We start from the raw sequence: 288,358 nt of genomic DNA on the forward strand, positions 1-288,358 counted from the left end.
TGCATGACTAGGGATTATCGACCTAAATTGATTATGGTGAGACACCCAAATAAGACCAGCATTCATCCTTAATTCTTCACTTTTTTCTGTGCTCGGAATCAGAACTTGCTTTAGATCTGCATTTCCATGTAATGAAATGTGATTTGGTTATAATCAGAAGCTAGCCATTTGTCAAAACAACCCTCTCACACCTCCGCTACTTCTACCACACCACATCATCTTTACTATCACTTGAAAACCCAGAAAATGAGATTCCTTCCATAAACCCAATGTTATAAACTTCTCAAGTATCACGGCAAAGGTCTTGAAAAAGTTTACCGACAAAAAGTTTCTCGAGATGAAATCTTCAAAAAAAAATCAAAGTTCTGGAAAAAGGAGCAGAACTTATAAAGAGAAATGCCGAAGAAGAACTTGACCACAAATGCCTATCAAGGAAGAATAGTTCCAAAGTGCTTCTCAAAAATACCAGCACTCCTATCTATCTTAAATTTTTTGAAATAAAAGTCTTTTGAGACTATGTTACCCTTTTCACCCCTTAAAACAACTTCACCACCACTTTAAAATTCCGTTCCATCATTGACAAATGACTTAGAAGCTATGGTTACTACCGTTTTCACATTACTAGCAAGGAATTGAGTCTTTATCAAGCCTATGACGATGAGTACAACATGACTGGCTATAAGTGAAATTCATTTCTTAGATCTATAGGGAACCTTAAACACTTGAGTGATTTGAGTGACCCGTGAAAGCTAGCCTTAGTCATGTAACCTCCTCTCATGCTTGCAGAGATAGTTTCAACCCTAACATAGACGACACACCTTATCTTTCGCTCTTATAATAAAAAGCAAACCGCTTAGGCTATTAGAAAAGAAACTCTTAAAAGATTTCATGAAGTAAAAACGAGAAGTTTGCTTGAGGACAAGCAAAGTCTAAGTGTGGGATATTTGATATCGGCAAAAAAGTCACGTTTTTACCTCGGTATTAAGGCCAAAAACAATAAAGTTCCAAACTTTATCGGCAAAATACCCACTTCATTAGTTAGAATTGAAGAACACGTAATTACGAAGACGGTGCAAAATGAATCAAGAGAATCGGAGCTAAAACGAATATTCTAGAGCAAAAACGGTGAAAGACAAGATCCTTAAGTTACGATCCAGGGAACCAGGCAAGCTAAACAGCCTGCTAAACAGCCTACCAAACGGCCTGCCTGGCTCAAAAATGGCCTGCCTGGCTCAAAAACGGCCTGCCAAACAGCTCAAGTAAACGGCCCTTGTAAACAACTTGCCTTGGCAAACGGCCCCTGCCAAACAGCCTGCCAGCCATTTGCAGGCAATATTCTAGCTTATTTAAAGGGTCTTTGTCATTCATTTCAAACACACACTTCAATTCACTTTTTTCTCTCTCTTGTATAATATTAGTCATACTTTCAAGGTCTTCAACTCCGTGCAGGAAACCTAGTAGTTATTGGCTCTGTTATTGGGAAGTCGCGTACCCCAATTCAGAGTACACTATCTGTGTCACCCCTTGGTAAGAGAAGTCTATCGGATACAACGTGAGTTTGACTGAGGAACACCGGTTGTAGTAAGTCCACCGAGCCTTGGATTCCGACTGAGGACTCTTTCTTAGTGAAACATCTAACTAGACCCCTAGTACATTGTCGGTCCTAGACCATGCTAGTGTAGTCACCAAGCATATAAACTTTGTACGTGCATGCTAAAGCACAACGGTTGTTGTAAGCTGTACTTCTGCTAAGTAAGGCCATGGAACATGATTAGTGTTGACTAGTACACTTCACCATAACGCGGTCTCAAGCATTGCACCCCGTTTGAGGGATTCTTGGTTAATTAAGGAACTGTTTGTTCGAACACATAAAGGATTGGACTGTTATGAAATGTCCCGTTCTTATTGATTAAAAACGTTCCATATTAATTGATTTCGTTGCGAGGTTTTGACCTCTATATGAGACGTTTTTCAAAGACTGCATTCATTTTTAAAACAAACCATAACCTTTATTTCATAGATAAAGGTTTTAAAAAGCTTTACGTAGATTATCAAATAATGATAATCTAAAATATCCTGTTTACACACGACCATTACATAATGGTTTACAATACAAATATGTTACAACAAAATAAGTTTCTTGAATGCAGTTTTTACACAATATCATACAAGTATGGACTCCAAATCTCGTCCTTATTTAAGTATGCGACAGCGGAAGCTCTTAATAATCACCTGAGAATAAACATGCTTAAAACGTCAACAAAAATGTTGGTGAGTTATAGGTTTAACCTATATATATCAAATCATAATAATAGACCACAAGATTTCATATTTCAATACACATCCCATACATAGAGATAAAAATCATTCATATGGTGAACACCTGGTAATCGACATTAACAAGATGCATATATAAGAATATCCCCATCATTCCGGGACACCCTTAGGATATGATATAAATTTCGAAGTACTAAAGCATCTGGTACTTTGGATGGGGTTTGTTAGGCCCAATAGATCTATCTTTAGGATTCGCGTCAATTAGGGTGTCTGTTCCCTAATTCTTAGATTACCAGACTTAATAAAAAGGGGCATATTCGATTTCGATAATTCAACCATAGAATGTAGTTTCACGTACTTGTGTCTATTTTGTAAATCATTTATAAAACCTGCATGTATTCTCATCCCAAAAATATTAGATTTTAAAAGTGGGACTATAACTCACTTTCACAGATTTTTACTTCGTCGGGAAGTAAGACTTGGCCACTGGTTGATTCACGAACCTATAACAATATATACATATATATCAAAGTATGTTCAAAATATATTTACAACACTTTTAATATATTTTGATGTTTTAAGTTTATTAAGTCAGCTGTCCTCGTTAGTAACCTACAACTAGTTGTCCACAGTTAGATGTACAGAAATAAATCGATAAATATTATCTTGAATCAATCCACGACCCAGTGTATACGTATCTCAGTATTGATCACAACTCAAACTATATATATTTTGGAATCAACCTCAACCCTGTATAGCTAACTCCAACATTCACATATAGAGTGTCTATGGTTGTTCCGAAATATATATAGATGTGTCGACATGATAGGTCGAAACATTGTATACGTGTCTATGGTATCTCAAGATTACATAATATACAATACAAGTTGATTAAGTTTTGGTTGGAATAGATTTGTTACCAATTTTCACGTAGCTAAAATGAGAAAAATTATCCAATCTTGTTTTACCCATAACTTCTTCATTTTAAATCCGTTTTGAGTGAATCAAATTGCTATGGTTTCATATTGAACTCTATTTTATGAATCTAAACAGAAAAAGTATAGGTTTATAGTCGGAAAAATAAGTTACAAGTCGTTTTTGTAAAGGTAGTCATTTCAGTCGAAAGAACGACGTCTAGATGACCATTTTAGAAAACATACTTCCACTTTGAGTTTAACCATAATTTTTGGATATAGTTTCATGTTCATAATAAAAATCATTTTCTCAGAATAACAACTTTTAAATCAAAGTTTATCATAGTTTTTAATTAACTAACCCAAAACAGCCCGCGGTGTTACTACGACGGCGTAAATCTGGTTTTACGGTGTTTTTCGTGTTTCCAGGTTTTAAATCATTAAGTTAGCATATCATATAGATATAGAACATGTGTTTAGTTGATTTTAAAAGTCAAGTTAGAAGGATTAACTTTTGTTTGCGAACAAGTTTAGAGTTAACTAAACTATGTTCTAGTGATTACAAGTTTAAACCTTCGAATAAGATAGCTTTATATGTATGAATCGAATGATGTTATGAACATCATTACTACCTTAAGTTCCTTGGATAAACCTACTGGAAAAGAGAAAAATGGATCTAGCTTCAACGGATCCTTGGATGGCTCGAAGTTCTTGAAGCAGAATCATGACACGAAAACAAGTTCAAGTAAGATCATCACTTGAAATAAGATTGTTATAGTTATAGAAATTGAACCAAAGTTTGAATATGATTATTACCTTGTATTAGAATGATAACCTACTGTAAGAAACAAAGATTTCTTGAGGTTGGATGATCACCTTACAAGATTGGAAGTGAGCTATCAAACTTGAAAGTATTCTTGATTTTATGAAACTAGAACTTTTGAAATTTATGAAGAACACTTAGAACTTGAAGATAGAACTTGAGAGAGATCAATTAGATGAAGAAAATTGAAGAATTAAAGTGTTTGTAGGTGTTTTTGGTCGTTGGTGTATGGATTAGATATAAAGGATATGTAATTTTGTTTTCATGTAAATAAGTCATGAATGATTACTCATATTTTTGTAATTTTATGAGATATTTCATGCTAGTTGCCAAATGATGGTTCCCACATGTGTTAGGTGACTCACATGGGCTGCTAAGAGCTGATCATTGGAGTGTATATACCAATAGTACATACATCTAAAAGCTGTGTATTGTACGAGTACGAATACGGGTGCATACGAGTAGAATTGTTGATGAAACTGAATGAGGATGTAATTGTAAGCATTTTTGTTAAGTAGAAGTATTTTGATAAGTGTCTTGAAGTCTTTCAAAAGTGTATGAATACATATTAAAACACTACATGTATATACATTTTAACTGAGTCGTTAAGTCATCGTTAGTCGTTACATGTAAATGTTGTTTTGAAACCTTTAGGTTAACAATCTTGTTGAATGTTGTTAACCCATTGTTTATTATAACAAATGAGATGTTAAATTATTATATTATCATGATATTATGATATATAATATATCTTAGTATGATGTATATACAGTTAAATGTCGTTACAACGATAATCGTTACATATATGTCTCGTTTCGAAATCATTAAGTTAGTAGCCTTATTTTTACATATGTATTTCATTGTTAATACACTTAATAATATATTTACTTATCATTTAACATAATTAACCAAGTGTATCAATATCTTAATATGATTCATATGTACCTAGTAAGACGTTGTTATAACGATAATCGTTATATATATCGTTTTCGAGTTTCTTAAATTAATAGTCTCATTTTTATGTATATAACTCATTGTTAAAATACCTAATGAGATACATACTTATAATAAAAACATGTTAACTATATATATAACCATATATATGTCATCGTATAGTTTTTACAAGTTTTAACGTTCGTGAATCACCGGTCAACTTGGGTGGTCAATTGTCTATATGAAACATATTTCAATTAATCAAGTCTTAACAAGTTTGATTGCTTAACATGTTGGAAACATTTAATCATGTAAATATCAATCTCAATTAATATATATAAACATGGAAAAGTTCGGGTCACTACATGTTAGGATAACCGAATGTATTCATGGAAGTCAGCTTGACTTGGCCATTGTGTTCTTTATGGTTGAACTCTTTTAAGGGCCTAATTATCTTTTAAACCAATCATTAATGAAAGCATTGAGGCACATCACATCTCTCAGATATGGAAAACCATGTATTCTATTATACTTAAGAAAGTTTAGGCCATTTTGGAATGTTAATACGTCACCCAACCAAGTCGCTCAAGTGGATGAGCCGTCTGAACGTGTATGCTTGTAGTCAGACTGCACGGGCGTCGGGGGTAAGGACATGAAAGAAGATCCGATAACTCCTTTAATCCTAGGATCTCCGTTTTTATCTACTGCTCGTGCCACCATTAATTATGCTAATAATACTTTGATCATTTGTTATGGTGCCATCTTTAAATCTATTCCGTTGGTCCCAAGATCTAGAGTTCCTCGAACAAATGTGAAAATGGTTAAAACTGATAAAGAGGATGATGATGATTTCACCGTTGATAAAATAGTGACCGAGTTTATAAAAGAGCAATATAAGCTTAGTTCTGAAGTGAGAAAGCAAATTCATGAGTTAAATGTTAAATTTGAAATGTCGTTTCGTAGAGGTCTTGACACCACATTGAATTTCTTGTAACAAATTAAGATGTTAAATGAAATAGAGAAGAATAAGTGTGGAGAAAATAGGCCTAAGGAGTAATCCCGTCAGAAGAATGAGTCTCGCAACCGACTCTATAATCAAAACTACATATCCTTACATATATTTATTAGGATTATGTTCTCTAAGTGTTTTCTTATTTGGTTAATTATTTAATTATGGATGTAAGAGCAATATAGTTCCTAAGTGTTTAATGATGAAAGTTATTAATAAGATGTTATGTTTGTGTTATATTTTACATTGTTTAAATATTGTCAAGTTGTTTATATTGAATTCAAAAGAAATCTGCAAGCAATCATTCAATGATCCTACAATCAAGTAACATCACTCTTTCCTTTATTTTCAATTATGTCTCTCATTTATTTCTATTTTATTATTATAAATGCAATGAGGACATTGCATAATCTAAGTGTGGGGAGGGAAGTGATTACTCACTTAAAAAGATTAAAAGACAATATAATTTTTAATTTTCCCGAAAAAGTTGAAAAATGGGTACAAATTAATTTTTTTTAAGAAGTATAAATTCTTAGTCAAACTTATGTCTTTTTACTAACTTAATCTTAAAATAATAATAGGACTACTCTCAATTTCAAGATCGGATTACTTATTTAAGATAGGAAGTAAAAGCCAAAAATTGTGAAACGATTGCAAACGTATATCCACTACCATATGGCATAATAAGCATGGACCACTAAGGCAGCAAAAGAGTCCCAAATAAGGGCCAATTTAGAAATTACCAAGTGTGAAGCTAAAAGCTAAATATGAAAACAGAAGCAAAAGAGCCCAATGAAGGCCAATAAGAGTGATGAAAGCAAAAGAAAAGAGTTCCAATGAGAACCACACATTTTAAAGCTCTAGTTAGAAAACAAAAGAGTCCAATGATGACCAAATTGTATAAATTTGACTAAATAAATATTAGGACTACTTATAATCCTTGGTCTGGTTCAGACTAGTCCTTACGAATAATAAAAGCTAACTTCTTATTAAGACATATTTTTGACTTTTCATTTTACTTTAACTTTATACCCATTTAAAAGTAATATGATTTATAAGGTTTACTTGAAGACAAGTAAAGGTTTAAGTGTGGTGAATTTGATAACTCCTAAATTATACAGTTTTTTGATAACATTTTAAGGAGTTATCTTAATATTTTTAAGACATTTTAATCCTAAAACTCACTAAAATGGGTAAAATGGGAAAAAGATAATTTTAATGATTTTATCAAAGTTACGTATCAAACAGGATCAAAAACAAAAAAAATTGCAGAAAAGACAATGAAGCCGCCGGTCAGGATGAAAGGAAGCCGCCGGCTTGGTGTTGAAAATGCCAGAATGTTCCAGAATTGATCGCAGAATGTGATGAACTTGTTGACCAAGCAAAATTCAGTTGAAGCCGCTGGTTTTCCCCTGAAGCCGCCGGCCTAGTTGACACAGTTTCTCGGCTTGTTGACCAAGTTCAAGTAAAAATGGAAACAAAATCAAAAAGATTACAGGGTCTTTGAAGCAGCCGGCTTGCCATCAAAGCCGCCGGCTTAATTATGATGATTACGCGTTTTGTGCTTGTGGATCAAGGTTAACTTGCAAAAGGAGTCACCGACCCAAGAAAGCCGCCGGCTTCCCCCTGAAGCCGCTAGCTTGGCCACCGATTTTAAACAATATAAATAGAGGGCTCCTGTTACAGTTTTCAATGTACAATTTAATTCAATATAGTTTAGTTCCATTTTTCTTTTAGGGTTTTCTCTAAAACCCTTAGATTAGATTTATTTTCTATTTGTAATCAAGAATCATTCAAGTTAATTATTCAAGTTCCTTACATCTACCTTTTCAAGGTAGGATTCTATCTTTACTTTATCGTTTATCAAGTTTAATTTATTTATTTGTTTCTGTTCATCTTCTGCTATGAACTGAACGTTCATAGTGGTTACGTGGACGAAAACTAAACTTCATCTGGGAATCAGATGAAGCCGCCGGCTTGGTAGGAACAAATCCACCGGCTTCGTGTGCTTCATCCGTACAATTTCTGGTTCTTTTTCATATCTGTATGGTCGAGTTTCGGTAATGATGTTTAAACTATTTTGAATCTGCTATGCTTTAATATACTTGTTTGCCATGCTTAATGATTATACAACATGATTTTAGGGTTGATTAATACTTGATCCGATAATCTATTATTCGATTCATGCTACTTGTTTAGATCTAGTCCATCAAACTTGTTAAATTGAATTGCATGCAACTAGGTTAAACAGCATAATAGTGATAAACTTGTTGAATTTAAATTACGCTTATATAATAGAGTTTGATATTGTTAGGCTTAATCGAAGATCCTTTGATTGGATTTGTTTAATTAATAATTGCATGAAAACTTAGTAGTAATTGACTTTAAGCTAGTAACTTGAGTTGATCTACTTGGTGTTTAATAGCTTATATAATTTGTCAGTCTATTTGCATGTTGATCCTTATCACAAGATTAATATGTATCATGTAATTGAATTAAATAAGAAGAATTGAGATGTTAGTCATACACATCACGTGGCTAGCATATGCTTTAAGTCCTACCTATTGAATGTTATGCAACACTTAGCTTAGCCTACTAAGGTATAATAGTTGGTCTATGATTATTATTTTGCTTTGTGTTAATATAATAATGAAACTTGCCTAATATGTTTTCCGTATGAGTTATTCGTTCATGTAATTGCTTTTATCTTTTTATTTTGAATCTTTATTTCTTTATTTCTTGCTTTATTATTTTGTTTATCTTTAAAATCATCTCTTTCCATAAGAATCTATACTATAAAACACATAAAAATCTATCTTTAGTTATTTAATAAGAGCTAAACTATATAATAAACAACGTTTATCCGCGTCTACGCTCTCTTAGGACGATAACCTAAAATACTACATCTGATCGGGTCTTGTTGCTCGTTAGGGTGTTAAAGTGTATTAAATAAAGGTTTTATAAATTTAAAAGTTGAAATAAAAGATTAAGCACTACTGCACACACTTTTGACACATCAACCGCATAAAATAAACCGTCCGTTTTGACCACATCAGGTGACCGGTGTAACATCCCGCCTTTTTCCATTAAATTTATTTTAACACCATCTGTTTTTTTTAGATAATATATTTCGTTATCTAAATTCGTATCCCCCATTGATAAGTGTTTCCAATATTTTCGTTATTTAATTATAACATCTCTCGTTTACTCTAGCGTTTTTAAAATAATTCGTTTGGTCAATTCACGCACCCGCTTTCGAACTCGAGGGACTAATTTTGTCAAGTGGGCAAACTAGTTAACTAGGTCAACTAGTCAACCAACCTCCCCCCCATTCATTTCATCTTCCACCTCCCACTCTTTTTCTCTCTAGTTCAAGAACACACACTTCCACCCAAATCATTCATTCATCATCTAAATCGGATCTAGCAAGAAAACATCAAAACAAATTACATATTTGGAATCCTCTCTTCATCCTCTACAACTTGATACTAATTTCATCTCATTTGGGTAACTTCCTAAAAACTCTAGATTTCTTGTTCTTAGTGTTTTTGACTTGAAATGGTGTTAATTAGTGTCTATGGCTCATTGTGATGTCGTGTATGTAATTTGTATGCTCGATCTTGTTATTTGACATAACTAGCATGAACACTTGAAATGGGTTAGTTTAATCTTTGGTTTTTGGTGATTTAATGTTGTTAGATGTTAAAGTTCATGTGTTAATTGTGTTACTAGCAACGTTAGCTTCATTTTGGTATGTTGGATGACATGAGAACCTTGCATTAACATGATTATTGATTTTGTGATTCTTAGTTAGGGTTTGATAGATTTTAAAACGAACTTTTGATGCATCAAATGCTTTGCAATGTTGTTGGTAAGTGTTTAGTTGTATCGTATGCATAATTACCTACGAAACGGCATATTATATGTGTGTAGTTGGTTCCCGAATCATGAAATGCGTTTTACGAATTTGAAACTTGAATGATGAACTTTTAACGATCATTCGACGAGGTTTTTGTTGTTGTAAATGATTAACTTGATTGATGATATGTGTTTAGTTGTATACCTCGTCAAATTTTCCTTTCCAACAATATAAGATATGTGTTTTAAATGTTTACGGTTCGTAATTTGTGTTTGAATGAAACTTGGTTTGAGACTTAGACATTTGAAACGACCCAGGCACCAGCTCACGTTATATGTAGCGGCGCGGCCCTCCTATGTCGCGGCGCGACATTGGTCGCGTTTGGGGACTAATCAACTTTACATTTACACCAAAAATTCTAACTATGCTACGCACCTCCGATTACCATGTAACTTGTTCTAACATGCTTATATATTAATAATTAGCTCAGAAAAATAGTTCGGAACCCGACCCGAATGTGTTGACTTTTTAGTTGACTTTGACTTGACTAAAGTTGACTTTTATTCAAACTTAACCAATACTTGTTTAAACCGTTTCAATCTTCTTGTATACTTGATTCTTGCATGAAACTTGACAACTTGATTCGCATGCTATATAATCGAGTCGTATTGAGCCATAGGACTAATTGAACAACTTTGACCAACCGTATTTACCGTTATTGATACGACCTACTTGTTTAGGTTAAGACTAGCATTCGTTCTTGCACACGTTTACTTTGTGAAGTACCTTATTTACTCGTGCACTCAAGGTGAGATCATAGTCCCACCTTTTCAACAACTTTTACTCTTTAAATTATGGGATGAGAAACATATACGTATCATACTTTTATGCTTTGAACACAAGTACGAAAATGAACATTCCACAGCGAGTTAGAACAAAAAGCCTCAATTTAATTATCATTAGTTACACTTGCAGGGTGTAAACGTGAACTTATGTTATGTGATCACATGGGCTTGACGAGCCCTCATTCGGACGGTTCGCTACCGTTAGCGGATGAAATATATTTTCGAGTATAGTGTATATACTAACACTACATAACAGGGTACAAAACAGTTAAGTTTGATAATTGGGTGCTCGCGAACGTACTTTTGGAATGCAAACAATTTAGATAATCAACGTTATGGAAATACAAAATCTTGTGGTTCAAAAACAACGTTTACTAATACACCTATGATTTCACCAACATTTTTCGTTGACAGTTTTCTATATGTTTCTCAGGTTCATACTTAGCTACTTGATACATGCTTCCGCACACTTTGATTACTTGCTTGGGGTCAAGCATACATGCATACGCTAGTGATAGCACTTTTGGATTCAAACTTAAAGTTTACATGCATACGCTATTGATAGCACTCTTGATTTTCAACTTATATTATGTCGCAAGTTATTTCATTTATACTTTATACTTTTGTAAACTTAAACTCTTTGTCGAACTATTTGGTAACTTAAAACTTTGCAAGTCATACACGTTTCAAATGAATGCGACATAATTTTGGTCAAACGCGTCTCATTTAAGGACTATGACTACGCAACGGGACCTAAGTTAATGGCGCTGTCAATGACGATTTGGTCAGGTCGTTACAGATGGTAAATCAGAGTGTTGGTTGTAGCGATCTAGGATGCGCATTAGTGTGTCTGACAGAGTCGTTAGGACGCATTAGTGAATCTAGACTACAACCGGATAGTTAATCATTGCACTCTGACTTGCATTCGCTATAGATGTCACTTACTTGACTACTTGTGCATTATACTTGAATCATTCTTAGGCAATCTTCTTAATGGTACCAGATTTTCATCATACGAACCCGTACTCTGCCGCTTGCTGGCAACACACGTAAATTCAAGATTCATACGCGTAAGGATGACGACGATTTCATTAAGGTTACACTAGATCGGGAACTTTGTCTCCCAGGTTGTTATTCACCACCGTCCCAGCTTACTGTCCATGAGTACTATAAAGTTCCCACCACTATGGCAATCACTAACCACTATCGATGTTACACCGGTAACCTTCACTATCTCCCACTTCTTGTTACTACCACCACTACTCTAGATGAGTATCGTCATCACCGCTTATCACTAAGATTGCGTACTACTCGTTATCATAATTTGTTACTCTTTCCGTACCTAAAGACATTATTGGTTAACTTGAACTGCATTGACGTGAACAATCGTTTATACACTTCCCTCGAGAAACGCTTCTTCAAGAGTTGTACAAATTCTTTCGATTCAATACGAGTCATGTTATAGACGTCGTTACACTTTGTTCATTTTAAAACTTTACGATTACACGAATTTGATTTTATGGAGTGATGTGGGAATGGAGGTATGAGTTAGCATAATATAACGACACTCGATCAACGTAGTTATATTATGGTAAGTCATACCAAAGTTCTAATGAAGTGATGGTGATTGGACTCGATCAACCTAATCACCACCATGTGCCATGTACATGACTTTATTTTTCCTTGTTGCCATCCGAAAACTTCGAGAATATTGATAACAACCATACCAGGGACACATCTTGATATTGCCAAATCATATTTATACTTTTGAACAAATGAGCAATTCTTTCAACTTCAAAACATATGTTACACGTGTACACTATCTCGTCTTCGCACACTTTTATCGACGAACTGCGAAACGCTTGATATGCTCACATCGAGGCGGAAACTTCTCTCGCATTACACTCGTACTTTCATGTAAGGAAAACCTTTATCTAAATTCTCAATGGAGAGAGAGACTCTTCACGTTATACTAGTATTCACCTCGAGGGTGAATAGTCCTAACAAACGTTTTCAGAAACCGATAAGAAAGTTGCTCTAACAAATGTTTTTCAGAAACCGGAAAGATGGGAAAAACTTGCACAACTATTCATTGAAGGAATTTCATTCCAACACGGTGTGCCATCGTCAATTATCTCGAATCGGGCTGCTCGTTTCACTTCTAGATTTACAAGAAGCCTTGGGAACACGTTTATACACGAGTATCGCGTATCATCCACAAACCGACGGACCAAGCAAACGTACGATTCAAACCTTGGAAAACATATCACGAACTTGTATTGTTGCCTTTAAATTGATTCCTCTTACAATGAAAGCTATCATTCGACTCTTAATGCCACACCTTTCGAAACTTTATATGGCCTCAATATCGTTCTCCTATTCGTTGAGCCGAAATAGGTGACAAGCAAACCACCGGACCCGAACTCATTCACGAAATAACCGTTAAGATTGTTCCAATCCAAGAAAGACCCAAGATGGCCAGTAATCGCCGCTATGCCGATGTTAGACTTAAGCCTCTCGAATTCCTAGTGGGTAACCGTGTAATATTAAAAATCGCACCTCGAAAAGGTGTAATCTGGTTCGGAAAACGTAGAAAGCGAAATCCGCAATATTTTGATCCTTTTGAAATCTTGGAGCGTGTTGTAACCGTTGCTTACCATTTTGATCTCCCGACTCAATTGAGCTCCGTTCATTCTACATTCCATGTATCAAACTTAAAGAAGTGTCTTGTGAAACAAGAACTTGTTATCCTTTTCGATGAGCTTACTATCGATGACAACCACCACTTCCTCGGAGAACCGGTTGAAATTATGAATCGTGAAACCAAACTTTAAAACAACGTAAAATCCCGACTGTCAAAGTTCGTTGAAACGCCCAAGGAAGTACCTTCGCTTATTCGTAGAATTGTCAACGCAAGATCTCGAGGAAGAATCAACGACTAATACTTCCAACTAAATTTTGGGACGAAATTTCTTTTAAGGTGTAGGTAATGTAACATCCCGCCTTTTTTCGTTAAATTTATTTTAACACCGTCTTTTTTTTAGATAATATCTTTCGTAATCTAAATTTGTATCCCCCGTTGATAAGTGTTTCCAATATTTTCATTATTTAATTATAACATCTCTCGTTTACTCTAGCATTTTTAAAATAATTCGTTTGGTCAATTCACGCACTCGCTTTCAAACTCGAGGGACTAATTTTGTCAAGTGGGCAAAATAGTTGACTAGGTCAACTAGTCAACCAACCTCCCCACCATTCATTTCATCTTCCACCCCCCACTCTTTTTCTCTCTAGTTCAAGAACACACACTTCCACCCAAATCATTCATTCATCATCTAAATCGGATCTAGGAAGCAAACATCAAAACAAATCACATATTTGGAATCCTCTCTTCATCCTCTACAACTTGATACTAATTTCATCACATTTGGGTAACTTTCTAAAAACTCTAGATTTTATATTCTTAGTGTTTTTGACTTGAAATGGTGTTAATTAGTGTCTATGGCTCATTGTGATGTCGTGTATGTAATTTGTATGCTCGATCTTGTTATTTGACATAACTAGCATGAACACTTGAAATGGGTTAGTTTAACCTTTGGTTTTGAGTGATTTAATGTTGTTAGATGTTAAAGTTCATGTGTTAATTGTGTTACTAGCATCGTTAGCTTCGTTTTGGTATGTTGGATGACATGAAAACCTTGCATTAACATGATTATTGATTTTGTGATTCTTGGTTAGGGTTTGATAGATTTTAAAACAAACTTTTGATGCATCAAATGCTTTGCAATGTTGTTGGTAAGTGTTTAGTTGTATTGTATGCGTAATTACCTACGAAACGGCATATTATATGTGTGTAGTAGGTTCCCGAATCATGAAATGCGTTTTACGAACTTGAAACTTGAATGATGAACTTTTAACGATCATTTGACGAGGTTTTTGTTGTTGTAAATGATTAACTTGATTGATGATATGTGTTTAGTTGTATTCCTCGTCAAATTTCCTTTCCAACGATATAAAATACGTGTTTTGAATGTTTACGGTTCGTAATTTGTGTTTGAATGAAACTTGATTTAAGACTTAGACATTTGAAATGACCCAGGCACCAGCTGACGTTATATGCCGCGGCGCGGCCCTCCTATGTCGCAGCGTGACATTGGTCGCGTTTGGGGACTAATCAACTTTACATTTACACCAAAAATTCTAACTATGCAACGCACCTCCGATTACCATATAACTTTTTCTAACATGCTTTTATATGAATAATTAGCTCAGAAAAATAGTTCGGGACCCGATCCGAACGTGTTGACTTTTTCATTGACTTTGACTTGACTAAAGTTGACTTTTGTTCAAACTTAACCAATACTTGTTTAAACCGTTCTAATCTTCTTGTATACTTGATTCTTGCATGAAACTTGACAACTTGATTCGCATGCTATATAATCGAGTCGTATTGAGCCATAGGACTAATTGAACAACTTTGACCAACCGTGTTTACCGTTATTGATACGACCTACTTGTTTAGGTCAAGACTAGCATTCATTCTTGAACACGTTTACTTTGTGAAGTACCTTATTTACTCGTGCACTCAAGGTGAGATCATAGTCCCACCTTTTCAACAACTTTTACTCTTTAAATTATGGGATGAGAAACATATACGTATCATACTTTTATGCTTTGAACACAAGTACGAAAACGAACATTCCACAGCGAGTTAGAACAAAAAGCCTCAATTCAATTATCATTAGTTACACTTGCAGGGTGTAAATGTGAACTTATGTTATGTGATCACATGGGCTTGACGAGCCCTCATGCGGACGGTTCGCTACCGTTAGCGGATGAAATATATTTTCGAGTATAGTGTATGTTCTAACACTACGTAACAGGGTACAAAACAGTTAAGTTTGATAATTGGGTGCTCGCAAACGTACTTTTGGAATGCAAACGATTTAGATAATCAACGTTATGGAAATACAAAATCTTGTGGTTCAAAAACAACGTTTACTTATACACCTATGATTTCACCAACGTTTTTTGTTGACAGTTTTCTATATGTTTCTCAGGTTCATACTTGGCTACTTGATACATGCTTCCGCACACTTTGATTACTTGCTTAGGGTCAAGCATACATGCATACGCTAGTGATAGCACTTTTGGATTCAAACTTAAAGTTTACATGCATACGCTATTGATAGCACTCTTGATTTTCAACTTATATTATGTCGCAAGTTATTTCATTTATACTTTATACTTTTGTAAACTTAAACTCTTTTCCGAATCATTTGGTAACTTAAAACTTTGCAAGTCATACACGTTTCAAATGAATGCGACATAATTTTGGTCAAACGCGTCTCATTTAAGGACTATGACCAAGCAACGGGACCTAAGTTAATGGCGCCGTCAATGACGATTTGGTCGGGTCATTACAACCGGAGTTTTTGGCGCCGCTGCCGGAGACTGGTATTAGACAATACTGTTTTAATCGAATCTGTTTATGAACTTTAAGCGGTATTTACGAAAGACAATTATACACGGGCTTGGTTGTTGGATTTTCCGAACAGTCATCAATTATATTGGAACTAAAAGGTCATGCCGCTCCGTATCGATCTGCCCATTTGGGTTTGCAAAACAATTCGTGACAAACTCTGTTATCGGCATATCAGGGAATCAGCAGTAAGAACCCAATTATTCACTTAGGTTTAACTCTTAGTATACCTTAGAAATCCCTAGGTTTCCCCTATCTGAAAAACTAAAAAATAGGCATACTCAGTGTATGACCCAAACCCGATCCAGTACAGGACCTCCACTATTCGTTCCAGATTCGAAGTCGATACAATCAAAAGCGTGAAATCAAGCAAAGCTCAAAGCTCTCGTTAACTCGACGACACTACGAGTTACCCTTGCCGAAAATATCAAACCCTCGATTAAAAGTCGAAGAGGAACAATCCGATTTCCCGAGATACAAGGACAATCATTCGAGCTAAAACATCATATTGTTTAGCTAATCAAAACTGGCTATCAATTTCATGGATTACCGAGTGACGAACCCAACTCTCACCTCGATAAGTTCATCTCTTTGTCGAATTCCTACAAGCAGAACGTTGTGGGACAAGATATAGTCCGGCTATATTTGTTCCCCTACTCTCTCACTCATCATGGGCAGACGCGGTTTGAAGGATTAGAGAATGACTCAATAACCACATGGCAGGAGATGGCCACAAAGTTCGTGACCAAGTACTTTCCTCCATCCAAGTAAATCAAGCTCAAGAACGATATCATTAACTTTAGGTAAAGTTATGCCGAATCTCTATACACTGCATGAGAGCGATTCAAGACCCTGCTGAAGAAATGCCCTAACCACCAGTTAGAACGGTCAGCCCAGATCTGTACTTTCTATAAAGGTCTAACTGTTAATCGACGACGATTGATGCAGCAGCTTAGGGAAATCGGATGAACTAAATCGCAGATGATGCATGAGATTTGCTTGAGAACATGACGATGCATCGTTATGACTGGAACAGAGGTGAACAACTTTCATCATTTGCCCCTCTCTTCGCACTTAATACTCAAACAAATGCTATGGAATCTCTTGCCAAACAACTCGGGGACTTGAAGAAACAACCGCAGCAAGCTAATGAGGTTCATGCATGCACTAACTGTACTAATCAACCACCAATGGAAGAATATCAGGTTGAGTACGAAAATCCTGACGGTTCAGTCAATTACGTTCAGTATCCTGCTCGTCATCAAAACACTGGATTTAATCAGCAATCCAGAGGAAACCGGTTTCAAAGGAATAACCCGCCTCATTTTTGATTTCCACCTTGTCCTTAACAACCTCAATTAACCTACGATTAACCTCTCCCACTCACTGGACCAACAACAGAAGAAAATCCTCATGCAAAACAAATTACAAAAGCAACCAACTAAGCCCTTGGAACCGAAAAACAACTAAACCAATTCATTAAAGCTCAACATCAGCTAAATCAGAGAACTGCATCTAGACAAGACCAGACGGAAGTAATCATGAGAAATCAATTGGCTCTGCTCAAAAGTTTAGAAATGCAGCTCAGACAGTTATCTCAATGCCTTGAGATCCGACCGCAGGGAAGATTGCCTAATAATACTATCCAAAATCCCCACATAGAAGAGGCAAAGCAAATGGATTCAATTACCCCAGAGGAAGAACCTACACCCAGAAGAAGGTCAGTCTGACTCAAGAAGATGTCGGTTGCCGAACTAAAGACACCTCTAGCAAATCCAGTTCGTATATCCTATCATGTAAGACTCAAGAATAATCTGGAGAAGCTTGATACTTTCAAGCTCGCCGAAAAATTCTTCGACACCATGTCCAAAATGCCTAACCGGAGTAAATATATACGAAGGCTTCTCTCTACAAAGGAATGGATGCCGGATGCAGATAAAATCCCGCTAAGTGCAGAAAGCTCTGCACTGCTCAGAAATACTCTCCCTAAGAAACTAAGAAATTCAGGTGATTTACTTTCTCGCGTTCAATCTACCAATCTGGAACCATTCACGCTCTATCTGATTTGAGAGCAACCATTAAGCTTATTCCCTATTCTCTCTACAAGAGATTAGAGCTGGGATACTTAACACCAACCAAAATGACTATCCAGCTTGCCAACCACACTATCAGATATCAGATATTCAAAGGGCATAGTTGAGAACGTCTTGGTAAAAGTCAGTAGATACTTGTATCCTACGAAATTCTAGTAATGGATATTAAGGAAGACCTCAATGCCCCTGTCATCTTAGGATGACCGTTCATGAACAAGGCTAGGACTATCATTGAACACGGCTAGGACTGTCTTATGATCACATGGGGAAAGCGTTACTTATAGAATTGACCGCCCTACATGTTTCTCTGAACAGGAGGAGATATATGCTATTTCCACTAGAAGGATTACTTTCGATGATGAGTCTCCGCCAGTCACCGATATGTTAATGGATCATGAGCAACAATGGGTGAAGATTTCAAAATAGAAGAAGAGGATCCCAACAAAGAAATAGAAGAATCGTAGGAGGAAATGGAAATAGGGCAAGAGGAAGAAATATAGGAGGAAGAAGAAATAGAGGAAGAAACTGAAATAATCCCGCTTAGCTCATAAGAAACACAGAAACGTATGAAATCATGCACCTTGAGATGAAAGATCGAAGTAATAGAATGGTGATTCGTATTCTAAAGACAGTCGAAGAACCATCCAATTTAAAAGATATAAAGATTGATCCTGCCAGCAAAGAAGCAAGACCTCCGAACACAGAAGAATCCCGTTCATCTGATGAGTTTCTCGATAGTTCAGCTATTGATGATGACGTGGATGAGCAACAATGTACAGGCGTTCTGGTTTATACTTGCTCTCTTCCGACAACATCAGGACAAGAAGAGCCGGACTTTCCTCCGTCCAATCTCACCGAAGTCCCCATCATATCAAGCTACACCGATATGATCTCGTTCATCAATGATAACAATGAATTCGGGGATATCTTGGAAGAACGATCGTATTAACACAATGATTGAAGGATCAGATAGAAGATATCGAGGAAAAATATAGTCTTTACCTACAAAGAGAAAGAGATGATAATGAACTATTAGAAGAACGCATTTAAGACTTTATCACATCATTTCACGATCACAACTTCAGAGAAGAAAAGCAAAGAGAGCACGACTCAGTAGTACATACGATTCACAAAAAAAGATTCTACCGGGATCAGAAAGTCATTTACTAATAGGTTTACAATACATTAGCCGGATCTGCATTTCCCTTCTCAGCCGACCAACGAGCACTACTTACTCTCATCCGAATATATCTTGAGGAATCTACTGGATGCCCGACTTTCCATTCTGATGCCCTGATGATCGATAAACTTCATGGTCTCTTCGTTCTCTTAGCAATAGATGACTTCAAAAGCACACTAGATAGGCTAGTGATCTATGTGGCCATCGATCATCATGATGACCTAATTATCAAAGAATTACAAGCGATAGTAATGGAAGAGGAGAACCGAAATAATCCTTTCTCTCATTTGGATCCTACCCAAGTCAATCTAACCACATTTGTGACAGGGGAACTTTGGCGTACCTTCAATGAATCAACGGATCCAAGCTTCACCTTCTAAGCAGGATTTCAGGAGATCTACAGGAAAGCAGTCACACTACTGCTCGAAGATGGACTACTCTTCACCTCTTGCCATCTACGACTGTTAACAAATCTTTGCCGAAGTACCAACACCTTTTGCGGAGATCCTCGTTCTGAAGATATTGAAATAGTAAAGATACAGTTCCTGACATTCTTTGAAGAACTCGGAAATGAGCACCCAAGGGGAGAAGTAATTCACACCAGTACTGCCTCTATGATTGACGTACACGGAACCGTCAGCAGGGCCGCACGTTACATTCTCACCGGGCTTCAGGACTTATCCAGAGCTACCACTGCTCATTTCTTATCCTTTGGAAGATCAACCAGAGAAAAACCAGATCTACTCCACCTTCTAATCCGACACTTTCTCAGGATCTACCTGTCGAGTTACGTACACCCTCTACACAATGAAGACATCACTCAGAGGGAATTGTCTAGTCTTCCATGATAGACAAAACTACGGTCGAGCGAGCGACCTTAAACAAAGGCGATTTTCGGGAGGCAACCTGTGCAATAAAGTTGCAGTAGAAGACAATAAATAAGTGATGACAAAAGATCCTACGAATAAAGAAGTTGTGAGAATGCTGAAGCTTTATGCCCTCCAGTCAGCCAGTTTCTTGAATCTCCTCCTCAGCAACCCTTCGGGAAGTACTCGTTTTTACTCGTTACTAGCTCTAGATTCTAAATACATTAAATAAAAGCCGCATCCTTGCTTATCACTAAGTGTGAGATTTCAAACCCCAAAAAACCACTAGACAAATATTTCCAAAATCTTTACTAAAAACCCTAAGTGTGGGATTCCACCATACACAATAGGAACATTAGGGACAATGTTCGTCTAAGTGTGGGATAGCGGTGTACACCTTTTTAATGTCATATCGTATTAAGTATGTTACATAGATTTCCTGTCTTTAACCCAAATTTCAAAAATTTTAATAAATGAAAGCCTTTGCGAATAAGTACTTTCGAACACCTAAAATGTTTGTAATAAAAAGTAAGGCTTATTTAAGGCAGAAAACCTTGTGGGGACGAACCGATTCTCTACTAGAGCATTGCATGACTTGGCGTATTCGACCTAGATTGATTATTGTGAGCACCTAAATAAGGCCATGAAAAGCATTCATTTTTAATGCTTCACTATTTTCCGTTGACTGTGCCAATGTCTGTGCTCCGAATCAGAACTTGCTCCTGATCTACATCTTCGAGAGACAAAATGTGATATAGGTGTAACCAGAAGAGCTAGTCATTTTTCAGAAACCTTTCACCTCCCTACATCATCACCATCATCACTACCTTCCATTTTCACCACCATAAAAACATCATCCATCCATCCACCTACTATCACCCTTGGAAAATCTAGAAAACAAAATCACTTCACAAGGAAAATCCTATCATTAGTCACTTACAGGTATTGTGGAAAAAATCTTGCAAGCTTCCAGGGGAAGCTCCCTAAGATTGTTTGAAAAAAAAAATCATCTCTGTCAAAGTTTTGAGTAAAGAAGCAAAACTTTTAAAAAACAAAAATGAAGAACCATTGGAGGACTGAGAATAAAAACTCAAAGGAAGTTTGTTCGCAAAAATCCCGAAAGAAAAAGTTCAAAGAACTTCAAAGTGCTTCACAAAATTAGTTGCACGAATGCTTCACAAAATTAGTCGCACTCCTATCTATTCTTTTCAGAAATATTCAAATAAAAGTCTTTAAAAATACTATTCTACCCTTTTTCACCCTTTTCACCTTTTTCACTGAAAGTATCCAATACTTTACCATCATCCATCATTTCCATACACCCTTTTTCACCTCTCTTTTTCACCTAAATGACAAATGACCTAGAAGCTATGGTTATTTCCGCCATCACACTAGTAACAAGAATTTGAATCTCGATCAAGCCTATGACGAAGAGTGCATCATGCCTGGCTATGAGCGACATCATATCATAGAATTCTTGGGAACCCCAAACACTTGAGTGATTTGAGTGACCCGTGAGAGATAGCCAAAAAGTCATGTAACCTCCTCTCATGCTTGCAGAGATAGTTTCACACCCTAACAAAGAAAGACTCGCCTTATTTTTGCTCTTATAATAAAAATCTAACCGCCTAATCATATAGAACGTGGTTATAGACTCTGTTTTGGGGAGTCGCGATCCCCGATTCAGAGTACACTATCTGTTGTCAAACCTTCGATAACAAAACTCTGCCGGATACATAGTGCGCTTGATGGAGGCACACCGATTGTAGTACATCAACCGATACTATGTATTCGGGTAGGTGGTCTTTTGTGAATGGAAACTCTAACCGAAACTTGGAGTACAAGGCTTTCCTCAGGCTATGTTACTATAGTCAGTAGCATCTAAACATTGCATGTATATGAGGAGGCACACCGGTTGTAGTACTATATGCCTCTGCCATGTATGGCCATGGAAACGGTGTCAGTATGGATAATGTACATTTACACCATAACGTGGTCTCAAGCATTACACTTAACTTGAGGGATTTTTTAGTTAATTCAAGAACTGTTTGTTTAAATCATAAAGGATTGTACCGTTAGGATAACCAAAGGTATTTATGGAGTTTACATTTGTAAATCTGGCCATGGTGTTCTCCATGGTTGAATTTCTTTTAATTAAGAACCTAACTGATCTTTTACCAATCATTAACGAAATGGGTTAAAGCCAAAAATAGGCTACAAACTTACACAAATGTACCGATGTCGCCCACAAACCCATTTCCTTCCTACTGTCGCCTACAAACTTATAAAAAATGTGATGATGTCGCCCATTATACTTTTTTTACCTGTAACGAAAACAATTGATGACGTGACTTCTAGGTAGTTATGACACATCGATGATACATCGGAACATAAACTAAAAGTATATGGGCGACATCGGAACACAACTGAAAGTATATGGGCGACATCGGGACATATAAAATGAAAAAAATAAGTTAAATAATTAAGTTTACCGGTTCAGCAGGTAACCCGTAGCAAAATGTTAACAATGGTACGTTTTTTATAAGTTTGTAGGCGACAGTAGGACGGAAATGGATTTGTGGGCGACATCGGTACATTTGTGTAAGCTTGTGACCTATTTTTGGCTTTAACCCTAACGAAACCATCGACACACATTACGTCTCTCAGTTACAATATACCTTAAGAAAGTTTAGACCTTAAGGATTGTGTATACGCCAACTTATCGGGTCGCTCCTATTGATGATCCGTCCCGTGTATTCATGTAGTCATGTTGCCCTGGCGTCGAGGGCATAGGGTGTTGCTGTCTATTCAGAATCTTCAAGCCTTTCGATATTACCCAGTGACATGTCTTTGACAGTGCCGTTAGGATAGTGTAGCAGGAAACTGGTTATAGCGTACCCATGAGCCGACATTACAAATATCAAGCATCGTATGAACAAAAGCTACAACATATGCTAGCCTTAACCTTATATGAAATACGAATTTTATCTTTACTGTTTTATTTATTTATATATCTATAATTCAGGAATTAGAAAAGTAAAATATATCTCAACTACTCCTTAGAATAATACTAAGATTAAACTAAGAATGGAAAGTTCTATTTTGTTGACTTCTTCAACAATCGACCCTAGGTCATACTTCTCTTGCTCACCCATAGGAAAGAGTAGTAGATTTAGGCCCCGCAATTATGAATAAAAAACAACTAGCCCCTTGTTGTTCTCTTAATAGACGTTTAGCGACCTGACGACATCACATAAAATAAACCGCCCGTTTCGACCAAATCACACGTCTCCTGGTAGGCCCAATCTGTCTAACACATTTCAACAAACACATAAGTTTAAGAAATTTCACATACACAGCGGTGAAGAAGGCTTGAAAAATTCAGAGCCCTTCTTAGCAGTGGTGTGTAAGATAAGTGAATAAATAAATAATCAATTTATACATATTACACCTTAAATGCTCAGAAACACTAAGAGTATATACAAGATTTTACAGACTCAAGCTAATTTTAATCTCACACCACTATCTAAAACATTAGTGGAGTTATCTATTTGTAAAGAGACTATTAACCATGTAAAGGTTCTAGTGTCTGCTAGTTAATTGGATGTTTGTACTTTAGCTGCCAACTTTATCAGAAAGCACGTTCCCTTCTTTGTACTTAAGCTATTTCAGGAATAACCCGAATTGAATGGACACACTATTTTAATAAACAAATATAATTTTAGGTTTCCAAGGTGTTGACAAAGTGTATACACGAACTGTGTGTGTTATACACCTCTTCATTCCATTGCTTGTCTTGTAAGGTCACTTCTCAACTGCCGACTGGTGTCTTTTTCTCTTCAACTCCGTCTTCGATGTCAGATGAATATGCATGCCCGATGTAGACAACTTAAAAAACAATTATGTATTTAAATAACATAGTTTGTCTAAGTGTTTTGTGTTGGTTCTTCTACTGTTGGTTCTTCTGAATGTTTTTGTTGGGTCAGCATACGTCCTTCAGCTGATTCTTTGGGATCTTGTGCTGATATTCAAGGCAACACACTAAAACACTAAGACACATCATAAAATGTTGTTCTAGACTTAGAAAAATATAAGTGAACCTATGTTGTCCGCACATTAGAATTTATTATTAATAATTATGTTTTTTCATAATTAAATCCATAATTACTTATGGGACTCAACAATCTCCACCTATTTGATAATCACAGAACATGTAGCATGAAAAACAAACTTTAAGGCTCATCAGTAAAGGACTTAGAAAAATAAATAATAAGTTGTCCATTTAGTTAACTTTTCTGGGATCTTTTAATTAGTTATCTATATCTTATAACATGATATGTTTTTAAGATAAAATCATTTATAATATACTTTTTAATTAGAGTACATTACAATCAGTATATTACAACAGTTACAATCACCAAACATAATGTTTTGATCAAACCCTCCTCCTCCTCCTCCTCCTCCTCCTCCTCCTTTACGGGCAACATATTCATGAGATCATCTTTACTCAAAATAGGGATTGTTGGTGGTAGAATGATTGGTTCTCTCCTTGAGTCCGAACCAGTTCACTTCTTCTTCTCTAGCTCAGCATTGACATCAATAACTAGGGCATCAACATACTTTGTTGCTTTAGAAAATAATCCCCTTAACGTGTTGATTACATTTTCTCTCAATGTGCCCCTTCTTGATCTGAAGATCTCCAGCAGCTCCATCGACTTTGAGTAGCCATAGTTGCTTAATTCATCAATATGGATATGTTCAAACTCAAAATTTTCTCTACCGATGTTGAATATGTGATCAGTGCATCTTTAAAACTTGAAGATGTTTGATTTGCTAAATCTTTTGGCCATCACATCCTTGTATTTTCTCCTCAGAACATTATCACATGCTACTTGGGCAACAACATCCATGGGTGGTGGATTAGAAGCATAAACATTTTTCTTTGGTTTCTGCTTTTTTGCTGCTTTCTCTTCAGCAGCTAATTCTTTATCCAAGGCAACACTAAGCAGTAGAGCATCTTTTCTTGGCAGCTGATCATCAAGTTCTCTTTGTTTCTGAACTGCTAGTGCTTGGGCAACTATATCCTCTTCCATGCTTAAGCCCAGTGAATGTGTCATGTTGTAGATCTATCTCTCCTCCTCTGTACTTAACCTTAAGTCACAGGTTTCGAGATACAGGCCAATGGACATACCTGCCTTGGAAACATTGATGTAATGTTCTTGGTCTAGAGGATGATAAGTTACTTGAATCCTCTGGATATTAGCTTGTGGAGTCGAATCTTTTATATGCTGCCATTCCTTCAGAGAGATGTTTAACCTTTGAGCTTCCTTTTCTTCATATGACAGAGGTGGTTAAGATGGAGATTTCTTAGGTTCATCATCTTCACATACAAAATGTTTATCATTTATCTTTGGGGAAGATGGTGGTGGAGGTACAAGAATTACCTCTGGTTCAGCTGTGCTGGAAAGACCTGTTGGTTCCCTTTGTTGAAGGGTTTCCATCATATTTTCAAGTTGTGCAACAGTCTTTGGATCAATGGTCATAGAAGGTTTAACTGGTTGATCACCAGAAATTGGAGATGGTGCTGGAGCAGCACTTGGAACATCTCGTTGAATTCCCAGCTCAATCGACTGTGATGGGTCTTCAACATTCGTTCACCCACCACCACACTTCGTTATGGGTTTTCTATCTCAACTTTTCTTGTTGAGTCTTGAAATCTCTCTTCCCAGTTTGATGGAGGTACATGAGCTTTCAATATGTCACTGGGAGGATAATCATCTGCTTGGCTCATCACCCGCCTCAAATAAGGGATTTGACCTGAGAGCTTTATTGTCTCTGGGATTTGACTTTACCCTTTGTTTATCTAATGGGGGTTCAAGTGATGGTTCTTGTGTTGCCAAAAAAAAGGTAGACATTTGAGGCTCCCCTTTAGCAGATGATTGATTAGTCTATACTGGAATAGTTTGACTAGCAGAGGATTGAATAGCCTCGGTTGGTACTATTATTGATAAGATGTTAATGCTTGTTCTGCTGAAGTAGATTGAGATGCAATAGAAGTGTTTGATGACTTGGAAGAAAGAAAATCTTTAAGAGCAGCTAAGTTTTCTTTAGGAGACATCTTCTTAAGTTTAAGATAAGTCTGCACTTACTCTTCATTCTTGTTTTTGATCTTCTCATCTCATTCATCATAGAGCTTGACTTTCTTCTTCTTCAGTCTGATCACAAAGTTAGCATCCCTTTTCTTGAAATTTTAACATGCTCCTTTATGATATTCATCAGTTCTCTATTCTGCATATGCTGCTTATTTAAGTTTACTAACTCCAATATATTTGCTTGTCGTTTCTCAACATATTCATTGAAGTGGAGCATTGAAGTCAATATCTGTTTGTTATTGTTTCCTCTAATGTCTCTCTGTATTTTTTTTAACGGATTTTTCAATTGTTAGAGACAACATGAATCTTAGCTTTAGCTGCTGCCTCAGCATGAGCTTTGTTGGCTAGCTTGCCACTCGTCATGATCATCATCATCATCTCATCATCATCATTATCATCATCAGGACCTCGTGATTCCAAGCACATGAAAGATTTGTTGTTGGGTCACTACCAAAAGTATGCCGACACAGATTTACATTTCGAGCTTCATTCTTAGAGGATATCATGGTGACACGCTCCATTTCTAATCTATAGACATTAGTCCATTTAAAAAGCTATCTGAAAGTGTCCAGATGTTGAACAAACTTATAAGCTGAGACTCGGGCAGCAACCTCTCTTTACAGGGTGTAATTTTCTTCTTTAAGAAGCACATTCCCCTTACTGAGATACTGGTTGACTCGCCTCTCCCTTTCTATTTCAACTTTAAGTGTTAAGATATCATCCATGTATTGTTCATGGGTCAACAGCTTGTTACCCAGTTCATCGAAATTTTCCTCGTTCAGATTTTGCAGGTTGGGCAGGTATTAAAGAGCTTCTTGCTGACCAGCCTGACCAAGTTGGACAACTAGAGCCCGTAGATCTACCTCGGAAAGATTTTGTGCAGAAACCATAGCAGTAGAGGGATCAATCGGCAATTGCTCAACAACTTGAGTTGCTTTGGGAGCTAGCTCGAATTCTTGCATAATTACCTTGGGAACAATAAAATTAGGATTTGATACCTTGCATACATAAGGATCACCAACATCGGGCTTCTTATCTGAAACAGCAACAGGTGAAATAACATGACAGTTTAAGTTAGAAACATTAGAACCAAATAAATTTGACTCAACAATTGCATCTGATGTTGGTCTTTTAGATATGACTTGTGTTTTGGTCATTCCTTCGATAAAGACGGAGTGTGGTGTCTGTAAGTGCAGTTGTGACTCTGCTGACTCATTGTCTACAAGTGTTGACTCAGATTGTGTAAGATATTTGTTAGGTTTATATGTTGTGTGACTCTTATCTACATTTTCTAGAGTAATGGCTGTTTGTGCAGCAGCTTGAGCTATCTCAACACGATGAAGGGCTGTCGCAAGTCTACTTTGAGGTCAGGTATGTTCTCTGTTGCTTGTACTGTTAGCAGAGGATATCTTTGAAAGTATGTTTTTGAAAAGTGTGATAGTGCTTGGTCAGAGGAGTATGGGTTACTACCTCTCCTGATACTTGTTTTGAAACCAGTAGGATAAGAAGAATCACACTTGTTTTGAAACCAGTAGGATATGGAGAATCATTTGTACCTTTTACTCCAGTTTGATCAGATGATGCTGCAGAAACAATAAAGGAAATTATATTAGAAACATATGTTGTCTGGTCAAGAGGAGCACTAGATTCCATAGCCTTGTTTTCAATAGAGTTAACACTTGAGACTGGAGTTGCCTCTCATGTAACATGTTGGGTCTTAGTATCAAAGACTCCGGCTACACCTGTATTGAGAAATGGTTGAACAAACAAAATTCCATAACTAGAATAACATAACCAATAATACTTTACCAGAGACTATGGCTGTCCCTTCCTTGAGTTCTGGAGCAGCAAGAGGTTCTTCAACTGGCACTTGTTGTTGAGGACCTTGCTCCTCAGCAGCAGCAACATTTGAGGTAACGTTAAAGATAGCTCGCTGGACAGCAGGGATACACAGCAACATTTGTTGTGTTAAACCAGGATATGGTTTCACACATTTCATATTGAACATCACACCCTTAATAGGTTTCAGTACCTTCACCGAATTAGTGAGTTCATTATAAGCATTCATTAAGTTCTAGGCAAAGCAGTGGCTCAGGAATCTGGGGAATGGAAATGATCTCCTTGCGTTTATACTTTTCAACCAGCTCTCTAAGCTTGATAAAGATCTCCATAGAAAATTCGATGTTATGGCCAAAGATCGGGGCATGTACTATCTTCAGCTCAAAGTCAGAACACTGGCTAAAGCTACCATATTAGGAACTCATACATTGAGTGAGAACACCAAAGAAATAACTCTAGAATGGAGGCATCTTATTCCATGTTGGTCAGGGGTCCATCATACTGAAACGGCACTACTAGGTGACTTGACAAAAGGTTTGCCAGGAAGATGACGAGCTTGTCCAATAATGCCGGTAGTGATGAAGCAATCAACTTCATTGGTAACCATCCCAGTAATACACTTGTTTCCTTTTGGTGAGATTTCCGCCATGCAAGTGTACCAGGAAACGCCCTAGAGCCGTAGCGTATACACGATAGAGAGTGCATGTAATGACGAAGCATATGAGAGACCATATGTAGTAGATAACAGTGTTATTGTAGCCATAAGTGCTTATATTCTCCGAAATTTTCAAGATATGAGAAGTATTGTGTGACGACCCGGAAATTTCTGACAAAATTTAAACCTGAACTTTAAATGATTTCGACACGATAAGCAAAGTCTGTAATGTTGAGTCTCGAAAATTTTGAACTGTTTCATATATTCATTTGACCTTCGACTATTCCTGACGATTCACGAACCACTATCTGTAAATAAATATATATATATATATATATATATATATATATATATATATATATATATATATATATATATATATATATATATATATATATATATATATATATATATATATATATATATATATATATATATATATATATATATATATAAGAGAAACTTATGTGATTTAATTCATTTGTGTAAAAAATTATAATAATAATAATAATAATAATAATAATAATAATAATAATATATGATATTACTATAAATCCATATATATATGAAAAGTATATTGAATATATATACATGATTTAGAATTTATTTAATAAACGCTTGTAGCACTCGTTTGTCATCTTGATAGTTATTAATCAAGTTAAAAACGAACTTATGTGATTTTAAAATAAACGGTGATCCGAAAATGAGTTCTATAAATTTTAGGCTTACTAAAAATGTATTTAGGATTTAGTTATTAAATTTTAATACTTTTTATATTTTACCCAGAATTGAGAGGGACAGTTGATGTAATTTTTATTTAATAATTAATACCGAATTTGATACCATAATGACCAAAATAAATAAAGATGATTACTCTAAAAATTTAGGATTTTTCCAAAGACTTTTATCCGCCACTGATTTCAAATAGTGGACGATACACAGTCTCTGAAAACTGTCGGTAACTAAATTCCAATTCAATGGCGGCTGTTTCTAAAATGTGATGTCAATGTAATATTATAATATATATATTTCGTTGAAAAACTTAAACATCCACTTGTATCCATTTGATTATTTCACCCATGAATGTGAAATATCAATTATGATTACTATTTGTGTTACTTTATTATAATCGATGTTATATATTATATATATACATACTTATACTAGGAGAAAGGAAATCAAACACCAACCATATATCTATCTATTTTATTTTCTTTTTCCATCAAACACCCAAGAACACCCTCAACCATGATCCGTCACCACCAAAGACCACCCCATCGTTATTTTTCTTTTTGTTTGATGATCCTGTACAGTCGCAAGTCACAATAACCCATGATGAACCCATTTGTTACTGTTAAATCGAGACCACCACCATCCTCTCTCTCCCTCTACACGTGATCAAACAACCACTCTCCATCACTTCTAATCACTACCATCTGTGTCAATTGTTACAACCTGTCTGTTTTGATTTTGCTGTGAACCATCACTTATATTTTTCTGTTCGATTGACAACCAAACACAGTCATCACCTACCACAAAACTCGATCACCACAAACGACCTTCCAACACCATCTTCTTTCTCTTTTTCTTCGTGATCACCTCCTTCCTTTCTCCTCTCGTAACCGAAGCATAAATCGCCATTGAAACACCACCATTCAAACCACCATGAAACCTACAACCATTACTCGTTTATAACTGCAAACAAGAGCTGCTATTGCTGTTACTACACGTTTTATATCTCCACTCCTACTTTTGTTTATCATCATCAAACTGCTTCTGTAATTCGAAGACCAAATACACGAACCCTAATCAAACTTCTATTTTCTGTTTCTTAACCGTAAACAACAATCAATGGAATACCTCTAATTACTCGATATTTTTGTTCCTGATGTAACCTGATGAGCAAACCCACGAAAACTATTGCACATCGGATATTATTTTTTTCTTATCTTTTCTATCGTTAACACCCAACACTATCAAACTTGCAGATACTTCTGCTTCTGGGTCTGTCTTTGTCGAACACCAAACAACAACAACCGTAAACAAACACCATAAAAACAATACTGCTATTATTCCTGTTCCTGTCAAACCCTATTCGCGTTTATAATATATATATATATATATATATATATATATATATATATATATATATATATATATATATATATATATATATATATATATATATATATATATATATATATATATATATATATGACGATAATGATTGTTGATGAGTGAGTTGATGAAGATACAACTTACACGTCTCCAATTGCTTTTATTGGCCGACAATTTTGAGTAGGAGTTGGTAATTATAAATTTCAAATGAATTTAAACCGTAATCCTTTGTTAGCGGGCTGTTATATTTTTTTGACTTGGGCTTAGTTTAATTATTATTTCAAAAACGGGCTGGAGGATTATTTGTTAATTGGGCTTCTATGTTATGTTGGGCCGAGAGTGTGCAGTTGGGCCGAGCTGAAAATAGACGTGTTAAGTAGAATTATGGTTATAATAATTTTAGCAAAACGTGATAGATCAAATGGTTATGGGTGTTTGTGTTACACGAGAGGTCGCGGGTTCGAGCCCCGTCGTGGGCAATTCTTTTTAGAAAAGCTTTCAAAAGGGTATACACTTTTATATTTTCCTTTCCATTATTATTATTATTATTATTATTATTATTATTATTATTATTATTATTATTATTATTATTATTATTATTATTATTATTACTATTATTATTATTATTATTATTATTATTATTATTATTATTATCATATCATTATTATTTTGAATATAAATGTTAATATTATTAATATTATTATTATTATCATTAACATGAATATAAGCATTATTGTAGTGACCCGTCCTAATCCATCTGGACGAAGTCTTCAACAGTTGGTCCCATTGCGAGGTTCTGACCTCTATATGCCATGAACGACTCCATGTAATATGAGCAAATGCACAGCGAAAGATTTCTTTCATACCTGAGAATAAACATGCTTTCAAGTGTCAACCAAAAGGCTTGGTGAGTTCATAGGTTTATCATAAAACAATAAAATTCATCATTTTGATAGACCACAAGATTTAAACGATGCATGGTATAAATGGACCCGAATCCTATACCCACCTGTAATGTACATGTGATATCTTTTAAATACAGTACACCTTTCTCGTGTACGAAATCATCTTTCATAAATCTTAGTAACCGTACACATATCTCATGCACAAAAATAACATACACATAACCTGTGTATAAAATCATTCTCTCGATACATAACATTTATATCAATTGGTGGCAATTATCTTGTCCACATAATTCAATAGTGGCAATTATGATGTTCACATAATTCAATTGTGGCAATTATCATGTCCACATAATTCAATGGTGGCAATTATCATGTCCACATAATTCAATAATAATCCACAGAACTTCTGTCTGCATAATAATTCATTCGAGGAATGTTTTGCTTGTGTCTATCTCGTCAAACATTTATAAAAGCATTTCATGTATTCGCAGTTCAAAATATATTTCAAAAGCATTTAATAAAGTAGTTATAAAAGCAGCGCATGTATTCTCAGTCCCAAAAATGTAAAGAGTAAAAGGGAATCAAATGAACTCACCATACTGTATTTCGTAGTAAAAATACATATAACATCATTGAACAAGTGTAAGGTTGGCCTCGAATTCACGAACCTATATCATTTATATATATATTAACACATATAATGGTAATCGAACAAATTTATATATTATTAGTGATTTAATTATTATTTTAATTATGTGTTTCATTAATAATTTAATTAACTATATTTATTTTATATACTTTAGAAAAATATTAAAAAAATATTAATATAGTTATGTTATGTTATATGTAATAATTATATTTTACATAAATAATATTTGTTGTAGTAGTAATAATAATATTAATGGTAGTATTAGTAATACAAATAATGATAATAGTAATAATAATGTTAAAAATAATAATTTAAATGTTAAATGTAATATTGATGATAATGATAATAGTAATGATAATAATAGTAATAACAATAATATTTATAATATCTAGTAATAATAATACTAATAATAAAAATGATAAAAAATAATAATGATACTTATTTTATTAATTCATAAAATGATAATATTAATAATAGTAATACTTATGTTAATACTAAAAATGATACGATAATAATAATAGTAATGGTAATAGAATTACTACCTCAAAGAAGTAGTTCTAAAAACAAATGCCCAAGTTCGGGTTTGAACCCACGACGTCCTGCTAACCCGTTAACACCTTTAAATCAATGAACCAAAGATTTGTTTTGGTCTTAACCCGCATGATTAACTAGTTCATCATCATCAAACACTTATCATTTCATTATCATCATGATCTAATATCATCGTCCTTCTTGTATCATAATCATCTTCTCATTATCATATCTATAATCACAATCATAACCATAATCATAATCATGATCACAATCATAATCATCTTTAACATCGTCGTTTCATTTGAGTGTTTCGTCATCAATTCGATACCATAATCATTTCATCATCTTTGTTTTCTTAATCTATAACGAGTCATCCATATCATCATCATTATCATAATCCAACCATCATCAACATGCACACCCTCATTATCATCCTATATAGTACTCGTTCCTTTAATCCTTCTCGCCATTATCATTACTTTTATTCATGAGTTCAAGTATCAACACCACAATCTTAAAATATCATTAACATAATCATCATTCTTAATTCATTATCCTAATCATCCATTCATTGAATCCATATAATATCTAACGTGGCCCAACAAAAATATTATAGCCCAACTATAAGCTTGTTTCACGGCCCAATCAAGCAAAATAAACTCTCAGCCCCAAAATAAAGGAATAAAACCGGTGGCCAGCAATGAAAGAGAAAAGAAAAAAATAAATAACATAAAACATAATAGGAAGGTCACGATCATCATATTTGTCTCACCTCTGTCACTGTTCATCATCTTTCTTCTCCGTGATTGTAACAGAAAATAGAAACGGTGAGTTGCTGGTTCGTTGAGGCTGTTTTGGTGGCGGACAAACAGCAAAAAAATAAAAATAAAAACTACTGTTGCAGGTGGCGGTTGAGGTATTTCATGGTGATGGAGATGGGTTGTTAACGATGGTGGAAGTGGGTTTGTTTGAGGTCTACAATTGAACAGGAACAGGGACTAGTAGCGAGCAGTGGATTGTGTGGCGGTTTATGGTGATTCGAGGTAGTGAATGATGGTGATCTTGGTTGAGTAGTCTAGGGATATGAACGAACAGAAACAAAGAACAGCAAAATGATTCATGGGTTTGTTGTGGTTTTGAACCGATGGTGTTAAGTGGTGTGTTTTTAAAAGATGATAGAAAGTGGTTCGTGGTGAGGGTTGTCTTTGACCGAAATAGAAACAGGAAATGGGTTCTTGTTTGTTGATAGCAACACGCAACACAAGTGGGTTTCAATCATGTTGCAGCTTACGGTGATGGATGATGAAAGTAACTGAGCAGAAAGTAGTAACAAGAGAAACGATCAAAAACAGTGATGGTCGTAGGTCATTGAGGGTGGTGTTCGATCACAGATAAACAGAAGTAGGAGAGTTATATATATAGAGAGAGAGTAGAGGAGAGAGAGAAAGATGGTTTAACGGTGGTGAGCTCAACGATGGTGGTTAAGGTGAATGGTGGTTGACGAGTGTCAAAGAAGGAAAAGAAAAACAAGTAATGTGGTGGTTTGGTTGTAGAAGGTGATGAGGGTGGTGATGGTCATCAACGTTTATTCGAACAAAACATGAATAAGATGAAGTGATCGGGTTTTAAAAGAAAGAAGGAAATTGAAACTACAAATGTTGTAGTATGTGTGTGTGATGCAAAAATAGGAAGAAGTAATATATTCTGTATGTATATCGATATGCTTATGAGTATATAAGATTTCATTAATCAATCAACAATAGTAGTAGGTGTGCTCCACAATTAAAAGAGACAAGTTGTAACCGGTAACATGTTCTCACTAATTAAAGTTTAGAATCAAACGTGCATGTAAAAGAAAATAATAATAAACTCAGCAGTCATAATTCTTGTCTATTCCTACCGACAGTTTATCCCGGATGGCTATATCGTGTTCATTGCTAAACAGTTAACGTATAAAAGTGTTCCTAAAAATCCCAAACTTTTAGATTAAATATATTTAATTATTTCACTCATTAACTGTTTGAAACCTGATCAAAAAGGTTCGATAATTATTTATTTTCTGTTCCAATTTATATGTACGGAGTACAAATATTTAAACTTAAAAAGGTAAAAATATTTTTGTCTAATCTATAATCTTCGTAATCGATTTACAGTTCAACTTTTATTTTAAATCTTCATAAACTCGTATTAGATCTATATGAACATTAACGAAACGTCAACCGAGTGTTACTGACGTTTACTAATTAGGCTTGAAATCATTTATATTCCATTTAATCTCTCTATATAAATAAACAGTTTTAAATAACAAGTTTTACTACATAAATGAAAATACTATTTTTAATATTATAATATATTTACAAGTAATATTTATATACATATTTATATATATGTACATCTATATATTTATAATAGTAGTTTTCATTACATCGCAAATTATTTTACATATTTATTTCCAACAATTTACTCATATATTAATTCAGATAATATTTCAAGTTATTATATATAATTAAATATATATGTATCTATTTACAAATAGTGGTTCGTGAATCATCGAGAACAGTCAAAGGTCAATTGAATATATGAAAACAGTTCAAAATTTTTGAGACGCAACATAACGGACTTTGCTTATCGTGTCAAAGATATTAAATCGTATCGAGAGTTCGGTTTAAAATTAGTCAAAATTTTCCGGGTCACTACAGTACCTACCCGTTAAAGAAATTTCGTCCCGAAATTTGAGTGAGGTTGTCATGGCTAACAATAAAAATGTTTTCATGATGAATAGGAGTTGATAAAATAGAATTTTATCACCGTTGCATAATATAGATATGATAATTCGATCATGCAAAGAGTACGAATGAAGCTATCATAAAAAAAGTGAAGTGAAAAATAAAGATTTGTCTTTACTTTTGCCGTAGTCATGGTTGCTTTCCGGAATTCAAGGGATTTAGAGAAAATCTTCGTATTAAGATTTGGTTCTCCGATATTTAAGGAAATTAGAATCTTCTTTGATTAAATGCAATAGTCTGTTTCGATTGCTCTGTCGGATTTTTTTTTTCCACTATAAATCCACCTTCTTCGTTTCCTTATTTCCACAGCTTACACCTTCTATTCTTTCTCCCTCAACTCATACTTTAAAGCATTCGTTAATATGCTCCATCTCATCCTGATCCTTGATATCCTCCTAACTTTCATATCTGTCATTCTTCTCTTTCATCTACCACCAGAGGATTTTATTTACTTCTACTATTATCTTGGGGTTATAGTGTTATTAACTTTCCCGTGTCTTTACGTTGCAATACGTATTGATATTCACGGTTTGTAAATTATGCGTTGTTGTCGAGATTTATATCTTTCCTTATTCTTCGAAGTCCATGCTTCTGTTTCCTGTAATCATTGTCATCTACAGTTAATGCTTTCTCTTATTTGCTGCGATTTATACCCCCAATTTACACTTCGAAACTTCGTTCTTTCGTTTCCTCTTCTTGTCATTAAACATCGTATGTAATGGTCCAGAATTCGTAGATATGAAGTTTTGAATGAACATAGTTAATGTTTTAAGAAAGGAATTGTAATATCACGGACTTGATTTGTCAAGTTACCAGAATATCCGGAAAGATAGAACTATCAAGAAGATATGTTCTTAATATGTTTAGAGATTTGTTAGAATGTAAGAGTCGTGTAACATGGCACATGATGATGGTACTGAGAATCATCACGTTTCATTAGAAACTCAGCATGACTTACTGTAATATAATCACGTTGATCAAGTGTCATTATATTATACTAACTCATGCATCAATTTCTAAAACTACTTCAAAAACATTCATAATTTAAACTCGAAAGTTTACAGAATATAGAAACTAACAGTTTCTATATGATGTAACACTGATATCACAAAGAGATTAATGATTTCAGATAAGAATAGTTATGAAAATATCTTCAGAAATATGAAGGATATTTATAATGAAAGATACGATAATATCTTGGAATTTCTAATATCGAAGGATAGTGAAGAAAATTTGTCCGTAAAGGTTTAGAGTCAGGAGTAAGGTATTCGCTAAAGATTTCATCAGAAACAGAATCATCAGGATTCTTTAATGTACAAGTTTAGTCCTTGTGATTTGTTCAGAGACTCCTTCGTAGTTTGCTCAATCAGTTTTTCAGTTTCAAACTTTTTCTGAGCTTTGCCAACATACAATTTTTTTTTTATCATCAACTTTTGGCTGTAGAGGTCGTTTACAGTTTTTGTTGCTTCATTCAACTCTTCAAAATTCAGATTATTAATTCGCAGGCTGGATGCTTTTCAGAATTTCAGAATGGAAGATCATAGTTCTAAGAGCTAAATGTTATATAGATACATATAACTGTTGTTGTGGAAACGTTGCGAGACTCACAATACAGATTTGCTGCTTTCCGGTAATTGGTATGACAGTTCTTGTTACATGATGCGGATTAGTATATGATAGAGTTTCAATGAATATAATAATTTTTCAAAAAATTAAAGATCAATGAAGTTGCTGGTAAGTTTACTGCTAATGTGGTGGAATATAAATGATTCCCCGGTAACGATGACGAAAGGCAAACTTATATATCAAGGTTATAATAAGACCAATCCGGATGAAAAGTCGAAGTTGACTTGCTGAAGCTGTGACAAAACTGGCTATTTTGGAAAGAGATTGCAAAGTTATTTTCGGTAATAATAACGCTAAAGGAATTAGCACAGCTACGCGTTAAACGTTTACACAGGTTCCGAGTGTTTTCAGGTGCATAACTATATGCATCAATCTCTTCTTCCGTAGATGGAGTGCGGTTGGTTCATCCTATCGATTGAAGTGTTTTCAAGAATTATGAAAGGTTTGAATCGCAGATTGTAATCATCGAGATACAAATGAGGTTTAAGATGAAATCAAGTGGCAAACTTGAAGAATTGTTTAGTTTCATATGTTATAATCAATATTTTAATTTATTTTAATTGTCCAATGTTGGTAGTCCACAGTTGATAGTCCATATTGACAGTCCAATAATTCATATACAGTTTAATATATAATATTCGAATTAATTAATACGTATCGTGACCCGTGTACATGTCTCAGACTCGATCACAACTCAAAGTATATATATTATTATAGAATCAACCTCAACCCTGTATAGAGAACTCGATCATTACTGCGTCCCGATATTCCAAATAATATATATATATATATATATATATATATATATATATATATATATATATATATATATATATATATATATATATATATATATATATGCGTCGATATGATATGTCAAAACCTTGTATACGTGTCCCGATATTTAAAGTGCGTAAAAATAAATAATAGAAATTAAATGATGATAAATAAAGGGCGTAAAGTAAATATCAGAAATTAAATGACGATAAATAAAATTGCGAGAATGTAAATTGCGATAATTAAATTGCGATAATTAAATGTAATAAGAAATTAACAGTTAGCTAGGAACAGTTAGCTAGGAATAGTTAGCGTGGATTCTTAACAAAATTTCTCATAGTTAATTTTGTTTGTTTCTATCAAATTTTATTCCGTCAAATGTTTTCTTCAGTATGCCACTTGTTGGATTCTGATAGGTCAAAATCCAAATATGAAATTTGAATGGAAATGGTTATTCTGTGGTGAACGGATTCATATATCTGTGGATGTAAGTAGGATAGGAAATGACTGTTGAATCAGAAGTGAAGAATGTACAATGTAACTCATTAATGTAAAATCTTAAATATTCCTCGGGTATTACCTACCCGTTAAAATATTTTCATCATTAACAGTTTGTACGAAAGAATTTTTAATCACAATCTAAATGAAAATATATATACATATATATTTTCTTCAGATGTAATCATGGATTTAATGAGTTAATATGATATTAAACTCATTTGATTTACCGTTAGAATAAGAATACATAATTTCTAAAAATTAGAGATTACATAATCGCCATGTCGAACGAAGATAAATGATGTAGAATGTCATGTAGGATGAAGATAATCGAGGCAGGATATCATGTAGTATGATGATTATGCTGGAGGTACAGACTGTGAATTTAAGGCGTGTGATGTTGAGACTTGGGTTGTTGATGTTGGTGGTACTGGTGTCGGTGATGTTGCTGAAGCTGGTAAGTTTTGCACCATATTCTCCAAATTGATTACTCGGGCACAAAGCGTGTTGCCTTCTTCTATTTACTCCAAGATGATTATTGGATGGAACGAGCAGATAACTAAGGTTTAGAATTTTAGATAGCACATATTCGTGACGAGCTATCCTGGAAATGAGGCTAAAAATGGTGTTTCAGATAGGTTCGCCGGTAAGTGCTTCAGGTTCTTCACCAAGAGGTGAATTCGGTTGATGGAAAGGATCGCCTTCTTCTATTCTTCATTGATTAAGTCGATTACGAACCCATCAGATGAATTGGGGATGGCTGATTGATTGATTCATTCTGGTGACACCGCTTTCGGAGTTTAGGTGAATATCCATATCGGAATAGCTGTCGGAATAACTATCGGAATAGCTATCGAAATCTGAGGGACTCGAACTGGTTGAGGGATTCATCTCGTACGATCAGATGAAGTATTTTCGATAGGAAATAGAGTATAGGATGTAGATTAGTACCCTGCAATACATAATTTACATATGCATATATAATACTAAAATCCCATAAATTACGGAGGAATCTACAGAAAATGTCAGGCAAAGTTTACAATAACAGATACGCTAAGATATGAATTAGCAGATATGCTAAGATATGAATTTTGTCTATACACTAATCATGCAATCAATGCAATAAGATGTGTTTAGACTAAGGATGATAAGCAAATGATTCTCTAAGAATGATAAGCAGGTAATTTTCGACACGAAGTGATAAGCAAAACTTTTGACATGTAGACACGGTCGAAGTCCAGACTCACTAATACATCTAAACAGCTATCAGTTAGACACGCTAATGCAAGACCTGGTTCGCAAAGACCACTGCTCTGATACCACCTGTAGTGACCCGTCCTAATCCATCTGGACGAAGTCTTCAACAGTTGGTCCCATTGCGAGGTTCTGACCTCAATATGCCATGAACGACTCCATGTAATATGAGCAAATGCACAGCGAAAGATTTCTTTCATACCTGAGAATAAACATACTTTCAAGTGTCAACCAAAAGGGTTGGTGAGTTCATAGGTTTATCATAAAACAATAAAATTCATCATTTTGATAGACCACAAGATTTAAACGATGCATGGTACAAATGGGCCCGAATCCTATACCCACCTGTAATGTACATGCGATATCTTTTAAATACAGTACACATTTCTCGTGTACGAAATCATCTTTCATAAATCTTAGTAACCGTACACATATCTCATGCACAAAAATAACATATACATAACCTGTGTATAAAATCATTCTCTCGATACATAACATTTATATCAATTGGTGGCAATTATCTTGTCCACATAATTCAATAGTGGCAATTATGATGTTCACATAATTCAATTATGGCAATTATCATGTCCACATAATTCAATGGTGGCAATTATCATGTCCACATAATTCAATAATAATCCACAGAACTTCTGTCTGCATAATAATTCATTCGAGGAATGTTTTGCTTGTGTCTATCTCGTCAAACATTTATAAAAACATTTCATGTATTCGCAGTTCAAAATATATTTCAAAAGCATTTAATAAAGTAGTTATAAAAGCAGCGCATGTATTCTCAGTCCCAAAAATGTAAAGAGTAAAAGGGAATCAAATGAACTCACCATACTGTATTTCGTAGTAAAAATACATATAACATCATTGAACAAGTGTAAGGTTGGCCTCGGATTCATGAACCTATATCATTTATATATATATTAACACATATAATGGTAATCGAACAAATTTATATATTATTAGTGATTTAATTGTTATTTTAATTATGTGTTTCATTAATAATTTAATTAACTATATTTATTTTATACACTTTAGAAAAATAATAAAAAAAATATTAATATAGTTATGTTATATGTAATAATTATATTTTACATAAATAATATTTGTTGTAGTAGTAATAATAATATTAATGGTAGTATTAGTAATACAAATAATGATAATAGTAATAATAATGTTAAAAATAATAATTTAAATGTTAAATGTAATATTGATGATAATGATAATAGTAATGATAATAATAGTAATAACAATAATATTTATAATATCTAGTAATAATAATACTAATAATAAAAATGATAAAAAATAATAATGATACTTATTTTATTAATTCATAAAATGATAATCTTAATAATAGTAATACTTATGTTAATACTAAAAATGATACGATTAAAATAATAGTAATGGTAATAGAATTACTACCTCAAAGAAGTAGTTCTAAAAACAAATGCCCAAGTCCGGGTTTGAACCCGCGACGTCTCGTTAACACCTTTAAATCAAAGAACCAAAGATTTGTTTTGGTCTTAACCCGCATGATTAACTAGTTCATCATCATCAAACACTTATCATTTCATCATCATCATCATGATCTAATATCATCGTCCTTCTTGTATCATAATCATCTTCTCATTATCATATCTATAATCACAATCATAACCATAATCATAATCATGATCACAATCATAATCATCTTTAACATCATCGTTTCATTTAAGTGTTTCGTCATCAATTCGATACCATAATCATTTCATCATCTTTGTTTTCCTAATCTATAACGAGTCATCCATATCATCATCATTATCATAATCCAACCATCATCAACATGCACACCCTCATTATCATCATATATAGTACTCGTTCCTTTAATCCTTCTTGCCATTATCATTACTTTTATTCATGAGTTCAAGTATCAACACCACAATCTTAAAATATCATTAACATAATCATCATTCTTAATTCATTATCCTAATCATCCATTCATTGAATCCATATAATATCTAACGTGGCCCAACAAAAAAGATGATAGCCCAACCGTAAGCTTGTTTCACGGCCCAATCAAGCAAAATAAACTCTCAGCCCCAAAATAAAGGAATAAAAACCGGTGGCCAGCAATGAAAGAGAAAAGAAAAAAATAAATAACATAAAACGTAATAGGAAGGTCACGATCATCATATTTTTCTCACCTCTGTCACTGTTCATCATCTTTCTTCTCTGTGATTGTAACAGAAAACAGAAACGGTGAGTTGCTGGTTCGTTGAGGCTGTTTTGGTGGCGGACAAACAGCAAAAAAAATAAAAATAAAAACTACTATTGCAGGTGGCGGTTGAGGTATTTCATGGTGATGGAGATGCGTTGTTAACGATGGTGGAAGTGGGTTTGTTTGAGGTCTACAATTGAACAGGAACAGGGACTAGTAGCGAGCAGTGGATTGTGTGGCGGTTTATGGTGATTTAAGGTAGTGAATGATGGTGATCTTGGTTGAGTAGTCTAGGGATTTGGTCGAACAGAAATAGAGAACAGCAAAATGATTCATGGGTTTGTTGTGGTTTTGAACCGGTGGTGTTAAGTGGTGTGTTTTTAAAAGATGATAGAAAGTGGTTCGTGGTGAGGGTTGTCTTTGACCGAAACAGAAACAGGAAATGGGTTCTTGTTTGTTGATAGCAACACGCAACACAAGTGGGTTTCAATCATGTTGCAGCTTACGGTGATGGATGATGAAAGTAACCGAGCAGAAAGTAGTAACAAGAGAAATGATCAAAAACAGTGATGGTCGTAGGTCATTGAGGGTGGTGTTCGATCACAGCTAAACAGAAGTAGGAGAGTTATATATATAGAGAGAGAGTAGATGAGAGAGAGAAAGATGGTTTAACGGTGGTGAGCTCAACGATGGTGGTTAAGGTGAATGGTGGTTGACGAGTGTCAAAGAAAGAAAAGAAAAACAAGTAATGTGGTGGTTTGGTTGTAGAAGGTGATGAGGGTGGTGATGGTCATCAACATTTATTCGAACAAAACATGAATAAGATGAAGTGATCGGGTTTTAAAAGAAAGAAGGAAATTGAAACTACAAATGTTGTAGTATGTGTGTGTGATGCAAAAATAGGAAGAAGTAATATATTCTGTATGTATGTCGATATGCTTATGAGTATATAAGATTTCATTAATCAATCAACAATAGTAGTAGGTGTGCTCCACAATTAAAAGAGACAAGTTGTAACCAGTAACATGTTCTCACTAATTAAAGTTTAGAATCAAACGTGCATGTAAAAGAAAATAATAATAAACTCAGCAGTCATAATTCTTGTCTATTCCTACCGACAGTTTATCCCGGATGGCTATATCGTGTCCATTGCTAAACAGTTAACGTATAAAAGTGTTCCTAAAAATCCCAAAATTTTAGATTAAATATATTTAATTATTTCACTCATTAACTGTTTGAAACCTGATCAAAAAGGTTCGATAATTATTTATTTTCTGTTCCAATTTATATGTACGGAGTACAAATATTTAAACTTTAAAAGGTAAAAATATTTTTGTCTAATCTATAATCTTCGTAATCGATTTACAGTTCAACTTTTATTTTAAATCTTCATAAACTCGTATTAGATCTATATGAACATTAACGAAACGTCAACTGAGTGTTACTGACGTTTACTAATTAGGCTTGAAATCATTTATATTCCATTTACTCTCTCTATATAAATAAACAGTTTTAAATAACAAGTTTTACTACATAAATGAAAATACTATTTTTAATATTATAATATATTTACAAGTAATATTTATATACATATTTATATATATGTACATCTATATAATTATAATAGTAGTTTTCATTACATCGCAAATTATTTTACATATTTATTTCCAACAATTTACTCATATATTAATTCAGATAGTATTTCAAGTTATTATATATAATTAAATATATATGTATCTATTTACAAATAGTGGTTCGTGAATCGTCGAGAACAGTCGAAGGTCAATTGAATATATGAAAACAGTTCAAAATTTTTGAGACGCAACATAACGGACTTTGCTTATCCTGTCAAAGATATTAAATCGTATCGAGAGTTCGGTTTAAAATTAGTCGAAATTTTCTGGGTCACTACAATTATGTTTATCACGACTATTAAAAGTATCAATTTTATTAAAAACTATCATTTTTAATAGAAGTGTTATTTCTATCATTATTACTATTATTTTCATTATGGTTATAAATATAAAGGTTATAGATATCAGTATTAGTATGAAAAGAATTAAGTTATAATGATTTATTAATAAAATTATTATTATCATTGAAATTGATATTATTATTATTATTATTATTATTATTACTTCATTATAATTATAGTATTATTATTACTACAAATAAAATGACTAGTATTATTATCAAAATTAATATTATCATCATTAAATCTAATTATTATTATTATTATTATTATTAACACTAGTTTAGTATTATAAAAGTCATTATTTTAATAAACTAAAAGTTATCTATATAAAAATATATCTAATGCATATATAATAACTATATAAATATTATACACTATTTTGTTTTTAAAAATAAAATGTTATTATTTATTATTATATAATTTTAATTAAGTTACATATAAGATATAAATATATTTTAGTATAATCAAATATATAAATATTATTATTAATATCATATAAAAATAAATACTTAAATATATAGTATTAACATAACATATATATAGATATACATACATAACATTTGAAATAACGAATACATTACTATTTTAAGTAAATAATATATAACTAATATATATACAAACTGTTTTGATTATTATTACATGTTTATTATATGTTTTAATATATATAACTGATATAGGTTCATGAATCCAAGGCCAACCCCGCACTTGTTCAATGCCGTCGTATGCATATTTTTACTACAAAATATCGTATTGTGTGTTTCATTACTCCCTTTTTATATATATTTTTGGGACTGAGAATACATGCGCTGATTTTATAAATGTTTTACGAAATAGACACAAGTAATCGAAACTACATTCTATGGCTGGATTATTAAGCCGAATATCACCCTTTTAGTCTGGTAATCTAAGAATTAGGGAACAGAAACCCTAATTGACGCGAATCCTAAAGATAGATCTATTGGGCCTAACAAACCCCATTCGGGTTACGGATGCTTTAATACTTCGATTTTATCATGTCCGATGAGAGTCCCGGAATGATTGGGATATTCTAGGCGCGTTCTTTTAATGTCGGTTACCAGGTGTTCACCATATGAATGATTTTAATTCGCAGGTTATGCGTACTATTTTGTACTCGGGTTACGTGTACAGTTAAATATCCGAAATCTTGTAATCTATTAAAATGATGAAAATGAATGTTTATGATAAACTAATAAACTCACCAACCTTTTGGTTGACACTTGAAAGCATGTTTATTCTCAGGTATTAAAGAAATCTTCTGCTGTGCATTTGCTCAATTAGAGATATTATTTGGAGTCATTCATGGCATATTTCGAAAGACGTTGCATTCGAGTCGTTAAGTTCAACAAGATTACTACTAAGTCATTTATAGTTTGGATATATTTTGAAATGGTATGCATGCCTGTCAACTTTTGATGAAATGAAATTTTGTCTTTTAAAAACGAATGCAATGTTTGTAAAATGTATCATTTAGAGGTCAATACCTCGCAATGAAATCAACTATTGTAATTCGTTTATAATCGATATGAACGGGTCGCTTCATATTTCCATTTAATAACCTAATGGGATGATGTGTCGGAGCACCAGGAGCACGAATAAGGTTCTCATGGAGTTCGAAGTGTGCAAAAGGTTGTTCTTGTTCTTATTGTTCTTGTTGTTATTGTGCCATTGAAATCGATTTGAAGATGAAGTTGGAAAGATTTGGGGATTTAAGGATTCTAAAATAATGTTTTGAAGATGGAAAATGAAACACTTTTCAAAAGATACAGATTGGTAGAAAAAGTTTGGGAGAGAGAAAATGACGTCTGCTGGCGCGTGGATAGATTTGAGAGTTCTGCACGTTTTTGAGGTGTTGCAGACTGTTGGTGGATGAGAAGTGGCTAAACGCCCATTATTCTCATTAAACATTAAATGTTGATATATTTAATTTAAATCATTCAATACATTAAATTTGTTCCAACATTAAATACAAGTCATTTGTTACATTTAATGTGTTTTAAATTATATAATAAATTATTGCAATAAATGACGTCCATTTAATTAAAGAAAATTATTATTGTTTATTTATCATGTATTCACAGAAATAATTTAGAAAACCTTGTGATGCTGGTTGGCCAATACCTAGGTACAAGCAACAGACAGTCAAGTATGTACTCCTAGTTTGTCCTATACTTAGTAGAGCCAACACTACAACAAAATATTTTCCATCTTATTAAAGTTCAAGTATACTCAACTCATAAATGAGATAGTTGAAACGTCTCTCATCCAGTGACACTGTAAATAAGTCGTTTAACTGCCGATATGTTGATATGAAGTGTAGCTCGACATCTCCTTTCTGAACATGATCTCTGATGAAATTATATCGTACATCAATATGTTTGGTCCTAGAGTGCATTACAAGATTGTTTGTGATGACAATGGCACTGTATTATCACAATAGATTGGAATCTTTGTGATATGAATACCATAGTCCTTCAACTGTCTTTGCATCCACATCACTTGAGTAGTACATCTACCAAGAGAGATATACTCAGTCTCAACAATAGATGTTGACACAATATTCTGATTTTGCTGGTCCAACTAAAAACCACCAATTCTACTTTCCCTGTCTATTTAACATTCTACAAAGTCTGCATCTTAATAGCCCATTAGATTAAAATCTTAGTCTTCGAAGTACCAGAGACCACGTTTGGGTTTACCCTTTAGATATCTAAATATCCTTTTGATAGCTAACATGTGTGACTCCTTATAATCAGCTTGATATCTAGCACATAAACATGTAGGAAGGCTGTAAGATAACATAGAGATTCAATGATACCTCTATATTCAGTGATAATGAATGGTTCACCATTAAGATCAGCATCAATTTGGATTGCTGCCTGTACTGGTGTCCCTATGTCTTTTAAACATGACAGACCAAAATTCTTAAAATATCATTGATATAATTATGATGATTTATAAAAATACCATCATCAAGTTGTTTGATTTGTAATCCAAGAAAGTATTAAAAAAACTCTGTGTAAAGTCATTTCATATGTCTGAGACATAAATTTTGAAAAACTTTACAATGTTTTTTCATTTGTAGAACCACAAAATATATCATCCACTTAAACTTAAATATGTACTAGCAAGAGATCACCATCAATCTCCTTTGAGAAGAGAGTGATATCAATTGTTCCAACTTTAAAGTTTAATCCAGTAAAATACCCATGAAGTGTCTCATATTATGCTCCAAGTTCTTATTTAAGGTCATAAATAGCTTTGTCTAATTTATAGACATGGTTTGGATATTTACTACTTATAAAACCTAGAGACTGCTTGACATAGACTTCTTCTTGCAGCTTCCCATTCAGAAAAGCAGATTCGACATCCATCTGGAACACTTTAAAATTCTTGTATGCAGCAAAGACTAAGAACATTATGAGAGCTTCCATCTTTGCTACTGGTTACGTATCTCCGCAATCCAATCATTCTTCTTGTCTATACCCCCAGCTAGCAATCTAGCCTTATTTTTTTATAAAAATCTCACCTTCATCCATCTTGTTCTTGAACACTCACTTGGTACCAATAACCTTCATTTCTTTGTCCTCTGTTCAAGTATATAAGAGTGCAGACATTATTACTATCAATCTGGGAGAGATCATATTACATAGCTCCTGCCCAACTTGGATGTTTCAAGGCATCTTCAACCTTTTGGGTTCAGCACTGGACACAAAATTTACATGCATATAGAAGGTACTGGTTGCATGCCTTCTAGTCTTCACTATAATGGCCAAATTTCAAATGTTTGCTCAATTGAATGCTCCTTAGTCCATTTGGTGTTATGGATTGGTGAGTTGGTTGCTGAACATGCAGCATCATGATCATTAGAAGGCACATCAGCATGCATAACATCATTTAATTATTGTGTCTCTTCAGTTGAACCGGTGTGATTCTGAGATCCTGTAGAATCGGTGGGACTTTGCTCTAATTGTAACACTTCAGTAGAGCCAGTAGGTCCAATTGGCTTTAGAAACATTGGAGATGGATAAATCTAACTCACCAATTTTTGTAACCGAGTTTCCAGTTTGCTAACTGGATGCCCACTGGGTCGCCAATTTTGCTAACTAGGTTGCCTGTTTGCATAACTGGGTTGGCAATTTGCAGGCAGGGTCGCCAAATCACAGTCCTTTGTTATTGTGTACCAGTTTATGATAGTAAGTTTGTTGTTTACGGGTACTTGCATTGACTTAAAGTTCAATATGTGCACCTTCTAGGAGTTCCTTAGAATTCTAGTAATGTCACACAAACCCTTGAATCACTTCTTGAAGTTCCTTGCGGTTATATTTGAAGTATTGTTTGAGGATTTTGTGTGTGTGTTTTCAGTGTATGTAAGTCTTGGAACATCTTGATCTTTGTATATTAATTGGATGAGATTATGGGTCCTTGATAGATCTTTATATACGTCTTATAAATAAATGCTGGAATCCCCGGTTAGTAATCTTGAGCTTCTGTAGTGGTCTTTGTAGTGACCCGAACTTTTCCATGTTTATATATATTAATTGAGATTGATATTTACATGATTAAATGTTTCCAACATGTTAAGCAATCAAACTTGTTAAGACTTGATTAATTGAAATATGTTTCATATAGACAATTGACCACCCAAGTTGACCGGTGATTCACGAACGTTAAAACTTGTAAAAACTATATGATGACATATATATGGATATATATATAGTTAACATGATACTATGATAAGTAAACATATCATTAAGTATATTAACAATGAACTACATATGTAAAAACAAGACTACTAACTTAATGATTTTTTTAAACGAGACATATATGTAACGATTATCGTTGTAAAGACATTTAATGTATATATATCATATTAAGAGATATTCATACATGATAATATCATGATAATATAATAATTTAAAATCTCATTTGATATTATAAACATTGGGTTAACAACATTTAACAAGATCGTTAACCTAAAGGTTTCAAAACAACACTTACATGTAACGACTAACGATGACTTAACGACTCAGTTAAAATGTATATACATGTAGTGTTTTAATATGTATTTATACACTTTTGAAAGACTTCAATACACTTATCAAAATACTTCTACTTAACAAAAATGCTTACAATTACATCCTCGTTCAGTTTCATCAACAATTCTACTCGTATGCACCCGTATTCGTACTCGTACAATACACAGCTTTTAGATGTATGTACTATTGGCATATACACTCCAATGATCAGCTCTTAGCAGCACATGTGAGTCACCTAACACATGTGGGAACCATAATTTGGCAACTAGCATGAAATATCTCATAAAATTACAAAAATATGAGTAATCATTCATGACTTATTTACATGAAAACAAAATTACATATCCTTTATATCTAATCCATACACCAATGACCAAAAACACCTACAAACACTTTCATTCTTCAATTTTCTTCATCTAATTGATCTCTCTCAACTTCTATCTTCAAGTTCTAAGTGTTCTTCATATATTCTACAAGTTCTAGTTACATAAATTCAAGAATACTTTCAAGTTTGCTAGCTCACTTCCAATCTTGTAAGTTGATCATCCAACCCCAAGAAATCTTTGTTTCTTACAGTAGGTTATCATTCTAAACAAGGTAATAATCATATTCAAACTTTGGTTCAATTTCTATAACTATAACAATCTTATTTCAAGTGATGATCTTACTTGAACTTGTTTTCGTGTCATGATTCTGCTTCAAGAACTTCGAGCCATCCAAGGATCCGTTGAAGCTAGTGTAACATCCCGCGTTTTTCCGTTAAATTTAATTTTGACACCGTCTTTTTTTTTAAAAACATAATCTTTCGTATTTAAAGTAATAGTTTCCGTGAGTAACGTTCATTATATTTCCGCTATTTAATTATAACATCACTCGGTTACTCGAGCGTTTTTAAAATATTTCGTTGGTTAATTCCCGCACCCGCTTTGAAACTTGAGGGACCGAAGTTGTCAAGTGGGCAAACTAGTTGACTAGGTCAACTAGTCAACCCACCATTCTCATCCATTCAATCCCTCCATCTCTCTCCCTTTTCTCTCTAGCTCAAGAACCCCATTTCTCCCAACTTCACTAAATCATCATCTAAATTCGATCTAGGAGGCTTACAACAAAACAAATTACATTCTCGTGATCCTCTCTTCATCCTCTACGATTTGATACTAACTACACCGATTTTGGGTAACATTTCTAAAAACTCTAGATTTCTTTAAATTCGTGTTTTTGACTTGAAATGTTGTTAGTTAGTGTCTATGGCTCGTGTCTAGCATGATTATATGATTTGTATGCTCGATCTTGATGTTTTGGTGTAACTAGCTTGAAAATGAAAAGTGGATGCTTAATCCTTGATTTTGGATGAGTTAATGTTGTTAGATTGTTAAAGTGCATGTTTTAATTGTGTTACTAGTATCATTAGCCACATTTGGGTGTGTAGGTTGATTAAGGAAACTTCAAAAACCCGATTAATGATTTTGTGATGTTTGACTAGGGTTTGATAGTTCTTGACATGAACTTTTGGATGCTTAAATGCCATGGAATGTTAATTGTTAGTGTCTAGTAGTAATGTATGCTTCATTACCTTCAAAACGGCATATCGTATGTGTAAATTGGATTCCCGAATCATAAAATACGTTTTACGAACTTGAAACTTGAAAATAAACCTTTCTCGATCAATTGACGAGTTTTCGTTTATTGTAAATGATGTTTTTGATTGATGATATGTGGTTAGTTGTATTCCTTGTCGAAATAGCTTTCCGAGGATATAAAATACATGTTCTAATTGTTTGCGGATCATAAAATGTGATTGTTTGTGTTTTGGTTCGTGCATACTTTGAAAACTGACCAGAAATCCCTGCACAGAGGGTGGCGCGGCGCGCCCCTTCCCCGCGCGGCGCGCCGATGTGCCTGGTCAGATTCTGACCTCCTCGTCCCGTTTCACGTGAAATGTTTGACTAGCTATCGACCTCCGATTCACATGAAACTTGTTCTAATATGCTTATATATGAATAAAAACCTCAGAAAAATAGTTCGGGACCGAACCCGAACGTGTTGACTTTTTCGTTGACTTTGACCAAGTTTGACTTTTAGTCAAACTTAACCAAACTTTTATACAAACATTCTAACATGCTTTTATACTTGTTTCTTGTATGAAACTTGACAACGTGATTCACATGCTATACTTAATCGAGTCGTAACGAGCCATAGGACTAATTGAACACATTTCACCCGACCTTGTGTCGTAACCGGTTAATTGATATAACTTACTTGTTTAGGTCAAGGCTAAGCAACTTTCATGCACACGTTTACTTGTTGAAGTACTTTTATACTCGTGCACTCGAGGTGAGATCATAGTCCCACTTTTACTCTTTTTGAACTTATATTGGGATGAGAAAACATAAACGATTCTTTTGAACTAAGTGAACACAAGAACGGGAAAACAAACATTCTACATACGAGTTTAGAACAAAATCCTCAATTCGATTATCATTAATTACACTTGCCGGGTGTAAGCGAGAACTTATGTTATATGGCCATATGGGTTGACAACCCTCATCCTTGACGGTTCGCTACCGTCTACGGATGAAATATAATTTCGAGAATCAGTGTTTGTTCTAGCACTAAGTGATGGGGTATACAATGGAAGGAATGTTAAGCTTTGATAATTGGGTGCTCGTGAAACAAACTTTTGGAATGTATTACTATTATTTCATTGATGCAAATCTTGTGGTTCACTTGTACTTACTTACTTAAACCTATGATTTCACCAACGTTTTCGTTGACAGATTTCTATGTTTTTCTCAGGTCTTGCACGATATGTGAAACATGCTTCCGCTTACTATTTGATACTTGCATCCGATGTCGAGTATACATGCATTTCATGGAGCGTCTTTTGACTTTACTTTAAACCGTGTCGCCTAGATTTCAATCGTATCTATAACGTTGTAACTTAACTTTTGGGTTGAACAATTCTTGTAAACTTTGAAACAATCTTTATTTGAAATGAAGGCGACATATTTTGGTCAAACGTTATCTTAAAGACTTATAATCAGGTAATGGGACCCACGTAGCCGACGCCGTCACTTGACGATTTGTCGGGGTCGCTACAGTTGGTATCAGAGCCTTGGTTGTAGGGATTTAGAGTTCATTTGTGTTCACCCCGAGTCATAGGGTACATAGGTGAATCTAGACTACAACCGACATATAGACTGAAGTAGGAATTATTTGACTAATTGTGCATTTATACTCGAACTCTTCTATCATATCTAACTCGTATTCAATCTTGATCTTACGTTGATAAATTTTGTTGATGCGCCACCTTGACTTTATGAAGTAATGTTAAATGCACATGAGAATCAGGGTAATATAATTTCCGGGATTATATTACGGTGATTCACATGGACGTTCCGACATTATGACGTAAAGAATTTAAGGCGAGTCAAGGAAAAATTTCCTCTCTATCCTATTTCCATACTCCGGTTAGTATTGTTGAAAATACTAACCAACGATATTCTTGTCTCATGAAGGAACAATGGCTCACCAAGGTCAACACAATACTCCTCTCGAAACTCTAGAACAAGCTCTTCAACGAATGATAACCACCGCCGTGGGTACGGCCGTGGCCAATCACTTTTCTAACAACAACAATCATGGAGCCGGTAATTCAATCGAAGGTTGCTCCTACAAGAACTTCATGAAGTACAATCCTCCCACTTTCGATGGAACCGGAGGACCGGTTACTCTCACCCGATGGTTTGAACAAATGGAGACCGTTTTTAACACAAGCGGTTGTCGAGACCAAGATAAGGTCAAGTTTTCCACCCTCACCTTCACCGGCATTGCTCTCTCGTGGTGGAACACGTATGTACAATTGGTGGGGAGCGATGAAGCCCACACACTCTCTTGGACCGAATTAAGAGAAAGAATGATCACCGAATACTTTCCGCGCAACGAGACTCGAAGGCTCGAACAGGGTCTAAGGAATTTAAAAACAGTCGGAAATGACCTCAAAGCTTATAATCAACGGTTTGCCGAACTAGTCTCGATGTGTCCACATCTCATGACTCCTGAATCCCTAAGAGTCGAACTTTACATGGATGGCCTCCCTAAGAGCATTCAACACAAGGTAATGACATCTCAACCCACTAACCTACAAGAGGCTTTAACAATGGCCAGCCAAGCCTTAGAAACGGTGAATGAAATGGAAGCACCGGCACCAATGGTCGAGAACCAATCGAGCGGCAATAAAAGAACATGGGAAGCCTCTCAATCAAGCAACCACAACCGCAACAACCCCGCCAAGAAGCCTTTTACCTCCAACGACAAGAAAGGCTATGCCGGAAAACTGCCTTTTTGTGACGAATGCCACAAGCATCACTTTGAAGGATGTGGCAGGTTTCGCCACCGGCGCCAAGGACCCGTCGCTCGAAAGATGCCCAACGCACACAGAACGGGTGTTTGCTTCGAATGTGGCCAACTGGGTCATTTTAGGAATGTGTGCCCAAATAAGAAAATCAACCCCAACGCACGCCGTTGAACCTTCGACATCGACACCAAGGATGCCCGGAACGACGATGGACTAGTAACGGGTACGTTTCTTCACAACAAACCGTATATTTCATACTTGTTCGATTCGATTACCGCTAGACGTTTTATAACCAAGGATTTGACTCATGCTCTTTATATTCCACCTCTTTCCCCCAGATACTACTTAGACGATTTAAGTGACCGACGGAAAAATATTGTGTGCCTATAAATTTCATTGGAGGAAATACGTTAAGACTTTTGACTTGACACCTATAGAACTAGGGAGCTCGGAACCTATTCGTAAAAAAAAAAAAAAAATAAAAAATAAAAAAAAAAAAAAAAAAAAAAAAATGTGTTTCCCCATCATCTTGTATAGATTATTGTGAACTGAGTAATTTTCGGTTGGAAACCGATACCCTCTCCCTCGCATCCATGACCTCATGATTATTTGCACGAATCCCGTATGTTCCAAATCGACCTCCGTTCCGGTTATCATCAATTGGGGGTTAAGTGAGACGATGTCTCCTAAGCCACTTTCCGAACTCGCAACGTTAGTTGTAAATCTCTCTTAGTACCGCTTGATTTATTTAGGGCTCGCCCGTATCCATAAACCTCTTGAACCGCGTATGCAAATTCATATAGACAAATCGGTTATCGTATTTATAGATGACATCTTGAGTTATTCAAGTAAAGCAGGAAAACGAACAACATCACCATCTTACGCTCGAACTTTTGAGAAAAGAGCAACTCTATACCAAATTCTCCGAGTGAAAATTTCTGTTGAACGAAGTACAATTTTCTAAACCATGATGTGAATGGTCTAGGCATTTCAATCAATCTCGAAATCAAGCCACATGTAATCAGGAAACTCCCCCGACTCAGACTTGTATTCGTAAAATCTTAGATCTCGCCGGTTATTACCGAAGATTCATTTCTGCCTTTTCTCGTGTTACACGACTTTTAACCTCGTTAACTCACTGAGGGAAAAATTTAAACCCCCCCATGTCCGAACCTTGAGCGTGATACTTCACACCAACATTTCTAGTTAAAAATCGTATAGCACCAGATGGAACTCAATTATGAAAATATTTCTACATGAACGCCGGAAGGCATGCTCTCTCGACTCAAAATCAGTGTAACTGAAATTCGTTATGTTGCGCGAAGAATTCTAATACTAAATTGTGGATCCGATCAATTTTCTCGTCATCCCGTACCACACTACCTACCTCTGTTATTTCACCGTCACCGTCTGATATTACTGGGATTTAAGATAACACACAATCCAACGATACTTCACTCTTCTTTGACGTAACGCCCTTGTGTTTCTGATAATCGGTCAACTATTATTCAACCCCGAACTATACAACTACGTGTACTACCTCGTTTCTCTTTCAGACTTCAACTTTTGACAACTAGAGGCACGTTATGGCAACCTCGTGATGTAAACTCATCCTATTCTAAGTCCTCATTTCACTACTATCTTTACCGTTCGCATTTCCGTTTAAAGAAACTCCTTGTAACATTTCTCCATGGATAGAGAAACTCCTCATATTACATAAGTATTCGCCACGAGGGTGAATAGTCCTAACGAACATTTTTTTTCGAACCCTAACTGACTCGTTCAAACATATCTTAAGAGATTCTATTCCAACACGGTGTATCTTTGTTAATTATTCCGTATCGAAATACTCGTTTCACTTCTAGTTTTACAAGAAGCCTCGGGACCGCGTTTAGACATGAGTACCGCGTACCATCCACAACCCGACGGACCGAACAAACATGCGATTTAAACCTTGGAAACCATAATACGAATTTGTATTACCAACTTCAAATTTACTTGAGAAAAATATTTTCCTTTAACCGAATCCTCGTACTACAATGATTTTCATTCGAGTTTTAACGTCACTCCTTTTGAAACCACGTGTGACCGGAAACGTCACTCTCCTTTGTCGAACCAAGTAAACGATGATCAATTCACCGGGGCCGAGGTTATTCATGAGCAACCGAGAAAATTTATTCATATTCAGGCAGAACCCTACGCGACTCGTAATCACCAAGAGCTGCGCCGATGTTAGACGTAAACATTTCAAATTCCACGTGGGAAACCGCGTCACGTTAAGAGTCGCACCTTGGAAGGGTGCAATCCGTTTCGGGAAAACGTAGGAAGCTAAATTCGCGATATTTTGATCCTTTAAATTCTTGGGGTGTTTTGGACCCGTAGCTAGCCGTTTAGACTTTTCCGACTCATTTTGGGTCTCCGTTTATCCTACATTCAATGTATCAACTCAAAGACGTGTTTTGCGAAACGAGAACTTGTTATCTCCTTTGATGAACTCACTATCGACGATAACCCTCACTTCCTAGGAGGACCGGTTGAAACCATGAATCATGGAAGCCAAACCTTAAAACAACATATGATCCCGACCGTCAAAATTCGTGGAAATACTCAAGGACGTACCTTCACTTATTCGTAGAATTTACAACGCAAGGTCTCGAGTAAGATTCAACAACTACTACTTCCAACTAAATTTCGGGACGAAATTTCTTTTGAGGTGTGGATAATGTAACATCCCGCGTTTTTCCGTTAAATTTAATTTTGACACCGTCTTTTTTTTTAAAAACATAATCTTTCGTATTTAAAGTAATAGTTTCCGTGAGTAACGTTCATTATATTTCCGCTATTTAATTATAACATCACTCGGTTACTCGAGCGTTTTTAAAATATTTCGTTGGTTAATTCCCGCACCCGCTTTGAAACTTGAGGGACCGAAGTTGTCAAGTGGGCAAACTAGTTGACTAGGTCAACTAGTCAACCCACCATTCTCATCCATTCAATCCCTCCATCTCTCTCCCTTTTCTCTCTAGCTCAAGAACCCCATTTCTCCCAACTTCACTAAATCATCATCTAAATTCGATCTAGGAGGCTTACAACAAAACAAATTACATTCTCGTGATCCTCTCTTCATCCTCTACGATTTGATACTAACTACACCGATTTTGGGTAACATTTCTAAAAACTCTAGATTTCTTTAAATTCGTGTTTTTGACTTGAAATGTTGTTAGTTAGTGTCTATGGCTCGTGTCTAGCATGATTATATGATTTGTATGCTCGATCTTGATGTTTTGGTGTAACTAGCTTGAAAATGAAAAGTGGATGCTTAATCCTTGATTTTGGATGAGTTAATGTTGTTAGATTGTTAAAGTGCATGTTTTAATTGTGTTACTAGTATCATTAGCCACATTTGGGTGTGTAGGTTGATTAAGGAAACTTCAAAAACCCGATTAATGATTTTGTGATGTTTGACTAGGGTTTGATAGTTCTTGACATGAACTTTTGGATGCTTAAATGCCATGGAATGTTAATTGTTAGTGTCTAGTAGTAATGTATGCTTCATTACCTTCAAAACGGCATATCGTATGTGTAAATTGGATTCCCGAATCATAAAATACGTTTTACGAACTTGAAACTTGAAAATAAACCTTTCTCGATCAATTGACGAGTTTTCGTTTATTGTAAATGATGTTTTTGATTGATGATATGTGGTTAGTTGTATTCCTTGTCGAAATAGCTTTCCGAGGATATAAAATACATGTTCTAATTGTTTGCGGATCATAAAATGTGATTGTTTGTGTTTTGGTTCGTGCATACTTTGAAAACTGACCAGAAATCCCTGCACAGAGGGTGGCGCGGCGCGCCCCTTCCCCGCGCGGCGCGCCGATGTGCCTGGTCAGATTCTGACCTCCTCGTCCCGTTTCACGTGAAATGTTTGACTAGCTATCGACCTCCGATTCACATGAAACTTGTTCTAATATGCTTATATATGAATAAAAACCTCAGAAAAATAGTTCGGGACCGAACCCGAACGTGTTGACTTTTTCGTTGACTTTGACCAAGTTTGACTTTTAGTCAAACTTAACCAAACTTTTATACAAACATTCTAACATGCTTTTATACTTGTTTCTTGTATGAAACTTGACAACGTGATTCACATGCTATACTTAATCGAGTCGTAACGAGCCATAGGACTAATTGAACACATTTCACCCGACCTTGTGTCGTAACCGGTTAATTGATATAACTTACTTGTTTAGGTCAAGGCTAAGCAACTTTCATGCACACGTTTACTTGTTGAAGTACTTTTATACTCGTGCACTCGAGGTGAGATCATAGTCCCACTTTTACTCTTTTTGAACTTATATTGGGATGAGAAAACATAAACGATTCTTTTGAACTAAGTGAACACAAGAACGGGAAAACAAACATTCTACATACGAGTTTAGAACAAAATCCTCAATTCGATTATCATTAATTACACTTGCCGGGTGTAAGCGAGAACTTATGTTATATGGCCATATGGGTTGACAACCCTCATCCTTGACGGTTCGCTACCGTCTACGGATGAAATATAATTTCGAGAATCAGTGTTTGTTCTAGCACTAAGTGATGGGGTATACAATGGAAGGAATGTTAAGCTTTGATAATTGGGTGCTCGTGAAACAAACTTTTGGAATGTATTACTATTATTTCATTGATGCAAATCTTGTGGTTCACTTGTACTTACTTACTTAAACCTATGATTTCACCAACGTTTTCGTTGACAGATTTCTATGTTTTTCTCAGGTCTTGCACGATATGTGAAACATGCTTCCGCTTACTATTTGATACTTGCATCCGATGTCGAGTATACATGCATTTCATGGAGCGTCTTTTGACTTTACTTTAAACCGTGTCGCCTAGATTTCAATCGTATCTATAACGTTGTAACTTAACTTTTGGGTTGAACAATTCTTGTAAACTTTGAAACAATCTTTATTTGAAATGAAGGCGACATATTTTGGTCAAACGTTATCTTAAAGACTTATAATCAGGTAATGGGACCCACGTAGCCGACGCCGTCACTTGACGATTTGTCGGGGTCGCTACAGCTAGATCCATTTTTCTCTTTTCCAGTAGGTTTATCCAAGGAACTTAAGGTAGTAATGATGTTCATAACATCATTCGATTCATACATATAAAGCTATCTTATTCGAAGGTTTAAACTTGTAATCACTAGAACATAGTTTAGTTAATTCTAAACTTGTTCGCAAACAAAAGTTAATCCTTCTAACTTGACTTTTAAAATCAACTAAATACATGTTCTATATATATATGATATGCTAACTTAATGATTTAAAACCTGGAAACACGAAAAACACCGTAAAACAGGATTTACGCCGTCGTAGTAACACCGCGGGCTGTTTTGGGTTAGTTAATTAAAAACTATGATAAACTTTGATTTAAAAGTTGTTATTCAGAGAAAATTATTTTTATTATGAACATGAAACTATATCCAAAAATTATGGTTAAACTCAAAGTGGAAGTATGTTTTCTAAAATGGTCACCTAGACGTCGTTCTTTCGACTGAAATGACTACCTTTACAAAAACGACTTGTAAGTTATGGGTAAAACAAGATTGGATAATTTTTCTCATTTTAGCTACGTGAAAATTGGTAACAAATCTATTCCAACCATAACTTAATCAACTTGTATTGTATATTATGTAATCTTGAGATACCATAGACACGTATACAATGTTTCGACCTATCATGTCGACACATCTATATATATTTCGGAACAACCATAGACACTCTATATGTGAATGTTGGAGTTAGCTATACAGGGTTGAGGTTGATTCCAAAATATATATAGTTTGAGTTGTGATCAATACTGAGATACGTATACACTGGGTCGTGGATTGATTCAAGATAATATTTATCGATTTATTTCTGTACATCTAACTGTGGACAACTAGTTGTAGGTTACTAACGAGGACAGCTGACTTAATAAACTTAAAACATCAAAATATATTAAAAGTGTTATAAATATATTTTGAACATACTTTGATATATATGTATATATTGTTATAGGTTCGTGAATCAACCAGTGGCCAAGTCTTACTTCCCGACGAAATAAAAATCTGTGAAAGTGAGTTATAGTCCCATTTTTAAAATCTAATATTTTTGGGATGAGAATACATGCAGGTTTTATAAATGATTTACAAAATAGACACAAGTACGTGAAACTACATTCTATGGTTGAATTATCGAAATCGAATATGCCCCTTTTTATTAAGTCTGGTAATCTAAGAATTAGGGAACAGACACCCTAATTGACGCGAATCCTAAAGATAGATCTATTGGGCCTAACAAACCCCATCCAAAGTACCGGATGCTTTAGTACTTCGAAATTTATATCATATCCGAAGGGTGTCCCGGAATGATGGGGATTTTCTTATATATGCATCTTGTTAATGTCGGTTACCAGGTGTTCACCATATGAATGATTTTTATCTCTATGTATGGGATGTGTATTGAAATATGAAATCTTGTGGTCTATTATTATGATTTGATATATATAGGTTAAACCTATAACTCACCAACATTTTTGTTGACGTTTTAAGCATGTTTATTCTCAGGTGATTATTAAGAGCTTCCGCTGTCACATACTTAAATAAGGACGAGATTTGGAGTCCATGCTTGTATGATATTGTGTAAAAACTGCATTCAAGAAACTTATTTTGTTGTAACATATTTGTATTGTAAACCATTATGTAATGGTCGTGTGTAAACAGGATATTTTAGATTATCATTATTTGATAATCTACGTAAAGCTTTTTAAAACCTTTATCTATGAAATAAAGGTTATGGTTTGTTTTAAAAATGAATGCAGTCTTTGAAAAACGTCTCATATAGAGGTCAAAACCTCACAACGAAATCAATTAATATGGAACGTTTTTAATCAATAAGAACGGGACATTTCAGTTGGTATCCGAGCGTTGGTCTTAGAGAACCATAATTTTGCATTAGTGTGTCTTATCGAGTTTGTTAGGATGCATTAGTGAGTCTGGACTTCGACCGTGTTTACTTGAAAAATGATTGCTTAACAAATTTTGTTGGAAACTATATATTTTTAACATGTGAATATTATGTGATATATTAATCTCTTAACGCGTTTGATATTATGTGATAGTTGTCTACCTCTAGAACAAGTCCCATTGACTCACCTAATAATAATGAAGAGTCAAATGTAAATTGGAATGATTCGTGGACTGATTCACAAGTTCCCGAAGAGGAACCGGAAGAAGAGTCGGAACCGGAAGAAGAATCGGAACCGGAAGAAGAATCGGAACCGGATGAAGAAATAGAACCGGTGGGGGAAATAATAAAACGGTTAAGTAAAAGAAAATCCTCAACCAACAGACCAAGGTTAATTATGGTCAATGGTGTTTCCGCCAAGGAAGCAAATTATTGGGAGGATTACCAATTCTCCGATGAATCGGATTCCGACGAGAATTCCGATGATGTTATAGAAATTACCCCAAATGAATTTAAAAAGGCAAAAGAAAATAATAAGGGAAAGGGCATAAAAATAGAGAAATCTAATTCCAACCCCGATGAACTTTATATGTATCGTTAACCCCCGAAGTTCTTAAGTTGTAACAATGACCCGGGAACCTCTAAACCACCAGGTTTTTCTAAACCAATGTGGAAAACGACGGCTCGTATTAGGGGAACATCATATATCCCTAGAAACTTGGCAAAACGAACCAAAACTGAAGAAGAAGAAACAAGCGAGTCGGAATAAGATAGTTGTATTCGTGTGGTGTAATATATGTAATATAGTGTGCTTATGCTTTATGATATATGTAAAAATTGCTTGTATTAATAAGTATTTTTTTATGAATCTAACGCATATATTGCGGGGAACCCAAATGCTATTTTACGCAATGGGTTAAGAAATTATTTTGACTCAATATATCCGAATATTGGACTTCGTGATTTAGAAAAAGCGGCTAACATGCAACATAAAGAAGCATGTTATGCTTACGTATTAGTAATGTTCGCTTCTCACCAAAGTGAGAACAAGAACATCGGGCTACAACTATTAAACAAAACGTTTCCACAAGTGACGGAGTCGGTAATTGGGGTAAGAAATGAGGTTTTTAGATTGTTACGGGACTGTTGGACATTACGTAACCCTCGCCCCTTTGACGACGTTACAACACGCTGTCTTATCAACGGCCATAACGGTTATGTTCCACAAGACCAAGGATGGGAAGTAATCCTAGTAAAACCAGAATGCATGACTTGTTTCTGGACGTATGAATTACGTGTCTTTATTGCCTTTGCTGAACGACTTGTGTACTAGCTAGAATTATCTTCACAACCATCTTGTATCAAATTTATTGTGTGCTATATTTCATGCTATATGTAAAATAAGCGGTATTGTATGTTTGTAAAATATTGTGTAAAAGTTTGAACGCGAAATATTATTATAATCAGTTTTTCATATAGAATTGTAGTAGTTGAATTGTATATTAGCTACTAAGTATGAACTTAACAGGTAGGTACTACCCGAATTTAAACTTATAAAACGCTAATATGAAGAAAAAGCTTTTATAAATGAGTTCATATTATGCTACGAAATACTATTAACTACTCTTAATATTCTGTATGATTAACTTGTTCCATTTGACTATTTTGAAGGAAATGGCACCGACTACTCGACACACCGTGAATATGAATGAAGAGGAATTCCGTACTTTTCTAGCTTCAAACATAGCCGCAGTACAGGCTGCGCTACATACCAACAATAACCTTGGATCTAGCAGTACAGGAAATCGTGTAGGATGCACCTACAAAGAATTCACTGCCTGCAAACCTTTGGAATTTGATGGAACCGAAGGACCGATCGGATTGAAACGGTGGACCGAGAAGGTCGAATCGGTGTTTGCCATAAGTAAGTGTACTGAAGAGGACAAAGTAAAGTACGCTACGCATACCTTCACAGGTTCTGCGTTAACATGGTGGAATACCTATCTAGAGCAAGTGGGACAAGACGATGCGTACGCACTACCGTGGTCAGCATTCAAGCACTTGATGAACGAGAAGTACCGTCCCAGAACCGAGGTCAATAAGCTCAAGACAGAACTTAGAGGGTTACGAACCCAAGGATTTGATATTACCACGTACGAAAGACGATTCACGGAATTGTGCCTATTGTGTCCGGGAGCATTCGAAGATGAGGAAGAGAAGATCGACGCGTTTGTGAAAGGATTACCGAAAAGAATCCAAGAAGATATAAGTTCACACGAGCCCGCCTCCATACAACAGGCATGTAGAATGGCTCACAAACTAGTGAACCAGATTGAAGAAAGAATTAAAGAACAGACTGCTGAAGAGGCCAATGTGAAGCAAGTCAAAAGAAAGTGGGAGGAAAACGGTGATAAGAATCACCAATACAACAACAACAGCAATTACAACAATAATCGCAACAATTATCCCAACAATCGCAACATCAATCGCAACTACAACAAACGGCCCAACAACAACAACAACAACAACAACAACAGCAACTACAACAATCATCCCAACAACAATAATAACCGCAACAACAACAACAATCAGAAGCAGCTATGCCAAAGGTGTGAAAAGTATCACTCGGGGTTCTGCACCAAATTTTGCAACAAGTGTAAAAGAAATGGTCATAGCGCGGCGAAGTGTGAGGTCTACGGACCAGGGGTTAATAGAACGAAAGGAATAAATGGTGTCGGAGCAAGTTATGCCAATGTAGTTTGTTATAAATGTGGAAAACCGGGCCACATTATTAGAAATTGCCCGAACCAGGAGAACACGAATGGACAAGGCCGCGGAAGAGTTTTCAATATTAATGCGGCAGAGGCACAGGAAGACCCGGAGCTTGTTACGGGTACGTTTCTTATTGACAATAAATCTGCTTACGTTTTATTTGATTCGGGTGCGGATAGAAGCTATATGAGTAGAGATTTTTGTGCTAAATTAAGTTGTCCATTGACGCCTTTGGATAGTAAATTTTTACTCGAATTAGCAAATGGTAAATTAATTTCAGCAGATAATATATGTTGGAATCGAGAAATTAAACTGGTTAGCGAAACATTTAAGATTGATTTGATACCAGTAGAGTTAGGGAGTTTTGATGTGATAATCGGTATGGACTGGTTGAAAGAAGTGAAAGCAGAGATCGTTTGTTACAAAAATGCAATTCGCATTATACGAGAAAAAGGAAAACCCTTAATGGTGTACGGAGAAAAGGGCAACACGAAGCTACATCTTATTAGTAACTTGAAGGCACAAAAACTAATAAGAAAAGGTTGCTATGCTGTTCTAGCACACGTCGAGAAAGTACAAACTGAAGAAAAGAGCATCAATGATGTTCCCATTGCAAAAGAATTTCCCGATGTATTTCTGAAAGAATTACCGGGATTACCCCCACATCGATCCGTTGAATTTCAAATAGATCTTGTACCAGGAGCTGCACCAATAGCTCGTGCTCCTTACAGACTCGCACCCAGCGAGATGAAAGAACTGCAAAGCCAATTACAAGAAATTTTAGAGCGTGGTTTCATTCGACCAAGCACATCACCGTGGGGAGCTCCTGTTTTGTTTGTCAAGAAGAAAGATGGTACATTCAGGTTGTGTATCGACTACCGAGAGTTGAACAAACTTACCATCAAGAACCGCTACCCACTACCGAGAATTGACGACTTATTTGATCAACTACAAGGCTCGTCTGTTTATTCAAAGATTGACTTACGTTCCGGGTATCATCAAATGCGGGTGAAAGAAGATGATATTCCAAAGACTGCTTTCAGAACACGTTACGGTCATTACGAGTTAATGGTCATGCCGTTTGGTTTAACTAATGCACCAGCTGTGTTCATGGACCTTATGAACCGAGTGTGTGGACCATACCTTGACAAGTTTGTCATTGTTTTCATTGATAACATACTTATTTACTTAAAGAATGACCAAGAACACGGTGAACATTTGAGAAAGGTGTTAGAAGTATTGAGGAAGGAAGAATTGTACGCTAAGTTTTCAAAGTGTGCATTTTGGTTGGAAGAAGTTCAATTCCTCGGTCACATAGTGAACAAAGAAGGTATTAAGGTAGATCCGGCAAAGATAGAAACTGTTGAAAAGTGGGAAACCCCAAAAACTCCGAAACACATACGCCAGTTTTTAGGACTAGCTGGTTACTACAGAAGGTTCATCCAAGACTTTTCCAGAATAGCAAAACCCTTGACTGCATTAACGCATAAAGGGAAGAAATTTGAATGGAATGATGAACAAGAGAAAGCGTTTCAGTTATTGAAGAAAAAGCTAACTACGGCACCTATATTGTCATTGCCTGAAGGGAATGATGATTTTGTGATTTATTGTGACGCATCAAAGCAAGGTCTCGGTTGTGTATTAATGCAACGAACGAAGGTGATTGCTTATGCGTCTAGACAATTGAAGATTCACGAACAAAATTATACGACGAATGATTTGGAATTAGGCGCAGTTGTTTTTGCATTAAAGACTTGGAGGCACTACTTATATGGGGTCAAAAGTATTATATATACCGACCACAAAAGTCTTCAACACATATTTAATCAGAAACAACTGAATATGAGGCAGCGTAGGTGGATTGAATTATTGAATGATTACGACTTTGAGATTCGTTACCACCCGGGGAAGGCAAATGTGGTAGCCGATGCCTTGAGCAGGAAGGACAGAGAACCCATTCAAGTAAAATCTATGAATATAATGATTCATAATAACCTTACTACTCAAATAAAGGAGGCGCAACAAGGAGTTTTAAAAAAGGGAAATTTAAAGGATGAAATACCCAAAGGATCGGAGAAGCATCTTAATATTCGGGAAGACGGAACCCGGTATAGGGCTGAAAGGATTTGGGTACCAAAATTTAGAGATATGAGAGAAATGGTACTTAGAGAAGCTCATAAAACCAGATACTCAATACATCCTGGAACGGGGAAGATGTACAAGGATCTCAAAAAACATTTTTGGTGGCCGGGTATGAAAGCCGATGTTGCTAAATACGTAGGAGAATGTTTGACGTGTTCTAAGGTCAAAGCTGAGCATCAGAAACCATCAGGTCTACTTCAACAACCCGAAATCCCGGAATGGAAATGGGAAAACATTACCATGGATTTCATCACTAAATTGCCAAGGACTGCAAGTGGTTTTGATACTATTTGGGTAATAGTTGATCGTCTCACCAAATCAGCACACTTCCTGCCAATAAGAGAAGATGACAAGATGGAGAAGTTAGCACGACTGTATTTGAAGGAAGTCGTCTCCAGACATGGAATACCAATCTCTATTATCTCTGATAGGGATGGCAGATTTATTTCAAGATTCTGGCAGACATTACAGCAAGCATTAGGAACTCGTCTAGACATGAGTACTGCCTATCATCCACAAACTGATGGGCAGAGCGAAAGGACGATACAAACGCTTGAAGACATGCTACGAGCATGTGTTATTGATTTCGGAAACAGTTGGGATCGACATCTACCGTTAGCAGAATTTTCCTATAACAACAGCTACCATTCAAGCATTGAGATGGCGCCGTTTGAAGCACTTTATGGTAGAAAGTGCAGGTCTCCGATTTGTTGGAGTGAAGTGGGGGATAGACAGATTACGGGTCCGGAGATTATACAAGAAACTACCGAGAAGATCATCCAAATTCAACAACGGTTGAAAACTGCCCAAAGTCGACAAAAGAGCTAGGCTGACATTAAAAGAAAAGATATAGAATTTGAAATTGGAGAGATGGTCATGCTTAAAGTTGCACCGTGGAAAGGCGTTGTTCGATTTGGTAAACGAGGGAAATTAAATCCAAGGTATATTGGACCATTCAAGGTTATTGATCGTGTCGGACCAGTAGCTTACCGACTTGAGTTACCTCAACAATTCGCGGCTGTACATAACACTTTCCACGTCTCGAATTTGAAGAAATGTTTTGCTAAAGAAGATCTCACTATTCGGTTAGATGAAATCCAAATCAACGAAAAACTTCAATTCATCGAAGAACCCGTCGAAATAATGGATCGTGAGGTTAAAAGACTTAAGCAAAACAAGATACCAATTGTTAAGGTTCGATGGAATGCTCGTAGAGGACCCGAGTTCACCTAGGAGCGTGAAGATCAGATGAAGAAGAAATACCCACATCTATTTCCAGAAGATTCGTCAACACCTTCAACAGCTTAAAATTTCGGGACAAAATTTATTTAACTGGTAGGTACTGTAGTGACCCGAACTTTTCCATGTTTATATATATTAATTGAGATTGATATTTACATGATTAAATGTTTCCAACATGTTAAGCAATCAAACTTGTTAAGACTTGATTAATTGAAATATGTTTCATATAGACAATTGACCACCCAAGTTGACCGGTGATTCACGAACGTTAAAACTTGTAAAAACTATATGATGACATATATATGGATATATATATATATATATATATATATATATAGTTAACATGATACTATGATAAGTAAACATATCATTAAGTATATTAACAATGAACTACATATGTAAAAACAAGACTACTAACTTAATGATTTTTTTAAACGAGACATATATGTAACGATTATCGTTGTAAAGACATTTAATGTATATATATCATATTAAGAGATATTCATACATGATAATATCATGATAATATAATAATTTAAAATCTCATTTGATATTATAAACATTGGGTTAACAACATTTAACAAGATCGTTAACCTAAAGGTTTCAAAACAACACTTACATGTAACGACTAACGATGACTTAACGACTCAGTTAAAATGTATATACATGTAGTGTTTTAATATGTATTTATACACTTTTGAAAGATTTCAATACACTTATCAAAATACTTCTACTTAACAAAAATGCTTACAATTACATCCTCGTTCAGTTTCATCAACAATTCTACTCGTATGCACCCGTATTCGTACTCGTACAATACACAGCTTTTAGATGTATGTACTATTGGTATATACACTCCAATGATCAGCTCTTAGCAGCCCATGTGAGTCACCTAACACTGTGGGAACCATCATTTGGCAACGAGCATGAAATATCTCATAAAATTACAAAAATATGAGTAATCATTCATGACTTATTTACATGAAAACAAAATTACATATCCTTTATATCTAATCCATACACCAACGACCAAAAACACCTACAAACACTTTCATTCTTCAATTTTATTCATCTAATTGATCTCTCTCAACTTCTATCTTCAAGTTCTAAGTGTTCTTCATATATTCTACAAGTTCTAGTTACATAAATTCAAGAATACTTTCAAGTTTGCTAGCTCACTTCCAATCTTGTAAGGTGATCATCCAACCTCAAGAAATCTTTGTTTCTTACAGTAGGTTATCATTCTAATACAAGGTAATAATCATATTCAAACTTTGGTTCAATTTCTATAACTATAACAATCTTATTTCAAGTGATGATCTTACTTGAACTTGTTTTCGTGTCATGATTCTGCTTCAAGAACTTCGAGCCATCCAAGGATCCGTTGAAGCTAGATCCATTTTTCTCTTTTCCAGTAGGTTTATCCAAGGAACTTAAGGTAGTAATGATGTTCATAACATCATTCGATTCATACATATAAAGCTATCTTATTCGAAGGTTTAAACTTGTAATCACTAGAACATAGTTTAGTTAATTCTAAACTTGTTCGCAAACAAAAGTTAATCCTTCTAACTTGACTTTTAAAACCAACTAAACACATTTTCTATATATATATATATGATATGCTAACTTAATGATTTAAAACCTGGAAACACGAAAAACACCGTAAAACCGGATTTACGCCGTCGTAGTAACACCGCGGGCTGTTTTGGGTTAGTTAATTAAAAACTATGATAAACTTTGATTTAAAAGTTGTTATTCTGAGAAAATTATTTTTATTATGAACATGAAACTATATCCAAAAATTATGGTTAAACTCAAAGTGGAAGTATGTTTTCTAAAATGGTCACCTAGACGTCGTTCTTTCGACTGAAATGACTACCTTTACAAAAACGACTTGTAACTTATTTTTCCGACTATAAACCTATACTTTTTCTGTTTAGATTCATAAAATAGAGTTCAATATGAAACCATAGCAATTTGATTCACTCAAAACGGATTTAAAATGAAGAAGTTATGGGTAAAACAAGATTGGATAATTTTTCTCATTTTAGCTACGTGAAAATTGGTAACAAATCTATTCCAACCATAACTTAATCAACTTGTATTGTATATTATGTAATCTTGAGATACCATAGACACGTATACAATGTTTCGACCTATCATGTCGACACATCTATATATATTTCGGAACAACCATAGACACTCTATATGTGAATATTGGAGTTAGCTATACAGGGTTGAGGTTGATTCCAAAATATATATAGTTTGAGTTGTGATCAATACTGAGATACGTATACACTGGGTCGTGGATTGATTCAAGATAATATTTATCGATTTATTTCTGTACATCTAACTGTGGACAACTAGTTGTAGGTTACTAACGAGGACAGCTGACTTAATAAACTTAAAACATCAAAATATATTAAAAGTGTTATAAATATATTTTGAACATACTTTGATATATATGTATATATTGTTATAGGTTCGTGAATCAACCAGTGGCCAAGTCTTACTTCCCGACGAAGTAAAAATCTGTGAAAGTGAGTTATAGTCCCATTTTTAAAATCTAATATTTTTGGGATGAGAATACATGCAGGTTTTATAAATGATTTACAAAATAGACACAAGTACGTGAAACTACATTCTATGGTTGAATTATCGAAATCGAATATGCCCCTTTTTATTAAGTCTGGTAATCTAAGAATTAGGGAACAGACACCCTAATTGACGCGAATCCTAAAGATAGATCTATTGGGCCTAACAAACCCCATCCAAAGTACCGGATGCTTTAGTACTTCGAAATTTATATCATATCCGAAGGGTGTCCCGGAATGATGGGGATTTTCTTATATATGCATCTTGTTAATGTCGGTTACCAGGTGTTCACCATATGAATGATTTTTATCTCTATGTATGGGATGTGTATTGAAATATGAAATCTTGTGGTCTATTATTATGATTTGATATATATAGGTTAAACCTATAACTCACCAACATTTTTGTTGACGTTTTAAGCATGTTTATTCTCAGGTGATTATTAAGAGCTTCCGCTGTCGCATACTTAAATAAGGACGAGATTTGGAGTCCATGCTTGTATGATATTGTGTAAAAACTGCATTCAAGAAACTTATTTTGTTGTAACATATTTGTATTGTAAACCATTATGTAATGGTCGTGTGTAAACAGGATATTTTAGATTATCATTATTTGATAATCTACGTAAAGCTTTTTAAAACCTTTATCTATGAAATAAAGGTTATGGTTTGTTTTAAAAATGAATGCAGTCTTTGAAAAACGTCTCATATAGAGGTCAAAACCTCGCAACGAAATCAATTAATATGGAACGTTTTTAATCAATAAGAACGGGACATTTCAGTCTTCCGGCTGAATCCTGAATTAGGATTTTCGGAAACCCTAATTTGTACTTGACTTGTATTTCTTCTATTAAGCTTTGTGAATCAAGATTCCAAGAGTTCATATTTGATTTTATGAGTCTTTGATTCCCTGATATAAGAATAAGTAGGTAGGATATACCTCTTGGATAATAAATGTACTTAAAACTGTGTAAAAAATTCACTTTTGGACAGTTTTTGTCATTTCATCACTTTTACCACTTAATAATTATTATTGTGTGATTTTGCAGATTTTAAGATCTTTTAATTATTATTAAGGTTCAAATTTGAGTGATATCACTAGTAAAAACATGACCAATTTGAGTGATTTTAAGTATCCCACACTTAGATTCTACTTATCCTCAAGCAAATGTTTGAAGCAAAATTTCATCTAGAGAAAAAAAAAGTAAAAATCCAAATTCCGAAAGTTTATTAAGTGATAGTTTTATTTTTAGATCAAACAATACCAAAAGTTCGTTTGTTTAGTTTTACCTATACAAATCACGAGAATAAGATCTATAGGTATTTCTCTCAATACTCAAATGTGGAATTTACCCGAAACTCGGGTTCTCATTGTTGAGCTTTGTGAAACATATTAATTTGATGTTGGGTTTGTGAGTCGTTAGGGGGTAACGAATACATGTTGCGAGTCTAAGATGATCCATCTAATGACCCGTCCTAATCCATCTGGACGAAGTCCATATCGATTAAAATGATTCACAATAGTTGATTAGATCGCGAGGTACTTGACCTCTATATGATACATTTTACAAACATTTCATTCGTTTTTAAAAGACAAACTTTCTTTACATCGACAGTTGACGACATGCATACCATTTCATAGTCTATCCAACTATAAATGACTTAATAATAATCTTGATTAACTCAACGACTCGAATGCAACGTCTTTTGAAATATGTCATGAATGACTCCAAGTAATATCTCTAATATGAACAAATGCACAGCGGAAGATTTCTTTCATACCTGAGAATAAACATGTTTTAAAGTGTCAACCAAAAAGTTGGTGGGTTCATTAGTTTATCATAAATAATCATTTTATAATTTTAATAGACCACAAGATTTCATATTTCCATTTCTCATAAACATACGTCCCATACATAGAGACAAAAATATCATTCATATGAATTGAACAACTGGTAACCGACGTTAACTTAATGCATAGAATATCCCCAAAACAGAGCCTCTCGTCTGTATAATAATCTCGAAGTACTAAAGCATTCATACCCCGAATGGGACTTGTCAAGGTCCATAGATCTATCGTTAGGATTCGCGTCAATCAAGGGCCATTTTCCTAAATTCTTAGGTTACCAGACTTGAAGGGCGATATTCGGTTAATAATCCAACCATAGAATGTAATTTTAAGTACTTGTGTCTATTTCGTAAAATATTTATAAAAGCAGCGCATGTATTCTCAGTCCCAAAAATATATATTGTAAAAGCATTTAAAAAGGGAGCAAATGAAACTCACCTAATGTATTTTGTAGTAAAAATACATATGACTATATTGAACAATGCAGGGTTGGCCTCGGATTCACGAACCTATATCATGTTATATATATATTAAAACATGTAATCGTAGTCGAATTCGTTTATATATATATATATATATATATATATATATATATATATATATATATATATATATATATATATATATATATATATATATATATATATATATTTTAGTGATATAATTGTTATATTTAATAATCTATAATTGTTATTTATTACGTAAGTATATTTATTTTATATATACTTTAAATGAATAATTAATATTTATTATAGAACTATTAATATAGTTATGTTATATTAAATGTATTTTTATGTAACTAATATTTGTATGATAAGATAATATCGATAATAATAAATGAAAAGTTGTAATATCTTTATAATGATAATAATACAATAACTAATAATCATTTTAAAAACTTATGTTGTTAATAATAATAATACTAGTAATAGTGATCCTAGTGCAAATTTTGATGACAAAAATAATAATGAGTACAACATTTATAGTAGTGGTGGTGGTGGTGGTGGTGGTGGTGGTGGTGGTGGTGGTTGTAGTGACCCGAACTTTTCCATGTTTATATATATTAATTGAGATTGATATTTACATGATTAAATGTTTCCAACATGTTAAGCAATCAAACTTGTTAAGACTTGATTAATTGAAATATGTTTCATATAGACAATTGACCACCCAAGTTGATCGGTGATTCACGAACGTTAAAACTTGTAAAAACTATATGATGACATATATATGGATATATATATATAGTTAACATGATACTATGATAAGAAAACATATCATAAAGTATATTAACAATGAACTACATATGTAAAAACAAGACTACTAACTTAATGATTTTTAAACGAGACATATATGTAACGATTATCGTTGTAAAGACATTTAATGTATATATATCATATTAAGAGATATTCATACATGATAATATCATGATAATATAATAATTTAAAATCTCATTTGATATTATAAACATTGGGTTAACAACATTTAACAAGATCGTTAACCTAAAGGTTTCAAAACAACACTTACATGTAACGACTAACGATGACTTAACGACTCAGTTAAAATGTATATACATGTAGTGTTTTAATATGTATTTATACACTTTTTAAAGACTTCAATACACTTATCAAAATACTTCTACTTAACAAAAATGCTTACAATTACATCCTCGTTCAGTTTCATCAACAATTCTACTCGTATGCACCCGTATTCGTACTCGTACAATACACAGCTTTTAGATGTATGTACTATTGGTATATTCACTCCAATGATCAGCTCTTAGCAGCCCATGTGAGTCACCTAACACATGTGGGAACCATCATTTGGCAACTAGCATGAAATATCTCATAAAATTACAAAAATATGAGTAATCATTCATGACTTATTTACATGAAAACAAAATTACATATCCTTTATATCTAATCCATACACCAACGACCAAAAACACCTACAAACACTTTCATTCTTCAATTTTCTTCATCTAATTGAACTCTCTCAAGTTCTATCTTCAAGTTCTAAGTGTTCTTCATAAATTCCAAAAGTTCTAGTTTCATAAAATCAAGAATACTTTCAAGTTTGCTAGCTCACTTCCAATCTTGTAAGGTGATCATCCAACCTCAAGAAATCTTTGTTTCTTACAGTAGGTTATCATTCTAATACAAGGTAATAATCATATTCAAACTTTGGTTCAATTTCTATAACTATAACAATCTTATTTCAAGTGATGATCTTACTTGAACTTGTTTTCGTGTCATGATTCTGCTTCAAGAACTTCGAGCCATCCAAGGATCCATTGAAGCTAGATCCATTTTTCTCTTTTCCAGTAGGTTTATCCAAGGAAATTAAGGTAGTAATGATGTTCATAACATCATTCGATTCATACATATAAAGCTATCTTATTCGAAGGTTTAAACTTGTAATCACTAGAACATAGTTTAGTTAATTCTAAACTTGTTCGCAAACAAAAGTTAATCCTTCTAACTTGACTTTTAAAATCAACTAAACACATGTTCTATATCTATATGATATGCTAACTTAATGATTTAAAACCTGGAAACACGAAAAACACCGTAAAACCGGATTTACGCCGTCGTAGTAACACCGCGGGCTGTTTTGGGTTAGTTAATTAAAAACTATGATAAACTTTGATTTAAAAGTTGTTATTTTGAGAAAATGATTTTTATTATGAACATGAAACTATATCCAAAAATTATGGTTAAACTCAAAGTGGAAGTATGTTTTCTAAAATGGTCATCTAGACGTCGTTCTTTCGACTGAAATGACTACCTTTACAAAAACGACTTGTAACTTATTTCTCCGACTATAAACCTATACTTTTCTGTTTAGATTCATAAAATAGAGTTCAATATGAAACCATAGCAATTTGATTCACTCAAAACGGATTTAAAATGAAGAAGTTATGGGTAAAACAAGATTGGATAATTTTTCTCATTTTAGCTACGTGAAAATTGGTAACAAATCTATTCCAACCATAACTTAATCAACTTGTATTGTATATTATGTAATCTTGAGATACCATAGACACGTATACAATGTTTCGACCTATCATGTCGACACATCTATATATATTTCGGAACAACCATAGACACTCTATATGTGAATGTTGGAGTTAGCTATACAGGGTTGAGGTTGATTCCAAAATATATATAGTTTGAGTTGTGATCAATACTGAGATACGTATACACTGGGTCGTGGATTGATTCAAGATAATATTTATCGATTTATTTCTGTACATCTAACTGTGGACAACTAGTTGTAGGTTACTAACGAGGACAGCTGACTTAATAAACTTAAAACATCAAAATATATTAAAAGTGTTGTAAATATATTTTAAACATACTTTGATATATATGTATATATTGTTATAGGTTCGTGAATCAACCGGTGGTCAAGTCTTACTTCCCGACGAAGTAAAAATCTGTGAAAGTGAGTTATAGTCCCACTTTTAAAATCTAATATTTTTGGGATGAGAATACATGCAGGTTTTATAAATGATTTACAAAATAGACACAAGTACGTGAAACTACATTCTATGGTTGAATTATCGAAATCGAATATGCCCCTTTTTATTAAGTCTGGTAATCTAAGAATTAGGGAACAGACACCCTAATTGACGCGAATCCTAAAGATAGATCTATTGGGCCTAACAAACCCCATCCAAAGTACCGGATGCTTTAGTACTTCGAAATTTATATCATATCCGAAGGGTGTCCCGGAATGATGGGGATATTCTTATATATGCATCTTGTTATTGTCGGTTACCAGGTGTTCACCATATGAATGATTTTTATCTCTATGTATGGGATGTGTATTGAAATATGAAATCTTGTGGTCTATTGTTACGATTTGATATATATAGGTTAAACCTATAACTCACCAACATTTTTGTTGACGTTTTAAGCATGTTTATTCTCAGGTGATTATTAAGAGCTTCCGCTGTCGCATACTTAAATAAGGACAAGATTTGGAGTCCATGCTTGTATGATATTGTGTAAAAACTGCATTCAAGAAACTTATTTTGTTTGTATTGTAAACCATTATGTAATGGTCGTGTGTAAACAGGATATTTTAGATTATCATTATTTGATAATCTACGTAAAGCTTTTTAAACCTTTATTGATGAAATAAAGGTTATGGTTTGTTTAAAAATGAATGCAGTCTTTGAAAAACGTCTCATATAGAGGTCAAAACCTCGCAACGAAATCAATTAATATGGAACGTTTTTAATCAATAAGAACGGGACATTTCAGTTGGTATCCGAGCGTTGGTCTTAGAGAACCAGAAAATTTGCATTAGTGTGTCTTATCGAGTTTGTTAGGATGCATTAGTGAGTCTGGACTTCGACCGTGTTTTCTTTAAAAATGATTGCTTAACATTTTTGTTGGAAACTATATATTTTTAACATATGAATATTATGTGATATATTAATCTCTTAACGTGTTTGATATTATGTGATAGATGTCTACCTCTAGAACAAGTCCCATTGACTCACCTAATAATAATGAAGAGTCAAATGTAAATTGGAATGATTTGTGGACTGATTCACAAGTTCCCGAAGAGGAACCGGAAGAAGAGTCGGAACCGGAAGAAGAATCGGAACCGGAAGAAGAATCGGAACCGGATGAAGAAATAGAACCGGTGGGGGAAATAATAAAACGGTTAAGTAAAAGAAAATCCTCAACCAACCGACCAAAGTTAATTATGGTCAATGGTGTTTCCGCCAAGGAAGCAAAATATTGGGAGGATTACCAATTCTCCGATGAATCGGATTCCGACGAGAATTCCGATGATGTTATAGAAATTACCCCAACTGAATTTAAAAAGGCAAAAGAAAATAATAAGGGAAAGGGCATAAAAATAGAGAAATCTAATTCCAACCCCGATGAACTTTATATGTATCGTCAACCCCCGAAGTCCTTAAGTTGTAACAATGACCCGGGAACCTCTAAACCACCAGGTTTTTCTAAACCAATGTGGACAACGACGGCTCGTATTAGGGGAACATCATATATCCCTAGAAACTTGGCAAAACGAACCAAAACCGAAGAAGAAGAAACGAGCGAGTCGGAATAAGATAGTTGTATTCGTGTGGTGTAATATATGTAATATAGTGTTCTTATGCTTTATGATATATGTAAAAATTGCTTGTATTAATAAGTATTTTTTTTATGAATCTAACTCTTGTCTATTTTACAGTTTAAAAACACAAAATGGATAGACAACCCAATATTTTAAGAGACCTACCCGGAGACATGATTGATGAAATCTTGTCTAGAGTCGCCAGAATTCTTCGGCACAACTATTTAAGGCGAGATCAGTTTGTAAGAAATTCGAAGAACGTTCCAAGAATGTCTTGGTTTATAAGAGACTTTCGTTTGAAAGATGGGGGATATCACATTGGGAAACCCATAAGTTACGATGTGTTTACTTTGACGCATATATTGCGGGGAACCCAAATGCTATTTTACGCAACGGGTTAAGAAATTATTTTGACTCAATATATCCGAATATTGGACTTCGTGATTTAGAAAAAGCGGCTAACATGCAACATAAAGAAGCATGTTATGCTTACGGATTAGTAAAGTTCGCTTCTCACCAAAGTGAGAACAAGAACATCGGGCTACAACTATTAAACAAAACGTTTCCACAAGTGACGGAGTCGGTAATTGGGGTAAGAAATGAGGTTTTTAGATTATTACGGGACTGTTGGACATTACGTAACCCTCGTCCCTTTGATGACGTTACAACACGCTGTCTTATCAACGGCCATAACGGTTATGTTGCACAAGACCAAGGATGGGAAGTAGTCCTAGTAAAACCAGAATGCATGACTTGTTTCTGGACGTATGAATTACGTGTCTTTATTGCCTTTGCTGAACGACTTGTGTACTAGCTAGAATTGTCTTCACAACTATCTTGTATCAAAGTTATTGTGTGCTATATTTCATGCTTTATGTAAAATAAGCGGTATTGTAAGTTTGTAAAATATTGTATAAAAGTTTGAACGCGAAATATTATTATAATCAGTTTTTCATATAGAATTGTAGTAGTTGAATTGTATATTAGCTACTAAGTATGAACTTAACGGGTAGGTACTACCCGAATTTAAACTTATAAAATGCTAATATGAAGAAAAAGCTTTTATAAATGAGTTCATATTATGCTACGAAATACTATTAACTACTCTTAATATTCTGTATGATTAACTTGTTCCATTTAACTATTTTTGAAGGAAATGGCACCGACTACTCGACACACCGTGAATATGAATGAAGAGGAATTCCGTACTTTTCTAGCTTCAAACATAGCCGCAGTACAGGCTGCGCTACATACCAACAATAACCTTGGATCTAGCAGTACAGGAAATCGTGTAGGATGCACCTACAAAGAATTCACTGCCTGCAAACCTTTGGAATTTGATGGAACCGAAGGACCGATCGGATTGAAACGGTGGACCGAGAAGGTTGAATCGGTGTTTGCCATAAGTAAGTGTACTGAAGAGGACAAAGTGAAGTACGCTACGCATACCTTCACAGGTTCTGCGTTAACATGGTGGAATACCTATCTAGAGCAAGTGGGACAAGATGATGCGTACGCACTACCGTGGTCAGCATTCAAGCACTTGATGAACGAGAAGTACCGTCCCAGAACCGAGGTCAATAAGCTCAAGACAGAACTTAGAGGGTTACGAACCCAAGGATTTGATATTACCACGTACGAAAGACGATTCACAGAATTGTGCCTATTGTGTCCGGGAGCATTCGAAGATGAGGAAGAGAAGATCGACGCGTTTGTGAAAGGATTACCGGAAAGAATCCAAGAAGATATAAGTTCACACGAGCCCGCCTCCATACAACAGGCATGTAGAATGGCTCACAAACTAGTGAACCAGATTGAAGAAAGAATTAAAGAACAGACTGCTGAAGAGGCCAATGTGAAGCAAGTCAAAAGAAAGTGGGAGGAAAACGGTGATAAGAATCACCAATACAACAACAACAGCAATTACAACAATAATCGCAACAATTATCCCAACAATCGCAACATCAATCGCAACTACAACAAACGGCCCAACAACAACAACAACAACAACAACAACAGCAACTACAACAATCATCCCAACAACAATAATAACCGCAACAACAACAACAATCAGAAGCAGCTATGCCAAAGGTGTGAAAAGAATCACTCGGGGTTCTGCACCAAATTTTGCAACAAGTGTAAAAGAAATGGTCATAGCGCGGCGAAGTGTGAGGTCTACGGACCAGGGGTTAATAAAATGAAAGGAACAAATGGTGTCGGAACTAGTAATGGCGGAGCAAGTAGTGTCGGAGCAAGTTATGCCAATGTAGTTTGTTATAAATGTGGAAAACCAGGCCACATTATTAGAAATTGCCCGAACCAGGAGAACACGAATGGACAAGGCCGTGGAAGAGTTTTCAATATTAATGCGGTAGAGGCACAGGAAGACCCGGAGCTTGTTACGGGTACGTTTCTTATTGACAATAAATCTGCTTACGTTTTATTTGATTCGGGTGCGGATAGAAGCTATATGAGTAGAGATTTTTGTGCTAAATTAAGTTGTCCATTGACGCCTTTGGATAGTAAATTTTTACTCGAATTAGCAAATGGTAAATTAATTTCAGCAGATAATATATGTCGGAATCGAGAAATTAAACTGGTTAGCGAAACATTTAAGATTGATTTGATACCAGTAGAGTTAGGGAGTTTTGATGTGATAATCGGTATGGACTGGTTGAAAGAAGTGAAAGCAGAGATCGTTTGTTACAAAAATGCAATTCGCATTATACGAGAAAAAGGAAAACCCTTAATGGTGTACGGAGAAAATGGCAACACGAAGCTACATCTTATTAGTAATTTGAAGGCACAAAAACTAATAAGAAAAGGTTGCTATGCTGTTCTAGCACACGTCGAGAAAGTACAAACTGAAGAAAAGAGCATCAATGATGTTCCCATTGCAAAAGAATTTCCCGATGTATTTCCGAAAGAATTACCGGGATTACCCCCACATCGATCCGTTGAATTTCAAATAGATCTTGTACCAGGAGCTGCACCAATAGCTCGTGCTCCTTACAGACTCGCACCCAGCGAGATGAAAGAACTACAAAGCCAATTACAAGAACTTTTAGAGCGTGGTTTCATTCGACCAAGCACATCACCGTGGGGAGCTCCTGTTTTGTTTGTCAAGAAGAAAGATGGTACATTCAGGTTGTGTATCGACTACCGAGAGTTGAACAAACTTACCATCAAGAACCGCTACCCACTACCGAGAATCGACGATTTATTTGATCAACTACAAGGCTCGTCTGTTTATTCAAAGATTGACTTACGTTCCGGGTATCATCAAATGCGGGTGAAAGAAGATGATATTCCAAAGACTGCTTTCAGAACACGTTACGGTCATTACGAGTTTATGGTCATGCCGTTTGGTTTAACTAATGCACCAGCTGTGTTCATGGACCTTATGAACCGAGTGTGTGGACCATACCTTGACAAGTTTGTCATTGTTTTCATTGATGACATACTTATTTACTCAAAGAATGACCAAGAACACGGTGAACATTTGAGAAAGGTGTTAGAAGTATTGAGGAAGGAAGAATTGTACGCTAAGTTTTCAAAGTGTGCATTTTGGTTGGAAGAAGTTCAATTCCTCGGTCACATAGTGAACAAAGAAGGTATTAAGGTGGATCCGGCAAAGATAGAAACTGTTGAAAAGTGGGAAACCCCGAAAACTCCAAAACACATACGCCAGTTTTTAGGACTAGCTGGTTACTACAGAAGGTTCATCCAAGACTTTTCCAGAATAGCAAAACCCTTGACTGCATTAACGCATAAAGGGAAGAAATTTGAATGGAAGGATGAACAAGAGAAAGCGTTTCAGTTATTGAAGAAAAAGCTAACTACGGCACCTATATTGTCATTGCCTGAAGGGAATGATGATTTTGTGATTTATTGTGATGCATCAAAGCAAGGTCTCGGTTGTGTATTAATGCAACGAATGAAGGTGATTGCTTATGCATCTAGACAATTGAAGATTCACGAGCAAAATTATACGACGCATGATTTGGAATTAGGCGCGGTTGTTTTTGCATTAAAGACTTGGAGGCACTACTTATATGGGGTCAAAAGTATTATATATACCGACCACAAAAGTCTTCAACACATATTTAATCAGAAACAACTGAATATGAGGCAGCGTAGGTGGATTGAATTATTGAATGATTACGACTTTGAGATTCGTTACCACCCGGGGAAGGCAAATGTGGTAGCCGATGCCTTGAGCAGGAAGGACAGAGAACCCATTCGAGTAAAATCTATGAATATAATGATTCATAATAACCTTACTACTCAAATAAAGGAGGCGCAACAAGGAGTTTTAAAAGAGGGAAATTTAAAGGATGAAATACCCAAAGGATCGGAGAAGCATCTTAATATTCGGGAAGACGGAACCCGGTATAGGGCTGAAAGGATTTGGGTACCAAATTTTGGAGATATGAGAGAAATGGTACTTAGAGAAGCTCATAAAACCAGATACTCAATACATCCTGGAACGGGGAAGACGTACAAGGATCTCAAGAAACATTTTTGGTGGCCGGGTATGAAAGCCGATGTTGCTAAATACGTAGGAGAATGTTTGACGTGTTCTAAGGTCAAAGCTGAGCATCAGAAACCATCAGGTCTACTTCAACAACCCGAAATCCCGGAATGGAAATGGGAAAACATTACCATGGATTTCATCACTAAATTGCCAAGGACTGCAAGTGGTTTTGATACTATTTGGGTAATAGTTGATCGTCTCACCAAATCAGCACACTTCCTACCAATAAGAGAAGATGACAAGATGGAGAAGTTAGCACGACTGTATTTGAAGGAAGTCGTCTCCAGACATGGAATACCAATCTCCATTATCTCTGATAGGGATGGCAGATTTATTTCAAGATTCTGGCAGACATTACAGCAAGCATTAGGAACTCGTCTAGACATGAGTACTGCCTATCATCCACAAACTGATGGGCAGAGCGAAAGGACGATACAAACGCTTGAAGACATGCTACGAGCATGTGTTATTGATTTCGGAAACAGTTGGGATCGACATCTACCGTTAGCAGAATTTTCCTACAACAACAGCTACCATTCAAGCATTGAGATGGCGCCGTTTGAAGCACTTTATGGTAGAAAGTGCAGGTCTCCGATTTGTTGGAGTGAGGTGGGGGATAGACAGATTACGGGTCCGGAGATTATACAAGAAACTACCGAGAAGATCATCCAAATTCAACAACGGTTGAAAACCGCCCAAAGTCGACAAAAGAGCTACGCTGACATTAAAAGAAAAGATATAGAATTTGAAATTGGAGAGATGGTCATGCTTAAAGTTGCACCTTGGAAAGGCGTTGTTCGATTTGGTAAACGAGGGAAATTAAATCCAAGGTATATTGGACCATTCAAGATTATTGATCGTGTCGGACCAGTAGCTTACCGACTTGAGTTACCTCAACAACTCGCGGCTGTACATAACACTTTCCACGTCTCGAATTTGAAGAAATGTTTTGCTAAAGAAGATCTCACTATTCCGTTAGATGAAATCCAAATCAACGAAAAACTTCAATTCATCGAAGAACCCGTCGAAATAATGGATCGTGAGGTTAAAAGACTTAAGCAAAACAAGATACCAATTGTTAAGGTTCGATGGAATGCTCGTAGAGGACCCGAGTTCACCTGGGAGCGTGAAGATCAGATGAAGAAGAAATACCCGCATCTATTTCCAGAAGATTCGTCAACACCTTCAACAGCTTAAAATTTCGGGACGAAATTTATTTAACGGGTAGGTACTGTAGTGACCCGAACTTTTCCATGTTTATATATATTAATTGAGATTGATATTTACATGATTAAATGTTTCCAACATGTTAAGCAATCAAACTTGTTAAGACTTGATTAATTGAAATATGTTTCATATAGACAATTGACCACCCAAGTTGATCGGTGATTCACGAACGTTAAAACTTGTAAAAACTATATGATGACATATATATGGATATATATATATAGTTAACATGATACTATGATAAGAAAACATATCATAAAGTATATTAACAATGAACTACATATGTAAAAACAAGACTACTAACTTAATGATTTTTAAACGAGACATATATGTAACGATTATCGTTGTAAAGACATTTAATGTATATATATCATATTAAGAGATATTCATACATGATAATATCATGATAATATAATAATTTAAAATCTCATTTGATATTATAAACATTGGGTTAACAACATTTAACAAGATCGTTAACCTAAAGGTTTCAAAACAACACTTACATGTAACGACTAACGATGACTTAACGACTCAGTTAAAATGTATATACATGTAGTGTTTTAATATGTATTTATACACTTTTTAAAGACTTCAATACACTTATCAAAATACTTCTACTTAACAAAAATGCTTACAATTACATCCTCGTTCAGTTTCATCAACAATTCTACTCGTATGCACCCGTATTCGTACTCGTACAATACACAGCTTTTAGATGTATGTACTATTGGTATATTCACTCCAATGATCAGCTCTTAGCAGCCCATGTGAGTCACCTAACACATGTGGGAACCATCATTTGGCAACTAGCATGAAATATCTCATAAAATTACAAAAATATGAGTAATCATTCATGACTTATTTACATGAAAACAAAATTACATATCCTTTATATCTAATCCATACACCAACGACCAAAAACACCTACAAACACTTTCATTCTTCAATTTTCTTCATCTAATTGAACTCTCTCAAGTTCTATCTTCAAGTTCTAAGTGTTCTTCATAAATTCCAAAAGTTCTAGTTTCATAAAATCAAGAATACTTTCAAGTTTGCTAGCTCACTTCCAATCTTGTAAGGTGATCATCCAACCTCAAGAAATCTTTGTTTCTTACAGTAGGTTATCATTCTAATACAAGGTAATAATCATATTCAAACTTTGGTTCAATTTCTATAACTATAACAATCTTATTTCAAGTGATGATCTTACTTGAACTTGTTTTCGTGTCATGATTCTGCTTCAAGAACTTCGAGCCATCCAAGGATCCATTGAAGCTAGATCCATTTTTCTCTTTTCCAGTAGGTTTATCCAAGGAAATTAAGGTAGTAATGATGTTCATAACATCATTCGATTCATACATATAAAGCTATCTTATTCGAAGGTTTAAACTTGTAATCACTAGAACATAGTTTAGTTAATTCTAAACTTGTTCGCAAACAAAAGTTAATCCTTCTAACTTGACTTTTAAAATCAACTAAACACATGTTCTATATCTATATGATATGCTAACTTAATGATTTAAAACCTGGAAACACGAAAAACACCGTAAAACCGGATTTACGCCGTCGTAGTAACACCGCGGGCTGTTTTGGGTTAGTTAATTAAAAACTATGATAAACTTTGATTTAAAAGTTGTTATTTTGAGAAAATGATTTTTATTATGAACATGAAACTATATCCAAAAATTATGGTTAAACTCAAAGTGGAATTATGTTTTCTAAAATGGTCATCTAGACGTCGTTCTTTCGACTGAAATGACTACCTTTACAAAAACGACTTGTAACTTATTTCTCCGACTATAAACCTATACTTTTCTGTTTAGATTCATAAAATAGAGTTCAATATGAAACCATAGCAATTTGATTCACTCAAAACGGATTTAAAATGAAGAAGTTATGGGTAAAACAAGATTGGATAATTTTTCTCATTTTAGCTACGTGAAAATTGGTAACAAATCTATTCCAACCATAACTTAATCAACTTGTATTGTATATTATGTAATCTTGAGATACCATAGACACGTATACAATGTTTCGACCTATCATGTCGACACATCTATATATATTTCGGAACAACCATAGACACTCTATATGTGAATGTTGGAGTTAGCTATACAGGGTTGAGGTTGATTCCAAAATATATATAGTTTGAGTTGTGATCAATACTGAGATACGTATACACTGGGTCGTGGATTGATTCAAGATAATATTTATCGATTTATTTCTGTACATCTAACTGTGGACAACTAGTTGTAGGTTACTAACGAGGACAGCTGACTTAATAAACTTAAAACATCAAAATATATTAAAAGTGTTGTAAATATATTTTAAACATACTTTGATATATATGTATATATTGTTATAGGTTCGTGAATCAACCGGTGGTCAAGTCTTACTTCCCGACGAAGTAAAAATCTGTGAAAGTGAGTTATAGTCCCACTTTTAAAATCTAATATTTTTGGGATGAGAATACATGCAGGTTTTATAAATGATTTACAAAATAGACACAAGTACGTGAAACTACATTCTATGGTTGAATTATCGAAATCGAATATGCCCCTTTTTATTAAGTCTGGTAATCTAAGAATTAGGGAACAGACACCCTAATTGACGCGAATCCTAAAGATAGATCTATTGGGCCTAACAAACCCCATCCAAAGTACCGGATGCTTTAGTACTTCGAAATTTATATCATATCCGAAGGGTGTCCCGGAATGATGGGGATATTCTTATATATGCATCTTGTTATTGTCGGTTACCAGGTGTTCACCATATGAATGATTTTTATCTCTATGTATGGGATGTGTATTGAAATATGAAATCTTGTGGTCTATTGTTACGATTTGATATATATAGGTTAAACCTATAACTCACCAACATTTTTGTTGACGTTTTAAGCATGTTTATTCTCAGGTGATTATTAAGAGCTTCCGCTGTCGCATACTTAAATAAGGACAAGATTTGGAGTCCATGCTTGTATGATATTGTGTAAAAACTGCATTCAAGAAACTTATTTTGTTTGTATTGTAAACCATTATGTAATGGTCGTGTGTAAACAGGATATTTTAGATTATCATTATTTGATAATCTACGTAAAGCTTTTTAAACCTTTATTGATGAAATAAAGGTTATGGTTTGTTTAAAAATGAATGCAGTCTTTGAAAAACGTCTCATATAGAGGTCAAAACCTCGCAACGAAATCAATTAATATGGAACGTTTTTAATCAATAAGAACGGGACATTTCAGTGGTGGTGGTGGTAGTAGAGCAGCAGCAGCAGCAGCAGCAGCAGCAGCAGCAATACTAAGTGTCGTAATTATAATAACAATAACAATCATCATAATAACAATTCTAATAATAATCTAATAATAATAATAATAATAATAATAATAATATAATTATAATTATAATAAAAGTAATAAGATATACTCTTGAAGCTTTTTGTAAAAAGAATTGCCCCGAACGGGACTCGAACCCGTGACCTAACGCTCATCCGACACCCTCCTAAACCATTGTGATGTGCTTGATTTTCTGTTTAAGTTACAATTCATATTTATTTAATCCGCCTTTCTGTTTTCTCTTATTCCTCCTTCTTCCTCCTAAACTCACATCGACCAGAGCTCTCTTATTAACAACAGAGATTTGTTTGATTGTTTTTAAATGTAAAATATAAACTCCTAAATGTTTTATGATACAGATAATTTATTAATAAACGCGAAAAAAAAATTAAAGATTAGAACAGCGACTGCCGAGGAAAGAAAAAAAATAAAATAAACTCAATTGAGAAAATTGATTTTAAGACGTTTTTAGATCTAGGTTTGTACATGAAATAGATCCTAAATCTTCCCAGGAAGCTTTTCAAATCGTTAATTTAACAAGAAACATCTTAGAGACTTCGAATTCACTTGATGAACATTTGTTGACTTTTTTTTATTTGAAACTTTGACTCAAAAATTCGTAATCGATATAAAGAATTGGAAGTTGAAATTTTACAGGAAGTATGAGTTGAAGATTCCTAACAAAACCACATTTATACATTTTTAAAATTGATTCGATTTTGAAATTTGGCTGAAAAGTGAAAGAACAGAGATAGTAGTTGTTGTTCTAGGTTTTCTTGGTTTCCCTCTTTTACGAATTGGAGTATGGGTGTACATAATGTGATTGAATACAGTTACATTGATCATAATATATTCGTATTGTTACTGGAAGTCAACATTTAACCACTTGGGACATGAACTGTTCGATCAAAATAAAATAAAAATAAAAATAAAAGAAGCAACAGATTGATTACAATGTGTAACTGATTTTAAAGTCTTGTGATTATCTTGGAATCAAATTGTACTGATTCAGACAAAAAGCAGAAATTACCTGTTGTTTGAGAATGATAGAAAGCTGTTTGTGTACCTAATCAATATTTATATTTATATAAACTGTATTTTATATATTCATTTATCTGCATTTGCTGTAATACGCATATGTATATGTATCTTTATATATCTGATTATATTTCAGTATTTATATACCTGCATATATATATTTATTTGTATTCCTCTTATACTTATATGTATATATTTATATATAATAGTTAATCTTTTAATACATAGGGTAATAATAATACACTTAATATTTTAACTAATGATAATACAAGTATAATAATAATATTGTTACTAATCATAAATATGATATTAATAATATTCTTAATGATAATAATAAATAATTTGTGTTATTTTCTAGTAACTATAATAATGATAATAATACTAATTTATAAATTCAATAATATTGATAATACTGATATTAATAATAATAATAATAATAATAATAATAATAATAATGAATGTAATAATAATATAATAACTATAATTCAATTTGTAATTATATTTAATTTATTGCATTTCATGTGTTTTACAATATACTAATTATAAATAGAAATCATATATATTTTCTTATATAAATTTATATCATATATGTATATATTTATGTATATATTTCTCATAGTAGAACTTAACTATTTTATTTATCATTTTTACATTTTAATTCTAATGATTCATTTATATTCTATTATTATCAATACTCTCATTTATATTTATTTAACTATATATAAATTTATATATATTTACAACACTTGCTCGTGAATCGTCGGGAATAGTCAAAGGTCAAATGTATACATGAACACAGTTCAAAATTTTTGAGATTTCAATATTACAGACTTTGTTTATCGTGTCGAAATCAGATAAGATTAAGTTTAAATTTGGTCAGAAATTCCCGAGTCATCACAGTACCTACCCATTAAAGAAATTTCGTCCCGAAATTTGAGTGAGGTGGTCATGGCTAACAATGTAAATGTTTTCATGACGAATATGAGTTGATAAATAGAGTTTTATCATCATTGAGCAATGTGGATAAAACAATTCGATTACTCGAAGAGTACGAATGAAGCTATCAATAATTAGTGTTATGAGAAAGACATGTTTCATCATAACTTTTGATTAGTCATGGTTGAATTTTTAGAAAACAAGATGCTTTTTAACTTTTGACGTAGTCTGGTTTGAATTTAGAAAATAAGGCGTGTATTAACTTTTGACGTAGAGGGTTGAATTCCGGAATTCAAGGGATTTAGGGAAAATCTTCGAAATCTATAAGATCTGATTCTTCGGGATTTATGGAAATTAAGATCTCTATAATTAAATACGGTGATCTGCCTCGATTACTCTGTCTGATATTTTCACTATAAATTAAGCTGTTCCGTTCCATTATTCTCACCATTCCTATATTTTCTTTCTTTGTTCATACATCCAAAAGATTGTGAAAATGCTTAATCCATTTCTAATCCTTGATATTTTTCCAATTATCATTTCTGTCATCCTTCTTTTCAATCTCCCTCCAGAAAATTCTGTTTATTTCTACTATTACCTTGGGGTGATACTATTCTTGATTATACCGTGTTTTTATATTGCTATTCGTATTAACATCCACGGTTTGTAACCTCCGTGTCGTTATTGGGCTTTATATTTTCTCTTATATCTTGGAGTCCTTGCTTCTGTTTTCTTTAATCATTGTCATTCACAGTTAATGCTCTCTCTTATTTGCTGCGATTTATACCCCCTTTCTATTTCGGAGCTTCATGCTTTTGTTTTCTTTTTGCAAGTAACGGTCCAGAATTCATAGGTGTGGAGTTTCGAATGAGCTTAATGTTTTCTTTTTGCAAGTAACGGTCCAGAATTCATAGGTGTGGAGTTTCGAATGAGCTTAATGTTCTAAACAAGAAAGAACGTAATAGCACGATTTGATTTGTCAAATTACCAGAATCACTGAGAATAGAACTATCAAGAATATACTTTCTTGATATGTTCAGAAGTTAAGCAGAATGAAAGAGTCATGTAACATGGCACATGATGATATTATGATATGTGAATCATCACGTTCCATTAGAAACTCAGCATGACTTACTGTAATATAATCACGTTGATCAAGTGTCATTATATTATACTAACTCATGCTTCAGCTCCCAACATTACTTCAAAAACATTCATAATTTAAACTTGAAGGTTTACAAAATATAGAAACTAACAGTTTCTATATGATGTAACACTGATAGCACGAAGAGACTATTGATTTCAGATAAGAATAGTTATGAAAATATCTTCAGAAATATGGAGGATATTTGTAATGAAATATACGATGATATCTTTGAATATCTAAGATCAGAGGATGATGAAAACTATTGTCCGCAAGGGTTTAGAGTAAGGAGCAAGATATTCGCTAAAGACTTCAACAGGCATTGAATCATTTGGATTCTTTGAAGTCAAACTTATTCTTTGTGATTTGTCCACGACTTCCTTCATAGTTTCGCATAATCCGCTTTTCGGTACTAAATTTTCTATTGAGTGTTTCCAATACTCCATTCTTTATCATCAAACTTTCTACGGTTAAGGTCATTTACGGTTGTTTACGGTTTCTGCTGCTTCATTCAGCTTCCTCAAAATTTGGATTATTGATTCGTAGACTAGGTGCTTTTCAAAATTTCAGAATGGAATATCATAATTCTAAGAGGTAAGGATTATACGTATACTTATAACTGTTGATGTAAAAATGTTGCGAGATTCGAAATACTGATTACTGATTCCCGGTAATTGGTATGGCAATTCTCATTACATAACGCGGATGAGTATATGATAGGGTATTAATAAATAAATATAGTGATTTATCGAAGTGACTTTCGCCAAAGAGTAGTGAAGTTGCTGGTACGTTTACTGTTAATGTGCTGGGATATAAACAGTTCTCCGGTAACGAAGGCGAAAAGACAACGTATATATCAAGGTTATAATAACGTTGTTTCGCACGAAAAATTGAAGTTGACTTGATGAAGCTGTGACAAAATTGGCTAATTTGGAAAGAGATTGCAAAGTTATTTTCGGTAATAATAACGCTAAAGGAATTAGCACAGCTACGCGTTAAACATTTACTCAGTTTTTGAGAGTTTTCAGGTGTATAACTAGATGCATCGATCTTTTCTCCCGTAGATAAAGTGTCGTTGGTTCATCCTCTCGATTGAGGTGTTTTTAAGAATCATGAAAGGTTTGAACGCGAATTGTAATCGTCAAGATACAAATGAGGTTTAAGATGAAATCAAGTGGCAAACTTGAAGAATTTTTTAGTTTCATATGTTATAATCAATATTTTGATTCATTTTAATTGTCCAATGTTGGCAGTCCACAGTCGATAGTCCACAGTTAACAGTCCAATAATTCATATATAGTTTAATATATAATATTCGAATTAATTAATACATATCGTGACCCGTGTATATGTCTCAGACTCGATCACAACTCAAAGTATATATATTATTTGAGAATCAACCTTAACCCTGTATAGAGAACTCGATCATTACTGCATATAGAGTGTCTATGGTGATTCCAAATAATATATATAGATGCGTCGATATGATATGTCAAAACCTTGTATACGTGTCCCGATATTTAAAGTGCGTAAAATAAATAACAGAAATTAAATGACAATAAATTAAATGCGTAAAGTAAATAACAGAAATAAAATGACGATAAATAAAATTGGGATAATGTAAATTGCGATAATTAAATTGCGATAATATAAAATGTATTCAGTTAGCTAGGAACAATTAGCTAGGAACAGTTAGCGTGGATTCTTAACAAAATTTCTCATAGTTAATTTGTTTGTTTCTAACAAATTTTATTTTGTCAAATGTTTTCTTCATTATGCCACTTGTTGAATTCTGAGAAGTCAAAACCCAAATATAAAATTGAATGAAAATGGTTATTTTGTGGTGAACAGATTCGTATATTGGTGGATGTAAGTAGGATAGTAAATGACTGTTGAATCAGATTCGAAGAATGTATAGTGTAACTTATTAAAGTGAAATCTAAATATTCCTCGGGTATTACCTACCCGTTAAAATATTTTCACCATTAACAGGTTGTACAATATAAATTTTAATTACAATCTTTTATGAAAACATATATACATGTATATTTTCTTCAGACGTAATCATGGATTTAATGAGTCAATGTGATATTAAACTCATTAGATTTACAGCTAGAACAAGAGTACATAATCTCTAAAACATTAGAGATTACATAATCGTCATGAAGGACGAAGATAGTTTATGTAGAACGATTCGTAGTGTAACACCCCGTTTTCCCGTACATGACTTATAGGTGTATTGTGTATGTACGATAGGCGTATGAAGGGTTCAGGACATGTTCGGGTGTTGATGTCTTGTATGCAAGAAAATGACTCAGATCACGCCGTGTGTCGCGGCGCGACAAATGAGGCCGCGGCGCGGCAATCAACTAGAATTCAGATCAGAAAGTGTGGTAAAGAAGGCACCAGACTCAGGCAAAGGTCGCGACGCGACCATTAATGCCGCGGCGCAGCATACTGCACGAACTGGCACCAGATTCTTGTAATTTCAAATGAAGTTCAAGGGCAATTTGGTCTTTTCGCGTTTGAGCCAAATTTGAGGATTTAACCTCATCCATTCATTTCATTTCTTATTTTCTTTTCCTTTTTCTTTCATTTTCTCCTAAGAAACTCAAATACCCCAAGTGATTCAAGTGGGATTTTGGAAAGGAAGAAGCGGGTTTTGATCTTTGGCGTAGTTGACAAGTTTGTTCTCCTCGTTCTTAGCTACACGGTGATACTAGTGGTAAGCTCTAACTCCGAATTGCATTTTCGTGTTCATCATTCAAATTTGGGGGCTTTTGGCTTGTATGTTCATAGATGGAACCCATTTAGTTGTTAGTTGAAGATTAACACCAAGATTCGAGTTTATTGTTGTTATTGGCGGGTTTTGGGTTGGTTAATGATTTAGTCATGTTTAAGACTTGTAAATGGTGTACAATCACTAGCATTAGTGATTATTGGTGTTTTGGAGACTTTTAGGGTTTTCGTGGTTGACTAATTAGGGTTTGTTGAGGATTATGACCCGAATGTCGATTCGATGAGGTTTATAAACTTAAAATGGATTAAGTTGAAGTATAAAATCGAGTTAAATATGTTTTGGTGTCAAAACTTGTAATTGATGAGATTTGGACTTTATGGGTCAAAATTAGGGTTTATGGGCGATTTTGAGAACGATAAGTGTTTAACACTTATGTTCGGGTTTAATTGGCATATTAGGACCATTATCACTTGTGTCAGTGATTATTGGTTAGTTTGGGCACGGTTTGTGTTTGGAAGTGCATTTGGGTCGAAATTGCACTAAGGGTCGAATTGGGTTGGTTTGTAAATCCATCCTAATTGTGTTGTGGTATTTATGATAATGAAATAGGTACATTCCTTCGGCGAGTTGCGGATTATTCAGAAGCGTTCATCAAGGCGACAAGGTGAGTGTTAATATCCTATGTGCATATGTGTGTGTAGGATGGGTGCGGGTCGGGTGAAGTGGTTCTCAGTTATAGAGCTCACTTCACATATAGGTGGATTGATGGACTTGTGTATAGGTCCAATTGGCACGGTTGTGCGTTTGGTTGGCCACCTTTGACGAGGTGCACACTTTGTGTACGTTATCACATGGGCGGGTGATGTGGATTATATAACCCTAATGGCGAAGGGTTAATATTGTGAGTGGAATAATTATGTGTTCATGTATATGGCGTGTTTATTTGTGAATGTTATGGTATGAACCACGTGCCGGTAGTGCCATAACATGTGTGGGATGGAGTGTGAACCACGAGCCAGTAGCACTATAAAAATAGATATGAACCACGAGCCGTTAGCACTATAAAAATAGATGTGAACCACGAGCCGGTAGCATCGAGTGTGAACCACGAGCCGGTAGCACTATAAAACGAGGCGTGAACCACGAGCCGGTAGCGTCGAAGTGTGAACCACGAGCCGGTAGCACTATAAAAGAGTATGACTCAAATACGTATGGTGTGAACCACGAGCCGGTAGCACCATAGCGTTATGGTTAACCATATTGTGTTTGTGATTGTTTAGCATGTTAAATATTGTATACGTATATTGTTGTATTGTCGTGATGTAGCTAACCCTCCGGATGTAGCTTATTGGCGTTGTTCACATCGTCGTTGGTGAACTTATACTTTGTTGATATCTTTAGCTTGTTGCTTAGAGATAGTACGGTATGCTTAGTGTAGTTGCCTTATTCATGGATGCTTCGGTATGCGGTATTTGATATTTGTGTGGCGTGTCCATTTTATACATATATATGTATGTAGTATATTATCATTCACTAAGCGTTAGCTTACCCTCTCGTTGTTGCTATTTTTATAGGATCGCATGCTTGGCGGCTCGGGTAAGCTTGGGGATTAAAGATCTTGTCTAGGTTGCTAAGAAGATCTTGCTTTTGTATTCGATTAGAATTTGGGTAGTGTAGTCCTAAATCACCATGCTCGGTTTTGGTTGGAAACTAAACTAGTCGGGTCGTGTATGTCCGTTTGGACAATTAATCAATGTATTAAATGTTTTAAGGTTTATTAAACTTTCTATTGTATTAAAGATGTTTATGGAAACACAATTGGGACCTAAAGTGTTATTTAAAGCGTATTAAAAGGAAGAAAAAAAATTATGGGCCGGTTTTAATACGGGTTGGGTCGTTACACGTAGGACGATGATTATGCTTGAGGTATAGATTGCGAGGTTGAGACGTGTGATGATGTTGTTGTTCTTGGTACTGGTTAAGCTGCTGGTGCTGCTGATGGTGGTACTGCTGCTGTCGGTGCTACAACTGTTGTTGGTGCTGAGGTTGGTAATGATGTTGGTGTAGTAAGTATAGCTTGTAAATCACGCACCATTCTTGTCAGGGTTTCTATCCTACCCTCTATCATTTCTATCCATCCACTCATCTGATTCGATAGATCTTGATTATCAATTCGAAGTTCCCTAACTTCTTCTAATATTCCCCTTCGATTGGTATTCGGAAATAGAGGTTGAATATTTTCTGAGATTGCAGTAATGCTACCTTCGAGGTGGAAAACTTTAGCAAGAAGGGTGAATACAGTGTTGCGCACAGGTTCACCGGTGAGTATATCATTTTCTCCGATGTTAGGAGGTAAGTTTGGTTCGAGGTAGGGCTCACCATATTCATTTCTCCATCGAGTGAGTAAGTCTCGGACCCACCCCCATCTCCTCCAGAAAGAAAAATAGCTAAACGGTGGAGACACTTCGGGTTTATTGACTTCAGGGTCTACTTCAATACGCATCTCGAAATCGCTTCCGGAACTAATGGAATCCAAGCTAGGTGTAGGATCCATCTCTTATGATTGGTTAGAGGATTTTCGATATGAAATGATTTTTGGTTATCGGATAATATTCTAATTATATAGAATATCTAATATAGTACAGAAAATCCCGTAGATTACGGAGAAAATTGAGGAAACGTGTCAGATAAAGTCTACAGTAACAGATACGCTAAGATATGAATTGTCAAATACGCTAAGATATGAATTTTGTCTATACACTATTCATGCAGTCAATGAAGTAAAACATGTCTAGACTAAGAATAAGGAGCAGATAATTTCCTAAGGATGATAAGCAGATGATTTTCGACAAAAACGATAAGCAAAACTTTTGACATGCAGACACGGTCGAAGTCCAGACTCACTAATGCATCCTAACGACTATCAGTTAGACTTACTAATGCAAGACCTGGTTCGCTAAGACCACCGCTCTGATACCAACTCTAATGACCCGTCCTAATCCATCTGGACGAAGTCCATATCGATTACAAACGATTCACAATAGTTGATTACATCGCGAGATACTTGATCTCTATATGATACATTTTACAAACATTTCATTCGTTTTTAAAAGACAAACTTTCTTTACATCGACAGTTGACGGCATGCATACCATTTCATAGTCTATCCAACTATAAATGACTTAATAATAATCTTGATGAACTCAACGACTCGAATGCAACGTCTTTTGAAATATGTCATGAATGACTCCAAGTAATATCTCTAATATGAGCAAATGCACAGCGGAAGATTTCTTTCATACCTGAGAATAAACATGCTTTAAAGTGTCAACCAAAAGGTTGGTGAGTTCATTAGTTTATCATAAATAATCATTTCATAATTTTAATAGACCACAAGATTTCATATTTCCATTTCTCATAAACATACGTCCCATACATAGAGACAAAAATATCATTCATATGAATTGAACACCTGGTAACCGACGTTAACTTAATGCATAGAATATCCCCAAAACAGAGCCTCTCGTCTGTATTTTGTAGTAAAAATACATATGACTATATTGAACAATGCAGGGTTGGCCTCGGATTCACGAACCTATATCATGTTATATATATATATATATATATATATATATATATATATATATATATATATATATATATATATATATATATATATATATATATATATATATATATATATATATTAAAACATGTAATCGTAGTCGAATTCGTTATATATATATATATATATATATATATATATATATATATATATATATATATTTAGTGATATAATTGTTATATTTAATAACCTATAATTGTTATTTACTACTTAAGTATATTTATTTTATATATACTTTAAATGAATAATTAATATTTATTATAGAACTATTAATATAGTTATGTTATATTAAATGTATTTTTATGTAACTAATATTTGTATGATAAGATAATATTGATAATAATAAATGAAAAGTTGTAATATCTTTATAATGATAATAATACAATAACTAATAATCATTTTAAAATCTTATGTTGTTAATAATAATAATACTAGTAATAGTGATCCTAGTGCTAATTTTGATGAAAAAAATAATAATGAGTATAACATTTATATTAGTGTAATAATAATAATAATAATAATAATAATAATAATAATAATAATAATAATAATAATAATAATAATAATAATAATAATAATAATAATAATAAGTGTCATAATTATAATAAAAATCATCATAATAACAATTCTAATAATAATCTAATAATAATTAATAATAATAATAATAATATAATAATAATTATTATAATAAAAGTAATAAGATATACCCTTGAAGCTTTTTGTAAAAAGAATTGCCCCGAACGGGACTCGAACTCGCGACCTAACGCTCATCCGACACCCTCCTAAACCATTGTGATGTGCTTGATTTTCTGTTTAAGTTACAATTCATATTTATTTAATCCGCCTTTCTGTTTTCTCTTATTCCTCCTTCTTCCTCCTAAACTCACATCGACCAGAGCTCTCTTATTAACAACAAAGATTTGTTTGATTGTTTTTAAATGTAAAATATAAACTCCTAAATGTTTTATGATATAGATAATTTATTAATAAACGCGAAAATAAAAAAATAAAGATTAGAACAGCGACTGCCGAGGAAAGAAAAAAAATAAAATAAAATAAATTCAATTGCCAAAATTGATTTTAAGACGTTTTTAGATCTAGGTTTGTACATGAAATAGATCCTAAATCTTCCCAGGAAGCTTTTCAAATCGTTAATTTAACAAGAAACATCTTAGAGACTTCGAATTCACTTGATGAACATTTGTTGACTTTTTTTTATTTGAAACTTTGACTCAAAAATTCGTAATCGATATAAAGAATTGGAAGTTAAAATTTTACAGGAAGTATGAGTAGAAGATTCATAACAAAACCACATTTATACATTTTTAAAATTGATTCGATTTTGAAATTTGGCTGAAAAGTGAAAGAACAGAGATAGTAGTTGTTGTTCTGGGTTTTCTTGGTTTCCCTCTTTTACGAATTGGAGTATGGGTGTACATAATGTGATTGAATACAGTTACATTGATCATAATATATTCGTATTGTTACTGGAAGTCAACATTTAACCACTTGGGACATGAACTGTCCGATCAAAATAAAATAAAAATAAAAATAAAAGAAGCAACAGATTGATTACAATGTGTAACTGATTTTAAAGTCTTGTGATTATCTTGGAATCAAATTGTACTGATTCAGACAAAAAGCAGAAATTACCTGTTGTTTGAGAATGATAGAAAGCTGTTTGTGTACCTAATCAATATTTATATTTATATAAACTGTATTTTATATATTCATCTATCTGCATTTGCAGTAATACGCATATGTATATGTATCTTTCTATATCTGATTATATTTCAGTATTTATATACCTGCATATATATATTTATTTTTATTCCTCTTATACTTATATGTATATATTTATATATTATAGTTAATCTTTTAATACATAGGGTAATAATAATAATACCCTTAATATTTTAACTAATGATAATACAAGTATAATAATAATATTGTTACTAATCATAAATATGATATTAATAATATTCTTAATGATAATAATAATTAATTTGTGTTATTTTCTAGTAACTATAATAAGGATAATAATACTAATTTATAAATTCAATAATATTGATAATACTGATATTAATAATAATAATAATGAATGTAATAATAATATAATAACTATAATTCAATTTGTAATTATATTTAATTTATTGCATTTCATGTGTTTTACAATATACTAATTATAAATAGAAATCATATATATTTTCTTATATAAATTTATATCATATATGTATATATTTATGTATATATTTCTCATAGTAGAACTTAACTATTTTATTTATCATTTTTACATTTTAATTCCAATGATTCATTTATATTCTATTATTATCAATACTCTCATTTATATTTATTTAACTATATATAAATTTATATATATTTACAACACTTGTTCGTGAATCGTCGGGAATAGTCAAAGGTCAAATGTATACATGAACACAGTTCAAAATTTTTGAGATTTCAATATTACAGACTTTGTTTATCGTGTCGAAATCAGATAAGATTAAGTTTAAATTTGGTCGAAAATTCCCGGGTCATCACAATCCAATTGATGATATACATTAGAGACTCTAGTAAGTTTTGAAACATATATTGAGGGTAAGAGGTAGGAAGTTGGATCTTTGATTTTAATTGTGATTTTAGTTTCTTTGTAAGGTTCATTGGTTGTTTGTGGATTTTGTCTAGCGTTTTGCTTATTGTTTGAGTACTGGGATTTGTATCTGAGTTTAGAGTAAAGGCTCGTGTATAGATAGTGCATAGTTTCGTTCGTAGCTTTCTAGGTTCGAGCCTTTACGGTCTCCTCTTGTATCTTTCAGTTGAAGTCGTTTTCTTTTCGAAAATCTCCGTTTCTATATAAGTTCTCGTTTTTATCTATAAAAAAAATAAATTGACAATTGAAATAAACGAGTGGGATTAAGCCCCACGTTGTTGCGGAAAGTATTTTACGATATGTTTGTAATAGTATAACGTATTACATTACATAAGGTAACAAAAAAACATGATCTTTAATATCATTATTATAATTCTTTTAATGCTCTATGAAGCATATGAAGCATCTGATAGACCATACTTATAGAACAAATTCGAAATTATCATTTATATTTTGTCCTAAATTGTCAAATCAACTCTTAGTTTGAAGAATTTAATTATTATATTATTTATTAATCTAAAAGATTGATAATATCATACATTAATTAAATTCATTTTAAGATTAAAATACAAAATTAAATACATAATATTTGATTTGTCACATAACTTGTAGTAAAAAAATATGTATTGTAGTGAAAATAAAGATTAACTAATATACTCTTTAGGGTTAGGTTGTGCATGGTACGAGACCATATATATAATTAAACAGATAATTTTTTATGGACATTTCGGTTCGATCCGATCCCATGTCACAAATTATTGGAGAAAGTTGTAAGACATACCAGACCATATAATATTGATTCAGTTCCATAAGTTTCGGTTCAGATCCATGGAAAGAACCATCCCAATTTATCAAGATCATTTGTTCGACGATGAATTATGGCTGGTGATATATCAGCCATCCTTTTTACTACATCCACCATGAATTAGGCATTAGCATGTTTTACTGCACAAACTGTTAATGCACAGTTATGGTGGATGCAGTAAAAAAGATGTTGGATATATCAACACCCATGAAATATAGTTGTTGCAAAACATAAAGCTTCGATTACAAAATGTAGAATTTGACGACAACGTATAGATTTTTGTGATGTTTTGAGTCTGCATAGGCACTATGTATATGCGTGACCCAGCTAGCTACTGTACAGAACGCACGATTTACATTTGAATATATTATACTGCATTTAAAAAATGAATTTAGCAAGATACATAAGTAAATTACCATTTAGCAACATTACAACCATGGTTGCAAAAATCGGAAAAAATCGTCGAGAACTCGGCGAGACCTCGAAAATTCAATCCTGGCGAGAACTCGTTTTGTGAATCGGAAAAATCGGTCAACGACCGATTTCTCGGAATAATCAGTTAACTTCTCGGTAAATATCCGATTGTATTGAATTTCTCGGTCAAATCTCAAAAGTCTAACACACACACACACAAATATATATTTATATTAAAAGTCAACCACCGAGTTCTCCGAGAACTCTTAAAAATTGTCCCGCCGAGAACTCCTCGAATTCCGAGTTCTTCAACCATGATAACAACCCTCCAATACTCATAAGTCGAATCATATAGTCAATCTTTAAATTGCAACAGATGTATCATCAATCGTCAAAATATCTAAAAATTTGACGATGACGACGCGACGCCGGATAATACGACGACAACAATAATAGCAGCAAAAGTTATATCAAAATATAAATTTATCATGGGTTTCAATGTATTATTTCAAGTCAAGTATATTACCTTTAGCCATCTTAGATAGAATTGAAAATATTGGACTATGATCTTTCCACCACAATAAGATATCAAGCACTTTTCCCATTGGTTTACTAGACTCCCCTTTATATTTGTCTAACTCTATTCCCAATCTAACAATGTTATTATCCGCATCCTTCAAACATTTTTCAACAAACTCATTTTGTTCATCAATTAGATTTACCACATTTTCTTGACTTTAATAGTTCTCATTTAAGCTTCCCACTCATACATAAGACGATTCCTCATATACTAGTTTCATTGTCTTTTCAACTAAGACGGCATGAAAATCTACCTCTTGTTGCTTTAAATCATCAACTCATTCAATAAACTCTTCTTGTGATTCTCCTTCCATATGTTAATATCACCACCAAAGTTTGGATTGAGTGATATGAGATTGAGATCCAACTTGGGATACAGCCAACTCAGGTTCGATTCTCACTTCAAGCAGGGAGTTTCCAACCTTTGATGGTACTGCCAACATAAATGCGATTTAGGAAGGTCTCTTGGGGGTTTTTCCCAACCTTCGATGATACTGGCAACATCATCGCGAATTGAGTTTCCTTCTAACGCGTGTGTGGATGACATATGAGAGCATTCGATATCGATATCGCCGTTCAAAAAAATATATATATAAATTCCATATCAAATGTGCGTTTAAAACCAAACTTTATAATTGAAAATTTCATACGAGGGTCTAACGCATCAGCAAAATACATCTATATCTTCAACTTTTTGATTTCATTTTAATACTTATCAAACTTACTTCCCATGTCAATCGACATCACTCTATACCCATATCAGAATCATTATTTAGTTTATTCATTTGATAATCAAGATCAACCACTTCATTGATAAGAGAATTCACAACATAAGATGTTCCACATAGCTTTTCAGTTTTGGGTTTAAAAATTGCAAAAAGTATGTGAGTTTCTCAAATCAAAACCAATCAACAAGTATGGGAATATCATCACCTAATCAGATTGAGGATTGAGAAGCATTGTAAATTGTTGGTAATGGTTTGAAGGTTTAGATAAAGCAATAAATAAATTAATTAAACAGTGTTAGAAAATTTACCTAAATAGTGAACATAATTACAATCATTACTCTCATACAAATCGAAAGCATCCTTCAACTTTTCAACGGGTTCCAACATGTCATATGTAGAGTTCCATCCTAGAAGTTCCAACTCATTGGGCAATTAAGGTGTAACATAGCTTTAGACTTCAAGTTCATCTCATCCACACAATATTTAAAAATGTTACATCTAGTTTAGTTGAAGATTGCCTAATATATTTAACTGCTTCACGAACACTCTCAAGTGGTCCATTATACATTTTCAATCTATCTTTAACAATCAAGTTAAGTATGTGTGTGTCATCACATCTGATACCGTTGTACGTGAGGGGATCTTGAAATTGGGGCATGCAGCTTCCATTAATTCTTTGAAGCCTTCATTTTCGACAAAAGAAAATAGAAGTTCATCTACAAGTATCATTTTAATCAACACGTAACTAATTCTATCACTATCAAACTTCCATACTTTTACACTCCAATTGTCATCTTTCTCTTGCTTGACAAACATTTTAGTATGATTCTTGTGTCTATCTGGGTGGTGACATTTTTTCATGTGTTTTAGCATCCCAAAAGTTCTACTAGTAGTTTTATCCGCCTTATAATTTTGGCGGGACAATGGTTGCACTTTCCATATTCTACCCCTATCTACATTAAGTAGGGTAAAATGCTTCCACATTTTCGACCTCAATGATCATTTTTCCTTTATTGGTTGAACATTACTATTTCCCTCTTTCTCCACCACTTAATTCTACCTCAATAGGGTTGAGTGTCACCCAATCCCATTGTCGGCGAAAAGCCATATTTATTTATATGTATAAATAATATTTATATATATCTAATTAGATGGACCAAATAAATGTTAATATTTGATCCGATGGTGAATGAAATGGTGTGGAGAAAGAGAGAATAGTAACGTTTAAAAAAATAAGAAACAAAATAGTAGTACAAGTAAGAGAAAAAACAAAAAGGATCATTGAGGTCGAAAGTGTGGGAGCATTTTACCCCACTTAATATATAGATTGGGTAGAATATGGGAAGTGTAACCATTGTCCGGTAAACCATATAAGGCAGATAAAACTACTAATGGGAGTTTTGGGATGCTAAAACACAAGCGAAAATGTCCAAACCACCCATATAGACACAAGAATCAAAGTAACATCTTTGTCAAGCAAGAGAAAGATGGCAGTGGAAGTGCAAAAGTACGGAAGTTTGATAGTGACAGAACATGAAAAGTGTTGACTAAAATGATAATTATAGATAAACTTCCATTTTATATTTTTGAAAAAGAAGGCTTTAAAGAATTCATGAAAGCTGTTAGCCCCAATTTAAGATCCCCTCAAGTACACGATACCTAGAGATGTGTCAGAACTTTTTTGGAAGAAAAATCAAAATTAAAAGCTATGATTAAGAGAGGTAAACAACGTGTTAGCCTAACCACGGACACCTGGACATCCATACAGAGGGTGAATTACATGGTTGTAAGTTGTAACAACTCACTTTAGTGACGAATCTTGGAAATTGCATAAACAAATAATTACTATCAAACCAATTTATAGCCACTAGTGATATTGGAAGAGAAATCTTAGGTTGTCTGCATGATTGGGGTATCGACCATTTGATGTCAATAACGGCGGATAATGCATCCTGTAATGATACAACTTTTGGTTTTTTTTAGATAAGAGAAATCTTAGGTTGTCTGCATGATTGGGGTATCGACCATTTGATGTCAATAACGGCGGATAATGCATCCTGTAACGATACAACTTTTGGTTTTTTTTGGATAAACAAAAAAGATACAAAAATGATGACAATCGGGGAGTACCTTAAGATGCGATGCTCATCACACATACTTAACTTTATCGTTAAAGACGGACTAAAAATGTATAATGAATCACTTGAGCATGTTTGTGGAGCAGTTAAATATATTAGGGTATCTACAACTAGATGTTACAATATTAAATCTTTTGTAGTTATGTTGAACTCGAAGTTGAAAGCTATGTTACACCTTAATTGCCCAACTAAATAGAACTCTACATGTTGAAAATTGCTAAGAAGTTGAATGATGCTCCCGATTTGTATGAGTAAAGATCGAAATTATGTTCACGATTTACGTAACTTTTTCTAACACTTGTTACTTTATTTATTGATTTTTTTTATCTAAGCCTTCTAATTACTATCAACAATTAACAATGCTTCTTGAACCTCTAAATCTATTTAGGTGATGATATTCCAACACTTGTTGATTGATTTTGCATTGAAAAGCTCACACTTTTTGCGAAGTTTTAAAACTACAATTGAAAACTATCTATGTTGTCTCGAATTATTTTTTCAAGAAAGTGGTTGATCTTGATTGTCAATTGAATGAATTAACTAATGATTCTGATAGTATACAGTGATGTCAATTGTCATGAGAAGTAAATTTGATAAGTATTGGAATGGCATCTAAAATTTGAACACGTTGACGTATTTTGTTGTTGTGTCAGACCCTCGAATAAAAGTGTCGATTATAAGGTTTGATTTTAAACGTATATTTGATATGAAATCATATGAACCTTTGGAAGGAGAATCACAAGAAGAGTTCGCTGAATGAGTTGATAATTTAAAGCAACGTAGAGTTTCATGTCGGCTTAGTTGAAAAGGCAATGAAACTATTATATGAGAAAATATCGTCTTATGTATGAACTCGGAAGATCAGATGAGGATTATAAATGTAAAAAAAATAAGTGGTAAATCTGATTGATGAATAAATGAGCTTGTTGAAGCTTCTTGACGGATGGAGATAATAGCAAATGTTGAAATCAGAGTTAGAAAAATATAAGGGTGAGCCACGTGAACCAGTAGGAAAAGTGTTTGATATCTTACCGTGGTGTAAAGATCATTGTCCGATATTTCCACCTCTATCTAAGATGGCTGAAGGTAATATAATTAATTGAAATAATATACTGAAACTCGTGATAACTTTATATTTTGATATAAACTAGTGTTCGAACCCTCGCTTCGCGCCGGGGTTCGGTTTTCAATGTATTATATTGCGTTTAGTTTGTAAAATTATTTCGTGGCTAGCGATGATATCGTTGAAGCGCAACTCGAGTCGAACTAAAAGGTATAATCCGTGAAAGATTTAAATGTTATTTTAAATTAACAATATATGCACATCTCCGCGTTTCACTATGAAATTGTCGACTTTTAAAAAGTTAACGCAAAATCGACGTGTATGAAAAGTACCTCAAATATTTAGCGTTTTTTAAAAAGCGTCTGTATTGCGTATAGTTAGTGACAGTGTGCTCCTAAAATTATTTCGAGTTTAACGATGGTGTCAGAAAAATTTAACTCGTTGCGAGCGAGAAGATATGGCCCGTTGAATATTTGGGTGGAGTTTATTTAAATTGTTTTATGAAAATGAGTATTTTACACTATACCCCCTGTTTGGGGGTCGATTTTAATATTTGAATAAACTATGGGGCCTTTTTTAAAAAAAAGGTGGAAAAGGGAAAAAAAAGTTAAAGGACGAAAGCGCCCCTGGTGACTATTAATCGTTTTTGTCTATTAGGTAGTATATAAAGTATGTGGTCGATTTATAATGAATGAGAAGTTTAATGGTTAGAGTATAAAATGTTAAAAGTTTGTGGTAAGTTTATAAAAACCATAAAGTTAACGATTATATATTTTGGGGCTAAAATGTAGGTAAGTAAAAGATTGGGGATAGTTTGTGAAAATTGTGAAGTTTACTATTCACTTTACCTATGTCTTTTAGATATATAACTAGTTGTGGAGCCCTCGCTTCGCGTCGGGGGCTCCGTTTTGAATGCGAGTTAAAAAAAATCTTGATCTATTTTGTAAAAAAGAATTTTTTTCGACATAACATTGAAGGGTTGTTCCTTTTGTGAAATTTGCTTCTTTTAGCGTTCGGGTTTATTTAAAAAAAAAAAGTTAGTAAAGTGGGGGTTCGATTTGTATTTTAATAAAAGTTAGTGGGTTAAGTTTGTAAAATTTGAAAAAAAAATTACGTGTAAAGTGGGGGTTCGATTTGTATTTTAATAAAAGTTAGGGGGTTAAGTTTGTTAAAATTGAATATTAGTAAAAAAAAAATTAGTAAAGTGGGCGTTCGATTTGTATTTTAATAAAAGTTAGGGGGTTAAGCTTGTGAAATTGAAAAAAGAATAGTACTATTCATTTGCCCTTTACCTTTTAGATATAGGTATATAAATAAAAGTTAGGGGGTTAAGTTTGTGAAAATTGAATATTAGTAAAAAAAATAAGTTAGTAAAGTGAGAGTTCGATTTTTATTTTAATAAAAGTTAGAAGGTTAAACTTGTGAAATTGAAAAAGAAATAGTACTATTCATTTGCCATTTACCTTTTAGGCGGCAGCAGCAGCAGCAGCAGCATAGTAGTAGTAGTAGTAGTAGTAGTAGTAGTTATTAGATAGTAAAAAGTATTTGGTCGACTTATAATAGATGAGAAGTATAATGGTGAATTTATGAAATATGAAAAGTTTGTGTTATGAAATATGAAAAGTTTGTGGTAAGTTTATAAGAGTTATAAAGTTAACTATTATAGAGGTGTAGTTAAATTATAAAAAAGTAAAAAGTTTGGTGGTTGAATTATTAAAAAGTAAAAAAGTTGGTGTATGTTTGTGAAGCTTGAATAGGTCACTATTCATTTTAACTATGCCTTTTAGATATATAGGTATAATTTTTTTTTTTTTTTGAAAGGCAAGCCCCCCAAAGTGTAGCAAGTGAGGATTGAACTTGGGTCCCTTTGGAACTTTCCAAGCATCCTACCACCAAGCCAACCCCTTGGGGTTTATATAGGTATAATTTTATTGTTGCTTTTGTTGTCAATTTTTAGATATTTAGGCGAATCCTATTACATTTGTTGCTTCAGAGTCGACATTTAGCATGGGTGGACGGGTGTCGAAAGTATTTAGACCTTGTCTTTTAGCAAAGTGGAAGGCGTGATATGTACTCAAGATTGGATGTGTATCTCAAGAAATGAGACTGACATGGATGAGGAATTGGATGGCACTCAAGATTTAGAACAGGTATATCCGTGAATTATTCAGACGGGTATTACGGATTTTGAATCAGATTTTACCCGCAACGAAGCTATTACATCCATTACCCATCCGCGACCCATCAACGGGTACAAGATTACATCCATCGCACACCCGCGAGTAAAGAGTTTTGATTTTATCCGCCCATCACATGCGCGAGTTCCCGCGGATCTTGAATTTTTTTAGGTCCATTGTCATCCCAAGGCAGTATAATATATTCATATGTAAATCAACTTCTGTACGATCACGCACATAGTGCCCATGTAGACCAAAAACATCACAAAAATCTATATGTTGTCGTCAAATTCTACATTTTGTAATCGAAGCTTTATATTTTGCAATAATTGTAAGTCATCGTCAAACAATAAAAGACGATACATTCCACGGACCCGAACCGAAACATGGAATCGAATTGAACCGAACCAATATTATATGGTCTGGTCCTCGATACGACTTTCTCCTATAATTTGAAACTCTGGACGGAATCGAACCGAGTTAGTATGGTCTGGCCCCGTACTATGCTCAACCCGAGCCATACCCCACCCCAATAGTTTAAGGCCGGGGATGGCGCCCACGGGCGATGGGCACAGATCTTATATACCCGTGACCCGCCCGCCGAGTTTATTTTTTTCTCGTTGGGACCTGTTACCCGTCCGCGGGTAAAAAGATTTCGCCCATGCCCGTGACCCGCGGGTAACCCACGGGTAATAAAAATATAAAACTTTTTAGTTAAAATAATTAAAAAAAACAATACCTAATTAATTATAAACCGTATATGTACAAGCTACATGTAATATTAAAAAACCAATACTTATATGTAATATTAGATATTTAATCATTATTCGATTATATGTAAATTCACTTTTAAATTTAATAATTGTAAGTATAAACTCAGGGTAAATTAAAAAAGTGCAATGGATTTGCGGATCGAGTTTTACCCGCGACGGGTACTATATACACACGACCCACCCGTAACCCGTCAACGGGTATAATTGTTTACCCATACCAGTGCCCGCGGGTAAGATTTTATGTTTTTACCCGCCCATCGCAAATCGGGTACCAGTGAGTCACGAGTTTTTTCTCGCCCATTGCCATCCATATATTATTAGGGAGTGAAGAAGTATTTGTAACCCAATAAACCATGTAAGACCACATGATGAAGGGATCTTTTTTTATATATATTTTTGTTTTTCAAGAAAAAAAAACAATTCCATGATGGATATAGGAAAAGCAAAAGAAAGTAAAATGAGAAACGAGTGTGCTGCAAAACCTATTATATGATTCTAGAGAGATATTTAGAGTTTTAAAAAGGGGTAGATAAGAAGAAAACGTTACCATCAAAGGAGCCTTAAACAAGTGTGCAGCAAAATCCGGGTTGCATTCCATGTAACCGATCTCACCAAACGGATGTAGTCATCTTCTTCCGATCAAGTACTTAGAACTATGCACGGTTGTACCATCGGACCGAACCCTCTTTCTAGGTCGTTTCAAAGAACTTTTTAACTTCACTTCTTCATCATCCGTATCTACAGCCCTACACCCTGATCTTGTTTGTATACTCATTCGTCTAGGAACATATACGTTGAAGTAATAGCTGATTATCTCCTTCTTTGACTTTGTAGGGAAACATTTTAGAGCAGTTGTAATGAAATCTTTGCCTTCCGAAAACGGATTTTTTATCATAATGTTTGTCAGCCTCTGCTGCTCTTGCTGCTTCCATGACTTGGCAACCGCTTCTCCCATTTGGTCAAACTTCCAAATCTGGAAAGCGGGTCCCAAGTATATCCGCAGATCTGCTGATTTATTATCGATGTGCCGCTTGACACATAGGATGGATCCGGGAGTGGCGCAATCGCACGTATCAGGTCTCCCTTTTCCTATGCCACCCTTCACACTTTCTAGGGTCGAGTCTTTCATTGACCATATCACAGTATCCACCCATTTTGAAGAATCTGTTTCAGTAAGTGCACGAGGTGGGCCCCGCCACTCCGGTACATCAGCTTGAAAACGTGGTCCAATTGGGATTGCTAATTTTGAATTATCATCATTAATGTAGTTAAACCAGTCCATTGTAGCTGACTTCATGGTGAATACCTTCAGAAATTTGTAACACCTTATGACAGTGTTTTACAAACGGAAGCAAGGTATCGTGAATGATTCTTCGTCAGTATTCTGAAATATATTGGATTTTTTGAGTGATCTGGTGACAAATTTGAAGGATATTGGAGACAAAAACTTAAACAAATAATGTTGGGTCAATGTGATAAGGCTTATACCCCGAAAAAAGGGAGGACGAGCAGGTGTAAATGAAGATATACGTTGCTAATTGCAAAACAACCATACTACTAAAAGGGTCTTATACTTGAATCCACCCGTAACGCAAAGGTGGACAGGTCAAATACTCAACTACACACTAAATGGACACAATGAACTATATAATTTGTGTTTGATGTGCTGCAGCTTGATACAGCGAGCTGATTATTGCGTCTTCAACTAGCAATAATCAGCATTAATAGAACATTCAACCCAGATTCTGATATCAAGATCTTTTAGAGACAAAACAATCATATTTCAAAAATGTGGTACAAAACGTAGTTGCAGCAAATCTGGTTTGTTAGGATAAATGTAAAACTAACCATCTCTAACCTTATTTTGACCCATGAAACCTTATGATGACCCAATGACCCAATAATCACTCTGAAAACATGCATCCAACAATCACAAAATCACTAAGGTCTTGGATGATTCATACTAAGTCTCTGAATAAATTTGATTTTGAATGAAAATAAGATCTTTGATAACTATTTTTGAATATCACAAACACTATCTCTATCGGTATTATCTAATATCAATTGTTTCATTAAAGTTGACTTCACAAAAACAGAGTTGAATCCCCATAAGTTTTGAATATCTTTAATTTCTTTTACAACTTTAGCTTTATTTTTTATTTTTTGTATTATACAATATTACACGAAAGTTTTAGACACAAAAAATACTATTTAAACTCAATCTATTCATCAGGGGCGGAATATAGTGTTACTAAAGGGGTATCCGCCCCTGAATTTAACGGAAAAAAAAAATTACAATAAAAAAAAATTGCCATAAAATAAAACGTTTTTAGTGTTCACTCTTGCTAACAAAAAAATTTATTAAAATTTTTACACCTATCCTTATCCAAGTTCAGCCACTACCATTCATATCAACAACAACAACAACATACCCAATCCCACATGCGCAAAAGTTGTAAGGTTTTCCCTGTTCGGGTTACCGGGAAGGGCGAGTAATCCGACCTCATACTCTAGTGTACGCAGCCCATCAGGAATACTCCCTGGCTGTTTCCAACCCTTCCCTGGCCACCTCAAGAATTGAACCTGAGATCTCTTGCAAGGATCTCAGAGCCCCAACCACTTGGGCTACCATTCATATCAATTTCATCAAATATTATATAACACAAACAAAAACATTTAAGTCAAAATTCAAAAAGAAAAGGATGAGACATATAAAAAAAATTGGTTGGAAAGGAAGCATGATATTAAAATAATACAATTGAAATCTATAATCAATTTATATTTTTCTTATGAAATTTTCATTGATTTATCATCAAAATATTCAATTAAAAAAATTTCAAAGGCATGTTACCTTATCAGAAATTAGCCCAAAAAGTACTATCAAAATATATAATTTGAGAATATAATCTTACTTGAGATGAAAGGTTTAAATCAGTGAATCCCCAATAGAACTCTCTCCAACCTATAATTGGTCTTCTTTGATCATAGGTTATTATAAAACATATAAAAAGAATATTTTGGCAAAGATATGATGAAGATCTGGATGCTGGCTTCTTGCCGGTGACGGTAAATAATTTAGCGGTGCAGGAATATTCTCAATTGATATATTGATATAAATATATATACACGTACAAGAATGCTAAAAGTAGCCCTAAAGTCAATACGGGCCGGTTAATGTAATCTCTTGCATTCATTAATTTGTTTGAAATTCAAAGGACTAATGAAAGCGCGACATGTGGCGCGAAAATCATATGTGATTGAAAATAAAAATTCAAAAAAAAAAAAGATTTTTTTGAAAAAAAAAAATTTTCAAAACTTTTTTTTTGAAAATTCTTTTTTTCAAAATTTCATTTTAAAATCAAATGTGATTCTGCATGTCAATCACATGTGATTGTAAACTCAATCACATGTGAGTATGAATGTCAAATCCAATCACATGTGATTGTACAATTCAATCACATGTGATTGTACAGGTAAATCACATGTGATTGTAATTCAGAAAAAAAAAAGGTAAGAAAAAAGTTTCAAATTTTTTTTTTTTAATTTTATTTAATCACATGTGATTTTCGCGCCACATGTCGTGCTCTCATTGATCCCTTAGATCTCAACTTAATTTATGGATTCAAATGAATATTCATTTTAAGTATATATTATAAAGTGTTAATTTTTCATATTACAATGTATTTTTCATACTTAAATTTAAGAAGTTAATTTATTTATGAAAATATGTAATTTTATATTGATAAGAATTAACCTTTCAGGAAAGTGATTCTCACACACCACTTTTTTATTCATCTACACGTTTGTTTCATAAATTTACAGTTTACTCCTAATTTAATTTGAGGAGTTGAACTTATATTATTATTATTCTAAGTATAATTAAAGGTATAATAGTAGGTATAGATGTATCAAAAGTGGTGTGTGAGGATCACCTCTCTTTAATTTAATGCTTAAATCATAACCCTTAGAGTTTTGGTTATCATTTTTCATATATATACATATACTACTTTTATGAGCACATCGTTGCATGATAGTTGTATAAATAAATTTTTCAATAACGTTAGTATTGACAGTGATCAAATGTATTATACAATTGCAATGAAAATCCTTTTATTATTGCTAACATTAGTATTAGTATTGAAAACTTTAGTAATGAAAATATTAGTATCGTAAACGTTAGTATTGAATACAATTACAATACAACAATCAGTTGTTCACATTCAATGTCGCACAATTTCTTGACACTGGGTATCTTACAAATTCCCAACAGACTTCTCAAATTTTCGATATCACTAATACTTTTCAATATCATAATATACTTGGAACAACTTGGAACAACTTGGCACAATAGTTGCAGCTTTAAATAACCCATCATGAGCATTAAATAACCTACTAGCAACATAATAAACAATACAATAACAGCAGTAATAATTGAACATATAGTGATACGTTTATGAGCTCGTCCATTAAAATATATGTGTGCAAATGTCAAAATGTTTGATATGCTTAAATTTATTTAAATATCATATTTTGTATTTAATATAGATATTTGATGGTAGATGTGTGACACTACACATTTTTAATACACTGCGGAAGTACTAAACATGATTAATTGATAAACACGACCATTTAAGTTATTAGATTATTACAAAAATCCGAGTGTCACTTAAGTACGGTTTACAAACTTTTTGATTATACAAAAAATCATATCAGAGTTGACTTCATGACAAACATAACATCAACATGCCGTCTTCTCCCAAAACATCCTACAAGATAAGCTAACAACCTGCACGGAGGAGATGGAGGGCATTGGCACGAAGCAAAGTTAATAGTACTAACTATCAACAATAGTATAAAGAACATTTATTCTACATGTTATACAACTAAAGAACACATAACCAGTAGATATGTCACAAGAGACTCCGGTGGCTTGGCCGAGCCTACAACCGCTATCGGACTAGGTTTACCGGAAGTTGTTGGTCCCTTGATAACAACAGGAGTATTTTAGAGGGGGGGTGAATACAATTTCTTTTAATTAACTTAGCAGTTAAACACGATTAGTATTCAGGCATGTAAATTAAATAGAGTCACAGGTAATTTTCAACGGTTATTCTTTATTGATTGAATCACAAAGAATCACAACTATCCTTGACGGAATGATAGTTGGTTGATACAGATTATCTAGAATATAGCTAAGAGGTAAACTAAAAGCTATTACACGTTTTTGACTCTAAATAAATAAACCACACCACTATTTGTTACAATAGTGGATACAACAATTTATAGTAGTCCTATTAACCGTGTAATGGTTCTATTGTCCACTGGTACATAGGATGTCTGTACTTGTGGGGACAACTGAATCAGAGAGCATGCTCTCCTCTTTCCTCTTTGGTAGCTATTTACAGGAACACCCCAATTCGGTTTGGCACCACTATTTGATTAAACAAATAGAATGTTGTGTTCCCTAGGTGTTGACAAAGTATAACCCATGTCTGCACATGCGTTAAACTTCTACATTCCCACGTGGTCTTGTAAGGTCACTTGTCAGCCGCCGACGCGTGTCCTTTTCTGTTCAACTTTGTCTTTGACTTCTGTTGAATAGTACAATTGATGTAGACCACTCGAGAAACTATTATGCTTATAATGGAGCATAGCTGTCTTGTGTAGTAAGCTGCATTCCAGCTGTGCTGGTTCTTCATTGTTGAGACACTTGATATTCTTGAACTGCTGAGTACACATCCTGTGCTGATTGAAGAATACTGTCTACCTTGTGCTGGTAGACTGAGCAGCAAACTACACTCGACATAACAATATCTGCTATCTATACATAAACAAACTTGTGCTGGCTGCACATAACATTTTAGTGCAAATAAATTACAGTTTTGTCATAATTAAATCCTTAATTATTTTGGGGACTCAACAATCTCCCCCTATTTGATGATGACAAAACCTATGACATATAGAGAAAGCACTAAAGCTAGCACCGAGGGACCTAATGAAAAATAGGCAGTAAATTTGTCCCTTTTTAAGTTTGTTTTTGGGATCTTTTGCTGAGTTATCTATATCTTATAATTTGATATGATTTTGAAGATAAACTCATTTCACTTTCATTACAACAGAGTATATACAGTAATTACAAGGGCATCATAATGAAAAATGAAATAAACAAAAGATACAATTTGAGCACTAGAGGGCTATCTATCTTTATCTTTATCTTTATCTAATTCTTCTTCAGATAGCTCCTCTTGTTTGATTTTCCAGGCTTCAGGAAACAGGATAGGTATATCAGTAGGATCAAATACAGGAATATAAGGAGGTAGAATGATGTGATCTCTTCTTTGTGGGCCTTCACCAGTAGATTTCTTTCCTTTAGGTTTTTGAGAAAGTACTTATTCTACGTTTACTACTGGTGCATTTCCAAATTTTGTAGCTTTGTTGAAGAGATCTTGGAGTTCTGGCTTCAATGACTTTTTAATACCACTTTCAGTTTTACCAATGAAATACTCCAATATCTCCATCCATTCACTGGATCCTAAAGATCGTAACTCATCATAACTTATCCTTTCTTGAACATTATTTTCTCTGCTGACATTGAAAGCTCTTTTTGAGCCTCTGTGTACCTTGATGATCTTGCTGGGATTTGATCTTCTGTTCATCACATCACCATACCTGCTCCTATAATAATGATCAGATAGTTCTATGGTTCGAGCAGTTTCTATGGGAGCAATAGCAGGTGCTTTCTCAGCAGCTTCTAGTTCATCAAGGGCCTTATCCTATTCTTTGACAATGGCTTTAGCTAATTTGAGGGACTCAGCCTCTAGCTTTCTATCAGCAGCCAATTTATCTTCTATTTCTTGAAGCCTTACCCTCTCAACGAGTTCAGCATCAGCAGCCTCCCTTCTTTGCATTTCAGCTTCTAAACCCAACAGATAATCATCGGCAGTAATTTTCAGGGACTTTGCTGTTTCAATCATCTTTCTACCCTCTTCAGTTCTAAGGGCAGCACGATACTCCCTTAGATCCATACCCAGCTGGCGAGCCTCTTGAAATTGAGCTTTCTCCTCATCAGTAGAGAGCCTTTGACCACTGTTATTTAAGTATACACCAATTTCAATGCCATAAGTCAAGGCAGTGATGTAGAGTGGCTGATCAAGAGGATGATGCAACAATCTAACTTGGCGTATCCTTTCATTAATAGCTGCCTGTCTTTGCTCAAGCAATTCTGGTACAGTGATATCCAGCCTGTAAGCATCTCTTTCATCTGGATTCATCTTAAATAGATCTGGCTCACCACGGGCAACTGAATCATCTTCCCAAGTTCTGTGTTTACCATGATGTTTTGAGGAAGATGGAGGATACATGATTGATTCACCTATGCCAGATGAACTCACTGAAAACTGATTAACACGATTATCCTATGTTCTGTTAAAATAAGTGAGGGTCCGGGGAGAGATAGGTGATTGAACAAATAAGTGATCTCCACTACCCCAGACTGTAAAGTCAGCAGGATTAACCGTATCATCATCTAGATTAGCACCTAGCACATCCACCTTTGCTGGGTCTTCAACACTTGTTTCACCCAGCAGCACACTACTGGCTGGGTCTTCATTCACAGCACTCCTTGTCATGTCTTCAGTACCAGCTGACTGATTAGTATCAGCTGGCACAACTGCCTCAGTATCTTCATCAGCTGCCTCAAATAGGGGTCCTTTTCTTAGGGGCTGGTTGTAGTGACCTGAACTTTTCCATGTTTATATATATTAATTGAGATTGATATTTACATGACTAAATATTTCCAACGTGTTAAGCAATCAAACTTGTTAAGACTTGATTAAATGAAATAAGTTTCATATAGACAATTGATCACTCAAGTTGACCGGCGATTCACGAACGTTACAAATTTGTAAAAACTACATGTTGTGGTATATATAGACATATATATATGGTTGACATGAGATTATGATGAGTAAGTATCTCACTAAGTATATTAACAATGTGTGATATACATAAGAAATGAGATTACTAAGTTAAGAAACTCGAAATGATATATATATAACGATTATCGTTATGATAACGTCTACTAAATACATATGTATCATATTAAGATATTGATACACTTTATTTAACATGATAAAATGATATTTAAATATATCATTAAGTGTGTTAACAATGAACTACATATGTAAAAAAAAGACTACTAACTTAATGATTTCGAAACGAGACATATATGCAACGATTATCGTTGTAACGACATTTAAATGTATATATATCATATTAAGATATATTAATATATCATAATATCATAATAATATAATAATTTAACATCTCATTAGATATAATAAACATTGGGTTAACAACATTTAACAAGATCGTTAACTTAAAGGTTTCAAATCAACACTTACATGTAACGACTAACGAAGACTTAACGACTCCATTAGAATGTATATACATGTTGTGTTTTGATATGTATTCTTACACTTTTGAAAGACTTCAAGACACATATCAAAGTACTTCTACTTAACAAAAATGCTTACAATTACATCCTCGTTCAGTTTCATCAACAATTCTACTCGTATGCACCCGTATTCGTACTCGTACAATACACAGCTTTTAGATGTATGTACTATTGGTATATACACTCCAATGATCAGCTCTTAGCAGCCCATGTGAGTCACCTAACACATGTGGGAACCATCATTTGGCAACTAGCATGAAATATCTCATAAAATTACAAAAATATTAGTAATCATTCATGACTTATTTACATGAAAACAAAATTACATATCCTTTATATCTAATCCATATACCAACGACCAAAAACACCTACAAACACTTTCATTCTTCAATTTTCTTCATCTAAGTGATCTCTCTCAAGTTCTATCTTCAAGTTCTAAGTGTTCTTCATAAATTCTATAAGTTCTAGTTTCATAAAATCAAGAATACTTCCAAGTTTGCTAGCTTACTTCCAATCTTGTAAAGTGATCATCCAACTTCAAGAAATCTTTCTTATTTACAGTAAGATATCTTTCTAATACAAGGTAATACTCATATTCAAACTTTGATTCAATTTCTATAACTATAACAATCTTATTTCGAGTGAAAATCTTACTTGAACTTGTTTTCGTGTCATGATTCTGCTTCAAGAACTTTCAAGCCATCCGAGGATCCTTTGAAGCTAGATCCATTTTTCTCATTTCCAGTAGTTTTATCCAGAAAACTTGAGGTATTAATGATGTTCATAACATCATTCGATTCATACATATAAAGCTATCTTATTCGAAGGTTCAAACTTGAAATCACTAGAACATAGTTTAGTTAATTCTAAACTTGTTCGCAAACAAAAGTTAATCCTTCTAACTTGACTTTTAAAATCAAATAAACACATGTTCTATATATATATATGATATGCTAACTTAATGATTTAAAACCGGAAAACACGAAAAACACCGTAAAATCGGATATACGCCGTTGCAGTAACACCGCGGGCTGTTTTGGGTTAGTTAATTAAAAACTATGATAAATTTTGATTTAAAAGTTGTTCTTCTGGGAAAATTATTTTTCTTATGAACATGAAACTATATTCAAAAATCATGGTTAAACTCAAAGTGGAAGTATGTTTTCCAAAATGGTCATCTAGACGTCGTTCTTTCGACTGAAATGACTACCTTTACAAAAACGACTTGTAACCTGTAATTCCGACTATAAACTTATACTTTTTCTGTATAGATTCATAAACTTAAGTTCAATATGAAACAATAGCAATTGGATTCACTCAAAACGGATTTAAAACGAAGAAGTTATGGGTAAAACAAGATTGGATATTTTTGATCTTTTTAGCTACGGGAAATGTTTAACAAATCTATACAAATCATATCCTAGCTAACTTATATTGTATTATACATGTATTCTAATATATTATGTAATCTTGGAATACCATAGACACGTATGCAAATGTTTTGACATATCATATCGACCCATGTATATATATTATTTGGAACAACCATAGACACTCTATATGCAGTAATGTTGGAGTTAGCTATACAGGGTTGAGGTTGATTCTAAAAATATATATAATTTGAGTTGTGATCTAGCCTGAGACGTGTATACACTGGGTCGTGGATTGATTCAAGATAATATATATCGATTTATTTCTGTACATCTAACTGTGGACAACTAGTTGTAGGTTATTAACGAGGACAGCTGACTTAATACACTCAAATATTTAAAACATAATAAAAATGGTTGTAATTATATTTTGATCATACTTTGATATATATGTACATATTTGTATAGGTTCGTGAATCGATCTGTGGCCAAGTCTTATTTTCGAGGAAGGAAATATCTGTGAAAGTGAGTTATAGTCCCACTTTTAAAATCTAATATTTTTGGGATGAGAATACATGCAGGTTTTATAAATGATTTACAAAATAGACACAAGTACGTGAAACTACATTCTATGGTTGAATTATCGAAATTGAATATGCCCCTTTTTATTAAGTCTGGTAATCTAAGAATTAGGGAACAGACACCATAATTGACGCGAATCCTAAAGATAGATCTATTGGGCCTAACAAACCCCATCCAAAGTACCAGATGCTTTCGTACTTCGAAATTTATATCATATCCGAAGGGTGTCCCGGAATGATGGGGATATTTTTATATATGCATTTTGTTAATGTTGGTTAACAGGTGTTCACCATATGAATGATTTTTATCTCTATGTATGGGATGTATATTGAAATATGAAATCTTGTGGTCTATTGTTACGATTTGATATATATAGGTTAAACCTATAACTCACCAACATTTTTGTTGATGTTTAAAGCATGTTTATTCTCAGGTGAATACTAAGAGCTTCCGCTGTTGCATACTAAAATAAGGACAAGATTTGGAGTCCATGTTTGTATGATATTGTGTAAAAACTGCATTCAAGAAACATATGTCGATGTAATATATTTCTATTGTAAACCATTATGTAATAGTCGTGTGTAAACAGTATATTTTAGATTATCATTATTTGATAATCTACGTAATGCTTTTGAAACCTTTATTGATAAAATAAAGGTTATGGTTGTTTTAAAAATGAATGCAGTCTTTAAAAAATGTCTCATATAGAGGTCAAAACCTCGCAACGAAATCAATTAATATGGAACGTTTATAATCAATATGAACGGGACATTTCAGTGGTTGTCCCTAGGAGCAGATTTCACACTTTGTTTGTCAATTGACATGGGTTCAGCTGATGGTTCTTGTGTTGATACTGGTTCTTGTGGTGGCAGATAGGGAACAATAGCAAGATGCTCCCCCTGAATGTCAACATCTGCTGGCTGTTGTTGTGTAGCTGGCTGAGTAGAAGATACTGGTCGAGAAGATGAGCTGGTTTCTAACATTGCATCTAGCGATTTCATAAATACATCAGCTCTAACTCCACCTGACCCAGTAGAAGCTAAATAGTCTTTCATCTCTCCAGGAGTCATCTTTTTTATTCTATCTGCTCGCTCAGCATACAGCTTGGCTTTCTTTTTATCATACTTGATCATGAACTTAGCATTTCTTTTCAGGGTAGCCCTTTTATATTCTTCAATGCTGATCAGATCATCATCAATTTCACGCTTATCAGGAGTGAGGGTTCGCCTACGCTCCATTTTAAGTCTTTTTAGAGCAGCATAGGCCCCAAACTTAGCGTTGAAAGCAGCATCTAATTCCTGCTGTCTCTTCTGATGTCTCTCCATTTTTCTTTTCAATTTACGTTCAATGGTTTGAGAGACAACAAAAGATTCAGCAACAGCCAATTCAGAAACGTCACTGGGCTTACTGCCAGAACCAATATCATCCACTGATGTGGCAAACACACTGGGTTGAGATTCACCAGCTGCCTGTACACCAGCTTCAGTATGAGCGTTGCTGGACTTAGTGTCAGTACCATCACCACCATCATCATCATCTCTCCTCTGCTGTTTAGGAGCCTTTTCATGCTCATGCTCCCCCTCAAATTGTTTTCTCTTTTTAGACTTTTTCTTAGACTTCTTCTCCCCCTTTTTGTCATCAGCAGGGGCAGAAGGATGAGCAGGGGAGACCTGTGCATCAAGGTCACTATCTGACTGAGGAACAGAGAAAGCAAAATTGTTCCAGTCAGCATCAGCAGGAGAAAGATGGGCACCAGGATCTACGCCATATTGTCTTAGGCAGAGGTTGGAAGTTCGAACTTCATTTCTATCAACACCCATGGCCATATTTTAGACATCAGCCCTAACACCAGCTTGAAGATCAGCTATGCGTTGCATTACCTCCACCATTTGAACATATGCTGAGGCAGGAATCATAGTAGCCATTTGATGTTCCTGCGAATCCAATCTCTCTTCTAGCACCTTATTTTCTTCATTAAGGAAAAGAATTTTGCGATTAGCAGCATCCAAATCAGCTTGAAGACGGGCAATATCCTCAGTATACTCATTGTGAGAGATGATTCGCCTCTTTAAATCCTCCTCCTCTTCATGTTGTTTGATAATGGCTTCCACCGCAAGATCTGCAAAGGCACACACTTGTTTGAGCTTGTTCTCAATATAAGAAATGGTAACCTCCCCAGCTATGCGTACTGCTTCAGATACTCTATCAAAAATAGCCGAACGAATGGTGTTTTGTAGATCCGGTGTGACTTCAGCTAATGTCTTATAGACAGCCAAAGTGGAGATGGCAGCCACCTCATCAGCATTAAACTTAGTATAGCTAGTTGAGGGGCGATCACTAGCAGCTAACACAGGAGTACCTCCGTGGGGTGGTGGAGGTGGAAGGTCAGAGTCTGACTCGTCACCATGATCACCATAATTTTTACCTTCACCCGAAGGTTTAGAACCACTGGTATCCTTGTCAGCATCATTATCAGCATCATCAGTGAGATCCACTAGTTTATCTTTGGAGCCAGTCACATTATCATGAATGACTGGCTCTTTCTTACCAGTACCTTTATCAGCATCAGCATCAGATGAAGAAGATGATGAGAAAGAAGCTGATGAATCAGAAGGTACTGGCGAATCAGGAAGTTTTTTGCATGATATATTTACCAGTAGTGGGATCTCTGATGAACTTGAGAGGCCTCCATGTACCAGGCCATGGAGAAGCAGCTGGAGCCATACCAAAATAGTGATAGTATGGCTGCTCATTGATCTGTTCCAAAGTAGCCAGCCTCTCATATACCTATTCTCTTGCTGGTCGATCAAGCTGAGACAACATTTCAGTCAGCTCTTCCCTAGGTAGTTTACTGGCTGACACCAGAGCACTTTGGGGATCAATAGTCAGCTGATCCACCAGCAAGGCAACTCTGGGAGTGATGGATGCTCCCCTATAGATGAAGTTAGGTACAACTTCATCAGGATCTGGTACCTGGCACACATATGACTGCTGCTCAGCAGAAGCAGTAGCCTGAGATGAATCAGTAGTGGCAGTAGCAGAGGTACCAGCATCCATACTGGGTTCCGTAGAACCAGTAGCAGAAGTAGGTGACTGTGCAGTAGGTGAAGAAGCAGCATCTGCAGCACCTTTAAAGAAAATATTCGGTGTTGAATCAGAAACCTGTAGATTACCAGCGGAATCCACAGTAATAAATTGTCTCGATTGAAGATCAGAAACATCTGGAATAACACTAGTAGCAGCAGTATCCACCTTTGGCTCTTTGGAAACAAAGCGAACATCCTGAAGAAACGAAGGCCAGGAATCATCATCAGCATGCAAGCCACCACTAGTAACCACTTCAGTAGTAACAGCAGTTGTAGTAACAGTGGTAGTGGTAGCATCATCAATATCAAGAACCTTCTTAACAATGTTATCAATAACCTTTTCAAGTACCGGAGGAGGTTCCATTATCATCTCATCAACTACTTCAAAATCAGTGGTTGAGGCAGCAATACCAGAGACAGTAGGAGGAGTAGCAGATATATCAACAGTAGCTACCTCCTCATTAACAGTAAGATCAGTGGAACCAGCAACCACATTGTCTCTAGTAGAGCCAGCAGCAGTAGAGGCAACAGTACTAGTGTCAGCACCACCAGTAGGAAAATCAGTAGCACCAACACCAGTAGCAGAAGCAGAGAGCTCATCAGTAGAAACATTAACATCCTTTTCTTGCTCCCCATCTGCCTGTTCATCTACCCTGCTAAGAACTGAAACAAAAGAACATTTTATGTTAACAACTGTAGAACCAAATAAATTTGACTCAATAATTATATCTGTTGTTGGTCTCTGGGGACAGACTGGTGGTTTAGTCAGCCCTTTGATTGAGACAGAGTTAGGTGTCTGTAAGTGCAGCTGTGACTCTGCTGACTCATTGGCAACACATGTTGACCCAGATAGTGTAAGAGTTCTGGCTGGTAATCATGTAGGAGTGAGACTCTTATCATGATCCAAGTAACATATTAGCTGTGCAGTATCCTAAGCTGGTTCAACACGATGAGGACCCAGCTCAAGTTTGCTTTGGGGGTCAGTTATGTGCTCTGCTGGTTGTACTGTCAGCAGAGGATATAGCATTAAGTTTAATTTAGAAAAATGTGGAAGTGTCTGGCTAGAAGAGTATGGGTTGCTACTCTTCTTAACACTAGTTTTAAAACCAGTCAGCTTGGGAGCCAAGGTTATACCTTTAACTCCACTTTCATTTTTCAAGTTAACAGTTAAAATGTTTTTCAATTAAGTTAGAATTGTCTCCTGTTTGGTCTAGAAACGCACCAGGTTCCATAGCCACATCCTTTGCAGGAGCAGCAGTTGAGACTGGTGCAATCTCCCCTGTGGTTTGCTTGGAGCCAGCCTTTGCACGTTTGCATTTGCCTGTTACCAAGAAATAGATGAGCAACGGATTCCAATACTAGAAATGGGTAGTCAGTATATAAGACTAGGGCTGTTCTTTATTATCAGAGAGCACTAGATTCTAATACAACTACTGCTTTACCAGTATATGAGAAGGTGGCTGTTCTAGTTGAGGAAGCTGGCTGCTTCCTACGCTTAGCTGGCTTACGCTGAGGACCCTCCCCCTCAGCTGGTGCAGAACTAGAGGCAGTCGATTGGTGAGCTCCACCCTGAGCAGCAAGATACTCAAGCATGCCTGGTGTCAAACCAGTATATGGAGCAGCAGGTGCATCTTTTGGCATACCCCCTTGTTTTAGAGGCAGGTCGTATGATTGATCAGCAATCTGCTGGTAAGCTTCACCCAGCTCACTTTCAAAAACCAGGCTTAAAAACCTTGGAAAGAGGATTAAATGTGTTCGTTTAGGTGCTTGCACCATCTCCCTTAGCCTCAAATAAATCTCCCCGGCATAATCAATGTTCCTGTTGAACAACTGACCATGACCAATTTTAAGCTCAAAATCTAAGCACTGGTCAAAACTTCCTGATTTCTGGCTGATGCACTGGGTCAGCAGCCCAAAGAAGTAGTACCAAAAAGGTGGCATATGCTTCCTCAAAGGTGTATGAGCTATTGGTTGAGAAAACCCATGATTTCTAGCACCTCCCTTCTGAATACATCGCTGGTTGGTGAATCGACAAACGGTCCATCTGGTAATTGAAGGGCATGGCGGATGGCTTCAGCGGTGACGGAGCAAGTTAGGGTTTCGGTTACCATGCCACGAATACATAGAACATTCTGGGGAGTGGTGGCAGTGGTGGCAGTATACCAAAATCGTGCCAAGCAAGCAGAATATAAGTGTGAAGGTACACCGGTGATAGCTCTAGCCAGAGGGGATTGCCGGATGTAGTCGATTAGCGTTTCATAACCCATATTGGCTTTTGATTTGGGAATGGAGAGTGAATGAGTAGCATTGCCTCTCGATAGGCGAATAGTCATGTGTTCAGGTGCATTAGCAGCCCTAACCAGAGCTGGGTGGAGATTGAACAGTGGTCCTTGAACAACCTGTTCCTCCGGTGCCGGTTGTGGTTGTTGATCAGGTTGTTGTGCCGGTTGTTGTTGCTGATGTTGTTCCTCTGGCTGGTTTTTAACATGTGGTGATTGTGGTTGGTCTGCCATTGATGATATGTAAAGATGAAGATATGAAGTTGTGAGAGTTAGAAGATTGGAAGATTTTGAGAGAAAAGAGTGTGTGATTATGAATAATGAATAACCGAAGGTTATTATGGAAGATAAAACACTCTTTTATCCGTTCTGATTGGGTGAAAAAGTGCAGGAGATAGAAAATGGCAACTGTCATCTGCAGGCGCGTGGGCAGAAGTGACAGACTGGCACACTTTCAAGGGGACACAGACTGTTGACATGACGTATATACGACTTGAACACTCATACCTCTCATTCAGCATTAAATGCAGCAGGTTTTAATTCAAAATTGATTTAAAGACCACAAAATAAGTTTTGTATTAAATACAAAATACTTTGTTACATTTAATATGTCATGAATTTAATTTAAATCATTGGGAGTAAATGAGTTTCAGTTTTAAGGAATCATTTAATTTTGTGAGCTATTTATTATTTCATTTAAAACATTTTGAGTAACCAAAGTATAAAAGACCTTGTTGTGCTGAGTGTTTGACATGTAGGCAGTAAGTTAATAAATGTGACTTACTGGTTTGCCCTACACGTTATAGAGCTAGCACACCAACAAAAATTGTCTTTTATTTAAAGTTCAAGCATACCCAGCTCAGAGATGAGATAGTTAAAACGTTTCTCATCTAAGGGCTTTGTGAATAGATCTGCTAACTGCTGGTCTGTCGAAATAAAATGTAGCTCCACATCTCCTTTTTGAACATGATCCCTTATGAAATGATATCGAACGTCAATGTGCTTTGTTCTTGAATGCATCACAGGATTGTTGGTGATAGCAATTGCACTTGTGTTGTCATAGTAGATTGGAGTCTTTGTAACATGAACACCATAGTCTTTCAGCTGGCTTTGCATCCATAGTACTTGAGCAGTACAACTACCAGCAGAAACGTATTCTGCCTCAGCAGTAGATGTGGACACAGTATTTTGCTTTTTGCTCGTCCAGCTGACTAGCCTACCACCTAGTAACTGGCAACCACCAGTAGTACTTTTCTTGTCTATTTTACACCCTGTAAAGTCAGCATCTGAATACCCAATTAGCTCAAAATCCTGGTCTTTGGGATACCAAAGACCACGTTTAGCAGTAGCTTTCAGATACCTAAATATCCTTTTTACTGCTAGCAAGTGTGACTCTTTAGGATCAGCTTGATATCTGGCACAGAGACATGTGGCAAACATAATATCTGGTCTGCTGGCTGTAAGATAAATTAGGGATCCAATCATACCTCTATATTCATTGATATTGACTGGTTCACCATTGGAATCAGTATCTATTTTAATAGATGCTGCCATTAGGGTCCCTATATCTTTTAAACAGGTCAGACCAAATTTCTTTAACATATCTTTGATATATTTATCCTGACTTATAAAAATTCCATCATCAAGTTGTTTAATTTACAATCCCAAAAAGTATTGCAAATCTCTTTGTAAGCTCATTTAATATGTCTTCGACATAAGTTTTGAAAAATCTTGACAATGTTTCTCATTTTTAGATCCATAAATAATATCATCCACATATATCTGTACCAGCAAGAGATCACCATCTGTCTCTTTTGAGAACAGAGTGGTATCAATTGTTCTAACTTTAAAACCTATACCAGTGAGATACACATGAAGTGTCTCATACCATGCTCTTGGAGCCTATTTGAGGCCATAAAGAGCTTTGTCTAGCTTGTAGACATGGTCTGGATATTTACTGCTTACAAAACCAGGAGGCTGTTTGACATAAACTTCTTCTTGCAGCTTCCCATTTAGAAATGCAGATTTAACATCCATCTGGAATACCCTAAAGTTCATCTTAGTAGCATATGCCAAGAACAATCTGATAACTTCCATCCTAGCAACTGGAGCATATGTCTCTCCATAATCCAATCCTTCTTCCTGTTTGAACCCTTGAGCTACCAACCTAGCTTTGTTTCTGATCACAATCCCATCTTCATCCATCTTGTTCTTGAAAACCCACTTGGTACCAATGATCTTCTTAGTTTCATCATCAGGTTTAGGTACCAATGTCCAAACCTTATTCCTATCAAACTGGGAGATCTCTTCTTGCATAGCTCCTTCCCAGCTTGGATCTTTGATTACTTCATCAGGACATGTAGGTTCAATGGTAGACACAAAATTTACATGCATACAAAAGTTACCGGTCGCATGCCTTCTTGTTTTAACACCACTAGCCAGATTACCAATAACTTGCTCAATTGGATGCTCTTTTGTCCATCTAGTGTTATGAACAGTTGAGCTTGTCGTGGAACACACAGCATCTTGATCATCAGCTGGTTCAAAGGTGAAATGTCCCGTTCTTATTGATTAAAAACGTTCCATATTAATTGATTTCGTTGCGAGGTTTTGACCTCTATATGAGACGTTTTTCAAAGACTGCATTCATTTTTAAACAAACCATAACCTTTATTTCATCAATAAAGGTTTAAAAAGCTTTACGTAGATTATCAAATAATGATAATCTAAAATATCCTGTTTACACACGACCATTACATAATGGTTTACAATACAAATATGTTACAACAAAATAAGTTTCTTGAATGCAGTTTTTACACAATATCATACAAGCATGGACTCCAAATCTTGTCCTTATTTAAGTATGCGACAGCGGAAGCTCTTAATAATCACCTGAGAATAAACATGCTTAAAACGTCAACAAAAATGTTGGTGAGTTATAGGTTTAACCTATATATATCAAATCGTAACAATAGACCACAAGATTTCATATTTCAATACACATCCCATACATAGAGATAAAAATCATTCATATGGTGAACACCTGGTAACCGACAATAACAAGATGCATATATAAGAATATCCCCATCATTCCGGGACACCCTTCGGATATGATATAAATTTCGAAGTACTAAAGCATCCGGTACTTTGGATGGGGTTTGTTAGGCCCAATAGATCTATCTTTAGGATTCGCGTCAATTAGGGTGTCTGTTCCCTAATTCTTAGATTACCAGACTTAATAAAAAGGGGCATATTCGATTTCGATAATTCAACCATAGAATGTAGTTTCACGTACTTGTGTCTATTTTGTAAATCATTTATAAAACCTGCATGTATTCTCATCCCAAAAATATTAGATTTTAAAAGTGGGACTATAACTCACTTTCACAGATTTTTACTTCGTCGGGAAGTAAGACTTGACCACTGGTTGATTCACGAACCTATAACAATATATACATATATATCAAAGTATGTTCAAAATATATTTACAACACTTTTAATATATTTTGATGTTTTAAGTTTATTAAGTCAGCTGTCCTCGTTAGTAACCTACAACTAGTTGTCCACAGTTAGATGTACAGAAATAAATCGATAAATATTATCTTGAATCAATCCACGACCCAGTGTATACGTATCTCAGTATTGATCACAACTCAAACTATATATATTTTGGAATCAACCTCAACCCTGTATAGCTAACTCCAACATTCACATATAGAGTGTCTATGGTTGTTCCGAAATATATATAGATGTGTCGACATGATAGGTCGAAACATTGTATACGTGTCTATGGTATCTCAAGATTACATAATATATAATACAAGTTGATTAAGTTATGGTTGGAATAGATTTGTTACCAATTTTCACGTAGCTAAAATGAGAAAAATTATCCAATCTTGTTTTACCCATAACTTCTTCATTTTAAATCCGTTTTGAGTGAATCAAATTGCTATGGTTTCATATTGAACTCTATTTTATGAATATAAACAAAAAAAGTATAGGTTTCTAGTCGGAAAAATAAGTTACAAGTCGTTTTTGTAAAGGTAGTCATTTCAGTCGAAAGAACGACGTCTAGATGACCATTTTAGAAAACATAATTCCACTTTGAGTTTAACCATAATTTTTGGATATAGTTTCATGTTCATAATAAAAATCATTTTCTCAGAATAAAAACTTTTAAATCAAAGTTTATCATAGTTTTTAATTAACTAACCCAAAACAGCCCGCGGTGTTACTACGACGGCGTAAATCCGGTTTTACGTTGTTTTTCGTGTTTCCAGGTTTTAAATCATTAAGTTAGCATATCATATAGATATAGAACATGTGTTTAGTTGATTTTAAAAGTCAAGTTAGAAGGATTAACTTTGTTTGCGAACAAGTTTAGAATTAACTAAACTATGTTCTAGTGATTACAAGTTTAAACCTTCGAATAAGATAGCTTTATATGTATGAATCGAATGATGTTATGAACATCATTACTACCTTAAGTTCCTTGGATGAACCTACTGGAAAAGAGAAAAATGGATCTAGCTTCAATGGATCCTTGGATGGCTCAAAGTTCTTGAAGCAAAATCATGACACGAAAACAAGTTCAAGTAAGATCATCACTTGAAATAAGATTGTTATAGTTATAGAAATTGAACCAAAGTTTGAATATGATTATTACCTTGTATTAGAATGATAACCTACTGTAAGAAACAAAGATTTCTTGAGGTTGGATGATCACCTTACAAGATTGGAAGTGAGCTAGCAAACTTGAAAGTATTCTTGATTTTATGAAACTAGAACTTTTGGAATTTATGAAGAACACTTAGAACTTGAAGATAGAACTTGAGAGAGTTCAATTAGATGAAGAAAATTGAAGAATGAAAGTGTTTGTAGGTGTTTTTGGTCGTTGGTGTATGGATTAGATATAAAGGATATGTAATTTTGTTTTCATGTAAATAAGTCATGAATGATTACTCATATTTTTGTAATCTTATGAGATATTTCATGCTAGTTGCCAAATGATGGTTCCCACATGTGTTAGGTGACTCACATGGGCTGCTAAGAGCTGATCATTGGAGTGTATATACCAATAGTACATACATCTAAAAGCTGTGTATTGTACGAGTACGAATACGGGTGCATACGAGTAGAATTGTTGATGAAACTGAACGAGAATGTAATTGTAAGCATTTTTGTTAAGTAGAAGTATTTTGATAAGTGTATTGAAGTCTTTCAAAAGTGTATAAATACATATTAAAACACTACATGTATATACATTTTAACTGAGTCGTTAAGTCATCGTTAGTCGTTACATGTAAGTGTTGTTTTGAAACCTTTAGGTTAACGATCTTGTTAAATGTTGTTAACCCAATGTTTATAATAACAAAAGAGATTTTAAATTATTATATTATCATGATATTATGATGTACGAATATCTCTTAATATGATATATATACATTAAATGTCGTTACAACGATAAACGTTACATATATGTCTCGTTTCAAAATCATTAAGTTAGTAGTCTTGTTTTTACATATGTAGTTCATTGTTAATATATTTAATGATATGTTTACTTATCATAATATCATGTTAACTATATATATAACCATATATATGTCATCATATAGTTTTTTACAAGTTTTAACGTTCGTGAATCACCGGTCAACTTGGGTGGTCAATTGTCTATATGAAACCTATTTCAATTAATCAAGTCTTAACAAGTTTGATTGCTTAACATGTTGGAAACATTTAATCATGTAAACATCAATCTCAATTAATATATATAAACATGGAAAAGTTCGGGTCACTACAGTACCTACCCGTTAAATAAATTTCGTCCCGAAATTTTAAGCTGTTGAAGGTGTTGACGAATCTTCTGGAAATAGATGCGGGTATTTCTTCTTCATCTGATCTTCACGCTCCCAGGTGAACTCGGGTCCTCTACGAGCATTCCATCGAACCTTAACAATTGGTATCTTGTTTTGCTTAAGTCTTTTAACCTCACGATCCATTATTTCGACGGGTTCTTCGATGAATTGGAGTTTTTCGTTGATTTGGATTTCATCTAACTGAATAGTAAGGTCTTCTTTAGCAAAACATTTCTTCAAATTCGAGACGTGGAAAGTGTTATGTACAGCCGCGAGTTGTTGAGGTAACTCAAGTCGGTAAGCTACTGGTCCGACACGATCAATAATCTTGAATGGTCCAATATACCTTGGATTTAATTTCCCTCGTTTACCAAATCGAACAACGCCTTTCCAAGGTGAAACTTTAAGCATGACCATCTCTCCAATTTCAAATTCTATATCTTTTCTTTTAATGTCAGCGTAGCTCTTTTGTCGACTTTGGGCGGTTTTCAACCGTTGTTGAATTTGGATGATCTTCTCGGTAGTTTCTTGTATAATCTCCGGACCCGTAATCTGTCTATCCCCCACCTCACTCCAACAAATCGGAGACCTGCACTTTCTACCATAAAGTGCTTCAAACGGCGCCATCTCAATGCTTGAATGGTAGCTGTTGTTGTAGGAAAATTCTGCTAACGGTAGATGTCGATCCCAACTGTTTCCGAAATCAATAACACATGCTCGTAGCATGTCTTCAAGCGTTTGTATCGTCCTTTCGCTCTGCCCATCAGTTTGTGGATGATAGGCAGTACTCATGTCTAGACGAGTTCCTAATGCTTGCTGTAATGTCTGCCAGAATCTTGAAATAAATCTGCCATCCCTATCAGAGATAATAGAGATTGGTATTCCATGTCTGGAGACGACTTCCTTCAAATACAGTCGTGCTAACTTCTCCATCTTGTCATCTTCTCTTATTGGTAGGAAGTGTGCTGATTTGGTGAGACGATCAACTATTACCCAAATAGTATCAAAACTACTTGCAGTCCTTGGCAATTTAGTGATGAAATCCATGGTAATGTTTTCCCATTTCCATTCCGGGATTTCGGGTTGTTGAAGTAGACCTGATGGTTTCTGATGCTCAGCTTTGACCTTAGAACACGTCAAACATTCTCCTACGTATTTAGCAACATCGGCTTTCATACCCGGCCACCAAAAATGTTTCTTGAGATCCTTGTACATCTTCCCCGTTCCAGGATGTATTGAGTATCTGGTTTTATGAGCTTCTCTAAGTACCATTTCTCTCATATCTCCAAATTTTGGTACCCAAATCCTTTCAGCCCTATACCGGGTTCCGTCTTCCCGAATATTAAGATGCTTCTCCGATCCTTTGGGTATTTCATCCTTTAAATTTCCCTCTTTTAAAACTCCTTGTTGCGCCTCCTTTATTTGAGTAGTAATGTTATTATGAATCATTATATTCATAGATTTTACTCGAATGGGTTCTCTATCCTTCCTGCTCAAGGCATCGGCTACCACATTTGCCTTCCCCGGGTGGTAACGAATCTCAAAATCGTAATCATTCAATAATTCAATCCACCTACGCTGCCTCATATTCAGTTGTTTCTGATTAAATATGTGTTGAAGACTTTTGTGGTCGGTATATATAATACTTTTGACCCCATATAAGTAGTGCCTCCAAGTCTTTAATGCAAAAACAACCGCGCCTAATTCCAAATCATGCGTCGTATAATTTTGTTCGTGAATCTTCAATTGTCTAGACGCATAAGCAATCACCTTCGTTCGTTGCATTAATACACAACCGAGACCTTGCTTTGATGCGTCACAATAAATCACAAAATCATCATTCCCTTCAGGCAATGACAATATAGGTGCCGTAGTTAGCTTTTTCTTCAATAACTGAAACGCTTTCTCTTGTTCATCATTCCATTCAAATTTCTTCCCTTTATGCATTAATGTAGTCAAGGGTTTTGCTATTCTGGAAAAGTCTTGGATGAACCTTCTGTAGTAACCAGCTAGTCCTAAAAACTGGCGTATGTGTTTCGGAGTTTTCGGGGTTTCCCACTTTTCAACAGTTTCTATCTTTGCCGGATCCACCTTAATACCTTCTTTGTTCACTATGTGACCGAGGAATTGAACTTCTTCCAACCAAAATGCACACTTTGAAAACTTAGCGTACAATTCTTCCTTCCTCAATACTTCTAACACCTTTCTCAAATGTTCACCGTGTTCTTGGTCATTCTTTGAGTAAATAAGTATGTCATCAATGAAAACAATGACAAACTTGTCAAGGTATGGTCCACACACTCGGTTCATAAGGTCCATGAACACAGCTGGTGCATTAGTTAAACCAAACGGCATGACCATAAACTCGTAATGACCGTAACGTGTTCTGAAAGCAGTCTTTGGAATATCATCTTCTTTCACCCGCATTTGATGATACCCGGAACGTAAGTCAATCTTTGAATAAACAGACGTGCCTTGTAGTTGATCAAATAAGTCGTCGATTCTCGGTAGTGGGTAGCGGTTCTTGATGGTAAGTTTGTTCAACTCTCGGTAGTCGATACACAACCTGAATGTACCATCTTTCTTCTTGACAAACAAAACAGGAGCTCCCCACGGTGATGTGCTTGGTCGAATGAAACCACGCTCTAAAAGTTCTTGTAATTGGCTTTGCAGTTCTTTCATCTTGCTGGGTGCGAGTCTGTAAGGAGCACGAGCTATTGGTGCAGCTCCTGGTACAAGATCTATTTGAAATTCAACGGATCGATGTGGGGGTAATCCCGGTAATTCTTTCGGAAATACATCGGGAAATTCTTTTGCAATGGGAACATCATTGATGCTCTTTTCTTCAGTTTGTACTTTCTCGACGTGTGCTAGAACAGCATAGCAACCTTTTCTTATTAGTTTTTGTGCCTTCAAATTACTAATAAGATGTAGCTTCGTGTTGCCCTTTTCTCCGTACACCATTAAGGGTTTTCCTTTTTCTCGTATAATGCGAATTGCATTTTTGTAACAAACGATCTCCGCTTTCACTTCTTTCAACCAGTCCATACCGATTATCACATCAAAACTCCCTAACTCTACTGGTATCAAATCAATCTTAAATGTTTCGCTAACCAGTTTAATTTCTCGATTCCGACATATATTATCTGCTGAAATTAATTTACCATTTGCTAATTCGAGTAAAAATTTACTATCCAAAGGCGTCAATGGACAACTTAATTTAGCACAAAAATCTCTACTCATATAGCTTCTATCCGCACCAGAATCAAATAAAACGTAAGCAGATTTATTGTCAATAAGAAACGTACCCGTAACAAGCTCCGGGTCTTCCTGTGCCTCTACCGCATTAATATTGAAAACTCTTCCACGGCCTTGTCCATTCGTGTTCTCCTGGTTCGGGCAATTTCTAATAATGTGGCCTGGTTTTCCACATTTATAACAAACTACATTGGCATAACTTGCTCCGACACTACTTGCTCCGCCATTACTCGTTCCGACACCATTTGTTCCTTTCGTTCTATTAACCCCTGGTCCGTAGACCTCACACTTCGCCGCGCTATGACCATTTCTTTTACACTTGTTGCAAAATTTGGTGCAGAACCCCGAGTGATTCTTTTCACACCTTTGGCATAGTTGCTTCTGATTGTTGTTGTTGTTGCGGTTATTATTGTTGTTGGGATGATTGTTGTAGTTGTTGTTGTTGTTGTTGGGCCGTTTGTTGTAGTTGCGATTGATGTTGCGATTGTTGGGATAATTGTTGCGATTATTGTTGTAATTGCTGTTGTTGTTGTATTGGTGATTCTTATCACCGTTTTCCTCCCACTTTCTTTTGACTTGCTTCACATTGGCCTCTTCAGCAGTCTGTTCTTTAATTCTTTCTTCAATCTGGTTCACTAGTTTGTGAGCCATTCTACATGCCTGTTGTATGGAGGCGGGCTCGTGTGAACTTATATCTTCTTGGATTCTTTCCGGTAATCCTTTCACAAACGCGTCGATCTTCTCTTCCTCATCTTCGAATGCTCCCGGACACAATAGGCACAATTCTGTGAATCGTCTTTCGTACGTGGTAATATCAAATCCTTGGGTTCGTAACCCTCTAAGTTCTGTCTTGAGCTTATTGACCTCGGTTCTGGGACGGTACTTCTCGTTCATCAAGTGCTTGAATGCTGACCACGGTAGTGCGTACGCATCATCTTGTCCCACTTGCTCTAGATAGGTATTCCACCATGTTAACGCAGAACCTGTGAAGGTATGCGTAGCGTACTTCACTTTGTCCTCTTCAGTACACTTACTTATGGCAAACACCGATTCAACCTTCTCGGACCACCGTTTCAATCCGATCGGTCCTTCGGTTCCATCAAATTCCAAAGGTTTGCAGGCAGTGAATTCTTTGTAGGTGCATCCTACACGATTTCCTGTACTGCTAGATCCAAGGTTATTGTTGGTATGTAGCGCAGCCTGTACTGCGGCTATGTTTGAAGCTAGAAAAGTACGGAATTCCTCTTCATTCATATTCACGGTGTGTCGAGTAGTCGGTGCCATTTCCTTCAAAATAGTTAAATGGAACAAGTTAATCATACAGAATATTAAGAGTAGTTAATAGTATTTCGTAGCATAATATGAACTCATTTATAAAAGCTTTTTCTTCATATTAGCGTTTTATAAGTTTAAATTCGGGTAGTACCTACCCGTTAAGTTCATACTTAGTAGCTAATATACAATTCAACTACTACAATTCTATATGAAAAACTGATTATAATAATATTTCGCGTTCAAACTTTTATACAATATTTTACAAACTTACAATACCGCTTATTTTACATAAAGCATGAAATATAGCACACAATAACTTTGATACAAGATAGTTGTGAAGACAATTCTAGCTAGTACACAAGTCGTTCAGCAAAGGCAATAAAGACACGTAATTCATACGTCCAGAAACAAGTCATGCATTCTGGTTTTACTAGGACTACTTCCCATCCTTGGTCTTGTGCAACATAACCGTTATGGCCGTTGATAAGACAGCGTGTTGTAACGTCATCAAAGGGACGAGGGTTACGTAATGTCCAACAGTCCCGTAATAATCTAAAAACCTCATTTCTTACCCCAATTACCGACTCCGTCACTTGTGGAAACGTTTTGTTTAATAGTTGTAGCCCGATGTTCTTGTTCTCACTTTGGTGAGAAGCGAACATTACTAATCCGTAAGCATAACATGCTTCTTTATGTTGCATGTTAGCCGCTTTTTCTAAATCACGAAGTCCAATATTCGGATATATTGAGTCAAAATAATTTCTTAACCCGTTGCGTAAAATAGCATTTGGGTTCCCCGCAATATATGCGTCAAAGTAAACACATCGTAACTTATGGGTTTCCCAATGTGATATCCCCCATCTTTCAAACGAAAGTCTCTTATAAACCAAGACATTCTTGGAACGTTCTTCGAATGTCTTACAAACTGATCTCGCCTTAAATAGTTGTGCCGAAGAATTCTGGCCGACTCTAGACAAGATTTCATCAATCATGTCTCCGGGTAGGTCTCTTAAAATATTGGGTTGTCTATCCATTTTGTGTTTTTAAACTGTAAAATAGACAAGAGTTAGATTCATAAAAAAAATACTTATTAATACAAGCAATTTTTACATATATCATAAAGCATAAGAACACTATATTCCATATATTACACCACACGAATACAACTATCTTATTCCGACTCGCTCGTTTCTTCTTCTTCGGTTTTGGTTCGTTTTGCCAAGTTTCTAGGGATATATGATGTTCCCCTAATACGAGCCGTCGTTGTCCACATTGGTTTAGAAAAACCTGGTGGTTTAGAGGTTCCCGGGTCATTGTTACAACTTAAGGACTTCGGGGGTTGACGATACATATAAAGTTCATCGGGGTTGGAATTAGATTTCTCTATTTTTATGCCCTTTCCCTTATTATTTTCTTTTGCCTTTTTAAATTCAGTTGGGGTAATTTCTATAACATCATCGGAATTCTCGTCGGAATCCGATTCATCGGAGAATTGGTAATCCTCCCAATATTTTGCTTCCTTGGCGGAAACACCATTGACCATAATTAACTTTGGTCGGTTGGTTGAGGATTTTCTTTTACTTAACCGTTTTATTATTTCCCCCACCGGTTCTATTTCTTCTTCCGGTTCCGATTCTTCTTCCGGTTCCGACTCTTCTTCCGGTTCCTCTTCGGGAACTTGTGAATCAGTCCACAAATCATTCCAATTTACATTTGACTCTTCATTATTATTAGGTGAGTCAATGGGACTTGTTCTAGAGGTAGACATCTATCACATAATATCAAACACGTTAAGAGATTAATATATCACATAATATTCATATGTTAAAAATATATAGTTTCCAACAAAAATGTTAAGCAATCATTTTTAAAGAAAACACGGTCGAAGTCCAGACTCACTAATGCATCCTAACAAACTCGATAAGACACACTAATGCAAATTTTCTGGTTCTCTAAGACCAACGCTCGGATACCAACTGAAATGTCCCGTTCTTATTGATTAAAAACGTTCCATATTAATTGATTTCGTTGCGAGGTTTTGACCTCTATATGAGACGTTTTTCAAAGACTGCATTCATTTTTAAACAAACCATAACCTTTATTTCATCAATAAAGGTTTAAAAAGCTTTACGTAGATTATCAAATAATGATAATCTAAAATATCCTGTTTACACACGACCATTACATAATGGTTTACAATACAAATATGTTACAACAAAATAAGTTTCTTGAATGCAGTTTTTACACAATATCATACAAGCATGGACTCCAAATCTTGTCCTTATTTAAGTATGCGACAGCGGAAGCTCTTAATAATCACCTGAGAATAAACATGCTTAAAACGTCAACAAAAATGTTGGTGAGTTATAGGTTTAACCTATATATATCAAATCGTAACAATAGACCACAAGATTTCATATTTCAATACACATCCCATACATAGAGATAAAAATCATTCATATGGTGAACACCTGGTAACCGACAATAACAAGATGCATATATAAGAATATCCCCATCATTCCGGGACACCCTTCGGATATGATATAAATTTCGAAGTACTAAAGCATCCGGTACTTTGGATGGGGTTTGTTAGGCCCAATAGATCTATCTTTAGGATTCGCGTCAATTAGGGTGTCTGTTCCCTAATTCTTAGATTACCAGACTTAATAAAAAGGGGCATATTCGATTTCGATAATTCAACCATAGAATGTAGTTTCACGTACTTGTGTCTATTTTGTAAATCATTTATAAAACCTGCATGTATTCTCATCCCAAAAATATTAGATTTTAAAAGTGGGACTATAACTCACTTTCACAGATTTTTACTTCGTCGGGAAGTAAGACTTGACCACTGGTTGATTCACGAACCTATAACAATATATACATATATATCAAAGTATGTTCAAAATATATTTACAACACTTTTAATATATTTTGATGTTTTAAGTTTATTAAGTCAGCTGTCCTCGTTAGTAACCTACAACTAGTTGTCCACAGTTAGATGTACAGAAATAAATCGATAAATATTATCTTGAATCAATCCACGACCCAGTGTATACGTATCTCAGTATTGATCACAACTCAAACTATATATATTTTGGAATCAACCTCAACCCTGTATAGCTAACTCCAACATTCACATATAGAGTGTCTATGGTTGTTCCGAAATATATATAGATGTGTCGACATGATAGGTCGAAACATTGTATACGTGTCTATGGTATCTCAAGATTACATAATATATAATACAAGTTGATTAAGTTATGGTTGGAATAGATTTGTTACCAATTTTCACGTAGCTAAAATGAGAAAAATTATCCAATCTTGTTTTACCCATAACTTCTTCATTTTAAATCCGTTTTGAGTGAATCAAATTGCTATGGTTTCATATTGAACTCTATTTTATGAATATAAACAAAAAAAGTATAGGTTTCTAGTCGGAAAAATAAGTTACAAGTCGTTTTTGTAAAGGTAGTCATTTCAGTCGAAAGAACGACGTCTAGATGACCATTTTAGAAAACATAATTCCACTTTGAGTTTAACCATAATTTTTGGATATAGTTTCATGTTCATAATAAAAATCATTTTCTCAGAATAAAAACTTTTAAATCAAAGTTTATCATAGTTTTTAATTAACTAACCCAAAACAGCCCGCGGTGTTACTACGACGGCGTAAATCCGGTTTTACGTTGTTTTTCGTGTTTCCAGGTTTTAAATCATTAAGTTAGCATATCATATAGATATAGAACATGTGTTTAGTTGATTTTAAAAGTCAAGTTAGAAGGATTAACTTTGTTTGCGAACAAGTTTAGAATTAACTAAACTATGTTCTAGTGATTACAAGTTTAAACCTTCGAATAAGATAGCTTTATATGTATGAATCGAATGATGTTATGAACATCATTACTACCTTAAGTTCCTTGGATGAACCTACTGGAAAAGAGAAAAATGGATCTAGCTTCAATGGATCCTTGGATGGCTCAAAGTTCTTGAAGCAAAATCATGACACGAAAACAAGTTCAAGTAAGATCATCACTTGAAATAAGATTGTTATAGTTATAGAAATTGAACCAAAGTTTGAATATGATTATTACCTTGTATTAGAATGATAACCTACTGTAAGAAACAAAGATTTCTTGAGGTTGGATGATCACCTTACAAGATTGGAAGTGAGCTAGCAAACTTGAAAGTATTCTTGATTTTATGAAACTAGAACTTTTGGAATTTATGAAGAACACTTAGAACTTGAAGATAGAACTTGAGAGAGTTCAATTAGATGAAGAAAATTGAAGAATGAAAGTGTTTGTAGGTGTTTTTGGTCGTTGGTGTATGGATTAGATATAAAGGATATGTAATTTTGTTTTCATGTAAATAAGTCATGAATGATTACTCATATTTTTGTAATCTTATGAGATATTTCATGCTAGTTGCCAAATGATGGTTCCCACATGTGTTAGGTGACTCACATGGGCTGCTAAGAGCTGATCATTGGAGTGTATATACCAATAGTACATACATCTAAAAGCTGTGTATTGTACGAGTACGAATACGGGTGCATACGAGTAGAATTGTTGATGAAACTGAACGAGAATGTAATTGTAAGCATTTTTGTTAAGTAGAAGTATTTTGATAAGTGTATTGAAGTCTTTCAAAAGTGTATAAATACATATTAAAACACTACATGTATATACATTTTAACTGAGTCGTTAAGTCATCGTTAGTCGTTACATGTAAGTGTTGTTTTGAAACCTTTAGGTTAACGATCTTGTTAAATGTTGTTAACCCAATGTTTATAATAACAAAAGAGATTTTAAATTATTATATTATCATGATATTATGATGTACGAATATCTCTTAATATGATATATATACATTAAATGTCGTTACAACGATAAACGTTACATATATGTCTCGTTTCAAAATCATTAAGTTAGTAGTCTTGTTTTTACATATGTAGTTCATTGTTAATATAATTAATGATATGTTTACTTATCATAATATCATGTTAACTATATATATAACCATATATATGTCATCATATAGTTTTTTACAAGTTTTAACGTTCGTGAATCACCGGTCAACTTGGGTGGTCAATTGTCTATATGAAACCTATTTCAATTAATCAAGTCTTAACAAGTTTGATTGCTTAACATGTTGGAAACATTTAATCATGTAAACATCAATCTCAATTAATATATATAAACATGGAAAAGTTCGGGTCACTACAAAAGGTATGAGCAGCAGTTGGAGACAGCTGTTCATTATTAATGTAACCAATACCAGCTTGTGATCCTTCAGAACCAGTAGACCTATGCTCAAGTTGTAGGAATTCAGTAGAGCCAGTAGGTCCACTTGGTTTAGACACAGATGGAACAGAGTGTTCCATCTCATCATCAGAGAACCCAACAACATGGATTGGTGAGGGATTTGCAGCTGGTTCTTCTTCATCATCAAGAGCTTGCTGAGTAGGCTCTTCAAACAATAACTATTCATCTTCTTGACAGGGAGATGAAGCTGGGGCAGTTTCATCAAATGTAACATTAATTGATTCTTCAAAACAACCCCTTCTTTTATTGAAAACCCTATATGCGTTTGACATGTTGAAATATCCTAAGAATATACCTTCATCAGCCTTAGCATCAAACTTGCCTAGCTGATCCCTATTGTTTAGAATGAAACAGGGAGTGCCAAATACATGAAGAAATGAAATTGAGGGTCTTCTTCCTTTGAGAACTTCATAAGCAGTTTTCTGATGTCTTTTCACAATTAAAGATCTATTCTGGGTAAAACATGCAGTTCACAGCTTCTGCCCAATATGATTTTTTCAGTCCAGACTCAACTAACATAGATCTTGCTGCTTCAATGAGAGTTCTATTTCTTCTTTCTGCAACACCATTCTGTTGAGGTGTTCTCACAGCAGAAAAGTTCTGTGAAATATCTTTGTCAGCACAAAATTCTTCGAATGTACCATTTCTGAATTCTGTACCATGATCACTTCTTATCTGTTTCACCAGTTGCCCATTTAAAAGCTCCATTCTTTTGATAAAATTGATAATTTCATCAGCAGCTTCACTCTTTTGCTTCAAAAAGAATACCCAGGTGTATCTGGAATATTCATCAGCAATAACCAGTGTATACTTCTTCCCACTACAGCTGGCCACATTAACAGGACCAAAAAGATCCATATGAAGTAAATGAAATGGTTTCTCAACAGATGAGATTTGCTTTGATTTGAATGAGGCATGGTGATATTTTCCCTTTTCACAGCCAGGACACAATCTGTCCTTTACATAAGACATGGTGGGTAGCCCAGACACCAAACTTCTACTGGATAATTTGTGAATGTCTTTGAAGTTGAGATGAGAGAGTCTCTTGTGCCATAACCACTTCAGGTTGTCTGCTGCCTTTGAATAGAAACAAGTATCAGTTGTTGTGACTGCTGTGTTCATGTCAATTTGATACATGTTTTCATGACGTTTTGCAGTCAGCAGTGGCTTTCCTGTCTTATCAAAAATAGTGCCAATTTTCTTTCTGAACTGGACTATCTTATTATTACTTGTCAGTTGGCTTATGCTAAGTAAATTATATTTAAGCCCAATGACATATGCAACATTTGAGAACGTGACATTCCCATTTGTCAAAGTACCAAAACCCTTGTGTAACCCAACGAATTATCTCCATACGAAACAACTGGACCATCCTTTTCTTGATAGTCCATCAGCAGGGACTTACATCCAGTCATATGTCTCGAACAACCACTATCGAGATACCAGATTTGCTTGTTTTGAATGCCCTGCACAGTAGCTAAGAGATTAGTTCTTTTTGGGAACCCATCCAAGGATGGGTTCTGGAAGGGTCATCTTTGATGATCTCTTCCTGTCTGCTGGTTTGCTTGAAGAAGCAGCAGCAGATGGGGTTAGGGTTAGAGTACACCAGTTGGCTAAGTGAAACTTGCTACCACATTTGTAGCATTTTCTCACATTTGGTATCGGTGACTGGTCATACACTGAGTAAATGGGTGCAGTAAGATCGGGTCGACTTTTGGTTACTGCCTCAATTAGCTGGTCAAGCTTGACTGTCATAATCTCAGTGATAGATAGCTCATCATTCGAGTCCACTTTTGCTTTTCCCTTAAGGGCAGCTTTCTTCTTAGAACCAGTATCATAGTCATGGCGTATTGCTTTGTCTTTATCACTTGACGAGCTAACGTGGGAAGTTACTGGCTTGTCTACTGAAGCTGATGAGCTAGGAGAAGTTTTACCTGCTGCCTTGGACTTGCCAGTATTTCGTTTGACTGGCTTGTCTACAGCTACTGGTTGACCAGTAAGTTTGTCATCAGCTGGCTCAGCACAATTGGAACTCGAACACGAAGGGGAATCAGTTGGTTTAATTTTTCTTAGATTATTTTCAGTGATTTCCCTTTTAATACGTCTTTCTTTTGGAGTCATGTAGTAGATGATTGAGGGGTCAGTAGTCTCATCAATTGAGGTAGTGGCTTCTCTTACTCTAACTTTATCCGCCAAAATCTCTTTCATGGCAGGTGGTGGGGACACAGCAGGTCTAACAAACTTATTTGTCAAGACCTTTTTACCCTTAACTATCTTGGCAAAAGTATTTGGCAAGACAGCTTCAGGATCAGTTTCAAGAATTGGGTCTATGAAAGTAACTTCTGCAATAGCAGCAGCAGCAGCATAGTCACCAGCAAAGAAAGCTTCAACTTGGGCAGGCACCTGCTCGTTAATACACTTTGTTGTACGTTGAGCAAATGTACACCACGAAGCGACAACCTTTTTAAGATTATCCAGCTGGTTCTTGACTTCTGCTGCCTCAACGTGAAGAGACTTTAAAGCAAAGTTTTGTTTTTCAAGTTTGGAAATATCATCTTTCAAGATTTTAATTTCATCATTTTTGCTTTTAAGTTTCTCATTTAAAGATTTGTTGTCAGTTTTCAAAACTTCTTCACGTTTGCTGCTTCTACATAAGTCAACTCTTAGGTAGTCAAACATTTCGGCTTTTTCATCATCAGTATAAGTTTGAAAATTATCAACCTTATACGTCAATTCAGTTTTCCATTGAGGTGAGTCTCTTTTCTGATCAGCTTCCCTCATATCAGCCAAAAACTTACTACCACAATCATCCTCATCAGACTCCTTGACCTTCTTGGCCATTAAACACAACTTTTTATCTGGAGCATAACCAGCACCATCATCATTAGTATCACTATCAGAGGATGACGACGAGCTGGTTTCATCCCAATCATGATGCTTAGCAACTAGAACCTTTTCTGGCTTTTGACCCTTCTTATCAGTCTTAGCACTTTCATTCATCTGATTTTTCATAGCTTTGTACTTGTTCTTGTACTTGTCAGCTTTTGAGAAAGAGTTAGCATGTGAAGTTGAAGGTTTCCTGGACATGCATTCAGCAGCAAAATGTCCAACCTTCCCACAATTATAACACTCAGATTTAGGACCCTTGACCGACTTGCTGCTATACCTAGCACTCGGTTTCTTACTCCCTTTGTATGACTTGCTGGTTCTATTATGATTGAACCTTTTGAACTGCCTAGCCAGCAAAGCCATACCTTCAGCAAACCCTTCTGCATCACTTTCATCATCACTGCTTTCTTCAGACCCAGTACCACTATCCACATCACTCTCAGCTGTCTCTTCTTCTGCCAACAACTTTTGAACCATTAAAGCCTTTTGAGCTTTCTTTTTAGCAGCAGCAATAAGAGCAGTATCATCGGTCTTAGAAGATTTTGAAGTGGTGGGGGCAGACCTAAAGTTTTCTTTCAAGTTAAGTTTAAATTTAGGCTCTGCCTTCTCATGGTTCCAAAGTGAACTGTAGAGAGAAGACATGTTAAAGTTCTTTAGGGTCTGAGTGGTTCTTAAAGGGTCAGTAACAGATTTCCATTTAGTAGGCAGTGAATCAATGAATTTGTTTACTTGTCCAAATTCAGTATAGGTGACATTCAAAGTGATCAAGTCTGCAATCAAGGAGTTAAACCTAATGAAGGTTTGCTTAAGGGTTTCATTCTTGTAGGTAAAAAACATTTCATATTCTCTTTTCAAAGCAATCATTCTGTTGTGCCTTACTTCTCCCATACCCTCATAGGTGACATCTAGATAGTCCAATATAAGCTTGGCATTTGCTTTTCCCTTAATCAGTTTGAACAGTGGGTTAGGCAAAGTTATAGCTAACAAGGTAATGATTTTAGGGTCAAGTCCAACACGACGTTTATCCTCAACATCCCATCTAGAAGGAGTGAGAATAACCTCTCTGCTAGGAACAGCAGGAGTGTCAGCTGTAGCTGGAGCACTACCAATAGTCTCAGTGGAAACAAATGGACCATCTGTGGTAATATCATGCATGAGTGGGTCAATAGACTCAAGATGAAGCATGAATCTTGCCTTCCAAGTTTCATACTCATCTTCATCAAATTTGGGTGGTCTATTGGATGAGCCATTTTCAAGGTAAGCTATATTTGAATATGCAGCCATGAGAAAATTCAGGTCCAAGATATTAATTATCAAGACTGAAGCTCTGATACCAGTTGTTGGTCCCTTGATAACAACATGAGTATTGTAGAGGGGGGTGAATACAATTTCTTTTAATTAACTTAGCAGTTAAACACGATTAGTATTCAAGCATGTAAATTAAATAGAGTCACATGTAATTTTCAACGGTTATTCTTTATTGATTGAATCACAAAGAATCACAACTATCCTCGGCGGAATGATAGTTGGTTGATACAGATTACCTAGAATATAGCTAAGAGGTAAACTAAAAGCTATTACACGTTTTTGACTCTAAATAAATAAACCCACACCACTAGTTGTTACAATAGTGGATACAACAATTTATAGTAGTCTTATTAACCGTGTAATGGTTCTATTGTCCACTGGTACATATGATGTCTGTACTTGTGGGGACAACTGAATCAGAAAGCATGCTCTCCTCTTTTCTCTTTGGTAGCTATTTGCAGGAACACCCCAATTCGGTTTGGCACCACTATTTGATTAAACAAATAGAATGTTGTGTTCCCTAGGTGTTGACAAAGTATAACCCATGTCTGCACATGCGTTAAACTTCTGCATTCCCACGTGGTCTTGTAAGGTCACTTGTCAGCCGCCGATGCGTGTCCTTTTCTGTTCAACTTTGTCTTTGACTTCTGTTGAATAGTACAATTGATGTAGACCACTCGAGAAACTACTATGCTTATAATGGAGCATAGCTGTCTTGTGTAGTAAGCTGCATTCCAGCTGTGCTGGTTCTTCATTGTTGAGACACTTGATATTCTTGAACTGCTGAGTACACATCCTGTGCTGATTGAAGAATACTGTCTACCTTGTGCTGGTATACAGAGCAGCAAACTACACTCGACATAGCAATATCTGCTGTCTATACATAAACAAATTTGTGCTGGCTGCACATAACATTTTAGTGCAAATAAATTACAGTTTTGTCATAATTAAATCCTTTATTATTTTGGGGACTCAACAGAAGTTCCTTCTTCATAAAGAATACTATAAGTCATCAACACGCAACGAATGCATCCTTCAAACTTATACCGATCCTTCTGCCATAAGGAACCCAAGCCCTGAATCTGGTTGATCTCTACCTACCGCTGCTCTTAATAGGGACGTACTAGGGTTATAACACCAAAAGCAAGCACGTATCAACACATACGCTAGCATTCAGTCTCAAACAATAACAGTAGCATAGCAATCCCAACTAGCATGCAGGATAACTAGTTACTCCATACTATGCATCAACAATTAGTCCCACTCACCGAATACCAGCAATATAAGGTTCTCAGAAGTCTAATCTTTATGAGCAATCTCTTTGTCTTTATCACCTGATCAAAATACAGCATAAGACAGTAATCAGGTCTTGATAATAAGCCACAACAAGACAATTAACCTCAGATTGGAACAAAAAAACAAACAAACAGTCAGAATTGCCATTTGCACGAATGAGCCTCATTCGTGTGAACGAGCCACCTCTTTCGTGTGAGTTGCAAGTCCTTCGCACGAACTAAAGCTCATTCTTACAAGCTACCCAAACAAACCAGATAACCCTCAACCCTCAACCCTCTGTCATTCGTACGAACCACTGGCCACTCGTACGAACGAAATCTCATTCGTACGAGCCACATCAGCAAACCAGGAACTCGGTTGAATGAGTCGTTCGTAAGAACCAGAGTCTGGTTCGTACGAACCACACAGTGGTTCGTGTGAACCACTTCGCGTTCACACGAACGATGAAGAACAGTCACCAGCAGCTGTTTTTGGTCGAATTTCACGATTTTAGTCACTTTAGCTCAATGCAATGGTTCCTACAAGTGCTCTAACATATATATAATGATATTCTAGCAACAAACAAGAAATCTAACACATATAAAGCATCATTAAAGCCAAAATCATACTTTTTACCTAAGAACCCAAACGCTCTAATTTTTAAGAATCATGGAATGGATTCAAAAGGAAAAACCTGGATAATCTCATTAAAGGAAGCTAGAAATGAGTCTCTAAGCATAAACAATCAAAGTTCCAAGCTTGAATTCAATTAAGGTTTCAAATTGATAGAAATTGGGTACGGTTTCAATTTTGGGAAATAACAATGAAGAATCTGGAACTATGCTTAAATAGGTGAGTTAAAACTCATACCCCATAACACACGGATATTTAACAATTATCTGAATTCTTACGCACTTCGTTAGGCGGCCCTAACGGAATCCAAATTAAATAAACAAACATGTTCCGTGACCCTTGTCACGAACTGGTCTTAGCCCAATAATTAAATAATTATAAATATATAATTAAAGTAAAAGCATACATAGCACACTAAATCAAATCCTGAGGGAAAAATAGTAATCTTACAAGTGGGCTCGGTCTAAGGGTGTTACAAATCCACCCCCTTAAGAAGATTTCGTCCTTCAAATTTAGTCAAGGTCAAATAAATGAGGGTAGCGCGCTCTCATCAACTCCTCGGTTTCACACGTCATCTTGGCACCTAAACTGTGTTGCCACTTGACCATATACATGGCATTGTATATGTATATTTTATTTGCTAAAAGCCAAAGGCAGAACTACGCGCCAAAGGCAGAACTACGCGAATTATAAGGCAAAGCTATACAAAATTCGCAGAAAATAAGTGCAGCGGTTATATTTTCGCATTAATGCAAGACCGCGGTTTAATCCACTGAGTTTCCGCGGATAGTTAAGTAACTCGCAGACCGCGGATATTTCGATTCCTATAAATAGGGAGCTTGGTCTCTCATTTATGGGTTGTTGATTCTCTGCCATTTTGCCTAAGCCTTTGTAATTTCCACTTGTGATCTTGCCCAAGGGATTTTTACACCGCGCAAAGGTGAATTAAGCTGATTAACAATCAAGACCGGGCGGGGTGGTTGATCACTTGATAGTTAAAGTGAAAGACGATCATCGGGGCCCAAAATAATCATCAAACATTCCATCCTCCATTACAATCTTATTGTACTCAATCCGTAATTAAGTAACATCATTAATTAAGGATTGATCAATTGACGCCATCCGTGGGACACGGTTTACAAATTAACCTGAAATTTTTTGTTTTGTGTCGTTAAACAATTAATTTGACGGTTTAATTGCAATCGTGTTTTTGTTGTGATGATTTGCAGGTGCTTTTACAATACGCAATCAGTCGATCTGCTCGACAATCATGATGACAAATGCAAAGCAAACTGGTGGTTCTGCGAATGCTGATGCACTACCTGGTGATTCGTAGAACGTTGTGATATTTTCATTACAAACAAATGCTAGTATAACCGTGATAAGGCTAAAAAGGAACATATATTTCATAGCATTATCCCCCAAGAAAGACAAGATTTTAGTTGCAATTGTTCCATTTTCAAGTAATATTCGTTTATTTTAAATAAGTGCGAAGACAAAAGGCGAAAACGACGATTTGAAGACAAAAAGGTCCAAAAAGCTAAAAAGTACAAGATACAATCAAAAAGGTTCAAATTATTGATGAAGAACGTCTAAAAATGACAAGAGTACAAGTTAGAAAACGCAAAGTACACGATATAAAATTGTACGAAAGGACGTTCGAAAATCCGGAACCGGAACATGAGTCAACTCTCAACGCTCGACGCAACGGTGTAAAAATTACGAGTCAACTATGCACAAGAATAAAATATAATATTTAAATAATTCATAATAAGAATAATATTAAATAATAAAAAATTGTTAATTGAGCATAGTTCAGGGGTCATAAATGAAAATTCAAATTTATAATTTGCCTATAAAAGGCTATGTAATTCGATCGATATGAGGACACCTTTTACATCTTTTTCTTTTCTTATATCTTTCTCTATGGTAATATTAATATAAATATTATAATAATAATTTTAATTTTAATCTTAAATTATAATAATAATAAGATTATGATAGAGAATGTTTTGAGTGTATAAGTCGAAATTCTGTCCGTGTAACGCTACGCTATTTTTAATCATTGTAAGTTATGTTCAACCTTTTTACATTAATGTCTCGTAGCTAAGTTATTATTATGCTTATTTAAAACGAAGTAATCATGATGTTGAGCTAATTACTAAAATTGGGTAATTGGGCTTTGTACCATAATTGGGGTTTGGACAAAAGAACGACACTTGTGGAAATTAGACTATGGGCTATTAATGGGCTTTATATTTGTTTAACTAAATGATAGTTTGTTAATGTTAATATAAAGATTTACAATTGGGCGTCCCTATAAATTACCATATACACTCAATCGGACACGATGGGCGGGGTATTTATATGTACGAATAATCGTTCATATAACCGGACATGGGAATGGATTAATAGCCACTAGAATAATTAAAACAGGGGTGAAATTATGTACAAGGACACTTGGTATAATTGATAACAAAATATTAAAACCTTGGGTTACACTCAGTCGACATCCTGGTGTAATTACTAAACAAAGTATTAAAATCTTGTTACAGTTTAAGTCCCCAATTAGTTGGAATATTTAACTTCGGGTATAAGAATAATTTGACGAGGACACTCGCACTTTATATTTATGACTGATGGACTGTTATGGACAAAAATCAGACGGACATATTAAATAATCCAGGACAAAGGACAATTAACCCATGGGCATAAAACTAAAATCAACACGTCAAACATCATGATTACGGAAGTTTAAATAAGCATAATTCTTTTATTTCATATTTAATTTCCTTTATTTTATATTTAATTGCACTTCTAATATTCGCATTTTTATTGTTATTGTATTTAATTGCACTTTTAATTATCGTACTTTTTAATTATCGCAAGTTTATTTTATCGCACTTTTATTATTCGCAATTTCATTATCGTTATTTACTTTATGCTTTAATTTAAGTCTTGTATTTATTTTTAATATTTTACATTTGGTTTTAACTGCGACTAAAGTTTTAAAATCGACAAACCGGTCATTAAACGGTAAAAACCCCCCTTTATAATAATAATATTACTTATATATATATATATATATATATATATATATATATATATATATATATATATATATATTTGTATTTTTACAATTATTGTGTGTAAAAAAATATAGTGTTATACTTCACGAGCTCCCTGTGGAACGAACCGGACTTACTAAAAACTATACTATAATACGATTAGGTACACTGCCTATAAGTGTTGTAGCAAGGTTTAAGTATATCCACTCGATAAATAAATAAATAACTTGTGTAAAATTGTAGCATATTTAATAGTATTTCGCACTAAAAATAATACTATTTTGTATACACCCCCTACGACATCAAGTATTTTTGGCGCCGCTGCCGGGGAACTCGGCGAAACACTATATTTTTAATTTATATTTGTAAAAAAAAAAAGAAAAAAAAATGACACGCTTTGTCCCTCTTTTGTTGTACTAGTTTTTTTTTTAAAAAAAAACCACTACCTTTGTTCCCACTATCGTTTTTCTTAAAATAAAAAAAAATAAAAAAAAATAATAAAAAAAATATAATAAAATTATGGCTTGTGTGCGTTCAGTGTATGGATAAAAATGTTAGGCAAATGTTTAATTTAATTATTAAAAGTTTGGTAAAAAAAGTAGACCACACCAAAAAGTGCCAATTTAAAAGAGGACTCAAGTCATAAAGTGACTACCAACTTTCTCATATATTTTCATTTTTCCCAAAAGACCACTAGTTCATATTAAAAAAAAAAAAAAATACGTCAATACAATTCGGTGGAGATTAAAAGGATAATGTTACTTTACAGCTCACAATCAATCATCTTAATACCTAATCCCACTAATTATGATTCCAATGATTATCATACGTCTCCCTTTTAGCTTTAAAGAAAATTTTTTTTTTTTTTTTTTCGTAAAATTCAGCAACCAATAAAATTATGGTACGTGTGAATGACTCTCAAATTAAAAGATTCACTTGCATCACGTGTCATGGTTTATTAAAAACAATATATGGGCTGGTAAACAACTGGGCTATGGACCGCAAATAATAAAGTCATAGGTGCACATCAGATTTTGGTGGTGTCATTTACACCAAGTTCAGTTTATTTACACTAAATGGGCTACTGGTTGTGAACAAAATGAGAAATTTAGTGGTGTCACAGGCCCACAGTACCTAATAGGTACCTCCGCCTCTGAAGAGTAGTTTTCCTTACTAGTATTTGCCATAGTTATTTTTATTTCTAGATTTTTAGGCCTTGCCGAAAAATCCCTTAAGTACTTTTTCTTTAGATTAAAATTTAGGTGCTTTAGAATTTTACGACGCCATTTTTCGCGCTACTTTCTTATTTTTTTTTTTTTTTTTTTCGACGTCTTTTACCTATATATCAATTACAATTTCAATTAGTGATCTCAATTTGCAATTTTAATTTTAAGATAGTGATAGTAATAAGGTTGGATTAGTCGAGTGTTTTTAAGTTTTATAAGTTTTTTTTTTCCTATTTTTCGACGCCTTTTATTTTTCTACCTTTTTCATTTTTCGACACTTTTCGACGCGCACTCTTTTTCTCTCTTATTTCTCGCCATTCTAGTTTTTAGGACTTAGATTTTTTTCTACTTCTTCTCTAAATTTCTTAAAATTACAAAAATTTATTTTAAGTGGTTAAATTGATAGACATCAAAATTTTCTGGTTCGTAGTAATAGTTGGATTTGTACGTAGACCGGGTTATTGGAGCCAAACAGTACTCAATTATATTGAGACCAAACGAATCCTGCCCCTCTGCTGCATCTTTTGGCTATTCGAAACGTGGGCAAAATCAGAAAAGTCTATTGATTGGATAACTTATTATAATTTTTCTTTCCTTTTAAAAACTAATAGGATATTCAGTGAATGCACCGAGCAAGACGTTCACCACCTTTTGTACGTTCACCACCTGTAACTCGATCAAGACATTTAGCAAATATAACCGCCGTTGATTTTTCTTTAGAATCGTCATCCAGTCGACCAAGTACTCCAATTCAAATCTCCGATAATCCATTTTTTGAACCCAACCTCACAATTGAGAATCCAGAGAATATTCAGGAACGGTTCGTAGACCCTGATCCATTAAACTTTCCTCCGGAACCACCAATTATTCAAACAGAGATTGTTGAGGAACGAACCATTAAATCAGAATCCTCTAGTGATTCCGATTCAACAAATTCAATTATGGAAAATCTGGAACCTTTAAGTATGGAAGACCGAATGAGAGCTAAACGCACTGGCCAAGGTCACGCAATTACTCATCCAGACATTAATGCGCCAGATTATGAAATCAAAGGACAAATTCTACACATGGTGACTAATCAATGCCAATTTAGTGGTGCGCCGAAGGAAGATCCAAATGAACATCTACGTTCCTTTAATAGGATCTGCACACTATTTAAAATCCGAGAAGTGGAGGATGAACAGATATATCTCATGTTATTTCCCTGGACTTTAAAGGGAGAAGCCAAAGATTGGTTGGAATCGTTACCTGAAGGGGCGATTGATACATGGGACGTTTTAGTTGAAAAATTTCTTAAACAATTCTTTCCTGCATCTAAAGCCGTAAGACTTCAAGCAGAAATTGTTACGTTTACACAGAAGCCAAATGAAACTCTATATGAGGCGTGGACAAGATATGGAAAGTTATTAAGAGGATGTCCGCAACATGGTTTAGACACCTGTCAAATAGTACAAATATTCTACCAAGGATGCGACATCACTACAAGGAAAGACATAGATATAGCAGCTGGTGGTTCTATTATGAAGAAAACCGAAACTGATGCTTACAAAATTATTGATAACACTGCTTCCCACTCACATGAGTGGCACCAAGAAAAAGATATCATTAGATCATCTAAAGCAGCTAGAGCCGATTCTAGCCATGACTTAGATTCCATTTCCGCAAAGATAGATGCTGTGGAGAGACGAATGGAAAAGATGACTAAGGATATTCACTCAATACGAATTAGTTGTGAGTAGTGTGGAGGACCACATTTGACAAAAGATTGTCTCAGTATTGAATTAACAATGGAACAAAGAGAGAATATTTCATACATAAACCAAAGGCCTGGAAATAATTATCAGAATAATTATCAACCGCCAAGACCGATTTACAATCAAAACCAGAATTATAACAGAAATATTCCATACAACAACCAACAAGGTCCTAGCAATCAACAAGTATCCAATAATAATTACAATCAACAAAGACCGAATTTTCAAAACAAACCACCACAACAAACCGATGATAAAAAGCCGAATTTAGAAGATATGATGACGAAGCTAGTTGAAACTCAAACGCAGTTTTTCACATCTCAGAAACAAACTAATGAACAAAATGCTCAAGCATTTAGAAATCAACAAGCTTCTATTCAAAATCTGGAACAAGAAGTAAGTAACCTAGCAAGGTTAATAGGTGAAAGAAAACCGGGAAGTCTACCTGGTGATACAAATGCTAATCCCCGAAATGAAACAGCTAAAGCCATTACCACAAGAAGTGGTACAACACTTAAACCACCGGAAATACCTGTAACTTCTGATGAAACTATTCCTACTCCACAAGAACCACAACCTGATCAAGATAAGGAAAAAGAACCAGTAGTTGAAAAGGTTAATGAAGATAACACGGTTAAGGATAAACCTTATGTTAAACCATATCAACCACCACTTCCTTATCCGAGTAAAATGAAGAAAGAGAAACTTGAAGCTGAGCAATCCAAATTCTTGGATATGTTTAAACAGATAAATGTAAATCTTCCTTTCATTGATGTGATTTCAGGAATGCCTAGATATGCTAAATTCTTGAAAGATCTGATCACGAATAGAAAGAAAATGGAAGAACTCTCGGCTGTTACTATGAATGCTAATTGTTCAGCAGTACTGTTGAATAAGATACCAGTAAAACTATCTGATCCAGGAAGTTTCACAATTCCATGTTTTCTGGGTAGTCTTAGTTCAATAGAAGCATTAGCAGATTTAGGTGCTAGTATAAATTTAATGCCGTATTCACTATACGCGAAACTAGACCTTGGAGAATTGAAACCAACAAGAATAAGCATACAACTAGCCGATAGATCAATAAAATATCCTAGAGGGATAATGGAGAACATGCTAGTTAAAGTTGGTACTTTAGTATTTCCAGTAGATTTTGTTGTTCTGGACATGGAAGAAGATTCTCAAGTTCCTCTTATATTAGGAAGACCATTCTTAAACACGGCTAAAGCAATGATAGACGTGTTTGGTAAGAAACTGACCCTAAGTATAGAGGATGAGAGTGTTACCTTTTCAGTTGATAGAGCAATGCAACAACCACAATCTGCAGATGATACATGTTATTATATTCAAACTATAGATGTACATGCAGAATTATTAGAAGAATTTCCAGAATTACAAGGAACAGGAGAATGTTCTTTAGGAGAAGGTAATGAACCAATTGATGAAGCTGAAATGTTAGCTACACTTATAGCTAATGGATATGAACCAACAACAGAAGAAATTCAAATGCTAAAAGAAGAAGACAGATATCGATACAAATCATCGATAGAAGAACCTCCGAAATTAGAGTTAAAACCACTTCCAAACCATTTGGAATACGCTTATTTACATGGTGAATCTGAATTACCTGTAATAATATCGTCTTCTCTTACTGAAAATGAGAAATCACAACTCATTTCTGTGTTGAAAGCTCATATGCCAGCCATTGCATGGAAGATTCATGATATTAAAGGAATAAGTCCTTCGTATTGCACACATAAAATCCTTATGGAAGAAGGTCATAAAACGTATGTGCAACGCCAACGAAGACTAAATCCTAATATGCAAGATGTTGTTAAGAAGGAAATTATTAAACTGTTAGATGCAGGTTTAATTTATCCAATTTTTGATAGTCCATGGGTAAGCCCAGTTCAATGCGTGCCTAAGAAGGGTGGCATGACTGTCATTACAAATGAGAAAAATGAGCTTATTCCTACTAGGACTGTAACAGGATGGCGTGTGTGTATTGATTATAGAAAATTAAATGACGCCACCAGAAAAGATCACTTTCCCTTACCTTTTATTGATCAAATGTTGGAAATATTAGCCGGAAATAGTTACTATTGTTTTCTAGATGGATTTTCTGGATATTTTCAAATTCCAATAGCACCCGAAGATCAAGAGAAAACCACATTCACGTGCCCTTATGGTACTTTTGCTTACAAACGCATGCCATTTGGACTTTGCAACGCCCCTGCAACCTTTCAAAGGTGTATGATGGCGATTTTTCACGACATGATAGAAGAATGCATGGAAGTATTCATGGATGACTTTTCAGTCTTCGGTGATACATTTAAATCATGTCTAGTTAATCTGGAACGAATGCTTATTAGATGCGAACAATCAAATCTAGTACTTAATTGGGAGAAATGCCATTTCATGGTTAAAGAAGGCATCGTTCTTGGACATAAAATTTCAAAAGAAGGAATTGAGGTGGATAGAGCTAAAGTAGATGTAATTGCTAAACTTCCACATCCCACCAATGTTAGAGGAGTTAGGAGTTTTCTAGGGCATGCCGGTTTTTACCGACGTTTCATAAAAGATTTTTCTAAAATTGCCACTCCTATGAATAAACTCCTAGAAAAGGATGCGCCATTCATCTTTTCAGATGAGTGTATCAAATATTTTAATATTCTTAAAGAGAAACTCACTAATGCGCCGATCATGATAACACCAAATTGGAATCTACCATTTGAACTAATGTGCGATGCAAGTGATTTTGCAATGGGAGCCGTTTTAGGACAAAGGATTGAAAAACGATTTCAACCTATATATTATGCTAGTAAGACATTACAAGGAGCACAAACGAACTATACAACTACTGAAAAAGAACTCCTTGCTATTGTCTTTGCTTTTGACAAATTTCGATCATATCTCGTTCTAGAAAAAACGGTGGTCTATACCGACCATTCTGCTCTTAGATACCTATTTTCAAAACAAGATGCTAAACCAAGATTAATCCATTGGATCTTACTCTTACAAGAGTTTGATATTGAAATCCGAGATAAAAGAGGAGCAGAAAATCTCGCCGCTGATCATCTTTCTCGTCTTGAAAATCCCGAATTAGAAGTTCTAAATGAATCAGCCATACAAGACAACTTTCCTGATGAATATCTATTGAAGATAGATTATAGTGAAATTCCATGGTTTGCTGACTTTGCAAACTACTTAGTTTGTGGATTCCTTGAAAAAGGATTATCGTACCAAAGACGAAAGAAATTCTTCAGTGATATAAAACACTATTTCTGGGAAGATCCACATCTGTTTAAAAGTTGTCCCGATGGAATAATACGCCGATGTGTATTTGGAGATGAAGCTAGTAAAATATTAAACCATTGTCACACAGGACCAACAGGAGGGCATTATGGGCCTCAACTAACAGCAAGAAAAGTTTATGATGCTGGATTCTATTGGCCTACAATTTACAAAGACGCACACCTTCTTTGCAAATCCTGTGATGCTTGTCAAAGGGCTGGAAAAATAAGTCAACGTGATGAAATGCCACAAAATGTCATTCAAGTATGTGAAGTATTTGACATTTGGGGTATTGACTTTATGGGTCCATTTCCAAAATCTCATAATAATCTATATATACTCGTAGCCATTGATTATGTATCTAAATGGGTGGAAGCACAACCTCTCCCAACTAACGATGCACGAGTTGTAGTCAACTTCTTAAAACGTCTTTTTGCAAGGTTTGGAGCACCGAAAGCTTTAATAAGTGATCGGGGAACTCATTTCTGTAATAATCAACTTGAGAAAGTTCTCAAACGATATGGAGTAACTCATAAAATCTCAACCGCTTATCATCCACAAACAAGTGGACAAGTTGAAAATACTAACCGAGCATTAAAAAGAATTCTAGAGAAAACCGTAGGATCAAATCCAAAGGAATGGTCCATTAAATTGGAGGATGCACTCTGGGCTTTTAGAACAGCCTACAAAACTCCAATTGGAACCACACCTTTTAGACTTGTTTATGGAAAAGCATGTCATCTTCCAGTAGAAATTGAACACAAAGCATTTTGGGCTTTGAAAACATGTAATCTTGATTTACATAAAGCCGGACGTCTACGATTAAGTCAACTAAACGAATTAGAAGAATTAAGACATGAAGCATACGATAATTCGTTAATCTATAAAGAAAGAACGAAGAAATGGCATGATAAAAGAATCAGAAGTTCAAAAGAATTTAAAGAAGGAGACAGAGTTCTTCTTTTCAATTCACGATTCAAGCTATTTCCTGGAAAATTGAAATCAAGATGGTCTGGACCATTCATAGTCAAAAGAGTTTTCCCATACGGAACGATAGAATTAATAAATTCAAATGGGATTGAATTTAAAGTTAATGGTCACAGAGTTAAACATTACATACATGGTCCGATAGAAGTCGACAACGAAGTTAATCACAATTTCGACACCACAGCTAACTAAGTGTGGGGAGAATCAAGTCTTTAAAGGATAATATGTATTTCTGTTAGAGTTAGATTGTCTGTTTTCGTGTAGTTCTCGAAAATGGAACCCGAATGGTCTTTCCCTAGCAGACCCTAAAGAACTAGTCTTCTCCCCCCATTCTGAATTTTTATTTTTTTTTAGGTTTTTACAAAATGAAGACTGCCTGTGAACTAAACCATGGTCTAATGCTACACGCTTTGATCACTAAACGTAATAATGACATACTACCGAGTGAATTAGTATCAGTAATCAGAGAAAGAATGGACGGAGTTAGAAAAGAATCCAGATGCGAAGATAATAAATTACAATTTGGTAAAGGAAAATCAAAATCCGCAGCGAAAAGAAGAGCACGACACCTAGAAAGATGTCACAAATGCGGAAAATGGTCACATGGAGGTAAATGTTCAAATAATTAAACCTATTCAAATACCGAATTTGCAGAGACGGACCGTTCATATGTTTAGAAGAAAAGACACTGAATGCTCGAGGTTACACCTATGTAGCTATGGAAAACCAATTAAACCGACTATCTTATGAATGGGATAGATCATATAACTAAGAAATCTATTTCACAGGTATGTCTGTACAGTTTTTATTTTTATTTTTATTTTTAACCTTTTGATAATAAACGCTAATTTGTTCACTAAAAAGTATTAAATTGGTATTGAATAAAATTAGGTTTGGCGACCGAAATTATTGATATCATTCAAAAATTTATTACATCACTGCGAAATTTAACGTTTATTCTTAAGGTATAAATATCTTTAATCAATCAACCCAAAATATTTCAAAAATTCGTCATGAGTTAAATTAGGTCTTGGAACCGAAATTACTTTACCGAAAAGAGGGGCGCATATTTTTGATAATATTTGATTGATTAAAGTGGGATAAAAAGCCAAAAAGATTTTTAATTTTATTTTTACCATATTTTTAAAATTAATATATAAATCTTAAATTAATATTGTAAACTTTGTAAAAACAATATATTTAAAATTGTGAATATTTGAAAAATTAATATAAGTTTGTTGTGAATTTATAATATGAATTTTTAAAATTAAGTTTGGTGTGAATTTTTAATTTTTAAAATATGAATTTTTAATTTTATGCATTTCAAATTTTTAAGTTTGGTGTGAATTTTTAATATTAATTTTGAATTTTATATTTAAGTTGTGTGAATTTAAAAATAAAAATTTACTTTATCTCATTAAGTTAAAAATATGATTTTTAAAATTCGTCATAAGTTGAAGACTATGTCATTGAACCGAAATTGCTTTACCCGAGGGAGGGACGAGAGTTATTATTATCATTATTTTTAATCTTATTGAATTAAAGTATGCCAAAAACATTAAAAAAAAAAAAAAAAAAAACCCTAAAATCTTAGCTTTTAAAACAATCGCTACAAAAAGACAAATTTTAAAATTTTGTCGAAGGACGGACTAGGACATCGATCCGAAACGACCTCGTCCTAAATAACAAGAGAAACAAATTTTTAAAATTAATTAATATTTTTTTTATAAGTTAATGATTTCTAAAAAAAAAATCCAATATGTTTGGAAACTTTGGTAAAATTTAATCATTTTTCTACGCAAATCACCCTCAATAATTTAAATTGTTACTGATTTCTTGCAAATGAGGGCATTGCAAGATCTTAAGTGTGGGAAGGGGTTAAATTCTTTCGGATTTTAAAATTTTTATCTTAAACACTGGGTTACCATTAAAAATACTAGTAAAGCAGTAGTTGTATTAGAATCTAGTGTTCTCTGATAATAAAGAACAACCCTAGTCTTATATACTGACCACCCACTTCTAGTAAATTTTTCAAAATTTTCAACAAAATGGATTCAAAATCATGTTTATATATATTTATGAACGATGAAAACTAGGTCATTGAGCCGAAATTATCGTTACCTCGGAAAGGACATAAATTGAGAAACAACCAAAATGTTAGAATTCATTTAAGAATGGAATAGAGGAAAATAAAAAGGCAAAGAAAGGATAATAAAAGCCAAGTGTGGGAAAACTTTACCAAGTTATTCAAAACATATATCACATATTTTTGTATAAATAACTGAAAATACTTTTGTTTTGGACGATAATTAACTGTTTTACCCGATGAAAGAGATGGATCTACACGATGAATCAATTCCATCATTTAAAGGAAGTAAGGTCTTCCGAAAAAGACACGCGCTTCTTGATTTAGGTCATGAAGTTGTCGTCCAGACCAGCTGTAGGTTAACGAAAAATCTAGAAAAGTCATCACTAAAATCGGCTGGAAATCCACGGACCTCAGCATCAAACAGGGTCGCCAGGTGGTCAGATTTATCCTAACCATGAGAAGGATTTATCTCGTACAATGGGGGGCACCGTGCAAATTAGCTGAATAAGACTAATGAATCAGATCCCCAGAAAGGATAATCTCCTTAAAGATTAAAAATCAGCTTTTAAGCCTGATATTAATCAATCCTTGAGATTGACCTTAAAGATTGAGAATTCAAACTCATGGAATTCGATGATATCTAAACTCGAGCTTGAACGAGAAAATGTTTTGATCAAAAATTACCAACCGATTTGTTTTCTGAAAAACCATTTTCAATGCGTTCATTACCATTGAACGTAAAATCCTAGGAATTCACCTGGAATTCATTAGGTCACCTGAACCAAATCGGGTGTCAACCGTAAGAACGGTGGTTGCATAGCATGGTCGGAGACAGGACCTTGTGCCAGACCGAAAAATCATAGGATGATCTTTACTATCGCTCCTACCAAGGATAGTTCTAGCATCCGACACGTTAAAAGACCATAATCATCTGCATGTCACGGGACATTGCCTTAACAGTTTCTTGTTCATCGCTTTCCTTTACAACCGGACGGTAGTTTACCGAAAGGTAATATACGAAACAAGTAAACTGGATGTGTGCTATTCGATACCGGGATAGCAGTGGATTACACGAACCTAAAAGTTTTAGCCAAAATATTGATCCACAAATATATTTTGCAACACCGATGATGGATCAAATCAGAAAACTTGTCTAGGTTAAAATCTAGCTTGAATTTTCAAAAGATCAAATGTTTTCATAAAGATCCAATTTCCTTAAGGATCTAAATTTTTATAGTCATGTGGGACTGTAAACCGCCTTTCAAATGTGCACTTTGCTTTGGAAACCGAAAGTAAATCGGCTATTTGATTGCAAGTGTCGTTGACCTAAACCCAAGGCAACTGTGGATGACACACCCACCTTTAACCATATCGTTACTATCATTGTTTATACCGCCATATCAAAATCACTGATGTATAAAGTGTGAAGAATAAAGAAGTGATTTGTATGTTTTTATTTCAAGACTATATTGCTTGAGGACAAGCAACGCTCAAGTGTGGGGATATTGATAAGGCTAAAAAGGAACATATATTTCATAGCATTATCCCCCAATAAAGACAAGATTTTAGTTGCAATTGTTCCATTTTCAAGTAATATTCGTTTATTTTAAATAAGTGCGAAGACAAAAGGCGAAAACGACGATTTGAAGACAAAAAGGTCCAAAAAGCTAAAAAGTACAAGATACAATCAAAAAGGTTCAAATTATTGATGAAGAACGTCTAAAAATGACAAGAGTACAAGTTAGAAAACGCAAAGTACACGATATAAAATTGTACGAAAGGACGTTCGAAAATCCGGAACCGGGACATGAGTCAACTCTCAACGCTCGACGCAACGGTGTAAAAATTACGAGTCAACTATGCACAAGAATAAAATATAATATTTAAATAATTCATAATAAGAATAATATTAAATAATAAAAAGTTGTTAATTGAGCATAGTTCAGGGGTCATAAATGAAAATTCAAATTTATAATTTGCCTATAAAAGGCTATGTAATTCGATCGATATGAGGACACCTTTTACATCTTTTTCTTTTCTTATATCTTTCTCTATGGTAATATTAATACAAATATTATAATAATAATTTTAATTTTAATCTTAAATTATAATAATAATAAGATTATGATAGAGAATGTTTTGAGTGTATAAGTCGAAATTCTGTCCGTGTAACGCTACGCTATTTTTAATCATTGTAAGTCATGTTCAACCTTTTTACATTAATGTCTCGTAGCTAAGTTATTATTTTGCTTATTTAAAACGAAGTAATCATGATGTTGGGCTAATTACTAAAATTGGGTAATTGGGCTTTGTACCATAATTGGGGTTTGGACAAAAGAACGACACTTGTGGAAATTAGACTATGGGCTATTAATGGGCTTTATATTTGTTTAACTAAATGATAGTTTGTTAATGTTAATATAAAGATTTACAATTGGGCGTCTCTATAAATTACCATATACACTCAATCGGACACGATGGGCGGGGTATTTATATGTACGAATAATCGTTCATCTAACCGGACATGGGAATGGATTAATAGCCACTAGAATAATTAAAACAGGGGTGAAATTATGTACAAGGACACTTGGTATAATTGATAACAAAATATTAAAACCTTGGGTTACACTCAGTCGACATCCTGGTGTAATTACTAAACAAAGTATTAAAATCTTGTTACAGTTTAAGTCCCCAATTAGTTGGAATATTTAACTTCGGGTATAAGAATAATTTGACGAGGACACTCGCACTTTATATTTATGACTGATGGACTGTTATGGACAAAAACCAGACGGACATATTAAATAATCCAGGACAAAGGACAATTAACCCATGGGCATAAAACTAAAATCAACACGTCAAACATCATGATTACGGAAGTTTAAATAAGCATAATTCTTTTATTTCATATTTAATTTCCTTTATTTTATATTTAATTGCACTTCTAATATTCGCATTTTTATTGTTATTGTATTTAATTGCACTTTTAATTATCGTACTTTTTAATTATCGCAAGTTTATTTTATCGCACTTTTATTATTCGCAATTTCATTATCGTTATTTACTTTATGCTTTAATTTAAGTCTTGTATTTATTTTTAATATTTTACATTTGGTTTTAACTGCGACTAAAGTTTTAAAATCGACAAACCGGTCATTAAACGGTAAAAACCCCCCTTTATAATAATAATATTACTTATATATATATATATATATATATATATATATATATATATATATATATATATATATATATATATATATATATATATTGTATTTTTACAATTATTGTGTGTAAAAAAATATAGTGTTATACTTCACGAGCTCCCTGTGGAACGAACCGGACTTACTAAAAACTATACTATAATACGATTAGGTACACTGCCTATAAGTGTTGTAGCAAGGTTTAAGTATATCCACTCGATAAATAAATAAATAACTTGTGTAAAATTGTAGCATATTTAATAGTATTTCGCACTAAAAATAATACTATTTTGTATACACCCCCTACGACATCAAACCGCGGGAAAATCGGTTCAAGAGCCGATCGCTAAAACATCTGCTGAAAACAATGCTAGTGACTCGCAGCCAGAAGTTGCTGCTGAAAAAATGATTGCGCGAAGAAATTTGCTACAAAATCGCAGTGAAATAACCGCTGATGGGAAGCGACCAAAAGCTTTGGCTGGAAAATCTAGTTTGCGAACTGACAAGATTGTTGGTACTGCAATCGAGCAAGCTAAGAGAGATGATAAGCGTAATTGTGAATCTCGCATACCGCGCACTTACTTATGGCCATTGAATGATTCAGGATCACAAGTTGATCGTCTAGTTATTGAGCATAATGATAGCGATAGTGATAATACAGAAGATCGCATTCATTTGAACTCTGTATATAAATCAAAAATGGCAAAAACGCCAAGAGAAGAGTGCGAATTTTCTGATGATTCGGACAGCGTAGAAGAGTTTGTTAAAAATCTACAAATTAAGCCAAAGTGACCACCAACACCTTTCCCTCGCTATGGGGAAGAGGGCGATGCATCTCACGCTGCTCGCAGAAAAAATGCCCAGAATTTTTTGGCGGATGCTTTCAGAAGCATTGCGCCAAAGTCAATGCAACATAAGTTTGATCAGCCAAACTTTTTGCAAGACATGCTTACCAAGTTTTGTGCGGAGAATGCAGATACTCGCACAAAGAAGGCAACATAAATCACTACTGCTGCGGACAAGTTTGCCCAGCATATTTCTGACTATCCAATTGTTTCTCCGCCGATCGTGCCGACAACTCTGGGAGTCTATTCGGGTCTAACTGATCCTTTGGATTTTCTACAATGTTTCGAAGGTGTTGTGAGCACTTATAACTGGGATGAACCAGTCGCGTGTAGAGTATTCCCCATGGCCTTGCAAGGGTCAGCAAGGGAATGGTTCCATAGTTTGCAATCGCGCAGTATCATTGGCTTCGTAGATTTGCGCGAAATTTTTTTGCTGCAGTTTCAAAATCTATTACCGCAGAAAAAGACGCACATAGAATGTCACGATATTAAGCAAGGCAACAAGGAGACTTTGAACGCATTACTTACGCGGTACATCTATGAATGTCAAAAGATTCCAAGCCTGCATGAAGATCAAAAAATCTCTGGATTTTTGCATGCTATTAATCCGCAGAGACATCCAACTCTGGTGCGAAGGCTGCGAAGAGATGTTCCGCACACTTTTGCTAAAGTTCAACAGGAAACATATGATTACCTCCGTGGTGGAGAGGATAGCACTATAACCCCTGCGTGTGGGTGGGGTAGAGACAAAAGTTGGCGAGATGATAATGACTCTTTTCGCGATGGTAACAGTGATAATTACCGCGGATCAGGTTTTCAGCGAAGAAATGGCGGCGGTGGATACCCGCGAAATGACAGGTTTCAAAGCCAAAATGATAACCATGGATATGGACGCCGTGATCGCTATTCTACGCGAAAGTGGAGTAATGAATCATTCAACATCATTCAGACGCTAACAAAAACGCCCAAGGAAATTTTGTTGCAAGAAAGAGTTGCTAAGTCTTTTCCTGATCCGCAGCCTTTGGGAGAAAATAGCAGGCGCGATAGATCAAAATTTTGTGTTTTCCATGACGATTACGGTCATGACACCAATCGTTGTAGAGATTTGGCGGAATTCATTGCGGAAGCATACGAGCAAGGCAAGTTGGACCATTTAATTGCACAAAACACCACGAATGCGATTATAATGCCTACAGAAGCTAATACCTCGAATGCGTCAAACGCGGTTGAACGAAAGGCTCCCGTAGTAAAAAATCTGAGAGTGAAAATGTTGAGCAAAAAATAAAATCAGCGCGGAATCCAGGTAATCGACGTGGTAGAAGTGCAGGGCGACACGTCGATAATGCAAATTTCAGAACAAATTGTCAGTTGGAAATGTCCTTCTATTGTGTTTCCTCCTGCAAGTTTGACCGCGGAAGATGATAAGCCTGTAGTGGTTTCATGTCGCATTGCAAATACTGGAATAATGATAATGAAGGTACATGTGGACACTGGTAGCAGTGTCGACGTCATGTACGAACAATGCTTTAGCAAGTTGCCCTTGAACATTCAAGCTTTGATGAAACCTACTGCGGTTTCACTTGCCGGGTTCTCAGGAGAGTCATCCTGGCCCGTTGGTCAGCTGGAATTACAGATGGAGTTAGTTGATAACAGCGATGAGTCGCTAAGGCGCCAAGCTTTATTGAATCTGTACATAATGCGAAATCAATCGCGATTCAATATGATACTTGGGCGCACAGCTTTGCGCATGTTTGGCGCTATACCGTCTACTATACATGGTATGTTAAAATTTTCTGCCAACAAGGGCATTGGCTCGCTGATTTCTGCGGAAGATTAGCCATTCTACGCTATGATTATGGCAAATGCGAATTTGGGTATTGAAGGATGATCAGTTAATCCTGAATAGTGCGAAAATTTAAAAAGTTGTAATAAGATGCTAAGGCAAAATTTATAAATGCATGATATTAAGATGCGAATTTGATAGTTGTGTTTATGTTTCGAATGCGAAATAATAATGAATAAAGCAAAGTTAATTTCAGTGTTAGTAATTGTTTCTTTACAAAGCGAAAACACTGCGTGTGGCCACGCGTAGTGCTTTTTTCGCATAATACAATTATTTGTCTTTTACAACACTAAGTTAATGTTTGTTCTGCGGATATTTTAAATAAGGTGGCATGATTTTCGCTAAGCGTGGCCTACTTAAATGATATAATAATGCAAGAATGCATTCTGACAGAATCTGTTAAAAACAAAGTGATGAAATTGCCCACTTGTGTTAATTTGAAAATAATTGCGAAAGGATAACACTTCCTAAGTATTTGATCTTGCCAATACTTAGATGCTTCGCAATGCTAAGTTTTCCTAAGGATCGTTATGGCGGACTTAGAAGATTCATAATGTATAAGTATATACGCATACAGATTGTTTCGCAAAAGTACACATTTATTATGTGCACAATAATAAAAGTTGGAAATTGCAAAGGACAAGTCCGTGTTATGAATATTGATAATAAAGCGCTATATAAATAAAAGAAGTTGCAACTGCGGACTGTGAAAAAAGTGAATAATATTAAGTGCGTACGCAACACGGATTCTTACAGCAAACGCAATTTGTAATTGCGAAAATACATTCAAAAACAAATTAGTCAAGGCAAAACTAAAGTTCTAATGCTTTAATATCTGCAAATGAAACGCCTTCCCGCTGACTGAGCTCCTCAAGCACAGGTATGCTAATCTTCTCAACCTCCTTCTTCGCCCTCTCGAGTATTTCGCGGGCATCATCGGTGGCGCATATTTCTTTCGCCATGTCAGAAGGAAGAGGTTGCGAAAGATCGCCGAGTTTGCATAATAAATCATACCACTCGCAGCGAGTGGCAAGCTTTGCTGCTTGAGCATATGTTTGAAATTTTTCAGTGACTGGCTCGGAGTCCATCACTTTATCTGCGAATGTTGGGAGATACTTGACTAGCTGTGCGAACTCATGTTTCGCAACTTCTGCCCTTCTTTTAAGTTTGGCGTTCTCTTCCATTACCTTTTCAAGACACGTTTCAGCCTTTCGCGCCCTTCTGTCTTGTGCATTGGCAGTTTTCACTGCTTTATCATACTCGTCTGACATCTCAGTGAAGCGCTCCATGCTGTCGACTGTCAGATAAATTGCATTGTAGCAATTATGTAGTCGTTGTCTGGCAGCCTCGGGATAAGACAATTTGCGATATTGCTCCCTTGTTTCTTCAGGAACAAATTTATAAAGCCTTTGGTATAGTCTAAAGGCCCGATTTACTGCGGCAGTTTCTTCCGCATCGGCATCTCCTTCCTCTTCCTGGTTGGACGCTTCTGTGTCAGATGAAAGAGATAAATCTTCATTCCCGGGTTCATTAAGAACATTTGTAGGGATTCTTCCTCTAATGTTGTAAAGCGGTGTAGCTTCAGCGGATGACCCTGGAAGAATAGCTATAAACAGATAAGCAAATATAGCAAGTTTATGCTAAAACACCAATGCGTAATCAAATAAATACTGCGAAATAGCATTTGCTTACTTGCTTCTTGTTCAGAATGAGTGCGTAGACGTTTCTTGCGTGGAGTGGGAGTAGTTTCCGCAACCTTACGCTTGCCGCGGTCCTCGCCTCCAGCAATATAACATGTATTGATGATCGGTTCATCAATAAGAATAATGTCGCCGTCGCCGTTCTTTAGGCGACGGGCAGGGCTAATCCTGCTTATATCAGCGGACCTCATGATAAGGTCAAGTGGAACCACTGTAAAAATAAAAGCGCATAGTGTTATGCAAAGCGAAAATATTACGAAAAATGTAAGTGTATTATGTTAATATACTGCGATAAATTTCAGCGGCATACCATTTTTTGATTGGTCAACCAAAAGCGCATCATGGTCGCTCCACGGCCATTGAATTGACACTCTGCCAATGTACAGTGGTACATTCGAGTAAGGTCGTAGAAATATGCCCGCGTTTTTTAGTGTCTTGAGAGTGTCATTCTCAAGATCATCGAGTACAGGCCTCTCATTGAGCTCGGGGTTAAGCTCTGTACACCAAGCTTTAGGAATAGCACTGTCCAAATAGGCGGTGTCGTTGATGTAAAAGAACGAACTGCGCCAATTGCCTATTGAGTCCTTGGGTGAAGTCATTACGCCAAGTTTACTGCAGAAAGAAAATCACCCAAAATCGTATAGCACTAGGGTATTGCACATACGAAAAACGTTCAGCAGTAGTGGTTGGCCGGTGGCATTGCAGTACATCTCGAACAGCACAATTTTGTTAATTGCGTTAGGATGCAACTGTGCCATGGCGATATTATAGTATTCGCAAACACTGCGGAAAAAGCGGGTAAGTGGAAATCGAAGGTTGCCTTGAGAAATGGCAGCCTCGTAAACAGAAATCATCCCTTTAGGGGGAGTATCGGCTCGCTGTTCTGCCGCAGGCGCGGTAGGAACAAATTGAGCAAGTGGCGGATACCATTCCTGTAGGGTTTGAAGTTTTGTTTCCGTCATATAGGAAACATAACCTCCGGGGGTATGCATAGATGAAGACGACGCCATTTGCAATAAAGAAAATAAATTGAATGATAAGAAAAGCTAAATCGGAGGTTGAATTGATGAAATTGAAGGTTCGATTGGCTAATTGCAAAGTACGATTGTGATTCGACGAATTTGATTGCAGATGAAATTGAAAGAGAAAGAGTAAAGTTTTTATGCGGATTATTGTGTTATTTATAATCGGGATTAGGGCGAGCAAGTTGAAAAGATAATCATTGCATTTAAATGGCTGAAATTACCGCAACGTGGTAAAACGTGTAAACGGTACTTTTCTAGCCGTTACAGCGTGTTGATTTGACAGATTGGCGAAAGTTACCATTGTAATTACGCGTTGAGCTTAATTAAAACAACGGTAATAAATGGGCGGTAAGAAATATTAAAGTATTGTTTGCGAACTATTTTAAGAAGCATTTCGTTATTTTTAAAGTTTATCATGATGCATTAGCTTCGCGAAAATGCATCATAATAAACTGGGGGGACTTGATCATACATGGCATTGTATATGTATATTTTATTTGCTAAAAGCCAAAGACAGAACTACGCGAATTATAAGGCAAAGCTATATAAAATTCGCTGAAAATAAGTGCAGCGGTTATGTTTTCGCATTAATGCAAGACCGCGGTTTAATCCGCTGAGTTTCCGCGGATAGTTAAGTAACTCGCAGACCGCGGATATTTCGATTCCTATAAATAGGGAGCTTGGCCTCTCATTTATGGGTTGTTGATTCTCTGCCATTTTGCCTAAGCCTTTGTAATTTCCACTTGTGATCTTGCCCAAGGGATTTTTACAACGCGTAAAGGTGAATTAAGCTGATTAACAATCAAGACCGGGTCGGGGTGGTTGATCACTTGATAGTTAAAGTGAAAGACGATCATCGGGGCCCAAAATAATCATCAAACATTCCATCCTCCATTACAATCTTATTGCACTCAATCCGTAATTAAGTAACATCATTAATTAAGGATTGATCACCACTCAACCAAAACCATTGGAATCTGCTTCCTTCTTAGCTTCGTGATCTTCCGATCAATCACACGTATCAGTTCTTCCACAAGTTTCATAGTCAAATCTACTTTCAAGACTATTAACGGAAGAATCTTACTTTCGTCCTCGACTTTACACTTCCTCAAGTAGCCCACGTTAAAAGTGTTGTGAATCCGGGCTAACTCAAAAGGAAGATCTAAAGTTACAGTTTGATCATTCAAAATCTTTCGGATCATGAACAGTCCAATGAACCTCGATGCTAGTGTGCCTCGTTTTCCAAACCTAATAACGCCCTCTAAGGAGAAACCTTCAAGTAAACACGTTCTCCAACTGAGAATGTTATCGGTCGACGTCACGGACCGGCATACAATTTCTGTCGGTCTCTAGCGGTTTTTAACTTTTCGAGCGCAGTTGAAAGTTATAGGTTGTTATCTGGACAATTTCGGGACCTACGAACTGTTTCTCGCATGCTTCTAACCAATAAGTAGGATTTTGACATTTGCGACCATACAACATCTCATACGACGACATTCTGATACTCTAATGATACGAACTATTATAAACGAACTCTATCAATGGAAGATGTGAATCCAATGAACCACCATATTCCAGTACACACGCTTGCAACATATCCTCGAGTGTCTGAATCGTTCGTTCACTCTGTTTGTCTGTCTGTGGATGATAAGTCGTATTAAGGTTCACACGTGTACCCAAATTCTGCTGCAAACTGTTCCAGAAGTTCGATATGAATCTAGAATCTCTGTCGAAAACTATAGACAACAGCACACCACGTATGCTGACAATTTCTTTCAAGTATAAATCGGCTAAATCACACAACGAAGATGTTTCACGAGTAGCTAAGAAGTGAGCACTTTTTGTCAGACGATCCACTATCACCATGTCGTGTCCTTTCTGGGTTCGGGATAATTTGGTTACAAATCCATCGTAACATGTTCCTCATTTTCATTCAAGAATTTCTAATTGCCGTAAAGACCCATACGGTTTCTGGTGTTCTGCTTTGACTTGTGCACAAATATGGCATTTTTCGACAAACTTAGCAATTATTGTCTTCATTGCCGGCCACCAATACAGAGTATTCAAGTCTCTATACATCTTTGTACTACCCGGATGTACTGATAAGCTGGCAATACGTGCTTCTGTAAGAATTAAATCTCCCAAGTCTCCAAGCAAAGGCACCCATATTCGATCATTAAAGGTCTTTAATCCTCTAAAATCATCTGTTAATTCAAATTTTTGTTTGGTCATCAGCTCAGTCTTTAAATATTCTTCATTTAACGCTTCTAGTTGCGCGGTTTTCAAACGATAATGTACGTCGTAAAAATAATCTTGATTCTCATAAATTGGACATTATCGTTTTCTTGCGACTTAAGACATCAGCGACTACATTTGCTTTACCCGGATGATATTTGATATCACAGTCATAATCCTTAATCATTTCTTGCCATCGACGTTGGCACATATTCAGTTCTTTCTAGGAAAAGATATATTGAAGGCTCTTATGATCGGTATAAATCTCATAATGAGTCCCATAAAATAGCGTCTCAAGAGTTACAAGGCAAACATAACGGCGGTCAATTCTTAGTCGTGAGTAGGGTAATTTTGTTCATGGTCTTTTAATTGTCGTGAAACGTAAGCAATAACTCTATCTTCTGCATTAACACGCAACCCAGACCTGCTAATGTCGCATCACAAAGTCTTCTAACCTCTTTGGCAAAGCTAAAACTGACGCTTGGCACAACAATTGTTTAAGAGTCTGAAGTCTGTTGTTGTTCATTAGTCCATCGAAAGGCTACGTCTTTTCTGGTCAACTTATTCAACGAACCCTCTATTTTTGAATAATATTTGATAAACCGGTGGTAATAACCTTCTAAACTGAAACGACCCGTCAAAGTACACTTGACGACCATCGTTATCTTGGTCCCACAGCTTGATCATAACTCTATATGAATTTGATAAATAACCTTGCATTCTTTATTTAAAAATGATTTCCTATAAAGAAAACCTTCCAAAATGTGTAAGTTTAGAAAAATCATACATTATTACTTAACCAAAAGTTGACCAAAACAAGTCAACAACATCCACTATTAAATGTATCAAAATAGAATGCAAGTTAATGTTTAACAAAAGCTGCCATCATAAATATGCAGACTCTCTAAGCACAGCGAAAGCAATCAATCATGAACCTGAGAATAAAACATGCGAGTAACTGTCAACAAAAATGTTGACTGAATTATAGGTTTAATATTGCAAACAATATTTAATTTAAACCATAAAAATTTATGTTTGAAAACATAAAAACTGCTTTTTGGACCACAAAATTATATGCTAGAAAACATATAAAAACATTATTTCATTTTCCGTGAGCCACCTGGTAACCACTTAACCATTTATTACCCTTGCCAAACACAATAAATAATATACACCGAACAAGTGTATCTTCAACTAAATACGAAGTACTAAACATTCCGATTATAAATTGCTAGCGCGACTAGCTCGAAATGGGGTAGTCAAACCCGATAGATCTATCCATAGGATTCGCGTTCACCAGTAGAAACCAGTGATTACAGTTATCAGACTATGGAATATTTTCGTTCAACTCACAATGAATAACTTAAGCCAACTTCCACTTGTGTCCAATATGAAAAATAAAATGCATGTATTCTCATCCCAAAAGATATAAAATAGAAAAATGGGATTATAACTCACCTTAAAGCAAATGAAGTAACCACACAAAAATGCGAACAGCAAACGAAGTAAAGTGATCAGAAATGATCACAACGCCGACCTATAAATAAAGCAGGTCGATATAAATAATTAACTTAGGTCAAGTCTTAGTATGATAGCTATTGTACATGTAGCAAGTAGACATAGAACAACACTCAACATGCATCGGTTTGATCGGAAGAGCGTACGGACACACACTTTCTATTTTTAGAAAGTTTCTATTTTTAGCAGGTTTCCATTTTTGGAAAGTTTCTATTTTAGGAAAGTTTCTATTTTAGGAAAGTTTCTATATTTGGAAAGTTTCCATATTTAGAAAGTTGCTATTTTTAGAAAGTTTATAAATTAGGAAAGTTTCCTTAATTAGAAAGTCAACAGAAGTCAACTGAAAGTCAAAGTCAACCGAAAGTCAACTCAAAAGTCAACCTTGGTCAAACATAGTCAACATTGATTTTTAAAGTATAGGTTATAATAATAATATAGGTTATAATGTTATTTAAAGTCATAAATGTATAATTATGTCATAACATAAGTTTAATTAAATTAAATTGAATTATTAAAATTAACATAAGTTTAAATGATATAATTAATATAACGTAAGTGTTTAATTAATTAATTAAATATTAATCATAATATAAGTATTATTAATTAATAATAAATTTTAATCATATCATAAGTATTTTTAATTAATGATGAATTATTAATCATATCATTAGTTTCTAATTATAATTATTAAATCATAAGTATTTAATAATTAAATTATAATTAAATAATAACTAAGCCTTATAATAATTAAATAATTAATTAATCTTTATTATAAGTCTTATTATAATAATCTCATAATATAAGTGTAATACTTACCATAAGTACTTTTCATTAATAATAATAAAAGTATTATAAATCATAAGTTTAATTAAATGTTTAATTAAATCATAATTAACTAATAAATGATATAATAAATATATATATCTTAAGTCTTAAATTAAACAATTACTTTTTATATTATAAGTATAAGTAATTTATTAATAATGAAATTCATTATTTATATCATAAGTCTTATTTAATAACCATATGTTTTAATTAAAAGTTCATCGGGTCATAACTTGAGCCACGGGAATCAGTTTTCGGCGAGTCTTATATATATCTTCGCCTAACCAACCCACCCGACATATTAGTGTGCTCAAGAACACCCCAAGAACAGCCACCAAGTCATTACCTATAGCCATTATTCAACTTGGAGCTTTAATCCGCTCAAAAAATGTTTTAGCCATAACGGGTGATCCGTGGCTCGGATTTCGATGATCTGAACATGAAAGTTCATCCAATCATCAATCCTAACACACTAGTACACCCTAAAGACTCCAAAAGTGGTCACAAATTCGGACCATACCTGTACCAATTCGTTCTTACATTTCAATTTCAATTAAACACCATTTTAATCATATCTAGAGCTCCGGGAATCGAAATAACATGAATCCGGAGTCTAAAATTAATGTCTTGATGAGAGGAAATCATCTAAACACTTTAATTTCACTTTTATATCAGTTAAGTTTACAGAAATGATCAAACAAACTGCTGTCCCAAAACAATCAAACCGAAAACATGAATTAACGAGCATTTCTACGCATACAATCAACAATATAATAACATATAATCATCATACTATTAATATAACATATAAAATTAGAAAAATAAATGAAAAATTGAAAAGCTAGGGTTAGGGTTTATACCCTAATCAAGAATCAAGAGATATGGTTGCGTAGAGAAGAACGAGATGAACGCGTTTATGTAATTGATATGATGATCCAAGCAATTTTAATTGATGATGATGATGATGTTGATGGTGTAGGGCGACGGCCTAAAAGGGAGAAAGAGAAGAAGGAGAGCAAAAATAGAATAAGGGTTTACTAGTGAAAAGATAAATGAAACATAAATTACAAAATGGAAAAATGAGAAGAGGTATACCCCTCCCCATTTGGTTTCGGCCGAATATGGGAGTGGGGTGGGCCCTAATTAGCCCAATTTGTTAAGTGTCTAATTCCTTTTGGCCCGAATGCCCGAACGAAACCCGAAACGCGAAAACACGACTACGCGATTGAAAATTCTGAGAGATAACAAATACGCGAAGAAAAATATATAAATACACTATATATAAATATATGACATTAAAATATCATATTTAAAATAATTAGGATTTAAAAATCCCAAAAGCTCGACCGTTGGTTTGAAAACCGAAAAGATTCGCCGGATAGAAATCCGCGACACGTAGAAACGTATAACTTAAAATATGAATACAAATATTCATTTAACACATAATAATTAATATATTATTAAAAAAATAATAATATAGGTCATAGAGATGACGTGGCACGAATAACAGTTAACGGTCGTTAAATAATTAACGGTAAAAGATAACGGAAAAAGTAGGGTCGTTACATAAATCCAGAAAACTTTTGATGTCTGTCGAAGTTTTCGGTGCGTTCCAATTCATCACTGCCTCTATCTTAGACTGATCCACTTTAATACCCAGTTCACAAATCACATGACCCAGAAAATGCACTTCCACCAACCAGAATTCACACTTGGGAGAATTTCGCGTACAACCGTTCTTGTTTCAGCAATTCTAATACTAGCCTCAGATGCGTAGCATGATCACTTTCTGTTTTCGAATATATTATAATATCATCCATGAAGACTATCAAAAACTTATCGAGCAACTGTCACACTTTGTTCGTTAGATCCATAAATACTTCTGGCGCGTTTGTTAACCCGAATGGCATAACCAGGTTTTCATAATGACCATATCTCGTTTTAAACACTATTTTTGGTATGTCAGTCTCCGCAACTCGTACCTGGTGATACCCTAGACCGTAAATCAATATTCAAAAAGTAAGATGCACCTTGTAACTAATCGAACAAGTCATCTATTCTCGAAAACGGATACTTATTCTTTATTGTTCTCATGTTCAAATCACGGTAATCTATACATATATAGCGACCCATCCTTCTTCTTAATAAGATGGTGAAGAACTCGGTCGAATGAATCCCTTATCTAATAGTTCTTGGATTTGAGACATCATTTCTCGAATTTCTGATAGAGCTAATCTATAAGGAGCTTTTGCTACCGGCTTGGCACCCGGTACCAAATTGATCTTATATTCTACTTCACACACAGGAGGCAAACCAGATAATTCATCTGGAAACACCTCGGGAAATTCTGAAATAACGGGAATGTCGGATACATGTTTCTTTTCCTTCTTGACGTCGATCATGTAGGTTAAAAACGAATAGCATCCTTTTGCTAACGCTTTCAGGGCTTTCATTAGGGAAACCATAGGACAATTAATTCCACCACGCTTCCCGCGGGCTACAACCTGAGACCCATCAGTCAAAGAGAAAGAAATAATCTTCTTGGGGCACTTGATACTAGCCCTTTTCAAACTTAAGCAGTCGATGCATAAGACTAAGTCAAAGCTAGATATAGGCATCACGAGACAGACAACAGGGAAAAGACGACCATCAACCTCGATGGTAACTCCAAACACGGATGATGTGACTAGAACCGATTTATCATCAGCTACTTCTATCCTCAAATGCCCATCTAATATTCTACCATGAAAATTCAACTTATCACAAAAGTCTAAGGACATAAAGGAGCGGTTCGGCTGGAATCAAACAATACACGAGCTGGAAAGGAGTTAACCAAGAACATACCGGTAATGACGTCATCGGTAGCGGTTGCAGTGTCTACTGTCATTTGAAATGCCCTTGCTTTCGGCACCGGAGGGTTCTTCCTATTCTGTCCGGCAGTGGAAGCAGATAATCCCTCAGTTGACGTTGACCTTACCCCTGACCCCGCCCCGGAGTTGCTTCTGGACGCTAACTGACAATTTGCTGATCTATGACCTTCTTGGTGACAGTTCTAATAGACATTAGCAAAAAAAGAACAGTAATTCGATTCGTGACCCACAACTCCACATCTTAAACACCATCTTGTCATCTTGAACATCTTCTTGCTTCAACTCCACATCTTGCTGTTTATGGCCACTTGATTTCTTAGAACGATGGTCTGACTGTCAACTTGACTAACTATCTGATCTTCACCCAAATGAACCACTTCCCGCACTTGCACTTCTTGCAGCCTTAACATCACCTTTTGTAGCCTTTGACATCTCATGAGCTTGGGATAGAGTTGAAACAAACCTTGCTACTGTTCGATATTCTAGATTAATCACCCTCACAAAATGCTGAACTTTATCTTTCTCGTCAGGTATTTTATCATCATCAAATAAGGAGAGATTGTTGAGTCGATAACCCTTTTTGTGATTTAATTATGATAAAATATAGTTATAGTTATTAACACTAATATGTTCATTAAATTATTCTTTAAGTGTTAAACAACATTGTATGCAGAGTCTTATTGTTTTGGTGTGTTGTCTTGACTATCAGCACAAGATAGTCTAGACTTTGGTCTCTTTGTGAAGACATCGGAAGATTGTTGCTGAACCAGCATAAGATTACAGGTGAACCAGCTGAAAATATATAGAACCAACAGACGATTCAGCACAAAACACTTAGACAGATAATGTCTTTTTTTGAAGACATGGGATTGTTTCATGTGTTGTCTACATCAAGCGTGATATCCAATTGACACCGAAGATGGAGTTAAAGATAGAAGGACACACATCGGCGGTTGACAACTGAACTTACAAGACAACATGGAATGGATAGATACATCACATGCACAGTTCATTGATGTACTTTGTCAACTCCTTGGGATCCAACATTCTGTTTGTATATTCATTTAGTATGTCCTGCCTTATTTGGGTAAATTATAAAATGTAAAAAGTTTGTGGTAAGTTTATAAAAACTATGAAGGTAACTATTATAAAGGGTGAGGTTAAATTAAAAAAATAAAAAGTTTTGTGGAAGTTTGTGAAACTTTGTAAGTTCACTATTCACTTGGACTATACCTTTTAGATATGTAGTATAATATAAATATAAATATAAATATAAATAATAATAACAAAAATGATGAATAGTTATTAGATAGTAAAAATTATAGGGTCGATTTATAATGGATGAGAAGTGTGTGAAAAGTTTGTGATAAGTTTATAAAAACTATAAAGTTTACTATTATAGAGGTTGTGGTTGAATTATAAAAAAAAATAAAAAGTTTGGTGTGCATTTGTGAAGCTTGGAAATAAAATAGTTATTAAAAAATGAGGTATGTAGTTAATTTATAATAAGGAAAAAAGTTAAACAATAATAAAGTGAAAAATTATGTGATTGGTTTAAAAATAATAATAATAATAATAATAATAATAATAATAATAATAATAATAATAATAATAATAATAATAATAATAATAATAATAATAATGAATAGTTATTAGATAGTAAAAAGTATGTGGTCAAATATTATTAAAAAAATAATAAAAGATACAATGAAAAAATACGACCATAAGCGCACCTTATGGCCTCACAAAAAACCAAAAAAAAAAGTATGTGGTCGATTTATAATGAATGAGAAGTGTAATGGTCAAATTATGAAATGTGAAAAGTTTGTGGTAAGTTTATAAAAATAAAATTAACTGTTATAGAAGTGTGGTTGAGTTATAAAAAGTAAAAAGTTTGATGTGCATTTGTGAAGTTTGGAAACGTCACTATTCATTTTGACTATGTCTTTTAGATATATAGATTAATAATTTCACAATGTGTATTACTGATTTATACATAAATGATTATTTGTGAGAGCCTACAAAGATGATATGTTACGACTGTAGAGGCTCATGAGCAAATTCATGATTTTTCGGGAACGCTCGACAACATATATTGTATGCGTTGGAATGCGGAAAATGTCTCGTTGCATGAAAAGGCCAATTTACTCAAGGCGATCACAGTTTTTCAACTATTATTTTTGAAGCTGGAGCCTCATATGACAACTGGATTTGGCATGCTTTCTTTGGGATTGTGGGGCCAAATAAAGACTTAAATGTGCTAAACGCAAGTGATCTATTCAACTCAATTCATAATGAGGAAATGGAAGACATCCCTTTTCATGTAAACGGTGTTGAGTACGAAAGAGTATATTATTTAGCTGGCAGAATTCACCCCGGCAGAATTTACCCTGGATGGTCATCATTTATTAAGGCGTTTTCAAGTGCAAATGATGTAAAACGTACTTACTTTTAGAAGAAACAAGCAGGGGCACACAAGGATATTGAGAGGACTTTTGGTATTTTACAATTGGCATATACTACAACAACCGGAAAGGGCTTACATCAATACTATGCAACGACTAATGTATATGTGCATCATCTTACACAATAAATAATTGTTGAAAATAAAGGTTATAACATTTTCAAATATGAGTGACTTTATGAACTAGTTTCTAATATATGCAAACAACTTGGATCGAGAGGTGTGAATGAAAGGACCCGTTCATATACATTATAAACGATTCACAATAGTTGATTACATTGCGAGGTATTTGACCTCTATATGATACATTTTGCAAACATTGCATTCGTTTTTAAAAGACAAACTTTCTTTACATCGAAAATTGACAGGCATGCATACCATTTCATAATATTCACTATCCAACTATAAATTGATTTAATAATAATCTTTGATGAACTCAATGACTCGAATGCAACATTCTTCGAAATATGCTATGAAAGACTCCAAGTAATATCTTTAAAATGAGCAAATGCACAGCGGAAGATTTCTTTAACACCTGAGAATAAACATGCTTTAAAGTGTCAACCAAAAGGTTGGTGAGTTCATTAGTTTATCATAATCATTTATTTCTATCATTTTAATAGACCACAAGAATTTCATTTCCAGTTCTCATAAATATACGTCCCATGCATAGAGACAAAATTAATCATTCATATGGTGAACACCTGGTAACCGACATTAACTAGATACATATAAGAATATCCCCTATCATTCCGGGATCCTCCTTCGGACATGATATAAATTTCGAAGTACTAAAGCATCCGGTACTTTAGATGGGGTTTGTTAGGCCCAATAGATCTATCTTTAGGATTCGCGTCAACTAGGGTGTCTGTTCTCTAATTCTTAGATTACCAGACTTAATAAAAAGGGGCATATTCGGTTTCAATAATTCAACCATAGAATGCAGTTTCACGTACTTGTGTCTATTTCGTAAAACATTTATAAAGCAGCGCATGTATTCTCAGTCCCAAAAATATATATAGCAAAAGCATTTAAAAAGGGAGCAAATGAAACTCACGCATACTGTATTTCGTAGTAAAAATACATATAACGTCATTGAACAAGTGCAAGGTTGGCCTCGGATTCACGAACCTATATTGATTATATATATTTATATGTTGGTCAATATTTGTCTAACAATTTAGGTTATGTCATAGTGTACCACAATCCTAATGCTCGAGACTAATATGCAAAAGTTAACGAAAGCTAGTTTGACTCAAAATGGTTTCTAGAATTTATACATGATTATTATATAATTTAAATATCGTTGTTTTATATTTAAACATTTTTTAAAAGATTTATTAGAATAATTCATTTATTAATAAGTAAAATTTTATATTAACAGTTTATATAATAAAATATACTTTTATACATATTAAGTAATAAATTTATAAAGTTTAATTAATATCATAAAGATAATATAATAGGTATTATTAATATAATTTTATTACACGTAGTAAAATATGTTTGAATCACATATTTATTTGATAAAATAATATCTATAATAATAATAAGTAAAAGTTGTATTATTTTGTAAAAATAATTATTATTATCCTATTAATAAAATATTAATATTTAAATTTACTAAGAATGATGATATGATAAAATGATAATTTTAATTAGAATAACATTAATATTTACGATACTCTTTTTTTTTTAATAATAGTAATGATAATTTTATCTAATTTAATATCTTACGATATTTTAAATTTCATCATGATACTCATACCCATTATTTCCTAATCGATTCATTTAATAGCTTTTAAATCGTCTTTTATATCGCGTTCATGATAATAATAATAATATATATATTAATTAAGTGTTACTACTACTATTTCTTATTATAGTAATATTAATGATAATAAATATTATGATGATAATGCTAATAATAATAATAATATTAATTATACTTTTAACTATAATAACGACAGTAATAATAATAAGAATAATAATCTTTAATGATAATACTTTTTATTGTTAATGATAGTCTTAATAATAATAATAATAATAATAATAATAATAATAATAATAATAATAATAATAATAATAATAATAATAATAATAAGTAATAAGTAATAATAATAATAATTAGATAAAACTAGAACGACGATAATGACAACGTTAATAATAATCATTTTTATTAATAATACAAAAACTCAATTGACTATAGCTTCGAATCCATCCGTCAAAACCATTCGGTATCTAAAGGAAAAGTTCTTAATTTTTCACTAGCTTTCCAAGGACATGCATATCTTATACCTTATCTCAACCGTGGGTGTAATTAATTCGAGATTCGACATAACCTATCTAAGGGCAATATCAAATATACAAGCATGCATAATCCTATTTTCTCGAGCACTAGTCAGGGATACCCTATTAGTATGTAAAAATTAAATTATGAGTGCTTACGTATCAATATTGAGATTCAATATTGCAGGAAAGGTACGTAGACGCAACGTAGATAATAAATACTAGATTGACCTCATGAGCATACCCATGAACCATACCCATCACCTTCATAGCTATAACCCTTAATTTCCTTAGCCCTATCCTACTCGAAAAACTCATTTTTGGACATCACGTGGGCAGAACCTCGTCGTAGTATTTTATGTTTAATACATAATAATATCGCTCCTAATACTATTAATAATGATAATATACTTAATAATAATATTAATAATACTAATAATAATAATATAAATATAATTATGATGATTTACGGAGTACTTGAGATGGGAAAATGGATGGAATGTAAACTGAAACCAAGAATCACTCGTTTTATAATACTTCTCCCACCAACCTCAACCATAGAATGTTTCCAGCTCACAAATGCATTACAAAAGTTGCCGACATATTTTGATTTACATATTACATAGATACGTAGTTTTTATATATTATTTAATATATATTATATTTAATCTTTAGAATTAATTAAATATAATATTATATTTACGCTCATGGTAAAAATATAATTTTTACAAAAATGACACGGTCGTGGTCTCACGACTCATGTACCACTTTCGGTTTTTCTAGCGCACTTTCGTACGTTTAGAAAACTAGCCTTTTACGTTTTGTGACTCGTACCCTTATTAATAACTTGACTTAAATTAATGAAAAACTAACCCACTCGAAGTGTCACCTAATCTTTTGAGTATTTTGGTCATTTTCTTTTATAAATCAAAGTCTCGTTGTTTGTCAAAATATATTTTAATAATATTGGTTTAAATCAAAACGTTGTATGACTAATTTAAAAAAAAAAAATATATATATATATATATATATATATATATATATATATATATTTAAAATTTATAATCTTATACATAATACATATGTTTGAAATATTTATCTAATAACATACTATTTAACTTCTCAAAACTAATTATATTTCAAGGTATAATTTTAAGATCATTTACATGATCGAAAATCATATAACGTTTACGCTTTAAAACTTAATCTGATTTAATTCCTTTATGCACCAACGTTTATTTTGATTTCCTTAGACTTTCTAAATGATATATCTGAATGTTGATCGAATCAAATGACAAGTGATACTATCGTATAATATATATATATATATATATATATATATATATATATATATATATATATATATATATATATATATATATATATATATATATATATATATATATATATATATATATATATATATATATATATATATATATATATATTTTATAAACACGTTTTCAATACACGTTTATATATCAAACAATTAATATTCCACTTTCGTTATTTAACAAAGACATTTTAATAAACAAGTTATTATATTGAAAATCGTTTTTACACGTTTGAAAATAGGTCAATCAAGTAGTATGAAATTCGATTCTCCACTAACATTTGTCTGATACTAGATAAGTGATACTTTGTCCTTATTTGAAAATCACTTTTCCATTTATTCCGAATACCGTTAAAAAGTAAAGGTTTCCTAATTCAAAGTGGACTTCATAACAGAGACATGTAATCATAATTCAATGTATCTGATAATTCAATCATTTGATATTATCTTTTAATCTCATCGATAAATACAATAAACTTATGCCGACAAATACGTTCATGTAAAGTATTATTCATTCAGTACCTTGATAGCATTTTCAAGTTCATAAAATAGATCTCATAGCTTATATTCATATCAACTAATCTGTTCAATGTTTTATTAATATATCTCAATTTAAAAATCACACATATGTATATGTATATATATTTATTTACACATAATTATTCATGAATCGCCAGGCATGGTCAAAGGATATTTGATTATATGAATATAGATTTCAAAACTTTCGAGACTCAATGTTACAAATTTTGCTTATCATGTCGGGAACATATAAAGATTAAAGTTTAAATTTGATCGGAAATTTCCGGGTCATTACAGTGAACATATAGAAGAAGGCCACAAGAATTACCTGATAGGGATATACATGAAGGACTACGATCGAATTTGCTAATCGTGAAATGTATAGTCGTCAACGTAGTTTTTATTATAGTTGTATTTTTTTAGTTTAGTATTGTTTGTTTTTTATTAAGCTTTATTATTTTTATTAATGGAATTTTTATTTTATTAATGAAATTTCTATTTTATATTTATTATTTTATTTTTAATATTAAAATACATTAAATAATCTTAAAAGTATTAAAAATAATTAAATAATAAATTTGACATTGAATTTGACACTGAACCATTTACCCACTTTTGCCTCTAGTGTCTAATTTTAATGTTTTCCTAAACACTGAAATTAGACACTGAACTCAGTATCATGATTCTTTATACTCTTATGAAGCATTAAAAAATTAAATTTTATGTTTTAGTCAAAATTAATTAAGATTGATCAAAATCAAAGTTGTCAACTAAGACTCTAACGAGCGAGTTTTACAACCTTGTATGTTACGGATATATAATTTATTATGAAGATATATCCAATATTGTTTTTGATTTATTTAGCAAAGTTATGCATTGAGAATTTGTACATGATGGTAATTATGGTCGACGTATCAAAAACTAAGGTGGATATACCGAAAGTACAAAATGAGCGTGCAATCTGTGCAAACCACAAGGACCGTCCACGTAATTATAACATTTTTAATTATACATACTACTAAAATTGACCCAATGTAATGTAGTTCAAGAGAACAACCGACCCTTTTCACATTGGTTCACGAGGATGACCCTTATATTTTTCTAACTTTGTTCCGATTTACATTAGTATTATCCGCATCCTTAAAAAAACTTCAACAAACTCATTTTCTTCATCAATTAGATTTAACACATTTTCTTGACTTTAATCATTCTCATTTGAGCTTCCTACTTCATATATAAGACAATATTTTATTCCACCATGTTCATGGCGTGTCATTTTTATTTTATATTTTATTGTAGTACTCTTTGTTTTTGTTTATCAAATTTTTTTTTGCCGGAGGTCCTCACAGAAGCAATCTCTCTACCCTGGAGTGGAGAGGGGGATAACTTTTTCTTCCTGTGGGTAGATAATTATTTTCTTGACTCGTGGTTAGAGAAACAACTTCTCTTATATTTTAGGGTAGAAGAAGGAATGTCTACATCTAACCTCCCCCATATCTCGCATGTGCGGGATTGGGTATTGTTGTTGTTATTGTTGTATTCCTCATATAATAGTTTCATTGCCTTTTCATCTAAGCCGACATTAAAATCTACCTCTTGTTTCTTTAAATTATCAACTCGTTCAGCAAACTCGTCTTGTGATTCTCCTTCCATAGGTTCATATAAAGTTTAATACAAAGCCTTATAAACGATAATTTCATTCGAGGGTCTAGCACATAAACAACATACATATGTATCTTTAATATTGGTTTAAATCAAAACGTTGTATGACTAATTTAAATATATATATATATATATATATATATATATATATATATATATATATATATATATATATATATATATATATATATATATATATATATATATATATATAAAATTTATAATCTTATACATAATACATATGTTTGAAATATTTATCTAATAACATACTATTTAACTTCTCAAAACTAATTATATTTCAAGGTATAATTTTAAGATCATTTACATGATCGAAAATCATATAACGTTTACGCTTTAAAACTTAATCTGATTTAATTCCTTTATGCACCAACGTTTATTTTGATTTCCTTAGACTTTCTAAATGATATATCTGAATGTTGATCGAATCAAATGACAAGTGATACTATCGTATAATATATATATATATATATATATATATATATATATATATATATATATATATATATATATATATATATATATATATATATATATATAAATATATATATATTTCATAAACACGTTTTCAATACACGTTTATATATCAAACAATTAATATTCCACTTTCGTTATTTAACAAAGACATTTTAATAAACAAGTTATTATATTGAAAATCGTTTTTACACGTTTGAAAATAGGTCAATCAAGTAGTATGAAATTCGATTCTCCACTAACATTTGTCTGACACTAGATAAGTGATACTTTGTCCTTATTTGAAAATCACTTTTCCATTTATTCCGAATACCGTTAAAAAGTAAAGGTTTCCTAATTCAAAGTGGACTTCATAACAGAGACATGTAATCATAATTCAATGTATCTGATAATTCAATCATTTGATATTATCTTTTAATCTCATCGATAAATACAATAAACTTATACCGACAAATACGTTCATGTAAAGTATTATTCATTCAGTACCTTGATAGCATTTCCAAGTTCATAAAATAGATCTCATAGCTTATATTCATATCAACTAATCTGTTCAATGTTTTATTAATATATCTCAATTTAAAAATCACACATATGTATATGTATATATATTTATTTACACATAATTATTCATGAATCGTCAGGCATGGTCAAAGGATATTTGATTATATGAATATAGATTTCAAAACTTTCGAGACTCAATGTTACAAATTTTGCTTATCATGTCGGGAACATATAAAGATTAAAGTTTAAATTTGATCGGAAATTTCCGGGTCATTACAGTACCTACCCGATAAAAGAAATTTCGTCCCGAAATTTGATCGAGGTCGTCATGGCTAACTATAAGAATGTTTTGAATATGAGTTGATAATTAGGGTTTTATCATCATGGGGTAATATAGATAAAACAATTTGATTACGCGAAGAGTATAAATAAAGCAATCGTAGAAAAGGGAAATAAGTGAATGTATATTCGTTTTAACCGATGACGTAGTTATGATTGATTTTCGAAATTCATGGGATTTAAAGAAGATTTTCGTAATAAGATTTGGTTCTTCGCCGATTAAGGAAATCAAGATCTTCTTTGAGTAAATGCAATAATCTGTTCCGATTGCTCTGTCGGATATTTTTCTATAAATCCACCCCCGTTGTTTCCTTGCAACTCACACCTTCTATTCTTTCTCCTCAGTTCATACTTTAAAACATTCATCAATATGCTCCATCCCATTCTGATCCTTGATATACTCTTAATTTTTACATCTGTCATCCTTCTCTTTCATCTACCACCGGAAGATTTTATTTACTTCTACTATTATCTTGGGGTTATAGTGTTATTAATTTTCCCGTGCCTTTATGTGGCAATACGTACTGATATGCACGGTTTGTAGTTTCTGGGTAGTTGCTGGGTTTTAAATCTTCCCTTATATTTCGATGCCCCTGCTTCTGTCTTCTATAATCATTGTCATCCACAATTAATGCTATCTCCTATTTGCTGCGATTTATACTCCAATTTTCTATTTCAGAGTTTTGTCCTTTCGTTTCTTCTTCTTACGATTAAACATCTCTTGTAATGGTCCGGAATTCGTAGATATGAATTTTGGAATAACATTGTTAATGTTCTAAGAAAGAAATTGTAATGGTAAAATCTTGATTTGTTAAATTACCAGAATACCCTGGAAAGGACCGAATCATCAAGAAAAATATTTTCTTGATATATTTAGAGATTAGATAGAATGTAAGAGTCGTGTAAATGACACATGATGACGGTATGTTCTGTGAATCATCACGTTCCATTAGAAAATCAGCATGAATTACCGTAATATAATGACGTTGATCAGGTGTCATTATATTATGCTAACTCATGCTTAAGTTCCCAACACTACTTCAAAACATTCATTTTTGAATTTTTCAGAATTTAGAAACTAACACAGTTTCTTTTATATTGCAGATATTACAGAGAGATAAATGATTTTAGATAAGAGTAGTTGTGAAAATATCTCCAGAAATATGGAGAATATGTATAATGAGAGATATGATGATATGATGATGATGAAGAATATTTGTCTGTGAAGGTTTAGAATAAGAAGTAAGGTGTTCGCTAACGATTTCAGCAGGCACTGAATCATTTGAATCCTTTAAAAGCAGGTTCAGTCCTTGTGATTTGTCCACAGTCTCCTTCATACTTTGCTCAATCCGTTTTTCAGTTCCAAACCTTCTCTTGTTTTGAGTTTTGCCAACACACTATTCTTTTATCATCAAACTTTTGGCCGTTTAGACCATCTACCATTTTTATGTTTCCTCTGCATTTAATGCTACGATATCTGAATCATTGGTTATCAATCCGAGGTGGGTTCAGAAGAATTGTGTTTTAGATGATTAAACGCTGATGGTAATATGGTGGAATATGAAGAGTTCCCCAGTAACAATGGCAAACGGGCAACGTATTTATCGAGGTTATAATAAGACTAGTCCGACTGAGAAGTCAAAGTTGACTTGCTGGAGCTGTGACAAAATTGGCTACTTTGAAAGGAATCGTAAAGTTGTTTTTGCTAATAAATGATAAAGGATCAAACATGGTTACATGTTAAACTATAATCTTGGTTTCAAGAGTTTTTCAGGTACAAAACTTCGGGTAACGTGTGGTTGGATCATCATCTCGATTGTTCATTATTTGAAGTGTCTTTCGAAATTTCGAAGGGTTTTAAATGCAGGTTGTCATAGTCAATATCCAAATGATGAAATCATCCTGAATCCCGAATGATTTTCATATTCCTCTAAGTGTTACGATTAAAAGTGATGTTCTATCACAGTTTTAAAGTATAGCTTTGAAAAATGTAAGGATCTAAGAGTGATGATTTCGGTTGTATCTCGAGTTGAATTCTGAAATTCCCAAAATCAGAATATGTAATTAGATTCGAATGAGTATGGTTATTTTGATTTCTATAGAAGAATGTATATTGGTATAGTTGATGATTGTTGAATCCGAATTGAAGAACGTAACATATTAATTGTGATTTTATATATCTCTCGGATATTACCTACCCGTAAAAAAAAAATTCACAAATAATATTTTGAACAAGAATTTTCATTACAATCATTATGAAAATATATGTGGGTACATTTTCTTCAGATGTAATACAGATTAAATGAGTTAATATCATACTAAGCTCATTTGATTTTTGGCTTGAATTAGAAATGAATTTTCTCTAAAACATTAGAGATTACATAATCTTTGCGGAGTATTTCACTAATGTAATCAATACTTCCATATTTATAGGTATTTCCTTAGTGAATCATATTGATGCTCATAGAACTCTTGCTAACTTCGCAAGATACGAATGTTGTTTTCCAGTAAGTTTCAAGTATGTTGAAGATGAGAGTGTAAAATCAAACATGTTATTGAATGATACACTTGGTCTATTATGACACCGAATTCATTTAATTGAATCAGAGATTGTAGTTAACGATGGTTAAGTTGTTAACAAATGATGTACATCATAGCATATTAGTAATATGAATTTAAACGAGTAGTATCTACTCTTTTTCAATTCATACTTAATAGCTTAGTACGAAAAGATTTATTATAATCTCAGAATTCATATATATAAAATATATATATATAATTTCTTCAGAAAGAATGAGTTAATACTTCATAACTTGCTGATACAATATACTCGTTGTTGATTAGTAGTGATTTCCACAGTGATTCTTGAACTGACTAAGTTTATGATGTCATAGGTGCTGCTGATTCTGACGATGCTGATGTTACTGACTATACTGGTGCTGCTAACGGTACTGTTGATGCTGCTGGTAAATCAAGTCTAGCTCGTAAATTGTGTACCCTTCTTGTCAGGGTTTCGATTCTTCTCTCTATCATCTCTGTCTACTTATTTGATTTAAGGTTAGGGCTGAAATACGTAATCTTTAAGACTTTAGAGATCACATAATCACCGCAGAATATTTCTCCGATGAAGTTATGAATCAATACTTCATCGTTTGTTGTTTTTGGTATTCCTTGGTGTCTACGGTGCGTATGATGTTGATATCCGAGGTACATATTGTGATGTTGAGGCGTGTGATGCAGGTGTGATTGTTGATGGTGGTAATGGCACTGTTGGGTTGATGATGGTGGTACCGTTGATGCTGGTGATGCTGCTGGTGCTTATGATATTGAGGTTTGCGATGTTGGTGTTACTGGCGGTATTGGTTATGCTGCTGGTGCTGCTGATGGTGTTTGTAATCTTTGCACCATAATTTCCAAAGCCGTAACACGAGCGCGAAGTTCGTTAACTTCTGCTAGTACACCAGGGTGATTGGCGGTTGGAGTGAGCAGATAAATAAGATTCGTAATATAGGATAGTATATAATCGTGACGAGATACTCTAGAAATGAGAGAGAAAATGGTGTTTCGAATAGGTTCTCCGGTAAGGGCTTCAGGTTCATTGCCAAGAGGTGATTGTGGTGAGTGGAAGGGATCGCCTTCTTCTTGTCTCCAGTGATTTAGTATATTACGAACCCATCAGATGAATTGGGGATGGCTGATAGATTGATTCATTCTGGTGACACCGCTTTCGAAGCTTAGGTGAATATCCATGTCGGAATAGTTGTCGGAATAACTATCGGAATAGCTATCGGGATCTGAGGGACTCGAACTGGTTGAGGGATTCATCTCGTACGATCAGATGAAGGATTTTCGATAAGAAATAGATTATAGGATGTAGATTAGTACCCTGCAATACATAATTTACATATGCATATATAATACTAAAATCCCATAAGTTACAAAGGAATCTACGGAAGCTGTCAGGCAAAGGTAACAATAACAGATACGCTAAGATATGAATTTATCTATACACTGTCTATGCAATAGAGGCAGTAAGACGTATCTAGACTTTAATAAATACTAGACGCAACGATATGAATTTATCTACACACTGTCTATACGCTAAGATATGAATTTGTCTATACACTGTCTATGCAATATTGCAGGAAAGGTACGTAGACGCAACGTAGATAATAAATACTAGATTGACCTCATGAGCATACCCATGAACCATACCCATCACCTCCATAGCTATAACCCTTAATTTCCTTAGCCCTATCCTACTCGAAAAACTCATTTTTGGACATCACGTGGGCAGAACCTCTTCGTAGTATTTTATGTTTAATACATAATAATATCGCTCCTAATACTATTAATAATGATAATATACTTAATAATAATATTAATAATAATAATAATAATAATAATATAAATATAATTATGATGATTTACGGAGTACTTGAGATGGGAAAATGGATGGAATGTAAACTGAAACCAAGAATCACTCGTTTTATAATACTTCTCCCACCAACCCCAACCATAGAATGTTTCCAGCTCACAAACGCATTACAAAAGTTGCCGACATATTTTGATTTACATATTACATAGATACGTAGTTTATATATATTATTTAATATATATTATATTTAATCTTTAGAATTAATTAAATATAATATTATATTTACGCTCATGGTAAAAATATAATTTTTACAAAAATGATACGGTCGTGGTCTCACGACTCATGTACCACTTTCGGTTTTTCTAGCGCACTTTCGTACGTTTAGAAAACTAGCCTTTTACGTTTTGTGACTCGTACCCTTATTAATAACTTGACTTAAATTAATGAAAAACTAACCCACTCGAAGTGTCACCTAATCTTTTGAGTATTTTGGTCATTTCCTTTTATAAATCAAAGTCTCGTTGTTTGTCAAAATATAATTTAATAATATTGGTTTAAATCAAAACGTTGTATGACTAATTTAAAAATATATATATATATATATATATATATATATATATATATATATATATATATATATATATATATATATATATATATATATATATATATATATATATATATATATATATATATATATATTTAAAATTTATAATCTTATACATAATACATATGTTTGAAATATTTATCTAATAACATACTATTTAACTTCTCAAAACTAATTATATTTCAAGGTATAATTTTAAGATCATTTACATGATCGAAAATCATATAACGTTTACGCTTTAAAACTTAATCTGATTTAATTCCTTTATGCACCAACGTTTATTTTGATTTCCTTAAACTTTCTAAATGATATATCTGAATGTTGATCGAATCAAATGACAAGTGATACTATCGTATAATATATATATATATATATATATATATATATATATATATATATATATATATATATATATATATATATATATATTTTATAAACACGTTTTCAATACACGTTTATATATCAAACAATTAATATTCCACTTTCGTTATTTAACAAAGACATTTTAATAAACAAGTTATTATATTGAAAATCGTTTTTACACGTTTGAAAATAGGTCAATCAAGTAGTATGAAATTCGATTCTCCACTAACATTTGTCTGATACTAGATAAGTGATACTTTGTCCTTATTTGAAAATCACTTTTCCATTTATTCCGAATACCGTTAAAAAGTAAAGGTTTCCTAATTCAAAGTGGACTTCATAACAGAGACATGTAATCATAATTCAATGTATCTGATAATTCAATCATTTGATATTATCTTTTAATCTCATCGATAAATACAATAAACTTATGCCGACAAATACGTTCATGTAAAGTATTATTCATTCAGTACCTTGATAGCATTTTCAAGTTCATAAAATAGATCTCATAGCTTATATTCATATCAACTAATCTGTTCAATGTTTTATTAATATATCTCAATTTAAAAATCACACATATGTATATGTATATATATTTATTTACACATAATTATTCATGAATCGCCAGGCATGGTCAAAGGATATTTGATTATATGAATATAGATTTCAAAACTTTCGAGACTCAATGTTACAAATTTTGCTTATCATGTCGGGAACATATAAAGATTAAAGTTTAAATTTGATCGGAAATTTCCGGGTCATTACAGTGAACATATAGAAGAAGGCCACAAGAATTACCTGATAGGGATATACATGAAGGACTACGATCGGATTTGCTAATCGTGAAATGTATAGTCGTCAACGTAGTTTTTATTATAGTTGTATTTTTTTAGTTTAGTATTGTTTGTTTTTTATTAAGCTTTATTATTTTTATTAATGGAATTTTTATTTTATTAATGAAATTTCTATTTTATATTTATTATTTTATTTTTAATATTAAAATACATTAAATAATCTTAAAAGTATTAAAAATAATTAAATAATAAATTTGACATTGAATTTGACACTGAACCATTTACCCACTTTTGCCTCTAGTGTCTAATTTTAATGTTTTCCTAAACACTGAAATTAGACACTGAACTCAGTATCATGATTCTTTATACTCTTATGAAGCATTAAAAAATTAAATTTTATGTTTTAGTCAAAATTAATTAAGATTGATCAAAATCAAAGTTGTCAACTAAGACTCTAACGAGCGAGTTTTACAACCTTGTATGTTACGGATATATAATTTATTATGAAGATATATCCAATATTGTTTTTGATTTATTTAGCAAAGTTATGCATTGAGAATTTGTACATGATGGTAATTATGGTCGACGTATCAAAAACTAAGGTGGATATACTGAAAGTACAAAATGAGCGTGCAATCTGTGCAAACCACAAGGACCGCCCACGTAATTATAACATTTTTAATTATACATACTACTAAAATTGACCCAATGTAATGTAGTTCAAGAGAACAACCGACCCTTTTCACATTGGTTCACGAGGATGACCCTTATATTTTTCTAACTTTGTTCCGATTTACATTAGTATTATCCGCATCCTTAAAAAAACTTCAACAAACTCATTTTCTTCATCAATTAGATTTAACACATTTTCTTGACTTTAATCATTCTCATTTGAGCTTCCTACTTCATATATAAGACAATATTTTATTCCACCATGTTCATGGCGTGTCATTTTTATTTTATATTTTATTGTAGTACTTTTTGTTTTTGTTTATCAAATTTTTTTTTGCCGGAGGTCCTCACAGAAGCAATCTCTCTACCCTGGAGTGGAGAGGGGGATAACTTTTTCTTCCTGTGGGTAGATAATTATTTTCTTGACTCGTGGTTAAAGAAACAACTTCTCTTATATTTTAGGGTAGAAGAAGGAATGTCTACATCTAACCTCCCCCATATCTCGCATGTGCGGGATTGGGTATTGTTGTTGTTATTGTTGTATTCCTCATATAATAGTTTCATTGCCTTTTCATCTAAGCCGACATTAAAATCTACCTCTTGTTTCTTTAAATTATCAACTCGTTCAGCAAACTCGTCTTGTGATTCTCCTTCCATAGGTTCATATAAAGTTTAATACAAAGCCTTATAAACGATAATTTCATTCGAGGGTCTAGCACATAAACAACATACATATGTATCTTTAATTTTTTGATGCCATTTTAATAATTATCAAACTTACTTCCCATGTCACTTGACATCACTTTATATTCCATATCAGAATCATTTGTTAATTTATTCAGTTGATAATCAAGATCAACCATTTCATTGATATAAAAATTTGCAATAACATAAGATGTCCCATATAGTTTTTCAGTTTTGGTTTTAAAAATTCGCAAAAAGTGTGTGAGCTTCTCAATGCATAACCAATCAACAAGTATTAGATTATCATCACCTAAACAGATTTAGAGGATTAAAAAACATTGTAATTTTGTTAATAATAATTAGAGGGCTTAGATAAAACAATAGATAATTAAATTGTGTTAGAAAATTTACCTAAATCGTGAACACAATTACGATTATTACTCTCATACAAGTTGAAAGCATCCTTTAATTTTTCAGTGATTTCCAATATGTCATATGTAGAGTTCCATATGGTTGGACTATTAACGTGTACATAGCTATCGACTTCAAGTTCAACTCATCCACACAAGATTTAAAAACGTTACATCCATCTGTATATTGCAAAATATGTTTAACAGCTCCACGAACAAGCTTAAGTGGTCCATTATACATTTTCAATCCATCTTTAACAATCAAGTTAAAGTATGTGCGCCGAGAATCGCATTTGATACCGTTGTACGTGAGGGGATCTTGGAATTGGGGGAAGCAGCTTCCATGATTTCTTTAAAGCCTTCATTTTAGACAATTGTCATTTCAATCAACAGTTCTCTAATTCTATCCACCGTCAAACTTCCATACTTTTGCACTCCCACCACCATCTTTCTCTTGCTTGGAAAACATGTTACTTTGATTCTTATGTTTATCTGGACATTTTCTCATGTGTTTTAGCATTTCAGAAGTTCCATTAGTAGTTTTATTTGTCTTATATGCACTTTCTATATTCTACCCCAACTATAATAAGTGGGTTAAAATGTTCCGACACTTCCAACCTCAATGATCCTTTTCCCTTTTCCACTCTACTTGTACAAGTATTTCGTTTCTTATTTTGGTTTGAACATTACTATTCCTTCTTTCTCCACCACTAGATTCTACCTTTAGAGCTTTGTAGCGAGTAATAGGGTTCAGTATCACCTAATCTCAACGTCATCCAAAGCCATATTTATACGCATAAATGATGTTTATATATTTAATTGTATGGAAAAAAAAATGTTACTTCCTCCGTCCCATCACAAGTGTTCACATTTCCATTTTGGGATGTCCCATTTCAAATGTCCACTTTGTGTTTCAACCAATTAGAAGGGGTTATTCTGGAGAGAGGAGATTTCTGATTGGTGGAGAATGAAGTTAGTGGGATTTTCTAAAACTGTGTACAAAAAGTAAGTGGACACGTGTAACAGAACGGAGGGAGTAATCGGATCGCGAATCAAATGGTGGAGAAAGAGGGAATAGTAAATGTTCAACCAAATAACAAGAAACGAAAGATTGGGTAGAATATGCAAAGTGCAACCATTGTCCGAATAAAAAATATAAGGCATATAAAACTACTAATGGAACTTCTAAAATGCTAAAACACATGAGAAAACATCCAAACCATCCAAATAAACACAAGAATCAGACAAACATGTTTGTCAAGCAAGAGAAAGATGGCAGTATGAGTGCAAAAGTGTGGAAGTTTGATAGTGATAGAATTAGGAAAGCGTTGATTAAAATGATAATTGTAGATGAACTTCCATTTTCATTTGTTGAAAAGGAGCGCTAAAAAATTCATGGAAGCTGATTGCCCCAATTTCAAGGTCCCCGTGTGGCGGAACGTTTTGTATCTCCTCAAGTACAACGATATCCAAGGATGTGTCGGAACTTTTTGTGAAAGAAAAATCAAAAATGACTGTCATGATTAGGAAAGGTAAACAACGTATTAGCCTAACCACAGACACCTGGACATCTATACAGAGCGTGAATTACATGGTTGCAACAACTCACTATATTGATGAATTTTGTGATTGTCTGCAAGATTGGGGTATCGACCATTTGATGTCAATAACTGCAGAATATGCATCCTCTAACGATACAATTTTTGGTGTTTTTTTTTAAAAAAAAAAAGATGTCTATAAAAATGATGGCGAGGGAGGAATTCCTTCAAGTGCGATGCTCATCACACATACTTGACTTGATTTTAAAAGATGGACTAAAACTGTATAATGGATCACTTGATCATGTTCGTGGAGCAATTAAATATATTAGGCAATCTACAGCTAGATGTGACATTTTTAAATCTTGTGTGGATGAGTTGAACTTGAAGTCGAAAGCTATGTTACACCCTGATTGCCCAACTAGATGAAACTCTACATATGACATGTTGGAAATCTCTGAAAAGTGGAAGGATGGTTTCGATTTGTATGAGAGTAAAGATCGTAATTATATTCACGATTTAAGTAAATTATATAACACTTATTTATTGTTTTATTGTTTTATATAAGCTTTCTAATTATTAGTAACAATTAACAATGTTTCCCAATCCTCTAAACATGTTTAGGTGATGATAGTCAACACTCGTTGATTGATTTTGAATTGAGAAGTTCACACGTTTTTTGCGGATTTTCGAAACCTATCTGGGACATCTTATGTTGAGTAAGATTTTTTTTCAATGTAGCGGTTGATCTCGATTAATGGTTGAATGAATTAACTAATGATCATAGAGTGATGTCAATAGACATGAGAAGTAAGTTTGATAAGTATTGAAATGGCATCAAAAGGTTGAACACATTGGTTTATTTTGTTATTGTGCTAGACCCTCGAGTGAAATTGTCGATTATAAGGTTTGATTTAAACGCATATTTGATACGGAATCATATGAACCTATGGAAGGAGAATCACAAGAAGAGTTTGTTGAACGAGCTGAATATTTAAAGCAACAAGATGTAGAGTTTCATGTCAACTTAGTTGAAAAGGCAATGAAACTATTATATTATATGTGAAATTATCGTCTTATGTATGAAGTGGGAAGCTCAAATGAAAATTATAAAAGTCGAGAAATGTGGTAAATCTAATTGATGAAGAAATGATTTTGTTGAAAGTTTCTTGAAGAATGGGGATGATAGCAAATGTTGAATCGGAGAACAGAGTTGGACATATATAAGGGTGATCCTCGTGAACCAATGGAAAAAGAGTTTGATATCTTATCGTGGTGGAAAGATCATAGTCTAAAATTTCCAATTCTATCGGCTAAAGGTAATATACTTGAAATAATATATTTAAACATGATAATTTTATATTTTGATATAAATTTTGTTGTTGTTGTTGTTGCTGTCGTCAATTTTTAGATATTTTGGCGATTCCTATTACATATGTTGCTTCGGAGTTGGCATTTAGCACAGATGATCGGGTGTTGGATGAATTTAGAAGTTCCTTGTCTCCGAGCAAAATGGAAGCTCTGATATGTACTCAAGAAATGTGACTGACATGGATGAGAGACTTTGGAGGACACTGATATGGAGGACGTTAAAGCTAGTGACAAAAGGACTATGAAAGATTTGAAGAGTTACTAATGATAGATTTTCTCCATTCAAATTTTTTATTAAAAGTAGCATCTTTGTTATTTTACTTCAATTAGACTTTTGTCTTTGATAATAATTTTATTTGCCATTTTTTATTAAATATGTTCATGCATTTCTATCATTAAAATATATTTATTTGATTTATATTTATAATTTTATTTATTTCATTGCAGTGTTTGCAATCTAGGTTCACGCGATGACCATATTCGCAGTAAGGTTTCCTCCTAAGGTATGGTAGGACCGTGTAATGGTTTGTCCAGTCCAAGGAAATGATCAGGTGGGTAGGTTCTGGCATCACGTTCGGATCTCGTCGGTGACTCCTAACCGCCGTTCAAAAAACATGTAATGTTGCCAAAAGCTAATTCACATTTGTATCTTGCTAAATGCCTTTTTTCGAAAAGGAAGTATAATATATTCATATGTAAAACGAGTTATGTAGAATATAGCTGGGTCACGCACATACAGTGGTGGAACCAGGAGTTTTTTTCACCGGGCGCCAAAAAAAATTAAAACCACAGCAAAAATTTTGGGCAAAACACGGAAGTTTTGTGGCAAAAATTGGAGGTTTTTAGACGAAATATGGAGGTTTTTTGACAACATTTGAAGGTTTGTGGTCAAAATTTGAAGTTTTAGGGTAAAATTTGGAGAAATTTGAGCAAAATTCGAATGTTTTGGGCAAAATATGTAGATTTTAGAGCAAAAAAAAAAAATTCCGCCGGGGGTAAAGTCGAAAAATTCAAAATTTTAACAATGAAAAATGCAAATCCACTGGGCGCGGGTGCCCCCTTGCCCCCAAATAAAAACGCCCCTGCACACATACATAGTGCCAAAACATCACAATAATCTATATGTTGTGGTCAAATTCTACATTTTGAAATCGAAACTTTATATTTTGCAACAACTGTAATTAACCATCGAACAATAAATTGGGACGGTTCATTCCACGGACCCGAACCGATACTTATGGAACTTGACCGAACCGATATTATATGGTCTAGTCCTCGGTACGACTTTCTCCTATAATTTGAGACTCGGTACGAAACTGAACCGAGTTAGTTTGGTTCAGTCCTGTACCATGCATAACCCTAGCCATACCCCACCAAAATAGTTTAAGGTTGCTCAACTTTATGAGCAAGTGAAGAAGTATTTGTAACCCCAAAACCATGTATAAGACCCCATGATGAAGCGATCCTTTTTTATATATTTTTGTTTTTTGAAAATAAAAAAATAAAAACAAAAAACAAAAAACAATTCCATGATGGATATAGGAAAAGCAAAAGAAAGTATTAGGCATAACTCCATCAAATTCAAAGCTAACGTTGATGTCGCCTATTATATGATCCTAGAGAGAGATAAAGAGTTTTAAAAGGGTAGATAAGAAGAAAACGTTACCATCAAAGGAGCTTTAAACAAGTGTGCAGCAAGATCCGAGTTGCACTCCATGTAACCGATCTCACCAAACGGATGTAGTCATCTTCTTCCGATCAAGTACTTGGAACCGACAATTTTAGAACTATGCACCTTCGTACCATCAGACCGAGCCCTTTTTCTAGGTCGTTTCAAAGAACTCTTTAACTTCTCTTCTTCATCATCCGTATCTATAGCCCTACACCCTGATCTTGTTTGTATACTCATTCGTCTAGGAACATATACGTTGAAGTAATAGCTGATTATCTCCTTCTTTGACTTTGTAGGGAAACATTTTAGAGCCGTTGTAATGAAATCTTTGCCTTCCGAAAATGGATTTTTTATCATAATGTTTGTCAGCCTATGCTGTTCTTGCTGCTTCCATAACTTGGCAACCGCTTCTCCCATTTGGTCAAACTTCCAAATCTGGAAAGCGGGTCCCAAGTATAACTGCAGGTGTGCTGATTTATTAACGATGTGCCGCTTGACACATAAGATAGATCCAGGAGCGGCGCAATCGCAAGTATCAGATCTCCCTTTTCCTATGACACCCGTTTCACTTTCTTGGGTCGGGTCTTTCATCGACCATATCACAGTACCCAACCATTTTGAAGAATCTGTTTCAGTAAATGCAACTTTGGGATAACTTTTTTGAGGAGGGCCCCGCCACTCCGGTACATCAGCTTGGAAACGTGGTCCGATCGGGATTGCTAATTTTAAATTATCATCATTGATGTAGTTAAACCGGTCCATTGAAGCTGACTTTATGGTGAATAAGTTGAAATTTTTTGTAACACCTTACGATAGTGTCACAAACTGAAGCAAGGTGGTGTGAATGATTCTTCGTCGGTATTCTGAAATATATTGAATTTATTGAGTGATCTGGTGACAAATTGAAGGATAGTGAAGACAAGAGAAAAAGAAGTGATGTTTTTGTCAAGGAGGAGAAACTATTAGCCAATGTGACAATGTTTATAGGGCAAATGGCCCGAATGATCTAGGGCCCGAACGATAACGTGTTTGAAAATGTGTAAAATTGAGCCTACCTTGCTCATATCGAGCCGGACAAGAGACACTCTTGAAAGTTAATAACGTACAATCTGGGTTGTTTCCCTCTCGACTTTAGAGGCGGTACGAGTGGCAGCCACATCATCGCCATGTAGAAGCCACACATTGACGCCACGTCATTATCCTTTTTTGGCATTTATAAAAGTTACATTATCTTTCTTAATTATTTTTCCAACCATTCCTTGGCCATTCCTAGACACCCCAAGATTCGAACTTTGAGACTACAAGATTCGAACATAAGACCTCTTGCAAGTATGTCAGAGCCCCAACCAATAGGCTACCTTGGGAGGTTCGGCAATTATAACATACAATCACTTAAAACGAACATGTAAGTCATACTAAATCCGATAAGGGCATTTCAATTAAAATTTTAGATGTATAAATGTTTAATGGTCAAAGAGCTCAAAAAGGTAACATAAAGGTAATAAAATTTTTATAATTGTCAAAGAATGATGATAACGTGATATAAGTAGCGATGACATGGCTGCCAACTGGACAATATTACCCGCATTTCACACATTTTCAAATTGTAATCCTTTTTGAGCATAATTTGAAAAACACATTACCTTTTTGGCATCCGAAAACTTCATATTACCTTTATTGGTAATTTAGGTAACTAACATTACCCTTTCGGACCATTTGCCCAAGTTTATATCCCGAACAAAGGGATAACGTACAAGTACAAATGAAGATATATGTTCATTAAATTGTAACCACATAGAAGTGAGAAACGATTAACAAATCAAGCAATAAATATATGGCATATTTTTAAACTACATAACGATTATGTACGTAATACGCTTACCAAATAAGTGCAACAACATGCTATCAACGCAACAAATGAGATGTTTCTAACAATTAGTGCAACTAATATTACTTTAGTAGCACTCCGGGAAAAAAAACGACGACCTACAATCATTGTAGTAAAAGCCGAATGATGTGTCGGTTTGGGGACTAGCTCGTCCCGACTCACCTAAAAATGGCTTAAAAGTCAGTCAACACTAAAAGTTGGGTCAAAGTCGGATTGAGTCAGCCAAGTAGAGTCGAGTATGAGTTGGTCAAAGTCAAAGGTAGGTAAAAAATTTTATAGCTTTAAAATTAAATTTTGTGTCATATGATTAGTGATAATATATATATATATATATATATATATATATATATATATATATATATATATATATATATATATATATATATATATATATATATATATCTTCAAATAATTTATTACTAAACGTCAACGTTGATCAACGCTCGCCTTGTCGCAGTCTCGTCACCAGCTCGTCCCTCCAAGGTCCTGACCGAATCGTTCCAGACTAGCGACTTATACAACCATGTCTACAATATATAGTATTGGTCCATTTGGTCGTCCCACCCAACTCAATTTAACCCTAATCAAATATATTATCAAACATAATCCTTGCCTTCATAATCTTATTTATTGAGTTGCTTCATTTTGATTATAGAAATATCATATTTACCTATTTTGGTTATAAATAAATAATGCAAGTTACTATTATAAAAAGTGATAAGGTCTTTCCCTGTTACGGACCATATTTGCAAATTTTACCAGATAACCAAATATAATGCAAGTCTAAGATATCCACATCAATATCATCAAAGACCTCCGACATAAGTCTCATAGAAGATAAAGGTGCATTAAAAGTAGTTATGACGTGTGTGTCTTTAGAGCTAAAAAAGATTAACCGATTCATACCGGCAAATTGACCGTAAAAATAAGTTAACCTACCTAACAAACGAAAACCCAAACACCTCTTAGATTTAGATTTCTGTATCATTAGTTCTTAAAGACGCCAATAATGTAAAGCTTAAATGTTTGTGGATGGGTCAAATACTAAACACATAATAAACTATATAAGTTGTGTTTGATGTGCTGCAGCTAGATACAGCGAGCTGATTATTGCGTCTTCAATTAGCAATAATCAGCAACATTCAACCTTAGTTGCAACAATCATATTTCAAAAATGTAGAAAATAAACTTAGTTGCAACAAATCTGATTTGTTAGACCAAATGTAAAATTAACCAACCATCTCTAACCTTACTTTGACATATGAACCATATAATGACCCAAGAAACTATCTGAAAACACGTATCCAACAAACGCTAGATAAATAAATGCAGAACACTAACTATCTCTAACTGCACCATCTATCTATTGTTCCATTAAAGTTGCCTTCCTAAAAACCAAGGTTGTAAAAGACGCGAGTCGGGGACGCATCGGCCATGCTTAAAAAACGACGCGTCGGACGCAATGGGGACGCAACGGGGACGCAATGGGCGTTGACTAACGTTGACTTTATAAAATATTTTTATTAAATATATATTTATATATAATATTATATAGATCGAATCTTAAAATATACTATATTTACAATAAATATGAACAATTAGCAATTATTAACAATATTACAAAAATAAAAATAAAAAATTGACCGACTTTGATGACTTTGACCGACTTTTTCCGACTTTTTCCGAATTTGACCGACTTTTTCCGACTTTGACTGACTTTTTACCTTTGACCGACTTTTTAGAAACGACGCATCAGTCATGCCTAAAAAACGACGCGTCGGTCAAGTCGGCCGACTTTTGCAACACTGCTAAAAACAGAGTTGAATCCCCATCAAAAGAAGCAAAACTAAAAGCATTGTCTCAAAATCTCCTATCTAATTCGGAGAATTTTAGTACAAAAAGCTAAAAAACAATTCAATACTTTATAACCTATAAAACCTGAAAACCTGTAAGAAATTCTTATACTAGGAATGCTTGCAATTTGACAAAATAAACTTATACTAGAAATATAATCTCATGATTCATAACTGTAGACCAGTTGTCAAGATTCTTTCTTTCTTTTATATTCATAAAACAAAGCAATAGCTTTTTTTTGTTTTTGTTTTCCCTTCAAATAAGGAGAACTTTATAGCATGAGAGACTTTTATCAAAGATGAAAGAACCACCAATAACACGTACAACCAATATGACGGGCGAGCCTTGAAAACATAAAAACGAGCTAACCTACCAAACTATCTAAACCTGAGCCTCGTCAATAACAAAGACCTACTAAAGCAATAGTTAATCACATCAAAGCCTATATATTTGAATATATACCTATAATCAGTTAAATAAACTATAAAACATTTCAAAAAAATGTAACATATATATCAAAAAAACCTGCCCCTCCGTCCCAAAATAACTGTCTAATTTGACTCTTTGTTTTCTTTGTTTTTCAAGTTTGGCTTTAATTTTTTTTTCGTGCTATATAATAATGAAAACACGTTTAAAATTCAATTCGTTCATATAATTTTATAAAATACTTATAACATAAAAAAGATAACAATAAAAGAGTTTTTTCTTTTAGCAATATATATATATATATATATATATATATATATATATATATATATATATATATATATATATATATATATATATATATATATATATATATCTTTTGGGAAAGAAAGATATTTAAATAGTACAATTGAAAGTGTTATAATAACTTGATTAGAATAAATATACAATCAATTTACTCTTTTATGAAATTTACCCTTATTTATCATCAAAATATTCAATCACAAAATTTTCAATGGCATATTAACTTTTCAATAATTAGCCCTAAAAATACATTCAAAATATAAAAAAATGAGAATATAATCTTACTTGAGATAAAAGGTTTAAATAACTAAATCCCAAAAGAACTCCGTCCAGCCAATAATTGGTATCTTTGATCTCTGGTTATAATTCTGTATCCGTGGATCTATTATATACGTAGTAACATATAGAAAGAATAATTTGGCAATATGATGATGAAGATCTGAATGACGGCTGCTTGCTTAGTTGTGGAGGCGTCCCATATATATATATATATATATATATATATATATATATATATATATGGGCAGGTTCAAATGAGAACCACAAAAAGAGCGAGAACTGCGACAACCTTTTATTTAAATAGTTTTTATGCATTTAAATGCAGTAAATTACATGCAAATGTTAATTAATACTCATATTATTAACAAACAAATGTTCATTACTAAAAATTACATGTTAAAATGTTAATTATATGAAATTGTTCACATGTTCGGAAACAAATATGCACATGTGAACGAGAAACTATATATTTGATTATATAGGTAAAATATAAGTTTTTTAAAACTATTTTATGTTCATATTTACTCTCTATCAACATTTATGGATGATTCAATCTAGTTACATGTGCAAATCTTTATAAATCAAAAGTTCTCGCAGTTCTCGCCTTTTTTATGGTTCTCGTTTGAACTTTTGGCTATATATATATATATATATATATATATATATATATATATATATATATATATATATATATATATATATATATATATATATATATATATATGCAGGATCAATGGGGAAGTAACCAATTGGGGGGAAGCTGGGGGAAGCAAAAAATATTTTTCCCGCTTTTTTGGAATTTTTTTCTGGCATCAAGATCACACGAAAATATGAACATTTAGAAGAGACGCTTCGTGATGAATGTTATTATTTAGGCGGGAAAACGATCGACAAAAATAACATTCAAGATAATATTGTTCGTGAAGAATATGAACGCTTTTTTTTTCTTCATGTTTTGTGAAGTAAAATTTAGCCCGATTTAGAGTTTAGGGTTTAGGGTTTAGGGTTTGGTGTTTTGGGTTTATTCCATAAACTCAAAACACCAAACCCTAAACCCTAAACCCTAAACTCTAAACCGTTCGTGTTAAAAACTCAATCTAAATTCTAAATCTAAACCCTAAATCTAAACCCTAAACCCTAAATTTCTAATACAATTTATTATATTTATCATTAACAATATTATTAATATCATTTTTAGTATTATTTGGTAACATTAATATTATTATTACTAATTCTATTATTAATATTATTAGAATTTTAATTATAATTATTAATTATTAATATATTATTATACGTACAAAGTGGAATCAAAATTTGTTTAATGTAACTTTCACACTATTTTTTTTATTGACAAATTCGTACCAATCAATTTCACAAAGAACAAATTTGGTTAGCAATCAGGATCGTACTGTTGTCTTTCTGTGTCAATTAATCATTGATCAATTATCAACTATAATTATAATAATGTAAATATCTTATATCTATTCTCCTATATACATAAACAAACAATATAAGATAGATATAGATATACATTTACATATGCTCTGCACCCATAAACCTTCACCATCAACAATCTACACAACCTCCCAAACCCACCACTTCTTTACTCAACTACAAACCATCACCGGCCACCTTATAAAGACGATCACCATAATCCATCGTGATTCCATCCCTCAAACCCTTATCAACTACCATCACCACGTTTACTTTTTCAATTAATAACGAATGCCGAGTTTAAGATCACCATATCACCACCTTTATCAAATAACAATCCAAATTTCCTTTCCTTGATTGTTGCTCGTTGGACACCAACACAAAACAGAGGCTACATCACCAAACCCACATCTTCTTTTTAGTTGTTTGATATCACCAACTCCACGATAACTACCACCACAACCATCCCTTGTAGCTACTGTAAACCGTCACCACCTTCACCTTCTTGTTCGGTTTAAACCTCCATCCCTCTCCAACGTCAACCAAACAACAAATTGCTACAACCTAATGTTTTTCTATTTCTTAATTCGAGTTTACTCACCACCGGCTACCACTACCATTCAGCCACTAAAACCGGCCACCATAATCACCACTATTGTTGCTACAACCATGTGTTCTTGCTAACCCTCGAAAACAGCCTCATCATTCAATCATTATTCGAATACTGCTACTGCTACAGCATCTTTCTCGTTTCTGTTTACTTCTATTTCAGTCACAACAAACCAGAATCCACACCATTTGCTATATGATTAAAAGTGATTATTTTTGTTACTTTATGAGAAGTTGCAGTCGACACCCACTAGCCCTTTTAATTATAAAGTCTACAATTATATTAATGGAAGATGAGGTAAGTATGATGACATGATGAGGGATGCGTACATTATATTTTTTTTATTCAACTCTGGTCGAACTCAGGAGGGGATTCAAAACAGGCCAGACTATTATTTGGGCTGAGTAATTCAGTTTTTTTTTGTTTGGGCCGTGATTAAGCTCTTGGGCTGTAAGCATGTTTATGGGCTGCTATCAATAAGCTGCTATTGGACCATCCGAAAACTACCTTGATTGCTTTTGTTGCTTTACATATTCGATGAAGCAAATGTTGTTGCTACTCGATTTTTTTTTAAGACACCTCTCCTGCTGCAGTCGTAAACTTCTGTTTCTAATTCTAATTTTGTACAAATGATAAAGATGTGGCGTGATGATGATGATGATGATATTTGATGTTATAAAAACGATGATGATGTTAATAACTAGTGATGGTACTTGGTGATATATATGATAATACGGTTAATATGTTGTGAAGATGAAGAAAATGGGACACAGAAAAATACGGTTTATTTATAATTGGTAGCTGATTATAGTAAGAAAAGAAAAGACAGATGGATGGTGGAGAGTGTTGAACGTAACCGAGAGGTCTCGAGTTCGAGCCTCGGCTATGTCATTTTTTTTTAGAAAAAGAAGATGAGGTAGAACAGATATATATATAGTGAATATATAGATTTAGGCTGGATTATAAAACAAAAAAACAATCGTAGAGCATTGGTTAGGCATGTGGTTGTTTACCGAGAGATCGTGGGTTCGAGCCCGGTCTGGGGCATTCATTTTTGGAAAGACTTTTAAAAGGTTCGTGAATCTGAGGCCAACCCTGCATTTGCTCAATATCGTAATATGTATTTTTACTAGAAAATACAGTATGGTGAGTTTCATTTGCCTTTTTACCCTTTATATTTTTGGGCTGAGAATACATGCGCAACTTTTATAACTGTTTTACGAAATAGACACAAGTAATCGAAACTACATTATATGGTTGAATGATCGAAGTCGAATATGCCCCTTTTTATTAAGTCTGGTAATCTAAGAATTAGGGAACAGACACCCTAATTGACGCGAATCCTAAAGATAGATCTATCGGGCCCAACAAGCCCCATCCAAAGTACCGGATGCTTTAGTACTTCGAAATTAATATCATGTCCGAAGGAGGATCCCGGAATGATGGGGATATTCTTTTATGCATATTGTGAATGTCGGTTACCAGGTGCTCAATCCATATGAATGATATTTTGTCTCTATGCATGGGACGTATATTTATGAGAAATGGAAATGAAAATCTTGTGGTCTATTAAAATGATGAAAATGATCGTTTATGATAAACTAATGAACTCACCAACCTTATGGTTGACACTTTAAAGCATGTTTATTCTCAGGTACGAAAGAAATCTTCCGCTGTGCATATTGCTCATATTAGAGATATTACTTGGAGTCATTCATGACATATTTCAAAAGACATTGCATTCGAGTCGTTGAGTTCATCAAGATTATCATTAAGTCAATTATAGTTAGATATATTATGAAATGGTATGCATGCCGTCAACTTTCGATGTAATGAAAGATTGTTTTTTCAAAACGAATGCAATGTTTGTAAAATGTATCATATAGAGGTCAAGTACCTCGCGATGTAATCAACTGTTGTGAATTGCTTATAATCGATATGGAATTCATCCGGATGGATTAGAACGGGTCACTACAGTTGGTATCAGAGCGGTGGTCTTAGCGAACCAGGTCTTGCATTAGTGTGTCTAACTGATAGTCGTTAGGATGCATTAGTGAGTCTGGACTTCGACCGTGTCTGCATGTCAAAAGTTTTGCTTATCATTTTTGTCGGAAATTATCCGCTTATCATCCTTAGGAAATTACCTGCTCTTTATTCTTAGTCTAGACACATTTTACTGCATTGACTGCATAAATAGTGTATAGACAAAATTCATATCTTAGCGTATCTGACAATTCATATCTTAGCGTATCTGTTACTTTAGACCTTTCCTGATATCTCTCGTAAATTTCTCCGTACTTTAAGGGATCCTGGTACTATATATATCTATGCATATTATGCATTGAGAATACATCCAACTATCAATTGCTGTCACTAAACTCTTCATACTTCTGTGATCGTGTAAGATGGCCTCTACGAATCGACCACATTCCTCTGACTCTGAAGACAGCATGACAGGAGCACACCAACCAATCAACTACCGTGATTACTGGATAAAATGGGGGTGGGTTCGCGATATACTCACCCTATGGAGAAGGGAAGAAGGTACTCCATATCATGAACCGAATCTACCACCTAACCTTGGAGTACTCGACCCGCTCACCGGCGAACCTGTTCGCAACACCGTTTATACCCTTTTTGCAAGAATTTTTCGTCTTGAGGCTACCATTAATGGAACTAGAGAAGATATCCGACCTCTACCTCACACTGATAACCAACCAGGGTTAGTATAAGAAGTTAAAGAACTCCGAGCTCGAGTGTTAACTTTAGAGAGCAAGGTACACAATTTGCAAGCACCAGCAGTATCACTAACACCAGTAACATCACCAGCCTCAGCACCAACAGCACTAGTACCACCAACAACAACATCCGCATCACCGGCTTCGACATCTCATTCTGTACCTCGAGTATAATCATCGTTCTACATGGCGTTCTACATCATTTATCTTCATTCGACATAGCAATTATGTAACCTCTAATGTTTTAGAGATTATATATTCTTGTTCTAACGGTAAATCAGATGAGTTAATATCATATTAACTCATTAAATCCATGATTACATCTGAAGAAAATATATATGTATATATGTTTTCATAAAGATTGTAATTAAAAATTCTTTTGTACAAACTGTTAATGGTGAAAATATTTTAACGGGTAGGTAATACCCGAGGAAATATTTAACTTTCATATTAACATGTTATACTATACATTCTTCGAATATGATTCAACAGTCATTTACTATCCTACTTACATCCACATATATACGTATCCGTTTATAACAGAATAACCATTTTCCTTCAATTTCATACTTGGATTTTGACCAATCAGAATTCAACAAGTGGCATAGTGAAGAAAACATTAGACAAAATAAAATTTGTTAGAAACAAACAAATTAACTATGAGAAATTCTGTTAAGAATCCACGCTAATAAAATCCTAGCTAACTGTTCCTAGTTAACTGATTACATTTTATTTATCGCAGTTTATTTATCTCAATTTAATTATTGCAATTTTATTTATCGTCATTTAATTTCTGTTATTTACTTTACGCATTTAATTTATCGTCATTTAATTTCTGTTATTTATTTTACGCACTTTGAATTTCAGGACACGTATACAAGGTTTTGACATATCATATCGACGCATCTATATATATTATTTAGAATAACCATAGACACTCTATATGCAGTAATGCTGGAGTTAGCTATACAGGGTTGAGGTTGATTCTACAATAATATATATAGTTTGAGTTGTGATCGAGTCTGAGACGTATACGGGTCACGACACGTATTAATTAATTCGAATATTATATATTAAACTATATATGAATTATTGGACTGTTACTGTGGACTATCGACTGTGGACTAATAACATTGGACAATTAAAATGAATTAAAATATTGATTATAACATATGAAACTAAACATTCTTCAAGTTTGCCACTTGATTTCATCCTAAACCTTATTGTATCTTGACGATTACAATCTGCATTCAAACCTTTCACAATTCTTGAAAACACCTCAATCCATGAGATGAATCAACCGCACTTCATCTATGGAAGAAAAGATTGATGCATATAGTTATGCACCTGAAAACATTCGGAACCTGAGTAATCGTTTAACACGTATCAGTGATAATTCCTTTAGTGTTATTATTACCCAAAATAACTTAGTAACTCCTTTCAAAGTAGCAAATTTTGTCACAGCTCCAGCAAGTCAACTTTGACTTTTCGTTCGAAACAACCTTATTATAACCTTGATGAATATACGTGCTCTTTTATTGTTACAGGGGAACCTTTTATATTCCATCATATTATCATCAGCGTTTAATCATCTAAAAACACAATTCTCTTGAAACTACCTCGGATTGATAACCGATGATTCAGATATCGTAGTATTAAATGCAGAGGAAACAGAAAATTGTAGATGGTCTAAACGGCCAAAAGTTTGATGATAAAGAAGGGAGTGTTAGGAACGCTCGATAGAAAATTTGGTACTAAAAAAAAACAGATTGAGCAAACCATAAAGGAGACCAAGGCCAAATACCAGGACCATACTATATATTCAAAGAAACCAGGTAATTCTGGATCCGATGAAACCTTCAACGAATATCTTGCTCCGTACACATGTTAAAATCTTGCGAAAAATCTTTCTTCATCAACCATCGAACTTAGAAATTCCAAAATATCATCATAAATATCTTCGATATTTCTGAAGATATTTTCATAAATATTCTCGTCCGAAATTATTTATCCCTTCGTGCTATCTATATTACATCATAAAAGAAACCGTTTTAGTTTCTAAATTCTAAAACCTTCAAGTTTAAAGTATGAATATTTTTGAAGTAGTGTTGTGAACTGAAGCATAAGTTAGTATAATATAATGACACTTGATCAACGTGATTATATTACAGTAAGTCATGCTGAGTTTCTAATGGGACGTGATGATTCACAGATCATAACGTCATCATGTGTCATGTTACATAACTCTTTCATTCTACTTAACTCCTGAACAAATCAAGAAAATGTATTCTTGATGTTTCTATCTTCAGTGATGTTGATAAATTTGAAAATCAAATCGTGCTATCACGTTCCTTCCTGCTTAAAACATTAGAATCATTCGAAACTCTATATCTACAAATTCTGGACCATTATTCGCTTGACTTGAAGTCGGAAAGAGAAAACAAAAGCATAGAGCTTCGAAAAATAAGGGAGAATATAAAGCCCGATAACAACACATAAATTACAAACCGTGTATATCAATGTTTATCGCAACATAAAGACACGGGAGAACTAAAAATATTATAACCCCAAGGGCGAAGTAGAAGAAAGCAGATTCCTCTGGTGGAAGTTGAAAAAGGAGAATGATTGTTGCGATAGTAAGGATAAGGACAAGGATCAGAACTGGATTAAGCATTTTGAAATTGGGAATTGAGTATAGAAGTGGTGAAAACTAATGAAACGGAAAAGGTAAATTCATAATGGAAAAATCAGACGTAGTAATTGGGACAGATCATCGCATTTAATTAAAGAGATCCCAATTTTCTTAAATCTCGAAGAATCAGATCTTATAGATTTCTAAGATTTTCTTTTGAATCCATTGAATTCCAGAATTTAACCATGACTAATCAAAAGTTATGATGAAACATGTCTTTCTCATTTCACTATTTTATGATAGCTTCACTCGTACTCTTCGAATAGTTGAATTATTTTATCCATATTACTTAATGATGATAAAACTCTATTTATCAACTCATATTCGACATGAAAACATTTTTATTGTTAGCCATGACCATCCCAATCAAATTTCGGGACGAAATTTCTTTAACGGGTAGGTACTGTGATGACCCGGAAATTTCTGACCAAATTTAAACTTGATCTTCATATATTTCCGACATGATAAGCAAAGTATATAATGTTGAGTCTTGATAATTTTGAAACTATGTTCATATGTTCAATTACCCTTCGACCATTACCGACGATTCACGAACAGTTGTGTAGATAAATATGTAAATATATAAATATAAATATAAATATAAATATTAAATAAATGTGATTATGTAATATAATATTACATAATTAATAAATTATAATATTAATATATTACAAGTTTAATTATAGTGTTATATTATTATTTATTATTACTATTAGTATTAGTAGCATTAAAAGTTATAATATGAAATTTAATACAATTGATTTATTATATCATTATTATTAATAATATTATTGTTATCATTATTAATATCATTATTATTATAATAAATAGTAAAATTATAATTTTAGTGATTTTAATTAATATTAATATTATTATTAGATATTATTATTACTGTTATCACTAAGAATTATTAGTATTATAAGTTATTATTATCAATATTATTATAGTTATTAGAAAATAATACAATTTATTATATTTATCATTAACAATATTATTAATATCATTTTTTAGTATTATTTGGTAACATTAATATTATTATAACTAATTCTATTATTTATATTATTAGAATTTTAATTATAATTATTAATATATTATTATACGTACAAAGTGGAATCAAAATTTGTTTAATGTAACTTTCACACTATTTTTTTTATTGACAAATTCGTACCAATCAATTTCACAAAGAACAAATTTGGTTAGCAATCAGGATCGTACTGTTGTCTTTCTGTGTCAATTAATCATTGATCAATTATCAACTATAATTATAATTATAATAATGTAAATATCTTATATCTATTCTCCTATATACATAAACAAACAATATAAGATAGATATAGATATACATTTACATATGCTCTGCACCCATAAACCTTCACCATCAACAATCTACACAACCTCCCAAACCCACCACTTCTTTACTCAACTACAAACCATCACCGGCCACCTAATAAAGACGATCACCATAATCCATCGTGATTCCATCCCTCAAACCCTTATCAACTACCATCACCACGTTTACTTTTTCAATTAATAACGAACGCCGAGTTTAAGATCACTATATCACCACCTTTATCAAATAACAATCCATATTTCCTTTCCTTGATTGTTGCTCGTTGGACACCAACACAAAACAGAGGCTACATCACCAAACTCACATCTTCTTCTTAGTTGTTTGATATCACCAACTCCACGATAACTACCACCACAACCATCCCTTGTAGCTAATGTAAACCGTCACCACCTTCACCTTCTTGTTCGGTTTAAACCTCCATCCCTCTCCAACGTCAACCAAACAACAAATTGCTACAACCTAATGTTTTTCTATTTCTTAATTCGAGTTTACTCACCACCGGCTACCACTACCATTCGGCCACCAAAACCGGCCACCATAATCACCACTATTGTTGCTACAACCATGTGTTCTTGCTAACCCTCGAAAACAGCCTCATCATTCAATCATTGTTCGAATACTGCTACTGCTACAGCATCTTTCTCGTTTCTGTTTACTTCTGTTTCAGTCACAACAAACCAGAATCCACACCATTTGCTATATGATTAAAAGTGATTATTTTTGTTACTTTATGAGAAGTTGCAGCCGACACCCACTAGCCCTTTTAATTATAAAGTCTACAATTATATTAATGGAAGATGAGGTAAGTATGATGACATGATGAGGGATGCGTACATTATATTTTTTTTATTCAACTCTGGTCGAACTCAGGAGGGGATTCAAAACAGGCCAGACTATTATTTGGGCTGAGTAATTCAGTTTTTCTTTGTTTGGGCCGTGATTAAGCTCTTGGGCTGTAAGCGTGTTTATGGGCTGCTATCAATAAGCTGCTATTGGACCATCCGAAAACTACCTTGATTGCTTTTGTTGCTTTACATATTCGATGAAGCAAACGTTGTTGCTACTCGATTTTTTTTAAGACACCTCTCCTGCTGCAGTCGTAAACTTCTATTTCTAATTCTAATTTTGTACAAATGATAAAGATGTGGCGTGATGATGATGATGATGATGATATTTGATGTTATAAAAACGATGATGATGTTAATAACTAGTGATGGTACTTGGTGATATATATGATAATACGGTTAATATGTTGTGAAGATGAAGAAAATAGGACACAGAAAAATACGGTTTATTTATAATTGGTAGCTGATTATAGTAAGAAAAGAAAAGACAGATGGATGGTGGAGAGTGTTGGACGTAACCGAGAGGTCTCGAGTTCGAGCCTCGGCTATGTCATTTTTTTTAGAAAAAGAAGATGAGGTAGAACAGATATATATAGTGAATATATAGATTTAGGCTGGATTATAAAACAGAAAAACAATCGTAGAGCATTGGTTAGGCATGTGGTTGTTTACCGAGAGATCGTGGGTTCGAGCCCGGTCTGGGGCATTCATTTTTGGAAAGACTTTTAAAAGGTTCGTGAATCTGAGGCCAACCCTGCATTTGCTCAATATTGTAATATGTATTTTTACTAGAAAATACAGTATGGTGAGTTTCATTTGCCTTTTTACCCTTTATATTTTTGGGCTGAGAATACATGCGCAACTTTTATAACTGTTTTACGAGATAGACATAAGTAATCGAAACTACATTATATGGTTGAATGATCGAAGTCGAATATGCCCCTTTTTATTAAGTCTGGTAATCTAAGAATTAGGGAACAGACACCCTAATTGACGCGAATCCTAAAGATAGATCTATCGGGCCCAACAAGCCCCATCCAAAGTACCGGATGCTTTAGTACTTAGAAATTAATATCATGTCCGAAGGAGGATCCCGGAATGATGGGGATATTCTTTTATGCATATTGTGAATGTCGGTTACCAGGTGCTCAATCCATATGAATGATATTTTGTCTCTATGCATGGGACGTATATTTGTGAGAAATGGAAATGAAAATCTTGTGGTCTATTAAAATGATGAAAATGATCGTTTATGATAAACTAATGAACTCACCAACCTTATGGTTGACACTTTAAAGCATGTTTATTCTCAGGTACGAAAGAAATCTTCCGCTGTGCATATTGCTCATATTAGAGATATTACTTGGAGTCATTCATGACATATTTCAAAAGACATTGCATTCGAGTCGTTGAGTTCATCAAGATTATCATTAAGTCAATTATAGTTAGATATATTATGAAATGGTATGCATTCCGTCAACTTTCGATGTAATGAAAGATTGTTTTTTCAAAACGAATGCAATGTTTGTAAAATGTATCATATAGAGGTCAAGTACCTCGCGATGTAATCAACTGTTGTGAATCGCTTATAATCGATATGGACTTCATCCGGATGGATTAGAACGGGTCACTACAATCATCTTCCAATTTTCATCACAATTACTATTTTTCTTGTCATAAAAGTCTATATTAGAACATTTTATTGAGACATGTTTTTTGCATACATATATAAAATAATTAATCTCGTAAAAAGAACTCACATTTTAATTTGAATAATAATATAATAATAATTAATAATTAATGAGAGTGAATTTTTTTTCCGAAAAACATGAAATAAATAAATAAGTAGATTTAATTTAATTAGTCATTAATTAGATTAATGACATCACCTTAAGGGCTTACATTATTTTCTTTTTCTTTTTAATTTGTTCTTAACAAAAGAATTAGAATAATAATGATATCATCATTATAGGATTTTAATAGAAACTATATATATATATATATATATATATATATATATATATATATATATATATATATATATATATATATATATATATATATATATATATATATATATATATATATATATATATATATATATTGAACAGATCCATGGATAAGCAACTTTTGGGTAAAAGCTGGATAAGCAAATGTGGACCACAAATAACAATTCATCGTATATTGATGAATGATAAATTAATCATTCATCGTCGTAGATGAATGATTAATTTATCATTCATTATTATGAATGATCATTTGTGGTCCATATTTCCTTATCCAATTTATACTATTTTAAAGCTTAGTCATGGATCTATCCGATATATATAATATACACGACATTCATTTTTTTTTTAATCTTTTCCTTCAAATTTACAATTTTCCTTATACTTGAAACTAATTGTAATTTATGAGGGATATAAAAGATAACTTTATGAGTATAAAAGGTAAATTCAATATTTAATATAAACCCACCAAACAAAACCCACTACAATTTTTATGAATTTATCTTTCTGTTCGCCGCGAGTTAGGTTCCACCGCCATCACCGTTTAACTCGAAATAATTTTACCAACTAAACGCAATAAATTGTATTCGACACGAAGCTTCGATGCACTACCAACGGAACAATTATTTTTAGCAATAAATATGAAAATGATTTGAATTTACAGTTTAAGTCCTCAAAATATTTATGAACACACAAATATAACTACAGAGTATTATATTATTAATTATACATGACGACTTCCCGAGTGTCATTATTTTGCTGAAATTACTAATAACGTTTCTAAAATTAAACTCGCGGGTTGCACTTTTAATTAAAAAATATTTGTATATAATAATTCTAAAATAATATTGAGAAAAAAATTGTAGACATTAAGTTACCAGCACCACCCAAAACCACTTTTAAAATATGTCAACACCGCATGATCTTAAACTCAAATGAACATTTAAAATTTGTCAACAACACGGGCTCTTAAACTCAAAAGAATAATTGTTTGAAAAATCAATTAATTTTACACGATTATTTTACCCACCGTGCAACAGACAATTTTAAAATTTGTCAACACCACGGGCTCTTAAATAATTCGTATACTTTACCTATTTTTTGGATATCGTTATTTATATACCAATATGAAATGCAAATTACATTTTTTGCATGATTTTTACACACCCGTGAGGCAACACACGGGCTCAAAAAACCTAGTATACACACATATATATGCAAGTTGGGTGAAAGGAGAAGTAATTTTTGTTTTCCTTTTTTGAAATTTATTCTTACAAAAAATAAGATTACGTGAATATGTGAACATTTAAAAAAGAAACTTAGTGAAAAATGTTATTATTTTGGCGAGAAAATGCTCGAAGAAATAACATATAACATTTATCATGATGAATGTTACTCTTTGAGCGTTTTTTTAAGGTTTAGAAATTAACGTTTAGACACACACACACACACACACACACACACACACACACACACACACACACATATATATATATATATATATATATATATATATATATATATATATATATATATATATATATATATATATAGTGGTATGATCAAGAGGGAAGTAATCAATCGGGGAAAGCGGGGGGAAGCAAAAACTTTTTTTTTTTGTTTTTTGAAAAAACTTTGTTCACGAACATTATAGATGGGATGAAAATATGAACATTTAGTAGAGACACTTTGTGATAAATATTTTTATTTTGGCGGGAAAACGCTCGAAGAAGTAATATATAACAATTATCGTGTTTTTCGAGCGTATGTTGAGGTTTTAGTTATTGGGGTTTAGATATTAGGGTTTATAGGGTTTAGATATTAGGGTTTAGAAATTTAGGGTTTAGGGTTTAGATTTAGGATTTAGATTGAGTTTTTAACACGAACGGTTTAGAGTTTAGGGTTTAGGGTTTAGGGTTTACCCTAAACCCTAAACCCTAAATCGGGCTAAATTTTACTTCACAAAACATGAAAAAAAAACGTTCATATTCTTCACGAACAATATTATCTTGAATGTTATTTTTGTCGATCGTTTTCCCGCTTAAATAATAACATTCATCACGAAGTGTCTATTCTAAATGTTCATATTTTCGTGTGATCTTGATGCCGGAAAAAAAAATTCCAAAAAAAACCCCGCTTCCCCCCGATTGGTTACTTCCCCATTGAACCTACCCATATATATATATATATATATATATATATATATATATATATATATATATATATATATATATATATATATATATATATATATATATATATATATATATATATATATATAGTGGTAGGATCAAGAGGGAAGTAACCATTCGGGGGGAAGCGGGGGGAAGCAAAAACTTTTTTTTCTCATTTTTTGAAAAAACTTTGTTCACGAACATTATAGATGAGATGAAAATATGAACATTTAGTAGAGACACTTTGTGATAAATGTTTTTATTTTGGCGGGAAAACGCTCGAAGAAGTAATATATAACAATTATCGTGTTTTTCGAGCGTATTTTGAGGTTTTAACTATTGGGGTTTAGATATTAGGGTTTAGATATTAGGGTTTATAGGGTTTAGATATTAGGGTTTAGAAATTTAGGGTTTAGGGTTTAGATTTAGGGTTTAGATTTAGGATTTAGATTGAGTTTTTAACACGAACGGTTTAGAGTTTAGGGTTTAGGGTTTAGGGTTGGGTATTTTGGGTTTATGGAATAAACCCAAAACACCGAACTCTAAACCCTAAACCCTAAACTCTAAATCGGGCTAAATTTTACCTCACAAAACATGAAAAAAACGTTCATATTCTTCACGAACAATATTATCTTGAATGTTATTTTTGTCGATCGTTTTCCCGCCTAAATAATAACATTCATCACGAAGTGTCTCTTCTAAATGTTTATATTTTCGTGTGATCTTGATGCCGAAAAAAAAAATTTCAAAAAAAAAACGAAAAAAAAATTTTGATTCCCCCCGCTTCCCCCCGATTGGTTACTTCCCCATATATATATATATATATATATATATATATATATATATATATATATATATATATATATATATATATATCTGTGTGTGTGTGTGTGTCTAAACATTAATTTCTAAACCTTAAAAAAACGCTAGAAGAGTAACATTATGTTATTTCTTCAAGCGTTTTTTTTTCATCTTGTGTGAAGTGTTTTTTTTTTAATTTAGCCCGATTTAGAGTTTAGGGTTTTCGGGTTTACGGTTGAGGGTTTACGGAGTAAACCCGAAAACCCCAAACCCTAAACTCTATACCGTTCGTGTTAAAATATTCAATCTAAACCCTAATTTCTAAACCCTAAACCCATATTTCTAAACCAAAAACCATAATTTCTAAACCCTAATTTTTAAGCCCCTAAATTCTAAACCCTAATTTCTAACCCCTTAAAAAAAAAACTAAGAATCAAAACATTCAATGCATTGAATGTTTTCATTTTTTTCTTCGAACGTTTTACCGCCAAAATAATAACATTCATCACAAAGTGTCTTTTTAAAATGTTCATGTTTTCATGTGATATTGATGCTTGCAGAATTTTTTTTTGAAAAAGACGAAAAAAAAATTAATTCCCCCTAAAAAAGTGCTTCCCTCTTGATATATATATATATATATATATATATATATATATATATATATATATATATATATATATATATATATAGCTTTTGAAATAGTCCTCGTGTTTGTAAAAGTTCTTGAGATTGTTCTTTTTATGATGTTAGTAAATGTCATCCATTTTAGTTAAACATTCGCAAATCATGTGATGGGTATAATCGGTATTTTATGTTTCTCCCCTCCTTTAGCGTCATCCATTTCTTTTACTTTCCATCATTTCAAACCATATCGACCATTAAAAACACACTCAAATCTTTCATTTTCCACATCTACCTTCGATTAATACCATAAACCTTTAAAATATTAATCACACATTTAGCGCAACAATGGTGAATAAGCTTTATGAGATCCGACAAAACGACAATGATATGTATTTCGAGCAGTTATACGGTATGTTTTTGGGTGTTGATTAGAACCTCAAATCAGAGTAAAAAACCTAAAATTTATGCTTGCTTTATTGATTTTAACACTCCCATGTGTTTCTAAATTTATTATCTAAATTAATTTTCAATCAAGTTGCATCACAATGGGTATTTTACTGACAAGCCTGGAAGGGAATACGTATAAGGTGTTATTACTTATATTGACCTTATCGATATTGATACATTTTTTTACTTGAAATTGGTGATATATTTGAGGAACTAGGTTATGATGGTCACGGTTTGATTTTATTTCACTTTTAAAATTTTAATACAACTCTAGATTATGGATTACAATGATTTTGATAGTGATCAAGATGTTCACAACTCAGTTAAGTATATTATAAAACACAAAGAAATATATACAAATATATACAGGGTAAAGTAACATATATGCTTGATATCTTCCAAAAGTCGGTTACGTTTGTGAGTCCCAAGAGGAGGCTATATTATAAATTTATATACGATGAGCCTAAATCTGCTACTACCTCTTAAGGGTTAGTATGGGAAGTTTGACATACAACCGTTCTTTAGAAGGTAACAGTATTGTGAAGCACTTACTCTAGCAAACAAATCTTATCCTAGTAGATGGAGAATACGGAGTATTTTGGCATTTTTATGTTTTCTAAATTTAATTATGCGGGAATAAGTAAATAAAGCGATAAAAACGATTATAAATTTAGATAAGGTTAAAGAAAATGCATGTCATGATTTCGTTAGTTACTTGTATGAGGTCGTAAAATGTGTGGCTCATGAATTGATAATGATTTTAGACCTGCTATGATTTATCTACGTCCCTGATAAATGATTGACATGTCACTAGGATTTTACGTAGGTTCGGTGATTCTAATTACACGACAATGCACATAACACCGACGTCCACCATTACAGCTACATAATGATGTAGACGATTCTGTGTGCTCCAAGCATAGTACGGGTTATCAGAACAGATGGCATTTCCTATAAAGGGTTCCTACTATGTACGAAAAGTCTAATCGTTCTTAACATGGCAGAGGTACCTAAATTGTATCAATCCAAGAGACGTCATGTATCGTGATGAATTCTGTAATTAGTAATTTAGTGATAGAATAGTTAGGCTCCGTTGAAAGATATTGACCTTTAAACCATGGCCACGTTAAATACTGACTTCCATGAACAGATATGGCCATTCATAATGTTTCCTTTCCTTTCTGAATTAAATAGACAATTCTTGAAGTTTAATTAAAGAATCTAAGAGAATCATCTGGTTAAGATGTTTAACGATCCGTCCTAATCCATCTGCACGAATACATTACATTTTGTTACATCGCGAGGTATTTGACCTCTATATGATACATTTTACAAACATTGCATTCGTTTTTTTTAAAAGACAAACTTTCATTTCATTGAAAGTTGACGGCATGCATACCATTTCATAATATATCCAACTATAATTGAATTAATAATAATCTTGATGAACTCAATGACTCGAATGCAACGTCTTTTGAAATATGTCATGAATGATTCCAAGTAATATATCTAAAATGAGCAAATGTACAGCGAAAGATTTCTTTCATACCTGAGAATAAACATGCTTTAAAGTGTCAACCAAAAGGTTGGTGAGTTCATTAGTTTATCATAATCAATCATTTTCATAATTTTAATAGACCACAAGATTTCATTTTTCATAAATAACCTTACACTCGCAAGTGTATAAAATCATTCATATGATGAACACCTGGTAACCGACATTAACATAATGCATATAGAATATTCCCCGCATACTCGCAAGTATGCTATATAACGGCAATCGCAATCACCTTCTAAATCGAAGTACTAAAGCATTCCAAATTCCAGAATGGGGTTTGTTAGGCCCATAGATCTATCTTTAGGATTCGCGTCAATTAGGGGCCATTTCCCTAATTCTTAGGTTACCAGACTTGAAGGGGCGATATTCGGTATAGTAATCCAACCATAGAATGTAGTTTCAAGTACTTGTGTCTATTTCGTCAAACATTTATAAAAGCAGTGCATGTATTCTCAGCCCAAAAATATATATTGCAAAAGCATTTAAAAAGGGAGCAAATGAAACTCACAATAATGTATTTTGTAGTAAAAATACATAGGACGACATTGAACAAGTGTAGGGTTGATCTTGGATTCACGAACCTATATCATTCATATATGTATTAAAACTTATTATTGTATTCGGATAAATATATATATTGTTATTAGTGATGTTATTTATATGTATAATAATTTATAAGTTTCATTATTTATTTATATTTTTTCATTTTATATATATAAATGTTAATATAGTTAAGTTATGTGTACTAAGTATAATTATATCTATAAGGTCTTTATTTTGATACTTATAACCTTAATAACGTTTGTTAAAACTTTTATTTTAGTAATCATAATTATTTTATTAATAAAAATATAGATAATACTGATAATTATAATAATGATAGTTTTAATGATAGTAAAATAATAATTTTAATAAAGATGATAATATTGATAACACTTTTTAATAATAGCAATACTAATATAATAGTCATATTAATAATCATAATGATCATAATTAATAATACTCATGTTACTACTAATAACAATAATGGTACTAGAAATGATACTATGGTTAATATTTATGAAAACAATAATAAATTATATTATTTTCATAATAATTATAATATTAATAATCATAATCATAAAAATGATAATAATACTAAAATGGTAAATTAATAGTAATAATAACATTAATAATGCTTATAATAATAATAATAATAATAATAATAATAATAATAATAATAATAATAATAATGATAATAATAATATTAATGTTAATAATAATAATAATGATAATAATAATAATAAAAATAATATAGTTATAAAAATAATAATTTTAATAATACAATACTAATAATGATAATGATAGTGTTATTAATAAAAATAATACTTATAATAATAATAATAATGATAGTAAAGATAATAATACTTAATACTTAATAATAATAATAATAATAATAATAATAATAATAATAATAATAATAATAATAATAATAATAATAATAATAATAATAATAATAATAATAAATATAAAAGAGTACAACCTTTGAAGAAAGGAGCTCTAAAAATAAAACGCCACTGCCCATGCTCGAACTCATGACTTCTCGCTTAACAAGCGCACACCCAACCATTGATCCATTTGTTACTTTCTTATAATATCTTGCACGATTATATATTTAAACCCGTACGAACTATTTTATTATCTTTGTCATCATGAATCTCATTATTAGCTCGTATCATCATCCAATCATTGTCTTCCATCACATAAAATTATCATCATAATACTAGTATTTAATCTAACTAGTCACCATCTTTTTAATCTGGCCCAAACAAATAATCAAGTTCACAAACAAAAATATTACGACCCAATATTATAATACGACCCAAGTGATTTGCAAAGCCCAACAGCTTACTTGTATTTCTCGATCCAATCCAGTACCGGGAACCGGAAAAGAAAAATAAATAAAGCAGGTTACGACTTCGGTTCTTCATCATCATTTATCACCGTCATTATCCACCGTCCCCATCAAGTTAATCATTATTAGATCACTTGTTTTTTTATCTTCATCATCATAAACTCGTAATCATCATCATCTTATGCATCGTAATCATCATCACCGAGAATCATCATAATCGTATCATTACAGAGAATCAACTTCACTACTTCATCGTCATCATCGTATTCGTTGTAACATGCAGCTTGAGGATCTCTTGGGTCTTCGAACAACAATAGGAATTTAAGTAAAACAATGGTGGTGGATGTGGGTTTGTGGGTTTTGATGGTGGTGGATAGATGGTGGAGCTGTGTGGCGGTATTGGATGGTATTGGGTTCGAATGGAAGTAAAAATAGAAAACAGAATGCTCAGTAGTCGTAAGCTCACGATTATTATTTGGTTTTGGGGTATTCGAATATAAACAGAAAAGAGTGATGGTAGGGTGGTCTTGGTGATTGGGTAAAAATTGAAAGGCTGCCCTAGCAACAACAATTATGGTAGTTAAATGGTAACCTGGGTGGTGGTTTATGGCGGCCAATATCAACATCAATGGTGATCGATGGTGTTGCAAACCAAAGATTGAAGGTGGTTGTGATGGAGCGGTTTAGGGTGGTGGTTGTACGGATGTACAAAAGAGAGAGGGAGAGAGATAGAGAGATAGAGAGAAAGAGAGAGAGAGAGGTGGTTAGAGGTGATAGTTGTCGTGATGGTAGCGGTTGTTTGGCAATGATGGTGTTGGTTGTTTGGGGTTGCAAGGTGGTTCACGTTTTATGGTGGTTCAAAGGTGGTGCTCCGGTGGTGATTTGTGGCGGTGACCCATGGTGGTGGAAGGTCAGATGAAGAGACTCTCGATGGAAAACATAAACGATGGTGGTGGAGGATCACGATGGTAAGTGGTAGTGTGAGAGGCGACGGATGGTGAATACGTTAATGGTAAATAAACCGGCGGTGATAGTTTGGTGGTGATGATTACCGGATGTCTAAGGGTGAAGGAGGGTGAAGATGGTTACTAACTTAGGTGATGGGTGTGAAGTTTCCTTAATCTCAATCTCTATATCATATACACGTATATATTAGTAATTATAGAATATAATTATAATATATAATAATAATTAAAATATAATTATAAATTATAAATTGAAACATATGTGTAATAAGTTAGCAGCCACCCTGCCGACACTTATTTCCCGAATATTAATTTGTGCTCTGTTGTTAAACGATGGCGGATAAACTTATTCGAAAAATTCCCAAATTTATGTAGTAATTATGTTTATTTATTTTGGTCATTATGGTATCAAATTGGTCATTAATTTATTAAATAAAAATTACATCAACTGTCCCTCTCGATTCTGGATAAAATATAAAAAGTGTTAAAACTTAACAAATAGTTCCCAAATACGTTTTTAATAAGCCTAAAATTTATAGAACTCATTTTCGTATCACCGTTTATTTTAAAATTACATAAGTTGGAATTTAACTTGCTTAATATCAATCGGAACATCAAACAAGTAATACAATCATTTAATATCTATATTTTTTTTATATACTTTATTTATATATATAGATATATTTTAAATAATAATTATTATAATATCCTATTTTTATTTTATTAATTTTTAATAACAACAACATATAATACTTCAAATTATATTTCGAATTATTATGTATATATACATACACACATATCTATTTACAATTAATTGTTCGTGAATCGTCGAGAATGGTCGACGTCAAATGTACGAAATTAGTTCAAAAATTTTGAGACTCAGGATTACAGACTTTGCTTATCGTGTCGAAATCAATTAAAGATCATGTTTAAATTTGGTCGAAAATTTCCGGGTCGTCACAAGATGAGACCCAGATCGTGTTTCATTAAATTTATCAAGGGTACGATGTACATTATCTATCTATGAGTTGTTTTGAAAGACTAAGTATAAACACGATGTGAACCGTAGTGATTGCATAGCAGAGCTTATGACTTACTACAGCTAGTGTGCCTCGATACATTCATACCATAAATCGTATGACAGTTCCTTGTTGATATTAAATGCACAACCCCGGAGTTAGTTTTGTACTTTGAAACCTTGAATGTATTTTTCATTGTTTGCAGTGCATCTGCCTGGATTTTTTTTAGTATAGGCGAACTTACTACAAGCGATGTGCCTCAGCCCAATGCACTAAGTATCTAGCAGAGTTTACTTAACCACAATTTTGACATGGATAATTTACTTTGCATCGAGGTTCACGACGTCTCATTAACTGACGTGCGTGCAGTAATGTGTTTGTGTGCAGAATCAACTTTTTGAAATTTATAAACCTATACTACTACGACTTAGCACTAACGGGCAGTGTCCCGGTCGGTGTAGAGCAGTGTCCGTAAGTACATGATCGTCTCAAGAGACGTAGTCCAAGAGTTGGTGAATTTATTATTCTATGTTATTCCCTTTTCTATTTTCTATTTCATTATATATATATATATATATATATATATATATATATATATATATATATATATATATATATATATATATATATATATATATATATTAACGATAATTGGGAGTTTGTATTGCAGGAACAATGATAATCGTATAGAATGGAAATTGTAATAGATAATGGAAAGGAAGGATCTTAGTTTAGTCAGGGATTATATATGTAATCGGACTACAAGTTAAGGATGTCTTCTCCAATGACTTTAAGTGTCGAACATGAATAGCATGGTTGTGAGGCCAATGATATCGCATAAAAAAATCATGTTTTACTAATGACATCTACTCATATTCTACATGGTTTCAAGCAAAATAATTCATTAAACGCACTAATCCACTAAGTTTTGCTAAACATGACTTTAAAAGCTCACTTTGTGGAAAAGCTGTAAAAAGAGCCTAAATTAGGGTTTTCTAACCCTAATTTCAGAATAGCAACCTAGAAGATCATCACAGAGCTCAAGATCACTAACCAGAGATGCCAGAATTTATTCAAGACATGTATATGAAGATCTATCAAGAACTGAGAAGCTCATTTTTCCATATACAAAGATTAAAAAGTTTCAAGACTTTTACACACTGAAAAACACACACAAATTCCTAATCACACAATACTTCAAATACAACCGCAAGGAACATCCAGAAATGATTCAGGGTAATGTGTGTGACTAATATGAGTTTAAGGAACCCCAAAAAAGTGCATCTGCTGAATTACAACCAAAATGTATACATGTACTTAAACGATGTACTATCAGAAATTCGTATACGACAAACACGAAGTGAAAATGCACAACTGGCCAACCAGTTACACTAACTGGTGACCCATTTGGTGCAACAAAGCAACCTAGTTACAAAAAATGGCGACCCAGACATGAAAACTGGCAACCCAGACTTCACAACTGGCGACCCAGATTATGAAACTTACTACCCGGGTTAGCAACTGGCGACCCGGGTTAACTAACTGGTGACTCGGGGGTTGAAACTGGCGATTCGTGGTTAACAACTGGTGACCCGTGGTTAAGTAACTGGCGACCCAGGAATACAACTGGCAACCAAGTACTACTATAAATAGAGACCCACATTTGTTCATTTCATTCATTCAAAAAACTCAGAGCTCCCTCTCTCTCGTTCCGAGTTTTCACCATTCTTTCTCTCTCACAACACAATTCTGCAAACTTAGGCTAGTTTAATATAAATTAGTGTCGTCTATACTTCTTAGAGCAAGAGTTGGAGGTGGGCCTTATGTAATATTTGTCTATGAATAATACATAAGTGAATCACGGTGATAACAAGCATTGTAAGGATCGTCTATAATCACTTGTAAGCTATTCTATTACCACGTTTATTATATATTACGTTACTCTGTCTTTATAATTATATAATTGTTATATGTGATGTTATAATAATTATTAATATATATTGCTATCACAATATTTATAAACATTATCCTGTAATATTCAGTGCATAACCTAATGAATATTACATATGTATTATATATTTATTAAATAATATAATCATTAATATATATTTTAAAGTACGAACTATAAACTTAATAAAACTCTCGGAAACTATTTTATATAATTAACGTTAATCAACTGAATTACTAGCTTACGGTTACCCTTTTCAACTGTTTGTGTGGTTAACGATTTACTCAAACTTAAAACGTCGATATCTTCTTAAACTCGTTAATTATCTTGGTTAACATCTCGGGTGAGATTACAGTAATTATATTAATATAATTATGGAAGAACCTGGCTGGCCGTAGTGGTTGAGACAAACAGCTTGATTGAAAAGGGGGTTTAACGACCCTCATTTTTCCATTCTATATTTCTCATTTTTTTCATTCTATACTTTTCCTTATTAAATGCCCAACAAAATAATTAACCTTAATAATTAAACTTTAATCGATAATTGTTAAGCGTTAATAATTATAAAATATAATAATTAACTTTGTACAATAATCGACAAGTTAATAAAAATAATAAGTTAATAAACTTTTGTGAATAAATAAATAACTTTAAAACTTGTGTAATTAAAATAATTAAACTAGGATAATTAAGGAGTCATTTAAGAAAATTAAAGTACAAGGATTAAAGTGAAAAATCACAAACCCTAACCCTAATAACCCTAGCCGATTTTAGGGAGGGTAAAATTACTCTTTTACCCCTAAAATTTTTGGCCAAGACACCCTTCCATTACCCCTTTTCCAAGCCAACTTATTCCCTAAGTAATTCCTTATTAAACCCTAATTCTAGAATAATCCTATCCTCCATATAAATAGAGACCTAGGCTAACCCATTCTATGTACCAAATCTCTCCCTCTCTCTCTCATTTTCGGCCCAAAACCGAAAATTATCACCACCACCCCATCGAAAATCATCATCAATCTTCAAGGGTTTTCCAAGTAATCTCCAAGCGTTCTTCGTGTTCTTCAAGAATCTTCAAGGAGTACTTCAAGTTTCTCAAGGCTTTAATCTTCATCGTGTTCATCTTTTCTTCGTTAGCTATCTTCGAATCTTCAAAGGTATAACATAAACCCTAAACTATTTACATAAACTTTGATTTTTGTTAATTCATATTCATATTATAAACTTGTTATACATAAGTAAATACATAAACACCTAGATCTATACATGTAAAAAAAATAATAATATAAACATATATATGTATGTATGCATGTCGACTAGAAAAAAAAAGAAAGAAAGGAAACTTTGATCTTAAAACCCTAGGTTATTACATGGAAAGATTTGTTATGGTTAATTAAGGAAACAAAATAAACCTACATATATATATATATATACATATCGACACATATACATATATACATGTAAAAAATATATTTTTTATATACATATATATATATACACGAAAATACATACATATACATATTAAAACCTTAAACCATAATTACCCCTAAACTATACTACATTAAACAAAACCCTAATTCTTAAACCCTAATTATTTAATACCACTTTAATTATTAAAACTCTAATCATTACCTAATCATTACTACATTAAATAAAACCCTAATTTACTAAACCCTAATTTATTAAACCCTAGGACATTAATTACTAAACCCTAGTTATTAATTACTACTTTAATTAACTAACCCTAAATAATGAAACCCTAATACTACTTATACTATTAATTAACATGTATACACTATTACTATTACTAGCACTTATAACCTACTACTTATATTGTAACACATAAAAACATTTTGGTATATGTATTAGAGATGTATAGATCTTCGAACTTTCTTGACGAATGGTTTCTACGAAACTCTAGGCGGAATGGTTTGGATTTCTGATTTAAAGGGTCCTATAGCTCAAACCCCTAGACCTGAAATGGCCATTCGAAGAGAAATGGGTGATTGGAAGCTTATCTAATACGGCAAGTATCCTAAAATGGAAAACACTCTTAAAGTAGAAACTTTCTAGTTATAGAAACTTACTAAGATAAGAAAGCTACTAAAAGTGGAAACTTTCTAAAAATAGAAGCTTACTAGGAAAGGAAACTTAGTAAAACGAGCTATACTTAAAATACTATCATACTTAAACATTTATTTAAACATGGGCAAAAACACTTACTACTCTTAAATGTCATAGGTTGACTTTTCTGCTCACTCGTCCAACTTTCTATTTCGAGGAATAACAAGCTCTCTCTCTCTCTCTACTTACTAAGGTGAATTCATAGCCCCACTTACTATTGCGCAACTTATTTACTTTTATTCTTGGGGTGAGACACATGCTGTTTTTACATTTTACAATTTAGACACAAGTACCAACTGCTAAAACTATGCTATACCCGACTATGTCCGACTAAGTCCCTACAGTGATATTTTTAATTGCTTCTTGCATGCTTAATTATTGGAGGTAGGCCTATCGGGAGTAACGTCCCCGATACATTTGACTAAGTCTTTGTATTACTTAATAATAAAATTAAACCGACAAGTATAAACGATAACTTGTCTTGGGGCAAACTTGAACATTTAGTCTAAATATCACGCATTGGCATAACTTTTTGATCCCGAGGGAGATCAACTTTATAAACTAAATCTTGTGGTCTAAAACAACGGTCAAACTTTTGTTAAACCTATGAACTTCACTCAACCTTTTTGGTTGACACGTTAGCATGTTTTGTCTCAGGTGCTGTTTGATTCAAGCTTTCTTATCTACTGCTTATGTGATGCTACTTGGACATAGGATCAAGAGATATCGCATTTATTACTATTGCATTTAAACATTTACTTATTACTTTGTAACGACATTTCGTTTTCCGCTGCGTACTCATTAAAGTTAATTTTCTCATTTAGTTTTGTTCTCGTTTGTTATAATATGTTGGTATATTTTGATATTAAGTCACATTTCGCCCAGGCCCATAACTGGGGGTGTGATAGATTGGTATCAGAGCAAACCAGGCTGTTATAGAGAACCAGGATTGCATCTTTATGTGTGCCTTATTTGCTAGCTAGGGTGCCTTAGCAATCTAGGAAACTATAACCTTTCCTGCCTTAGACTTTAAAGCACTTAGGATTGCCCTATAATCTTAACATTTATGCTTTCCTAAACTTGACTAAAAGATTCTAATCAAAGTCTCTTTCCTAATGATAGGATGTCAAGCTCAAGCATTAATAAAACAACTCTATTCAAGCCAACCGAAGAAGATACTAAAGTGTCTTCCACTGAAAAATCAGTCCAAAGTCCATATTATGACTTTGATGGTCCTCACTCACCAAACTATAGTCCACTTGCTTCTCCTGAATTTCACCCAACTCAAGGATCTGAAAGCGAAGGAGAAAGCCCTACTGATTCTGCTGACTCTGGCTCTTTTCATTCATTGGTGCATAAACCGATGACAACTTGGTGGTATGCTCATGCCAAGTCCGTAGGAATTGATAATGCTAATGCAATTCCATGGGACGAACTTAAAAGCATGATGGTCAACAAATTCTGCCCGAGGAGTCAAGTTCAGAAACTTGAAGCTGAGTTCTGGGAACTCAAGGTCAAGGGTACTGATATTGAGAACTACACCAACCGTTATCTTGAGCTTTCTACTCTATGTCCTGAGATGTTCCCTACCGAAGCTAGAAGAATTGAGCGGTATATTGAAGGTCTTCCCGAGGATGTTCAAGGGAATGTTATAGTTGCCGAGAAGGTTACTCTGGATGCTGTGATTCTTATGGCACAAAATCTGATGTTGGCCAAGAGAAGAAGAGCGTCGACTAATAAGCAGGTTGAAACTAAGGGTAATGATGGTAAGAGGAAGTTTGAGCCATCTCAAGGTTCGACTCAGAATGTTAGTAAGAAGCCTGCGGATGGTACAAAGTCGAATTATAAGGGTTCCTATCCTTTCTGTATTCATTGTGAGAGGCATCATCCGGGGCAGTGTACTGCTGTTTGTTCGTTGTGTAAGAAAGTGGGACACGTTGCTAAGACGTGTAAGACTCCTCTAAAGGATAAGGTTATTGTTCCAGCCAAAGCTCCTTCAACCTGCTATACTTGTGGAGAGAAGGGACACATTAGTCCTAATTGCCCTAAGAAGAAGGATAATCCCGCTACTGAAGTGATGTTATGCGAGGTGTATATAAAATACTATTAATTTTAGCAGGAAAATACTATTAAATACGATACAATTTTACACAAGATATTTATTTATTTAGAGAATGGATATACTTAAACCTTGCTACAACACTTATAGGTAGTGTACCTAATCGTACAGTAGTGTAGTTTTTAGTAAGTCCGGTTCGTTCCACAGGGAATCTTTTTAAATAAAGCTTAACGCTATATTAGTTTACTTTTATAAAAATACAAATATATATATAAGTAATATTATTATTATAAAGGGGGTTTTTTACCGTTTAATGACCGGTTTGTCGATTTTAAAACTTTAGTCTCAGTTAAAACCAAATGTAAAATAATAAATAAAAGACTTAATTTAAAGCGTAAAGTAAATAACGATAATGAAATTGCGAATAATAAAAGTGCGATAAAATAAACTTGCGATAATTAAAAATGCGATAATTAGAAGTGCAATTAAATATAAAATAAAGGAAATTAAATATGAAATAAAAGAATTATGCTTATTTAAACTTCCGTAATCATGATGTTTGACGTGTTGATTTTAGTTTTATGCCCATGGGTTAATTGTCCTTTGTCCTGGATTATTTAATATGTCCGTCTGGTTTTTGTCCATAACAGTCCATCAGTCATAAATATAAAGTGCGAGTATCCTCGTCAAATTATCCTTATACCCGAAGTTAAATATTCCAACTAATTGGGGACTTAAACTGTAACAAGATTTTAATACTTTGTTTAATAATTACACCAGGATGTCGACTGAGTGTAACCCAAGGTTTTAATATTTTGTTATCAATTATACCAAGTGTCCTTGTACATAATTTCACCCCTGTTTTAATTATTCTAGTGGGTATTAATCCATTCCCGTGCCCGGTTAAATGAACGATTATTCGTACATATAAATACCCCGCCCATCGTGTCCGATCGAGTGTATATGGTAATTTATAGGGACGCCCAATTGTAAATCTTTATATTAACATTAAAAAACTATCATTTAGTTAAACAAATATAAAGCCCATTAATAGCCCATAGTCTAATTTCCACAAGTGTCGTTCTTTTGTCCAAACCCCAATTATGGTACAAAGCCCTAATTACCCAATTTTAGTAATTAGCCCAACATCATGATTACTTCGGATTAAATAAGCATAATAATAACTTAGCTACGAGACATTAATATAAAAAGGTTGAACATAACTTACAATGATTAAAAATAGCGTAGCGTTACACGGACAGAATTTCGACTTACACCCTTACAACATTTGCTAACATACCTTTATTATTAGGATTAAAATTAAAATTAAAATTAAAATATAAATATAAATATTTACGTATAGATATAGAGAGGATGGATATATGAGTGTGAAAAATGATCAGAATTCGGTTGGCTTTATAGGGAATTGAGTTCAGGGATACTCCGCGACTCGCGGCATTTTTTGCCTTCAAACTCCGCGAGTCGCGGAGTTTGAAAATACAGCTCATTCCAAATTGGATCTTAGTCTGCCGACGGTTTATTATATAAATATAATATATATATAATTTATATAATTAATTATATATTATATTATATTTATATACATAGTTAACTTGTAATTTTTAGTCCGTTGTGTCGAGCGTTGAGAGTTGACTCTGGTCCCGGTTCTGGATTTTTTTACGTCCTTGCGTACAATTTAATATCTTGTACTTTGCGTTTTGAATCTTGTACTCTTGTAATTTCGAGACATTTCTTATCAATAATTGAAACCTCTTTGATTGTATTTTGTACTTTTGAGCTTTTTGGTCGTTTGCGTCTTCAATTCGTCAAATCTGTCTTTTGTCTTCACCTTTTATTATTTAAACGAATATCACTTTTAAATAGAATAATTGCAACTAAAAGCTTGTCTTTCTTGAGGAATAATGCTATGAAATATATGTTCGTTTTTAGCATTATCAAATATTCCTACACTTAAGCGTTGCTTGTCCTCAAGCAATTTCATCTTGAAATACTAGAATCACTTCTTTATTCTTCACACTTTGTACATCAGTGATTTCTATACGGCGGTATAAACAATGGTAGTAACGATATGGTTTACAGTCCCACATGACTATAAAAATTTAGATCCATTAAGGAAATTGGATCTTTATGAAAACATTTGGTCTTTTGAAAATTAAATCTAGTTTTTACCCTAGATAAGTTTTCCGGAATAACCCTTTACCGGTGTTTGCAAAATATTTTTGTGGGTTTGGTGGGTTTCAGATTTGAAAATTTTAGCTCAAAACTTGCGGTTTTGTGTCACCCACTTGCTAACCTTGTATTTGGAAAGCAACACGTCCAGTTTACTTGTCCCGTATATTACCTTTCGGTAAACTACCGTCCGGTTGTAAAGGAAAGCGTTGAACAAGCAACTGTTAAGGCAATGTCCCCTGACATGCTTTTAATTATGGTCTATAACATGTCGGACGCAATTACTATCCTTGGTAGGAGCAATAGTAAAGCTCACCCTTATGATTTTTCGGTCTGGCACAAGGTCCTGTCTTTGACCACTATGCAACCACCGTTCTTACGGTTGACACCCGTTTTGGTTCAGGTGACCTAATGAATTCCAGGTGAATTCCTAGGATTTTACGTTCAATGGTAATGAACGCATTGAAAATAGGGTTTTCAGAAAACAAATCGGTTTGTAATTTTGATCAAAATATTTTCTCGTTCAAGCTCGAGTTTAGATATCATTGAATTCCATGAGTTTGTAATTCTCAATCTTTAAGGTCAATCTCAAGGATTGAGTAATATCAGGCTTAAAAGCTGATTTTTGATCTTTTAAGGAGATTATCCTTTCTGGGATCTGATTCATTAGTCTTATCCAGCTAATTTGCATGGTGCCCCCCCATTTTACGAGATAAATCCTTCTCATGGTTAGGATAAATCTGACCACTTGGCGACCCTGTTTAATGCTGAGGTCCGTGGATTTCCTGCTGATTTTAGTGATGACTTTTCTAGATTTTTCGTCAACCTACAGCTGGTCTGGACGACAACTTCTTGACCTAAATCAAGAAGCGCGTGTCTTTTTCGGAAGACTTTACTTCCTTTTAATGATGGAATTGATTCATCGTGTAGATCCATCTTTTTTACAGTAAATCAGGTAAAACAGTTTAGTTTAGTCCAAAGCAAAAGTATTTTCAGTTATTTGTTACAGATATATGTGACATATGTTTAAGATAACTTGGTAAATTTTCTCACACTTGGCTTTTATTTTCCTTTTTATCGTCCTCTATTCCATTTTAAATGAATTTTAACATTTTGGTTTGTTTCTCAATTTATGTCCTTTCCGAGGTAACAATAATTTCGGTGTTAAAACCTAGTTTTATCGTTCATAAATATGTATAAACATGATTTTGAGTTCATTTAATTGAAAATTTTAAAAATTTTTACTAGAATTGGGTAGTCAGTATATAAGACTAGGGCTGTTCTTTATTATCAGAGAGCAATAGATTCTAATACAACTACTACTTTACTAGTATTTCTAATGGTAACCAAGTGTATAAAGTAAAAATTTTAAAATCCGAAAGAATTTAACCCCTTCCCACACTTAAGATCTTGCAATGCCCTCATTTGCAAGAAATCAGTAACAATTTAAATTATTGAGGGTGATTTGTGTGAAAATGATTAAATTTTACCAAAGTTTCCAAATATATTGGCGTTTGTTTGCTGAATGATAAATGGTGCACATCATTTGTTCATTCCGTCTTGTTGTTATTTCACATATATTTTGCATCTTGTCGTCAAAATTAGTTGCTTTTGCTGAACTTAATGCCAGTCTTTGAAAATGCATTGTTTTACCCTGTTGTGTACATAAGATAAACTGCAAACATATATACATATTTTTGAAGTTTGGTATATTACCCCACATTCAAAAATTATTAAAATCTAAGAATAAAAGTTAGAAAATTATAAAAACTATTACAATAATAACATAAGTATTAAACGTATCAACATTACAAATTACAAAATAAATAAAACCAAGTAGACTAGGGATGATACTGATACCAATAGGGGTTCCATGCATAAACATAGGTGCTATAAAATGCTTCGGCAGGGTTATACGTAGGATACGGTGGTTGCATCTCTATAGACCAGGGAGGGAATATGGGTTTTGGAGTAGGAATATAGTTTCTACCTATATGTTGGCAATGAGCTATGATTTGGTTTTGATGAACTTGCCAATCTTCAAATGCTCTCTGTCTAGCATTTTCGTACTCCTATGAAGCTATAAACCTTTGCATTTCTTGCATTTCATTTCCCCCTCCTACATTACCTTGCTGTTGGTTTCTCTCAACCTGTGGATGTCTACCATGGTATCGTACTGCGGCGTTATTTCGCCTCTTCAAAACTTTCGCACCATGGTATACATTTAAACCTATAGTATCGCGGGGTTCTGGTTCTTCGACTAATAATCCCCCCCGACTTATATCCACACCGAGATATTCAGCAATCAAAGTAATAAAAATACCACCTCCTATTATGCTATGCGGTCTCATCCCCCTAACCATAGCTGATAAATAATAACCCACACAATAAGGTATACTTACAGCGCTTTGTGGGTCTCGAATACACATATGGTAAAACAAATCCTGTTCATTTACCTTTTCCTTGTTCTTACCTCTTTGTGTAATCGAATTAGCTAAAAACCTATGAATTACTCTTAATTCAGCTCTATCTATATCCAAATAAGAGTAATTTCCCCCTTTGAATCGGTGATGGCTTGTCATTTGACTCCATACACCATGTGTATCAAAATTTTCATCTATCTTTCTACCATTTAGTATCAACCCTCTACAATCGGCAGATGTTAACTCCTCAGGCGTATATATACGTAAAGCCTGAGCCATGTCTAGTAAAGACATGTGGCGCATCGAACCTCCTAACAAAAATCTAATAAAAGATCGATCGGTTAAACTAGCTACCCGATCATTTAATTCTATACTACACAACAATTCTTCACACCATACTTTATATACAGGTCTACGCATGGTGAATAAACGTACCCAGTCATTAAAAGTAGAATTACCATACCTCTGTGCAAGTAATTCCCTAATTGGCCCGGCCAATTCTACAGCTTCTAATGGTCTCCATTCTATGACCCTCGGTACCTCAACAACTTTAGAATGAAGAGTATGCAAACCCCTTTGGTATTTTGGATAATCTATCCAAAGTTTGTCAAATCTCAGGTTCAGGTGCAAATCTTCCAAGTGCATATCAGAAAATGTCATGACTGGATGAGGTATATCTTGCTTGTAGTAGTTATCCACCTCCTGTTGTTCTGCATTCTCAGAAGGAGCATTGCGAGCTTGGGATAAAGATTCACCCCTTTCAGTCTGCAAAACACATCAAACACAATTTTTGTGCATCCAAATATGCATTAGTGTCAGCAAAATCATCAATCAAAATAATTACAATGACATGATCAATTTATATTAAACTTAAGCTCATTTTCACATTTTTATCAAATCTACACTTTTTCAAATAAGCATATACGAAAATGTTCTCCAAGTTCATAAGCATTCAACTCAAATAACATGCCAAAATAATCATTACTAGCAATTAAACAAGTTTCAAATGGCATTATCTCTCAAAAATCAAGTTCATGAATTTTAGACTTGAAAAAGTCCACTTTAATTCTCAAAATCATGTTTAGGCTCAAAGTTTGGATCATTTAACTACCTAAACATGTTACACTACTTAATTTAGCAACAATTCATGACAAAAATCGGCCATAACCTGTTTATATCAAAAAGTCCCAAATTGCTCAAGAACACAAACCCTAGATTACTCAAAATTTGAAGTTTAAGGCTTCTAATCATGTTAAATAGCATCAATCTAGGTTATACAAGCATAATACATAAACAATTTAAGCATAATTACACTAAAAAGCATCAAAATCAAATTGGGGAAAAAATTGCTCAAGAACACTAATTTTCGAATTAAATGGTGTTTAGGTGTAGAAATTTACCATTTTTCTTGAGTAATTCCTTGATAGCATCCTTCTCAACATGATTTTAGTAAAAGATTTGATGATTAACGGTTAAAAATTGTGATTTTGGGGGTGTTTTTCGGGTTTTTTCGCGCAGTATTTTAGCTGTATGTGTTTTTGTGGTGTGTGGTTTGAGCTGTTCGTTCAGCTTTATTTTTTTTCTGTAATTTGGTCCCTCCGCGAGTTGCGGGGTTTTTACTCTTCAAACTCCGCGAGTCGCGGAGTTTGTATATTTTTTTTAAATATCTTATACTAATTAAAACAATTAAGTAATTAATTTTAAAATTTTGTTTCCCTTGTTATTTAGGACGAGGTCGTTTCGGATCGATGTCCTAGTCCGTCCTTCGACAAAATTTTAAAATTTGTCTTTTTGTAGCGATTGTTTTAAAAGCTAAGATTTTTGGGGTTTTTAATGTTTTTGGCATACTTTAATTCAATAAGATTAAAAATAATGATAATAAAAGTTCTTGTCCCTCCCTTGGGTAAAGCAATTTCAGTTTAAAGACCTAGTCTTCAACTTACGACGAATTTTAAAAATCATATTTTTAACTTAATGAGATAAAGTAAATTTTTGTTTTTAAATTCACACAATTTAAATATAAAATTCAAAATTAATATTAAAAATTCACACCAAACTTAATTTAAAAATTCATATTATAAATTCACACCAAACTTATATTAATTTTTTCAAATATTTACAATTTTAAATATATTGATTTTACAAAGTTTACAATTTTAATTTAAGATTCATATATTAATTTTAAAAACATGGTAAAAATAAAATTAAAAATCTTTTTGGTTTTTTATCCCACTTTAATCAATCAAATATTATCAAAAATATGCGCCCCTCTTTTCGGTAAAGTAATTTCGGTTCCATGACCTAATTTAACTCATGACGAATTTTTGAAATATTTTGGGTTGATTGTTTAAAGATATTTATACCTTAAGAATAAACGTTAAATTTCGCAGTGATGTAATAAATTTTTGAATGATATCAATAATTTCGGTCGCCAAACCTAATTTTATTCAATACCAATTTAATACTTTATAGCGAACAAATTAGCGTTTATTATCAAAAGGTTAAAAATAAAAAATAAAAACTGTACAAACATACCTGTGAAATAGATTTCTTAGTTATATGATCTATCCCATTCATAAGATAGTCGGTTTAATTAGTTTTCCATGGCTACATAGGTGTAACCTCGAGCATTCAGTGTCTTTTCTTCTAAACATATGAACGGTCCGTCTCTGCATAAAGTAACAAATTCGGTATTTGAATAGGTTTGATTATTTGAACATTTACCTCCATGTGACCATTTTCCGCATTTGTGACATCTTTCTAGGTGTCGTGCTCTTTTTTTCGCTGCGGATTTTGATTTTCCTTTACCAAATTGTAACTTATTATCTTCGCATCTGGATTCTTTTCTAACTCCGTCCAATCTTTCTCTGGTTACTGATACTATTTCACTCGGTAGTGTGTCATTATTACGTTTAGTGATCAAAGCGTGTAGCATTAGACCATGGTTTAGTTCACAGGCAGTCTTCATTTTGTAAAAACCTAAAAAAATAAAAATTCAGAATGGGGGGAGAAGACTAGTTCTTTAGGGTCTGCTAGGGAAAGACCATTCGGGTTCCATTTTCGAGAACTACACGAAAACAGACAATCTAACTCTAACAGAAATACATAAACCCCTTGATTCTCCCCACACTTAGTTAGCTGTGGTGTCGAAATTGTGATTAACTTCGTTGTCGACTTCCATCGGACTATCTATGTAGTGTTTAACTCTGTGACCATTAACTTTAAATTCCATCCCATTTGAATTTATTAATTCTATCGTTCCGTATGGAAAAACTCTTTTAACTATGAATGGTCCAGACCATCTTGATTTCAATTTTCCAGGAAATAGCTTGAATCGTGAATTGAAAAGAAGAACTCTGTCTCCTTCCTTAAATTCTTTTGAACTTCTGATTCTTTTATCATGCCATTTCTTCGTTCTTTCTTTATAGATTAACGAATTTTCGTATGCTTCATGTCTTAATTCTTTTAATTCGTTTAGTTAACTTAATCGTAGACGTCCGGTTTCATGTAAATCAAGATTACATGTCTTCAAAGCCCAAAATGCTCTGTGTTCAATTTCTACTGGAAGATGACATGCTTTTCCATAAACAAGTCTAAAAGGTGTGGTTCCAATTGGAGTTTTGTAGGCTGTTCTAAAAGCCCAGAGTGCATCCTCCAATTTAATGGACCATTCCTTCGGATTTGATCCTACGGTTTTCTCTATAATACGTTTTAAAGCTCGGTTGGTATTTTCAACTTGTCCACTTGTTTGTGGATGATATGCGGTGGAGATTTTATGAGTTACTCCATATCTTTTAAGAACTTTCTCAAGTTGATTATTACAGAAATGAGTACCCCGATCACTTATTAAAGCTTTCGGTGTTCCAAACCTTGCAAAAAGACGTTTTAAAAGGTTGACTACAACTCGTGCATCGTTAGTTGGGAGAGCTTGTGCTTTCGCCCATTTAGATACATAATCAATGGCTACGAGTATATATAGATTATTATGAGATTTTGGAAATGGATCCATAAAGTCAATACCCCAAATGTCAAATACTTCACATACTTGTATGACATTTTGTGGCATTTCATCACGTTGACTTATTTTTTCGGCCCTTTGACAAGCATCACAGGATTTGCAAAGAAGGTGTGCGTCTTTGTAAATTGTAGGCCAATAGAATCCAGCATCATAAACTTTTCTTGCTGTTAGTTGAGGCCCATAATGCCCTCCTGTTGGTCCTGTGTGACAATGGTTTAATATTTTACTAGCTTCATCTCCAAATACACATCGGCGTATTATTCCATCGGGACAACTTTTAAACAAATGTGGATCTTCCCAAAAATAGTGTTTTACATCACTGAAGAATTTCTTTCGTCTTTGGTACGATAATCCTTTTTTAAGGAATCCACAAACTAAGTAGTTTGCATAGTCTGCAAACCATGGAATTTCTTTATAATCTATCTTTAATAGATATTCATCAGGAAAGTTGTCTTGTATGGCCGATTCATTTAGAACTTCTAATTCGGGATTTTCAAGACGAGAAAGATGATCCGCGGCGAGATTTTCTGCTCCTCTTTTATCTCGGATTTCAATATCAAACTCTTGTAAGAGTAAGATCCAATGGATTAATCTTGGTTTAGCATCTTGTTTTGAAAATAGGTATCTAAGGGCAGAATGGCCGGTATAGACCACCGTTTTTGCTAGAACGAGATATGATCGAAATTTGTCAAAAGCAAAGACAATAGCAAGGAGTTCTTTTTCAGTAGTTGTATAGTTCGTTTGTGCTCCTTGTAACGTCTTACTTGCATAATATATAGGTTGAAATCGTTTTTTAATCCTTTGTCCTAAAACGGCTCCCATTGCAAAATCACTTGCATCGCACATTAGTTCAAATGGTAGATTCCAATTTGGTGTTATCATGATTGGCGCATTAGTGAGTTTCTCTTTAAGAATATTAAAATATTTGATACACTCATCTGAAAAGATGAATGGAGCATCCTTTTCTAGGAGTTTATTCATAGGAGTGGCAATTTTAGAAAAATCTTTTATGAAACGTCGGTAAAAACCGGCATGCCCTAGAAAACTCCTAACTCCTCTAACATTGGTGGGATGTGGAAGTTTAGCAATTACATCTACTTTAGCTCTATCCACTTCAATTCCTTCTTTTGAAATTTTATGACCAAGAACGATGCCTTCTTTAACCATAAAATGGCATTTCTCCCAATTAAGAACTAGATTTGATTGTTCGCATCTAATAAGCATTCATTCCAGATTAACTAGACATGATTCAAATGTATCACCGAAGACTGAAAAGTCATCCATGAAAACTTCCATGCATTCTTCTATCATGTCGTGAAAAATCGCCATCATATACCTTTGAAAGGTTGCAGGGGCGTTGCAAAGTCCAAATGGCATGTGTTTGTAAGCAAAAGTACCATAAGGGCACGTGAATGTGGTTTTCTCTTGATCTTCGGGTGCTATTGGAATTTGAAAATATCCGGAAAATCCATCTAGAAAACAATAGTAACTATTTCCGGCTAATCTTTCCAACATTTGATCTATGAAAGGTAAGGGAAAGTGATCTTTTCTGGTGGCGTCATTTAATTTTCTATAATCAATACACAAACGCCATCCTGTTACAGTCCTAGTAGGAATAAGCTCATTTTTTTCATTTGTAATGACAGTCATACCACCCTTCTTAGGTACGCATTGGACTGGGCTTACCCATGAACTATCAGAGATTGGATAAATTAGACCTGCGTCTAGCAGTTTAATAATTTCTTTTTTAACTACATCTTGCATATTAGGATTTAGTCTTCGTTGGCGTTGCACATACGTTTTATGACCTTCTTCCATAAGGATTTTATGTGTGCAATACGAAGGACTTATTCCTTTAATATCATGAATCTTCCATGCAATGGCTGGTTTATGAGCTTTCAACACAGAAATGAGTTGTGATTTCTCATTTTCAGTAAGAGAAGACGATATTATTACAGGTAATTCAGATTCACCATGTACATAAGCGTATTCCAAATGGTTTGGAAGTGGCTTTAACTCTAATTTCGGAGGTTCTTCTATCGATGATTTGTATCGATATCTGTCTTCTCCTTTTAGCATTTGAATTTCTTCTGTTGTTGGTTTATATCCATTAGCTATAAGTGTAGCTAATATTTCAGCTTCATCAATTGGTTCATTACCTTCTCCTAAAGAACATTCTCCTGTTCCTTGTAATTCTGGAAATTCTTCTAATAATTCTGCATGTGCATCTATAGTTTGAATATAATAACATGTATCATCTGCAGATTACGGTTGTTGCATTGCTCTATCAACTGAAAAGGTAACACTCTCATCCTCTATACTTAGGGTCAATTTCTTACCGAACACGTCTATCATTGCTTTAGCCGTGTTTAAGAATGGTCTTCCTAATATGAGAGGAACTTGAGAATCTTCTTCCATGTCCAGAACAACAAAATCTACTGGAAATACTAAAGTACCAACTTTAACTAGCATGTTCTCCATTATCCCTCTAGGATATTTTATTGATCTATCGGCTAGTTGTATGCTTATTCTGGTTGGTTTAAATTCTCCAAGGTCTAGTTTAGCGTATAGTGAATACGGCATTAGATTTATACAAGCACATAAGTCTGCCAATGCTTCTATTGAACTAAGACTACCCAGAAAACATGGAATTGTGAAACTTCCTGGATCAGATAATTTTTCTGGTATCTTATTCAACAGCACTGCTGAACAATTAGCATTCATGGTAACAGCCGAGAGTTCTTCCATTTTCTTTCTATTTGAGATTAGATCTTTCAAGAATTTAGCATATCTAAGCATTTCTGAAATCACATCAATGAAAGGAAGATTTACATTTATCTGTTTAAACATATCCAAGAATTTGGATTGCTCGGCTTCAAGTTTCTCTTTCTTCATTTTACTCGGGTAAGGAAGTGGTGGTTGGTATGGTTTAACATAAGGTTTAGCCTTAACTGTGTTATCATCATTAACCTTTTCAACTACCGGTTCTTTTTCCTTATCTTGATCAAGTTGTGGTTCTTGTGGAGTAGGAATAGCTTCATCAGAAGTTACAGGTATTTCAGGTGGTTTAAGTGTTGTACCACTTCTTGTGGTAATGGCTTTAGCTGTTTCATTTCGGGGGTTAGCATTTGTATCACTAGGTAGACTTCCCGGTTTTCTTTCAACTATTAACCTTGCTAGGTTACTTACTTCTTGTTCCAGATTTTGAATAGAAGCTTGTTGATTTCTAAATGCTTGAGCATTTTGTTCATTAGTTTGTTTCTGAGATGTGAAAAACTGCGTTTGAGTTTCAACTAGCTTCGTCATCATATCTTCTAAATTCGGCTTTTTATCATCGGTTTGTTGTGGTGGTTTGTTTTGAAAATTAGGTCTTTGCTGATTGTAAGTATTATTGGATACTTGTTGATTGCTAAGACCTTGTTTGTTGTTGTATGGAATATTTCGGTTATAATTCTGGTTTTGATTGTAAATAGGTCTTGGCGGTTGATAATTATTCTGATAATTATTTCCAGGCCTTTGGTTTATGTATGAAATATTCTCTCTTTGTTCCATTGTTAATTCAATACTGAGACAATCTTTTGTCAAATGTGGTCCTCCACACTGCTCACAACTAATTCGTATTGAGTGAATATCTTTAGTCATCTTTTCCATTCATCTCTCGACAGCATCTATCTTTGCAGAAATGGAATCTAAGTCATGGCTAGAATCGGCTCTAGCTGCTTTAGATGATCTAACGATATCTTTTTCTTGGTGCCACTCATGTGAGTGGGAAGCAGTGTTATCAATAATTTTGTAAGCATCAGTTTCGGTTTTCTTCATAATAGAACCACCAGCTGCTATATCTATGTCTTTCCTTGTAGTGATGTCGCATCCTTGGTAGAATATTTGTACTATTTGACAGGTGTCTAAACCATGTTGCGGACATCCTCTTAACAACTTTCCAAATCTAGTCCACGCCTCATATAGAGTTTCATTTGGTTTCTGTGTGAACGTAACAATTTCTCCTTGAAGTCTTACGGCTTTAGATGCCGGAAAGAATTGTTTAAGAAATTTTTCAACTAAAACGTCCCATGTATCAATCGCCCCTTCAGGTAACGATTCCAACCAATCTTTGGCTTCTCCCTTTAAAGTCCAGGGAAATAACATGAGATATATCTGTTCATCCTCCACTTCTCGGATTTTAAATAGTGTACAGATCCTATTAAAGGTACGTAGATGTTCATTTGGATCTTCCTTCGGCGCACCACTAAATTGGCATTGATTAGTCACCATGTGTAGAATTTGTCCTTTGATTTCATAATCTGGCGCATTAATGTCTGGATGAGTAATTGCGTGACCTTGGCCAGTGCGTTTAGCTCTCATTCGGTCTTCCATACTTAAAGGTTCCAGATTCTCCATAATTGAATTTGTTGAATCGGAATCACTAGAGGATTCTGATTTAATGGTTCGTTCCTCAACAATCTCTGTTTGAATGATTGGTGGTTCCGGAGGAAAGTTTAGTGGTTCAGGATCTATGAATCATCCCTGAATATTCTCCGGATTCTCAATTGTGAGGTCGGGTTCAAAAAATGGATTATCGGAAATTTGAACTGGAGTACTTGGTCGACTGGATGATGATTCTAAAGAAAAATCAACGGCGGTAATATTTGCTAAATGTCTTGATCTAGTTACAGGTGGTGAACATACAAAAGGTGGTGAACGTCTTGCTCGGTGCATTCACTGAATATCCTATTAGTTTTTAAAAGGAAAGAAAAATTATAATAAGTTATCCAATCAATAGACTTTTCTGATTTTGCCCACATTTCGAATAGCCAAAAGATGCAGCAGAGGGGCAGGATTCGTTTGGTCTCAATATAATTGAGGACTGTTTGGCTCCAATAACCTGGTCCACGTACAAATCCAACTATTACTACGAACCAGAAAATTTTGATGTCTATCAATTTAACCACTTAAAATAAATTTTCATAATTTTAAGAAATTTAGATAAGAAGTAGAATAAAAATCTATGTCCTAAAACTAGAATAGCGAGAAAGAAGAAAGAAAAAGAGTTTGTCGAAAAAGGTCGAAAAAGAAAAATGGTTGAAAAATAAAAGGTGACGGAAAAATAAAAGAAACTTATAAAACTTAAAAACAATTGACTAACCTAACCTTATTACTGCAACTAACTTAAAATTATAATCTCAAATTGAGATTACTAATTGGAATGATAATTGATACATAGGAAAAAATCGTCTAAAAATATTAAAGCTTACAAGAAAAACTATATCCCAAATGGAAATAACTTAAAAAGAAACTAAAACTTAAAAAGGCGTCGCAAAATTCTAAAGCACCTAAATCTTAGTCTAAAGAAAAAGCACTTAAGGAATTCTACGGCAAAGCCTAAAAATCTAGAAGTAAAAATAACTATGGCAAAAACTAAGTTTAAAACTATATATGAGCTAAAAATACAAATATTACGCTAAAACGATTAAAAAGGGATAAAATATAAAAATAAACTAAAAGTTGTAAAAATACAATTTTTATAAAAATATTATTTTTATATTATTTATTAATTAAAACTACTAATTTTACAATTTAATTAAACTAATTTAACTAAATAAAACAAATTAAATAAAAAGAAACTTTAAAATAAAACTAATTATAATAATAATAGGTAATTAGGGTTTATAATAATAATAATTAATAAATACCCCGTAATTAATGATGTTTAGGGTTTCTGTCGGTGGCGGCTCCGCGAGTCGCGGTGACCCAGTTCAAAACCTCCGCGGGTCGCGGAGGGTTCAATTCCAGTTCAAAAACAGGTCAAGTTTCGACAGGTCAGTTTTATTATATATATATTTTTTTATTTTTCTGTTTTATATTTTCTGTTTTAATAGTTAAATAAAATATATAAATTAAATAAAAACTTAAAAAAAAAACTAAATTAAAAATAGAAATACTTTATAATTTTATAAAAATCTTAAAATTATATATATATATATGTTTTTTTTTTAAGTTTTTTTTTATATTTTAAATAAAAATAAAATAATTAAATAAAACTTATATAAAAATAAAGAAACTTTATAAAACTTAAATATTTAACAAAATCTTAAAAATACTTATATTTTTGTTTTTCTTTTTATATTTTCGAATATTTAAAACGTATTTTTATAAAAATGAATTTTAATAAAAGTAAACTAAAAATCTTTTTTTTTTATATTAGCGTTGCGCTTCCGGCTTTTAAGTGATTCCCCGGCAGCGGCGCTAAAAATAACTTGATGTTATGCGAGGTGTATATAAAATACTATTAATTTTAGCAGGAAAATACTATTAAATACGATACAATTTTACACAAGATCTTTATTTATTTAGAGAATGGATATACTTAAACCTTGCTACAACACTTATAGGCAGTGTATCTAATCGTACAGTAGTGTAGTTTTTAGTAAGTCCGGTTCGTTCCACAGGGAATCTTTTTAAACAAAGCTTAACGCTATATTAGTTTACTTTTATAAAAATACAAATATATATATAAGTAATATTATTATTATAAAGGGAGTTTTTTACCGTTTAATGACCGGTTTGTCGATTTTAAAACTTTAGTCGCAGTTAAAACCAAATGTAAAATAATAAATAAAAGACTTAATTTAAAGCGTAAAGTAAATAACGATAATGAAATTGCGAATAATAAAAGTGCGATAAAATAAACTTGCGATAATTAAAAATGCGATAATTAGAAGTGCAATTAAATATAAAATAAAGGAAATTAAATATGAAATAAAAGAATTATGTTTATTTAAACTTCCGTAATCATGATGTTTGCGTGTTGATTTTAGTTTTATGCCCATGGGTTAATTGTCCTTTGTCCTGGATTATTTAATATGTCCGTCTGGTTTTTGTCCATAACAGTCCATCAGTCATAAATATAAAGTGCGAGTATCCTCGTCAAATTATCCTTATACCCGAAGTTAAATATTCCAACTAATTGGGAACTTAAACTGTAACAAGATTTTAATACTTTGTTTAATAATTACACCAGGATGTCGACTGAGTGTAACCCAAGGTTTTAATATTTTGTTATCAATTATACCAAGTGTCCTTGTACATAATTTCACCCCTGTTTTAATTATTCTAGTGGCTATTAATCCATTCCCGTGTCCGGTTAAATGAACGATTATTCGTACATATAAATACCCCTCCCATCGTGTCCGATCGAGTGTTTATGGTAATTTATAGGGACGCCCAATTGTAAATCTTTATATTAACATTAACAAACTATCATTTAGTTAAACAAATATAAAGCCCATTAATATCCCATAGTCTAATTTCCACAAGTGTCGTTCTTTTGTCCAAACCCCAATTATGGTACAAAGCCCTAATTACCCAATTTTAGTAATTAGCCCAACATCATGATTACTTCGGATTAAATAAGCATAATAATAACTTAGCTACGAGACATTAATATAAAAAGGTTGAACATAACTTACAATGATTAAAAATAGCGTAGCGTTACACGGACAGAATTTCGACTTACACCCTTACAACATTTGCTAACATACCTTTATTATTAGGATTAAAATTAAAATTAAAATTAAAATTAAAATATAAATATAAATATTTACGTATAGATATAGAGAGGATGGATATATGAGTGTGAAAAATGATCAGAATTCGGTTGACTTTATAGGGAATTGAGTTCAGGGATACTCCGCGACTCACGGCATTTTTTGCCTTCAAACTCCGCGAGTCGCGGAGTTTGAAAATACAGCTCACTCCAAATTGGATCTTAGTCTACCGACGGTTTATTATATAAATATAATATATATATAATTTATATAATTAATTATATATTATATTATATTATATTTATATACATAGTTAACTTGTAATTTTTAGTCCGTTGCGTCGAGCGTTGAGAGTTGACTCTGGTCCCGGTTCCGGATTTTCGAACGTCCTTGCGTACAATTTAATATCTTGTACTTTGCGTTTTGAATCTTGTACTCTTGTAATTTCGAGACGTTTCTTATCAATAATCGGAACCTCTTTGATTGTATTTTGTACTTTTGAGCTTTTTGGTCGTTTACGTCTTCAATTCGTCGAATCTGTCTTTTGTCTTCACCTTTTATTATTTAAACGAATATCACTTTTAAATAGAATAATTGCAACTAAAAGCTTGTCTTTCTTGAGGAATAATGCTATGAAATATATGTTCGTTTTTAGCATTATCATGAAGCTAATGCTACTACTGTGAAGGGTCGTGCGTTTGTTATTACTGTTGCTGAAGCCCGAGATGAGGATGAGGTCATCACGGGTACGTATCTTGTCAATAATTGATATGCAACTATTTTATTCGATACTGGTACTGACCGAAGTTATGTGTCTAGTGATTTTTATACCATATTTACTGAAAAGCCTCAACCCTTAGAAACTAAAAGATTAGTAGAAGTAGCCAATGGAAAGATCATGCAAGTCGATAAAATCTATAAAAACTGCAACCTAATCTTAGCCGATAAAGAATTTAAGATAGACCTTTTACCGGTCGAGCTCGGAAGTTTTGACGTCGTAGTTGGAATGGATTGGTTACGTCCATTACATGCTGCTATCATGTGTTACGATAAAACTGTCCAAATTCCATTGGGAAATGGAGAGACTCTCATCATCCAAGGTGAAAAGAGTGGTTCCAATTTCAATATTATCTCCTGTATTAAAACTCGCAAATACCTTATGAAAGGTTATCCAGCTATTCTAGCCCTCTTTAAGATGATTGAGTCAAAAGAGAAGCGTATTGAAGATGTACCCGTGGTTAAAGATTTTCCCGATGTGTTTTCCGAAGATCTTCCTGGTCTTCCACCTCCTCGACAAGTTGAATTTCAAATTGATTTAACTCCCGGTGCTGCTCCTATTGCTAAAGCTCCATATCGTTTAGCATCCTCCGAGATGAAGGAATTATCCAACCAGCTCCAAGAGCTATTGGATAAAGGTTTTATTCGTCCAAGCTCGTCCCCATGGGGAGCTCCTATTCTGTTTGTTAAGAAGAAGTATGGTACGTTAAGGATGTGCATTGGTTATCGCGAACTTAACAAGCTTACTATCAAGAACCGTTATCCGTTGCCGCGTATTGATGATTTATTCGACCAACTCCAAGGGTCAAGCATCTATTCAAAGATTGATTTGAGATCTGGTTATCACCAACTCAAAGTCAAGGAATCCGAAATACCTAAGACTGCTTTTCGCACTCGCTATGGACACTATGAGTTTTGTGTTATGTCTTTTGGTTTAACCAACGCTCCTGCGGTATTCATGGATCTTATGAATTGTGTCTGCAAGCCGTATCTTGACAAGTTTGTCATTGTTTTTGATGTTATGCTAGGTGTATATGAAATAGCTTTATTTTTACAACTAAATACTATTAAATATGCTACAATTTTACACAAGTTATTTATTTATTTATCGAGTGGATATACTTAAACCTTGCTACAACACTTATAGGCAGTGTACCTAATCGTACAGTAGTGTAGTTTTTAGTAAGTCCGGTTCGTCCACAGGGAATCTTTTAAACAAAGCTTAACGCTATATTAGTTTTAATTTATAAAAATACAAATATATAAATAAGTAATATTATTATTATAAAGGGGGGTTTTTACCGTTTAATGACCGGTTTGTCAATTTTTAAAACTTTAGTCGCAGTTAAAACCTAATGTAAAATATTAAATAAATAAAAGACTAAATTTAAAGCATAAAGTAAATAACGATAATGAAATTGCGATTAATAAAATTGCGATAAAATAAAATTGCGATAATTAAAAAGTACGATAATTTAAAAGTGCAATTAAATACAATAACAATAAATAAAAGTGCGATAATTAAAAGTGCAATTAAATATAAAATAAAGGAAATTAAATATGAAATAAAAGAATTATGCTTATTTAAACTTCCGTAATCATGATGTTTGACGTGTTGATTTTAGTTTTATGCCCATGGGTTAATTGTCCTTTGTCCTGGATTATTTAATATGTCCGTCTGGTTTTTGTCCATAACAGTCCATCAGTCATAAATATAAAGTGCGAGTGTCCTCGTCAAATTATCCTTATACCCGAAGTCAAATATTCCAACTAATTGGGGACTTAAACTGTAACAAGGTTTTATTACTTTGTTTAATAATTACACCAGGTTATCGACTGCGTGTAACCCAAGGTTTTAATACTTTGTTATCAATTATGCCAAGTGTCCTTGTACATAATTTCACCCCTGTTTTAATAATTCCATAGACTATTAATTCATTCCGGTTAAATGAACGATTATTCGTACATATAAATATCCAGCCCATCGTGTCCGATCGAGTGTATATGGTTATTTATAGGGACGTCCAATTGCAAATCTTTATATCAAAATTAACAAACTATCATTTAGTTAAACAAATATAAAGCCCATTAATAGCCCATAGTCTAATTTCCACAAGTGTCGTTCTTTTGTCCAAACCCCAATTATGGTACAAAGCCCAATTACCCAATTTTAGTAGTTAGCCCAACATCATGATTACTTCGGCTTAAATAAGCATAATAATAACTTAGCTACGAGACATTAAATTAAATATGTTGAACATAACTTACAATGATTAAAACTAGCGTAGCGTTACACGGACAGAATTTCGACTTACACCCTTACAACATTCGCTAACATACCCTTATTATTATTAATTAAAATTAAAATTAAAATTAAAATTAAAATATAAATTATATATATATATTTACGTATATAGAGAGAGATGATATATGGATATATAAAACGTTCAGAATGCGCGAGCTTTTATAGGCATTTTTGTCCAGGACAGCTCCGCGAGTTGCGGCATTTTTGCACTACAAACTCCGCGAGTCGCGGAGTTCGTAAATCCAGCTCACACAAGTTTGGATCCTAGTCTGCCGACGGTTTTAATATATAAATATAATATATATATAATTTATATAATTAATTCTATATTATATTATATTTATATACATAGTTAACTTGTAATTTTTAGTCCGTTGCGTCGAGCTTTGAGAGTTGACTCTGGTCCCGGTTCCGGATTTTCGAACGTCCTTGCGTATAATTTAATATCTTGTACTTTGCGTTTTAAATCTTGTACTTTTGTAATTTTGAGACGTTTCTCATCAATAATTGGAACCTCTTTGATTGTATTTTGTACTTTTGAGCTTTTTGGTCGTTTGCGTCTTCAATTCGTCGAATCTATCTTTTGTCTTCACCTTTTATTATTTAAACGAATATCACTTGTAAATAGAACAATTGCAACTAAAATCTTGTCTTTCTTGAGGAATAATGCTATGAAATATATGTTCATTTTTAGCATTATCAAATATTCCCACACTTGAGCGTTGCTTGTCCTCAATCAATATAGTCTTGAAATACTAGAATCACTTCTTTATTCTTCACATTTTGTACATCAGTGATTTCTATACGGTGGTATAAACAATGGTAGTAACGATGTGGTTTACAGTCCCACATGACTATAAAAATTTAGATCCATTAAGGAAATTGGATCTTTATGAAAATATTTGATCTTTTGAAAATTAAATCTAGTTTTTACCCTAGATAAGTTTTCCGGAATAACCCTTCACCGGTGTTTGCAAATTCTTTTTGTGGGTTTGGTGGGTTTCATATTTGAAATTTTTAGCTCAAAACTTGTGGTTTTGTGTCACCCACTTGCTAACCTTGTATTAGGAAAGCAACACGTCCAGTATACTTGCTCCGTATATTACCTTTCGGTAAACTACCGACCGGTTGTAAAGGAAAGCGTTGAACAAGCAACTGTTAAGGCAATGTCCCCTGACATTCTTTTAATTATGGTCTATAACGTGTCGGACACAATTACTATCCTTTGTAGGAGCAATAGTAAAGCTCACCCTTATAATTTTCTGGTCTGGCACAAGGTCCTGTCTTTGACCATGCTATGCAACCACCATTCTTACGGTTGACACCCGATTTGATTCAGGTGACCTAATGAATTCCAGGTGAATTCCTAGGATTTTACATTCAATGGTAATGAACGCATTGAAAATGGGTTTTTAGAAAACAAATCGGTTTGAAATTTTGATCAAAATATTTTCTCGTTCAAGCTCGAGTTTAGATATCATCGAATTCCATGAGTTTGTAATTCTCAATCATTAAGGTCAATCTCTAGAATTGAGTAATATCAGTCTTAAAAGCTGATTTTTGATCTTTAAGGAGATTATCCTTTCTGGGGATCTGATTCATTAGTCTTATCCAGCTAATTTGCACGGCGTCCTCCCCATTTTACGAGACAGATCCTCTCATGGTTAGGATAAGTCTGACCACTTGGCGACCCTGTTTTATGCTGAGGTCCGTGGTGTAGTGACCCGAACTTTCCCATGTTTATATATATTAATTGAGATTGATGTTTACATGATTAAATGTTTCCAACATGTTAAGCAATCAAACTTGTTAAGACTTGATTAATTGAAATAGGTTTCATATAGACAATTGACCACCCAAGTTGACCGGTGATTCACGAACGTTAAAACTTGTAAAAAAACTATATGATGACATATATATGGTTATATATATAGTTAACATGATATTATGATAAGTAAACATATCATTAATTATATTAACAATGAACTACATATGTAAAAACAAGACTACTAACTTAATGATTTTGAAACGAGACATATATGTAACGTTTATCGTTGTAACGACATTTAATGTATATATATCATATTAAGAGATATTTGTACATCATAATATCATGATAATATAATAATTTAAAATCTCTTTTGATATTATAAACATTGGGTTAACAACATTTAACAAGATCGTTAACCTAAAGGTTTCAAAACAACACTTACATGTAACGACTAACGATGACTTAACGACTCAGTTAAAATGTATATACATGTAGTGTTTTAATATGTATTTATACACTTTTGAAAGACTTCAATACACTTATCAAAATACTTCTACTTAACAAAAATGCTTACAATTACATTCTCGTTCAGTTTCATCAACAATTCTACTCGTATGCACCCGTATTCGTACTCGTACAATACACAGCTTTTAGATGTATGTACTATTGGTATATACACTCCAATGATCAGCTCTTAGCAGCCCATGTGAGTCACCTAACACATGTGGGAACCATCATTTGGCAACTAGCATGAAATATCTCATAAGATTACAAAAATATGAGTAATCATTCATGACTTATTTACATGAAAACAAAATTACATATCCTTTATATCTAATCCATACACCAACGACCAAAAACACCTACAAACACTTTCATTCTTCAATTTTCTTCATCTAATTGAACTCTCTCAAGTTCTATCTTCAAGTTCTAAGTGTTCTTCATAAATTCCAAAAGTTCTAGTTTCATAAAATCAAGAATACTTTCAAGTTTGCTAGCTCACTTCCAATCTTGTAAGGTGATCATCCAACCTCAAGAAATCTTTGTTTCTTACAGTAGGTTATCATTCTAATACAAGGTAATAATCATATTCAAACTTTGGTTCAATTTCTATAACTATAACAATCTTATTTCAAGTGATGATCTTACTTGAACTTGTTTTCGTGTCATTATTTTGCTTCAAGAACTTTGAGCCATCCAAGGATCCATTGAAGCTAGATCCATTTTTCTCTTTTCCAGTAGGTTCATCCAAGGAACTTAAGGTAGTAATGATGTTCATAACATCATTCGATTCATACATATAAAGCTATCTTATTCGAAGGTTTAAACTTGTAATCACTAGAACATAGTTTAGTTAATTCTAAACTTGTTCGCAAACAAAAGTTAATCCTTCTAACTTGACTTTTAAAATCAACTAAACACATGTTCTATATCTATATGATATGCTAACTTAATGATTTAAAACCTGGAAACACGAAAAACACCGTAAAACCGGATTTACGCCGTCGTAGTAACACCGCGGGCTGTTTTGGGTTAGTTAATTAAAAACTATGATAAACTTTGATTTAAAAGTTGTTATTCTGAGAAAATGATTTTTATTATGAACATGAAACTATATCCAAAAATTATGGTTAAACTCAAAGTGGAAGTATGTTTTCTAAAATGGTCATCTAGACGTCGTTCTTTCGACTGAAATGACTACCTTTACAAAAACGACTTGTAACTTATTTTTCCGACTAGAAACCTATACTTTTTTTGTTTAGATTCATAAAATAGAGTTCAATATGAAACCATAGCAATTTGATTCACTCAAAACGGATTTAAAATGAAGAAGTTATGGGTAAAACAAGATTGGATAATTTTTCTCATTTTAGCTACGTGAAAATTGGTAACAAATCTATTCCAACCATAACTTAATCAACTTGTATTATATATTATGTAATCTTGAGATACCATAGACACGTATACAATGTTTCGACCTATCATGTCGACACATCTATATATATTTCGGAACAACCATAGACACTCTATATGTGAATGTTGGAGTTAGCTATACAGGGTTGAGGTTGATTCCAAAATATATATAGTTTGAGTTGTGATCAATACTGAGATACGTATACACTGGGTCGTGGATTGATTCAAGATAATATTTATCGATTTATTTCTGTACATCTAACTGTGGACAACTAGTTGTAGGTTACTAACGAGGACAGCTGACTTAATAAACTTAAAACATCAAAATATATTAAAAGTGTTGTAAATATATTTTGAACATACTTTGATATATATGTATATATTGTTATAGGTTCGTGAATCAACCAGTGGCCAAGTCTTACTTCCCGACGAAGTAAAAATCTGTGAAAGTGAGTTATAGTCCCACTTTTAAAATCTAATATTTTTGGGATGAGAATACATGTAGGTTTTATAAATGATTTACAAAATAGACACAAGTACGTGAAACTACATTCTATGGTTGAATTATCGAAATCGAATATGCCCCTTTTTATTAAGTCTGGTAATCTAAGAATTAGGGAACAGACACCCTAATTGACGCGAATCCTAAAGATAGATCTATTGGGCCTAACAAACCCCATCCAAAGTACCGGATGCTTTAGTACTTCGAAATTTATATCATATCCGAAGGGTGTCCCGGAATGATGGGGATATTCTTATATATGCATCTTGTTATTGTCGGTTACCAGGTGTTCACCATATGAATGATTTTTATCTCTATGTATGGGATGTGTATTGAAATATGAAATCTTGTGGTCTATTGTTACGATTTGATATATATAGGTTAAACCTATAACTCACCAACATTTTTGTTGACGTTTTAAGCATGTTTATTCTCAGGTGATTATTAAGAGCTTCCGCTATCGCATACTTAAATAAGGACAAGATTTGGAGTCCATGCTTGTATGATATTGTGTAAAAACTGCATTCAAGAAACTTATTTTGTTGTAACATATTTGTATTGTAAACCATTATGTAATGGTCGTGTGTAAACAGGATATTTTAGATTATCATTATTTGATAATCTACGTAAAGCTTTTTAAACCTTTATTGATGAAATAAAGGTTATGGTTTGTTTAAAAATGAATGCAGTCTTTGAAAAACGTCTCATATAGAGGTCAAAACCTCGCAACTAAATCAATTAATATGGAACGTTTTTAATCAATAAGAACGGGACATTTCAGTTGGTATCCGAGCGTTGGTCTTAGAGAACCAGAAAATTTGCATTAGTGTGTCTTATCGAGTTTGTTAGGATGCATTAGTGAGTCTGGACTTCGACCGTGTTTTCTTTAAAAATGATTGCTTAACATTTTTGTTGGAAACTATATATTTTTAACATATGAATATTATGTGATATATTAATCTCTTAACGTGTTTGATATTATGTGATAGATGTCTACCTCTAGAACAAGTCCCATTGACTCACCTAATAATAATGAAGAGTCAAATGTAAATTGGAATGATTTGTGGACTGATTCACAAGTTCCCGAAGAGGAACCGGAAGAAGAGTCGGAACCGGAAGAAGAATCGGAACCGGAAGAAGAATCGGAACCGGATGAAGAAATAGAACCGGTGGGGGAAATAATAAAACGGTTAAGTAAAAGAAAATCCTCAACCAACCAACCAAAGTTAATTATGGTCAATGGTGTTTCCGCCAAGGAAGCAAAATATTGGGAGGATTACCAATTCTCCGATGAATCGGATTTCGACGAGAATTCCGATGATGTTATAGAAATTACCCCAACTGAATTTAAAAAGGCAAAAGAAAATAATAAGGGAAAGGGCATAAAAATAGAGAAATCTAATTCCAACCCCGATGAACTTTATATGTATCGTCAACCCCCGAAGTCCTTAAGTTGTAACAATGACCCGGGAACCTCTAAACCACCAGGTTTTTCTAAACCAATGTGGACAACGACGGCTCGTATTAGGGGAACATCATATATCCCTAGAAACTTGGCAAAACGAACCAAAACCGAAGAAGAAGAAACGAGCGAGTCGGAATAAGATAGTTGTATTCGTATGGTGTAATATATGGAATATAGTGTTCTTATGCTTTATGATATATGTAAAAATTGCTTGTATTAATAAGTATTTTTTTTATGAATCTAACTCTTGTCTATTTTACAGTTTAAAAACACAAAATGGATAGACAACCCAATATTTTAAGAGACCTACCCGGAGACATGATTGATGAAATCTTGTCTAGAGTCGGCCAGAATTCTTCGGCACAACTATTTAAGGCGAGATCAGTTTGTAAGACATTCGAAGAACGTTCCAAGAATGTCTTGGTTTATAAGAGACTTTCGTTTGAAAGATGGGGGATATCACATTGGGAAACCCATAAGTTACGATGTGTTTACTTTGACGCATATATTGCGGGGAACCCAAATGCTATTTTATGCAACGGGTTAAGAAATTATTTTGACTCAATATATCCGAATATTGGACTTCGTGATTTAGAAAAAGCGGCTAACATGCAACATAAAGAAGCATGTTATGCTTACGGATTAGTAATGTTCGCTTCTCACCAAAGTGAGAACAAGAACATCGGGCTACAACTATTAAACAAAACGTTTCCACAAGTGACGGAGTCGGTAATTGGGGTAAGAAATGAGGTTTTTAGATTATTACGGGACTGTTGGACATTACGTAACCCTCGTCCCTTTGATGACGTTACAACACGCTGTCTTATCAACGGCCATAACGGTTATGTTGCACAAGACCAAGGATGGGAAGTAGTCCTAGTAAAACCAGAATGCATGACTTGTTTCTGGACGTATGAATTACGTGTCTTTATTGCCTTTGCCGAACAACTTGTGTACTAGCTAGAATTGTCTTCACAACTATCTTGTATCAAAGTTATTGTGTGCTATATTTCATGCTTTATGTAAAATAAGCGGTATTGTAAGTTTGTAAAATATTGTATAAAAGTTTGAACGCGAAATATTATTACAATCAGTTTTTCATATAGAATTGTAGTAGTTGAATTGTATATTAGCTACTAAGTATGAACTTAACGGGTAGGTACTACCCGAATTTAAACTTATAAAACGCTAATATGAAGAAAAAGCTTTTATAAATGAGTTCATATTATGCTACGAAATACTATTAACTACTCTTAATATTCTGTATGATTAACTTGTTCCATTTAACTATTTTGAAGGAAATGGCACCGACTACTCGACACACCGTGAATATGAATGAAGAGGAATTCCGTACTTTTCTAGCTTCAAACATAGCCGCAGTACAGGCTGCGCTACATACCAACAATAACCTTGGATCTAGCAGTACAGGAAATCGTGTAGGATGCACCTACAAAGAATTCACTGCCTGCAAACCTTTGGAATTTGATGGAACCGAAGGACCGATCGGATTGAAACGGTGGACCGAGAAGGTTGAATCGGTGTTTGCCATAAGTAAGTGTACTGAAGAGGACAAAGTGAAGTACGCTACGCATACCTTCACAGGTTCTGCGTTAACATGGTGGAATACCTATCTAGAGCAAGTGGGACAAGATGATGCGTACGCACTACCGTGGTCAGCATTCAAGCACTTGATGAACGAGAAGTACCGTCCCAGAACCGAGGTCAATAAGCTCAAGACAGAACTTAGAGGGTTACGAACCCAAGGATTTGATATTACCACGTACGAAAGACGATTCACAGAATTGTGCCTATTGTGTCCGGGAGCATTCGAAGATGACGAAGAGAAGATCGACGCGTTTGTGAAAGGATTACCGGAAAGAATCCAAGAAGATATAAGTTCACACGAGCCCGCCTCCATACAACAGGCATGTAGAATGGCTCACAAACTAGTGAACCAGATTGAAGAAAGAATTAAAGAACAGACTGCTGAAGAGGCCAATGTGAAGCAAGTCAAAAGAAAGTGGGAGGAAAACGGTGATAAGAATCACCAATACAACAACAACAGCAATTACAACAATAATCGCAACAATTATCCCAACAATCGCAACATCAATCGCAACTACAACAAACGGCCCAACAACAACAACAACAACAACAACAACAGCAACTACAACAATCATCCCAACAACAATAATAACCGCAACAACAACAACAATCAGAAGCAACTATGCCAAAGGTGTGAAAAGAATCACTCGGGGTTCTGCACCAAATTTTGCAACAAGTGTAAAAGAAATGGTCATAGCGCGGCGAAGTGTGAGGTCTACGGACCAGGGGTTAATAGAACGAAAGGAACAAATGGTGTCGGAACGAGTAATGGCGGAGCAAGTAGTGTCGGAGCAAGTTATGCCAATATAGTTTGTTATAAATGTGGAAAACCAGGCCACATTATTAGAAATTGCCCGAACCAGGAGAACACGAATGGACAAGGTCGTGGAAGAGTTTTCAATATTAATGCGGTAGAGGCACAGGAAGACCCGGAGCTTGTTACGGGTACGTTTCTTATTGACAATAAATCTGCTTACGTTTTATTTGATTCGGGTGCGGATAGAAGCTATATGAGTAGAGATTTTTGTGCTAAATTAAGTTGTCCATTGACGCCTTTGGATAGTAAATTTTTACTCGAATTAGCAAATGGTAAATTAATTTCAGCAGATAATATATGTCGGAATCGAGAAATTAAACTGGTTAGCGAAACATTTAAGATTGATTTGATACCAGTAGAGTTAGGGAGTTTTGATGTGATAATCGGTATGGACTGGTTGAAAGAAGTGAAAGCGGAGATCGTTTGTTACAAAAATGCAATTCGCATTATACGAGAAAAAGGAAAACCCTTAATGGTGTACGGAGAAAAGGGCAACACGAAGCTACATCTTATTAGTAATTTGAAGGCACAAAAACTAATAAGAAAAGGTTGCTATGCTGTTCTAGCACACGTCGAGAAAGTACAAACTGAAGAAAAGAGCATCAATGATGTTCCCATTGCAAAAGAATTTCCCGATGTATTTCCGAAAGAATTACCGGGATTACCCCCACATCGATCCGTTGAATTTCAAATAGATCTTGTACCAGGAGCTGCACCAATAGCTCGTGCTCCTTACAGACTCGCACCCAGCGAGATGAAAGAACTGCAAAGCCAATTACAAGAACTTTTAGAGCGTGGTTTCATTCGACCAAGCACATCACCGTGGGGAGCTCCTGTTTTGTTTGTCAAGAAGAAAGATGGTACATTTAGGTTGTGTATCGACTACCGAGAGTTGAACAAACTTACCATCAAGAACCGCTACCCACTACCGAGAATCGACGACTTATTTGATCAACTACAAGGCTCGTCTGTTTATTCAAAGATTGACTTACGTTCCGGGTATCATCAAATGCGGGTGAAAGAAGATGATATTCCAAAGACTGCTTTCAGAACACGTTACGGTCATTACGAGTTTATGGTCATGCCGTTTGGTTTAACTAATGCACCAGCTGTGTTCATGGACCTTATGAACCGAGTGTGTGGACCATACCTTGACAAGTTTGTCATTGTTTTCATTGATGACATACTTATTTACTCAAAGAATGACCAAGAACACGGTGAACATTTGAGAAAGGTGTTAGAAGTATTGAGGAAGGAAGAATTGTACGCTAAGTTTTCAAAGTGTGCATTTTGGTTGGAAGAAGTTCAATTCCTCGGTCACATAGTGAACAAAGAAGGTATTAAGGTGGATCCGGCAAAGATAGAAACTGTTGAAAAGTGGGAAACCCCGAAAACTCCGAAACACATACGCCAGTTTTTAGGACTAGCTGGTTACTACAGAAGGTTCATCCAAGACTTTTCCAGAATAGCAAAACCCTTGACTGCATTAACGCATAAAGGGAAGAAATTTGAATGGAATGATGAACAAGAGAAAGCGTTTCAGTTATTGAAGAAAAAGCTAACTACGGCACCTATATTGTCATTGCCTGAAGGGAATGATGATTTTGTGATTTATTGTGATGCATCAAAGCAAGGTCTCGGTTGTGTATTAATGCAACGAACGAAGGTGATTGCTTATGCGTCTAGACAATTGAAGATTCACGAACAAAATTATACGACGCATGATTTGGAATTAGGCGCGGTTGTTTTTGCATTAAAGACTTGGAGGCACTACTTATATGGGGTCAAAAGTATTATATATACCGACCACAAAAGTCTTCAACACATATTTAATCAGAAACAACTGAATATGAGGCAGCGTAGGTGGATTGAATTATTGAATGATTACGATTTTGAGATTCGTTACCACCCGGGGAAGGCAAATGTGGTAGCCGATGCCTTGAGCAGGAAGGATAGAGAACCCATTCGAGTAAAATCTATGAATATAATGATTCATAATAACATTACTACTCAAATAAAGGAGGCGCAACAAGGAGTTTTAAAAGAGGGAAATTTAAAGGATGAAATACCCAAAGGATCGGAGAAGCATCTTAATATTCGGGAAGACGGAACCCGGTATAGGGCTGAAAGGATTTGGGTACCAAAATTTGGAGATATGAGAGAAATGGTACTTAGAGAAGCTCATAAAACCAGATACTCAATACATCCTGGAACGGGGAAGATGTACAAGGATCTCAAGAAACATTTTTGGTGGCCGGGTATGAAAGCCGATGTTGCTAAATACGTAGGAGAATGTTTGACGTGTTCTAAGGTCAAAGCTGAGCATCAGAAACCATCAGGTCTACTTCAACAACCCGAAATCTCGGAATGGAAATGGGAAAACATTACCATGGATTTCATCACTAAATTGCCAAGGACTGCAAGTGGTTTTGATACTATTTGGGTAATAGTTGATCGTCTCACCAAATCAGCACACTTCCTACCAATAAGAGAAGATGACAAGATGGAGAAGTTAGCACGACTGTATTTGAAGGAAGTCGTCTCCAGACATGGAATACCAATCTCTATTATCTCTGATAGGGATGGCAGATTTATTTCAAGATTCTGGCAGACATTACAGCAAGCATTAGGAACTCGTCTAGACATGAGTACTGCCTATCATCCACAAACTGATGGGCAGAGCGAAAGGACGATACAAACGCTTGAAGACATGCTACGAGCATGTGTTATTGATTTCGGAAACAGTTGGGATCGACATCTACCGTTAGCAGAATTTTCCTACAACAACAGCTACCATTCAAGCATTGAGATGGCGCCGTTTGAAGCACTTTATGGTAGAAAGTGCAGGTCTCCAATTTGTTGGAGTGAGGTGGGGGATAGACAGATTACGGGTCCGGAGATTATACAAGAAACTACCGAGAAGATCATCCAAATTCAACAACGGTTGAAAACCGCCCAAAGTCGACAAAAGAGCTACGCTGACATTAAAAGAAAAGATATAGAATTTGAAATTGGAGAGATGGTCATGCTTAAAGTTTCACCTTGGAAAGGCGTTGTTCGATTTGGTAAACGAGGGAAATTAAATCCAAGGTATATTGGACCATTCAAGATTATTAATCGTGTCGGACCAGTAGCTTACCGACTTGAGTTACCTCAACAACTCGCGGCTGTACATAACACTTTCCACGTCTCGAATTTGAAGAAATGTTTTGCTAAAGAAGATCTCACTATCCCGTTAGATGAAATCCAAATCAACGAAAAACTCCAATTCATCGAAGAACCCGTCGAAATAATGGATCGTGAGGTTAAAAGACTTAAGCAAAACAAGATACCAATTGTTAAGGTTCGATGGAATGCTCGTAGAGGACCCGAGTTCACCTGGGAGCGTGAAGATCAGATGAAGAAGAAATACCCGCATCTATTTCCAGAAGATTCGTCAACACCTTCAACAGCTTAAAATTTCGGGACGAAATTTATTTAACGGGTAGGTACTGTAGTGACCCGAACTTTCCCATGTTTATATATATTAATTGAGATTGATGTTTACATGATTAAATGTTTCCAACATGTTAAGCAATCAAACTTGTTAAGACTTGATTAATTGAAATAGGTTTCATATAGACAATTGACCACCCAAGTTGACCGGTGATTCACGAACGTTAAAACTTGTAAAAAAACTATATGATGACATATATATGGTTATATATATAGTTAACATGATATTATGATAAGTAAACATATCATTAATTATATTAACAATGAACTACATATGTAAAAACAAGACTACTAACTTAATGATTTTGAAACGAGACATATATGTAACGTTTATCGTTGTAACGACATTTAATGTATATATATCATATTAAGAGATATTTGTACATCATAATATCATGATAATATAATAATTTAAAATCTCTTTTGATATTATAAACATTGGGTTAACAACATTTAACAAGATCGTTAACCTAAAGGTTTCAAAACAACACTTACATGTAACGACTAACGATGACTTAACGACTCAGTTAAAATGTATATACATGTAGTGTTTTAATATGTATTTATACACTTTTGAAAGACTTCAATACACTTATCAAAATACTTCTACTTAACAAAAATGCTTACAATTACATTCTCGTTCAGTTTCATCAACAATTCTACTCGTATGCACCCGTATTCGTACTCGTACAATACACAGCTTTTAGATGTATGTACTATTGGTATATACACTCCAATGATCAGCTCTTAGCAGCCCATGTGAGTCACCTAACACATGTGGGAACCATCATTTGGCAACTAGCATGAAATATCTCATAAGATTACAAAAATATGAGTAATCATTCATGACTTATTTACATGAAAACAAAATTACATATCCTTTATATCTAATCCATACACCAACGACCAAAAACACCTACAAACACTTTCATTCTTCAATTTTCTTCATCTAATTGAACTCTCTCAAGTTCTATCTTCAAGTTCTAAGTGTTCTTCATAAATTCCAAAAGTTCTAGTTTCATAAAATCAAGAATACTTTCAAGTTTGCTAGCTCACTTCCAATCTTGTAAGGTGATCATCCAACCTCAAGAAATCTTTGTTTCTTACAGTAGGTTATCATTCTAATACAAGGTAATAATCATATTCAAACTTTGGTTCAATTTCTATAACTATAACAATCTTATTTCAAGTGATGATCTTACTTGAACTTGTTTTCGTGTCATTATTTTGCTTCAAGAACTTTGAGCCATCCAAGGATCCATTGAAGCTAGATCCATTTTTCTCTTTTCCAGTAGGTTCATCCAAGGAACTTAAGGTAGTAATGATGTTCATAACATCATTCGATTCATACATATAAAGCTATCTTATTCGAAGGTTTAAACTTGTAATCACTAGAACATAGTTTAGTTAATTCTAAACTTGTTCGCAAACAAAAGTTAATCCTTCTAACTTGACTTTTAAAATCAACTAAACACATGTTCTATATCTATATGATATGCTAACTTAATGATTTAAAACCTGGAAACACGAAAAACACCGTAAAACCGGATTTACGCCGTCGTAGTAACACCGCGGGCTGTTTTGGGTTAGTTAATTAAAAACTATGATAAACTTTGATTTAAAAGTTGTTATTCTGAGAAAATGATTTTTATTATGAACATGAAACTATATCCAAAAATTATGGTTAAACTCAAAGTGGAAGTATGTTTTCTAAAATGGTCATCTAGACGTCGTTCTTTCGACTGAAATGACTACCTTTACAAAAACGACTTGTAACTTATTTTTCCGACTAGAAACCTATACTTTTTTTGTTTAGATTCATAAAATAGAGTTCAATATGAAACCATAGCAATTTGATTCACTCAAAACGGATTTAAAATGAAGAAGTTATGGGTAAAACAAGATTGGATAATTTTTCTCATTTTAGCTACGTGAAAATTGGTAACAAATCTATTCCAACCATAACTTAATCAACTTGTATTATATATTATGTAATCTTGAGATACCATAGACACGTATACAATGTTTCGACCTATCATGTCGACACATCTATATATATTTCGGAACAACCATAGACACTCTATATGTGAATGTTGGAGTTAGCTATACAGGGTTGAGGTTGATTCCAAAATATATATAGTTTGAGTTGTGATCAATACTGAGATACGTATACACTGGGTCGTGGATTGATTCAAGATAATATTTATCGATTTATTTCTGTACATCTAACTGTGGACAACTAGTTGTAGGTTACTAACGAGGACAGCTGACTTAATAAACTTAAAACATCAAAATATATTAAAAGTGTTGTAAATATATTTTGAACATACTTTGATATATATGTATATATTGTTATAGGTTCGTGAATCAACCAGTGGCCAAGTCTTACTTCCCGACGAAGTAAAAATCTGTGAAAGTGAGTTATAGTCCCACTTTTAAAATCTAATATTTTTGGGATGAGAATACATGTAGGTTTTATAAATGATTTACAAAATAGACACAAGTACGTGAAACTACATTCTATGGTTGAATTATCGAAATCGAATATGCCCCTTTTTATTAAGTCTGGTAATCTAAGAATTAGGGAACAGACACCCTAATTGACGCGAATCCTAAAGATAGATCTATTGGGCCTAACAAACCCCATCCAAAGTACCGGATGCTTTAGTACTTCGAAATTTATATCATATCCGAAGGGTGTCCCGGAATGATGGGGATATTCTTATATATGCATCTTGTTATTGTCGGTTACCAGGTGTTCACCATATGAATGATTTTTATCTCTATGTATGGGATGTGTATTGAAATATGAAATCTTGTGGTCTATTGTTACGATTTGATATATATAGGTTAAACCTATAACTCACCAACATTTTTGTTGACGTTTTAAGCATGTTTATTCTCAGGTGATTATTAAGAGCTTCCGCTATCGCATACTTAAATAAGGACAAGATTTGGAGTCCATGCTTGTATGATATTGTGTAAAAACTGCATTCAAGAAACTTATTTTGTTGTAACATATTTGTATTGTAAACCATTATGTAATGGTCGTGTGTAAACAGGATATTTTAGATTATCATTATTTGATAATCTACGTAAAGCTTTTTAAAGCTTTATTGATGAAATAAAGGTTATGGTTTGTTTAAAAATGAATGCAGTCTTTGAAAAACGTCTCATATAGAGGTCAAAACCTCGCAACGAAATCAATTAATATGGAACGTTTTTAATCAATAAGAACGGGACATTTCACGTGGATTTCCTGCTGATTTTAGAGATGACTTTTCTAGGTTTTTCGTCAACCTACAGCTGGTCTGGACGACAACTTCATGACCTAAATCAAGAAGCGCGTGTCTTTTTCGGAAGACTTTACTTCCTTTTAATGATGAAATTGATTCATCGTGTAGATCCATCTTTCTTACAGTAAATCGGGTAAAACTTTTTAGTTTAGTCCAAAGCAAAAGTATTTTCACTTATTTGTACAAAAATATGTGATATATGTTTTGAATAACTTGGTAAAAATTTTCACACACTTGGCTTTTATTTTCCTTTTTATTGTCCTCAATTTCATTTTAAATAAATTTTAACATTTTGGTTTGTTTCTCAATTTATGTCCTTTCCAAGGTAACAATAATTTCGGTGTTAACACATAGTTTTATCGTTCATAAATATGTATAAACATGATTTTGAATTCATTTAATTGAAAATTTTGAAAATTTTACTAAAATTCTCAATTTATGTTCTTTGTTATCAGAGAGCACTAGATTCTAATACAACTACTGCGTCACTAGTATTTTTAATGGTAACCAAGTGTTTAAATAATTTTTTTTTTTTTTAAAATCCGAAAGAATTTAACCCCTTCCCTCACTTAAGATCTTCCAATGCCCCCATTTGCAAGAAATCAGTAACAATTTAAATTATTGAGGGTGATTAGCGTAGAAAAATGATCAAATTTTACCAAAGTTTCCAAACATATTGGCGTTTGTTTTAAAAGCAAAGATTTTTGTGTTTTTTTAATTTTTTTTTGGCATACTTTAAATCAATAAGATTAAAAATAATGATAATAAAAATTCGCGTCCCTCCCTCGGGTAAAGCAATTTCAATTCAACGACCTAGTCTTCAACTTACGACGAATTTTTTAAAAATCATATTTTTAACTTAGCGAAATAAAGTAAATTTTTGTTTTTAAATTCACACCAAACTTAAATTTAAAATGCATAAAATTAAAAATTCATATTAAAAATTCACACCAAACTTAAATTTAAAATGCATAAAATTAAAAATTCATATTAAAAATTCACACCAAACTTATATTATATTTTTATTTTTATACAAACTTATATTAAAAATATTAAAATTTTAAAATATTTACAATTTTAAATATATTGATTTAAAAAGTTTACAATATTATTTTAATATTAATTTATTAATTTTTTAAAAATAAAATTAAAAATCTTTTTGGCTTTTATCTCACTTTAATCAATCAAATATTATCAAAAATATACGCCCCTCTTTTCGGTAAAGTAATTTCGGTTACATAACCTAATTTAACTCATGACGAATTTTTGAAATATTTTGGGTTGATTGATTAAAGATATTTATACCTTAAGAATAAACGGTAAATTTCGCAGTGATGTAAAATTTTTTGTATGATATCAATAATTTCGGTCGCAAGACCTAATTTCAACGAATACCAATTTAATACTTTATAGCGAACAAATTAGCGTTTATTATCAAAAGGTTAAAAATAAAAATAAAAATAAAAACTGTACAAACTTACCTGTGAAATAGATTTCTTAGTGATATGCTCTAGCCCACTCATAAGATAGTCAGACTAATTGATTTTCCATGGCTACATAGGCGTAATCTCGAGCATTTAATGTTTTTTCTTCTAAACATATGAACGGTCCATCTCTGCATAAAGTAACAAATTCGGTGTTTGAATATGTTTGATTATTTGAACATTTACCTTCGTGTGACCATTTTCCGCATTTGTGACATCTTTCAAGGTGTCGTGCTCTTCTTTTCGCTGCGGATTTTGATTTTCCTTTACCAAATTGTAACTTATTATTTTCGCATCTGGATTCTTTTCTTACTCCGTCCAATTTTTCTCTGATTACTGATACCAGTTCACTCGGTAGTGTGTCATTATTACGTTTAGTAATCAAAGCGTGTAGCATTAGACCATGGTTTAGTTCACAGGAAGTCTTCATTTCGTAAAAACCTAAAAAAAATAAAAATTTAGAATGGGGGGAGAAGACTAGTTCTTTAGGGTCTGATAGGGAAAGACCATTCGGGTTCCATTTTCGAGAACTACACGAAAACAGAAAATCTAACTCTAACAGAAATACATATTATCCTTTAAAAGACTTGATTCTCCCCACACTTAGTTAGCTGTGGTGTTGAAATTGTGGTTAACATCGTTGTCGACTTCCATCGGACTATCTATGTAGTGTTTAACTATGTGACCATTAACTTTAAATTCAATCCCATTTGAATTTATTAATTCTATAGTTTCGTATGGGAAAACTCTTTTGACTATGAATGGTCCAGACCATCTTGATTTCAATTTTCCAGGAAATAGCTTGAATCGTGAATTGAAAAGAAGAACTCTGTCTCCTTCTTTAAATTCTTTTGAACTTCTGATTCTTTTATCATGCCATTTCTTCGTTCTTTCCTTATAGATTAATGAATTTTCGTATGCTTCATGTCTTAATTCTTCTAATTCATTTAATTGACTTAATCGTAGACGTCCAGCTTCATGTAAATCAAGATTACATGTCTTCAAAGCCCAAAATGCTTTGTGTTCAATTTCTACTTGAAGATGACATGCTTTTCCGTAAACGAGTTTAAAAGGTGTGGTTCCAATTGGAGTTTTGTAGGCTGTTCTAAAAGCCCAGAGTGCATCCTCCAATTTAATGGACCATTCCTTCGGATTTGATCCTACGGTTTTCTCTAGAATACGTTTTAAAGCTCGGTTGGTATTTTCAACTTGTCCACTTGTTTGTGGATGATATGCGGTGGAGATTTTATGAGTTACTCCATATCTTTTAAGAACTTTCTCAAGTTGATTATTACAAAAATGAGTACCCCGATCACTTATTAAAGCTTTCGGTGTTCCAAACCTTGCAAAAAGATGTTTTAAGAAGTTGACTACAACTCGTGCATCGTTAGTTGGGAGAGCTTGTGCTTCCGCCCATTTAGATACATAATCAATGGCAACGAGAATGTAGAGATTATTATGAGATTTTGGAAATTATAACAACCCTCAAATTTTCATACTTGAAATGACTCTTTTACCCATAGAGTTTTTGTATGCTTTTTAATATTGAAATTAATAAGTAATTACTCTAATTTAATACAACGTTGACTAAATATTTATTTTTGGGCAACACATTATATAAATTAAAGTTTATATTATTTATATAATTAACTTTAGTTAATATTACAAGTATTAAAAATGAATGTGTGACTACGTGTTAGTACATTCCTTCGTGTAACGGTTTTATTTCGGTAAATCGTCTCGGTTTTCAAACCAACAGTTAGACTTTTATGATTTTCAACCAAATTATTTTATCTATGATATTTCTATGTCATATGAAGTCATAAAATATTTATGTATTTTATTTTCCGCGGGTGCATATTCTTTCCGTATTTTTAATCGCGTAACGTTGTTATTCTCGGATCGCGTTCGTTTCATCGTTCGAGCCAAATGATAAAATTAAAATTTGATGTGTGGGCCTATCCTAATCCATTTAGGACGAACTCCTCATGGGTGACCCAAGGATTTTTCAGATTTCCTTTTAAATTGTTTTTAGTCTATCTTTATAAATTAAATTGTATTAATTTAATTAGGATAAGATTTAAAAAAATATATATATAATGATAAATAAAACCTCCCCTCTAAATCTCGGCCTACAACAACCCCCATACCTCCTTTTAGCCTATTCCCTAGCCCAATCCAAGTCCTTTGGCCAAGTCTTGATAATTAACTATAATCCATGTATTTATCTAAACCTAATCTAAGTCTATTTACGAAAAAAAATAAATAAAAAAATATACAGCCCCATGTCACGGCTCAATCCCACCAAATTAGGTTCAATATTTATTTATTTATTTTTATTATATGATAATTACTATATAATGCTTAAACTAGACTTTTATCCATTTGATAAAAAAAAAACCATCAGCTCTTCTTCCCGTTTCTTTGCGTTCGACTGGAAACCCAAAACCCCAAGAAAAGTCGACTAATCCCATCTCAATTAAATCTAACCCTCTTTCAAAACAAATTGCATATTTGTGTCCCTCTCGATCCGTTCTACGTTTCTATCCGTCTCTTTTCTTGATTTGAGGTAGTCATGAAATCCCATCTTTTTCAATTCTACTTAATTTTTATGTTATTATGCATGTATGATTAGTATAGTGCTTGAATAATTTTTGTGGTGATGATTGGAAAAAGAAAACATAAAAAAAATAAAAAATTGTATTTTTGGTTAATGAATTTTTGGACAGAACAGTTTCCTCGGGATGCGTGCGACCCGATCTCGGAAATCTGGGTTGACGGTTGCGTGCGTGTCAAAAAATTAATAAGTTTGGACACTTGATTCATGTCGTTTGCATTTTTTTTGAATTTTATATGAATTTTTGAAATTTATAAAAATATTAGTTTTATTAAAAAGTGCTGATGGAAATTTTGATAAGTGTCGAAACGGGAACTGAATTTCCCGTTGATTAGCTTTGATTTAGGCTTTGAAAAAAATCATGTTACTTCCTTTCTGTAATGTTAAGAGTTCGGCTCAGGCCATTTGTCAAACCGATGTTCTAGGATTTTTCTAAAAATCGCCAAAAGTGGCTGTCTGGTCATATTTTGGTATTTTCTGAAAAACTGATAGAAATTTCTTTGAAACATCAAAATCGTGTCGACCACCTTGGTCATTAAAACGTATTAGAAATAGTCAAATAAATCATGTAACATCTTGATAGCAAGGGGAAGCTATTGGTTCTTCTCGTTTGTCAAACCGAGTCCCGAGCGTCGTTTTAAAAATTGTCAAAGTAGGTCACCTGAGCGTACTTGTACTTTTTCTGAAAGGCTGAAACGAAATTACTGAAATGTCAAAACGGCATCGGTTGTCACGAGTTGCTAAAATTTATTTGGATCCTGAAACGTTTTGTGTAGTCTCTTTGTGGTAAAAACTAACACTTGGCATTGGCAGTTTTTCAAGTTAGGTCCCACTGATTTTTATAAAAATTCCCAAAGTGGACAGTTTAGGCATTTTTATAATATTTTTGAGTTTGTAATTTTTCTAAGTCATTAAATTACTAATACTAATATTATGATAATAAGATTTTAAAATGAGTATAAATAAGTTTTAAAGATTGTTTTGAGTCTTGTTGACTTTCAACGCTGGTCGTTTACTTTTGGGTTGACTTTTTAGTTGACTTTCTCATTTGACTTTTGTTTGACTTAAGTGGACTTTCTAAATAAAGAAACTTTTAAAAATAGAAACTTAATATAAAAAGAAACTTACCTAAAATAGAATATTTCTAAAAGTGAAAACTTACTAAAAATAGGATGTACACGTAATACTTATTCAAATCTTTTGTCACATAATTCCAAAGCCACTTCAAGCACTAGGACAATCATGCAATGACATGACATAAGTTGATATATTCTGACCTATCGTATTACTTAGGTTGGGGTCTAGATCACTCTTGATCTTCTTCATTTATGTACTCGTTATATCTTCAATGCACTCTAAGGTGAACTTCATAGCCCCACTTTTTAATTATCTTTATATACTTGTTTTGAACTTTGGGGTGAGACACATGCTTGCTTTTAAACTGTTTTACACTTAGACACAAGTACTCAAACTTTATTTTGATCAGTTCAAACTGTTGCTAACATGCTTTGATTCATGCTTAATCCCTACCATGATATCGTTAATTGCTACGTATAAAGGCAAGCTTAGTTATTGTGATATCGCTATTAAGGGTGACGTCTCTATCCGGATGACCGCTGGTCAATGGATACATAATAATGATGAACGACACGAACGTGATGTGTTTAGGGTAACTAATGGTTAGTATCGATATCATATACACCAGCACTACTACCGAACTGATTAAACCGCTTATTTAAATCTTGTGGTCTAAAAACTTATTATTATTGTTAAACCTATGTTGTTCACTCAACCATTTTTGGTTGACACTTTTAAGCATGTTTTGTCTCAGGTACTTAGATATATTGCTTCCGCTGTAGAACTCTGCTGTTACTTAGAAGTCAAACCGAGCACTGGGACCAGAGTTAACATCCGCGTCAATGGCGATTTTGGCGGGGTGTTACAGTTGGTATCAGAGCTCTGGTTATAGGGAACTAGGTTACATTAGTGTGACTAACATGAATAGTTAGGATGCATTAGTGAGTCTAGACTATAACCGAGTTATTCATTTGCATTGATTAATTGCACTACATTCTAGATTATGTGCATTAAGTTCACTTATATTTGTTATGCCTAGAATTCCTATACCATTCAAAACTTTAGAAAACACTTTGCTATAGGAACTATACTTACACGTCTGACTCTTAGAATAAGTGCCATGACTCACTTGTATTCCAACAATAGAACGCCACTATACCTATCTCATTATAGGAGAGCCAAGGCTTGTTATAGAGAACAAGGATTGCATTCTACATGTGCCTTATGTGGGTGCCTTAGCAATCTTTAGGACTACAACCTTTCCTGCCTCAGTTTTAAGTGCTTTCCCTTAATCTTTATACTGCCAATCCATCTTACTACATGCTTTTACCTCTTCTGACATTATGTATCCTTTCCTAAGGATGTCAATCCAAAACCCTATCATCTTGCATGATCCCGACTCTAAAGGATCGGTTAGTATGTGATTGTTATCATATCCATACATATCTTATGACCTAACTTCGCCATTATGATTCAAAGTTTTCTTTGACTCACGCGAAGGGATGTCACTCATGACTCAACATTCCCACGTCAACTATCTAAGTTTGATCACGTGTCCTGACCTTATGGAGTGACCTTGGAATGGAAATATGAATTAGTGAAATATAATGACGCTTGGCCGACGTGATTATATTACGGTAATTCATATAGAAATTCCAATATCATGACGTATGGAATAGAAAGTGAATCAAAGAAAAATTTCCAATAGATTAATTCAAAAATCTCAATGTTATTACATGAAGGGTAATTATCATCTGACTTATATATATACGAAGAGATCATTACGATCAAACTATCTATCTCATACCCATGAGTAGATTAACAAGTTCTCATATGCCATAAAAGTTGTAAAGCTTGGCATTATTTCTTTCTTAAACAACTTATCTCTTTGACGCTTAATTATCACATCCCCGTTGGAAGGAAGGATGCATGTTCTTAAGTGACTTGAAGTGACACCCCCGAAACTTCTTCAAGATGCCTCCTGTTATCTGCAATTACGATCATAGTGTAGATTTTCGTAAACCCATTAGAAAACCCGTCGAAGATAAACGACAACCACACGCAAGATTTACATTTGAATATTCAAACGAAGATATTATTCACTATCACGTTCTCAGACTCTACCATTCATACCTCACTTGACAGCAACAGCTTCACACATGAACATTTTGAATTTCCAAGAACATACGCCCTAATAATAGTCAACAATCGTATTTAAAAACAGTAGATTTCATTACATCGCAACATTGTTGCTTAAAATAACCCGACATTTTCAAAAATAACTTCACCCGATCTTCGTAAATCTTTTTCCAACTTGTAACCTCCGAAATATGAAAATCCTGTTACCTAAATTTTTCATACACTGTTTTACTGTGCGATCCTCTCGAAATTTTATAAAATATTTACTACCATTCGTGAAAATTTTATAAATCGAATATGTTTATATAAATAAAATTTACCTTTACTTATTTTTGACTAGTACATATAAAATTATATACTTTTACTTTTTCAAATCCATTCTTTTATTCAAAAGATATTTTTCTTAAAATAGTACATGTTGTACATAACTCTAGTTTTACTAAGAACTTCGTTACTTTTTAAATTGTCACCTTAAATGACTCGAACTTCTATAAAAAAAAAAATTTCATTGCTTGTTTATATAAAAATTTTCGTGTTATTCTACACCACATATTAATCACAAATTTCTCTCCTCCTCTGAAACTTAGCATTGAGTTCTTCATTCAAAACTCTATGTTCTCAGTAACTTTTCCCTTTGTAAGGTTGACCGCTGAGAAGATTTTACTTTTGATATCTCACGGCTAAACCACAGCAACCTCGTAAAACGTCAATTCTATAATTTAATATCTTCTTGACACAAGGAAGTATTTTTTTTGGAGATTTCCTCATCTGTTGGAAATAATTTTTATAGCCGATTCACATTGATTCTCATCTGCACTTAAACTCATAAGTAAATGATAGATCGACTAGCCATCTGAGCGAGAACGTCTTTCTCATTAAGAGATCACACATTTTCGTGCGGTTTCCCATCAGAAATGTAACTTACGATCCTCGCTATCTTCTTCAAAGGAGTTACCTTAAATGTATATGACATTTATTTGTTTACTCCAAATATCTCTCTTCGTTGGTTGCAACTAGATGATTATCCTAGATAAGAGTTCGACCTCTGTTTCGACCTAACGAAAATCATAATCATAAAGTTACATTCGACAGTGTGCCTCCAAAATTTCTTCGAAGGATAAGTTCACATGTATTGAAATATATTGAACAATATCTTATCCACAAAACCATTTTTGAGGGCATCTTAGTAATCATAGCTTGCTTCGCATATAAGCCAGATTAGTGACTTCTCAGCTGGAATCTCGTTTCTTCTATTCACATTAGACATTTCTTGAAAACCAAAGGTATCATGTCTATGGTTACCTTCTATTTGAAGTTGGTACCATCTCTAACAAACACAAGTCATGCATCAAACTACATGACTGTGATCTCCAAGTACATCTCTTTGATTGTCTGCCCTAATGGCGACATAAACGCTCAAGGTTTCAAATAACTTAGTAATGTTCGTTGCACATTTCAGGTGTCCAACTTACCGAAATGCTTGTACGACTAAAATATCACAATCCCTTTTAAGGAAACCTAGTCAGATGACACCCATGTTATCCCTTTGAATTACCTCCGCATTGATAATAAAATGCACTTCATAGAAGAACATGTATAAGTTATGGGTCATAAGATTCAAACGCTTAGTACAGGGCAATATTCCTATTGTTAAAGTCCGTTGGAATTCGCGTAGAGGCCCCGAGTATACCAGGGAACGTGAAGACCAAATGAAGCGGAAATATCCCCATCTTTTCTCAACCGAAACTTCGGGACGAAGTTTAAATTAACGAGGAGGTACTATAACAACCCTCAAATTTTCATACTTGAAATGACTCTTTTACCCCTAGAGTTTTTGTATGCTTTTTAATATTGAAATTAATAAGTAATTACTCTAATTTAATACAACGTTGACTAAATATTTATTTTTGGGCAACACATTATATAAATTAAAGTTTATATTATTTATATAATTAACTTTAGTTAATATTACAAGTATTAAAAATGAATGTGTGACTACGTGTTAGTACATTCCTTCGTGTAACGGTTTTATTTCGGTAAATCGTCTCGGTTTTCAAACCAACAGTTAGACTTTTATGATTTTCAACCAAATTATTTTATCTATGATATTTCTATGTCATATGAAGTCATAAAATATTTATGTATTTTATTTTCCGCGGGTGCATATTCTTTCCGTATTTTTAATCGCGTAACGTTGTTATTCTCGGATCGCGTTCGTTTCATCGTTCGAGCCAAATGATAAAATTAAAATTTGATGTGTGGGCCTATCCTAATCCATTTAGGACGAACCCCTCATGGGTGACCCAAGGATTTTTCAGATTTCCTTTTAAATTGTTTTTAGTCTATCTTTATAAATTAAATTGTATTAATTTAATTAGGATAAGATTTAAAAAATATATATATAATGATAAATAAAACCTCCCCTCTAAATCTCGGCCTACAACAACCCCCATACCTCCTTTTAGCCTATTTCCTAGCCCAATCCAAATCCTTTGGCCAAGTCTTGATAATTAACTATAATCCATGTATTTATCTAAACCTAATCTAAGTCTATTTACGAAAAAAAATAAATAAAAAAAATATACAGCCCCATGTCACAGCTCAATCCCACCAAATTAGGTTCAAGATTTATTTATTTATTTTTATTATATGATAATTACTATATAATGCTTAAACTAGACTTTTATCCATTTGATAAAAAAAAAACCATCAGCTCTTCTTCCCGTTTCTTTGCGTTCGACTGGAAACCCAAAACCCCAAGAAAAGTCGACTAATCCCATCTCAATTAAGTCTAACCCTCTTTCAAAACAAATTGCATATTTGTGTCCCTCTCGATTCGTTCTACGTTTCTATCCGTCTCTTTTCTTGATTTGAGGTAGTCATGAAATCCCATCTTTTTCAATTCTACTTAATTTTTATGTTATTATGCATGTATGATTAGTATAGTGCTTGAATAATTTTTGTGGTGATGATTGGATAAAGAAAACATAAAAAAAATTAAAAATTGTATTTTTGGTTAATGAATTTTTGGACAGAACAGTTGCCTCGGGATGCGTGCGACCCGATCTCGGAAATCTGGGTTGACGGTTGCGTGCGTTTCAAAAAATTAATAAGTTTGGACACTTGATTCATGTCGTTTGCATTTTTTTTTGAATTTTATATGAATTTTTGAAATTTATAAAAATATTAGTTTTATTAAAAAGTGCTGATGGAAATTTTGATAAGTGTCGAAACGGGAACTGAATTTCCCGTTGATTAGCTTCGATTTAGGCTTTGAAAAAAATCAGGTTACTTCCTTTCTGTAATGTTAAGAGTTCAGCTCAGGCCATTTGTCAAACCGATGTTCTAAGATTTTTCTAAAAATCGTCAAAAGTGGCTGTCTGGTCATATTTTGGTATTTTCTGAAAAACTGATAGAAATTTCTTTGAAACATCAAAATCGTGTCGACCACCTTGGTCATTAAAACGTATTAGAAATAGTCAAATAAATCATGTAACATCTTGATAGCAAGGGGAAGCTATTGGTTCTTCTCTTTTGTCAAACCGAGTCCCGAGCGTCGTTTTAAAAATTGTCAAAGTAGGTCACCTGAGCGCACTTGTACTTTTTCTGAAAGGCTGAAACGAAATTACTGAAATGTCAAAACGGCATCGGTTTCCACGAGTTTATAAAATTGATTTAGATCCTGATACGTTTTGTGTAGTCTCTTTGTGGTAAAAACTAACACTTGGCATTGGCAGTTTTTCAATTTAGGTCCCACTGATTTTTATAAAAATTCCCAAAGTGGACAGTTTAGGCATTTTTATAATATTTTTGAGTTTGTAATTTTTCTAAGTCATTAAATTACTAATACTAATATTATGATAATAAGATTTTAAAATGAGTATAAATAAGTTTTAAAGATTGTTTTGAGTCTTGTTGACTTTCAACGCTGGTCGTTGACTTTTGGGTTGACTTTTTAGTTTGACTTTTGTTTGACTTAAGTGGACTTTCTAAATAAAGAAACTTTTAAAAATATAAACTTACTATAAAAAGAAACTTACCTAAAATAGAATATTTCTAAAAGTGAAAACTTACTAAAAATAGGATGTACACGTAATACTTATTCAAATCTTTTGTCACATAATTCCAAAGTCACTTCAAGCACTAGGACAATCATGCAATGACATGACATAAGTTGATATATTCTGACCTATCGTATTACTTAGGTTGGGGTCTAGATCACTCTTGATCTTCTTCATTTATGTACTCGTTATATCTTCAATGCACTCTAAGGTGAACTTCATAGCCCCACTTTTTAACTATCTTTATATACTTGTTTTGAACTTTGGGGTGAGACACATGCTTGCTTTTAAACTATTTTACGCTTAGACACAAGTACTCAAACTTTATTTTGATCAGTTCAAACTGTTGCTAACATGCTTTGATTCATGCTTAATCCCTACCATGATATCGTTAATTGCTACGTATAAAGGCAAGCTTAGTTATTGTGATAGCGCTATTGAGGGTGACGTCTCTATCCGGATGACCGCTGGTCAATGGAAACATAATAATGATGAACGACACGAACGTGATGTGTTTAGGTAACTAATGGTTAGTATCAATATCATATACACCAGCACTACTACCGAACTGATTAAACCGCTTATTTAAATCTTGTGGTCTGAAAACTTATTATTATTGTTAAACCTATGTTGTTCACTCAACCATTTTTGGTTGACACTTTTAAGCATGTTTTGTCTCAGGTACTTAGATATATTGCTTCCGCTGTAGAACTCTGCTGTTACTTAGAAGTCAAACCTGGCACTGGGACCAGAGTTAACATCCGCGTCAATGGCGATTTTGGCGGGGTGTTACAGAAATGGACCCATAAAGTCAATACCCCAAATATCAAATACTTCACATACTTGAATGACATTTTGTGGCATTTCATCACGTTGACTTATTTTTCCGGCCCTTTGACAAGCATTACAGGATTTGCAAAGAAGGTGTGCGTCTTTGTAAATTGTAGGCCAATAGAATTCAGCATCATAAACTTTTCTTGCTGTTAGTTGAGGCTCATAATGCCCTCCTGTTGGTCCTGTGTGACAATAGTTTAAGATTTGATTGGCTTCATCTCCGAATACACATCGGCGTATTATTCCATCTGGACAACTTTTAAACAAATGTGGATCTTCCCATAAATAGTGTTTTATATCACTGAAGAATTTCTTTCATTTTTGGTACGATAATCCTTTTTCAAGGAATCCACATACTAAGTAGTTTGAATAGTCTGCAAACCATGGAATTTTATTATGATCTATCTTCAATAGATATTCATCAGGAAAGTTGTCTTGTATGGCCGATTCATTTAGAACTTCTAATTCAGGATTTTCAAGACGAGAAAGATGATCAGCGACGAGATTTTCTGCTCCCTTTTTATCTCGGATTTCAATATCAAACTCTTGTAAGAGTAAGATCCAACGGATTAATCTTGGTTTAGCATCTTGTTTCGAAAATAGGCATCTAAGAGCAGAATGGTCGGTATAGACCACCGTTTTAGCTAGAACGAGATATGAACGAAATTTGTCAAAAGCAAAGACAATAGCAAGGAGTTCTTTTTCAGTAGTTGTGTAATTTGTTTGTGCTCCTTGTAACGTCTTACTAGCATAATATATAGGTTGAAATCGTTTTTCAATCTTTTGTCCTAAAACGGCTCCCATTGCAAAATCACTTGCATCGCACATAAGTTCAAATGGTAGATTCCAATTTGGAGTTATCATGATCGGTGCATTAGTGAGTTTTTCTTTAAGAATATTAAAAGATTTCATGCATTCATCTGAAAAGATGAATGGAGCATCCTTTTTTAGGAGTTTATTCATAGGAGTGGCAATTTTAGAAAAATCTTTTATGAAACGTCGGTAAAAACCGGCATGCCCTAGAAAACTCCTGACTCCTCTAACATTGGTGGGATGTGGAAGTTTAGCAATTACATCTACTTTAGCTCTATCCACTTCAATTCCTTCCTTTGAAATTTTGTGTCCAAGAACGATGCCTTCTTTAACCATGAAATGGCATTTCTCCCAATTAAGAACTAGATTTGATTGTTCGCATCTAATAAGCATTCATTCAAGATTAGCTAGACATGTTTCAAAAGTATCACCGAAGACTGAAAAGTCATCCATGAAAACTTCCATGCATTCTTCTATATGTAGTGAAAAATCGGCATCATGCACCTTTGAAAGGTTGCAGGGGCGTTGCAAAGTCCAAATGGCATGCGTTTGTAAGCAAAAGTACCATAAGGGCACGTGAATGTGGTTTTCTCTTGGTCCTCGGGTGCTATTGGAATTTGAAAATATTCGGAAAATCCATCAAGGAAACAATAGTAACTGTTTCCGGCTAACCTTTCCAACATTTGATCAATGAAAGGTAAGGGAAAGTGATCTTTTCTGGTGGAGTCATTTAATTTTCTATAATCAATACATACACGCCATCCTGTTACAGTCCCAGTAGGAATAAGCTCATTTTTTTCATTTGTAATGACAGTCATGCCACCCTTCTTAGGCACGCATTGAACTGGGCTTACCCATGGACTATCAGAAATTGGATAAATTAAACCTGCATCAAGCAGTTTAATAATTTCTTTCTTAACTACATCTTACATATTAGGATTTAGTCTTCGTTGGCGTTACACATACGTTTTATGACCTTCTTCCATAAGGATTTTATGTGTGCAATACGAAGGACTTATTCCTTTAATATCATGAATCTTCCATGTAATAGCTGGTTTATGAGCTTTCAACACAGAAATGAGTTGCGATTTCTCATTTTCAGTAAGAGAAGACGATATTATTACAGGTAATTCAGATTCACCATGTAAATAAGCGTATTCCAAATGGTTTGGAAGTGGCTTTAACTCTAATGTCGGTGGTTCTTCTATCGATGATTTATATCGATATCTGTCTTCTTCTTTTAGCATTTGAATTTCTTCTGTTGTTGGTTCATATCCATTAGCCATTAGTGTAGCTAACATTTCAGTTTCATCAATTGGTTCAGTCCCTTCTCCTAAAGAACATTCTCCTGTTCCTTGTAATTCTGGAAATTCTTCTAACAATTTTTGCATGTGATTCTATAGTTTGAATATAATAACATGTATCGTCTGCAGATTGCGGTTGTTGCATAGCTCTATCAACTGAAAAGGTAACACTCTCGTCCTCTATACTTAGGGTCAATTTCTTACCAAACACGTCTATCATTGCTTTAGCCGTGTTTAAGAATGGTCTTCCTAATATGAGAGGAACTTGAGAATCTTCTTCCATGTCCAGAACAACAAAATCTACTGGAAATACTAAAGTACCAACTTTAACTAGCATGTTCTCCATTATCCCTCTAGAATATTTTATTGATCTATCGGCTAGTTGTATGCTTATTCTTGTTGGTTTCAATTCTCCAAGGTCTAGTTTAGCGTATAGTGAATACGGCATTAAATTTATACTAGCACCTAAGTCTGCCAATGCTTCTATTGAACTATGACTACCCAGAAAACATGCAATTGTGAAACTTCCTGGATCAGATAGTTTTTCTGGTATCTTATTTAACAGCACTGCTGAACAATTAGCATTCATAGTAACAGTCGAGAGTTCTTCCATTTTCTTTCTATTTGTGATTAGATCTTTCAGAAATTTAGCATATCTAGGCATTCCTGAAATTGCACTAATGAAAGGAAGATTTACATTTATTTGTTTAAACATATCCAAGAATTTGGATTGCTCGGCTTCAAGTTTCTCTTTTTTCATTTTACTCGGGTAAGGAAGTGGTGGTTGGTATGGTTTAACATAAGGTTTAGCCTTAAATGTGTTATCTTCATTAACCTTTTCAACTACCGGTTCTTTTTCCTTATCTTGTTCAGGTTGTGGTTCTTGTGAAGTAGGAATAGCTTCATCAGAAGTTACAGGTATTTCAGGTGGTTTAAGTGTTGTACCACTTCTTGTGGTAATGGCTTTAGCTGTTTCATTCCGGGGGTTATCATTTGTATCACTAGGTAAACTTCCCGGTTTTCTTTCACCTATTAACCTTGCTAGGTTACTTACTTCTTGTTCCAGATTTTGAATAGAAGCTTGTTGATTTCTAAATGCTTGAGCATTTTGTTCATTGGTTTGTTTTTGAGATGTGAAAAACTGCGTTTGAGTTTCAACTAGCTTCGTCATCATATCTTCTAAATTTGGCTTTTTATCATCGGGTTGTGGTGGTTTGTTTTGAAAATTAGGTCTTTGCTGATTGTAAGTATTATTAGATACTTGTTGATTACTAGGACCTTGTTGGTTGTTGTATGGAATATTTTGGTTATAATTCTGGTTTTGATTGTAAATCGGTCTTGGCGGTTGATAATTATTCTGATAATTATTTCCAGGCCTTTGGTTTATGTATGAAATATTCTCTCTTTGTTCCATTGTTAGTTCAATACTGAGACAATCTTTTGTCAAATGTGGTCCTCCACACTGCTCATAACTAATTCGTATTGAGTGTATATCCTTAGTCATCTTTTCCATTCGTCTCTCGACAGCATCTATCTTTGCAGAAATGGAATCTAAGTCATGGCTAGAATCAGCTCTAGCTGCTTTAGATGATCTAACGATATCTTTTTCTTGGTGCCACTCATGTGAGTGGGAAGCAGTGTTATCAATAATTTTGTAAGCATCAGTTTCGGTTTTCTTCATAATGGAACCACCAGCTGCTATATCTATGTCTTTTCTTGTAGTGATGTCGCATCCTTGGTAGAATATTTGTACTATTTGACAGGTGTCTAAACCATGTTGCGGACATCCTCTTAATAACTTTCCAAATCTTGTCCATGCCTCATATAGAGTTTCATTTGGTTTCTGTGTGAACGTAACAATTTCTCCTTGAAGTCTTACAGCTTTAGATGCAGGAAAGAATTGTTTAAGAAATTTTTCAACTAAAACGTCCCATGTATCAATCGCCCCTTCAGGTAACGATTCCAACCAATCTTTGGCTTCTCCCTTTAAAGTCCAGGGAAATAACATGAGATATATCTGTTCATCCTCAACTTCTCTTATTTTAAATAGTGTGCAGATCCTATTAAAGGTACGAAGATGTTCGTTTGGAACTTCCTTCGGCGCACCACTAAATTGGCATTGATTAGTCACCATGTGTAGAATTTGTCCTTTGATTTCATAATCTGGCGCATTAATGTCTGGATGAGTAATTGCATGACCTTGGCCAGTGCGTTTAGCTCTCATTCGGTCTTCCATACTTAAAGGTTCCAGATTTTCCATGATTGAATTTGTTGAATCTGAATCACTAGAGGATTCTGATTTAATGGTTCGTTCCTCAACAATCTCTGTTTGAATGATTGGTGGTTCCGGAGGAAAAATTAATGGTTCAGGATCTATGAATTGTCCCTGAATATTCTCCGGATTCTCAATTGTGAGGTCGGGTTCAAAAAATGGATTATCGGAAATTTGAATTGGAGTACTTGGTCGACTGGATGACGATTCTAAAGAAAAATCAACGGCGACAATATTAGCTAGATGTCTTGATCTGGTTACAGGTGGTGAACGTACAAAAGGTGGTGAACGTCTTGCTCGGTGCATTCACTGAATATCCTATTAGTTTTTAAAAGGAAAGAAAAATTATATAAGTTATCCAATTAATAGACTTTTCTGATTTTGCCCACGTTTCGAATAGCCAAAAGATGCAGCAGAGGGGCAGGATTCGTTTGGTCTCAATATAATTGAGTACTGTTTGGCTCCAATAACCCGGTCCACTTACAAATCCAACTATTACTACGAACCAGAAAATTTTGATGTCTATCAATTTAACCACTTAAAATAAATTTTCGTAATTTAAAGAAATTTAGAGAAGAAATAGAATAAAAATCTATGTCCTAAAAACTAGAATGACGAGAAATAAGAAAGAAAAAGAGCGCGTCGAAAAAGGTCGAAAAAGAAAAGGGTTGAAAAATAAAAGGCGTCGAAAAAGAAAAAAAATGACTATAAAACTTTAAAACACTCGACTAACCCAACCTTATTACTATCACTAACTTAAAATTAAAATTGCAAATTGAGATTACTAATTGGAGTGATAATTGATACATAGGTAAAAGGCGTCGAAAAATAAAAATAAGAAAGTAGCGCGTCGAAACTTAAAAAAGAACTAAAAACTAAGAATTAAAAGTTGCGTCTAAAAATATTAAAGCTTAAAAGAAATACTATATCCCAAATGGCAATATCTTAAAAAGGTACTAAAACTTAAAAAAGGCATCGCAAAATTCTAAAGCACCTAAATCTTAGTCTAAAGAGAAAGCACTTAAGGGATTTTACGGCAAAACCGTAAAATCTAGAAGTAAAAAAATAAGCTACGGCAAAATACTAGAACTTAAAACTAAAAATGAGCAAAAATACAAAAATTACGCTAAAAACGAATAAAAAGGGACAAAATATAAAAATAAAGTAAAAGTTGTAAAAAGTACAATTTTTATAAAAATATTATTTTTATATTATTTATTTTATAAAACTATTAATTTTATAAACTAATTAAACTAATTAAACTTAAAATACAAATTAAATAAATAAAACTAAATTAATTAATTATTTAAAATACTAACCCTAATTAGGTTTTTAATTAAATAATAATAATAATAATAATTACACCGTAATTAATGCAGAATAGGGTTTCTGTTCGTTTCAGGGTGGCTCCGCGAGTCGCGGTGCCACGTACCAGAAAAACTCCGCGAGTCGCGGGGTTTGAAAATTCAAATGAGGTGCAGGTATAAATTCGATAGTTTCAGTTTTTTTATATATTTTTTTCTTTTCTGTTTTTAATTTAATTAAAATATTTATATAAATTAAATAAAAGTTATATTTTAAAAACTAAAATAGAAATAAAATACTTTATAATTTTAAAAATCTTAAAAATAAATTTATAAATTTATTTTTTATTCGGTTTTTAATTTTTTATTTATATTTTTTAATATTTAAAAAGTATATATTTTACAAAAACTAATTAAAACTTAATAAATTTTTTTTTATGTGTGTGGCGTTTCGCTTCGGCGTTCCCCTGCAGCGGCGCCAAAAATACTTGATGTTATGCTAGGTGTATATGAAATAGCTTTATTTTTACAACTAAATACTATTAAATATGCTACAATTTTACACAAGTTATTTATTTATTTATCGAGTGGATATACTTAAACCTTGCTACAACACTTATAGGCAGTGTACCTAATCGTACAGTAGTGTAGTTTTTAGTAAGTCCGTTTCGTCTACAGGGAATCTTTTAAACAAAGCTTAACGCTATATTAGTTTTAATTTATAAAAATACAAATATATAAATAAGTAATATTATTATTATAAAGGGGGTTTTTACCGTTTAATGACCGGTTTGTCGATTTTTAAAACTTTAGTCGCAGTTAAAACCTAATGTAAAATATTAAATAAATAAAAGACTAAATTTAAAGCGTAAAGTAAATAACGATAATGAAATTGCGATTAATAAAAGTGCGATAAAATAAAATTGCAATAATTAAAAAGTACGATAATTTAAAAGTGCAATTAAATACAATAACAATAAATAAAAGTACGATAATTAAAAGTGCAATTAAATATAAAATAAAGGAAATTAAATATGAAATAAAAGAATTATGCTTATTTAAACTTCCGTAATCATGATGTTTGACATGTTGATTTTAGTTTTATGCCCATAGGTTAATTGTCCTTTGTCCTGGATTATTTAATATGTCCGTCTGGTTTTTGTCCATAACAGTCCATCAGTCATAAATATAAAGTGCGAGTGTCCTCGTCAAATTATCCTTATACCCGAAGTCAAATATTCCAACTAATTGGGGACTTAAACTGTAACAAGGTTTTATTACTTTGTTTAATAATTACACCAGGTTATCGACTGCGTGTAACCCAAGGTTTTAATACTTTGTTATCAATTATGCCAAGTGTCCTTGTACACAATTTCACCCCTGTTTTAATAATTCCATAGACTATTAATTCATTCCCGTGTCCGGTTAAATGAACGATTATTCGTACATATAAATATCCAGCCCATCGTGTCCGATCGAGTGTATATGGTTATTTATAGGGACGTCCAATTGCAAATCTTTATATTAAAATTAACAAACTATCATTTAGTTAAACAAATATAAAGCCCATTAATAGCCCATAGTCTAATTTCCACAAGTGTCGTTCTTTTGTCCAAACCTCAATTATGGTACAAAACTCAATTACCCAATTTTAGTAATTAGCCCAACATCATGATTACTTCGCCTTAAATAAGCATAATAATAACTTAGCTACGAGACATTAAATTAAAAAGGTTGAACATAACTTACAATGATTAAAAATAGCGTAGCGTTACACGGACAGAATTTCGACTTACACCCTTACAACATTCGCTAACATACCCTTATTATTATTAATTAAAATTAAAATTAAAATATAAATTATATATATATATATATATATATATATATATATATATATATATATATATATATATATATATATATATTTACGTATATAGAGAGAGATGATATATGGATATATAAAACGTTCAGAATGCGCGAGCTTTTATAGGCATTTTTGTCCAGGACAGCTCCGCGAGTTGCGGCATTTTTGCACTATAAACTCCGCGAGTCGCGGAGTTCGTAAATCCAGCTCACACAAGTTTGGATCCTAGTCTGCCGACGGTTTTAATATATAAATATAATTTATATATAATTTATATAATTAATTATATATTATATTATATTTATATACATAGTTAACTTGTAATTTTTAGTCCGTTGCGTCGAGCGTTGAGAGTTGACTCTGGTCCCGGTTTCGGATTTTCGAAAGTCCTTGCGTACAATTTAATATCTTGTACTTTGCGTTTTAAATCTTGTACTTTAGTAATTTTGAGACGTTTCTCATCAATAATTGGAACCTCTTTGATTGTAATTTGTACTTTTGAGCTTTTTGGTCGTTTGCGTCTTCAATTCGTCGAATCTATCTTTTGTCTTCACCTTTTATTATTTAAACGAATATCACTTGTAAATAGAACAATTGCAACTAAAATCTTGTCTTTCTTGAGGAATAATGCTATGAAATAAATGTTCGTTTTTAGCATTATCAGTTTTCATTGACGACATCCTGATCTATTCCAAGAGTGAGGAAGAACATGAGCAACATCTGCGCATGATTCTTGAACTCTTAAGAAAGGAACAACTTTATGCTAAATTTTCTAAGTGCGAGTTTTGGCTCAAAACCGTACAATTCCTTGGACATGTTGTTGATAGAGATGGAATACATGTCGATCCAGCTAAGATTACTGCTATTCAGAATTGGGAGATACCAAAGACTGCGACGCATATTCGTCAATTTTTGGGACTTACCGGTTATTATAGAAGATTCATAAAAGATTTTTCTCTCCTTGCTAAGCCTCTTACAAAGCTAACTCAAAAAGGGAAGAAATTTGAGTGGTCCGAAGAACAGGAATCTGCTTTCAAGATTCTGAAGGAGAAATTGACCACAACCCCGATTCTATCTTTACCTGAAGGTACTGACGACTTTGTTGTTTACTGCGATGCTTCAAAGCAAGGCTTTGGTTGTGTTTTGATGCAACGAGAAAAAGTTATTGCCTACGCATCTAGGCAGTTAAAGAAACATGAAGAGAACTATACCACACATGACCTTGAGTTAGGTGCCGTGGTATTTGCATTTAAGATATGGAGACATTATCTGTATGGTACCCATTTTACGATGTACACTGATCATAAAAGTCTTCGACACATCTTTGATCAAAAATAGCTGAACATGAGGCAAAGCCGATGGCTTGAGTTATTGAACGATTATCACTGTGAGCTGAAATATCATCCTGGCAAGGCGAATGTAGTTGCCAATGCCCTTAGTCGAAAGGACGATGTTAAACGTGTTCGTGATTTAAACCAGAAAATCAAATCAAATCTTATCTCACGAATCTGTGAAGCTCAATTGAAAGCTATTAAACCGACACTTATCGAAGGTGAAGGACCTATTGGTTTTGAGAACCAACTTCAAGTGAAAGCTAATGGTACACGGTACTTTGGCAACAGAATTTGGGTTCCTCATTTCGGTGATCTCCGTGAACTAGTCTTGGATGAAGCACATAAGACTAGATATTCTATTCATCCCGGTTCCAGTAAAATGTATCACGATGTGAAGCAATTCTACTGGTGGCCTAACATGAAAGCTGACATTGCTACTTATGGTAGTAAGTGTCTCACTTGTTTGAAGGTCAAGGCCGAACTTCAAAAGCTTTCTGGTCTGTTGACACAACCCGATATTCCGCAGTGGAAGTGGGAGTGCATTACTATGGACTTCGTTACTAAATTACCTAAGACTTCGAACGGTAACGTGTGACGACCCGGAAATTTCCGACCAAATTTAAACTTTAATCTTTATATTATTCCGACACGATAAGCAAAGTTTGTTAAGTTAAATCTCAAGAATTTTAAACTGTGTTCATACATTCATTTTAACCTCGACCAAATTCCGACGATTCACGAACCGTTATATATAAATAGATATGTTATGTATATATATATATTATAACTTGAGAATATTAATAAAGTATTAAACGTATAATACTTTACACGAACGTATTTGTTTCAATATGATTTTCCACGAAATTAAAACATATATATATTAAATGATTGAATTATCAGAAACATTGAATTATGATTACAAGTCTCTGTTGAGAGGTCCACTATGATTTGAGAAAATCTATTCCTCTTAACGATATTCAGAATAATTTGTAAAGCTATTTATAAATAAAAACAAAAAGTGTCATTTACGAAGGTTAGACAAAAGTTAGTGGAGAATTGGTTTCCATAATATTCTATTAATCTATTTTCAAACGTACAAAGACGTTTTCAGTTTAAAAAGAACTTTATTATTAAAACGTATATAACTTTTATAAATATCTAGAATCACTTTTGACAACTCATTACTTAACCAGTATAATAAATATAACGATATTTATATTTTATTTCATTAAATATATATAACGATTTAAATTAATATTATATATATTTATACGCGTATTATACATACATAGTTTTTATACTTTTACTATACTTTAACTATACCTTTACTTTACTTTTACTTTTACTTTACTTTAACTTTAATAATTCACTTTAATAATTCAAAAATCTATTATAAATAGAATTCAATAGGTTTCATTATTTCATAGAAACTTGAAAATATATTTCTCTAAACTCTATCAATCGATTTATGTATATATATATATATATATATTTGCTCTGTATTATTTCAAGATATTATTAGTATACATAAAATATTACGACGGAGTGCTGTCCGAGTGATTTCAAAATAGTTTTTTTGAATGAGCCGAAGCTAAGGAAATTATGGGTTATAGCTATGGAGGTGATGGGTATGGTTAATGGGTATGCTCGTGAGGTCAATCTAGTGTTTATCATCTCCGTTGCGTCTACGTACTTTCCTGCAATATTGAATCTCAATATTGATACGTTCGTGAATCCGAGGCCAACCTTGCACTTGTTAAATGACGTTATATGTATTTTTACTACGAAATACAGTATTGTGAGTTTCATTTGCTCCCTTTTATATATATTTTTGGGACTGAGAATACATGCGCTGTTTTTATAAATGTTTTACGAAATAGGCACAAGTACTAAAACTAATTCTACGTGGGTTTAAACCAGAAATATACCCTTAGCTTGGTAACATTAAACTACTTGTCTATGTACGGTAGGCGCGAATCCTAAAGATAGATCTATTGGGCCTGACAAACCCTATCCTGACTATGGGATGCTTTAGTACTTCGAGGTTATTTTAAACACACCTGATCTGGTGTACTTCAGAGGGTAAAACATGAACGTTAAGGCTTGTTACCGGGTGCCTACAACTTATAGAATACTTTTATACACTTGCGAGTGTACATATATTTATAAACGGAAATCTTGTGGTCTATTAATATATTGAAATGATTGTTATGATAAACCTATGAACTCACCAACCTTTTGGTTGACACTTTAAAGCATGTTTATTCTCAGGTATTAAAGAAATCTTCCGCTGTGCATTAGCTCATTTTAAGGATATTACTTGGAGTCATTCATGGCATATTTTGAAAGACGTTGCATTCGAGTTATTGAGTTCATCAAGATTATTATTAAGCCAATTATAGTTGGATGTATTATGAAATGGTGTGCATGCCGTCAACTTTCGTTGTAAAGAAAGTTTGTCTTTTAAAAACGAATGCAATGTTTGTAAAATGTATCATATAGAGGTCAAATACCTCGCGATGTAATCAACTATTGTGAATCGTTTATAATGTATATGAACGGGTCCTTTCAGTTGGTATCAGAGCGGTGGTCTTAGCGAACCAGGTCTGCATTAGTGTGTCTAACTGATAGTCGTTAGGATGCATTAGTGAGTCTGGACTTCGACCGTGTCTGCATTTCAAAAGTTTTGCTCATCATTCTTGTCGAAAATTACCTGCTTATCATTCTTAGTCTAGACACATCTTATTGCATTGATTGCATGAATAGTGTATAGACAAAATTCATATCTTAACGTATCTGCTAATTCATATCTTAGCGTATCTGTTACTGTAAACTTTGCCTGACATATTCCGTAAATTCCTCCGTAATCTACGAAACCTTTTGCTCTATATAATTAGAATACTACCCGATAGCCGGAAAATCATTTCATACCGAAAAATTCTTTATTCAATCGTACGAAATGGAATTCGTCATTAGTTCAAGTCCCTCGAATTCCGAAATGGAATCCCACTCAAGTTCCGAAAGCAGTGTGACCGGAATGGATCAACCAATTAGTCATCATCTATTCTGGAATGGGTTCGTAGCCTCCTTATTTTATCTATAAAGGTTTAAAAAGCATTACGTAGATTATCAAATAATGATAATCTAAAATATACCATTTACACACAAACATTACATAATGGTTTACAATAAGAATATATTACATCAAAAATAAGTTTCTTGAATGCAGTTTTTACATAATATCATACAAGCATGGACTCCAAATCTTGTCCTTATTTTAGTATGCAACAACGGAAGCTCTTAATAATCACCTGAATAAAAACATGCTTAAAACGTCAACAAAAATGTTGGTGAGTTATAGGTTTAACCTATATATTATCAAATCATAATAATATACCACAAGATTTCATATTTCAATATACATCCCATACATAGAGTTAAAAATCATTCATATGGTGAACACCTGGTAACCGACATTAACAAGATGCATATAAGAATATCCCCTATCATTCCGGGAAATCCTTCGGACATGATAAAAAACGAATTCAAAGTACTAAAGCATCCGGTACTTTGGATGGGGTTCGTTAGGCCCAATAGATCTATCTTTAGGATTCGCGTCAATTAGTAGACCAGTTTACTAATTCTTAGGCTACCAAGCAAAAGGGGCATATTCGGCTTCGATCATTCACCCATATAATGTAGTTTCATTTACTTGTATCTATTTCATAAAACATTTATAAAACTGCATGTATTCTCATCCCAAAATATTAGATTTTAAAAGTGGGACTATAACTCACTTTCAAATATTTTTACTTCATTGGGAAGTAAGACTTGGTCACTGGTCGATTCACGAACCTATAACAAATATATACATATATATCAAAGTATGTTCAAAATATATTTACAACATTTTTAATACGTTTTAATGTTTTAAGTTTATTAAGTCAGCTGTCCTCGTTAGTAACCTACAACTAGTTGTCCATAGTTAGATGTACAGAAATAAATTGATATATATTATCTTGACCCAATCCACGACCCAGTGTATACACGTCTCAGGCTAGATCACAACTCAAAGTATATATATTTTTGGAATCAACCTCAACCTTGTATAGCTAACTCCAACATTACTGCATATAGAGTGTCTATGGTTGTTCCAAATAATATATATACATGGGTCGATATGATATTTCAAAATATTTGTATACGTGTCTATGGTATCCTAAGATTACATAATATATTAGAATACATGTATAATACAATATAAGTTAGCTAGGATATGATTTGTATAGAATTGTTACAATATTTCCCGTAGCTACAACAATCAAAAAAAATATCCAATCTTGTTTTACCCATAACTTCTTCATTTTAAATCCGTTTTGAGTGAATCAAATTGCTATGGTTTCATATTGAACTCTATTTTATGAATATAAATAGAAAAAGTATAGGTTTATGATCGGAAATATAAGTTACAAGTCGTTTTTGTAAGAGGTAGTCATTTCAGTCGAAAGAACGACGTCTTGATGACCATTTTGAAAAACATACTTCCACTTTGAGTTTAACCATGATTTTTGGATATAGTTTCATGTTCATAAGAAAAATCATTTTCCCAGAAGAACAACTTTTAAATCAAAGTTTATCATAGTTTTTAATTATCAAACCCAAAACAGCCCGCGGTGTTACTACGACGGCGTATGTCCGATTTTACGGTGTTTTTCGTGTTTCCAGGTTTTAAATAATTAAGTTAGCATATCATATAGATATAGGGCATGTTTTTAGTTGATTTTAAAAGTCAAGTTAGAAGGATTAACTTTTGTTTGCGAACAAGTTTAGAATTAACTAAACTATGTTCTAGTGATTTTAAGTTTAAACCTTCGAATAAGGTAGTTTTATATATACGAATTGAATGATGTTATGAACATCATTACTACCTCAAGTTTTGTGGATAAACCTACTGGAAATGAAAAAAATAGATCTAGCTTCAAAGGATCCTTGGATGGCTTGAAAGTTCTTGAAGCAGAATCATGACACGAAAACAAGTTCAAGTAAGATTTCCACTCGAAATAAGATTGTTATAGTTATAGAAATTGAATCAAATTTGAATATGAGTATTATATTGTATTAGAAAGATATATTACTATAAATAAGAAAGATTTCTTGAGGTTGGATGATCACTTTACAAAATCGGAAGTAAGCTAGCAAACTTGGAAGTATTCTTGATTTTATGAAACTAGAACTTATAGAATTTATGAAGAACACTTAGAACTTGAAGATAGAACTTGAGAGAGATCAATTAAATGAAGAAAATTGAAGAATGAAAGTGTTTGTCGGTGTTTTTGGTCGTAGGTATATGGATTAGATATAAAGGATGTGTAATTTTGTTTACATGTAAATAAGTCATGAGTGATTACTAATATTTTAGTAATTTTATGAGATATTTCATGCTAGTAGCCAAATGATGGTTCCCACATGTGTTAGGTGACTCACATGGGCTGCTAAGAGCTAATCATTGGAGTGTATATACCAATAGTACATACATCTAAAAGCTGTGTATTGTACGAGTACGAATACGGGTGCATACGAGTAGAATTGTTGATGAAACTGAACGAGGATGTAATTGTAAGCATTTTTGTTAAGTAGAAGTATTTTGATAAGTGTATTGAAGTCTTTCAAAAGTGTATGAATGCATATTAAAACACTACATGTATATACATTTTAACTGAGTCGTTAAGTCATCGTTAGTCGTTAGATGTAAATGTTGTTTTGAAACCTTTAGGTTAACGATCTTGTTAAATATTGTTAACCCATTGTTTATTATATCTAAAGAGATGTTAAATTATTACATTATCATGATATTATGATATATTAATATATCTTAGTATGATATATATACAGTTAAATGTTGTTACAACGATAATCGTTACATATATGTCTCGTTTTGAAATCATTAAGTTAGTAGTCTTGTTTTTACATATGTAGTTCATTGTTAATACACTTAATGACATGTTTACTTATCATTTATCATGTTTATATAATGTATAAATATCTTAAAATGATTCATATGTAATTAGTAAGACGTTGTTATAATGATAATCGTTATATATATCGTTTTCGAGTTTCTTAATTCAATAAACTCATTTTTATGTATATCACTCATTGTTGATATACTTAGTGAGATACTTACTTATCATAATATCATGTTAACTATATATATATAAATATATATGTCATCATATAGTTTTTACAAGTTTTAATCGTTCCTGAATCACCAGTCAACTTGGGTGGTCAATTGTCTATATGAAACCTATTTCAATTAATCAAGTCTTAACAAGTTTGATTTCTTAACATGTTGGAAACACTTAATCATGTAAATAACAATTTCATTTAATATATATAAACATGGAAAAGTTCGAGTCACTACAGAGTTCATCCCAACACAAAGGAGATCTACACTTCCGTCCATATAAAGCTTCAACAGGTGCAGCTTTAATGCTGGAGTGATAGTTATTGCTATAAGAAAATTCAACCAAAGGTAGATGTCTATCCCATCCTTTGCCGAAATCGATTGCACAAGCACGAAGCATATCTTCCATGGTTTAAATAGTTCGTTCACTCTGACCATCAGTTTGAG

The 288,358-nt window shown here is 33.7% G+C and overlaps 2 protein-coding genes across 6 annotated transcripts; both read right to left on the reverse strand.

The window, feature by feature from the left end:
• Positions 1 to 94,502: 94,502 nt before the first annotated feature.
• On the reverse strand, positions 94,503 to 109,367 carry LOC139841183 (AT-rich interactive domain-containing protein 1-like). 2 transcript variants are annotated; one of them, XR_011757400.1, is made up of 3 exons: positions 109,214 to 109,367; positions 106,849 to 107,685; positions 94,503 to 94,651 (listed from the first exon to the last, which is right to left on the reverse strand). XR_011757400.1 is itself a non-coding variant. In XM_071831413.1 (2 exons), the coding sequence occupies exon 2, from the start codon at positions 107,596 to 107,598 to the stop codon at positions 106,927 to 106,929; it is 672 nt and encodes a 223-aa protein (XP_071687514.1). In that variant the 5' UTR covers positions 107,599 to 107,685; positions 109,214 to 109,367; the 3' UTR covers positions 106,681 to 106,926. The 2 variants fall into 2 exon arrangements, 1 of the variants encoding a protein (XP_071687514.1); XM_071831413.1 differs by lacking the exon at positions 94,503 to 94,651 and having other exon boundaries at positions 106,681 to 107,685.
• Positions 109,368 to 111,005: 1,638 nt separating this feature from the next.
• LOC139841182 (AT-rich interactive domain-containing protein 1-like) lies at positions 111,006 to 199,393 on the reverse strand. 4 transcript variants are annotated; one of them, XR_011757399.1, is made up of 3 exons: positions 199,220 to 199,393; positions 194,458 to 195,326; positions 111,006 to 111,087 (listed from the first exon to the last, which is right to left on the reverse strand). XR_011757399.1 is itself a non-coding variant. In XM_071831411.1 (3 exons), exon 3 carries the CDS (start codon positions 195,223 to 195,225, stop codon positions 194,536 to 194,538), a length of 690 nt encoding a protein of 229 aa, XP_071687512.1. In that variant the 5' UTR covers positions 195,226 to 195,326; positions 195,519 to 195,664; positions 199,220 to 199,393; the 3' UTR covers positions 193,829 to 194,535. The 4 variants fall into 4 exon arrangements, 3 of the variants coding, with proteins under 3 accessions (XP_071687512.1, XP_071687510.1, XP_071687511.1); XM_071831411.1 differs by lacking the exon at positions 111,006 to 111,087 and adding an exon at positions 195,519 to 195,664 and having other exon boundaries at positions 193,829 to 195,326; XM_071831409.1 differs by lacking the exon at positions 111,006 to 111,087 and having other exon boundaries at positions 193,829 to 195,326.
• Positions 199,394 to 288,358: the final 88,965 nt, after the last annotated feature.

Source organism: Rutidosis leptorrhynchoides, chromosome 4 (genome assembly GCF_046630445.1).
Source record: "Rutidosis leptorrhynchoides isolate AG116_Rl617_1_P2 chromosome 4, CSIRO_AGI_Rlap_v1, whole genome shotgun sequence".
Taxonomy (NCBI): domain Eukaryota; kingdom Viridiplantae; phylum Streptophyta; class Magnoliopsida; order Asterales; family Asteraceae; genus Rutidosis; species Rutidosis leptorrhynchoides.

Coding starts and splice junctions, on each gene's coding strand:
- LOC139841183 (XM_071831413.1), bottom strand. CDS start 107,598: ATGAAGTCAGCTACAATGGACTGGTTTAACTACATTAATGATGATAAT.
- LOC139841182 (XM_071831409.1), bottom strand. CDS start 195,225: ATGGACCGGTTTAACTACATCAATGATGATAATTTAAAATTAGCAATC.